Source organism: Mus caroli, unplaced genomic scaffold (genome assembly GCF_978045245.1).
Source record: "Mus caroli unplaced genomic scaffold, Mus_caroli_1 scaffold_19, whole genome shotgun sequence".
In the NCBI taxonomy this organism is placed as follows: domain Eukaryota; kingdom Metazoa; phylum Chordata; class Mammalia; order Rodentia; family Muridae; genus Mus; species Mus caroli.
In genome coordinates, this window is record NW_028227274.1 from 7347917 (window position 1) to 7592282 (window position 244366).

Below are 244366 nucleotides of genomic sequence, written 5' to 3' on the forward strand. Positions count from 1 at the left end.
GTGCCACATGTGTATGTCTGCACATATGTCTGTGCCACATGTGTATGTCTGCACATATGTCTGTGCCACATGTGTTTGTCTGCACATATGTCTGTGCCACATGTGTTTGTCTGCACATATGTCTGTGCCACATGTGTTTGTCTGCACATATGTCTGTGCCACATGTGTATGTCTGCACATATGTCTGTGCCACATGTGTTTGTCTGCACATATGTCTGTGCCACATGTGTTTGTCTGCACATATGTCTGTGCCACATGTGTATGTCTGCACATATGTCTGTGCCACATGTGTATGTCTGCACATATGTCTGTGCCACATGTGTATGTCTGCACATATGTCTGTGCCACATGTGTATGTCTGCACATATGTCTGTGCCACATGTGTATGTCTGCACATATGTCTGTGCCACATGTGTATGTCTGCACATATGTCTGTGCCACATGTGTATGTCTGCACATATGTCTGTGCCACATGTGTATGTCTGCACATATGTCTGTGCCACATGTGTATGTCTGCACATATGTCTGTGCCACATGTGTATGTCTGCACATATGTCTGTGCCACATGTGTATGTCTGCACATATGTCTGTGCCACATGTGTATGTCTGCACATATGTCTGTGCCACATGTGTATGTCTGCACATATGTCTGTGCCACATGTGTATGTCTGCACATATTGTCTGTGCCACATGTGTATGTCTGCACATATGTCTGTGCCACATGTGTATGTCTGCACATATGTCTGTGCCACATGTGTTTGTCTGCACATATGTCTGTGCCACATGTGTATGTCTGCACATATGTCTGTGCCACATGTGTTTGTCTGCACATATGTCTGTGCCACATGTGTATGTCTGCACATATGTCTGTGCCACATGTGTTTGTCTGCACATATGTCTGTGCCACATGTGTATGTCTGCACATATGTCTGTGCCACATGTGTATGTCTGCACATATGTCTGTGCCACATGTGTATGTCTGCACATATGTCTGTGCCACATGTGTATGTCTGCACATATGTCTGTGCCACATGTGTATGTCTGCACATATGTCTGTGCCACATGTGCATGTCTGCATATATGTCTGTGCCACATGTGTATGTCTGCACATATGTCTGTGCCACATGTGTATGTCTGCACATATGTCTGTGCCACATGTGTTTGTCTGCACATATGTCTGTGCCACATGTGTATGTCTGCACATATGTCTGTGCCACATGTGTATGTCTGCATATATGTCTGTGCCACATGTGTATGTCTGCACATATGTCTGTGCCACATGTGTGTGTCTGGAGAGGGCAGATATCCTATAACTGGAGTTACAGATGGTTGTATACGACCATGTGGATGCTGGGGATTAAATCTGTGCCTTCCAAAAGAGTGACAAGTTCTCTCAACCACTGAGCCAGTTCTCTAGTCCACCCTACTCCACCCTCATCCTGTCCTTCTATTCTTTTGAGATGGATATCTTTCTATGTTGGCCAAACTGGCCTGGAATGCTACATAGCATTGTTAGTCTCAAACTTGTGAGCCTCCTGCCTCAGTGTCTGAACTTCGAGATTTATAAGTACTCATTAACATTCCTGGCTACTATTTATCTGGTTTTTAGTTTCCAAGGATAGCCTGGTATTCTGATTGCTTCATTTTCATGACAACCCACTCTTATTACTATTTAATTTCACTAAGAACATGGAAATCTTGAAAAAAAAGTTTCTCTTGGTTCTTGTGTGAACTACCTTTTCATTTGTTCTAATTTGTTCTTTCAAATGACAGATTCTCTCTCTCATTAGTGAATGTTTCTTATCTACTCCTTTGTAACTAGGAATCTAGACTACTAAGCATTGTTAATTGGCAACTTTTCTGGAATTAGACAGACCAGGATCCAGTTCTCTGCACTGATCCTAACCTCTGTAGTATTAGCTTAGAAGCTGGATTTTTTTCTTGAAGTAAATTAACTTTTGGGTATAAATTTGGTACCCCCTTTTCTCAGAGGAGAAGGATTGTTATGATGCTGTGCAGAGATGGGAGTTACTGAGTCTCGATCTGATAAAGGTTAATAGCTGAAACGTTGCTTACTAATAAATTTTGGGTATGATGAAACAGATTATGGATGATATCGATGGAAGAAAATAATAAAGTCTGTTAAATGTTTCGGAATTATACAATGAGACCAGCCACAAAATAGCTTTAAAGAAATCAGCAGCTGTAAAAGAAACATGAAAGAAAAGCTATAGCATCTAGAAATGGATAAAGTCTGCAAGACTTTCTAGCACCCACTTCTGATGTGACCACAGAGAATAATGATTGAAGAAGACTGGTCCAGAGTGTGGTGCCGAGGACCAGGGAACCTTTGGCAAAGGAGGGCTTCTCCTTGGGAGCAGAACCAGGTTGTAATCACAGAACTTGCCCTGTGGCCAAGCAGTAAGCATTTGGAAAATGTTATTATTTGTGTGACACTCCTAAACTTGGACATTTGGAAGTCATTAGTAAGTAGGTGGGCAAGTGCAAGATCTCATAGACAATGAAACATCTAATAGAGTCTAGGAGCTAATGCTTTATCTGTCAGCCACGCCCTGAAGCGTGGACTGTTCTACTATCTTACAAATAGGGATGCTGAGGGTGTCAAGTAACTTGACCTAATATTATCACTTTTATCACTAACTTTTAACCTTGTTAAAGACTCATTTTGTTTAATAATGAAGCCTCGTGCTATCAGTGCAATTAAGCCAGCTTTCAGTAGGAGTTCAATAAATATTTGTTGAACTACTGAAGAATACCAGAAGCCTCTGTTAGACCAAGGTCCTTCTGCCATACTTATTTATGATATCTGCATAGTCTAGGGTGCTTAGCACTAACAAATAGTCCTTGAGCTAAATTGAGTGGAATCTGCACTGTAGTTGTATTTTTGAGATTGTTGACGGATAGTGTTCCTCTTCCTCAATTCCATAGGCCTTGCAAAGGCTCAAATGGACAGTGTTTTTCCAAAGTCTCTCATCTGCTTTAGCTATTTCTATTTTCTTGTTTCTTTTTGTTTTTGAGACAGGTAGCTTCAAGCTCGCTACATAGCCCAGGCTGGCCTTAAACTCACAACCTTGCCTCAACCTCCTGAGCGCTGGAATCAGATGTGTGTCACTGAAAGTGTTTTCTCTGTTTAACTCTGTGTGAACTTAGGTTACATGAAATGAGCCTGGACCTCAGGTTACTGCTTAGCTTCCCTTTCCACACCTGTGCTCAGTTCTCAAGTGGTTACAAATTGAGTTTTCTAGTTGAATATGATAAATTAAACTGCTAACCCTCGGTACCGTTCTCTGTTATAGTTATTTTTCTGTTCTTTGCATCCAGCATGAAGCTGGTTCTATTGGTCACTGAACTCTCTGGCAGCAGTTTCAGTTCAAGAAAGCAAGTTACAGCTTTGAATACCAGAGGCCATCAACTGTGAAAATTGGAGCGGCATTTGTCATTATCCAGCCACAGCATCCCTCCAGAACTTTTTGTTCCTGTAGCAACCGTTAAAGGCAGGGCCAGCTGGAAGTGGCTGCTCTTGGGGAAGCTTCCCTATGGTCTACGGGAGGCTCTGCAGGAGCCAGGGCTACTCTGGGGGTCCGGGAGCCACGACTGGAGCTCCATCGAAGAGGTGCAGAAATCTGCTCCAGCTTGGAGCTCCAGGGTAGGTTTGTTTTTTGTCTGCGTCCTACAACCCAAAAGGCCAAGGGCTCTTACCGACTGACTATTGCCCAGGCCATGGAACTTGGTCACTAGATATAGTGACAAAGAAGTCACACAGTGACTTGAGAGCACTCTAAATGAAGTAGGATCCTGAGAGAAAGTAATTGTGCTTCTTGACCACGCTCTTCAGCAGCACTAGGGGGCAATCCTTCTTCCCAGAAGCCCCCCAGCACACGGCCACCTCCCTATCCCAGAGTGGCCACACACATCATCCGCACGCTGGAGTTCTCAAACCCAAGCGTAAAGGCTACATGTAGGGCTCCGCAGCACGTGGGCGTGTATTTGGCATCGCGTGCTTCTGGGCACTCTAGGGTTGAAGGCAAGGGAGCCCAAAAGGCCACCAGGGGGCTCAGGCCAGGAGGGGGAGGGGGGAGCAGGAGGGGCAGCACCTGAGGAATCCGCCTCTGGCCGCGGTGGCGCCTCGCTCCGCCCCCGGGAACTGAGCGCGCAGCCCGCGCCAAGCCGCAGAGACGCCAGCCACCGGCGGCGCTAGCCTCTCGGAGCAGAGCGCTGTACGGAGCCGCCCGGGGCTGTGGAGACCACCCCGGCCCTCTGCCCTCACTCCCGCCGGGGCCAGGTGAGCTGCTGCGGGGACTCGCGGGGACCGGGAGGCGAGGGGACTCAGTGGCGGGTAGGGCCTGTCCTTTGGTGGGCTGGACACCTTCCCTGCTCAGGGCCGCGGACTTTCTTCTGGAGGAACTGGAAGGCGGCGCGGTAGTGGAGTGACTCGTGCGGCCGGGCAGGCGCCTGTGCCAGCGGGAAACAAACCCCATCCCAGTCCCTGTCCCTGGCTACCTCATTGCGCCGTCTGCGGCCACAGGCCTGTCACTCCCGGCCCCGCAGCTGCCTTTGTGGCTGGAGGGAGGTGGCTGATGCGGTGCGGGATGAAGGAGGCTGCGGTGAGGGGGCGCGTCCTGGCCGCTCCCCGAGCACGAGGGGATGGCTAGCGGTCCCCGAGTGCTGGATGGACGGCAAGAAGCGAGACCCGGAGGGGTCCACGCAGAGGATGGGTAGAGCCAGGCTTGGGAAACTTGAGAGTAGCCAGATGTGGTCAAGCATTTGCTGGGGTCCACGCCAAATGTCACTTCGTCACTCGCGCGTCTTCCAGCCATCATTTCAATTTCTCTGAGAGCCGTTCCTATCTGCTCTTAATCTGAATGGGACACAAAGGGTTGCGTTGACAGCTGACCGTGAAAATATATAGTGAGGTGAGGAGTGCCCTGGCCAGGCGGGGTGGAGGTGGGCGGTTGGTTAAAGTCCGTGATTCCTGAAGTCCTTCTGAGCTTCAGTAAAAGGAGAGATTATCTGTTCACTACGTGGAGTTTCTCCTTGAAAGCAAGCCCACAAAACATTCAGGAAAGAGAGGGTTCCTGCTCCAGAAATCTAAGAACTGAGTTGTGTTCCTTTTTTTTTTTTTTCCTATAAATTCCATCCTGGACCCATGTCCCTGACTAGATAAAAACAAATTTTGATTTCGACTTTTGAAACTGTGAGATTTTCCACTCTGCCTCTCTAGAGAAACCGTCCTTAAATCCCTTTTTTAAACGGCCTTTTAGATATAAGTTGTTCAAAAGGGTTTAACCAAATTTTCCTCTTAAAAAACTACTCGCTCCTCTGTCGAGTTCTGGTCTGAAATTCTGCCTTGAGTTTAGTTATTGTTTTGATTCTTCTGAAAACTGGTGAAATTGCAAACTTTAGAATAGTTGTTTCATTAAATTAGTAATAAAACTACATGCATATAAATATGCATTTAAAAAGGAAATATAAATTTAATAAATACTGAGGTATAGTAGAAATTTGGTAACAATTTCAAGCAATATTAAAGAATGTGCAGTACAAATTAAGCTCCCTCTTCTATCCCTCGTTTCTCCTCCTGGAGGCAGCCACAGTTGTCAATTTATATGATAAATTGTTGTTCAAATGGAAATAGAAGAGAAAGGGAGTAGAATATAAGTAAAGATTGCTCATATCTAGATGCATATGTATATTAATGACAGCAATTACCAATTTGATGTCCTCTTGTGATGACATAAACTTTTATTTGGCCTGTGGTGGGTACTTTCTACCTTGATGATCAGTTAGAAAGCTAAAAATCTTAGAACAAATGTTTAAGTACAAAGCAGAACACCCTTTCTTCAAGCTAGGTCTTGTAACCTTTATTTCCCTCTACTTTGAACCTCTAAGAAGCAGAGCAAATGGTACTTTGTCCACCAGAATGTTTCTCTGAAAACATCAAGTAGACATTTGGAATCTTCCATTGGCATAACATATATAACAGCATTTTCAAGCTCAGTAGGGCACTTGGTCTGAGATACTGGGTTCAAACCACACACACACACACACACACACACACACACACACACACACACACACTAGATAACAAGAGACACATGGAGGCCAAGTTTAAGATCTCTTTATTTTAGGCCTAGATTTGTCATAAACTAACCACGGAAAGTACTTTTCTTGGCAATGTCCTCCTGCTCCTGTCCTCTTAGTTAAGTAAAAGAATTGCTATGTAGCTTTTCAAGAGTCCTTCTGACTCCTGAGTTCTATTGCTAACATAGTCGAGGTAGTCTAAGACTAGATCAGAATAGCCACTACTGTAGGTAGTCAGTGGGATGATAAGAATATTCTGGAGGTAGACTCACAAAGGAGAGGTTAGAGAGGTTTGAAGTACACTTCTGTTCTTAAGATTTGATATCTTTGGAGAACACTGACTTGACTTTCTCACCAAATGTCTGTTTCTCCTGGTGGTAGAGGCCAACTCTGGAGCTAAATGGGCCTCCGCAGGTCACCTTGGAGAGAGAATCCTCTTCACAATTTGTGGTGCTATTTTAAGGAAAGCCATTCTTCCCAAATTGTTACTTTTCTCTTGTGGTAAAGTGGAAGTGAAGTTCATTTGTCTCAAAGAGTCTTGGCAATTTAATTAGTAACTCTCAAGAGTGTTGAGGCTAGAAATTCTCTTTACAGCTATGATATTTTGGCTACTATGTAAGTATACATTCATATTCTTAATAGGAAAGGAAACTTAAGATCATATTCAGCCGCTGAACTGAATGATTACAAAGTTGTAAAAGTAGAAACATTTAATTTGAGTCACTCTGAAGAACCTCAGTTAAGGGATTTGAAAACACTGCAGACAGTGATTGCCAAGATCCTTACTATTAAGATGAAACTTTGTAAGGGCACCTGAGTAATCTTGATTTACTGACAAACTCCGCCATAGATTAAGATTTGGGATTTTGCAGAAATGTGACTATCCTTATGACTGTAAACATTGTTCTTCCTCCTTCCCGATCAGCTTTTGTTTTTTCCTTTGCCTTTCCCTGACTTCTCAAGTTCTTAGTATATTTTTTTAGAGAGGCAACATAGTGTGGTTATAAATGGGTGGCTTCAAAGTTAGAAGTTCTGGGTTCAAACCTAGTTATAACATATAATGAGAATATTGGTTAAGTAACTTATTTTCTAAGAATTTAACTTTCTAAATCTATCATGGTAGTTCTCTAAAAGGTTAAAATAATAAGAAATAACACATGAAAATACATATGAATGTTCTCCCTTTTATTAGGCAAATTTCAGATTCCTGGTGATTTGAAACAAGTATTTGGTCATGATAAATTGACTTCATTTTTAATTTGCAGTTTTCAGGCTTGTGCATGGGAGGAATAGTTGCCCTACAGTATTGCTATGGTTTTCTAAATGAAGTTGTGGGCACGTTGTTGCTTTCATGATTTTGTGCTAGGCTATACAATGGCTGTGTAAACAAAGTCAGTTACAACATTCATGCAGAGTACATTAAGTCGTTCAGTAACCTTCCCCAGGTCAGTTGTAGGTTTGTTTGTTTTCACCCTGTGCTTCCTAGCTATCATTGGTTTAAACTTGGGAAAGTCACTGTTAAAGTTAATGTCTAGCATCATACATAAGTTTTATTAAAGTGACAAAAGTACTCTTTCTTTCCCTGAAGGGGTGCTTTACAAGTAGTAGAATTAGGGTCACAACTTATGGTCTTTTTTTTTTCTTTCTTTCAATTGAGAATGCTTCTAAAAAAAAAAATATCAGAGAGAGAGACAATTTTTGACCTCTTAGGCTACAAATGGATCGTGAAGTTATACCCCCTGACTAGAGCTGTTATACAGTCAAGGTAGCTTAGTCTACACAAAAGCATGCCCTTGTAAGTTCTGGAGCGCCAGCAGCCCTGATATTTTTGGCAAACACACACCCAGTGTGGATAAAGCTGCTCTTTGTGCCTTGAGCTCCAGGAGGGCTCTATTGTGTACTCTTTCTTTCCCCCATTCTTGTCTGACTGGCCACTCCTCCAAGTCCAGATGTGAAGTCACATAGTCACAACTCTGTATTTGCCTCTGCCACACACTGGTTACTGTATGGTTCCTGGCCTGTCTGGACACAGCAAAGCAGATAGAGAACTGTCTTTTCCTTGTTCTTTACGATTCTCTTCAGCGGTCCCCACAGTAGACTGCATGGTTGGCAATCAACCCCTGAGAAGTGTTTGCTTCAGGGAATCAGGTCTTGGATCGCCTTCTCTGTTCCTGGGCATGGTTCTGTTTTTATGATACCAGTCTGGAAGCAGACTTCCAGCATAGCCTGTGTTGCTGAGTTCACGTGTACTTACAAGGTTAGGACACTGTCTTGATTTGGCTCTTCTAACTTTCTGTGTGCTCAGAAGGGGTTTCTTGGGTTTTCTTCTGGAAAATGGGATAAGCAATTACTGTTTTAGTTACCAACTTTTTGCAAAGGACTGTTGTAAAGATAAAATGAAAGAATGTGGATTTGTTTTTAGGGGGGAAAAGGCCTACACATTTGTACTATGTTGCCAAAATTACATTCTGTTACAACACTTTTAGGAGTGTTAGAACACCCCCTGTAGGCTTTGAGAAAGCATCAACTCAGTATGATAGAGCTTGGAGCTAGGTACAGAGTCTAAGCCCTAATCTATTGAGTTAGAAACTGGGAAGCAAGGCTATCAGCCTGCATCTTAACAATCTATATAATGCTGGGTGGCTATTCTAGGGAGAAAGAAACTTCAATACCCACTAAAAAAGTGTTCTACGAGATAAATGTTAGTTGTAAATGGATCTGAAAGGTCATCAAGTCATTTTGCATGCTAAACGGGATGAAAGTTAGCTATTATTATTATTAGCTAGCTACTATTTGACATTTAATCTCTTAAAATATAATTCAGGCAAGAATTACAAACTCAGACATCTGACGGGCCAAACACTAACATGTGGTGTGAAGCAGGGCAGTAGTAATCCTTGTTATAGTTGCATTAACGAACTGGCTAAGAAAGTCTGACGATGGCAGAACCTCAAAGGCTCCTCCAACTGTTACTTAGCCACTGGACACTATGGCTAGGCCATTTAACAGGCTAGATAAATCATGAAGTTCACATTTATATATGAACTTAAATGTTGACAATGGATTTTAATGACAAAAAAATTGACCCAACAAAGAAATCTGGAAGCTAGATCATTTTCATCCACAGAATCAAGCAATGTGGCTAAAAATATTTGTAACTAACCTGTGATGACAGAAGAAATGGTGTTGTTCATTACAGGATAATAAAAAAGAGTAAAAGGCATTTTTCAGTGTTCAGATTATAAAACTTCAGTAGATGAAAGTTGTGTTGCCTATTAGGTAAAGAATTGGCTATTATCTTTTACTAAGAGTGGAGGTAAAAATTCAGGTTTTTCTGGAGAGCAATTTGGTATCACATATCATGACTTAGTCAACTGCCTACTGTAAGACAGTAACTCCAGGCCACAGGTAGTCAATTAAGCATGAGTTAATTAACACCTTCAAGTAGACTTAGCTTCTCAATCCTGCTAGTCACGTTTAAGTGCTCGAGAGCTACGTGTGGTTGCTGACTACCATGCTGGGTAGTATAAATAAGAACAGTTCCTGTATAGGAGTAAGTTCGGTTGGAGGGCACTAAATTCCTTAGACATTCCCCTCCTAGGAATTACTCAGGCGTGAGGTGGTGGCTCACAGCTGTGATCTGAGTGACCAGGAGCCTGAGGCAGGAGGATCTGGAACCAGTGGTCAGCCTGAACTACTCAGCAAGAGTCTGTTTCAAAGAAAAAGGAAGTTTTTTTTTTCAACAAATGCAACAGAAGCATAACACAAAATTAAATAAAAGTTCCCAGTAGTTAAAGATGTTTGCCACCAAACCTGAGGAAGGAGTGAACCAACGCTGGCAAGTTGTCCCCTGACCTCTACACACATATAATGCATGCGCACACACAGTGAATAAATTAATAAATAAATAAATGTATGTTTTAAAAGAATATAGAGTTTAGAGAGAATGTAAACACCAGGTTAAAAGGAAAGAAATAAGCCAGCAGAAAATAGTTGTGAAAATAGTATTGAATCCATTAAATGAAAATATCTATGATAAAATAATTTTGCTCATTTAGGTAAATAGCTTAGGTCCAAGAAACTAGGGAGTCCTTCCTTCTGAAAACACACACAGCCTTTCCCAGTGGACTCTTGTTAGAAATCCAGAGCCCAGTCTCCCTCTATTGTTGAATGAGTTCTCTAGCGGGAAGTAAGAATCTGTGAATTTATAGACTCTGCCTCCATGTGCACCTCTCCATCAAGCTGCGTCTCTGTCTGAGTTACAACTCCTGAGCTCTGTCTAAGTCCCGGTCCTAACTGCGGGATGCCACTTTGAAATTAAGTGACTCTGTGGGATAAGCAAAATACTAAACAACGGAGAAAGATCAAGACATGGGCCTTATCGATATTAGACTGTGACGCGCTAGAGAGGAATGCAGAGCCTGATGGTCCTGCAGATCCAAAGCTGAGACAGGGTGACACAGGGTATCCAAGAGGAGTCCCCCATGCAGATGCCGTATTGATGGTGTAGCAGAAGCCAGAGGCCTGGAACCAGACCATTGCAATGAACATTTGGTAGTAAAGCTGTTTGGACAAAAGGGTGACACACTGTGTGACACACTGTGACACACCACAGCTTCCACAGTGAGAATTTTTTGTTCATTGGTTTTTGTTTTCTTGGAGCAAGGGAAGGTTACAGGGTTGGAGGGCAGATATGGAAGGATTAGGAGATGAGAGGGATTGGGGTGCATGATGTCCAATTCACAAAGAATCAATCAAAAGTTTTAAAAGAGAAAGAAAGAGAAGAGAGAGCAATAAGCCTGAGTTTGTATTCTTCAGAAGCAATACTGAGTCTAGACCTGAGTTGGTGAGAGACTGAGCCCTCGGGAGTCTTCAGATGAGGCCCGAGAGGAGGCTTACAGCAAGTCCTTGTCTTCTCTGTTGATCCGCAGCTGTGAATTCTTTGGAAGGAAATCAAACATCCCCAAGGTCACTGTGTTTCAGGGTCAATACTTGTCACATTTGCTCATGAAATTTAGTCCTGACTTACTGACTAAACATTTCTGAGGTGCAGGCTATGAATGTACCTTGTAAGACTTCCCTAGTGCTTTCCCTGGACACAAAAGTTAGATCTCCGTCAACCTATAGATCACCCTATAGACTTGGTTTTATAGCATAGATGACGGGAAGTTGCCATGACTGCAGGTTCCAGTGTGAAGAGAAGATGTGACTTTAGCATCAGTTCTTTTATTTACTGTCATTCCATCAGATGTAAGCTACTGTTTCACTGAGCCTATTCATACATCTTCATGGTAGTGAGGGGACAGAAAACTATCACTATCGACTGTATCCAAATCGGAGCCAAGGAAATGTCTCCTGACAGTTCTGCCTCATCTCCTCCAAGTCTGTTCCTTTTCTTTGTAATTTACAATTTGATTTATGTCAGTGTGTGTGTGGTGTGTATGTACACCACAGCGTGTGCTACTTTGGCAGGGTCCTTTCCCCTTGACCTGAGGTTCAGGGATTGAACCAAGCTCATCAGGCTTACTTGGCCAGCCCTGAGCCATGTCGACTGTCTGTACCCCACCCTGAGCCATGCCGACTGTCTGCACCCCACCCCACCCCACCCCACCTTTTAAGGAAGAACTTAAGTCTGTTATATTGCTTTAATTTTTTCCATTTTTTCTTTCCACCATCTTTAAATCTGGTCTTAAGTATGAGCAAATCTTGGAATCAACACCATAGTGTGTTAGTAGCTACTCTTTTTATATATCTGCAAATCTTTATATTCATGTCCATATTTACCAACAGAAGTACTTTTATAGTAATAGGATCATATCATAGTTTTTAAAGCTAGTAGTCATTTAGTTTTTTAAAAAAATATTTTTATTGTATGTCTCTCTGTGTCTGTATGGGTGCGTGTGAGCTGTGGTTTGCAACTTAGAAAACAGCTGTGTGGAGTTGGTTCTCTCCATATCTACCTTTATGTGGGTTTCAGGAACAGAACTCTGCTTGTATCAGTGGGCAGTAAGAGCTGCTAACCACCAAGTTGCCTCACTATCATAAAGGCAGGCTTGTAGGCTCTCTCTTTCTCTGTCTCTGTCTCTCTGTCTCTCTCTGCCTCTCTGTCTCTCTGTCTCTCTCTGCCTCTCTGTCTCTCTCTGCCTCTCTGTCTCTCTCTGTCTCTCTCTCTCGCTTGCTCTTCCTTGCTTGCTCTTGCTCTTGATTTCTCTCTTTCTCTACCCCTCTTCCCACTCCTTCCCATCCCATCCTCTTTTTCCCCTTCCCTCACTCCCTTCCTTCACAAGAGGCACTGGGCCCCTTGGAGCTGGAGTCCCAGGCACTTGTGAGCTGCCTCATGTGAATGTTGGGAACTGAATCCAGGTGCTTGGCCAGAGCAGTTAGTGCTTTTAACCTCTGAGCCCTCTCTGCAGCCCTTAAAATATGTGTGATACTTTAAAAATATATTGCAAATAGTATGGTTAACTTTCTATACAATCACAATTTGAAATAGTAAATATGAAAAAAGTTAGGAAATTTAGTGACAAATCATAATAAGCTATACCACTTGATGACATTAATATAGAATGTTAATATACATTAAAATGTCAAAAATCAGATTGTTTCCTCATTGAAAAACTTATGCACATATTTTGTTCTAAAATGTGTATTAAAATCTACATTAAAGCCATGGAACCTAATTTCCCTCCCAAGGTTTTCTGTTTTTTTAAGAGAGCTTGAGAGAAAATGACTTTTATTCCTTTTTGACTTAGGCCAAATACTAAACACCAAGCTTAGAAAATAACTGTTTTTGTCTCTTATGAGGCTATGCCAATGCCTGGCAAATACAGAAGTGGATGCTCACAGTCATCTACAGGATGGAACACAGGGCCCCCAATTGAGGAGCTAGAGAAAGCACCCAAGGAGCTGAAGGGGTCTACAACCCTATAGGTGGAACAACAATATGAACTAACCAGTACCCCCAGAGCTCGTGTCTCTAGCTGCATATGTAGCAGAAGATGGCCTAGTCAGCCATCACTGGAAAGAGAGGCCCCTTGGTATTGCAAACTTTATATGCCCCAGTACAGGGGAATGCCAGGACCAAGAAGTGGGAGTGGGTGGGCAGGGAAGCAGGGTGTGTTGGGGGTATAGGGAACTTTTGGATAGCATTTGAAATGTAAATGAAGAAAATATCTAATAAAAATTTTTTTAAAAAAGAAAATGACTGTTTTTTACGTTACCTCTTTTTATCAGTGCTGAGGTTTGAAGTCAGAGCCTCGCGCATGCTGAGAAAGGACTCCACTCCTGAGTTACCCTCTCCAGAAATTATAGCTTTTACATGCTTATTAGTTCTTTGGGAATGCCATACAATGTATTTTGATCCTATTTCCCCCTCCCCTGAAAATTAAAATGTGATATAAATTGCAATTCACTCTGTGTTCAGGAGGGTTCTCTGTCATTTCTGAATGGAGTGTGACTAGATGTTACAGCCAGAGGTGAGACAACAATACCATGTTTTGTTTTGTGATTTTTCCCAAGGTCACCTGGCTCGCTCTGTTTGCCTTCTGTTTCACCGTGGTTCCCGGTGTCTTCTCAGAGCTGAAATTACAGCTAATGTCAAACAACGTAGAACATCCATACTTCAATATTTTTTTCCATTTTCAAAAAAATACTAAGTACTCAACATTGGGAGCAATATATTTTAGTACATTTAGGTTTTAAATAGATCTTTTTTTAATAAATGAAAGTTGCTTATTTATCTGTGTGTATGAATTCTTTTGCCTCAATGTATGTATGTATACTATGTGTCTGCAAAGATCCTGAGAAGTTCAGAAGAGGGCATCAGATCTCCTGGTACTAGAGTTATGGGTGATTGTGAGCCACGGTGTAGGTGCTAGAAATCTAAGTCAGATACTCTGTAAGAATAACAAGTGCTTTAAACCACTGAGCCATCTCTCTAACCCCTTAAATAGAATCTTAAATAGAACAATAACATGACAACAATATAAAAGTCTGAAAAGAAACATTACTTGTAGTCTTGACAGTCTTAAAAATGGTTATTACTAAAAAAAAATTAGAACAGATATGGCTGTTTAAATGAAAATTAATTAAAAAATGTTTGGTGTGTATGTGCAGATGTATATATAGGCCAGAGGACAACCCCAGGTGCCATCCCTAGGAACACTGTCCCCCTCCTTTGAGACAGTCTTTCTCATAGGGATCTGGGGCTCACCTATTAGGCTATCCCCTCCCAGGGAGCAAATGCTAAATGTGATGTATTTTTGACAATGTTCTTAGTAAAAAATTGTATTGGAATTGTTTGAGATATTAAGTGGACCATCTGGACAATCCACCAAAGTGGTTAAGTCTGAAGTGTGGGGTTCAGTGATATTATTTCAGATATTCTAAAGGGTTGATACTGCCATAGAGACCCCTGAGTCAGGAGTATGCTCCATGTCTAAATGATGCCTTGGAGCAGGATTGGTTTAGGAATAGCATAATGCTATTGTTGCATTATAGCTAATTAATGCATAATAGCTAATGTATTGTTGCATATCTGTTATTCAGAATATAGGATGCGGGGAAGAAGAAGGAGAGAAGAATAAGATATTTATATATGAACAAAATACTGTCTTTGAAAATTAGCCATAAAAGACACTGTGACCCTTGTACTTTTCTCTGCTTAATCTTCTCATAGAATTTAATAATTTGCAACACCTTTAATGTTCTTGTTTGATGCTTTAATTAATGAAAGCCAATGGATCTTCTCTCACATTGTACATACATTGTTTCTAACCTGTGAAATTTTTATTTTTATTTTATTTTATTTTTTGTTTCTCGAGACAGGGTTTCTCTGTGTAGCCCTGGCTGTCCTGGAACTCACTTTGTAGACCAGGCTGGCCTCGAACTCAGAAATCCACCTGCCTCTGCCTCCCGAGTGCTGGGATTAAAGGCGTGCACCACCACGCCCGGTGAAATTTTTATTTTTAAAGTTACAAAAAAAGAGCCGGGCGTGGTGGCGCACGCCTTTAATCCCAGCACTCGGGAGGCAGAGGCAGGCGGATTTCTGAGTTCGAGGCCAGCCTGGTCTACAAAGTGAGTTCCAGGACAGCCAGGGAAACCCTGTCTCGAAAAACCAAAAAAAAAAAAAAGTTACAAAAAAAGAAAGGAAGAAAGGAGGAAAGAAAGGAGGAAAGGAAGAATAAGAGAAAGAATAAAAGAGAGAAAAGAAAGGGAAAGAAAAAAGAGGGAAGCTTAAGAAGATACACTGTTTCACAAGCTTGCTAAGTAGTAAGTGTTAAGTCTGCATGCAGACAGGCTGCTCCATTTCAGAGCCATCTTTCCTTCCTTAACTCATCCTCTTGACATTTTTGTGTTTATAAGACCCAATGGACATTAATTATGTCTTAAAATACATTTTAGTGTCCAGGAAGACAAGTTGGGGTAGGTGTGTGCTGAAGTGACATAGTAACTCTTCCCTACCTCAGGGGAAACAGGCTGTGTGTGCATGGCCGTATTGTAGTCCTGAAGGGTCAATCAGTAGTGATCAAACCTCGGGTTCACTCACCAAGCTCCAAAGATGCAGATGATTTGTTCCTTTTCTTTATTTTTGTATCTGCAGCTCTCGGAACAAACACATAGAATAAATATTTACTAATAAGCAAATAAACACCATCTGTTGAGACCTGCTAGCTTTCATCTATGTATAGCCCCCTGACCTAAACCAAACTTCATTCAGATCAAGGCTATTGTTCACAGAACCCTGTAGGGAAGGGAGGGAGAGTAGAGGGGGCAGTATAACCTTCATACCTTCACTGGAATGCCAGGCTAAGGCTCATGTCCTTTGAAAGTTAGGTTGGTAACATCTTTTGAATAAAAGTTAGCAACAAGGAAAATAAATCCAAAACAATTCTGGGGCTGAGGTTGAAGGGAGATTAATTTTATTTCTCTCTTACAAAATTGTGTCTGTAATTCTTTTGTATATTTAAATCATTCTCAAACTTACATATGTGATAGTTTACTTATATGCTTTAAGTAATATAGGCTTGTTGCATGCCCAGCACTCAGGTGACAGAGGTGGGTAGATCTGAGCAGCCTCATTTACAGAGTGAGTTCCAGGACAGCCAGGGCTACACAGAGAAACCCTGTCTCAAAAACAAAAACAACAACAAAAAAGGAAGTCATGAATTTATAGTTATAATACCTCATAGTGAAATAGAACTGTGAAATAAGTAGACATAAGTGTTCTGTACAATGGAACCATTTTTATAGCAAATAAATACTATAATTCATATTGCTGACTACGTTTTAAATTGGCAAAGCTTCCCCAAACCAAAACATTGTGAGATTGTTTCAGATATTCTTTCCATAGATTATCCCAAGTCTGTATGTGGCAGGAACCCAAAGTTCATGTATTATAGACAGTATAATTCCATTTTAGATTAAAAGCGTGTTTAGTCTGTAGTGATATATTTTTTAAAGGCAACAATAATTATAACATCAAAGTGTCTCTCGGTTTGGTTTTTTTGTTTGTTTTCTTTTTTGTTTTGTGAGACAGGGTTTCTCTGTATAGCCCTGGCTGTCCTGGAACTCACTTTGTAGACCAGGCTGGCCTCGAACTCAGAAATCCGCCTGCCTCTGCCTCCCGAGTGCTGGGATTAAAGGCGTGCGCCACCACACCGGGCGTCTCTTGGTTTTTATTTGGAGAAGAAGTAATTATTTTTCCAAATGAATTTGTCACTTCCTGAAAAAATATTTTTTTTTCTTTATAGTTTTCTGACTAAGCAAGTGGTTGATATCCAGTGGCGATGATAGAATTCTCCACTGGGCAGGAAATGAATGCCAGGAAATGAATGAAGTTAATAGGACTTTGTTAGGCACCTGTGGCTGGAATGAGAACTGTAAGAGAGAGAGAGAGAGAGAGAGAGAGAGAGAGAGAGAGAGAGAGAGAGAGAGAGAGAGAGAGAGAGAAAGTAATTCCTTCCCTGGGGAAAATGACAGCCAATTATCAATTATGGATGGTCCTGGGGCTTCTGGTTCTATAGATTCAAATTTAATTTCATATGAAGCATATTCGTCAAGCCATCACTAATGCAATAAAAATTACACAGTGTAATATGTAAGGGTATTTGTTCTCTTTTCCAACACCAAAATTATAAGTGAATCTAATTAAAGCTGAAACCTAATGGAGTTTAAATATACATGCTTTTCTATTTTTTTTTTTTAAATTGCATTTAATCTTTAAACTTGTTTCTGAGGCATTGGAACCTGAAGCAACTGGGGTGATGCTGAGGCTGAGGAGATAATGCTCTGCCAAGCTCTTTTAAGTCACTGATGCTTCGTAGATACTAAAACTGTGACATGCATCCTTTGGAGAGGGGTAGGAATTATGTATGCATAGGTACATGTGTATGTGTGAATGGTGTATGTACACACGTGTGGGTGTGTACAGGCAGGGGTGCAGGGGTGCAGGCCAGAAGACAACTTTTGGGAGTGGTTCTTGCCTTCTACCACATTGGGGCCTCAGATCTCAAGGGTCCTCCTCACTGGCTCATCGCTTTATTGTCTTATTATCGATCTATCTAGCTTGGGCTCACCAGTCCTCTAGACTGACTCGCTGGTAAGCTTAGAGATCCACTTGCTTCTACCTTCCCAGTGCTAGGATTAGGGCCACATGTCCCTGCATCTGGGTGTTCTGTGAATGCTAGGAACTCAGTTCCTTTTCACACTGAATTAGCTCCTCAGCCCAGAAGGATGGAGGAGAAACAGAATATTCATGTCTTTTGTATTATACAGCACAAGCCTACTTTTAATACGCGTGCTCCTGTTGAGATGACATTTCTGTAACAAGTTTAATGCCCATGGAATCATCAATTAGAAAGAAAATGAATGAAAGCTCATTTTAACCATCAGGCCATGTTCAAAGTACATTTATAGTTATAAAAAAGGTGACTTCATATACTACTATATATGTAATACATATATTACTATTCTACTGATACATGTAGATTGTGACGAAAGCAATAAATTCATAAGCATAGTTCCTTAAGCATCTTAAAAAATTATTTGTTAAAGGCAGAAGCAGGCAGATCTCCAAGTTTGAGTTCAATTCAGGGTGGGTTCTAGGATGCCCAGGGCTACACAGAGAAACTCTGCCACAAAAGAACCAATCAGCTTATAGAGCAGCTTACAAAGTAGTGGGCTTCCATATTTAATTTTCTTCACACATCCTATTTTCAGTCAGCCCACCTCTCAGCCCTAATCCTTTAACCTTTAACATTGCCCCTCTTCTTTCATATTACATGTTCCTAAAGTGCTTTCTTATCATTAATTCAGGTACTGGGACACTTGGTGCTTTCCATCAATGAAAACTGTGTGCTAACTTAGCTCTTGGTATACTTTTATTCTGTATAGTAATTTAAAAATAAGATACGATCGATTAAACATTTATCACAGATATCTATTTGTAAGTTTTCTATTAGTCAAATGAAATTAAGTTTTATACCAGATTTGTAGACCACTATAAGGCAGAAAGTTAGAGAACAAAGTGGAGAGAATAAAAAGGCTTAATCAACATGGTTAGACCACAGTACCTACATGAGTGTTTTAAATCTTAATTGGATCTGTTTACTATCTGTTATTTTTAAACACATTAAAGAAAAAGATCAGAAGTTAGGCTGTAAGGTTTTAGTTTATTATATTATATAGACATTTGTTGTTTTTATATAGTTTTATTTACTAAAACTTGGTTTGCACACAGGGAGTCTGAGTGGAGTTTTCTGAGTAGAATCTTAGATTTAATTTTGTCTTAATTTGTAAAGCATTGCCCTATAAATCCCAAGCAAGTGGCATATGAAGCTGTTTAAAAATAGTTGTGTAGTCACAAATTTTCTTTTCTCCAAGAACTGGCTTCTTAGACCTCTGACAGCATGGGTGTGTTCGAGGTAGTTAGGGCAGCCAGTGGGCCTTTGTGTATGTTTCATTTAAATGTAAATTTATCTGAGGGTCGCTAAAGATGAGCTCAAAAGTAAAGAGAATTTTAACATGAATAGTCATTTTTTCATGAATACTGAAATCTCTGTTTTATATTAAAGAAAGAAAGACAAAACAAATAAAAACTAACAACATTGATCAGCCAATACTTAACTAGCCTATTTTTAAAGATTCTTAATTGGTTATCGATTTTCTTTCATTAACAGTGTTTCCAAGAATTAGATGAAACAAAAATTAATTTGTATGCCTAAAAAGAACAATAGCCTAGCAATTTATAAGATAATTCTGAATATTCTTTTTGTGGTATTTTGTAAACAAAAACAGTACTGTTTTAAGCAGAAATTTAGATGGTAGAAATACATCTTAAAAAATTAAACCTGCGACACCCAAAAACAACTATTACAGACAGCACATTGACATAATGTATGACCCACATGGGTATGAACTATATAAATCTAAGATCTATTTTATCCTAAATAAAATTTGGCCTCATCTTGTGATTATAAGTTATACACAAACAGGAACCAAGTTTTCGAGAGAGTTTCTAGTCACCACTGACGTGTATGGTCAAGATTTCAAGCTCTAGGAATTGTTCTTTTATCCTGTAGTTACCACTGGCATTGTCAATTGCCACAGACATCCTCTCATGGAAGGGGGCCTCTGGGTCTTCAGAGCCCTTTCTACCTTCCTGCAATAAAACAGGCCGTTTCTCAGGGCTCCTGTTGATGAAAGTTTTGAAGTCATTTTTTTCTTCAATCATTTTCCTACTAGCACAAGATTATCTTGTGTTAAAAAAACAAACAAATAGCCCCCAAACCTCTTTGATCTACCTTAACCTTTCTATATGTTAATTTTGGAAGAGTAACACTGCAGTATGCCAATAAAATGTACTCCTGCATTGACATTTTCAAAGTAATTATAAAAAAGGATTATAAAGTTTACTGAAGGGATTACTATCTGTTGGCTGATAAAATTTACTTAAGCCCCCAAAATGTAAATATTTCCCTAGCCAACCCCTGTGCAGTCAAGGGTTCCTTTCAAAGAAAAGAATTTATTTATTCTAAACCTCATTTTAGCATAAAGGGGTGAATTGAACATTTTTTATGGGTCTTAAATTTTTCTTTACAACAGACTTTGATAGCGAAGTTTTCATCACGTGCTTGCAGCTTGAGGCACAACGCCTCATGTTTTACTCTAGGCATTGCTATTCAAAACTGAATTTTCCAGTAACCAATAGGGGTTTGAAATATAAGTGTACAGTAGAATTTTAGGGCACAGGTTCTTTTGGATTAAAGTCGAATACATCATTTTGTAAGCAAACTTAGTGAATGTTTTTCTTCTGTTTTCCCTGAGTTGTGGTGATGTATGCTGAGGTATTTTCTTTGCAAACAGAAATATAAGCACCATTCTTACGTATACCTCTACCATTAAACACAGATCTCTTTCTTGCTTCTTCTACAGCTTTTTTCTTCTCTTCCTCCAAATTCCTGTGGCTTCCAGGGAGTAAATTCTAAATTCAGTCTCTTCTCTGAATGGCAGCAGGTATGGAGGATGTACACGGAGGAGGCTTTCTTGTCCCACACGCATGCAGCACATGGGCATTTTCACAGTTCCATGCCGTGCTTATACCTTTCCTGTTTCAAACAGTTGCTCCTTTTGTAAAAACAAATAAAGAACAGAGAACACAAATATCTACTCCTCTAATTTGCTATGTGGAACAAAGCCTGCCTGTCTGACATGTGTATTTTGGGACACAATTTTTATGTTTTTTTAATTCAACTTAAAAATTAGCATTAATGTCTATTATAATAATTTTCATTGGTAGCTTGTTATTGGTAATTGTATTAAGTATTTCTGGGTTACAAACTGTAACACCTTTGCAATGTGATGCGCCAGTGATAACTTCTCGAAGCACACATCTGTGATGAATCTGTTCTCTGGATTTTGTTTTTCCCTTCCTATTTTGTATGGAGGAGAACAGACTAGCACAGATATATTTAATTACACCAGTGGAACTTCATGGCACGTGTAGGCAACAGACAGTGACTTGCTAGTGGTGTTTCATTTTCAGTAACTGTGACCTGGCCACTTTCTAAACTTGGAGGGGAATTCTGTTTCAATCATTAGATACCATTGAGGTGGAGATGTAGATAATTGGAAAGCCTTTATACCTTACACAGGGATATTACCTGGTAAGTGAAAAGCTATCTGAATTTATTTCTGGAGGCGAGTGGGGGATGGTAAGAATGAAACTTGAATCAGTGACCATCTGGCCTAGATTTGGCTGATTTCCTGCGCATGGCTCTTTGTTCCAGGCACACAATGGATTGTTCCTTTTAAAGATAAGAATTCTGTTGTGACTTTGTGCTGAATCAGCAGGTTTGGTTTGGGATTGCAAGGAGGGACATATATTGGGGGCCTTTCTATTGTTCTGGGGTCCCCATCCTGTCTTCATCAATTGCAACAATGTTCCAAGAGTTTTGTATAGATTCATAAAGAGGTGGTTTCAAGAGACACATTGAACAAAATAATTGGGAATGAAGTTATCTAGTTTGTTTTAAGAAATTGAAATTTTCCTCATGTCTAGTTTTCAAATTGCTATGTCCCTGACTGTGGTTTTTGGTTTTTTTGTTTGTTTGTTTGTTTTGTTTTGTTTTTTTACAAGCCTTTCTAATCAAATCTTCTGCCTGAGCTTGAGCTTTCCATTTGGAGCTTTAAAGAGCTGAATGAACCCTAGGTGAGGCTTTCAGGCAGCAGCAGTGTCGTTAGTTCTCTGTGGCCTTCATTGTCTTCTGTCTGCAAATCAGACTTTAGGAGCTTGGAGCTATCCTCCTGTTACGTCATCATAACTGTTTCCTAAAGAGTTGGTTATTGACTAGAAGTAGGGAGTTTTGTTTGCCTAGCATTCCAAGTAAGCTGGCCAGCAGTTCCTGTAGGCCATCTCATATGTAGCAGAGATCGGAATATAGCTAAGTACCACTTTGCAGAAGACAAGAGCTTACCTCTCCTTGTGTGGCCACGGTGGGGGCGGGGGGGAAGTAGTGACTTTTCCCTCCTGAAGTAGCAGGATGGCTGGCAGATTCAGTCAACCATTTCCTTCAGCTCTCATCTCCTTGTAGCTGCATTGCCTCTTACCACTCCAGTGCACAGTTAGCGTCCACTCTTCCTGAAACTACTTATAACTTTAAAACCCACGCATCCAGTTATAGTTGCCTGCCTGGAAATCTAGTCTCTAATTCTTTTGCATGGATAAAGTTACTTTTTAGGTATTACAAGATCCATGGGCCTGCTCCTAAGAAGGAAGCTTACTAGTTAGTTCTTTGGGGGATCTAACTGTGTAGCAAATGGAACCCCTTGTTCAGTGTCCTTTGCTGCAGTTTATTTTAGGTCCAGATCTAGCTAAAGTGAATGAGAAGAAACAACACCGATTGTTTTTGTCCACTTGAGGTATTGTCCTTTGTATGTTGTTTCCCTTTCTTCTTTGGAGTATCTTTCATTGATCTGAAGAAGGCCCCAGAATTGCTTGCTGGTTAAACACATTAGTAGTTTGGAAGCACAGATGCTATGGATGTTGTGAATGTTAATTGGAATAAGATATTCTGGATTAAAGAATGAGTTAAATAGAGTAAGTCCGAGTTAGAAACGACAGCAGCATGGTCACAGTTTCTCATCATTTTGCTCCTGCTTTAATTTGGGGAACGACTTGGAGGTGGAGGGGAAGGTCTCATCCTGTTCACCCATCCCCCTCCTGGCTACCCTTCACCCCCAACCTCTAGCTCTCCTTCAAGTCTCACTGAGGAATTATAGTCTCTCCAGAGGCTAGGCTGCTGATGCCTGGAAAGTTTACACTGCAGAGAGATGTTTTGTTTGGCATAGCTAATCAGGAGCCAGGCTGGAATTGCTCATAGCTGTCATTCAGGTTTTGTTTCAAAGTCCAAGGACCTGCTGGGAAAAACAAAAAGCTAATGAAAGCTGACTGTATTTAGGCCTCAAATCTGTGGAGTCTGAAATGATGCCCTGACAGTGTATTCTTATTCTTCCACATTCTTGCTGTTGCTAAGGAAACAGATTTTTTTGAGGCTTTTCATCTTCATTGTCAAGTATTTGCTACACTTATTGTTGTTTTTCAGATTAGAGCAATTCAGATTATCTCCTTTTGAGAGGAAGTAAAAGGAGAAAATAACGGGAATAAAATGTCTGAATCAATTACCTCAAATGCTAGCAAGACCAGGACTTTGCATTGGTGTGTTTTGTTTTGTTTTAAAATCCTTAGCTTTGCAACATGGTTTAAAATTTAGGATGAGATCCTCAAGTGTAGGAGGGTTACATCTGTGACATCCCCACCCTGTAAAGTGATTCAGTAACATTCATATAATCTGTAAAGAGCCATCCTAAGAGAAAACAGATTGTAGTGAAATCTTTAAAAATAATTCTTGAATAAAAAACCAAATGATGTGAAAAACTGACGTGCTTGCACTCTTAACTATAAATGGGTAATTCAAGAAGTATGTGGTACTGAATATAATTTTCAAAACTACAAGCACTTGGTCTTTTAATATTTGCTTTTACAGATGTGCTCCCTACTGGATAAACTTTCATCTCCTCGAGAATGCTTTTATTTTTACAGTCCAAATGGGGTGTACCACATTACCCATGGCATAAATGAAAGATTGATTTTCTGCAGTCAACGTCTCCTTTGGGTTGGCTTTAGATTTGAAACCCTAGGGATGTGCATCATATGACTGCTATTGTCAAGATGTTGACCCATTGACAGATAACACAGGTTTCCCACAGATTTATCGAACATCTCCATCCAGTGTGCTTTTCCCTGTGGTAACAATGAGATTATTGAAATGTTGCAGTTCTGGTTCTGATTGAATCACACCACTAATTTGGTCCCAACCGAAAAACCTATATTCATAGAGATAAGATCTGGCTTAAAATGAGAAAGGGAACATCTGGCAAGTGGAGCAGAAGCCATGAGTCTGGAAGAGAAGCGACTGACTGTACCAGAAGGCCTCATCTTTGTTTCTGTATCCCAGCCTGGAATCTTATCTTCTCTCTTCTCTGCCTGTCTGGACTGTATGGTCCTTAAGGTCCCACTCAGCTCCCCTTTACATTAATCTCTTGTTAACTAAATCTGGTGGCCAGGTAGTGAGAAAAGCTATATTCTCAGCTGGTCAAAATTATGTTCATATAAAATTTTGGTTAAAAAAATATTTTTGAGAATGATTAGGATTGGGAGATATGAAGGGGGACAGAACATAAATTGAATATATCACTGAAATGGAGGAATTTTACCAGATAACATTTTCAAGGAAATAAGACAGCCATCTTTAGAGGCTGGCATGTGCAAAAATAGGTTTATTCAAATGAACTTTAAAGCAGTGCTTTTAAAGTTGTGCTCTGCAGAGCTTCGTGGGCTTTGTGGTGCAGCCTTGCACTGTACTGGGGTAGAGAAGAGCCTGGCAGACATGCAGAGTGTCCCCTGCAGCTGCCTGGAGAACAGTTCTACTGTCAACGTCTCCCTGGGTCGGATTTGTGGCTGATATTTTAAAAAAGAACACATCTCACTTCTTAAAAGGTAAAGTCTTGACTATCACTATATAGAATAACAGATAAGAGTGTTAGCTCACATTTGAATAAACTGTTTTAGCCACAAGAAACTTAGAAAATTAAAACAGACTGCTTGGTGAGTCTCAACTTCCACATTTGATCACAAGGTTAGTGGAAGCTTTATGCGTGGAGGAAAAGTTGGATTGGGTGTCATTTAAATTACTAGTACTTCTCGGATTGGGTAGTTGATTTTTTTTCTTTGTGATTGGGGCTGGATAATTTGGCACCCAACTGTTCTCCATTGGGGTCGGGGGTAAAGTCCACCTCCTCATTGAACCATGGCTCCAAAGAAGAGCAACAGTGTCTTTACTGCTTTGGGATTCTTCAGATTGTAGCAGAGATGTGAGACTGAGAGGGACCTGTTTGTAGAAGCAGCACTTGCTTGACTGCCTCTGTCTCTGAAGGTGATAAGGGAAGGTATTCACAGGAATTTTCTCCAGCTTCCCCTTGCCCTTCAGGAGCAGCAGTAACCACAAAGGAGATGTAAGATAACCCACCCCCTTCTCTTTTTTTCCTTTTTTTTTTTGCCAGGATGCCAGACTACCACTGTGTCTGGAAAAGTAGGCATGGCTCTTTGAGCCTAAGAGATAAAAACTTGAATGTAGAAATCATGACTCATTGTATGAATTGAGAAACTGAGCCACAACAGAAGGGGGAGTGAATTTCCCTAGTATTCTTACTGCAGCTGTTGCAAGTACATTAGGAAATAGTCAAATCAGCAGCCAAGACTTTAGAGTTTATTTTCCTATTGTCCAGTTGGTTTTGACATATTGAAAACTAGAACTGAAGGTCTCCGTTGCAAGGTTTCCCAGATGCAAGGCTGAAATCCAGTAAGGATAGAGCTGATGGAGGCAGATGGGAGCTTGCTAGTTCTACTCCCAGGTCTTTTGGAGTCTCTCTTTGTACTTGGTGGAAGAGGAAAAAGATTTTTCCAACTCCTGGAACAATACTTTGGATATAGTAGACATTTGTGGACAGCATATGGGATTGAACTGAATGCCATTAATAGGACTTTTATAAATTGCAGTATTCATCATTACTGGTGATCATCATTGTTGTTTGAAGTCCCCTGTACTTAACAATATTCAGATGAGTTTAGGGATAAGCTTTATGATATTAATATAGTTCAAGTGGTAGGGTCGGTAAAATGGAAGCTTGAGAATATTTCTCTGATCAAGTTGTTCTGTGTGGGCAAGTGTCAGGAATGCCTAGAGCCAGTGTTGACTTCATCATTAAGGAAACCTTGGGGGCAGGAGAGATGGCTTAGTAGGTAAGAGTGCTTTTCTGGACAGATGAGAGGCTGAGTTCAAATCCCTAGAACCCAAATAAAAGGCCAAGCATAGTTTCACGTGCCTGTAACCCCAACAGTGGACAGAGAGAGATGGGCAGTTCCTATGCGCTGTCTGGCTAGAGAGTCTAGACAAAGGCAAGCTGCTGGTTCACTGAGAGACCTGTGTGAAGGCAATAATGTGGAGAGCGAGACAGGGTGACACCCACTATCTCTGTCTGGCCTCTGAATGTATGCACATGGGCATATACCTACATACCTTCATACCTATACACTCATGTGCATCACACACACACAATGCTTGTCATGGCTCTAGAAAAACAGGGTATTTTCTCTTTCTTTCAGCTGGGTATGCTTCAGGATAGCTTTCATGAGGTGAGTCTTTACAAAGTCTAACTGTGTATACATGGTGATGCCAGAGTGTGTTCTGGAGCAAAGATGTCGTGAGCAGACATATGCTAGATTGGGAAGGACTCCCAGATATTGTCTAATATCTGTATATATTTTACTGATACAGGCTAGAAATATGTAAGGGGCCGGGATTACAGCACAGGAAACATCTATTCATAATGGGGGAAGAGTGCTGCTATTCTGTAAAATTTTCATAATACTTAGGAATGGTTTTTTCCTCTAGGGCTACTTTGTAATTAGTTCTGAAAAGTGTTACTATAGAATCGTCTAATCATGCCTTAGGACTTCAGATAATCAAAGGGGCACTATGGACCTTAAAGCTTACCCTGTAGCATAGATAGGTGAAGTATAAGCTTTAGGTAACAAGTATCATGTGCCAGTAAAAACAAAATAGAATATAAGGCATATGGAGAAAACTAAGACATACAATTTTGAGTCAATTTTCTTAAGGACTGATAGAGCATGTTAAGGTACAGTAGGATACATTTTTAATTCATAAAAATAGTATATTACTTTGTGTGTGTGTGATCATGGTTTGGTGAAGGTGGTCATATCTGAGAGCTTCCATATGCTCAGCTCCACCATGAACAGCACTGCCCCCTCCTCCCCGCCATTACTTCTGAGAGCTTCAATAGCCCTCAGGTGTGTGCCTGTGTGATTCTTAGCAGTAGCTCATTGACATTTTAATTAATTGCTCCATAAGCATGTTTGAGCTGTGCTGGCCAGTCTGGAGATGAAAAAGAGGATCAAGATGCAAGTTTCATGGGAGATTTAAATATATGACAAGAAAGAATGCAAGACATGTTTTACTTTGTTATTAAACACACCACAGACACTAAGGAAAATGATGTTTTTCTAGCCTCATCTTTTATTTACTCAAAAGCCCCGTAAGTAAAGATAACCCCAGCTTCTGCTTGTGCATATCACACATATGCATAGTGTTTTGTACTTTACATTTTCATTTAACTGCATCTTGGAGACCGATAGAAACCTATCTGCCACCTAGTGCTCTTTAAAACTGAGACAGGCTGGAGAGTACAGCCATTTGTTTACCTCCACTCCCTGGGAAGTTTACCCTTTTCAACTGAGTGTGTACCTTTAGAAGGGTTGTGTACAGAGCTGGAAGGAGGGGTCAGTCATCTAGCCTAGATCTAGTTAGATCACTGAATCAGCTTTGGTGATTATCATCTGTGGTTATTATTTGGCTTTTGTCTCTTTGGAATGGGGCACTGGAATCCTTAAGACAGGAACACAAGCCTTCACATGGACAGAATAGAGCACATACCCTACTCTTTCTTCTTCAGAGTGTCCTTTCTCAATCCTGCCTGTCATAGTTAGGGTTTCTATTGCTGTGATGAAACATCATGACCAAAAAGCAAGTTGGGGTGGAAAGGGTTTATTTAGCTTACACTTTCACATTGCTGTTCATCACTGAAGGAAGTCAGGACAGGAACTAAAGTGGGCAGGAACGTGGAGGCAGGAGCTGATGCAGAGGAGTGGAGGGTGCTGCTTACTGGCTTGCTCTTCATGGTTTGCTCAGCCTGTACCACCCACAATGGGCTGGGGCCTCCCCATCAATAACTAATTAAGAAAACACCTTACAATAGGAACATATGGAGGCATTTTTTTCCCAATTGAGGTTTCCTCCTTTTAAATAACTCTAGTTTGTGTGTCATGTTGACATGAAATTAACCAGCACACTGCCCTTGACTCTAACTGCTGAGTAATCCTTTACTTAAGACTACTTAGCTGTGGTGTTGTTTAACCCTGCTTAAAACCCAACAAGTCCAAAGGTTGTCAGGCAACCTTAATTATTTATCTTTCAGTCTGTTCACCAGAAGGTCTGGAGCACAAAGCCCTCTTAGACATAAAGTCTGACTCTCACAAAGTGGATTGTTTCCCTACTTGAATCTATATACTAACATTTGGAAGTATTTTTTAAGCTTATATTTATTAAACATGTTCCAAGACTCTACTAAATGCCTTATATTATTTTTTAGCATTTTGTCTTCATCACTATTCTTAGCAATACGTGCTACAGTTTTCTCCATTTTAGTAATTATTAGACAGAGGTATAATACTATGGAAATTTACATAGTAAATGTCACAGGTGGGATTTGAATTAAGGAAGTCTGACTCTAAGACTTGAACTCGTGGCCAGTATGTTATCCCAACTTAAAGAAAGCACATATTTGTTGATGGCTTAGTCCCTGGGAATTCAAGGCAGGGGTCTGTTTGGTTTATATTGTTGTTCTTCCTATGGGGTTGCAAACCCCTTCAACTCGTTTAGTCCCTTCTCTAACTCCTTCCTCTATTAGGGACCCCACACTCAATCCAATGGATGGCTGCTAACATCTGCCTCTGTATTTGTCAGGCTCTGGCAGGGACTCTCAGGAGACAGCCATATCAGGCTCCTTTCAGCATGCACTTCTTTGTTTTTGTTTGTTTGTTTGTTTGTTTGTTTTTTGTTTTTTGTTTTTTTGTTTTTTCGAGGCAGGGTTTCTCTGTGTAGCCTTGGCTGTCCTGGAACTCACTCTGTAGACCAGGCTGGCCTCAAACTCAGAAATCCACCTGCCTCTGCTCCCCGAGTGCTGGGATTAAAGGCGTGCGCCACCACGCCCGGCTCAGCATGCACTTCTTGGCATCCACAATAGTGTCTGGGTTTGGTAACTGTATATGGGATGAATCCCCAGGTGGAACAGTCTCTGGGTGGCCTTTCCTTTAATCTCTGCTCTATAATTTAGCTCCATATTTGCTTCTGTGAGTATTTGTTCTCCTTCTAAGAAGGACTGAAGCACCCACACTTTGGTCTTCCTTCTTCTTGAGCTTCATGTGGTCTGTGAATTATATCTTGATTATTTGGAGCTTTTGGGCTAATATCCACTTATCAGTGAGTGTATACTATGTGTTTTCTTTTGCGATTGAGTTACCTCACTCTAGATGATATTTTCTAGTTTGTTTTTAGTAGCTGAGTAGTGCTCCATTGTGTAAAAGTACCACATTTTCTGTATCCATTCCTCTGTTGAAGGACATCTGGGTTCTTTCCAGCTTCTTGATATTATAAATAAGGCTGCTATGAACATAGTGGAACATGTGTCCTTGTTATATGTTAGAGCATCTTCTGCGTAGATGCCCAGGTGTGACATAGCTGGGTCCTCAGGTAATACTATGTCCAATTTTCTGAGGAACCACCAAACTGATTTCCAGAGGGGTTGTACCAGCTTGAATTCCCACCAGCAATAGAGGAGTGTTCCTTTTTTTCCACATCCTCACCAGCATCTGCTGTCACCTGATTTTTTTGTTTTGTTTTTTTTTTTTTTGTTTTTTTGTTTTGTTTTGTTTTTCGAGACAGGGTTTCTCTGTGTAGCCCTGGCTGTCCTGGAACTCACTTTGTAGACTAGGCTGGCCTCAAACTTAGAAATCCGCCTGCCTCTGCCTCCTGAGTGCTGGGATTAAAGACGTGTGCCACCACGCCTGGTAGAACTCTGATGTTTTGATCTTAGCCATTCTGACTGGAGTGAGGTGGACTCTCAGGATTGTTTTGATTTGCATTTCCCTCATGACTAAGGATGTTGAATATTTCTTTAGGTGCTTCTCGGCCATTCGATATTCCTCAGGTGAGAATTCTTTGTTTAGCCCTCCACCACATCTTTTAATAGGGCTATTTGGTTCTCTGGAGTCTAAATTCTTGAGTTCTTTGTATATATTGGATATTAGCTCTCTATTGGATGTAGGTTTGGTAAAGATCTTTTCCTAATCTGTTGGTTGCCTTTTCATCCTATTGACAGTGTCCTTTGCCTTTCAGAAGCTTTGCAATTTTATGAGGTCCCATTTGTCAATTCTTGATCTTACAGCACAAGCCATTGACAAAGGAGTACACATGGCTCCAGCTGCATATGTCACAGAGGATGGCCTTGTCATGCATCAATGGAAGGAGAGGTCCTTGGTCCTATGAAGGCTCGATTCATAGGAATTCCCAGTGTAGCAGAATTGAGGGTGGGAAGGTGGGAGTGAGTGGGTGGGTGGAGGAACACCCTCATAGAAGAAGGGAGAGGGAGGATGTGATAGGGTGTTTCTGGGAGGGGGTAAAGCGGGAAAGGGGATAACGTTTGAAATGTAAATAAAGAAAATATCTAATTAAAAAAAAAAAGAAAAAATAAAGAAAGCACATCAAGAAGCTGGGAGAGAAATGTTACTGCTCACTATCAGAATATCTGTCCCTAGGAACACACACACACTCACACACACACACACTCACATACACACACATACACACACTCTCACATACACACACACTCACACACACACACTCACACACACACACTCACACACACAAACTCTCACACATACTCACACATATACACACATACACTCTCACACACACTCACACACCCACACTCTCACATACACACACACACACTCTCTCTCTCTCTCTCTCTCTCTCACACACACACACACACACACACACACACACACTCATTCCCCCCCCCCCCACACACACACATCTTTTTAGCTTTGTGCATGTTTGTAATATCTAGTACTAGAGGAAGCAAAGACAGAAAGATCTCCTTTAGGGCCTTGTCAGGCTACATAATGAGACCATGTCTTTAAAAAACAAAAGAAATAAGGAAGCTGAGAGATAAACTTGTTTAGTAGATATTGACAAGAGTTAAATTAATAGATCTTTATATTTCAAATTTTATACATAGAATTGGTTTGGAACCATTGAGACTTTTATTTTGTTGCTTCAGTACATAAAACAAACAAACACAGGCCTCATCCGGCCGGACCAGCACCGGGGTAGCTAGAGCGCAGGGTCGGCTGACACCCACCAGCTACCCACGACCCCCGCCACAGGATTTTGAGACTGCTGGTGAGTGGAACACAGCTTCTGCTCCAGTCCAATCACGTGGGACCTGAGACTGCTTTGGTTGGGGAGGCAGAAATCCGGCCTACGTAGGGCCACAAGCCTCTTCCGGAAAAGCACCGGGGTAGCTAGGGCGCAGGGTTGGCTGACACTCGCCAGCTACCCACAACGCCAGCCACAGGATCTTAAGACTTCTGGTGAGTGGAACACAGCTTCTGCTCCAATCCAATTGCGCGCGGGACCTGAGACTGCATTAGTTAGGGAAGCAGAAAACCGGCCTGAGTAGGACCACAGGCCTCTTCCGGCTTACCGCCAGCTACCCACGACCCCCGCAACAGGATTTTGAGACTGCTGGTGAGTGGAACACAGCTTCTGCTCCAATCTTTAAACAGTGACAACGACAACAACTAACCCCAGAGATTACCAGATGGCGAAAGGTAAACGTAATAATCTTACTAACAGAAACCAAGACCACTCACCATCATCAGAACCCAGCACTCCCACTTCGCCCAGTCCAGGGCACCCCAACACACCGGAAAAGCTAGACACGGATCTAAAAGCATATCTCCTGATGATGGTAGAGGACTTCAAGAAGGACTTTAATAACACACTTAAAGAAATACAAAGGAACACTGGTAAACAGGTAGAAGACAGTAAAGAGGAAGCACAAAAATCCCTTAAAGAATTGCAGGAGAACACTGCTAAAGAGTTACAAATCCTTAAAGAAAAACAGGATAACATAATCAAACAGGTAGAAGTCCTTAATGAAAAACAGGAAAACACATCTAAACAGATGATGGAAATGAACAAAACCATACTAGACCTAAAAAGGGAAGTAGACACAATAAAGAAAACCCAAAATGAGGCAACACTGGAGATAGAAACCCTAGGAAAGAAATCTGGAACCATAGATACCAGCATCAGCAACAGAATACAAGAGATGGAAGAGAGAATCTCAGGTGCAGAAGATTCCATAGAGAACATCGGCACAACAATCAAGGAAAATGTAAAATGCAAAAAGATCCTAACTCAAAACATCCAAGAAATACAGGACACAATGAGAAGACCAAACCTACGGATAATAGGAGTGGATGAGAATGAAGATTTTCAACTCAAAGGACCAGCAAACATCTTCAACAAAATTATAGAAGAAAACTTCCCAAATCTAAAGAAAGAGATGCCCATGAACATACAAGAAGCCTACAGAACTCCAAATAGACTGGACCAGAAAAGAAATACCTCCCGACACATAATAATCAGAACAACAAATGCTCTAAATAAAGACAGAATACTAAAAGCAGTAAGAGAAAAAGGCCAAGTAACATATAAAGGCAAGCCTATCAGAATTACACCAGATTTTTCACCAGAGACTATGAAAGCCAGAAGATCCTGGACGGATGTTATACAGACACTAAAAGAACACAAATTCCAGCCCAGGCTACTATACCCAGCCAAACTCTCAATTAACATAGATGGAGAAACCAAAGTATTCCACGACAAAACCAAATTCACACATTATCTCTCCACGAATCCAGCCCTTCAAAGGATAATAACAGAAAAAACCAATACAAGGACAGGAACCACGCCCTAGAAACAACAAGAAGGTAATCTCTCAACAAACCTAAAAGAAGACAGCCACATGAACAGAATGCCAACTTTAACAACAAAAATAACAGGAAACAACAATTACTTTTCCTTAATATCTCTTAATATCAATGGACTCAACTCCCCGATAAAAAGACATAGACTAACAAACTGGCTACACAAACAAGACCCAACATTTTGCTGCTTACAGGAAACTCATCTCAGAGAAAAAGATAGACACTACCTCAGAATGAAAGGCTGGAAAACAATTTTCCAAGCAAATGGTATGAAGAAACAAGCTGGAGTAGCCATTCTAATATCTGATAAGATTGACTTCCAACCCAAAGTCATTAAAAAAGACAGGGAGGGACACTTCATACTCATCAAAGGTAAAATCCTCCAAGAGGAACTATCAATCCTGAATATCTATGCTCCAAATACAAAGGCAGCCACATTCATTAAAGAAACTTTAGTAAATCTCAAAGCACACATTGCACCTCATACAATAATAGTGGGAGACTTCAACACACCACTTTCACCAATGGACAGATCATGGAAACAGAAACTAAACAGGGACACAGAGAAACTAAGAGAAATTATGAATCAAATGGATCTGGCAGATATCTACAGAACATTCTATCCTAAAACAAAAGGATATACCTTCTTCTCAGCACCTCATGGTACCTTCTCCAAAATTGACCACATAATTGGTCACAAAACAGGCCTCAACAGATACAAAAATATTGAAATTGTCCCATGCATCCTATCAGATCACCATGGACTAAGGCTGATCTTCAATAACAAAATAAATAATAGAAAGCCAACCTTCACGTGGAAACTGAACAACACTCTTCTCAATGATACCTTGGTCAAGGAAGGAATAAAGAAAGAAATTAAGGACTTTTTAGAGTTCAATGAAAATGAAGCCACAACATACCCAAACTTATGGGACACAATGAAAGCATTTCTAAGAGGAAAACTCATAGCTCTGAGTGCCTCCAAAAGGAAACTAGAGAGAGCACACATTAGCAGCTTGACAACACACCTAAAAGCACTAGAACAAAAGGAAGCAAATTCACCCAAGAGGAGTAGACGGCAGGAAATAATCAAACTCAGGGGCGAAATCAACCAAGTGGAAACAAGAAGAACTATTCAAAGAATCAACCAATCAAGGAGCTGGTTCTTTGAGAAAATCAACAAGATAGATAAACCCTTAGCCAGACTCACTAGAGGGCACAGGGAAAGCATCCTAATTAACAAAATCAGAAATGAAAAAGGAGACATAACAACAGATCCTGAAGACATCCAAAACACCATCAGATCCTTCTACCAAAGGCTATATTCAACAAAACTGGAGAACCTGGATGAAATGGAGAAGTTCCTAGACAGATACCAGGTACCAAAGTTGAATCAAGATCAGGTTAATGATCTAAACAGCCCTATATCCCCCAAAGAAATAGAAGCAGTCATTAATAGTCTCCCAACTAAAAAAAGCCCAGGACCAGATGGGTTTAGTGCAGAGTTCTGTCAGACCTTCAAAGAAGATCTAATCCCAGTTCTTCACAAACTATTCCACAAAATAGAAACAGAAGGTACTCTACCCAACTCATTCTATAAAGCCACAATTACTCTGATACCTAAACCACAAAAAGACCCAACAAAGATAGAAAACTTCAGACCAATATCCCTTATGAATATTGATGCAAAAATCCTCAATAAAGTTCTTGCTAACCGAATCCAAGAACACATCAAAACAATCATCCATCCTGACCAAGTAGGTTTCATCCCAGGGATGCAGGGATGGTTCAATATACGGAAATCCATCAACGTAATCCAGTATATAAACAAACTCAAAGACAAAAACCACATGGTCATCTCTTTAGATGCGGAAAAAGCATTTGACAAGATCCAACACCCATTCATGATAAAAGTCTTGGAAAGATCAGGAATTCAAGGCCCATACCTAAACATGATAAAAGCAATCTACAGCAAACCAGTAGCCAACATCAAAGTAAATGGTGAGAAGCTTGAAGCAATCCCTCTAAAATCAGGGACTAGACAAGGCTGTCCACTTTCTCCATACCTATTCAACATTGTACTTGAAGTCCTAGCCAGAGCAATTCGACAACAAAAGGAGATCAAAGGGATACAAATTGGAAAAGATGAAGTCAAAATATCACTTTTTGCAGATGATATGATAGTATATATAAGTGACCCTAAAAATTCCACCAGAGAACTCCTAAGCCTGATAAACAGCTTCGGTGAAGTAGCTGGATATAAAATTAACTCAAACAAATCAATGGCCTTTCTCTACACAAAGAATAAACAGGCTGAGAAAGAAATTAGGGAAACAACACCCTTCTCAATAGTCATAAATAATATAAAATATCTTGGCGTGACTCTAACTAAGGAAGTGAAAGATCTGTATAATAAAAACTTCAAGTCTCTGAAGAAAGAAATTTTAGAAGATCTCAGAAGATGGAAAGATCTCCCATGCTCATGGATTGGCAGGATCAACATTGTAAAAATGGCTATCTTGCCAAAAACAATCTACAGATTCAATGCAATCCCCATCAAAATTCCAACTCAATTCTTCAATGAATTAGAAAGTGCAATCTGCAAATTCATCTGGAATAACAAAAAACCTAGGATAGCAAAAACTCTTCTCAAGGATAAAAGAACCTCTGGTGGAATCACCATGCCGGACCTAAAGCTCTACTACAGAGCAATTGTGATAAAAACTGCATGGTACTGGTATAGTGACAGACAAATAGACCAATGGAATAGAATTGAAGACCCAGAAATGAACCCACACACCTACGGTCACTTGATCTTCGACAAGGGAGCTAAAACCATCCAGTGGAAGAAAGACAGCATTTTCAACAAATGGTGCTGGCACAACTGGTTGTTAACATGTAGAAGAATGCAAATCGATCCATTCCTATCTCCTTGTACTAAGGTCAAGTCTAAGTGGATCAAGGAACTTCACATAAAACCAGAGACACTGAAACTTATAGAGGAGAAAGTGGGGAAAAGCCTTGAAGATATGGGCACAGGGGGAAAATTCCTGAATAGAACAGTAATGGCTTGTGCTGTAAGATCGAGAATTGACAAGTGGGACCTCATGAAACTGCAAAGCTTCTGCAAGGCTAAAGACACCATCAATAAGACAAAAAAACCACCAACAGATTGGGAAAGGATCTTCACCTATCCTAAATCAGATAAGGGACTAATATCCAATATATATAAAGAACTCAAGAAGGTGGACTCCAGAAAGTCAAATAACCCCATTAAAAAATGGGGCTCAGAACTGAACAAAGAATTCTCACCTGAGGAATACCGAATGGCAGAGAAGCACCTGAAAAAATGTTCAACATCCTTAATCATCAGGGAAATGCAAATCAAAACAACCCTGAGATTCCACCTCACACCAGTCAGAATGGCTAAGATCAAAAATTCAGGTGACAGCAGATGCTGGCGAGGATGTGGAGAAAGAGGAACACTCCTCCATTGTTGGTGGGATTGCAAGCTTGTACAACCACTCTGGAAATCAGTCTGGTGGTTCCTCAGAAAATTGGACATAGTACTACCGGAGGATCCAGCAATACCTCTCCTGGGCATATATCCAGATGATGTCCCAACCGGTAAAAAGGACACATGCTCCACTATGTTCATAGCAGCCCTATTTATAATAGCCAGAAGCTGGAAAGAACCCAGATGTCCCTCAACAGAGGAATGGATACAGAAATTATGGTACATTTACACAATGGAGTACTACTCAGCTATTAAAAAGAATGAATTTATGAAATTCCTAACCAAATGGATGGACCTGGAGGGCATCATCTTCAGTGAAGTAACACAATCACAAAAGAACTCACACAATATGTATTCACTGATAAGTGGATATTAGCCCAAAACTTAGGATACCCAAGATATAAGATACAATTTGTTAAACGCATGAAACTCAAGAAGAATGAAGACCAAAGTGTGGACACTGTGCCCCTTCTTAGAATTGGGAACAAAACACCCAGGGAAGGAGTTACAGAGACAAAGTTCGTAGCTGTGATGAAAGGATGGACCATTTAGAGACTGCCGTATCCAGGGATCCATCCCATAAGCAGCTTCTAAACGCTGACACCATTGCATACACTAGCAAGATTTTGCTGAAAGGACCCAAATATAGCTGTCTCTTGTGAGACGATGCCGGGGCCTAGCAAACACAGGAGTGGATGTTCACAGTCAGCTATTGGATGTATCACAGGGCTCCCAATGGAGAAGCTAGAGAAAGTACCCAAGGAGCTAAAGGGATCTGCAACCCTATTGTTGGAACAACATGATGTACTAACCAGAACCCTGGAGCTCTTGTCTCTAGCTGCATATGTATCGAAAGATGGCCTAGTCGGCCATCAATGGAAAGAGAGGCCCATTGGACTTGCAAACTTTATATGCCCCAATATAGGGGAATGCCAGGGCCAAAAGAATGGGAATGGGTGGGTAGGGAAGTGGGGGGCGCTATGGGGGACTTTTGGGATAGCATTGGAAATGTAATTGAGGAAAATATGTAATAAAAATATTTAAAATTTAAAAAACAAACAAACAAACAAACAAAGATATTGAATGTTTTTAGATGGTGCAATATACTTTCATGCATGCTTCATGTTAGCCCCAAAAGTTGCAGTATTGAAAAATATATAATGCACATTTGCAATACATTTATTTTGTTAGTTCAGAATGGAGACCCATTATGTGGGCTCCCAATTAAGATAGGATAGGGAAGAGAGAATAATGCCTGCTACACCAGTTTCTCTCTTTTCCAAGCCTGTAGCCAGCCTCTTGTTAGGTTCTTCCCTTAGCTGAACCTATACCACATGGCCATCCCTCTCTATAGAGGGATCTAGGAAGATAGGGAGCAGAATTTTCATCAGTTTAGGTGAACCAAAGTCCTCTATCTGGTGCTGTGTGTCCTGACTAAAAAGGGAGTCCTGTTTGTTAAAAGGAATGAGAGGTGGGTATTTAAAAAGAGACCATGAGGGCTGGAAAGATGACTTGGCAGTTAAGAGTTCCAGAATGTACTTTCCCAGAGGAACCGAGTTTGAATTTCAGAACCCTACCCCAGTCACATAGCTCACATTTGCGTATAACTACAGCTCCAGGGGATCTCTTCTGGCCTCTGAGACCATTGTATTTAAGTGCACAAATCCACACAGACATACGCATATGCATTTGTATAACTTTAAAAAACAACTAAATACAATATGAATAAAATATGAATATCTTGTATTATTCTTTAAAATTCAGACTGACAGGAACCTTTGAATGTCAGAAGAGGCACTGATCCCCTGAACTGCAGTTACACAGTTGTGTGCTGCTGTGTGGGTGCTTGGGATTGAACTCTGATCCGTAGCCAGGGCCCTTAACTCTTAACCCATCTCTCCAGATTCCAAAATATTACTTTTTAGGACAATTTTAATAAGCCTTTAAATTTTTCTTTAAAATTGGGTTCTGGGAATGAGGCTCAGGCAAGCCTGATCGAGTTATCTTCTGAGCCTCATGTTCCTAAATAGAATTCTCCTCAAATAGAATTCAGTCCTTAGTGCCTTTCTCTTCCCCTTTACATGCCCTTTCCAAGCAATCTCATCTCTACACACAAGTCTAATTCCCAGCCTAGATCTTTGTGAAGACTCCTCCATCCAAGAATTCTCCTGTGCCTGAATATCATAATGTCTCTCAAACTGGACATAGATGGAATTCAGCTCCTTGTCACCACATACCATGCTGTGTGACATGTTGCCATCCTATAGCCTGTCATACCCCATGAGCTCCTCAGTGCTCTGTGACTTACCTGCCTTCCCTGTAACAGTTTGAAGTCAGGTCTTGTGTTTTACTTTTCTTGAAAGCTCTGTGGAAGCCAAGAGGATGAAACTTACTTATGTTCAAGTGTTACCAACAGAATTCACAACTATCTGGTAGACTGGCCTCTTAAATGAACCCAGTCTGGAAAATTACTTGACAGATGAAAGACCAAGAATGTTCCCACTATCGAAGGGCCTGTTGATAAAACACCAAAAAGCCTTACAAGGCCCCTTGAAGCAGATTTAGCTACAGAAGGTGTTGTTTTTTAATTTAGTATTAAAGCCATTTAAGCTTTAGAGTATAGGATACCAAGGCTGCAACATCCTCCTCAGAATTTGAAGTTTAGTACTAAGCATCAAGAATTTTGCATTTAGCACTCAGTGCACTTAAGATTATACTGAGTATTTTATGGGCTGTGGCACTTGATGTTACTGAGAACTCTAAAGTATAAAATGTTCTGATATCAAAAAATTTTAAATCAGAGTATTAATTCTGGAGTGATACATAATACCAAGTATAAAAATAAGCATCAATGGAAACACCAATCACATTATATCAAGTAGAAAAGTTTATTTCCAGAACCCAGGTATGAGATAGCAACTAGAAATCATAAGGAAGAGATACAGATGCAAAATGAAACCAATTATCTGTCTTTATACTTCCATAGTCTTTTTTTATGTAAGTACACTGTAGCTGTCTTCAGACACTCCAGAAGAGGGCATCAGATTTCGTTATGGATGGTTGTGAGCCACCATGTGGTTTCTGGGATTTGAACTCAGGACCTTTGGAAGAGCAGTCGGCGCTCTTAACCGCTGAGCCATCTCACCAGCCCCTATACTTCCATAGTCTTAATGCCAACAATGTTCTTTTACTTTAAAAAGTCAAGTCCAGACTTTTGGAACCTTAAACATTATGAATATTAGACTAGTCCAACAGGACCAGCAGTACTTCTTTGGCTAAGAACATATGGAACAGTAATTCTATCTTCAGTTAACTTCATGCTTCTCCAATTTTCCTGAAAATATATATTATGAAAGCAGCAGATTTAAATCTTTCAACATTTATATTAACCCAGAAATACAAGTTTCATCCAGGTATAGTTAGGTATGCTTATTATTCCAGAACTTTGGAGGCTGAGATAGGAGAATCGAGAGCCCAGGCCAACCTGGGCTATAGGGAAACCCTATTTTAATGCAGACACATGCAGCCTGCTTCTTCACTTCAGCTCCTTCCCTATTTGAAGAAAACAGAACTTTAGAATTTGGGGAAATGGAGAGAAATGGCTTCTATAATGGCATATAACCTTCATATGGCTTTTTTTTTCAGAAATACACTTTTTATTTTTTCATAATTGTAATTGTACATATTACTTTGTACTCCTGAAACTATTACCATCAGTCAGATGGTGGTGGCACAGACCTTTAGTCCCAGCACTTGGGAGGCAGAGGCAGGCTGATCTCTGTGAGTTTGAGACCAGCCTGGTCTACATAGTGAGTTCCAGGACAGCCAGGGCAACACAAGGAATTCCTGTCTTGAAAAAACAAAAACAAAAACAAAATAATTGCCTCCCAGGACAATTTTCTGTGATGTTGCTAAGTAATTGATTTTAATTTTTGGAGAAGTCTATTTCCACATAGCAGTATGTCATAGTTAATTTAGCTATTTACCCACTGGGTGATTTAACTGGGGTACAGTTTTCTTGGTACTGGTTAGTCTTTTTCTTTGGGTAGATTTCTAACAGTAAGATTACCTAGCTGCAAGCTAGACTTTTTGGTATATAATCTCTTACTGATTTCCCAGAGGACCCTTCCGTTTTTAGTTCTCATGTTTAGGCTGGTTTAGCAGGCTTCATAAAGAGTCACTTCATAGTTCTTGTTTGGTTTATGTGAGTAGACTGTTTTCATAGACATTTTAAACTTACGGGGGAAATATACCAGAAAGTACAGGGCCTGTTAGATCCCTGTGGTGACTCTTGCTCGGCCTTCTCTCAGTTCCTTTACTGTTACCATCCTGTTTTAGCGAAAGCTCCTTAATATAGCAGACGCATATGCCCCATGAAATGCCTCACTAGCTGCATTTGCTCCTGGTGGACATCCAATGAGCACACACACATAAGACAACTAATGGACTGAGCTTGACACATTATTATAATAGTTACGCCTATATTAGTGTATTTTTTGTGTTGTACTGCTATGGGTTTTTTTAAAACCAAAACAAAGCAGAATGAGGTCATCTGTCACTGCCGTTTTACTGCCTGAAAGTCCCCTGAACCTCACACGCTCATTTCCTTTTTCAACTCCAAATCTTGAGTCACCCTACATCTTTTTACTGTCTCCTGAATTTTGCTTCTTTTAGAATGTCATATGCATTCTGTACCATATGGTGATGCTTACTCAGTGGACTGTGTTGTGTGTGCAGCAGTGATCCCCACAGATTCTATTGCTCAGTAAGCTCATTAGTTGTCTTAGTGTGTGTGCCCACTGATGTCTGCACAGCAACAAATGCAGTTAATGAGGCATTTCACAGGGTATAGCCTATCCCCATTGTTATGTGACACACGAGCTTTTCAGGTTGGAGTCTTTTATTTAGCAATATGCAATTACACTTCTGTCATGTCTTTTTGTTACTTGATAGCGCATTTCTCTTTATCACTAAATTACATTGTATTGTATGGATGTACTATAGTTCATCCAGTCACCTATTGATTGACATCTTGGTTATTTCTAGTTGAGCATTATGTACAAGTTTTGCGTGAACATGATTTTCAGCTCATTTCAGGAAAATGCTTTTCAATGTTCATGCTATTTTACAGATGCATTCTGTCTCTGAATATATTACTAAAATAATGTTAGGTAGGTATTTTTGGTATTTAGTTTTTCCTCCCAGAAGTCTCTGTTTGTCCAGGTTGCCTTTCATTTGTTTATTTTGGACTCTGTCTTCTATGTTGGAGATATTTCTCAGGGGTTTGCTAATCTTGGTTGTCTGCTCTTATTTAAGGCCAGTGCCCCCAAAAAGCTGTTTAGAAGCTCTGGTTCCTCGGTGAAGCTTGCCACCTGTGAACGGTTTTCCCAGGAATAGTCAGTCAACATATTGAGTCTTGCTCCTTAGACTGGTTTCAGGGAAAAGTCTTCTACTGCCTGCACTGGTGGTGGAGGACTGGTCCCTCTCTTTCTGGGAGCTGTGGTGAAGAGATCAGCTTGCAGCGTGTACAGTGTTCACCTAATCCTCTTGATTACCGAATGGTCTTCCCATAGCACTGCTGCCCTGCAGAGCAAAGCAAGCATAGTTGCCTGCTTGTGGGAAAGGGATATTGGGACGTAACTGATTCCTAACAGAGAATCTCCATCAATCCTTCTGCTTCTAATCTTTATCCCCATGTGTGGAACCTAACCTGGTTCTAACTTTGGGGCCAATATACATTTTCCTGGCTAAATCTGGTCATTCCCCTGTGGCTGAGTTGGAATTCAACTTTTTCTGACCTGCAAGGTCTGTTACTACTTCTTCTGCTTTGAGTTGGTAGATTCTGTTGGTTTCCTCTGCTTCTTTCTCATGTGTTCTAGTGATTCCCATGCTTTTAAAGAAATCTTTATTATACTTCTAGTTGGGTTTGGTAAGAAGTACAACTAAATGTGTATGATTACTATGTTATATTTACATGCCACTCCTACTCATTTTAAAAGAGAGAATTGAAAAAAAATCAGCGATGGCTCAGTGGATGCAGGTTCTTGCCACTAAGATGACCTGAGTTCAGCTCCTGAGAACCATCTCTAGCAAGTTGCCCTTTCACCTCCACATGTGTGCTGTGGCATGCATGTGCACATATTAATAAATAAATAAATAAATAAATAAATAAATAAATAAATGCAACAACGGAAATGAAAAAATTAACTTTTATAGACAATAGAAACCTATTGGCTAAAACCTCCCGAAATAAATTTTTATACTTTAATATTATCTATAGACAGACCTGCATAAATATTTGTTGCACACCTATTTTTATTTGGCTGTGTGATACATAAACATGAAATTCCTTTTTTAAAATCTGAAATACAATGATGTATATAGAGACAGACACAGATCCGAGGGTATGTATGGGTGGGACTGGCTGTACACTACAGGGGCAGCATGTGGGGTGACAGAGAGCTCCGAGATGTGCTGTACACTACAGGGGCAGCATGTGGGGTGACACAGAGCTCCGAGATGTGCTGTACACTACAGGGGCAGCATGTGGGGTCACAGAGAGCTCTGAGATGTGCTGTACACTACAGGGGCAGCATGTGGGGTGACAGAGAGCTCTGAGATGTGCTGTACACTACAGGGGCAGCATGTGGGGTGACACAAAGCTCCGAGATGTGCTGTACACTACAGGGGCAGCATGTGGGGTGACACAGAGCTCCGAGATGTGCTGTACACTACAGGGGCAGCATGTGGGGTGACAGAGAGCTCTGAGATGTGCTGTACACTACAGGGGCAGCATGTGGGGTGACACAGAGCTCTGAGATGTGCTGTACACTACAGGGGCAGCATGTGGGGTGACACAGAGCTCTGAGATGTGCTGTACACTACAGGGGCAGCATGTGGGGTGACACAGAGCTCTGAGATGTGCTGTACACTACAGGGGCAGCATGTGGGGTGACACAGAGCTCTGAGATGTGCTGTACACTACAGGGGCAGCATGTGGGGTGACACAGAGCTCTGAGATGTGCTGTACACTACAGGGGCAGCATGTGGGGTGACACAGAGCTCTGAGATGTGCTGTACACTACAGGGGCAGCATGTGGGGTGACACAGAGCTCTGAGATGTGCTGTACACTACAGGGGCAGCATGTGGGGTGACACAGAGCTCCGAGATGTGCTGTACACTACAGGGGCAGCATGTGGGGTGACAGAGAGCTCTGAGATGTGCTGTACACTACAGGGGCAGCATGTGGGGTGACACAGAGCTCTGAGATGTGCTGTACACTACAGGGGCAGCATGTGGGGTGACACAGAGCTCCGAGATGTGCTGTACACTACAGGGGCAGCATGTGGGGTGACACAGAGCTCTGAGATGTGCTGTACACTACAGGGGCAGCATGTGGGGTGACACAGAGCTCTGAGATGTGCTGTACACTACAGGGGCAGCATGTGGGGTGACACAGAGCTCTGAGATGTGCTGTACACTACAGGGACAGCATGTGGGGTGACACAGAGCTCTGAGATGTGCTCTAGTAATGATTCCTTACCTTTGCACACTTTTTAAAGCCACTGAAATGTAAATTCACAGTTAGCTTATTTTATAGTTTATAAATTATACATCAATAAAATTACAATTAAGCTTTCCCAGTGACCATCCAAAAGATCAGCCCTATCACACTATATGCCACAAGCCTTTTTTCCCTAAAGTTTACTGTGAACAAGTTTTATGTCAGCAAATATAGACAGTGCAGAAATCATGACTAACTTATGTTTGATCGTCCTATCTTCCCATACTCTTCTCTTCTTGTCTAATAAAGTACGCTTTCCTGGTCGGTTTTCCCTCGTGCCTGGTTTCAGTCTCTCTGTGCTTGCTCATTGGTGCACAGCTATCCATACATGCATACAAGTAACCATTGGGACAGAGAATCAGCATCCTAGCCCAGCTTGATGGTAAACCCTTTAATCCCATCACTCTGGAGGCAAAGGTGGGCAGGCCTTGGAGAACTTGAGGCCAGTCTGTTCTATAGAGTGAGCTCCAGGACAGCCAGAGCCATCTAGTGAGACCCTATCTCAAATAATAAAAATGAATAAACAAACAAAAATAAAGGAAGAAAGGAAGAGGGAGAGATCAGTGTCCTATCGCTTTTCTATAATTGTTTGCAGTTTCATGATACTCCCTAAAATACATATGTAACATATTAATTACCTACTTGTCATGTGATAGTTACCTATTTTTCGATGTTGGGCCATTTAGGCAGTTTCGGACTTTCTGCTAATAGAGATGTAGTTTTAGCTGGCCAGTGGTGGCACACACCTTTAATTGCAGCTAGGAAGGCTGAAGTAGATGGATTTCTAAGTTCAAGGCCAGCCTGGTCTCTAGAGTGAGGTCTAAGACATCCAAGGCTACACAGAGGAACCCTGTCTTGAAAACTTCAAACAAACAAACAACAAAAACCAATCCACCAACAACAAAACCCAAAACAAAAAACAAACAACAACAACAAAATGTCTCTTTGTAAAATTATACTGTTTTAGCTGGGTGTAGTGGCACATGCCTTTAATCCCAGCACTTGGGACGCAAAGGTAGATCAACCTCTGTGAGTTTGAGGCCAGCCTGATCTACAGAGTTCCAGGATAGCTAGGGCTACATAAATAAACTGTCTTAAAATAGAAAACAAAACAAACAATAAGCAAACAAAACAACAAAAACAACAACAAAAATGTAGATCATTCAGTTAAATTTCCCCTTTTTATTAGGATAAATTCCTAGAAGTCATCTATTGTTCTTGAATTTAGAGAACTTCAAAGAATATCTACTTATCATTTGCTGTTTTTGAGACAGAAGTCTCACTTCATATGCAAGCTGGTCCTGAACTGGCTGTGTTGTCCTGCTGATCTCAAACTTCTGATCCCCTGCCTCCACCTCCCATACCATGTGACCAAAACTGACTTTTTTTATAGTTCATAAGCCTTTATTATTAATTATAGTAGTGACAGCATATTAAAAAATCAAATTAAAAAACAACAACAAAAAAAAAATCATGAAGATTGAATCTTCCCTACTTTACCAGAATATTTCTACTGCAAGTGTTTGTACATGGCTGTACAACTAAAATTTAAGTAATTACAAAACTGACTTTTAAATAATTTCTTTTTTTCTTTTTTTTAATATTTTTTATTAGGTATTTTCCTCATTTACATTTCCAATGCTATCCCAAAAGTCCCCCATACCCCCCCACTCCCCTACCCACCCACTCCCACTTTTTGGCCCTGGTGTTCCCCTTACTGGGGCATATAAAGTTTGCAAGTCTAATGGGCCTCTCTTTCCAGTGATGGCCGACTAGGCCATCTTTTGATACATATGCAGCTAGAGTCAAGAGCTCCGGGGTACTGGTTAGTTCATAATGTTGTTCCACCTATAGGGCTGCAGATCCCTTTAGATCCTTGGGTACTTTCTCTAGCTCCTCCATTGGGGGCCCTGTAATCCATTCAATAGCTGACTGTGAGCATCCACTTCTGTGTTTGCTAGGCCCCGGCATAGTCTCACAAAAGACAGCTATATCTGGGTCCTTTCAGCAAAATCTTGCTAGTGTATGCAATGGTGTCAGCGTTTGGAAGCTGATTATGGGATGGATCCCCGGAAATAATTTCTTTTTAATATACTTTGGAAAATTCCATGTATATTCAACCAATATAATTAGCTAACATCGCCCTCTGAATCATTCTACATCATGCTCCTGATATTTTATTTAACATACTAATTGCCAGTAGAAGAATGGAGGAAGGCGTGGATTCCATGAAAATCCCATAAATATTATATTCTTTCAAAGGTAGTAACTCCTCAGTGTTTTTATTCTACTGAAAACTTCCAAATGGAAAGGCCTCCAATTTAGGTTGGGGTACATACAGCACACACTTGAGGCTGGCTCAAAGTCCTAATGCTTGTTTATTCCAGACTTATATGTGTATCTTATCATTGATTTGCAGTTCTTCTCTACTAGATACACACTGAAAAACCATTTCTTAAGCCCAAAACACATAAACTTTAAATTAGCATTAATGTTACTTTTTGACTAAGTGACTTGCTATTGTGCACAAGGTTTGAGAAGTTCCTAGGATCTAGAAAGTATATGTCAACATTTAAATGAGCAAACAAAGACTCAGGTCACCAAGTCAGGGAATCTGAGTTTCGTTCTGAAGTTACCAGCAATTAGAAGTCTGTGTTAGTTCTCTGCAGGATATGAAGATCATACTCAGGAGCCAACTTTGTTGTTAGAGGCTCAAGTCAGTTCCTAAGACACACTACATGCCCTTGAAGCCTTTCGTGCTGGCTTTTGTACTGTGACAAGGCTTGACAACTGGAGCCTTGTCACCAACATTTAGAAGACAATTTATAAAGACTGTGCAACCTTCCAAGTTATCTCTCTCCTTCCTTGGTAATCATTGCTTTTCCCCTCTCCAGTTCCTGGGTAGCCAGGAAGCCCAGTGTCAGAGGCAGGAAGCTCTGCTTCCCTCTCTGGATCCAAGCAGTGCCTGCTGGTTTTCCCACACCCCTGAATCACACCCTCTTGCTCATTCAAAGGCCTGCTGTCTTTAAAGGCATCTTTTTTGAGATATACTTCACACACCAGCAAGTTTTTCTATTTACAAAATTTCTGAGTTCTGTAACCATCAGCATAATGAATTTAGAATGTGGTTGCCTCCCCAGAAATGAAGCCTACTCTCATTAGTAATAACTTACATTTCTCTTCAAATGGCACAGCTTTGGACATGATGTTGAGACGGACCTCTTTCCTTGAGAGTAATGTAGTCAGGGGTCTTCTGTGTCATAGGTTGTGGCTGATTTTCCTTCTTTCTTTTTTTAATTGCCATATACTATCTCAATGAGTGCGCTACATCATGTTGCTCAGTCATTTCTATTTAGTGGCTACTTGAATTTTTATGTTTCTTGTATCTATTAATATAATTAAATATGCCCAGTGCTGCTAAATATCATTCATGTTCAAATTTTTGAATGTAAGTGTTTTCTCATTTCTCTCACGATGGACTTGTTGGGTCATACCAAAGCTCTGGTAACGTGTAAGGAAGTATAAAACTATTTTATTTTTCTTTTTTCCCCCTAAGACTATGAGGGTGGTACTCTTCCCTAACTCTCAACACTCACTGTCTTTTACTTTGGCCATAAGAGTGGGCATGGAATAGCATCTTATTGTGGCGGTGGTTTGCATTTCCCCAGTGATTAGTAATGCTGAATAGTATTGCGTGTGCTTATTGGCCATCTGTATGTCTTTTTTGCAGAAATGTCTGTTTGAATCCTTTGCCCACCTTTTGATTGAGTTGTTATTTTGTTAGTACTGTATAAGAATTTTTCCTATTTTAGATATAAGGCTGTGTGATTTTTAACAGATGTGTGATTTATAAATGTTTTTCTCTCATTCCATGTATTATTGATTAATTTCTTAGTGGTAATCTTTTGAAGCGAAATTTTTAAAAAATTTGACAATGTCCAAGTTACCTGTTTTGTTTTGGCACTTATGTTTTTTCAGGGCCTACCTACAGAGCTATTTCCCAAGCAAAGGGTGCACATTTATGCCCTTTTTCTTTTTTCTAATGGTTTTTGTAGATTTAGCACTTCTGTGTAGATCTGGGTTCATTCTGAATTAACTTTCAAGCATAGGGTAAAGTAGGTGTTTAACCTTTCATTTAGCTGTCTACTTTAAGCACTGTTTGGTAGAAAGGTGTTTTTTCCCATGAAGTTATCTTGGTTAACCTTATCAACAACCAATAGACAGGGCTAGAATTCTGCTTAGCCAGTCAAGTGCTTGCCTTGCAAAAAAGACAACAAGTCCATCGTGAGCACTAGCTAAGACTGTTGATGCCTTTTTTCACTTTCCAGCACTGTAGAAGTTAGTCAGCAGGGAGGAAGTTTCCTACTTGTCTTGAGACTCCCTTTTTCTGTGTATGTCCTGCAGCCACAGTGTATGGGATCTTTAGCTGAAGATTTTTCTGTGTTGTTATGGTAGGTAGCCAAGGGAAGTGGCAATAGCCTATGTTGCTCTCTGACCTATAACTCATAAGGAGATATCTGATGATTTATGCTTGATTTTTGTGTAATTACCCATGTCTTCTGGAAGCATCAGTGACCACCCATGCAGGGTCCTTCTGGATTAAATTAAAGTTAAGGTTCCAGATAGAATGCATTTGGCCAACCACTCAGGTAGATAGCCATTTTCTTGTTTGTAAATGGGACTGGTTCATCAAGAACTTCTAAACGCAGCTTACTGTACCTGGCTCTGTACCAGGAGACTGGGGGGATAATTTGTAAATAACTGCTATTCTCCCCTTACACACAGTTTGATGTTTATGTGATGATTAGTCTCACTTGTCAACTTGACAGAATCTAGACTTTCCTGGGAGACAGGCTTCTAGGTATACCCATAGGTGATTTTCCTTATTGCGTTAATGAAGTAGGAATAGGAGAATATTAGGAAGAGGTTGGTATGCAGCTCCAGCTGGCCTGAAATTTACCAGTCTCCTAAGTGCTTGAATTATAGTCATGTGTCACCATGTCTGGCCTTAAAATGAATTACAATTTAAAACATAAACCTATTACTTTGTCCTTTTGGCAGCTGAGTGTCAATAGATTCCCCTTCTACAATTAATATATAATAACATCATCCACGGCTCCATGGTGTGGCTGGGTGGAAGACACCCAGAGGTCACTGCTTGGCCTGCCCACCATGGGCATTGCTATGATGAGCAAGGGTGCAGTGGAGAGATAGGAGAGAAAGAGAAGCAGAACATCTTGTGCACTGTGAAGAAAAGAGAAACTGGAAACACAAGGCTGGTGAGGGATGGCCTGAGTGATAGTCTGCACTGCCACCTGAGGTCATGGTGATGGCCAGACCTGTGCTGCCACCGAGAACCATGTTACCACCAAAGGCCACATGGATGTCCCTGGTCTGGGCTGCCACCTGGGGCCATGTTGATATCCAAGGACTTCAAAGAGCTGGTTCTGCATCTCACCTGGGCAGCACAATAGAGATGGATCTGCTGGTGATGGAGAGCTGGTTTCTATTCCTTGCCAAGTACCACAGACCAGAGAGCTGGCCCTGCCCCTCACCTGGTCAAAGCTAGCCTTGGCAATGTATTGACAGGAGAGCTAGTGGGCTAACCAACTTAGTTACCACCTAGTCCCAGATCCAGGGCTTTGAGTTACCCCACTCCAACATCTGCCCCATTTATAAACTACTGGAGTACATGAAGGAGTAGGTCCTGAAGATTCAAAGCTGCAGGATCTCCATGACAAGGGCAACAACGGGGTATCTGAGAGCAGACCCAGTAAGGATCTGGTATTGATAGGGTAGCAGAAGCCATAGGCCTCAAACCAAACCAAACTCATTGTAATGAACATTTGCAAGTAAAGAAGTGTGGACAAAAGGGTGCACACACTGTGACACACTGACACACTACAGCTTCCAGGGAGAGATTTTTCTGTTGTTGTTTTTAATTTTTTCTTTTTTTTCTTCTTCTAATTTTCTGTCTTCTTTTTGTAGGGAAGTTGTGGATATGAAGGGGTGGGAGGTGAGTGGGATTGGGGTGCATGATATGAAGTTCACAAAGAATCAATAAAAAGTTAAAAAAGGAAAAAAGAAAAAAAAAGAATGAAAGAATAACACCAGTCAGTGTGGTTCTGGGTCGTGTAGCAGCAATCACGGTAAAAGTTAGCAGCTTTTACTGAGCAGTTACTGCTCTAGTGGAAAAGAATCTTCAGCTTTGTAATTGGAGGAAAAGACTACACAATTGACTGAAAAACAATTTCAACATAATAAAATCAGTTTAATATAGCTGGGTTCCCTCCCTTTTTTCTGTGGTGAGGAAAAGTGTATGTTTGTAAGAAGATATTTGGGGCTGTGCTAACTAGAAATAGTCTAAAAGGCTTTTGGTCCAGATGAGCCTGAAGACCATCTGGGAAAACAAATCAAAATGAGTTGTTGTCCTTCCCCGAGGAGGACAGCTGTCAGTGTGGTGTGCCCTGCTCGTCCCTCCTCTGATGTGTGACTGCAGGGTCAGCTTTTGGATGAGAGACCATCCTCTGAGCTGACCAATAGGCAATGGGCATTAATGACCAGCACCAAATTCAGCTTTAAGAACTGCCACAGGAATCATTCTAACAAGAAATTCACCTTTTTTGTTAGAGGCTGAGCTACTACTGGACTGCATTCAGGTGGTAAAGTGAAAGGAAACCACCAATTGCTGTCACTTTCTGTAGCTTCTACAGCAAGGATCTTCAGTAAAGTATGTTCTTTAGTCCTGTCCTTAAATCCTGTATCTATTTGGATAGGATATAACTTATCTACTTAATACAACTGGCTCAAATACATAGGTAGAAAGACTTCAGTTTATTTGCATCTCTCCTGACATTCAGTTAGTATAGGAAGGGAGGAAATCCATGTATAGTTGGATAACAAAAGAATAGTAATTGTGATAAGCTGGATTGTTTTCTCTGTTATCTAGGCAACTAAATCAGAATTGGTATTTATTCATGGGTGACTTTTGATGGTAGTAGCTCATCACCATAGCAACAGATTGCATTTTTGGTGTCTACTAAATACTTCCAGAATTGAATTGTAAGGATGCAGGAATTTCCATGTTGAGAACATTTGGGGGTCTGTTGTTTTATTTTTGTTGTTTTTGTGAAGTGTAAAATGGATTTTGTTATAGTTTGAGGTATTCAGAACCAGTGCCTTACTGACTGTGTTGAAACAGGCAGAACTGCTAGTGACTTGCAACTGCCCTTCCTTTTTGGTTACTAAAAACAAATGTTATACTGCTCTCTGGCTCCCAGGAAATGGGAACGTGGAGTGTGCTTTGGCCTTGAAGTATTTCTGTATAAAATACAGTACTGTAAACAACTACCTTTCTATTCTACTTTTTCATTTAATTCCCAAATATATCATCTTTATTACCTTCCAGATATAGCTAAAATAAGACAGTAAGGGTTTTCAAAGAGAACTAATAGTGTCATTATATACCATTATATATATTGTGTGTGCATGTGTATGATGAGTGTGTACCTGTATATCCATGTGCATATGTATATGTGTGCATGTGTGCACGTGCATGTGTGTATGCACGCGAGTGCCCTGATAAGATGAGATCATTGGTGGTTCTTCTCTTACTATTTCACTCTCTACATCATTTGTTCTCAGTCTTCCTAATGCTGCAACCCTTTAATACAGTTCCTCTTGTTATGGTGACTCCCAATCTTAAAATTATTTTGTTGCTGCTTCATAACTGAAAATTTGCTACTGTTACGGATTATAATGTAAATATCTGATATGCAGGTTATCTGATATGTGACCCCAAAGGGGTCATGGCTCACAGGTTGAGAACTGCCGCTCTACCTTATTTTCTTTCTGCAGGGTTATTTCTTTCTTTCACTGATGCTGGAGTGTAAGCCTTTTTTTTTTTTTTTCCAGCCAGGCTGGAGAGCAGCAATCCTTCTGCCTTTGCTCACCTGTGCTGGCGTTATAGGCAAGCACTACCACACTTGGCCTGCCGTTCTTTTCTCTTCTCTTCTCTTCTCTTCTCTTCTCTTCTCTTCTCTTCTCTTCTCTTCTCTTCTCTTCTCTTCTCTTCTCTTCTCTTCTCTTCTCTTCTCTTCTCTTCTCTCCTTTCCTTTCCTTTCCTTTCCTTTCCTTTTCTTCTCTCTCTCTCTCTCTCTCTTTCTTTCTAAAAGATTTATTTATTTTTAAGGCATTTTTATTAGATATTTTCTTCAGTTACATTTCAAATGCTATCCCCAAAGTCCCCTATACCCTCTCTCCACCCTGCTCCCCAACCCACCCACTCCTGCTTCCTGGCCCTGGCATTCTCCTGGACTGGGGCATATGATCTTTGCAATACCAAGGGCCTCTCCTCCCATTGATGGCTGACTAGGCCATCTTCTGCTACATATGCAGCTAGAGACACAAGCTCTGGGGGGATACTGTTTAGTTCATATTGTTGTTCCACCTATAGGGTTGCAGACCCTTTTAGCTCCTTGGGTACTTTCTCTAGCTCCTTCATTAGGGGCCCTGTGTTCCATCCAATAGATGACTCCAGAGACTGCCCCACCTGGGGATCCATCTCATATACAACCATCAAACCCAGACACTATTGCATATGCCAGAAAGATTTTGCTGACAGGACCCTGACATAGCTCTCTCTTGTGAGGCTATGCCTGTGTCTGGCAAATACAGACATGAAGGCACACCTGGCTTTTCAATGGATGTTAGGGATCCAAACTCAGGCTCTCCTGCTTGTGCAGCAAATGCTTTTATTCACTAAGCCATCTTTTCAGCCCCAGACTGTATGCTGTTTAAAGGTAATTTCTTTGTTCTTTGTTTTTCAAGCAAGTCAGTTTACATTACATATAAAATGGATGGGCCATATTTTATATTTAAGTTATTGCTTTATTTAAACATTAAAAATTCTCCAATAAAAAATGATACTTAAAAAAATACAGTAGGGACTGGAGAGATGGGTCAGCAGTTAAGAGCATTGGCTGGTCTTCCAGAGTACCCAAGTTCAAGTCCTGGCACCCACATGACAGCTTACAACTGTCTGTAACTCCAGTTCCAGAGGATCTGACACCCTTCTATAGACATACATGTAGGCTGAACACCAAATGTACATAGATAAAATAAATAAATAAATAAATAAATAAATACAAATTTAAAAAGATTTTATTATTTGATTTATATGAAAACACTGTCGCTGTCTTCAGATACCAGAAGAGGGCATCAGATCCTATGATAGATGGTTGTGAACCACCATGTGGTTGCTGGGAATTGAACTCAGAACCTCTGAAGAGCAAGCAGCCAGTGCTCTTAACTGCTAAGCCACCTCTCCAGCCCCAAATAAATAAATCTTAAAACACAACGTAGGATTGGCGAGATGGCTTGGTAAGTTAGGGTGTTTGCCACTGAGCTTAACAGCCCGGAAACCCAGTGGAATTAGGAAAACCCACCCCACAAGTTCTCTCCTTCCTCCTTCCTCTCTACACATGTGCCATGGCATAAGCTCATCTCCTTACCCACCATCCATAAAATAAGTAAATAAGTGAATGAGTGAGTATAACTTAAAGTGTGCACACAAGTGTGTATACATGGTTATTACTCTAACCCTGAGCAGGTGCCTTTGTCCCTCTTGTCTAATTTAGATGTTGGACTCTTTTTTTCTTTTTCCTCTTTTTTTCCCTTTTATTTATTTTTTATGTATGTATGTATGTATTTATTATTTACACTCCAGATTTTTGTCCCTTCCAGGTTCACCCTTTGATTGTTCCACATCCCATACCTCCTCCCCGCCCCCCTGTCTTCATGAGGATGTCCCCACCCTACCTCTTACCCCACCAGACCTCTAAATTCTCTGGGTCCTCCAGTCTCTTGAGGGTTAGGTGCATCTTCTCTAAACCCAGACCCAGCAGTCCTGTACTGTGTATGTGTTGGTGGCCTCATCTCAGCTGGTGTATGCTGCCTGGTTGGTGATCCAGTATCTGAGAGATCTCAGGGGATCCAGGTTAATTGAGACTACTGGTCCTCCTACAAGGTCGCCCTCCTTCTCAGCTTCTTCCAGCTTTTCCCTAATACAACCACAGGGGTTGGCAGCTTCTGTCCATTGGTTAGGTGTAAATATCTGCATCTGACTCAGCTGCTTGTTAAGTCTTTTGGAGAACAGTCATGATAGGTCCGTTTGTGTGAGCGCCCCATAGCCTCAGTAATAGTGTCAGGCCTTGGGGCCTCCCCTTGAGTTGGAGCCCACTTTAGGCCTGTCACTGGACCTTCTTTTCTTCAGGCTCTTCTCCATTTCCATCCCTGCAGTTCTTTCAGACAGGAATAATTATGGGTCAGAGGTGTGACTGTGGGGTAGTCACACTTCCATCCCTCACTCAATGCCCTGTCTTTCTGCTGGAGGTGGACTCTACAAGTTCCCTTTCCCCACTTTCATCTAGGGCCCCACCCTTTGAATCCTGAGAGTCTCTCACCTCCCAGGTCTCTGGTACATTCTGGAGAGCCCCTCCAACGTCCTACCTCCTAAGGTTGCCTGTTTACATTCTTTCTGCTGGCCCTCAGGGCTTCAGTCCTTTTCCTCCCACAAAATACCAGATAAGGTTCCCTTCTCCTCCCCCCAACCCTGTCCCCTTTCCCTCCCAGATTCCTTCCTCCCTCACCCCATTATGGTTGCTTTCTTCTCCCTCCCAAATGGGACTGAGGCGTCCTCTCTTGGGCCCTTAAGCTTGTTGACCTTTTTGAGTTCTGTGGACTGTATCTTGGGTATTCTGTACTTTTTCTTTGGCTAATAACCACTCATTCGTGAGTATATATCATGCAAGAAGTCAATTTAAAACAGGCCATCTCATGGTGTCATTTACTATAGCCAAAACATGTAACAGCAGACCCTTACTGTCATTAACTGTCACTTTGTCAGGAGGCTTTCTCTCTCTTTTTTTATGACTATATTTATTGTTTGTCCATCCAAAATAGTTATTATATTTATTGTATTGATTTCATCACCTAAAAATAACTTTTTGGCCAGTAGGCTATCCGTCATGCCACACATCATGATTGGACCCTGCTTTGTCTCTTTTGTCACTGTCCCCTGAAGACTGTCCCTTAACTCTGCGGAGGACTCTGGAGGACTCCTTTCACTTCTGAAATTCAGTGGCTTTACTTTCCCTGTGCTGTTCTGAGGAGCTGCCTGTGCCGTGCTGTGTACAAGTGTCAGTCTGATGAGTACCTGGCTCAGTGATAACTTCCAGTCTTACCTTTTTGGTGATATCTTCCCTAACTAGCTGCTCTCTTAGTCACTCATGATACAGAAATCAGAGGCATCTCCAAGTTGGACACATATCCCTCAATTGACACAACAGAGTTAACTGCTTAGGGTAGACTCTTAGTGATTGAAGGCTGGCTTCAATCTCCTGGGCTGAGGTAGCCCTTCTGTCTCATCCTTCTTAGAAGTAGGACTACAGGCATGTATGAGTCACTGTACCTTGGTTTTCTTTCTTCATTTCTCCATATTCTTAATGGAGGTGGAGGACTGAAGTTCTCAAAAATACTTTGTGACTGTGATGACTTTGCCAAGTAGCATAATGGAATTTTGAACATGTGCCAGTCTAGATAATGTTATGAAATAGATGACTGCAGAGGCTTCTCTCACATGATTAAATTTGTACATCTTACTAGGGACTAAAACCTAGGGAGAGAAAAATGAAGAGTAGGATTCCTAGGAACTTTAGGACTACTAATACCTCATTTGTGTATGTATCTATATGTGTTGACATCAAGGAGCTGAAAAATGAGTATTTGCCTACATGTGCAATACTGAATATCTATGTAATATAATTATAAGGGATGGCAGATGCTTTTTCTAAGGTCATCGTGAGAATTCTTTGTCCTTCATAGCTGACTTACAAAGCCCTCTGAATGGAGATGCCTTCCTTTGCTTAAGAGCCATAGTTTCAAATCATAGAGACATCACTGTACTTTACATAGTAGAGTCTTAGAAACCATATTTAGTTTTGATATTGGTTGTCCATGTCACCAGTTAAAACTGCTTCCATTTTGTACTTCTTTCTCTTCAGTGGCAATTTTTTTCTGTAAGCTATGCTTTATGCATTACTTAAAGCCTTTTCTTGGTGATGGTTGTGTATCACTGTTATTTGTAATTGCAGTTGAGATTGGTCCCCTGTTGCACAAAACCTTAATGCATCCTGCTTGGCACCCTCAGACTCACTCAGATTTGGAGATTTTAAGCTCCCCTCTTTAACTTCTCTGGACACAGTACCATCAGGGGATGTGTATTTTTTATATGTAGCAACAAGTGAGTTAGAGGAACTATGTTTGTATATTGGCTTTAATGCTAGAAGAGTTCAAATTGGTGGGCTTTGGTAAAAAGGGCAGAAGCAAGAGAATAAGGAAGAAACATGGTTGGAACAAATATGAACACAAGGACCAGTGGAGGATTTGCACAATGCCTTGCTCGGTACCACTGGTGTCAATAGCAGTTCTGTGCCCTGGCATCTAATCAGGTGTAGTGAGAGACTTGCTCTTTGATGTTGCAACACCTTTAAGTAGCTCATCATCAAAGGCAGAAGTGCAGATTTTACTTTTAAACTGAGGTATAATTTGTATATTCTCATACGGAGACTTTCAGTGTTGTAGTTTTTACTGTGTTCACAAAGTTTACAGCAATCACAGGGTCTAATTCCAGGACATCTTTTGTCATCTTAATGTAAGATACTTCTATAGTAAAAAATAGAGTCCTTTGGATACATGCCAAGGAGTGGTATAGCTGGGTCATATGGTAGGCCTCTTTCTAGAGTCTTGTTTTGTTTTCTTTCTTTTGGTGCCACTGCAGAGATTTCCATAGTGGCTCAACCAATTTGCACCCCTACCAACAGTGCATGGGGGCTCCTCCCATTCCCACATCCTTGCTAGTATTTACTGTCTTGGGCTTTTTAAAATTTATATATTTAATCTTTTTTAGCCAGTCTGACTAGGGTAAAATGAAATCTCATCGTAGTTTTAATTTGTATTTCTCTTGTGGCTAAGAATAGTGCACATTGAAAGAATACATTCCTTAGCCGTTTATACTTTCTCTTCTGAGCATGTTCTCAGCCACCTGACCTACCTTTTAATTGGGTTGGTTGTTTTCTTAGAGTTAGTTTTATAAGTTTTTGTATGTCTATGTCATATGTAGGCTCCAGGACTGTTATAGAAGATGGAACAGAATGAATGTAAGAGTCAGAGGTCAGGAGGACTGAGCAATACACTGTCTTCTGGACACAATGGGACGTCTTCAGTCCTGAACTCACAGCAGGTGTGGCTGCCTGCACACGACTAAGCCAGCATTCCAGTGTGGAGGGGGCAGCTCATGAGCCCACACCCCTGTAGTTGAGAAGCTGTGGACAGTTGACAGCTGCTAGGAGAGGAGTTAATTTTCTTCAAGGGCATGACTAGCTTGTGTTCAACCATGTGCCAGTGGATGAGCCCACACCCATGAGTGTAAGGGCAATACAAAATGGACTCAGTGGGTTTCAAACAAAACAAAACAAAACAAAACAAAACAAAACAAAGCAAAACACAATGGTTTGTGGAGAGTGGTTAGGAAGGTGGAGTGGATATGGAGAAAAGGTATGGGTGAATATAATCAAACCATATTGTATAAAGTTTTCAAAGATATATAAAAGTTTATTTATATAATACCTCATACTAGCAATCTCTTACCATTCCTGTTTTACCTTAGTCCTTGGCAACCTTGATATCTCCTTTCTATATAGATTTTCTTGTTATGGGCATATGAAAGAATTATGTTATGCATCATCTTTTGACTTCTGCTTCTTTCACTTAGCCAGATGTTTCTAAGATTCATCTTTGCAAACCAAAGTAAGAATAGTTTGGGATCAAAAAATCAGATAAGAAGACACCTTGCTACTTTCCACTGTAGGGAGTTCTGTGGAGTGAAATGATAGCCATTACAGGACAGAGCCTAAAGTTTGATCACAGAGGAAGATGTCAGGAGTGCTCTGGTCACTGTTAGGTTTCTTAGGTCGAGGACCAAGAGAAAGGAAACAGTAAAGTAACCAGCAAGCTTCCCCATACGATAAGAGTGTTTGGTGGGGTTTGACATGCATTGAATATTTCTACAGTGGTCCTGAGAAAAGAGGTCAATACTAGGTTGGATGACATCACAAAACAGGGGCAGAAATGACTGCGTGCCTAACAGTCTGTTCATGGCAGAGGAGAAGCACAGTGGGCCTGGGAAAATCATTGCCAAGAAAGCAGTGGTTAGAAAAGGAGAGACTCTGTGGTCATGACTACGGGAGAGGCCATCTCTTTCTTTGCTACAGGTGCTGCTGGCCTCCTTCAGTCTGTTAGAGACATTATAGAGCTACACACCACACTCTCATGTGACAGCGACACAGTCTGCCTCTGGTGGCTAAGGAGCAAGTACAGCTGTGGGTAACGTCAAGTTCAACTACTGAATAGGACTGACTATTCCCAACTGAAGTGCTAATTCTTAACAGAAAATCTTCATTACCTTCTGGAAGAATATAAGTGACCAGAAACAAGAACCTCTCAATCCTGCTTCTCTCCTTCTGGGAATTGGAAGCAGGGCTTGCATGCTAGGCAGTCACTGTACTACTGAACTATATTCCGTTGTCCTCAACTACCTTATTGATGTGATTAAGTACTCATTATCCATTGTCTGATTTATTACCTCCATAGCATGTACTTGTATATGTTGTATATATTTCCTCTTGTAGGTTTCAGTAGTCAGGAATGGTTACTCCCCTTTCATTTGGACAAAAGAATGTGTATAAGCATACCTATATTTGTCAATAGTCATTCATTTACAAATATTACAGTTAGTGCTGGGCTAAGGGTTCTGCCCAATAGATTAGAATGAGTGCTTTCCAACAGAACATCCTATGATGGTACAGTGTTCAAGTCTTAATAGTATAGCCTGTGCCTCATGAGCATCTCAAAGGCAGTTGATGTAGTTGACAAATGCCACTCTCATTTTTACTCACTTGTTTGTTTGTTTATACTAATTTCCATACACAGTGCCTATCGTGTTCAACAACCTGGTCCTAGATATTTTTAGCCAATGGGAAGCAACAGGTTCATGAATCAAGAGGTATACTCTGATGTGAAATGTGGAAGCTAAAGAGATAGCCTCTGATAGTGGAGGTGATAGGGAAGACATTCAAAGAGAGGAGGTAGCATTGATAGTGAAGCTTAAAAACAAAATGAATATGTGTATGGGTGCATATATGTGCATGTATGGTATGTATATATGTGTGCATGTGTATATTTGTTTATGCATGTGTATTTTATGTATGTGTGTGCATTCATGTTTACATGTGTTATATATGTGTATATGCATACATATGTGAACATGTATTGTGTTACATGTATACTTGTTTATACATGTTGTGTGTTTGTATGTATGTTTATGTGTATATGTATATTTTCATGTATGTATATATGTATGTTTGCTTATGTGTGTATATATGTGTATCTGTTCATTTATGTATGAGTTTATATGTGTGTTTATGGGTATATAATGTATGTGTATATGTGTTTACATACATTTGTCTATGTGTGTATATATGTACATGTTTATGTGTGCATATGTGTGTGTATGTATGTGTGCATATGTGTGTGTGTGTGTATGTGTATATTTTACTTCAGTGATAAAGTTCATATTTAATATGTGCAAGGCCCTGGGTTTGCTCTCTGTCACCACACAATAATAATAATAGAAAGTCAGAGAGAACAGAAAATGCTTACACCAGGAAAAAGATATGATATATAAGACTACTGTGGCATTAAATTTTTTATAATGAAGATTCAGGAAAAGGTACATGACTTGGTAGGATTAGCATGTAACTCCTTGTAATATAACCACTGTAGAAAATGACTCTTGGGAGCTGGAGAGATGGCTCAGTTGTTAAAAGCACTGACTGCTCTTCCAGAGGTCTTGAGTTCAATTCCCAGCAATCACATGGTGGCTTACAACCATCTGTAATGGAATCTGATGCCCTCCTTTGATGTACTGAAGACAGCTACAGTATAGTCATAAATAAAATAAATAAATCTTTAAAAAAATTAAAAAATGCCCATGGAAGGAGTTACAGAGACAAAGTTTCGAGCTGTGATGAAAGGATGGACCATCTAGAGACTGCCATATCCAGGGATCCATCCCATAATCAGCTTCCAAACGTTGACACCATTGCATACACTAGCAAGATTTTGCTGAAAGGACCCAAATATAGCTGTCTCTTGTGAGACTATGCCGGGGCCTAGCAAACACAGGAGTGGATGCTCACAGTCAGCTATTGGATGGATCACAGGGCTCCCAATGGAGAAGCTAGAGAAAGTACCCAAGGAGCTAAAGGGATCTGCAACCCTATAGTTGGAACAACATGATGAACTAACCAGTACCCCGGAGCTCTTGTCTCTAGCTGCATATGTATCAAAAGATGGCCTAGTCGGCCATCACTGGAAAGAGAGGCCCATTGGACTTGCAAACTTTATATGCCCCAATATAGGGGAATGCCAGGGCCAAAAGAATGGGAATAGGTAGGTAAGGAAGTGGGGGGGGGGCGGTATGGAGGACTTTTGGGATAGCATTGGAAATGTAATTGAGGAAAATATGTAATAAAAAATATTTTAAAAAAATCAATACTAGAAAAAAATAAAAATAAATAAAAAAATGACTCTTGGGATAAAGATTTTTTTTTGCAAAGTATTAGAGAAACAAACCACTTATTATACAGTGTACATTGTTAGAGTAACTGCAATATTTATCATTTAAATTAGTTACAGAAGTTGTTATTAGGATTCCTATTTTGCAGAGAGAAAACTGAGGTCAGAGTTCAATAAAGCTTGCTGGATTTTAGAGCCCAGTCTCTTCCTCTCAACACCACCCAGTTTAAAAGTTTCTCAGCTCAGCTGGGGACAACTGCCTGAACCGTATCCTTCCAACATTTGTTTCTAAGCAGTCTTCTATTGGTTCTTGTCTCTGAGTCCACATTGGAAATGTTTTCTGGTTGAATGACAGGTCCCATAAGACAGTCTGTTTCGTTAACAGAGCAGTTCATGCACTCAGGTTTTGGAGATAACTCCGTTAATACTCTCCCTCTTTATGTGTGTATTGATAGTACTTGCAGCCTTTTATATCCTAAAATGGAGTGGTTAAGGAGTTACTCAGTTGCATCAGATGACCTGGTCTATTCATTCCCAAATTTAAATAGGCTCCTGTGACCATGGTACAGGAGAACTCCTGCTTCTGCTTGATGGGGAATGGCTTGTTATTTGAGATCCTCCACATGCAAACTTAAAGGTCATGACCCTGCCTCTCACTTCTTCCATTGTTTTCATGCTTTCCTAAGAGCACAGCATAGCAACTAATAGAGGCTCTGTTTTTTAACTCAAGGGAACTAGACCTTTGTACTGACTGGCCAACACAGTCAGATCGTGGACATATAGGTTGAATATTCATTATCTGAAATGCTTGGAACCAGAATGTTTGAAGTTTTAGAGTTTGGTGGCTTAAAAAAATTGTTTTCTATTTTGGAATATTTGTATTTCGTGCTGAGTGTCAGTGCTAAAAATGTTTCTGACATTAACTAGATTTTTGAGTTAGGGGTGCTAAAGCCTATCCTGGCTGCTAAATTTGTATTCTCTGAGGAATTGTGTCCTGCTTATGTTTTTCAGACACAAGGACATCTCATTTGCTTAATTTGCTGTTTACCTAAAAGTCTATCTCAGAGTTCCAGTAAGAGACATTTAGCATTTATATTTGCCAGCCCTTGAGAGTGTGAAGCTATGTACAGAACAGAACCGGCTCCCAAGTGCACACACACTGCTGAGCAGGGCTGAGATTGAAGAAAGAGATCTCCAGTGTCTTTTAAGTAGGAGATCATGACTGTACACAAAAAGAATTTGACTTCTTCATTTCCTATTTGTAACTGTTTTCTTTCTTTACCTTGTGTCATTGTTCTAGCTAAGCCTTTGAGCACTGTATTGAATAAGAGTGGAGAGTGATGGAGACGGATTGTGGGGTGTGTGTGTGTGTGTGTGTGTACATATATGAGGGGTTGGGGGGAGAGAAAGAGAGAGAGAGAGAGAGAGAGAGAGAGAGAGAGAGAGAGAGAGAGAGAGAGGAGAAACTAAAAAGAGGATCAGGGGTGAGGAGGAAGAGATGCTAAAGGATGGGAAGAACAAGGGAGCAGGATAGAATTCCTATGACAGTAAAACAGAAGGTGGTCAATGCAGGTCAGGAAGGGCACTCACGAGATGGGAGCAGGGGTGTGAGAAATGTCAGTGAAGGAGAGGGGAGAAAGGGAACTGTTTGAGGCACTGATGAGGAAATGGTTTGGCTGATGTAGAAAGTGTAACTTAGGCTGTGCACTAGCCTCACTGAGGCAGCAGCTTTAAAACCACCTCCCTAATGATTCTGCTTTGACTGATTCTACAGTGAGGCCTGGTATTGGAATCTTTAGTTGCCCAGGTGGACTCTAATGTCCATCCATGTTTAATGACATCACTAGACCCTTTGTGTAGTGAATGTGGTCCGCAGACTAACAGAGTCAGCCTTACCCAGATGGTTGTTTAAACTGAAACCTCATTCCATGCTTAGGAAATTAGAATTTGCGTTTTTATAAAATGTCAGGTGATCCTCGCCTACATGGAAACTGTAGAGAAAAGATGAGAAATAGGATGGAAGTGGTCAAATAACCTAATCAGATTTCCCAGCATCGGTGCAGGCTGGGAACGGGTATGGATGTGGGCCGTCATGTTTTCCTTTCAAACCATTAGGATGGTTCCCTTGCCACCACGAGGCTCCTTGGTGCCAGTGTGGTGGCATATACCTAAAACCTGAGCACTTGGAAGCTGAAGCAAGAAAATCATGAATTTTTAATAAAAACAAAGCAAAACATTTCCTAAGGTTATGTTGATAGTCTACAAATATTACTCTGGTTTGTATAGGTAGTTTAAAGAAAAAAATCTGGGAAGCACAAATTAGAAAGTTGGGCTTGGGGCTGGAAAGATGGCTCACTGTTTAAGAGCACTGGCTAGTCTTTCAGAGTACCCAGGTTCAATTCTCAACACCCACATCGCAGCTCAAAACTGTAACTCATGCCCTCACACAGACATACATGCAGACAAAGCACTAATGCACATGAAATAAAAATAAACAAATTATTTTTAAAAGGAAACTTGGGCTTGTAGTGAGGATCCCTTGAACAGTTTTAATCCAAAAATATATACAAGTGTTATAAAGATGGCTCAGTTTTACAAACACCTGCTGCCAATGCTGACGGCCGTACATAGTGGGGAGAAAGCCAACTTCTATAACTGTCTGCTGACCTCCACACACACGCCGTGACATTGTGTGGCACATAGAAATAAATTTATTAAAAAATATTTATGATCAATATTGTACTTATAACAAACATTAATTGATATGTGTTTAATATGTATTGTGTTTTACACATGAACACAACTGTGCACTGGCATACCCTCTGATGGATGTTTATTTGCATGTATTGGTCTCTGAAATGAAGTTATTCTTTTGCTAAAAAAAAAAAAAATATTTGTGATCCATATAGTGATGGAGGATAGAGTTGAATTTTGGACAAGAGGCTCTATACGTGTGAGACACATTAGGGGACAGTACCAACAAAGAACATGTGTGTGAGAGAGAGAGAGGCCCACACTCAGAGATCTGATTATGCTTAAGACACTGAGTGAGATAAGGATAAGGAGTGAGATTCAGAGGTAGAGCATGTGCCTAATATGTTTGAGGTACTGGGTTCAATTTCCAGCCCCACTCCAAAAGTCTAACTAGCACCTCAGAACATTTCCCTAAATCTTGAAGACAAAGCTAAGAAGGGATTATGTAGATTTCTTGTCTCTGGCCCTTTTTGTAGACACTGTGAAACATTTTGTGTTGTTTTAGTTTGGGATGGCATTTTCTATGGGAGGGGGTGGCTTCTAATAATTAAAAAAAGAACCTTGTTGGCATAAATAAGATCATAAACCTTCAGCTCTGGTTCGCCTGGTCCCCTAGTTCTTGGTGGGTGGGATCGTCTGGCTTAAGGGCTATTGGTGATTTCAAAGGAGAAAGGAAGCAGTGCCAGCCGCCATCGATCGGTGATAGGTAGAGGAGGGATTTGAGGACACAGAGAGGTTAAGAGTCCGAGTGGGAGAGGCTTGTTCTTTGGGGTACCACATTCTAGCAGGTACAGGATTTTCAGGGGAACCCAAACTTTCTGGAAGATTATCTTGTCTGGGGAAAAGTCAAAATTATTAGTATGATAAATTTTTCTTCAATGTCGAGGTCATGAAATTTTACTTTTTCTTTCATGAATTGCCCCCTAACACCCTGGCTCATAGCATGCAAGCATTTTTTTAAATTATCCTTATGTTTAAATAGCAACATGGTATGTACTTACTTTTAATAATTTGGAGTTTGTTTTATTTTTTCTTATTTAGAACTATATCTGTCTTTCTAAACATGATAAATGAATCATTTCTTATTCTTCTTTCTCTGCCCAAGGCTCTTACTTTTCTGAAAATATGTACATTTATGTACACATATTAGTGATAGATAGTCTTGGAGGGACTTGTTATTTTCTAACATAGAGTTCTCAGCCCACATCTGTACCCGTTCCCAGCCTGCACCGATGCTGGGAAATCTGATTAGGTTATTTGACCCCTTCCATCCTATTTCTCATCTTTTCTCTACAGTTTCCATGTAGGCGAGGATCACCTGACATTTTATAAAAACGCAAATTCTAATTTCCTAAGCATGGAATGAGGTTACAGTTTAAACAACCATCTGGGTAAGGCTGACTCTGTTAGTCTGCGGACCACATTCACTACACAAAGGGTCTAGTGATGTCATTAAACATGGATGGACATTAGAGTCCACCTGGGCAACTAAAGATCCCAATACCAGGCTGCACTGTAGAATCAGTCAAAGCAGAATCATTAGGGAGGTGGTTTTAAACTGGTTTTCCCAGTTTATTGATGTTTGTAATAAAAAAAAAAAAAATAGAACAATGAGGTTAAGAACTAAAGAATCTTCAAAACCTTAGTAAAAATGCATTATGCATCTTAAACTACATAATGCATTTAAATACAATACCAAAATAGATATCTATGTATCTGGTAAATATTGGGATTTGGGGAGCTTTCAACCACTCACTTTAAAACAGGTTTCTGATGCCGGGTGTGGTGGCGAACGCCTTTAATCCCAGCACTTGGGAGGCAGAGGCAGGCGAATTTCGGAGTTCGAGGCCAGCCTGTTCTCCAGAGTGAGTTCCAGGACAGCCAGGGCTATATAGAGAAACCCTGTCTCAAAAAAACTAAAAAACTTAAAAAAAAAAAAAAAAGCAAAAACAAAAACAAAAAACCCCAACAGGTTTCTACGAGCTATGAAAGAACAGAATCTTAAAGAATCTTCCTGATTCTTGATGTGCTGCCATTTCTCCAGCTGCCTTTCCAGGCCACTTGGTTCTCAGTATATGGAGCCATTTCTTTTATGACATTAACATAGCTGCCGTTGATGTCTGTAGTGAGGAGTAACGTCAGTCATCTGGATGTGACCCCCTGAGATGTTCAAACTGTGAGGTTGCGTTTTATGGACAGTTTATTGAACATAAATTCTGTAACAGTTTCACCTAATTTCAATCATGACACCCTAATTTCATGCCTTTTCTTGCAAGTAAGAAACCTGGTATTGCTTAAAACTTGAAGGATGAGTTTTGAAAGTTGAGACATAGAATGGTCAGTGACCTCGAAGATTTTTGGGAGGGGCAGAAATCGTTTAAATCATACTCTGTTATGACATTAGACATCCTGATTAAGAAACACTTAGCTCATATCTAAAACAGACTAAGGCGTGTGAAGCTGTGAAAGTGCTTCCCCAAGATTGTCAGCTCTTCTCCAGAAAGAATCCTTTAATGGACCAATCAGTAGTTTATACTGTTAAAGAATTTTTTATGGTATAATAATGAACATTTATAGCAGAGCAAAAACAAGCCATTTCCTAACATTAGCCTTTCTGCCAACGGAGGTCATAAAAATTGTTAATGCAGATGAGGTTGCCTTCTGTTGTGCCGTGCTAATAGGAAATGGATCATTGCGGTTTATGGGGTACTTAGCCATTTTGGTTTGTGATAAATGACTGACTTCAAGTGACATTCCTTCCCTGATTCCCACTATTCATCACCTGAAAGAATGGAAAACCCAAACATGAAGTTGATTTTGAAGTTGTCAAGGGTTTCACTGTGGTGTAAATCCATCGTAAGCCAGTGTTTTAATGGATCTAGGAAGAAATCCTATGAATGAAAACACTGGTAAATGTTTTGTGCCTCTATTTTCTTTTGTTCAAAAGTCAGTTTTGTGGCTCTGGTGTTATCCTGCTCTGACTTCTGTTGTCTTTTCCTTGCTCCTCCCCCTCTCCAAACGCTCTGCTTTTGAAGACTCCCTGGATTGTATCTTAGCAGGCACTGTGATGTAATTGTGCTGTTCTGCTTTATAAAATCAGCGTAATAAACACAAAGACTGGAAAATATTTCCAACTCAGATGTCAATTATATGTCAGTAATTATGCACATACTTCTTTCTCTGTTAATCTCATGAATACCTTGTCCTCTCTTTCCTTGTCATCCTCCTTTGAAGCACTGTGCTCTTCTAGTCTGATCAGGACACAGACACTTGGTAAGGAAGTGAAAGTCTGACTGTAGGAATATGATTATGTTCTCGTGGCTCTTGTTCTTAGAAAATAACTTCCCAGATTATTTTTATACTCCCTCGTACTTTGAGAATTACCAGAGATGGAGTCATGCCAAATGTATGTGCAGAGGAGGCTGAGTTTTTGCAGGGGCGTGAATTCAAACATATGGCACGCTCTGTGGAGTCAGTGTCTGCATGGTTGGTTATCTGTTATTTGTAACAGCATCTGGATAGTCGGTTATCTGCTATTTGTAAAAAGAAGATGTGAATGTTTCTGCAAATTATCTTGGAACCATTAGTATAATTGAAATATTTTGATGCGTGTTTAGTTGCTTCTTAAAGAGATTCTGGGCTGCCTTATCTATGAGCATTACGGAATGACCGTGGCAACCTGTGATTTTGTTTGCTCTGTAGAACTTTGAAGGAGACCCTTTCTGACTTTAGTTGAAATTCTGCTGTCCTGTAAAGAAAAGAAAGGAAACTTTTCTTCCAGTGTTTATCTCTGAGGGTATTTTGCGAGAATATTTGGCAAGTGGTATTCATGTATATATTACTCATGTGCTGGAGAGTAAATATTAATTAGGTTTTTACTTGATCATTTTTTTTCCTATAAAACTGTAGAAATAGCTCATGGGACATAATTGGTTACGTGGTCTCAGATAAATTCCATCAGTCTTACACATGGTTGTGATGGCTGAGTAGAACAGTCCCATTTTTTTCTTCATGAGATGAGAATCACTAATCTTGAATTATGTAGCTTGGTTCAAGCTGAGAAGTTCTCACAACTGTACTGCTTCATTCAGAATATTGAAACACACACGCAGTTTAATTTTTGGCCCAAGTTTTCATGCTGTGGCCAATGGTAATCTTGAGTCTGAGTCTAGCAAGAGGTTGCTGACACAGTAAAGGAGAACGAGCAGGCAGAGAAAGGACAAGGCTGAGTGTAGAGTGCTTGCACTGGCCAACACTCCCCACGCATGCATGCTGCTGCTGGGGAGTGCACACTGCTGTGATTTTACCTCTTCCTCTTCTCTTTCCCTCCTCATAATGAGTATCTGTAAGTCAAAGCTGAGGGGAAAGGCTGAGCTCTAGGTGGGCAGGGTTTTAGGAGGAGGATGTGTGTGTGTGAGGGGGCTGGTACTGCTCAAAGACTGGAGGAAACACACTTCACAATCCAAGGATGATTTTAAGAGTGAATACATATTAAGTAGTGGTACTGTGCTTGCCTTTTAAAGAAGGAGAAGGCTTGTGCTCAGGTTCTCCTGGTTGCTTTTGATCTACATGGCCAAAGCTTAACATGCAGTGTGTTTGTTCTTCAAGCCCATATCCTTGGATATGTTTAAAGCAAAACATGTCATACTTTTTTGCATTGTATCCTTGCCCCTCTGTCCCAAATACCCTTTTGTTATTTAGTAAAATCATGAAAGAAAACAGGCCCTCTCAAAGGAAAATTATTGTTCTTTGAAAGTCTTTTTAAATTCTAAAAGTTACTGGAAAAAAATTTGAAAGGACTAAATTATTAATTATCGTGTTCTGGGACATTCTAGTCCCGTGGTTCTCAACCTGTGGGGCAAGACCCCCTTTGGCAGACTTCTGTCTCTGAATATATTTACAATTCATAACAATAGGAAATTACAGTTAGGAAGTAGCAATGAAAATAATGTTATGGTTGGGTGTCAGCACACCATGAGGACCTGTACTAGAGGTCAGATCAGGAAGGTTGAGAGTCACTGCTTTAGTAGGTTTCGCATTTCCACTGAAGAACCGAGAGCTGTTAGATTTTCTCCTTCACTCACTGACTCCAAGGTGTGATGTTAGCTTTAAGCTGTAGGCTGCTATTTTTCTTCTCTGCACTTCAAAAAGATCTAAAGTCACTCTTTGATTATGACTTTGACACTTCCTGTCCTATTGTCCTTACAAACAGTTTTTTTCTTTTCCTCTTTCTCTTTCTTTCTTTCTTTCTTCCTTCCTTCCTTCCTTCCTTTCTTTCTTTCTTTCTTTCTTTCTTTCTTTCTTTCTTTCTTTCTTTCGTTAGTTCTTTCTTTCTCTTTCTTTTATGTAGTTTTAAACTTCTCTGTAAAGAGATTAGACTAGGTGAACATTCTTTAGAATAAGAAACAAGTGCTTGCTTCATTGTATAATTTATAAGGTAGTGCTGAAACTCAAGAATTCCTCTTACAGAATCCAAATGCCTTCTGCTTCCCTTTTGGGGCAAATTGTTTAACTGAACAAGGTCAGCTGTCAGAGCCCATGTTGAAGACCCCGCACATCTGAGCTGTTCATGCCTTGAGAGTTTCTTTACTCACAACCAGAACAAATTGTGTCCACATGTTGTTGATACCTCTGTCACATTGCATGTGGCAGTGTGGAGAAGGCCACCTGCATTTTCCCTCCTTTATAGATGTTATCTGTGAGTGACTGCTTTGTGCAGGCTTGAACTAGAGAGCCCAGGGGTCTGATTCTGAGTCTATAGAGTATTAGCTCACGACCTTTCCACCCCTCGTTTGCTTAGCTTTTATTTTAAAAACTGAAGACTACATTTCCAGGTCTTATTTGAGCATCACAAATTCACAGTATCCTATGAAGTTCGCTTTTGCATTTCAGTGTGAAAAAACAATAGTCCACAATGAAAACGTAAAGATACAGTCTTTATCTCTCTTGAACATATGTTTCCAATAACATTTTTCCATTTGGATTATTTTTAAAAGCATATCTAACCTCTCCCTGAAACTCCAGACTTATATGTGTTAGTGATCAGTGTGCATCTCCTTTGGGGTGTTAATGAGCATTTCACATGTACTTGGTTCCCAACTTTTGATTGTCGTAAGCATTCACCTACCTCCTATCCACATTCCTCCATTCTTTCCTCTGCAACCCTGGCCCATTACTGTTTTCTGTCTCCCCTTCCCCACACATACCACCTGTTCAGTCTGCCAACAGGCCTAGAGGTGGAATGGCCAACTCCCCACGTGTTTTTTCACTGCCGCCACTGCTCTTCCTTGAATGCCTGCTGTAGCCTTCTGCTGGCTGCAGGCTCTTCTCCACGTGGAGACAGAGTGATGCTTTTAAAGCAGAGGTCACGTCTCTCTAGCTCCAAACCCTAAGGCGACTTCTCATCACTCTTGGAACAAAATGCAAATTCTTTGGCCTCCATAGCCCTGATGGGTTGGTGTCTGGCTGACTCTCCTGTCTCATCTCCTATCACTTTCCTCTTATTGATTGATCATTGTATCTATTGATCATTCCTTAAACATCCCCAGTGCATCCCCACCTCACGGCTTTTGTCTCATCTGATCTTTGTCCCAAAGTGACCTTTCCTATATTTTAACATGGCTCACTTTTTCTTTGCCTAAACTGTCAGCTTTGTAGTGAGGCTTCACTAACTTCTTGTCCTTTCCTCCCATGCTTAGCTTCAGCCTAGTAGTTTTTATGACTGTATTTCTAACAAAGATCTTTGTCTGGAGTTCTTATTTAGTTACCTTTTTATTGTGGTTCACTAGCCTGGGAGGGCAGGAACTTCTCTTTTTCACTGTCCCGTTTGTGTGTATGTATGGCAGGCACTGAAACTATGTGTTTACGACTTAATTGGGAAACAAGGCTATTTAGACCCATGAGAAGTATAAATTGCTGCATCAGTAAATAATAGTCTAGATTATATTTTAGTGAGATGAGTCCTGCCAAATCTTTATGACAATTTAGGTGATCCGCAGACAAGATGATAGACCCATCTCTTTGGATTGATCTATTAGTTCACAACAAAGAAAAAAATCAATCCTGGTCAGTGGGTGTTTTCTCTTGAAGATCTGCACATATAAAGTGGTTATCATATCTGCACATGTAAAGTAGTTATGCATACCACTTAATTGTAATTTGATGTGACTGAGTATGGTTGAACCATAGGCCAGTGTGTGTGCCTTGCAGGTAAGTATGAGATTTGTAGCAGCCATTATTATGCAGAGACCCTTCACTGACTAAGCAGGACCCATGCAAACACCTCTCTCTCAAGAAAGAAAGCATTTCTTTCCAAATTAGTGTGCCAAATAAGAGTTGGTTTCACTGTGAAGTTTCTGTATATATAGTGATTTCTTAAGAATTGATGGCCATATACATAATAAAATCTTAATGATTTGTTTTGTAATTGTAAATCTTTGTGAGTTGACTTTAATAAATTGGGTGTATAGTGATGATTAAACCATAAAAGAAGAGAAAACAAACCTTTTTTCCCCATCTTGTTATAATTTGCTAATAAATGTCAGTAACTTAGAGCCCAGAGACTTACCTAAACCTAAACAATAGTGACTTTTGTCTCTTTTATGACTGAAGATCACTCCAGAATTCCCATATTCTTCTTTGTATATTCCTCCAGATTATTTTCTGCCATTTAACAATGTTTTTCATTATACTTTTACAGAAATGTAGCAGCTCTCACTTTGCCCACTAACATTTCTCATGGATTTCCTCTATGGCTGTCATCTGTGTGTTTTAAGCGGTAGCTTTACCTTAAGAGTTTGGGCACCTTTCCCCACATCCCTAGTTTACTGGTAAATCCCTAAATCTGAGTTGATTTGTAGTCTGTCACAGTAAAAGCTTTGGTTATATATGGCCATTTCTCATTTGATCAGATCCCCTGATAGGAACTAGCCAGGAAGCCAGACTTGGTGTATTTGTGGCTGACCGGTTCAGATGTGATAGAATTAAAGTTCCCTGTTATCTGAACTTTCTTCTTAATTGGAATATTTTGTCCTGGATGAAATCTTGTTTTTAAATCAGAGTGATTTTTAAATTCTCATGCAGAATGAAAGAATAATAGTGATTCTTTCCTCTTGGATTATCATCAGATGGTCACCAGTTGGCATTTTGAAGACTTGCAGACACCCACAGCAAAGGGAGAGTGATAGGTTCCTGGGGCGGAGCTCTCCCCTCCCTTTACCCCCTAGGCTCTCTCCACGGGAGGCTGCCATAAGGGCTAAAGCTAGGGCTCCAAAGCCTGACTTCCCGCCCAAGGCAAAGTCCCAGCAGGGGCTCCAAGTAGGGATGGGGGCGGAGGGGGTAAGGTCTGGCTAATTATTCTCCTGGCTTATTCTCCCCCCTTGAGGGGATGCCTTGGGCTGCTGGTGCCCCTCGACCTAAGGTCATGGTTCTTCTTCATTAGACTTTCTCCTTCTGCGTTCCTGTAATCAATCCTTCCTCTCATCTTTTCTCCTAGGAGTGGCAACAGTTATGCTGTCACCAGTGCCAAATTAGGACAGAATCTCTCACAGTTCTGTACTCTGAGGACTGTCCCTTACACAAAAGTTGCCACATATTTTCTTAATTTAAATGTGCCATTAGGTTTTTGTTGATTCTGTTTGATGCAACTATTGTTTCTTGAATTTATGATCTTTTCCCTAAGTGCCTCATATATATATTACCCTGATGGGGTCTGTGTGGTACCCACAAAATGGAAGAAAGCCTTATTACCTTTTGGGGTCCTATCTTGTGAGATGTACAGAATCTTTTACCTTATTCAGTATTCCAATGATATTTGTTTATTGAGTAGCTGCTGTGACTAAGGCATGGTATAATGTTTAAGGCAAGTACAAAGGTAGGCCAATGTATATCTTCATTCTAATTGTCTGTTTATAGGACACTCCAAGGTCTTGTGTAATTGTCAATCACATTACTGGGCCCAGAAGAGATGAAGCCATTTGGGATAAAACAAGAAAAAAGTAATCATTGTCCCATCATTAGTGATTCATGTTCAGTGATTTTTGCCCATATTGAGGGCTTGGGCCTTGCCTTAATTCTCTTTAAATCTTAGCACCCCATAGCAGATAACTGAGCAGGCAAGTCCTCTCACCCATGTCTCAGTTGAGGTGGTTGTATCATGTCACTAATTACAGATTGTTTGAATGCACAGCTCCCAAACCTCTGCCAGTATTCTTAGCAGCTCTGAACTGAGGAGAGATCTACCAATCTGATGTCCACGTATTTACAGCCCATGACAGCTTGATAAGAAAAAAAAAATCCAGCCCATATCCAGTTGTTCCTGACATATGTTCCTAGCCTGTTGAATTCTTTAGTCCCTATATCTACTTCTGCTGTAGTTCTAGAACATTACCATTTCCTGAGCTCACAACAAGATGTCTTTTGTGCCTTAATCTCATTGGATGGAAATCTTGTAGAATATCAAGAAAGCCCTCTAGGAAGCTGGGAGAGTTCAGTTTAACACAAATCTTTATTTTAGCATCAAGGTAAAAAAACAAACAGACAAAAATCCCAACCAACTAATCCAACAAACAGGAAATATATCTAGCGAGTATAATTGAAGAACAAAGAGCCTACATAATTTGGACAATTGTCTTCTAAAGGTTTTTTTCACTGTAGTATTCATTTGGGCTCTTGACCACACTTTCAGAGAGGCTGCTTTGTGAAGCTGAAACTTAGAAACTGAGGCCATATGAGGGTTTGGTTGGTTGGTTGGTTTTGCTCTTGATGTCCAAGAGAGTGCAAGTGGGACAAGAATGGTGTTGAGCTCCTTGTGTAGTGCTGAGGGAGGAATGTGCATGAGGAGCTTGTCCAGTTAAGTTAGTCACCTTTAGCATAGTGTGGGCAGCTCTACACTTTCTACCACTCTTTATGGGAGACATCACTCTATACTGCAGTAAATTTCTGTTACATGTGCAAGGATAAAGTGGGTACCAAAATTATTTTAAGCTATTCAGTAGGCCATGGGGCAGCAAGAAGAAATTCATTGTAGACAGTGACTCCGACTTCATGTCTTTTATTTACTTGGTCTCCTTCACATTGCTACAAATTGTGGCAATGTCAGGAGACATTTTGGTTGTGACACTGAGGGGAGTGCCACTGTTATGTACTGGGAGTACAGCTAAGTATTTTATAATACCCAGGAAAACGACTCACTACAAAGATTTATATAACCCTAAAATGCCAATAGTTCTAAACTTGATAAGTCCAAATCTATACCTTAATCTGATCAATAGAACTTCCTGTGTTCTAGCCTGGTTTTCATAGCAAGTTCCAAAACAACCAAGGCTATGTAGAGGGGCCCTGTCTCAAACTAAACAAAACTCTCAAAAGAGAATAAAGCATTCAGTGTTGATGGAAGTGTCCTTTATTGACATGATTATATATGGCTTTAAGCACTTGAAATGAGGATGGATGGCTAAGAAATTTGGATTTTTTTTAAGTTCTAAATAAACAGAGATGATACTTCTAGGAAATCATTAGACAATGCAAATCTATACCACAGTTTCCCTGCCTGAATACCTTTGGCTTATAAATAATGGGTAGAAAAGATTGGCATCTGAGAGAAGGGAGGATTGGTGAGGGAATTTAGAGGAAGCTGCAAGGGGTGTGTGTTTTCAAAAAAGCGGAGAGACTGAAAGAACTATGCTTTTTAAAACTGTGACTATTTTTCTTATAGTCTGTGGGCTAGTCATTCAAACCGTGCTGATGACGTTAGCTCTGTCTCTGACTTATGATATTGAGGTCTCTTGAGGCAGCGGTGAACTGAAGCCTGAGTCAAATGCTAATAAGAGTAACCACTGATGGCTTCTACCTCTGGCTTGGACTTTCTCACAGTATGGAAGCTTGAAGACATTTAATTTCTTAAAAGACAAGGCTTTCAGAGTAAATGTATATTTACTGATCAGCTGATCCATATCCCCCATCTGCTTCCTCATTCCTTCTCAATGACTTACATGTAATTTTTCTCTTGTTTTATTCCTTCCTCTCTTGTAACCCATTCTATCTTTTACAAATAAGACTTACTTTAATTCCAAAAATGACACATAATATTGAAGTTAAAACTCTGTGAGGTGATTTCTCAGCATTTGTATTCTGCTTGCTTAGCAAGAGAGACTCATGACCTCTCTGTCTCTTTAACATTGTTATAGAAAATGCCTATGCTGTACCTGAGCTTTCTTGTGGATCAACATCTGTGTCTTCTATCTATTCTGGGGTCACTTTTCTCTGCTGGGAGCAGCCCTGTACCTCATAGGGACAGAGCAAATAACCAACAGGACCACAATAGTCTGCAAAAGAGCTAACCTGCCAGCAGGTGGCACTGGGAGTCATAGGGGCATGAAATCATTGAGTTTCTGAATACCCATTACCTAAAGAATAAGAAGTATTGGATATTAGTCCCCTATCTGATTTAGGATAGGTAAAGATCCTTTCCCAATCTGTTGGTGGACTTTTTGTCTTATTGACGGTGTCTTTTGCCTTGCAGAAGCTTTGCAACTTTATGAGGTCCCATTTATCGATTCTCGATCTTACAGCGCAAGCCTTTGCTGTTCTATTCAGCAATTTTTCCCCTGTACCCATATCTTCGAGGCTTTTCCCTACTTTCTCCTCTATAAGTTTCAGTGTCTGTGGTTTTATGTGGAGTTCCTTAATCCACTTAGATTTGACCTTGGTACAAGGAGATAGGAATGGATCAATTTGCATTCTTCTACATGACAACCGCCAGTTGTGCCAGCACCATTTGTTGAAAATGCTGTCTTTTTTCCACTGGATGGTTTTTGCTCCCTTGTCAAAGATCAAGTGACCATAGGTATGTGGGTTGATCTCAGGGTCTTCAATTCTGTTCCATTGGTCTACTTGTCTGTCGTTATACCAGTACCATGCAGTTTTTATCACAATTGCTCTGTAGTACAGCTTTAGGTCAGGCATGGTGATTCCTCCAGACGTTCTTTTATCCTTGAGAAGAGTTTTTGCTATCCTAGGTTTTTTGTTGTTCCAGATGAATTTGCAGATTGCCCTTTCCAATTCGTTGAAGAATTGAGTTGGAATTTTGATGGGGATTGCATTGAATCTGTAGATTGCTTTTGGCAAGATAGCCATTTTTACAATGTTGATCCTGCCAATCCATGAGCATGGGAGGTTTTTCCATCTTCTGAGATCTTCTTTAATTTCTTTCTTCAGGGACTTGAAGTTCTTGTCATACAGATCTTTCACTTCCTTAGTTAGAGTCACGCCAAGGTATTTTATATTGTTTGTGACTATTGAGAAGGGTGTTGTTTCCCTAATTTCCTTCTCTGCTTGTTTATCCTTTGTGTACAGAAAGGCCATTGACTTGCTTGAGTTAATTTTATATCCAGCTACTTCACCGAAGCTATTTATCAGGCTTAGGAGTTCTCTGGTGGAATTTTTAGGGTCACTTATGTATACTATCATATCATCTGCAAAAAGCGATATTTTGACTTCTTCTTTTCCGATTTGTATCCCCTTGATCTCCTTTTGTTGTCTAATTGCTCTGGCTAGGACTTCAAGTACAATGTTGAATAGGTAGGGAGAGAGTGGGCAGCCTTGTCTAGTCCCTGATTTTAGTGGGATTGCTTCCAGCTTCTCGACTCCAGAAAATCAAATAACCCCGTTAAAAAATGGGGCTCAGAACTGAACAAAGAATTCTCACCTGAGGAATACCGAATGGCAGAGAAGCACCTGAAAAAATGTTCAACATCCTTAATCATCAGGGAAATGCAAATCAAAACAACCCTGAGATTCCACCTCACACAAGTCAGAATGGCTAAGATCAAAAATTCAGGTGACAGCAGATGCTGGCGAGGATGTGGAGAAAGAGGAACACTCCTTCATTGTTGGTGGGATTGCAAGCTGGTACAACCACTCTGGAAATCAGTTTGGCGGTTCCTCAGAAAATTGGACATAATACTACCAGAGGATCCAGCAATACCTCTCCTGGGCATATATCCAGAAGATGTTCCAACCGGTAAGAAGGACACATGCTCCACTATGTTGATAGCAGCCTTATTTATAATAGCCAGAAGCTGGAAAGAACCCAGATGCCCCTCAACAGAGGAATGGATACAGAAAATGTGGTACATTTACACAATGGAGTACTACTCAGCTATTAAAAGGAATGAATTTATGAAATTCCTAGGCAAATGGATGGATCTGGAGGGCATCATTCTGAGTGAGGTAACATATTCACAAAGGAACTCACACAATATGTACTCACTGATAAGTGGATATTAGCCCAAAAACTTAGGATACCCAAGATATAAGATACAATTTGTTAAACGCATGAAACTCAAGAAGAATGAAGACCAAAGTGTGGACACTGTGCCCCTTCTTGGAATTGGGAACAAAACACCCATGGAAAGAGTTACAGAGATAGTTTGGAGCTGTGAAGAAAGGATGGACCATCTAAAGACTGCCATATCCAGGAATCCATCCCATAATCAGCTTCCAAACACTGACACCATTGCATACACTAGCAAGATTTTGCTGAAAGGACCCAGATATAGCTGTCTCTTGTGAGACAATGCCAGGGCCTAGCAAACACAGAAGTGGATGCTCACAGTCAGCTATTGGATGGATCACAGGGCCCCCAATGGAGGAGCTAGAGAAAGTACCCAAGGAGCTAAAGGGAACTGCAACCCCATAGGTGGATCATTATTATGAACTAACCAGTACCCCAGAGCTCTTGTCTCTAGCTGCATTTGTATCAAAAGATGGCCTAGTCGGCCATCACTGGAAAGAGAGGCCCATTGGACTTGCCAACTTTATATGCCCCAGTACAGGGGAATGCCAGGGCCAAGGGGTGGGGGTGGGTGGGTGGGGGACTGGGGGGGGGAGTGTATTGGGGACTTTTTGGATAGCATTGGAAATGTAATTGAGGAAATTACCTAATTAAAAAAAAAAAAAGAATAAGAAGTAGTCAATAGGCTAGACATGGACAGAAGAGATACATGAGATATGTTAGCCATGGGCTGGGAAGACCATTTCCCTTAGACAAAGAGCAATCAAAAGGTTAAAAAAAACTCACTTTATTAGTCCATCCCAACTAATAAGAACAACTGTGGCATCATTAATTTGGAAAGAGATAGTTGTCTCAATAGTAGTTTTGTTTCAGAAGTCAGGTTATATTTAGGGCACATAGACAAAACAGTCTGTGGAAATGTTACTGGAGTATTTAAAGTACGAACTGGAGCCCAAGAAAGTGACAAAGGAGACACAAACAAACAAAAGAATAATGTAAGGACATGGCCTGTGCGAGACCTCCAAAGGGCCGGCTGTCGAAGCCTCTGAAACTTAACAACAACCGCCCACTAACCTCTAACATTAACTGGTTACTTAACAGCAACCGCCCACTAACCTCTAACATTAACTGGTTACTTGTACCTTCTACAGAGACTTGTGATTTAGAAATTTCGGATGATATGATTATTTTAGGGTAGTTAATGTTAATAACCATCCAAGATCATTCTGATCTACTTTGAGAAGAGGCATATTTTAGCGGAAAGTCTCAGAGACTAAAAGAAGGTAGTCGGCACTCTATCACGACAGAGGAAATGAAGAATAAGGTTTAAATGTCAGAAAGTGGCTCTGTCACTGCTCAACAGCCAGGGCAAGGATAGGTAGAGTTAGGGCATAGAGATGGTGTAAACCTGTGAGTGCAGGAATGATGTAACCAACAGTTAAAGGTGTATAATAGATTTGGGGCCTTGGGAACTATTTACAGTCCTAAAATTTAATTATGGAACACCTGAGAGAATTTTTAAGTGAGTTATATCCAGTTTAGCTGTGCTGCTAAATTAATTATTGGAAACAAAAATTTCAGTATTGGAGAGATGGCCCTGCAGTTAAGAGCACTGGTTGTTCTCCCAGTGGACCGGGGTTCAATTCCCAGCCTCTACATGGTGGCACACAACAATCTGCAACTACAATTCTAGAGAATCCAATGCCCTCTTCTAGTCTCCATGGGCACTGCATGCACATGGTCCACAGACTTACACTCAGGCAAAACATCCATAAGCATAAAATAAAAATAAAGCTTTTTTAAAAATCCAGGTGGTAATGGCGCATCCCTTTGATCCCAGCACTCGGGAGGCAGAGGCAGGCAGATCTGTGGCTTCCAGGCCAGCCTGGTCTGAAGAGTGAGTTCCAGGACAGCCAAGGCTACACAGAGAAATCTGTCTTTAAAGTTTTTTTGTTTTTTTTTTTCAAATGGTGCTTCCTGATTTTCATGGTATATCCCCCAACCATAGACTATTTTGAAATATGAATAGCTTTCTTGCAAAGTGGCACAAGCCAACTCTGACATACTATAAGTATCAGTATTTATCATACGATATTGAAAATTAAAACTATATTTAATTTTATAAAGCCATAATTATTCATATGTTCACAGAAATAGCACAGTTTTATGAAAAATTATAAAATTTGATAATGATAGCATTGTTTTCTATTTTTGCAAGCCCACTTATGTAGTTCAACAGAAAATAATTGGATTCTTATAGTTGCTTCTGCATTCAGTATATTACAATATCCTGTGTCACTCAGGCCCTGAGAAACACTCTATTTATACTCAGAGGATGTCCACAAAAGATATGTTCATTTACATTATTATAGGAACTCTTGACATTTGATGCCTGCAAGAACCTCAGGCCCCCCCTTAATGCCACACTGCAAACATTGCTGGTGTAGAGAACAATGGGCCACGTTCTTCTTCTTCTTCTTCTTCTTCTTCTTCTTCTTCTTCTTCTTCTTCTTCTTCTTCTTCTTCTTCTTCTTCTTCTTCTTCTTCTTCTTTTTTTTATCAATTTCATATTCTATGAGTGAGAAGTTGAGTAAATATCCCCTTATTGTTTTATTATTATACATATTGTAAAAGTGTGAAAATGAAAAATCTCAAGGTTAGAATAAAAAAGAGTGGGAGATAACATGGTCCTTCTCATGGCAAATGTTGCTCTGCATAACCTACAGCTCCTTCGAGACCTGTTATTGAAGAGGCTGAAGCTGAGCACAAAACTCTTGGGTTTAGTGTCAGACTTCAAGAGAGCAATACCCACAAAACTAAAATAGAAGTCATGTAAATATAAGTAAAGAGAATGACAGAGGCTGAGGAAGCTGAAGTCATCTCCTTGGTTACCAAGAGGGATCTGAGGACAAGAGATGGATTTCTTGCCCAAAAAGCAGAAGAACATTTGAATCAATCTATGTTAGAAGAAACCCAGTATCTGGAAAGAGTTTAAGAGCCAGAGGACCAGGATGTCTGATAGAAGACCATGTCTTCTGGTATAACAGGGAAGCTACACCCACGAAACCTCAGCAATATGGCTAAATAAACAAGACCTGAACAATAACGACCCAATTGACATGCCAGCGTGGATGGAGGATTGCACTAAACTTCACCCCAGGTGAAAAGCTAGTCTTCCTCAGAGATGGGTACCCTCTATAATTAATTATCCAATCTTAAGTGGTCAGCCCTAAAAAAAATACATGCAAGCAACACTAAACAGACTCAACAGGTTGAATTTATATATTTATTTGTACACATACATACACACACACATACATGCAACAGTAATAAAGAATAGGAACATACGAGTTTGAAAAGGAACGGGGTGGGGGAGAAGTTGGGAAAGGATTGAGGGAGAAAAGGATAGGGGAAATGATGAAATTCTATTTAATTAAATCATAAGTTGAGAGGCAGATGAGTTCAAAGCCAGCCTGGTCTATATAGCAAGTTCAAGGCCAGCCAGGGATACATACATACATACAATACATACATACCTGATGAAGGAATTCACTGTCAGTGGAGACAGTAGTTATCCTTGACTTCTCTTCCAAGAGTGAAAGAAGCAAAGCAATAAAGTCCTTGGCAGATACTTTGGGGATATTCTGAGAAGAGCATTTTTATGACAGTCAGGCAATATAAATAGTCAACTGTAGTGGATTGGTGTACAACTGCTTATATTCTAATGCTAAGTGCTGGTTACTAAGATAGCCTGAGGGACCCTGACCCCAGTTAATTCTGATTGGTGAATAAAGATGCCAGCAGCCAATGCCCACCAGGAGGAGGGAAGAGGGAAGACATAAGCCACCATGGGATAGTAAGAACATGCAGGAGGGAGAAAGAGAGCCGATAAGTGAAAAGGGCCAAGAGAATGTGGCCCAGAGGGCTGCTCAGTTGAATCAAGAGCAGCCAGGATGGAACATAGAAATTAGTAAGTAGTAACTCGGAGCTATTGGTAGGAAAGTGGATTCTAACAGCATGGAGGGTAGGCAGTTGCCCAGCTATTGTGCTGCTTAAGGCATGTTAAAATATAAAGGCTGTGTGTGCCTTTCACCTGGGAACATAAATGGCCAAAGGCAGGAAGGAATCCTGTGCCAGGATTATTTATTTATTTATTTATTTATTTATTTTTAGGATTTATTATTTTTTACTGCAGTTGACAGTTGCATTTAGGCTCTAATAGGTCAGAACAGGTCATTCATTCTTCTGATGATTTTGAATTAGTGTGACTAGGCAGGATTGGCTTCTTCATGAATGAACGTATTTCCATAAGGGATCCATCAGAGATAGTCCTTTAGAAGATGACAAATTATTCTCACAATGACACCCATCTTCCAGCCTGATCAATGTATCTTCCCTGGCTTTGGCACATATACTGCTCAACATGGAAACTTGATTCTGAAGGTCTGTACTGTGCTCGCTAGCTCTGTTAGCCCATGTTAGGTGTCAAGCTTTTGGTAGTGTGGACAGTTTTGTTTATCAGTCTCAGTGGCAGGGGAATTACAGTAGCTTCAAATTCATCTCTAAAAACCCAAATCTCTATCTATAAAATTTAATAATGATCAAAGAAAACGAGGAGTCACATTAAAGCACAAAATCACAGTCTGTCCCACCAGTTCTGAAAAGCCTGCTCAGGGACTTGTGTCCCCATCATGGAGAAGACAAAAAAGTTGTTTTATTCAGTGTGTACTAACTTCCAAAAATTGTTATGAATGAATAACTCCACTCACCTCATTTAATCCTGGCAACCTAGCTAGGTAAATGATATGATCAGCATTTTGCAGAGGATGAGTCTCTGAGGGGTAAGAAAACCTCCACAAAGCTGCCTCTGCAGAAGAGACAGAGGAGGGGTGCAAAATCCACAGAGCATCTCTCCTCTTCTGACACCACAGTATCATTACCCAAGCCAGTGACAGTGCACAACAGAGAATTTCAGACTTAGGTTGTTAGTTGGTCATTAGTTATATAATGGACCAGTGATGCTGACAAAAGCAAGAAGGTATCTGCATCCTATCTTCTGTTTTCTTTGTTCTTTCAACAAAACTCAAAACCTTCTAACTGTGGGCCCAAAAGGCATTCTTAGGCTCCTCTGAAACACCACATCCACTTCGTGTTCTTTCCCAAGCCAAAACACAGCTCTCTGTCTTCATGTGGAATTAAATACCACTGGGTGCTTTAATTTTCTTTCCTCGTTGAGCTTCTTTAGGCTTTTTACTCCTAAATATTAATTTCGGTTCCCCTCGACCTGGTGTTAACACAGGGCCTTACACACACAAAGCATTCACTCTGCCACTACATTATACCTCCAAAATTGATTATAGTTTTAAAATAAAATAGCTGTGTACCAATCCCTTGCTTCTCTTGGTGATTTCTCACCTCGAAGCATGGCTAAAGCAGAAGCACTGTGTAGAGTAGGACCTTTGAGGGCCATAGGAGTGCCGTTCTCACTGTCTGCAGGCTATCACAATGGCTGCTGTTTCATCAAGGATGTCTGAGTACTGTGGTTGAAGCTCTGAAGCTGCCATGTGATGATGCCTCTGTTCTTTGCCACAATTTCTTTGTGTTGCTTACTCTATATGTAACTCTTTCTCAGACACTCACAGGTGATAGATATTCTAACTGGAAAGATCTCCTTGACTTTATCAAAGTTTTGATACAGAAACTTTAAAAAAAAATGAGTATATTCCCAGTGCCTCTCCTTCCCCACCAAAATCCCCCTAAAATGCTCTTTCATATGCCCTTCACATTTTAGCAGGTCTCCTTGTTACGTAGCAGACAGTTGATAATGCTCTCTTAAATAGGACACTTTGTGTTAGGAGGAGTACCAGAACAACTGTATCACTTGGTGCTTTCAGCCTTTCTACTTCTAGTTCATGTTTGTTTGCTTGCCTGCTTGTCTTTTTTGTTTGTCTCCCTGACTTTTTGTTTGTGTATTTACATGTTCATGTACATATTGTGTGGATGTGCATGTATGTGGAAAAATATGAGAATACTTTTCCTTTTTTTAAAATATTTATCATTATTAGCTTGTTTGCTTGTCTGTATCAGGGTTGTGGTTTGTTGCCTAAGCTGGTCTCCAACTCCTGGGCTCCAGAGAGCTTTTAGCCATCTTCTGCCTGAGCAGATGGGACCTGTGCCTAGTTGATGGTTTTCATTTTGTGATAATTTCAGATCATCATTTGACAAATGTTTTCTGTAATGGGCCAACTAGAGAGTGTTTGAGAAGGGTAGGTAGTCATACAAGGTATCTGTTACAGGTGCTCAACTCTACAGACTTGGGATGAAAGCAGCTGTAGTAACATAGAGATTCACGCCACAGTTACAATGTTACTTGCAAAAGAAGTCTGTGGGCGGTATTTGTAAGCAAGCTATCATTTAACCCTCCCTGACTTGTTTGTGTGTATACACATTTATATATATATATATATATATATATATATATATATATATATATATATTGTGTAGATGTGCACACATGTGGAAGTCAGAGTTTGATTTTGGTACTTTTCAACTTTTAATATTTATTTTATGCAATATGCATGTCTTTTCTTATTATTAATACTGAAGTGTGAGGGATCAAACTCAGGACCTTGCACATGCTGAGCCAGCACTCTGCCAATGTGCTACATTCCCAGCCCTTGGGAGTCTTTCTTAATCCCTTCTCTACCTTGATTTTTGAGGCAGGGGCTTCTCACTTAAAGCTCCTTGCTTTAGCTAGACGTGCTGGCTAACAAGCCCCTGGGACTCTACTGTCTCCAGATCCCCACGCTTGTGTAGCAAGCACTATGCTAACTGAACTATCCCCCTAGCCTTCTCCTTTAACTTTAACAGTTGGAATGAAATGAACTTCATAGCAAAAGGAACTTTGAAAGCCAGCTTCCTGTCCTGAGACAAAATGCCATGTATACAAGTCTTTTTATTTAAAACCCTTGACCTTTATCACAGTTAATGTAGGTCAGTAAATTTGGTGAATAGGGGAGAGAGGAAGGCTCAGTGGGAGTTGTTTTGGTTGCCCCTTACTTAGTCTAGCTGCTATTTTTCTTGAGGTTGGTTGTAAGAAGTTATTGATAATGAAGGCAATGTACAATTAGGTGCAAATATTCAACACATAATTTAAAATATTAGCAACTAGGCTGGAGAGACAAGTCAGTGAGTACTGTTCTTCTAGAGGAACTATGTTGAATTCATAGCAGCCACATCAGGCAGCTGAGTGAGCTGTAGCTATAGCTCCAGGGAATATAACATCTCTGGACTCCATGTCCATCAACACACACACACACACACACACACACACACCATCAAAAATAATTTTGTTTTACAAAGAAGCAAAGGGAGAAGGATGGGGCAGGATGGGGGAGTGGCAAGGCAATGATATCTCCATATTAAAGTATTCATTCATCACTAACCTTCTCCCACCCTCAGCATTGTTGGAGCCCAGAGCAAGAGGACAAAGGCAATCCCTTGTAAATATATGTCCAGATATTTTAAACATATGACCAGCAGACCATTGGGAACAGACAGACCGGTGTTGGGATAAGGGTTTGGCTTCCTGCTTTGATAAGTACACCTTCTTCCTGATTCTTGCATCCTCTGGAAGACCATGCTGGAAGCTTGGGGAGAGATGGTCCCTTATTCTTCCCAGTGAGATTATTTCTCCCAGTACCAAGAGAAGTCCTACAGATACTGGTGGAGACGCTCAAACGTCTACCCCCTTTTTGTCCCCCTGGGCTGGGGATGCTGCATGTTTGCCATCAGGGAGTAGTCAGACGCAAGGCATTTTGGTCATAGTTTCTCAGGATACCAAGTATTTTCAGAATAATCTAGAAGAGCACAGCCTGTATAACTGTACTCTCTTTCCTCTGTGTGCCCTTCATCTTCCAGAGTAATGTAGTCAAAGTATAAGACGAGGTTCTTGTAGAATACAGGAACCCAGGCTAAAAAGTAGTAATGCTCATTACAAGGGCTGGTGAATGGCTTGGTAATATAAAATGCCTTTTTCCTTTAATTTTTTTCAAAATTCTATTTATTATTCTCCCCTCTCCTCCCCCCCCCATATGTAATATATCTGTGTGATACTTGAGCACAAGCACATACATGACATATTATGGATGTAGTTGGCTAGAGATAACTTACAGGGACCAGTATTTTCTTCCAACCATGGGAATATGGACATCTTTACAAAATGATTTTTAAAATGAGCTTTAGAAGTAAGTATGAACTGGACATCATGCACATGATTGTAGTCCTAGGATCTTAGATGCTGCAGCAGAAGGGTTTCAAGTTCAAGGCCAGCATAGGAGTCATGAAAAAGAAGTCATTTTAAAGAGTGACCACTACTATGTGAAGGAAATGAATACAGAAAGAATTGGGAGGGGGCAGGGAACAGAACCAGAAGGAAACAGAAAGACACGTGGACCGCTGCAGCCTTTTTCTTGGCTTTGGATTAGGGTTTGGCTTTGTTGGTTTCTTCACATGTGCTTGTTTATTTTGTGTCATGGCATCATGTGGAAGTCAAAAGACAATTTGGAGGAGTTGCTTCTTCTCCTTCTATGGTGTGGGTTACAAAAGGTTATAGGAATCAAAGTCAGGCTGCCAGACTTTGCTACAAGCAGCACTGGCCACTGAGCCATCTCTCAGGTACAAGAGTGTTTTGTTTTATGTAAAGATTCTTTAACTTGTCCCCACTCATCAAACTTCCCATGCTTACTATGAATTTTGTTAGTAATTGAATGAAGAAAACATAAAGCACCCTCCTATCTTGGCTGAGAATAAAAAACAAGAGTTTCCTGTCTCTCAGGGGCTCTGCAATTTGATAAAGCTCTGAAAATGATACACACAAAACATGATAAACTCAAGAGCAGTGTTAAAGAAAATCAAGTTCAAGGACTATGACTAAGTACTAGGGACCATTAATAATTCCTTCCTTCCTGTCTCATAAAAATTTCACTCATGTAGCCAGTGTGTTCTGTATTGTGATGTTTAAAATAACCCAGACCTATAGATTCACACCCTGGCTTCCTGGGCTTCTCCTGTCCATTCAGATGCAACAAGACCTAACCTCTAGAGTTCCTTAGTGACTCAGTAGAAGGCACAGCTAATAATGTTACCTATAGAGCAGTGGTTCTCAGCCTTCCTCATGCGTCCACCCTTGAATACAGCTCCTCATGTTGTGGTGACCCCCAGCCATAAAATTATTTTCATTGCTACTTTATAACTAATGTTTCTACTGTTATAAATCATAATGTGTTTCTCAATGGTCTTAGCTGATCCCTATGAAAGGGTTGTTCAACCCCTAAGGAGTCATGAGAATCACTGCTGGAGAGTGACATGCTCGCTGTCAGAAATAGCTGCTTAATTTAGTAAAACAGGAAAGCAAGAAACTCTGGCAAGCAGAGAGCAAATCTACCACCTTTAGCTTTTACGTTAGTTAAGGCATCAGTGAAACTAGGGCACAAGCTGTTTTCTTTTATTCCAGACTGTGTTTAAGTGCAAGTAGAAAGAGATCTGGCTCAAATTATAGAAACCAGAGGGGGTGCAATATCACATTAGGATACTGTGAAGATGACAGCTGAAATTTCTCTCCCAGATCTTTTTGTCTCTGCCAAATGGCAGTGACTCATTTTAAAGGTGGCTGGAGACAGATGTAGAGTTAATCAGAACATGGGTACATAGCCTCCTTTATGTGCATGCTCTTGTGCTCTTGGCACTTTCTGGGTTTGCTTTATCTCATGTTACCTGGCAGAAAAAAATGTTTTCTTGTTCCTGGGCTGTTGTAAAGGATGCAGGCAATATTTTTAGAAGTTGTTTTATGAAGCTGAAAAAAACTGTCTCCATATTCAAAGTTGAATTGCCTCTACTGGAGCCATCTCTTACTACTATGACTTACAAAATGATCTTACTGTTGTTTCTCAGAAATTAAATGTAAAGATTATTGAGATAGGCTCTCCTTTCCCCTGTGTGTGCATGAATTTACTCACTGATATGCGTGTACGTGGGTGCCGGAGGCTGACAGATCGATACTGCTCCTCAATTGTGCTCCACGTTTTTGAGAAAGGATCTCTTGTAAAACCAGGAAAGGCCAATGACAGAAATGGGTCCACCCATGTCCAGCTTGGTAAACCAAGCTTAGGGTTACTTAGAGGAGACTAAATAAAGACTGCTCTCAGCAGCCTGGGAGTCTCAAGCCCATACCAACATGGGTGACAAACCAAGAAAGCTGTATCTGGAGCTTCCTGTGAAATTTGCAGCAGTTAGCTATATCACAGGCAGTCTCCTTCCTGGCAGTTGTTGGAAAGATCCTTATAAGTCTTCTGTTTTTGCTGTTGTTGTTGTTTTGTCAGCTTGGAGTGCCTTATTCTTTCCTTCAGGAAAGAATGCTTTGATACACAAGAAATGGCTACCCACCAACCTCCACACTTCCTCTGGGTCTTTCATTTTTTCCATTCCCTCTTCCTTGTTGTCCCATGAGTCTTGGGGGCCCATACATACATGTATGATTATTTTCTTCTGTTCACTGATGAACACTGGGACTCTATGCCACAGCAACAGTATCTTATTTTCACAGTTCAACTAGTTAATATTTATAGTAACTACCACACATTGCAAAAAGAGCATCCTTGCATGATCATGAGTGGCAACTGTAGCAATCTGTTCTTTTGGATTTAACTACAGTTAAATCAAAAAATACTTACAAGATAATTTTAAAGGTATATCCTATCCATATAACAAAACAACTGTACTAAATGTAGGTTCCCTCCTGGAGGGCTTCAACCCAATGTGAAACTGGCTGGTTGTACCCACAACAGTTGGGTAGCTATGGTGCCAATAGGCATATTTTGCCTGAAGTGTTAACAGTGTGACATGAATGATCCATAAGTATGCAGGACTATCAATGGCAAATCTTCCCCAACAGGCTACCTACTGCCTTCCAGTATTCAGAAGGCCAGCTAGCAGGAAAGAAGCCTCTAGCTCAGCTCCAGCTTGGTTTTTCCATGTTCTGTAATCAAAGCAGTCAATATCCTCAGTTATAGGGCCTCACTATTTAATTCTTGTTTATAACCAACAACAATAGCAATAATTGCCTTCATTGTTAAGAACACCTCATGGACCTTCCTGGCCAACCACTAATAGGAAATTATCCCACCCATGGCACTGAGATTTCCTTTCAATAGCCTGTTTTGTAAGTGTGCCTTTTTCCAATTAAGTCTTTAATGCTCTCCCTATCCCCCATTCTTCCATAGGCTTTTCCAAGACTTTAAGAAACTCCAAGGTTAGATTACATAATGAAACGTTTTTTACAGAGGGTAGATAGAATGTATGAAAGCCCACTACCATCCATTACAAGCAAGTGCCCTCGGTTTTAAAAACTCAGCAGCTGAAAGGCTCTAAAAGAAAAAAAATTAACCAGGTTCAGTACAGCATAAAAAATACCATAGTGTGTATATCAACTAAATATTGGGTATTATAATGTGGGTAGGCGGCACCACCTTGTTTAGCTTGTTTAGTCATCGCCACGGAACATACAGCTCCTTTATCTTAGGACAGTATCATGGCCACCACATATCTACCTGTCCCTGAGAAGCTTGAAGAAATGACCACTCTGTATTCCAAGAGTCTAGCATACTCTGGGGACAGTCATCGGCCCTGCAATCCACTTCATCTTTATCGACTATACTCTGTCTTCGGATCTTTTTCCCAACTCTTTGGAAACCTGTTTCAGACTTCTAAGTGTTTTAGAGGGTCATATGCATTGAAAATGGTTTCCTGTCAACTTTTCCATAGGGACTGTGGCTAACATAACATTTGCATTCAGGTGACTCAGACAGAATACGTCATCTGCTCTCTCCTCTCATTCTCTCCTCTTCTCTCCACCTCTCCCTCCTCCCTCTCTATTCCTTCTTTCATGTTTCATACATACTTGATTACATGGTAACCTCTTCTACCCTATAAGGATTGTGTCCTACAGTAAGACTCAGCAAAGATACATACCAGTCCCTTCTGAATCCTTTTTTAAGTCTCCTATGAACACAGCCTGGTGAACTGGCATCAAACATTGGCTCTCACATGTTCAGTTCCTGAGTATTGCCATGTGGTCTTCTAGTCTCAGATATTCATAAGGATGTCAGTTAGCAATAACCAGACCATTAACCACTGATTTCCCTCATTTTGCCTCACTTCACTTTTCACTTCCCATGGGTTTCAAGTTTTTATATTCCAGGAAGAGTTCATTTTTTTTAAGATATAACATTATTTTTTTTTGGAATCTTATACATGCAAACTATGTGTTTTGATTATATTCACTCAACTAACAGCCTCCCAACTTCATGACTCTTTTCTTCCTCCTCCTCTTCCTCCTCTTCCTCCATCTTCATTTTCTTCTTCATAACTCACTGGGTCCAGTTTGTGCTGCCTGTGTGTTCATGGGTGTGGGACCATCCATAATAGTATGGTCAACCTATTAGGTGTTATGCCCTTAAAGAAAAGGGAGTCTCTTTCCTGAAACCCACTGTCAGTAGCTCTTCAGCTACGGATGGGAGCTCTTGACATCTTTCGCATCTCTTCTGGAATTCCTGCCTCCTGGCTTGGTCTTGCACAGGAAACCACAACTGCTGTGAATTTTTAAGTGAATCTCCAGAAGACACGGGTTTGCTCTGCTCCTTCCTGAGCGTTGGCTCTGAGAATCTTCCCACACCTTCTGTAGTGATCCCTGAACCTGGGGGCCGGGTTGATACAGATGTCCCATTTGTGTCTGAGCATTCACTGATGCTTATTTCCTACACTTTAACCAGTTGTAAGTTTCTGGATTAACCAACATCCACTGCACAAAGGAACATCTCTGAAGAGCTGAGAGCAGCATTAACCTATGGGTAGAGAGATAATGAATTAGAAGCAGTTTGACACAGTGTCTATTTGGCTAAATAATAGCAGTAGGTTCACTACTGGGCCTAAGAACTCCCTAATCATGAGTTTTGGGCCAGAATTAAAGTACCAGACCTGTTTCCTCCCATGGAGTGGGCTTTAGATCCAATCAGAAAACAGGTGAGAAGAGAAAGATAGCTCAGCAGTTAAGAGCACTTGTTCTTTGAGAGGACCCAGTTTGATTCCTAAAGCCTACACATCAGCTCAAAACCATCCATAATTCCAGTTCTAGGGGGTTGTATTCCCCCCTTGACTTCCTTAGGCATTAGGCATGCACACAGTACACAGACCTACCTTTGTAGTATATTGCAAAATATTCTTACACAGAGAGTAAAATAATAATCTTTAAAAAGATTAAAGAAAACAGTTGACTGTCCCCATAGTATTTGTTCCACTTGTGTATTCATGGGTACTTCTTGCCACAGTAGTTGTTGATGTAGCTCATGTGGTTCATGGCTGGGTGAGTCTGTTGGTATCTTTCTCCTCCAGCAGCCTTCATGGCACCTCCGGTACTATGAAAGCTAACCACGACTGAACAAGCTTTCAGAAAGAGCTCTTTAACACAGATCTAATTTATGGCCTCTTATTTATGACCATAAATACAAACTATAAGAAACAGCAAGCCAACACCTCTAATTCATCCTCCTCTTTTTTCCCCTCTTTCTTCCAAATCAGAGGCCAACACAGAAGATAGCATCTGTGTGTCTTTCTTCTGCTGCAATCCTTCATTTGCACAGATAAGGTATTTCTGGCAAGCAACTCAGCCTTGGCCAAATGTCCTACCACACCCAAAGCAGTGGCCACACAACTGCCTCTGTAATCTTCTACTCTTGGGTCCTATACTTTCAGGGACTGTGGTATATTCTCCAGTCTAGCCTTTCTGGGAGATCCTCATACTCACATGGTGAACTCTATTCATTAAGGAGGTATGCTACCCTATAACACACAGAGGACTCTGAGACTATTCCCAAAGATGCTCTCCTCTGACAGCTTTGCCTTAACTACATATCTTTTACCATAACAGAAGCTATGCAACTACCACTATAGCCATGTGGTACACAGTAACATACCATGCCATACCACATGGGAAAGGTGCCATATTGGAGTTTTCTCTGAGGATGTTCCAACTCCTTAACTTCAGTTCCATGTTTTATTACCCATAGCAAAGGCCATGCAGTGGTCCTCCCGAACTCCTCTTTGGGTCTGTTAACCCCCGTTTGGGTACCAGTTGTGCTGTGTTACTTTTCCTGAGGAGTCTATTTCCATTCACCCAGATAGAATGACAACCAAAAAAATTCTTCTCTCCAAGGCAACTGTGGTGAGTCAGTGAACTTCCTGGGGTTGCTTTAGGAGAATGTGACACTCAGGCAGATGTATCATCTAAAAGCCCACTCCATTATGGGTAACAGCTTGGGAAAGTCAAGCCATTGGGGTTCCCTGGCAGCTAGACTGCTGAAGAGTCCGTTCTTTTCCAGCAGCTGTGCATGACTTCTATTACCTCAGGGAGGGAACCTGTGAGGTTTTAAATGTTGGGTTGTAAGTGAACCTCAAAAGCTTCCTGATGTCCCTACCCAACTTCCATCCTTCCAGAGAGGAATGCTTCCACTGGAGGAAACAGCTATACAACATAGCCAGTGATCAAAATATATAATCTGCATCCAGTAAACAAAGGAAAAGACAGGTATGCTAACTATGAAGATGAAAACGCAGAAACAGATTATTATCAACTAAAATCATATGGAGGCAAAAGAATTCAAAGATAGCAAACAACAACTATGTCCTTAACTTACTGGTATTTGGTATGGAATAAGTAGAGGCCATATAAAATGGAATATTAAATATTAATCTACAATCATAACTTACAAACAAGCTGTGCAGTAATGGTGCAGGCCTTTAACCCCAGCACTCAATAGGCAGAGGCAGGCAGATCTCTGTGAGTTTGAGGCCAGTCTGGTCTTCATAATAAGTTCAAGGACAGCCAGGCCTATGTGAAAAGACCCTGTCTCAAAAAAAAAAAAAAAAAATTTACAAATGAAACACATCAGAGTTATCACTAGAAATAGATATAGAAATCAACCATAGCTCACTTGGTAAAATTTCAAAACATTACTACCAACAGCAAAGAAGTAACAAAATAAGTATAGTAACTGTTGATTTTTGCCTGCTTTAACCATGAGACGATGGAGCCAAAGTAAGACATTGAGACTTATTTTCTGATCTTCCTTATAAACTGAATAGAATTGGAATCTAAGGAGCAGAACGCCTACTGGTTGTGTTTATAACTTTAAATATAGTTGTAGCAGCATTCAGACAAACACTTTTTTTTTTTAAGATTAGTTGGCCTTTTTTTTTTCATTTTTTTATTAGATGTTTTCTTCATTTACATTTCAAATGCTATCCCCTTTCCCATTTTCCTCTCTAAAAGTCCACTATACCCTCCCCGCTTCCCCTGCTCCCCAACCTACCCACTCCCAATTCCTGACCCTGGCATTCCCCTATCCTGCGGCATAGAATCTTTGCAAGACCAAGGGCCTCTCCTCCCATTGGTGGCCAACTAGGCCATCCTCTGTTATAAATGCAGCTAGAGACACAAGCTCTGGGGGTACTGGTTAGTTCATATTGTTTTTCCTCTTATAAGGCTGCAGACCCCTTTTAGCTCCTTGGGTACTTTCTCTAGCTTCTTCATTGGGGACCCTGTGTTCCATCCAATAGATGACTGTGAGCATCCACCTCTGTATTTGCAAGACACTGGCATAGCCTCACAGGAGACAGCTATACCAGGGTCCTGTCAGCAAAATCTTGTTGGTATATACAATAGTGTCTAGGTTTGGTGGTTGTTTATAGGATGGATTCCCAGGTGGGGCAGTCTCTGGATGGTCCTTCCTTCAGGCTAGCTCCAAACTTTGTCTCTGTAACTCCTTCCATAGGTATTTTGTTCCCCCTTCTAAGAAGGAATGAAGTATGCACACTTTAGTCTTCCTTCTTCTTGAGTTTCATGAGTTTTGCAAATTGTATCTTGGGTATTCTAAGTTTCTGGGCTAATATCCACTTATCAGTGAGTACATAGCATGTGTGTTCTTTTGTGATTGGGTTACCTCACTTAGAATGATATACTCCAGATCCATCCATTTGCCTAAGAATTTCATAAATTCATTGTTTTTAATAGCTGAGTAGTACTCCATTGTGTAAATGTATCACCTTTTCTGTCTCCATTCCTCTGTTGAGGGACATCTGAGTTCTGTCCAGCTTCTGGCTATTATAAATAAGACTGCTGTGAACATAGTGGAGCATGTATCCTTATTACAAGATGGAACATCTTCTGGGTATATGTCCAGGAGTGGTATTGCTGGATCTTCCAGTAGTATTATATTCAATATTCTAAGGAACCACCAAACTGATTTCCAGAGTGGTTGTACAAGCTTGCAATCCCACCAGCAATGGAGGAGTGTTCCTCTTTCTCCACATCCTCAGCAGCATCTGCTGTCACCTGAGTTTTTAATCTTAGCCATTCTGACTGGTGTGAGGTAGAATCTCAGGGTTGTTTTGATTTGCATTTCCCTGATGATTAAGGATGTTGAACATTTTTTTAGGTACTTCTCAGCCATTCAGTACTCAGTTGAAAATTCTTTGTTTAGCTCTGTACCCCATTTTTAAAATAGGGTTATTTGGTTCTCAGGAATCCAACTTCTTGAGTTCTTTATATATATTGGATATTAGTCCCCTATCAGATTTAGGATTGGTAAAGCTCTTTTCCCAATATGTTGCTGGCCCTTTTGTCTTATTGACAGTGTCCTTTGCCTTACAGAAGCTTTACAATTTTATGAGGTTCCATTTGTCTTTTCTTGATCTTACAGCGCAAGCCATTGCAGTTCTGCTCAGGAATTTTTCCCCTGTGCCCATATCTTCGAGGCTCTTCCCCACTTTTTCCTCTATAAGTTTCAGTGTCTCTGGTTTTATGTGGAGTTCCTTGATCCACTTAGACTTGAGCTTTGTACAAGGAGGTAAGACTGGATCAATTCGCATTCTTCTACATGGCCAGTTGAGCCAGCACCATTTGTTGAAAATGCTGTCTTTTTTCCACTGGATGATTTTAGCTCCTTTGTCAAAGATCAAGTGACCATAGGTGTGTGGGTCTTCAATCCTATTCCATTGATCTACCTGTCTGTCGCTGTACCAGTACCATGCAGTTTTTATCACAATTGCTCTGTAGTATAGCTTGAGGTCAGGCATGGTGATTCTCCCAGAGATTCTTTTATTGTTGAGAATAGTTTTTGCTATCCTAGGTTTTTTGTTATTCCAGATGAATTTGCAAATTGCCCTTTCTAACTCCGTGAAGAATTGGTTTGGAATTTTGATGGTCATTGCATTGAATCTGTAAATTACTTTCAGCAATATAGCCATTTTGACTATATTAATTCTGCCATTCCATGAGCATGGGAGATCTTTCCATCTTCTGAGATCTTCTTCAATTTCTTTCTTCAGAGACTTGAAGTTCTTAACATACAGATCTGTCACTTCCTTAGTTAGAGTCACACAAAGGTATTTTATATTATTTGCAACTAATTTGAAGGCTGTTTTTTTCCCTAATTTCTTTCTCAGTCTGTTTATCCTTTGCGTAGAGAAAGGCCACTGATTTGTTTGAGTTAATTTTATATCCAGCTACTGCACTGAAGCTGTTTATCAGGTTTAGGAGTTCTCTGGTGTAATTTTTAGAGTCACTTATATATACTATCATATCATCTGCAAAAAGTGATATTTTTGACTTCTTCTTTTCCAATTTGTATCCCCTTGATCTCCGTTTGCTGTCTAATTGCTCTGGCTAGGACTTCAAGTACTATTTTGAATAGGTAGGGAGAAAGTGGACAACCTTGTCTAGTCTCAGGCAATCTCTTATTGTCCAAAGTGTATCTTTTAGTAAAAGAATAGAACAAAAATTAATGAATCAGTCAATGTGCTTAGGAAGTTAGAATTATGCTGGTAATATTAATTAAAAGTAAAGCACAGGTCCATGGAGAGTGGGGATGAATGATGAACCTTTAGATCATTTAATTCAAAAGGAAGAAAAAGCCATACGTCCTCATGTTAGAAAACCAAAGTAAGAAATGCTAATGAGGAAGTAATACAAACACCTAGGAAGCTGATTGCCAGAAGCCTGAGCAGGCTGGCGGGGCTCACCTGTAGTCAGAGCACTTAGGTGGCAGGCGTGACAGAAGCTCAAGGCTACCCTAGGCCACGTAATGAAACTCTAGCTCAAAAAAGAGAAGATTCCTATGGAACAGTCCTGATTAACCATACACATAAGTCTTAGAACATGAATAGAAATAGAACAGATGATGTTTTAGGGAAACACAGTTTTCAGAACTGACCTCAGAAAATAATATAAACTTAACCAATTTCAATAAATCAAACAAAAAATTTGACCCACTTCCCCAAAATAACATCAATTTCAGATGTTTACATGGGGATAATTCTATTACACTTCTAAGAAACAAAATTTTCAGTTCTATTTAAAACTGAAAGAAAGAAAGAAAGCTTTAAAATTCCTTTTATGAGGCTACAGTGACATCAATAGCTAGCCTTGACAAAGAACATACAAAACAGCTTCGGAGAACTGGGAAATGTTCTGAAAGAACACTATAGTATTACCAAGTTGGGCTCATTCTAGGAATTCTAAAATTGCTCAATTTCCTACATTATTCAAAAAGGTACATGATTATCTACATAGATGTGTACAAGGCACTTTGCAGATACAGTAACTTCTTTTAGTAAAAAACTCAAGATTAGAGGGTGGGGGAGGCAGGAGGGAAGGCGTGAGAATCCAGCACTAAACAGGATCATTCAGCATCTATAAGAAGCTTAATTTGAGCATAAGGATGTTTAAATTATCATATTTCCTCTGCCTTATGAGCACAATTTAGAGACGAGACAAGCAGATACACAACCCCAGTATTACAAGGCATTTGAAAGTTAAATAAATGCCAGAAGAGGTAGTTCGAAATTCAGTGAAGGTAAAACTAGGCCTATTTGGGGTAGGTGCTTAGAGATAGTGGCCCCTGCTCTACAGCTCAGCCAAAGGTGGCAGAACCTTTTCAAAGTTAGTGGGCAGCTTAGGAGCAGGGCTTTTACATTTGAAACTAAAATATCAATTACTTCAACACGCATCAAAAAATTGTATGGCAATATAATTTGAAGTCAAAACAAATACTAAACTGGAAAAATAGTGGCTGACTTCCTTAGTTGTAGAGAGATTCCACATCAGACAGAAAGAGAGGAAAGAGAAGGACAGTTGTTCCACAGAGAGGCGGCAGCAGTGGCTCACTTTGGTCTGTCTTTGTGGTGGCTGTGAAGAATCCAGGGCACGGTAAGCACTCTACCCACTGAACTACAGCTCTAGTCCACAGAAGGCTCTTGAACCTGAAAAGATGTCTAACCTCACTCAAAATGAAGGAAATAGAAGTGAAAACTGCACTGAGCTATAGTTTTCCGCCAAATAAATAATCTGAGTTCTAAATGTGAAGCTTCCAAGATGAAGGTGAAAGGCAGCCACCCAAATACATTGTTGGTGGGAAAATAGAGAACGGTTACTTAAAGTAGAAACGGGACACAGTCTCCTGAATGCCTGGACACTCCAGTGATATTGGAGGTGAAGGCAGGAGGATAAGTGCAGCTTGCTGTCTGCCAGCCCAGCCAAAAAACATGAGCTTTGTGTTCAAGGAGAGACCTTACTTCAGAGGAATACAGTCAAGAGTGATGGAGGGGAATAGCCAATGCTTTCTCAGAGTTCTTCATGAATATGCAGTGATTGTATGCATATGTACACACACACACACAAAAGCTATACCACCCAATATTACCCTGTTAAATCAATGAACTACTATATAATAATGAAGAAGTATGAACCCCTCCCCCATATTTTGATATGTAAATTTTTCCAGATATATTATAAAATCAAAAACATCATATACAGAGGAATGTGTGTGTGCTATAGCTTCTATCAATATATACCTATGTGTTTGCTATTATAGGTGCATGCCATTTTCTTGCAGGTGAAGAAAGAAGAACTAGGAATACCTCTTGTTCCTCAGTAGAAGTATTGAGTGGAAAGACTTTTGTAGGGTTTGCGTATATATGCCACCTACCAAAATATTAATTCTAAAATTAAAATTTTAAATTATATGCATACATCCTCATTAAGGAAAGAAGAACTCCTAATTTTTCCAAAGAATCATGAATATATAGAGTACTTGACTTACAAAGGATCTCTATAGTTTATTGTTTTTTTAAAAAAACAGAAACGTTCTATATTTACTTATTTTACTATTTTATGTGTATGAGTGGTTTGCTTACACATATGTCTGTGCACCACATGTGTGTTTTGCCCGTTACATTGAAAGTCAGAAGAGCTTCAGAACCCAGGCACTGAAGTGGTCTATGGTTGTGAGCCACCTCATGGGTTCTAGGAGCCAAACTCAGGTCCCCTGGCCTGTACTCGATCTTAACTGCTGAGCCGTCTTCCTAGACCAAGTGTTCAGCTTTTCAAAGTAAATGTTTTATAGAAATTCTTCCAGGGGTTGATTATTAATTGCTTAAAAACTTACCTTTTCCTTGAGATCTTGGTTATTTTGAACCAGGCTATACAATGTGGAGGAGGCTTTCAAGACCAGACCTCTGGTCCCAGCTGTTGTCATTTTAACTTCTTCCTTCTTTTAAAAGATTTTCTCTGTGTTTACTTTTGATGTCAGATCATAAGTGTCTTGTTTTCTTGCTGTCACTGTCCCTATCCCATCATCCTGCTCTTTTGCTCTGCCAAAGATAGGAATCATGTACACAAACATCTTCAAACTGTATCTGAAATGAGAGGGGAGAGGTGTAGGCCAGTGTACTGGGTGGAGAACAAGTTCCTGTCAACTGTGACCTTTGTGCTGTTGGTCAACGCAGTTGTAAGCTACTTATTTACTTGCTTTCAGACATTGTTTTCAGTAGTCTAAAGTTGTGGGTCAATGACCCCTAGTGAGTAAACTTGTTACTGTACTTGAATGGTTAAAAAACTGGGGCATGCACTTTGCTCTTTAAAAATATTTAGAAATAGACAGTGAAGTGGTCACATGCCCAGTTCGCCTTCATTGAGCCTTGCTATCCTGTTGTCCTGTGGAAACTCTAGGAATGAGAGCCTATCTGGAATTTAGTGTATGGAAAGTTAATCCCGTTACATTGTTTCTCCTATGGGGAAATTTTACTTATAAAGGTGGATGAGGTAGGTTCTTTATTAAATATAGAAGGAATTTATTATTGTGTTATTTTATAAAATAACAGATCATCGAAATTCTAAGTCACTGCCAATTCATGGATAAAGACATTGTTTTGCTTTGATCTTTACCATTGGGAGTTTCTATATAGTCATTTTATTTACATAGGACAAAGACACTGGTGTAGGTTAGTTGATGGGGCCCAGCCCCCAACAGCAGTTGCTTATCTGACACTACAGAGGACAGACTTTGCAGTGCCCTCAGCACAGACTCTGAATTTTTGCAAAAGTCTTAAATAAGATAAGTTTGGGATGCCTGGCATGGTGGCTCACACCTTTAATCCTAGCACTCACAGAGGCGGGCAGATCTCTGTAAGTTCGAGGCCAGCCTGACCTACAAAGCAAGTCCAGGCAGCCAGAGCTACACAGGAAAAACCCTGTCTCCAAAAACCGAAAAACCAAAACAACAACAGTAAAAGTATGTTTTGTTAGTATTTTCCTTATTTTATGTCAAACCTAAGCATAATTTATAGTTTATGAGCTTCTCGGTGACATCACACTTTCCTTAGTAGAGAAATCCTACCCAGTCCTATCTTTTTTATACGACTAAGAGAACTACCATAGAGCTTACAAGATAATTTTTGTATACATGGGGATAGAAACTCCCAGGCTGAAGCTTTTTAAGAGTGTTAGTTGTAGCAGCTGTGAACAGGCCACATTAGCTGCCATTCTTTTCTACTTTGGATGGACAAATAACCAAGTACCTGCTAAATTCCCTCTTGTGCCTCTCATATGAGTGAATCCTGCAGAGTGAGCTGAATGAAATGATTGTCTGGTTACTTAACACTGTATGGAAAATTAAGTAAGTCATAGAGGTCCATTGAGAAGTCAAGCCACTTCCCAAACACTCCCCACTGGGGGAGTGCTAATAGAAAGGACAACAAATTTCCCTTTCAGTGTTCACAAGTCCCAAGAGAGTACAAATAGGCCCAAGGTATGGCCCATGGAGTTAGGCTCTTTCTCTCTTTCCTCCTACCATATTCCCAAAGATATTTCAGGTTCATGAGAGCTGCTTAAGCTTCAGCCATCTTCCCCTGGCCACTCCACATTTATATTCTTCTGTGTTGGGGAATGTGCTGAATAACCTGGGAGTCACTTTTCCTTCACATGCCACATTCATTTTGTTTACTTTTGTATTGTTTTAGTTAATTATTGCTACAAATCACCCTTTAATCTGATCAAATATATGTTAAACAGTAACATAGGACTAACTAAGGCTGCAGTAGCCTCTAAAGTCCCTTCAACTGGGACCTCTGACCATGGGACTCATCAATAAATCAAGTCTTCCCACCTAGAAACTCCCCTCACAGCAAAACCCAAGTGCTGGACCTGTTCCCTCTTCCTCCTGCTCCTCCTCTTCCTCCTCTCCTGCTCTTCCTCCTACTGCTTCTCCTCCCCTTCCTCCTCCCCCTTCTTCTCCTCCAGCTCCTCCTCCAGCTCCTCCTCCTTTTCTTCCTCTAACCTTACTCTTGTCTTACACCATTTGGCGCATGTGGCCTTTTGGCAGACATCTGCCATTCTTTCTTTTCCTTCCTTCCTTCCTTCCTTCCTTCCTTCCTTCCTTCCTTCCTTCCTTCCTTCCTTCCTTCCTTTCTTCTTTTTCCTTTTCTTTTTCCTTTTCTTTTTCTTTTTCTTTTTCTTTTTCTTTTTCTTTTTCTTTGCTGTCTCATACCAAAAAAGTAGTCTAAGACACACACACACACAAAAATCTATCAAGCCATTTGGTTTATGAAATCAACCATGGAACTCTGATTTTCTATGACAGTTGTTTGCATGGGTAGGTAGTAGGTAATATAGGGTTGTTTTGGAAGGAGGAAATAAAAGAATATTTTATTAAAAATAATTTGAAAACTGTTAAGTTCCTGTTTTGATTTATACTCTAGTTCTCTCCTGGGGAGTCTAGGTATCAGTAATGTACTTGAACAAGAAGCAAACAAACAAACCAACAAAACAAAACAAACAAACAAAACCCTTTCTCCCCTCTAAAGTAATTTGGTGTTATTTATTGAAATGTTCAAACTAGAAACTTTGCAGTTATCCAGCATCCCCTTCGAGCTCATGTCCCATGTCTTCATCCTGGTGTACCACACAGTGAACATCTGGTGTACCTAGCATCTCAGTGCACATCTGGTCACCATTTCCTTGTAGTACATTGGTCCTTCCCTGCTTCTTTCTCAAGCTATCTTAAGTATCTCCTCACTAAGCTTTCAGCTTTTTAGCTACTTTCTCTACCTCTTCTCACTACAGCATGTTCTTTTTGGTTCCTCAAATTTCTCCTAGGTCCTAGGGAAATAAATTTGATCATGTCCTGAATTTGTTCACTATCACCAATGGCTCCCCTTTTCTATAAAGGAAACAAAAAGTGAGCTAGACATGGTGGCATATTCCTTTAGTCCCAGCACTCAGAGGGCAGAGACAGGCAAATCTCTTGAGTTTGAGGCCAGCCTGGTCTACATAGTGAATTCCAGAATAGCCAGGGCCACATAGAGAGACTATGTCTCACACAAAATGAAGCAAAAGCAACAAAATAATTCCAGTTGCCTTTGTATCCTAGCTCTGCTCCCTACCCAGACTTGCAAACACATACACAGAGTGATTTCTAGAACTTTTTTGTCCCCCTGTCCTTTGAGTGGGATATCTTTATCCTCACTCCCTCTGAGTAACATGAACTGCCATCATCTTTGCAGTTCCAGTTTAGTACTACACTCACCTTTGTAGCCAGGCACCTTGATGCTTCACAAGAACCCTAACATTTTCCTATAGGATGGTAAGTTGGCCCTTCTGTACAGTAGGGTCTTGCATATGAGCCCTCCACCTTTGCACTGATACTTGGCACCTGTAGCAACAACAAGTAAAAACAAGATGAAAGGTACTTTCTGTAACTCATGCTTTCCTGGCTACACAAAATCTGGAAGCAGTGCTAAAACAGCCAGGAAATTAACTGGAAGGTGCAGGAGACCTGTGAGGTAGGAAACACACATGGTCTGCCTGAATTCACATCAAATGCTGAGGAATAAGCTGTTTCCATTCCACTTGGCACCCTGGCCTTGTCTGGGTTGTTGTTGTGCCTGATTTTCCCATTCTTGCCTTGCCTCTTGATTGCTCAAGGAGCCATGTAGTTCAGTTGGAACACCTGTTCCTTTCTCGACACTAAAGGCTAGCTATATTTTGTATTTTGTGTGTATTTATGTGCGCTCATGTATGTGTATCTTGACCTCGACCCCTAGTAATAGAATAGGAAGTGCAAGAAAAAGAAATGTGTAAAACGGGTCACTTCCTACACACTGCTAGGATTTATATTTAATCCTTCCAATCACACTTTGAAGTATAAACACCATTAATATCATCACAATTTTATAGGCAAGTTAAGTGAGGCAAAGAGAAGCCAAGGCTGTTTTTGAGACTTGGGAGAACTAGGAGCCTGTCAACATGTGTCTTACTCCAAAGTTGGCACAGTAAATGTAATTAATCTTAACATGCTCTAATAAACCACATCAAGACTAACCCTTACTAGCCAGACCTGGTGGCCTTTACTTGTAAACCCAGTACTTAAGGCTAAGGTAGAAGGATTGATGTGAGCTTGTGGCCAGGCTGGGCTACTACATAGAAAGAACCTGTTCCCACAACAAAACAACACAAAACGAATTCCCTGTTAAGGAGAGATCTCCCTAACGGACCAGAGAAAGAAATGCTTTGCCTTGATTTTTGTCAGAGTTCTGTTATGTTTTTCTTGTCAAGGTTTTAACTCCAAGATCATTGCAAGCAACATGTTCTTTTTAGACTTGGCCTTTAATCTCAAGGCCAAAGTTGTTTTTCCATACACAGTGTCTAGGAAGATTTGCCTATTCCCGTCCCAAATTTTACCCACATGGCCTTGGACAGAGCTAATACCCTGTTGCTTACGTTACCACTTAGCTAGTTCCACCTAGGAAGTGTTCGCCTTGACTGAATGCTACCCCATACATAATAGACAAACCAAAATGATCAGGGTTGGTTCCTACCCCTCCCAAAAAAAGAAAAACAATCCCACAATCCTGGTAAGAAGGCAAGCTATTTACAAAAGTAGGATTAACCAACAACAGAGCAGTTGGAGACCTGAGCCCCTGGGAGCTCTCTCCTCTGCTAGGGAAGGAACACCCCTCCCCCATTCTCCATCCCTACTAGTACTTGCATCTTTCAGCTAGCTCTCTCTGGCTTTCACTGACAGCTTTTCACTGGTAGCTTCTGCTCTTTAAATCTAATTTCTGAAGTATAGTCTTAATTTCAGCTACATGTCATCCCTCTCTAGGGACAGGGTTTTTCTGCATATCGGATATTATAAGCCTGTTTTCATGGCTCTTCACAACTTTACAATTTGAGAAAAAAAACAAAATCAGGCTACCCATTGGGTGACACATGGTGTCCTAGTTGTAGCTTAGCTATCTGTCAATTGGCTGTCTTGCTTAGGAGACAGGAAAAGGCAGTCTGTCTTTTAACTATGTCAAGGACAACACCAATGAGCTGGGTCCCTGGCCTGTGAGAGCTGGCGTCAGTATTTGGGAGTTGGAAGGATAAGCAGATGTTTTCACAGCGTCCAGAACTAAGTTGTCAAGGTTACCGTGGTGCAAACAGGACATATGGTGTCAGGATGTTCTGCTGTCTGGGCTCAAGCGGCCTTTCTTGGCAACATCATAAAGAGCAGAGGGCGTGTTGTAATCTCTTCTGCAGATATTGGGGTGCTCGTTCAGCAGTTCAGTGAAACGTCTTATTCTCTTTCCATTTTGTGGCCATTGCTTTGAAACTGAGGCTAGACTTGCATTCTCTGGACCTTTACCCAGACTGCTTCACTCCTCCATTTGAAACTGACCTATGTCCACCAAGGAAATAACAGAGACGCCAAGGGAATTCAGAGGGTTTTAGCCTTTCTTTTACAGATGGTGCTAAAAGCACAAAGACATACCTACATCTCTCTTTGAAACAATTACTATGATGAAAAGAATTCGAAGATAGCATTCTCTTCTGTGACCTAGTCTATCATTTTTTATGTACCTGTTCATGTACATGTAGCTCTTTCCGACAAAGGTTTGCAGTGTACATATGAAGTATTAAATTATAGTTGGAATATTTTTAAATGTCACATATTTTAGATGGGACTGTCCATGGATATACATGGATATACAGTACAGTATGCTATATGTTCATTTAGACAGATATTGTTCCATGGCTTTGAGAATTTCCTTTTATTTTTATTTTTTTTTTTTGGTAAGTGGACATTAGACTAATTTATCTGCAGAGTCTTTATCTGGCTTCAAAATCAGTGCCTTGTCATTAGCAAACTTCACTTAGGAGAGTTTTAGTCAAGTCTGGGCAGCACAATGGTTGAATTGGTGACCATTATATTTGTTTAACTGCTGTAAAGTAAGTTTGCAACAATGGATTCTTGCACTTAAATAGGCCTGCAGAGCATTAGGGCCCTATCAGTCATGCAGAGATTCCTCTCTTACTGCCTCCTCTGATGGGCAGTCCTGCTGATGTGAATATTCAAAAAGAAGGGTCAGGAAGAACAGATGATGGGTAAAGACAAACTTCTGTCTCAAGAGGAAATCGGAGAAATCCTTTTAAGAAATGTCTTTGTCATGGCGTCAGAAGATTAATTACACTCATGTGAGAACAACTTTCTCATTGGGTGAAAAGAGACATTATCCTTCTGACTTGTGATAGACGATTTTCAAAGAAAGAGAGATAAAGACCTCAGCTAGTCTGAGATAGAATTTGCTGTCTTTGAGGGCTCTTCTAAGACACTTGACTCACATCCATGATTTGTAACATTCAAGAAGTCATTAACAAATCAGAAAGTTTGGTTTCCAGGAGCCCCTCCTGACATTCCTTCTGCAGGTCCCTCTCCAGGTCCTAATACCTGAATTTGAGTGTCAGCTTTTAAAACGACAGTTGTGGCACAATAGCTTGTTCCCAGCCAGGCATGGCATCCTATAATAGAAGAGACATTGTGTGCAACCAAAAACTTACAGCAGATGACAAACACAATTTTGGACAAAGCAAATAATTTTATAACTTCAGATATCTTTTTAAAAATTCAATATTTAATGGTAATCCAGTTGAACTAGGGGCAACACTAAAGACACATGCACTCCTCGCAGCCATCCCGAGCACCGTGACTCCTCATCAGAAGCACCTTTGACATTTAGAGACAGAAGTTGTGTCAAATGAATTTCTTTCTCAGCTATCAAAGTCTCAAATTTCAAGAACAAAATAGTTATTTTAGTAAAAATCAATGTTTCTAAATGAATTGGTTTATCCTCTGCCTTTTAAATGATGCACACCAGTTGACTCTGCATCTATTGAATGGGAGCCGTGAAGCAATGTCCTGAGGAGCTGTTGTATATTTAGTGGGAAGCTGTTTGTCTTCACGCTAACACCTGTGCAGCCATGTTTATTTTATTGTCAGATTTTTATTTGGAAAAAAAAAAAAACCCAATCTTTTTCTGCTGGATAAATTATCAATTCTAGAACTTGTCATGGCAAACTGCCATTTCAGGTTTTACTTAAAGTTGAGCCTGCATCTGCAGTAAAATCAGTTTCAATTCTTGGCTTAATCCACTATAAAAATTCATTTTTTTTCTCTTACATCCAAGTACTTATGTAGGCAGTTAAGGTCTCCCAGCACTCAGACGTCTGGAAAGAGACAAGCATGTGCCCACATTCACACAAATGCACAAGCAGACAGACACACACATACACTACTAGAATTATGTACCAGAATTTTCAGTAGTAGTTCTGAATATAAGATTTTACCAACTCTTAGTTTAAGGCAGCAGCGGCAGCAACAGCAGCAGCAGCATGTTTTCCCACTGGGTCTTCAAGATTAGAGTTTTGGTAACTGTTAATAATTTAGACACTTTCTCCCTGCCTTTTCTGGAGTCTTAGTAGTTTTAATATATTACACAGAAAATGATCATTAAGATAGACATTAATATTAACTAATATTAGTAATAGTTTCACAGTAATTACAGCACTTGTGTGGTCAGATTCAGGCAGAGAGAGAGAGAGAGAGAGAGAGAGAGAGAGAGAGAGAGAGAGAGAGACAGGGTCTCTCACAGAACCTGGAGTTCACCCACTTGCTAGGCTGGCTGGTCAGTGAGCCCCAGGGAATTCCGCTGTCTCAGTCCCTACTATTCTAGGATGTCTGAGATGTGCACATAACCTAGTGTGGCTTTTTATTGGGTGCTGGGAATCTGAACTTCAGTCTTCATGCTTGTAGCTGGCACTTCACTGATTGAGCCACATCTCCAGTCCAGAGAGTGTTTGTCTGTCTTTGAGATAAACTCATGCTGGGCTGCTCTGGCTGCCTTGTACCTCTCCTTGCTTCAGCCTCCCCAGAAACTGGGTCTGAGTGTCACCAGGATGCCTGGCTGAGAACCTTATTTGATTCACAACTGCTATTGATAATTAGGTTACTAAAGCTCAAAGTTCAATACTCTTGAGTTTTGAGCAGTATCAAAACTTTAATATATGTCCCATTCTATTTCTAATTTTGGGTGTTTGAAGATAAAAAAAAACTAAGGTGATGATTCTTTTGTGAAATACTCCCCAATTTGGGACTGAAGAGATGGCTCAACAGTTAAGGGCACTGGCTGCTCTTCTAGAGGTCCTGAGTTCAATTCCCAGCAGCCATCTGTAATGGGATATGATGCCCTCTTCTGGATGTCTGAAGACAGCAACAGTGTACTCACATACATAAAATAATAAATAATCATGTAAAAAATTAATTGCAAGAAAAAAATTAAAAGTCCAGAGGTAAATGACTTCCTCCTTTCCTCCTTGCTTTGTCACGAGGGGAAGAGATGGTCTGTCTTGTCCAAGTCCCCCCATTATATTCCTCTTGCACTCTCTTTTAGCTGACCTTTGAGACCACTGCAATGAAAACTGAAGATAATCCATCTTAGTGACATAGAACATGGAAAGAAGAGACAGTTTACTAATTAATAAAAATATAGCCAGTTAGAGAAAATGTTTCTCTTTGTCTTCCTGACCCTGCTTTCAAAAGCAAGCCATCCATTTGTCACCCACCAGCAACGTGGACTCAATAGAAGAGCATCTGAGTCTTTTCCTTTCTAAACCCTTGCTGAGTTTTTGCCACAACATAAAAGTGGGTCATTTGTACCTAAAATACTTTACCGATGCTCCATTAATCTTACTGATGGTGTCTTCATTTCCCTGTGATAAGCAGGACCAGAGATTATTATGAGGGAAGAAGACGACAGTGTATTTTAAAAACAGATGTGTAGATATGTAATGGGGAAAGTAATTTAATAACTTGTAAACTGAACTGTTTAATAAGGACTATCTAATTGAAATACTAGTGATTGGTGTGTCTTAAATATAGGACAGCTTTATTTTATGTTACTCATTCGTAGCATATAATGCCTTCAGCATTAAGAAGAACGTTTTCATAATTGGTTTAAAATTTTTAAAAAGATTGTGTGGGCCTCTGGACATATACCAAGAAACCCTTAATTGTACAACAAATGGTTTGTTAGTTCAAAATAAGATGAGAAAAGACCGCCCAAGGACAAATGATGTTTGTCTTTAGTGACTTTAAGCATGAAAGCCGCTTAGACGCTTCTTCACAGCAATTAAGAAGGAAAATAAGCTAAGCTAGGAGGGGAGGGCTTCTCCTCTACTGGGTGTGGAAATGAATCATCTCAAGACCTTGATTGTTTATAGTTCTTAGAATATGTTTTGTGTGTTTCATAAAAATAATCTCCTTAATATGTTCTTCTCCATCTGAACAGGGCAAGAATACAGGAAGGGCAAGACTGTGTTGACCTCTGAGTTGCAGGTTCCAAAGGTTAAACTAACTACAGGCAAAATGTAATCATTTAGTGGGCCTTGCTACCTTCTAGATCCCTCTGAAAACCACACTAGCAGACTTTGCTTGTCAAGAGGAAAGAGTCATTACTGAACACGTTAGGATGGCAAGCAACCTGGTCTCTTTCTAGCAGAAACAAATTGAACTAGTAAAAGCAAGGTTCAGATCTGCTGCAAAGCTTCCTCTGCTGGGAGCTTGCAAGCTCGCCTCGATGTACTTGTATGAATCAAGTATCTCCTTCCATCTAGAGGTGACCCCTGTAGCCAGTAGCCCAATAGTGTCATAATAAAGGATCAAGCAAAATAAAGCCCTTAGCACATGGGAACATCATACAACATTCAACCCAGCCTCCAGTTACCTCTTCACCATAAACCAAGAGGGTCTCTGACAATAATGTAGTTAGAATATGTGAATAAACAAATGAATCTAGCTGGGTCCCCTTGTACCGAGTGAGGTCATGTTTATTAATATGTTTATTCCTATGTGTCACTCAGTTTATTCCGTCAGTAATATCCCTATGGCTTACAGTAGCTTTGGCAACCCAGACAGTAATGATTTCTGATGCACACTGTCCTTTACTTAGTAAAGACTGGGGCACTACCTGCAGTCCATATATATCTTTGGAGACTCCCCATATGTCTTTCTACTCTCACCTCTGCCCTTCTGTGCTACTGACCCACTTTTCATAATTCCCCTCCTTTCAACTGCCCCTTTTCTAAAAAACAAAAAACAAAACAAAACTTTAGTAACCAGTGTTTAGTAATGTTGTGCATTTTCTACTCAGTCTTTCCAGGAGTGAGGATGTCAAGTGCCTTGTAAAGCATCCCCTGCTTCAGAATTCCAGACACAATGCTTCTTATTGTATTGCTGACTAGTCTACCAGCCTCTTAGAAACACACACCCTTTGGGTAAGCTGGCTCTAGTTATGACTCTCGAGAGCTTCCTTCAGAGCCGAATATCATGTTTTAGCCAGTAATTAACAATGATGCTTTATCTCATAGAGCCATTAAAACTCTCCTGCTGTTTGTTTTTCACATGCCAATGAGTTGTTTTAGGTTTTATAGCTGAAAGCCTAGTTGATAAGTAATATTTAATGGCATTCAATGCGCACTTCTCTCCCAGGGAAGAACAGTACTGGCTGCTCGCCACAGGTGAGTAAGAAGAGGCCTGTACTTACTGCTCTCAGTGCCCTTAGGTGATTCTCCTATGCTTTGGGGACCTTCTTTTCAGAATTCTGAACAGAATCAAGGTGTGGCAAAGGACTTAGCAAGCACTGTAACTGACATATCCCCATTTTCTAAGGTGGGATGTTGAAGTACAGTTTGATCTAATGTAAGCCTTGAAGATTGTTTTACTTGTTATTTCTTTTCTTCCCTTCTTGCTGATGTGCTTAGATGATCCTTAATCAAGCATCTATCCTGAATAAGCATCATATTGAACAACCACACATGATTTCCAGCTGTTCATCTTTTAATGCAAATATGTGGCTTTTGAGCTTGTAGGCTGCAGAAGCATGGAGAGTTAACGGTGCCTACTTGCTAATATGCCACTTTCTCTGGGGCTTTCAAAATGAAGGTTCCCAGGTCCTGCCTGTGACCAGGAAGGAGTCTATATAAAAAAATGTTCTTTGTGTGTTTTTGATGTAGTTTTTAAACTAGAATTTGTGAGAAACATTGATTTAACTGATTCAGAATTTAAAGTATGACTCACCGGCACTTTGATTTCAAAAGAAAAATAAATAGTAATTCTAACTAGATTTTCAGTTTTGTTATATTCAAGTTAATATGTGCTATAGTTGCCGGGCGGTGGTGGCGCACACCTTTAATCCCAGGACTTGGGAGGCAGAGGCAGGTGAATTTCTGAGTTCGAGGCTAGCCTGGTCTACAGAGTGAGTTCCAGGACAGCCAGGGCTATAGAGAAACCCTGTCTCAAAAAAAAAAAAAAAAAAAAAAAAAAAAAAAAAAACAAAACAAAACAAAACAAAAATAACCAAAAACAAAAAATAAAGAAAAGAAAAAAAGAAATGTAATATGATGAGAAATCTCTTTTCTGAAAATAGAAATTACAAGTGAATTTTCTCAGTATTATTATACTTTAATTTATACTTTGGGGATTCTTTAGATTGTTAGACATAGGGTTGGAGAGAGGTCTCAGTGGTTAACTATTAGCATTTCTTCTAGGCTCCACCCAACAGTTACCTGGCAACAAGCCAGGTAGGCCTGGCTTCCTATAAAAGGGGCTGTTTGGCCCCTCCTCTCTCTCTTACTCTCTTACTCTTCTCTGCCCCCTTTCTCCCTCTCTCCCCTTCCCCCTCCCCTCCCTCTCTCACCATGTGTTCCTGGCCTGCCTCTCCCTCTCCCTCCCCCTCCCTCTCCCCTCCCCCTCTCCCTCCTCCCCCCCCTCTGTTTCTCTCTCCCACTCCCTCACCCCCTATTTCTATCTCTACTCCCTTCTCAACTCCTCTTTCTATGCCCTAAATAAACTCTTTTTTACACTGTACCCCGAATGGCTGGTCCCTTGGGGAAGGGTCTTAGCATGGGCTCCATAAAACACACCCTGATCTCTTTTATAAAACATAACAAACAGCACATATTGCTCTTGTAGAGGACCTAGGTTCTATGCCCAGCACTTACATAATGGCTCATAACCATGTGCAACTCCAGTTTCAAGGGATCTGACCCACTATCTGGCCTCCACAGGCACCAAGCACACACATGGTGCACATACATACATACAGGCAAAACAGATACATAAAATAAATCTTGAAAAAGTTTAAATTATCAGGCCATTTTTATCTATGTGCTAATGGGGAGGTCTCACCATAAATTTATCAAGTTTCACAGTGAATTTGTATATGTATGTATGTTATATGTATGTTTCACAGTTAATGAAGTGTGTGTAGACACCCGGAAACAGTGAATGAACGGCCACCTCTCTAATATTACATGTCTTTTTATTACTGTTAGAGAAGTTTGAATTTTTCTAAACTGTGTTTACAACAGCACTCTTGAGTAGAGAGAGCACAAATTGAAATATTAATATCACCAATTTAAGTTACTACAGACTTTTAAAGTGTTAGGAATATTAAAAGAGGAAGAGTCCAGAGTGCTTAGTTTGTGATTTTTCCATCATGAACAACCACTGTCAGGGTTTGCTCTTTTAGGTCTCATCTCAAATACAACTTAGATAAATTTAAAAATAATAATGATCACATTTAAACACTTGGGCTAATGAAGAAAATTCTTAATGTGTCAAAAGGGATTTTGTCTCTTGGCTCCTCTGTTGCTTTAAGCTGGTCTGTTCAGATTCTCAGATCTAGGCATTCACAAAGCAGGCTCCACTTGGAATGCTGCCTTTTGTCTACCAGGCCTCCACTGCTGCCTCTCAGCTCATCTGGTGTCTTCATTAATGTGGCCTGTCCTCCTGGGCTCCGCAGGTAGCTGTGGGCCTTTATGACTGGGGATTTACAGCAGGACTCAGATTCCTGGCTGTTAATGAAGAGAGCCACAGGGATTTGGTTTTGTTTTGTTTTGGTTTTGTTTTTTCTTTTTTGTCTTTCAAAAGAGTAGGTTTGCTAATAATCTTTGTTTCCATTTACTTTAATTTTAACAGTTGGTTTACTAACTGTGGTGCAAAAAAACACAAATATTTTTGTTGAGGTAGAGTGCTTCATCTGCCAGACCTTAGTGCTAATCACTGGAGTTGTTTATTATTGAACCCAGGAAGAACAAAGAGGAAAGCCCTGTTTAAACTCAGCTAACTGGCAGTTCACCTTCATCTGGTTTTGCTTCTCAAGAGATTATTTTTTCTCACTATTTTAGTTGTTTTTCTAGAAAGAAAGAAAGAGAGAGAGAGAGAGAGAGAGAGAGAGAGAGAGAGAGAGAGAGAGAGAGAGAAAGAAAGAAAGAAAGAAAGAAAGAAAGAAAGAAAGAAAGAAAGAAAGAAAGAAAGAAAGAAAGAAAGAAAGTGTAAGGGTAGGAGCCTGGACTTTTGTTGCGGTCCTGCTAGTCAGTCCTTTAATAATCCTGACCAAGCCACTGACACTCTTTGGCTTCTTGTTTGGAAAAAAGAAGCATAGGGGTGGAGGGTGAGAGGGGAATGATGGGAGAAATGGGAGCATTGAGTTAACAAGGTCTCTACAAGACCCACAGGGATATTTTATGTTCTTCCTGGCTGCTTTTTACTACTTAAATGAACTAAAAGTCCCATTCATCTCTCTCTCTCTCTCTCTCTCTCTCTCTCTCTCTCTCTCTCTCTCTCTCTCTCTCTTTCTTCTTCTTCTTCTTCTTCTTCTTCTTCTTCTTCTTCTTCTTCTTCTTTCTTTCTTTCTTTCTTTGTTTTAGTTTTAGTTTTTGTATTTTTTTTTTCTAGACAGAATTTATCTATGTAGTCCTGGCTGTCCTGGAACTCACACTGTAGGCCTGCCTCTGCCTCTGCCTCTGCCTCTGCCTCTGCCTCTGCCTCTGCCTCTGCCTCTGCCTCTGCCTCTGCCTCTGCCTCTGCCTCTGCCTCTGCCTCTGCCTCTGCCTCTGCCTCTGCCTCTGCCTCTGCCTCTGCCTCTGCCTCTGCCTCTGCCTCTGCCTCTGCCTCTGCCTCTGCCTCTGCCTCTGCCTCTGCCTCTGCCTCTGCCTCTGCCTCTGCCTCTGCCTCTGCCTCTGCCTCTGCCTCTGCCTCTGCCTCTGCCTCTGCCTCTGCCTGGCAGTTGTGAGCCAGAAGGCAGTGGTCTTCCAGGACTCATGAAATCATTAGATCTTTAAACATATAGGTATATCAGCAATTATTGGGTTCAAGACCTTAAATTTTGCTCATGAAGGTTCAGAAGGCCCACAAATACTGAGAGGAATTATCATGGTCACTGCTCTAACTTCAAGACAAAATGGGCATATGCTGGGTGGAAAAGTTTTCCCTGTTTCAGAATAAAATTCAGAATGAAATGCTGATGGTAGAGGGCAGTTGTTGAGTTCTGTCCAGGCTACAGAATCATGCCAACCCAATCCCACAGATGTTTAGTGAGGATGCACTGTAAGCCACTGTGACACAGTGAGCTGACTGTAAAGGATATGGAGCTCTTCCTGCCAGAGTCTCCAGTGTAACCTAGAGACAGGACAGCTGTAAGTTTAGTAGGTCTGCAACAATAAAAACCACAAATAAGATTTTAACTACAAAGGGAAGATGGGTTTAAGTAGAACCCTGTAGTATGAGCTTTTCTTTAGCAAATCCAGGGTGCTCTAGGAGCTAACAAACAATTAAATCAGGTCAAGGGAAAAGAAATGAACTAACAACAGGGAGAACAGTCATGTTTGGGCAAGCATTCCTAACTTACCATTGTCGTCACTGCTAGAGAAAAGTCCTGGTCCTTAAAGATAGATAGCACTACGCATTGTCCCCAACCTTAAATTCTATTAACACTTATCTTCCATGTGGTTGGTGTGCTTCTGTCCCCTAACCACTCACTCAACTCAACGGTCCTTTTCTCAGCAGGCCGCTGCTCTCACTTCATGAAACCCCTAAAGGGTCTCAGTAATTGCCTTGACTTTGAAACCAAGTTTTTTGTTTGTTTGTTTGTTGTTTGTTTGTTTGTTTTTAATCTCTAACCTTGCCTTAAACTTCAGAATAATCAAATAACTCCTGGCTGTCTCCATTTGGATGCCTCATAGCCATCTCAACCAATATGTCTGAGAACTAGATTTCTCTCTCTTCAACTTTCATTCAACTTCCTCTTTTTTTTAACTGTTGTTACATACCACTTTATTTTTTTTTATATTTTTCCTTTATTAGATGTTTTCTTTATTTACATTTCAAATGTTATCCCCTTTCCTCATTTCCTCTCTGGAAACCCCCCCCCCTCACATCCCTTCTCCCCCTGCTCACTAACCCACCCACTCCCGCTTCCCTTTCTTGACACTCCCTTATACTGGGGCATCGAGCCTCCACAAGACCAAGGGTCTCTCCTCTCATTGATGTCCCACAAGGCCATCCTCTGCTACATATGCCGCTGGAACCTTGAGTCCCTCCATGTGTACTCTTTGGTTGGTGGTTTAGTCTCAGGGAGCTCTGGGGGTAGGCAGAGTCTGGTTGGTTCATATTATTGTTCAAACCCATTCAGCTCCTTGGGTCTTTTCTCTAGCTCCTCCATTTGGGACCCTGTGCTCAATCCAATAGATGACTGTGAGCCTCCACTTCTGTATTTGTCAGGCACTGGCAGAACCTCTCAGGAGACAGCTGTATCAGGCTCCTGTCACCAAGCACTTGTTGGCATTCACAACAGTGTCTGGGTTTGGTAAGTGTATATAGGATGGATCCCCAGGTGGGGCAGTCATTTGATAACCTTTCCTTCAGTTTCTGCTCCAAACTTTGTTTCTGTATCTTTTCCCATGGGTATTTTATTCCCCCTTCTAAGAAGGTCTGAAGTATCCACAGTGTGGTCTTCCTTCTTTTTGAACTTCATTTGGTCTGTGAATTGTAGCTTGGGTATTCTGAACTTCTGGGCTAATATTCACTTATCAGTGAGTGCATACCATGTGTGTTCTTTTGTGTTTGGGTTACCTCACTCAGGATGATATTTTCTAATTCTATCCATTTGCCTAAGAACTTTGTGAATTCATTATTTTTTCATAGCTGAGTAGTACTCCATTGTGTAAATGTACCACATTTTCTGTATCCATTCTTCTGTTGAACGACATCTGAGTTCTTTCCAGCTTCTGGCTATTATAAATAAGGCTGTGATGAACATAGTGGAACATGTGTCCTTATTACATGTTAGAGCATCTTTTGGGTATAAGCCCAGGAGTGGTATAGCTGGATCCTTAGGTAGTACTATGTCCAATTTTCTGAGGAACCGCCAGACTGATTTCCAGAGTGGTTGTACCAGCTTACAGTCCTACCAACAATGGAGGAGTGTTCCTCTTTCTACACATCCTCTCCAGCATTTGCTGAGTTTGTGATCTTAGCTATTCTGACTGGTGTAAGGTGGAATCTCAGGGTTGTTTTGATTTGCATTTTCCTGATGACTAAGGATTCAACAGAAAAACTACCTTAGTCCACGTCAGTTTTCATGTAAATAAAACCACCCTGGCTGGAGTGTAGCAAATGCAGAAAGTGTGGAGTTGGCAGACTGTGATTATCCAAGGCAGTGTGCCCTTTGTTGTGGTGTTTTAAAAACATATTTGATACAGTCACATGAGAGAGAGCATAGTTGAGTGGTTAAACATGGCTTTGAAGTAAGCTGAGTTTGTGTTCCGATTCCTGGCACCACCACTTATCAGTTGCTATGAACAAATTATTAAACTTTCTAAAACTGGGTCATCTCATCTGAAAAATAAAAACAATAATAGTTGTTAAACCCTGAGGTATCCTGGGGATGAAATAAGACACCCCATATAACACAGTGGTCATTGGTTCCCGTAAGGGCCAGGAGACTGAGATCATTCCCAGTAATACACTTCTGCGTTGCAGGACGTGACTCAAGTCCTCAAAGTGTACACTGAAGGAGCAATTGACGTAGCAGTCTAGTGTGAATTAAAGCAAGAACAACCCTATAAAGAGCACAGCACAGGGAGAGATGGAAAGGCTTCTACTTTTTAACAATTGATGTTTTACTTTGTGTGCATTGGTGTTTCATCTCTTGTACGCCTGTGTGAGGGTGTTGATTCCTGGAGTTACAGACAGTTGTGAGTTTCTACATGGGTGCTGGAAATTGAACGTGTGTCCTCTGAGGAGCAGGCAGTACTCTTTACCACGGAGCCATCTCTCTATCCTTGAGAGAAAAATCTTCTTTATTCTCAGTGTCCTATTTAAGTCCTAAATATTTCTCAACCCTACCCCAGCCTTCAAATCCTAACTGTGCCCATCCAGGATTTGCTTCCTAATTCACACTTTCTGTCATGCAAGAATTGATACCTAGATGAGAGGAGAGCATGGTTTCCCCCGCCCCGCATGCTCCCTTTGTAGCTTCTTTGGCTCTCAGGATGCACACTGACCTCCTAGGACCTGGGCATATGTCCATCTTCCTCCTTTACCAATCTCTCTCTTCACGCTGCGGGTTGAGCAGTGCTGATAAGTTCTGATCTCTGCTGTTTCTTTTCTTCATGCTTTCACATTTGCCTGCAAATCATAGGACATACTCAGTGACCTCACAAGCTTCTTTTCCAAATGGAGTTTCATCAGTGTATAGCTTTCACCTTGTCCCTAGTGTCTTGCCCATCTGTGTGACTTTTCTCCTCTCTCTTTTCTTTAAGGTAAGAACATCATCTGTAAGTATCCCTCTTATAACTTAGTCCTTTATGCCAGTTCATCTTGCCTTGCTCGCTCGCTTGCCATGATTGCTCCAAGCAAGGGTAACTAGTTATGTGTCATGCACATGTCCTTTTATTTCCCAAGAGCTCTTCCTTCACCTTTGTGAGGCCTGCCTCATTTCCTACCACTCCTTCTGCATCTGTTCTGCGTTTTCCTCATCCTCTGACTTTCAAACTGCCCTGTTTCTCACTGCTTACTGCTTAACATATCTTCACTAATTAGATCAGTACCAGTATCCTCTAGCTGTGTGGTTGATGTCTTCAGGCTCTGTTTGTGCAATCTGGAGCCCTAAGCTCAGTCCTGAATTTCTATTATCCCACTGAAAAGATTTCTTCCCTCTTCCCTTCGCCCCTGATTAAAAGAAATCCTTACCACCTCTTCCTACACTTTTGCCAAAACTTCTGGTGCTTGGTTGGTTGTGTTTTTCTCTACCAGCTCTCTATTTCCAGCTCTTGAAGAATTTTTTTATTGGATATTTTCTTTATTTACATTTCAAATGTTATCCCCTTTCCTGGTTTCCCCTTCATATTCCCTCCCTCTCCCGCCCCCCACACCGTGGATCACCAACCCACCCACTCCTGCTTCCTAGCCCTGGCATTCCCCAACACTAGGGCATAGAGTCTTCATAGAACCAAGGGCCTCTCCTCCCATTGATGACCGACTAGGCCATCCTCTGCTACATATGCAGCTGGAGCCATGAATCTCACCATGTGTGCTCTTTGGTTGGTGGTTTAGTTGCTGGGAACTCTAGGGATACTGGCTAGTTCATAGTGTTGTTCTTCCTATGGGGCTGCAAACCCCTTTAGCTCCTTAGATCCTCTTGAAGAAATTTTTGATCATTAATTTACACATTACCACTAAACTTATCTTCTTTTTTTAAAATTTATTTTATTTTTAATTCATTTTTTACACTTCATATTCCATTCCCCACCCCACCCTGTCTCCATGTGGATGCCCTCACCCCCCACCCCCCACCCCCTACCCCACCTGACCTCTAAACTCCCTGGGGCCTCCAGTCTCTTGAGAGTTAGGTGCATCATCTCTGAATGAACACAGACCCAGAAGTCCTCTACTGTATGTGTGTTGGGGGCCTCATATCAGCTGGTGTATGCTGTCTGTTTGGTCTTTTTTAAAAAAAAAATCCGATTGTTAATTTCACTTTTTGAAATTTCTTTGGTTTTCTTCTGCTTCTAGGATGAAATTCAGATTCCTAATTTGACATAGAAAATTCTTTACAGACCAGCCCCACCATACTTCAAAGTTTTCTTTGGCTCTCTAACCCACCCACACTCCCACCCAGGAGTCAACCCCTGGAACAGTTACCTTCTAGTGAGTCTTAAGTATGCCAAGTCTGTGGCAGTCTATTCTGGTGGCCTGTGAGGCTCTTCTAATTCTGTTTGGTAAATTCCTACCCTATCTTCTCAAGCTGCCATGTTCCTTTTTCTGATGTTATCTCTGCACTCCCTGAGCAGAGCCTGACTTCACCTCTAGCCTGGGATCTCCAAGCTCAGTGGGTGTTTGTCATCAGCCTTGCTACATACAGGTCAGTAATTTCTAAGTGAACAAATACATGAAATAAGGAACTAAGAAAGACTTTACTCTTTTTTTTTCCAGAGCTGAGGACCAAACCCAGGGCCTTGTGCTTGCTAGGCAAGTGCTCTACCACTGAGCTAAATCCCCAACCCCAAGACTTTACTCTTAAGAACACAGACTCCTAGGGGAATATCAGTTTGAGCATATTGTGTTGACATATTGAGATATAAGGGCTATCAGGACAGAGGCCATGTTTTGTAGACTTTTATACTTTGGGAACAGCAGCTCAGAACAGACTGTCTAGATTGCCTTGCTGATAGTGTGGATGCAGCTGTCACAAGTTAATACAGTAAGTAGCATCAAATTGGATGAACCATGGCAGAACAATTCGTAGTAAACAGGGAAGGGGCTGGCAGCTGGAATTGCAGGCTCCCATTGGCTTCAAACTCATCTGGTTTGACCCCTCCTCCTCTGTTATTTGAGGTAGAATGTAGCTTCCTTACTCCTGCCCACTTTTATGACTTTCCAAGACAGGGTTTCTCTTGTGTTGCCCTGGCTGTCCTGGACTCAGTCTGTAGACCAGGTTTGCCTTGAAGTCAGAGGATCCACCTGCCTCTGCCTATCATGTGCTCAGATTAAAGGTGTATACTACTACTACCTGGCCCTGCCGTTTTCTTAAATAGTGAGAGATGATGAGTAGGAGAGAAATATACATTTTTGTTCACCTCACAGAATTACCAGTAAACTGACACAAACTCCAAGTTTCTTTTTAGCCAGATATGATAAAATGCATATATAATTCCAGTACTGGGGAGGTTGAAGCAGGAAAAACATGAGTGGGTGGCCAATCTGGCCTATATAGAAAGGTTCCGTCTAAAAAAGTAAGTAACAAATAAACAAAAGAATTTTTTATTAAAGTTTTTTCTTAATATTTATTTTATGTATAGGAGTATTATATTTGCATGTATGTGCAGTGCATGGGCTCCTGGTGCCCACAGAGGCCAGAAGATGGTGTCGGATCATTTGGAGGCAGAGTAACAGGCCGTTGTGAGCTAGTCACCTTGAGAGTGCTGGGAATCAAACCCTGTCCTCTGAAAAAGCAGCAGGAGCTCTTCTTGACTACCGAATCATTTCTCTTTATCTTGACGTTTTTGGTTTTCATTTTAAATGGAAAAATAACATTAGGATAAGGATTCTGTTTATTCAGAAAGGCCTTACTTTGTTTTTTCTTCAAATCTCTTTCTCCCCTCTGTCTACTTCTTTGTTTGGTGCATCTAGAAATAATTATTGCAACCTAAATTTAAGAGCACATTAAGAAGATCACACATCACAACCAAGCTGACCTCATCCCAAGGGTGCCAAGGTTGACTCAGCAAATGCAGGTCAACCAATGTGATCACCGTAGACGTAGACAAAGACTGACATGATGTCATGGCAACATCCTGATGAAATTCAGAATAGATACATAACATAATAAACACACTAGTTACACAAGAAATTAGAAAAAAATGTCCCATAGCTTTAGAAAAAGAAAGCAAAACCCAACCAAAAAGATAAAAGACTTAAACAATGAAAACTTTAAGATGCTGAAGTAAAAATGAAAAGGCACTGGATGTGGGATGGATCCTTCATATTTCTGGACTGGCAGAATTAACATTGTGAAAATGTCTGTATTCACCAAAAGCAATGTACAGATTCAATGTGAGCCCATAAGGATTTTATGACAGTCTTCACAGAATTAGGAAAAAGAATCCTAAAATTGCATATAAAAACAAAAGAGCATGAATAGCCAAAGCAAACTTGAGCAGGAAGAACACTTCTGGAGGTATCACAATACATGACTTCAAATTATAGAACCACAGTAGCAGAGACAGCTTAGAAATGGCACAAAACCAGACATGCAGGCCAATAGATCACAATAGAAAGCTAAGAAATAAGCACATGCAGCTTATCGCCAAACACACAAATGTATCAAAAACATATAAAATGGCAGTTTATCCAACAGATATTACTAAGAAAACAGAATATCCACCAGCAGGAGATGGAATTAGTTCTAATCTCTGTCCCTTGCGCACACACACACACACACACACACACACACACACAAAGTCATTTCAAAATGGATGGAAGATAGGAATTTAGAGCTTGAAACACTGAAGCTAAACAGATAGTTCTCAGAAAACAAGTCATATATAACCACCCAATATTATAATAAAGAGTGTCTAAAATTGGAGCTGAACATGGAATGCAGAGGTTAAAAGTCCTTACTGCCTTTCCCCTCACCCACCCTGGCTCAGGCATGGCTGCCTGTAACTCCTGCTCACAGGACATCTGACATCCTCTTCTAAACACCAAACACCTGCACACGCACACACCCCTACCACACACACACACACAGCTAAAGAATAATAATTTTAAAAATTGTGTGACACCCTTAGTCATCATAGAAATGCAAATTTTATCTATTTTGAGATTCCCATCCCCTTCAGAACAACTAGAAAAATCAAAACAAAACAAAAACCAACTAAAGAAACAACCCTAAGTGATAAGAAGTACTACCTAGGGTGAGAGGGAGAGAAACTTTACCCACAGCTATCCACTGTGGAAATTAGTGTGCGACTTCCTAAAATAAAATAAATAAAACTACCCCCTGACCCAGCTATACCACTTCTGGGCATCTATTCACAGAGGCACATTATTGATGCTGTATCAGTGATAGGAAATGGAATCCATTAATATATATTATGCTATTCTGGCATTTAAACCCAGTGGCTTGCTCTACTATAGAGTTGCATCTCCAGCCTTTAGATAATTTGTCTAGGCCGGGTGTGGTGGCGCACGCCTTTAATCCCAGCACTCGGGAGGCAGAGGCAGGCGGATTCCTGAATTGGATGCCAGCCTGGTCTACAGAGTGAGTTCCAGGACAGCCAGGACTATACAGAGAAACCCTGTCTCAAAAAACAAAATAGAGTGACATGATTTTACTTGTACGTTGTGCAGAGAAGTGAATGGATAATACCAGACACAGGTGAGCACAATGACCAAGGGCCGTTGGCTCTCAGCATGAGGTCTCCATTCCTACCAAGAGGGTCTCTTGCAGAGCTCTGTATTTCCCGACAGGAAAGGCCCTTCCTTCAGGAGGAGGAGGTAGAACCTGCTGCAGTGCCTTATATTACCTTTGAAATTATATGTCATCTCTTGTTCAGTATTTTGTCAATTACATTAGTCAGGTCTGATTCAGGGGGAAAGAGGCTTTCAGCAGGAGGTATAGTTAAATAAGGGACCTTCAGCTTCTATAGAAGGCCTCCTGTGGAACTCCATCACTTCCCTGCTGCATAGTGAGGGAAAAGGAAATTGAGATCTAACCTATAAATGGAGGAAAACTAGAGATGGAATCCGATAAAATTCAGAAGGGAAGAAGGAAGCTTCAGGAATCTATCAAGGGCTGCAGAGAGGGACCACTGGGAAAGGCACCTGCTGCTGAGCCTGAGGACCTGGGTTTGATATGTGATCCCACATAGTAGGAGAGAACCAACTCCAGGAAGTTTTGTCTGCTGAGAGTTATAGGCCTGCTGGGACACGCATATACTCATGTATGTGTGGTAGCATGCATGTGCACACACACACACACACACACACACACACACACACACACACGCAAATTTGTGTGTGTTGGGGGGTGTAAAAAGAAGTTAAAAGGAAATATGAAAGGAGATGAGAGTTGCTTGTTGAGCTTGTGTGACACGGATTTTAATAACCAAAAGCTTTCTTCACAATACAGTATGATTTAATAGGGTGCTGACTCATCTCCCCAAAACTGGTTTTTTATTAAGATTTATTTTATTTTTGCTTGCATGTATGTGTGTCAGTGTACCTTGTATCTATAATGCCCAATGGATCCCTTGAAACTGGAGTTACAGACAGGTGTGATCTGCCATATAGGTGCTGGGAACCACGTGTGGGTCCTCTGTAAGGGCAGCTGGTGCTCCGAAGCTCTGAGATGTCCGTCTTCCCAGCTCATCACTTGTGTTTGAAGAGTTTTCTCTGTCTTTGGCAATCTTCGTTCACTTACAGATGGTCTAGTAAAGTTGCATAACTCTGCTAATATTTTAATTAGAATTCCCTTATTATTTTGTTTGGAAATATAGAACTTTATAATGATTAGGCTTCTCTTTAAGAAACCCAATATGTAGAACCCCTCAGTGTAGAAAGTTTCACTTAAATTACCTAATAAAGTTTGATAATTTTAAAAAGTTACAGCATATCTGCTTTTAGCATGACTCCTGCATATTATTTTCCTGGTTGTTGTGAACAAGTTCTCTTCTCTGCCTCTATGGGACCATATTGTTTTCAATAAAAAGTTTTTAACTAATAAAACATTTATTTACTTATTTATGCTATAAAAGTTAATGTTCTGATATATGTATATGTTATAGAATGACTTAATCAAACAGATTAACTTTTTGTATCTCAGTTAGACTCACTTATGGTGAAGTAAATTTAAATCTAGCATGTCTGCCTCCCAAACCCTGGGACTACAAGTTGGTTACCATGCTGTGAGCATTCACGTGGCTTCTGGGAATGCAAGGCCTCATGCTTCTGTGGCGAGCATTTTACCAACTGAGCCATCTCCCTAGCCTGAGCCATCTCCCTAGCCTGGTTTCATCTGGTGACTCGTGTGTGTGTGTGTGTATGTGTGTGTGTGTGTATCTGGGTGTGTGTGTGTGTGTGTATCTGTGTGTGTGTGTGTGTGTTTTCTTTATCCATTTAGTCACTGGCAAACATTTAGGATGATTTCCTGTCTGCTAGTGGGAACAATGCTGTAACAAGATGGATGTGCTGATACTAACTTTGATTTTCAATGGCTATGTAATAGTTGCCCCATTTATCCACAATGGGAGCATCCTAAGCCCCCAATAAATGCTTGTAAGTGAGGTAGTGCTGAGTGAGCTCTATGAAGACACTTCTTAACTTATCATGGATTCATATCAATAAAAAAATTGTAACTTGAACATAACCTACCACGCATCATGCTCAGCGGGGTAGTAGGCTCCATGGTATGTATTGTTTATGCTTGTGATAGTTAACTTAGTAGACGCAGTGCCTCCCGCCTCTGCTTAGCATCACAACTGTGTATTAGATTGCACCTTACTAACCTGAAAAAGATAAAAATTTTAAAGTTTGAAATATAGTTTCTTGTACATAAATTGCTTTTGTACCTTTGTAAAATAGAAAAAATTATAAGCTTAGCCATCATAAATTGGAGATCAACATGTACACTCTTTTCTATGCAGACCTACCTAAAGGGAAGAATAAGTTATATACAAGGCACAGTCTGAGTTTAACAGCCTCATTATAAGCCAGTGTAGTTACAAACACTGCATGTGATGACAGTTGCTTACATCCAAATAGCAGTTATTTGAGGAGCTCTGAGGAATGGAACCACAGGAAACAGCACTGTGGTGGGATGCCTTTCTGAACAGCTGAGGATAGGTGGGTGGGGTGGAAGCTCTGGCTTTACATTTTGGGGGAACTGCCATGCTGTTTCCCACATAGCTCTGCTAATTTATGTTGCCAGCAGCAGCATTCAAGCATTCACTTTCCCATGTCCTCTCCAGTGCTTGTCATCTTTTACCTTTGGGAAGGCAGCCATTTTGACAGGTGTGGTTAGCTCTTTCTGCAGTACTGATTTGCATTCCCGTAGAGGTTAGTCATGCTGGTAAGTCACACACCTTACACCATGTGTGCATCTTCTCTTGAGAATCATCTTTGTCTGTTTTTCTCAGTGTCTGTATTTTCAGTATCTTGATTAAATTTATTCCTGTTGCTTTATATTGCTTTTGTAGGAGTTGAAAATTGAATTTTGGGAAGTTTATTTTGTTTGCATTCCTTATGTGTTTGGGGCTTAAGTCCTTATTAAAGAATGATTTACAAATATTTTCTCCTGTTCTGTAAGCTGTCTTCGATTTTTCCCTCCATTTGCTCAACAGAGGGTTTTTTTTTTTTTGTATGACATAATCCTATTTATCAATTTTTGCTTTTATTGCCTATGCTCTTAAAGTCATGTCTAAAAAACTATAACCCAGCTCCATGTCACAAAGGCTTCCCCAGTGCTGGCTCCTAGTGTGATTTGTTTGTTTGTTTGTTTGTTTGTTTTGTTTCTCTAAGATGGGATCTCACTATGTAGCCCTGGCTACCCTGAAACTTGTGGTGTAGAGCAGTCTGGCATCCAAGTCACAGAGATCTGCCTGCCTCTGCCTCCTGAATGCAGAGTTTAAAGTTGTGGGCCACTCTAGAAGGCAACTTTGTAAGTTTTGGGTCTTATATTCAGAATTTTTTGTTTTTTGGTTTTTTTTTTTTTTGTAAGTTCTTTTTTCTAAAAAATTAGGTACTTTCTTCATTCACATCTCCAGTGCTATCCCAAAAGTCCCCCACACCTTCCCCCCCTACCCCCCCCCAACTCCCAAATCCCGGCCCTGGCGTTCCCCTGCACTGAGGCATATAAAGTCTGCACAACCAATGGGCCTCGCTTTCCACTGATGGCTGACCAGGCCATCCTCTGATACATATGCAGCTAGAGACATAAGCTCCAGGGGGCACTGGTTCATATTGTTGTTCCACCTATAGGATTGCAGATCCCTTTAGCTCCTTGGGTACTTTCTCTAACTCCTCCATTGGGGGCCCTGTGATCTATCCAATAGCTGACTGTGAGCATCCACTTCTGTGTTTGCCAGGCCCCAGCATAGTTTCACAAGAGACAGCTATATCAGGGTCCTTTCAGCAAAATCTTGCTAGTGTATGCAATGGTGTCAGCGTTTGGAAGCTGATTATGGGATGGATCCCCGGATATGGCAGTCTCTAGATGGTCCACCCCTTTGTCTCAGCTCCAAACTTCATCTCTGCAACTCCCTCAATGGGCGTTCCACTCCCAATTCTAAGAAGGGGCAAAGCGTCCACACCCTGGTCTTCGTTCCTCCTGAGTCTCATGTGCTTCGCAAATTGTATCCTATATCTTGGGTATTCTAAGTTTCTGGGCTAATATCCACTTATCAGTGAGTACATATCATGTGAGTTCTTTTGTGATTGGGTTACCTCACTCAGGATGATGCTCTCCAGGTCCATCCATTTGCCTAGGAATTTCATAAATTCATTCTTTTTAATAGCTGAATAGTACTCCATTGTGTAAATGTACCACATTTTCTGAATCCATTCCTCTGTTGAGGGGCATCTGGGTTCTTTCCAGCTTCTGGCTTTTATAAATAAGGCTGCTATGAACATAGTAGAGCATGTGTCCTTCTTACCGGTTGGAGTATCTTCTGGATATATGCCCAGGAGAGGTATTTCGGGATCCTCCGGTAGTACCATGTCCAGTTTTCTGAGGAACTGCCAGACTGATTTCCAGAGTGGTTGTACAAGCTTGCAGTCCCACCAACAATGGAGGAGTGTTCCTCTTTCTCCACATCCTCGCCAGCATCTGTTGTCACCTGAGTTTTTGATCTTAGCCATTCTGACTGGTGTGAGGTGGAATCTCAGGGTTGTTTTGATTTGTGTGATTACAGTAAGTTTGTGGTTTCATTTCATGTTGAACATCCAGTTTCCCCAGCAGTTTACTCTGTGTTCTTTATGTCTTTGCTGAGGACCAATTGATAGTGTGTAAATTTGTTTTGGAGTCTTCTGTTCTGTCCCATTAGTTCGTTTCTTCTGTCAGCGTGGATATTTTCATGCCAGTAACATGCTGTTTCAGTCTGCGCAATTCTGAAGTGAATTTTGAAAGCGGGTGGCCTGATTCCTTCATGATTTTTGGTTTTGTTCTTTCTATCCTTTTTCTTTTTTTCTTTTTTTTTTTTTTAGGAGAGGGAGTGGTAAAAGGCAGTTTAAGAAATCTTTAACTATTCAGTGTCTATTGACTCCATACAAATTTTAGGATTTGCTTTCTATTTTGTGGAAATTATTGTTGGAATTTAATTGTGGCTGCATTAAATCTGTTGGGTTTTGTTGTTGTTGTTGTTGTTGTTGGTAATGTGGGTATTTTAGTAACACTACTGTTCTACTCTTTGAAAATCAGCCATTTTCTAATGTATTTACATCAGTTTAATTCACCAGTGTGTTGTGGACTTTTATTTTCTATTTCATTGTTTGAATTTTTAAATTGACTTTGTTGAGTTTACAAATTAAATTTTATTCATTACTGGCAGTGTACTGTTAGCGTACAGTGATGCTATGAACTTTTTGTGCTGATTTTTTTAATTAACTTTACTATGTATTCGTTTGAACAGTTTTTAAAGGAGTCTTGGGATATTCCACATAAAAGAGCATGCCATCTACAAAGAGTATATCATTTCATATTTAGTCTAGAAGTGTGTTGCTTTTAATTCCCTCTTTGAAGAAGATGGTCAAGCGTCAGCAATGGGGCCTGGCTCCCAGCATAGGCAATATTCACTGTGGTCAGGGTGTCTGACTGAAAACCCCAGTCAAGGCTTGGTGGGCTCAGTGTTTGCATTTGTAATGCTCTGTTTTTCTTCCTTTCTTTCTTTTAGACATGTGTTTTTTTATTTTGTGTTCATTGGTGTTTTGCCTGCTTGTATGATTGTGAGGGTGTCACATCTTGGAGTTACAGACAGATGTGAGCTGCCATGTGGGTGCTAATAAATATAGCAAAGCTAATTTTTAAAATAAACTTATAAAGTTCATAGCATCACTGTGTGCAGAAAACTGCCAGTAATGAATGACGTGAACCTGGATCCTCTGGAAGAGCTGTCAGTGCTCTTAACCACTGAGTTGTCTCTGCAATCCCTCAGAGAACTTTCTTTGCACATTTCAAAATAGCAACATATATTTTACAGTATGTGTCCATTATTGTATTTGGCTGTGTTTCTTTGGTCGGTTTTTAGTAGGTTTGGCTTTATTTTTTCTCTCTCTCTCTCTTTCTCTTTCTTTTAAACAGATTCTTGTTGTGTAGCCCAGCAGGCTTTAAATTTGTAGTGATCTTTCTGCCCAGTCCCCCCATGTGAGACTACAAGTGTGTATCATGACACTTGGCACAGCCCCAGTTTTAGTGTTGGCATTTTAGAATGTAGTTTCATCATTTGAGGAACTGTCTCATCTCTGCTCTCTTCTAAGTCATGATTCCTACCAAACAGGAACTGCTTTTTTTCTTTGAAGTACGAATAGCACCAGTCTATTGCACTGAATAAATATTTAATGGAGATTGAATGTTTCCTGTCTGGTAGATCGATTACTTTTGTCAATTCCCTAAGGAAAGCACTTTAAAAAAAAATGTCCTGCAGTAGGCTAAGGAATTTGCTTTCCTTGGTATTATGATTTATATAAGCTTTGTTTGTTTTTTTCAGTGATAAATAGTTTCATGGCCCTTAGGCTTTTAGTTATGAGCTTATTCTTATTTAATATGTATGACTGGAATTTCATGTCATCTCAAAATATAAACCTCAGAATCATCAGTTTAGTAACACACAATAAAATTATTTCCTAAAAGAACTGAGTTTTCTAGAATTTTTGGCATTTAAGGCTATGAAAATGACGTGTAAAAATGTTTGCAGTAGAGTTTTAATAGAAAATTAAAACTCCCAAGACAAATTATTACTTACTGTTAGTTGACAAATATTTGTATTTCTTGAATTAGTCACATTCTTATTTAATTATTACTCAGATATTTGTTAAAGCCTTAGATTTAAATTAAATACATTTCTCTTTGGAGTAGCTATGAAGTCAGTGAGAGAAGGAATTTGTAGGTGCTCTACGCAGCCCTGTTTTCTGGATGAAGCGCGGTGGACAGAATCACCAACTCAGCAAATCTGACTATGACACAAGGAAAGAACAGACACACGCCACGTGGTGGTGGCACACAACTTTAATCTCAGCAGAGCAGGTGGAGCTCTGTGAGGTCAAAGCCAACATGGTCTACAGACTGAGAAATCCTGTCTCCAACAAACAAACAAACAATGAATGAATGAATGAATGAATGATAAATAACTAAATAGATACAGGAAGGTACTAGTTGGGGAGAAAAAAATTCGCAATAATGGGTGCTGGATAAGAGTATCAATATAATATAATACAATCTATACATGCATGTAATTGTCAAAAATAAATTAATTTAATTGAGTAGAAAGTTTTCAATTTGTGAGACTATAGAAATATTCTATCACTATAGAAAATATTCTGTGTGTTTTGTCACTATGGTGTTCAGTTGAAACCTATCAATATCAGCTAGAAAATGTAAGTCATTTAAATAAAACAGAAAAATGAATAGACAGAAAAAGTATATAAATGCTTTCTATTATTTTTTCTAAGAAGAATATTGAACATAATTGTGACATGAGTAAGTCACACCTGGTGATGAAATGTCCTCTATTTGTAAGAAATAATTCCATAGTGATTAGCATATGACAACCTGTTTAAATAACCATTGCTATTGTTCAGAGTTTCTTTTGCTTGAGGAAGACTGTGCCTCAGCAAAATGGTAATACATGTTTGGTAATAAAATGACAAAAGGCAGTGGAGTCAGAATGAATCTCTTACCAGTTTTTAGGTCTTTTTGACCATATGAAATCTTTACTTTGGGGGATTTGTTAAAATATTTTACAGCACACAGATTTTAATTAAATTGATACCATACTGATGGAAGTTGGATAGCATTACCCAGAGGGAAGAGATAGGTTGGGATAAACTGGAAAGAGCTTAAAAAGTTCTGCTAACATTTGATGCAAGTGAGAGGAGCAGCTACATTTGAGAAGTTTCTTCCTGTTCCAAGCCTAGAGGAAGGAGAACCTGCCCTTTACCCCCAATGTCTGCAGCATTCTTCTGCCTCATAATATCATTGCCAAGAAAATGGGCCCAATCCTAAGTGGCACATGTTCTTGCCTGCGGTTGAAGAAGCCTGTGGGTTGTTTGTAAGGTATTGCAGATCCAAGTCTGCAGAAGTGACAGGGGACGTGGGGAGTGCTCTTGTCCAGGAAGGAAGCTTCCTAGACATTACAACTCTTGTCCAGGAGCCAAATGGAAGATAAATCACCACTGGCCACCTCTTCTTATTGAAATGGTTCAGCCCTGGCCTTTAACTGGAGGACTCACAGGGTTTTGAAGTGCAAATAGGATGGTGAAGGGTAAACTCTTTTAGGACTTCATGTTGATGGATTTTCCCCCTGTGTGGGTTTCTAACCCTGACTGTGATCTGGAAGCGACCCTGAAAGAAAGAAAAGTCTTACTTTGTTTTTGATCAGTCAAGCAATAAGAACTTGCCATAGGGATGTGCTTGCCGCGCATGCATATGGGTCTTGTCTTAAAGAAGATAATTTAATTGGAGCTTTGGGGAGCCCTTTGCAGAGGTGCTGTCATTTGAAGATCACTTCTTTCTCGCTACTAATGCCCAAGTTTGAGAGTACTAAAGGACATGTTGTTTTAGGAGAATGATGTTGAGCTAGTTCAGGATGGACAAAGTCTTCTACAAGATGATAGTCACTCCATAATCCAAGTTGTACACATTCATTCTGTTATTTTGCATACGTTTTTTGCCAGCCTTAAACATAAAATAAGAAATTCTGAGAGTATAAGAAAACTGTACTATGATATTTATAAATATGCCAAAGTAACAAAATAGGAGACACAGAAATGTTTAAATAAGAGGTGTTGATTCATAGAGCAAGTTCTGTTTATTCTCCAAATAATGTAAACACAATGGATAAAGCATCTTTTAAATGTTGTGGTGATCTTTAGATGAGAGGAATCCTTACAGACTACAAACTCAGCCCAAATTTAGCATAACTTCAAGGCTTTATATGTGAAGATTTTAAAGAAAAATTAAAGTAGTTTACTAAGCAAATATTATTTTCTTTGCTCATAGTTCATAGTTGATGCGCCTGTCTTTGGAATTCTGGATCTTTGATGTACCAAACATGTTTGTAGTATTTGTCCTTTTTTTGAGAATAACATTTATTTCTCTACAATAAAGGCTTACAACTGTGTCTCTTGATATTTCTTATAAAAATGGATCACTAATCTCCATAATTGACATTGATCCCAGTGTTTAATTGAACCTCTAAGTTCAATTAAAATTCCTTCAGAATTTCCCCATCCTGGTATATAAATTTCAGAGGTGTACTTCTTCCCATTGCATTTGAAATAAGGACAAACCTCCAGACTCTAGATGGACAGAATCTCCTGTATGTAGAGCTTCCCTGGCATTGGTTTGTTGCTGGGAAATGTTCACATGACCTCTCCTTTGTTTGTAGCCCTTCCCAGAATGCTCTCCTGTTCACTATCTTTTTAAACCCAAGTTGGAGGTTGTCTGATTAATGAATGGTGAGCTTTTCTATTCGGAGCTATGCATATTGTTGACATTGTGTCACATGTTGCTTTTTAATTTCTGATGTGCTTAATGTGTTTTTAATTTGCAAAGCATGAGTGTTCCTTTCATAGCAGTAGAATAGAGTCAGTGTTTCTAAGTCCAGATATTGCTTTATGCAAACAAGAAGAGTCAGACTGAATTGAAGTCCTGGGTTTCCTTCAACACACATGTCAATGAATTTCACTTTGAATATTGTTGAATAAAAGAAGACACTTGAGAAAGGCTTTTCTTTCTAAGACCATCTCTTGCCTCTTGGCCAGTGAATTGCCCCAATATAAAAGCACTGGGCAAAGTGAGTTACAGAGGGAAAAGGCAATCCACAAATGATCACTCCTTTCTGCCTTTGATTGTGTCGGATTTTGTTGTGTGTGTGGCAATTGTTTTCTTTTTCACTTAGAAGAGGTTTATGGTTCGATGCCTGTCAAGTCAGAGCCCGTCCTTAAGGTGGCAGTTGTATTTCTCTCTGAGTTCCTGGAGGTGATGGTAATCCTTTGTTCACCCAGCAGTGTGCTTGCTCTGGAGAGCATCTGCCACTCTATGCATTACAAGATGGATGGGTCTCCAGTGAACTGCTGGGGGAAGCAAATGGTGAAAACAAGAAAAGACAAGGGGTTTCGGGGTCTGCAGAGGACAGACAACAAGGAAACACTTAGAAATCAAGAACAAGCTGAGAGACACAGGAAGGGAGCAGGGATGAACCCATGTCGCTCTATAAACATCTTGGAGCTCCACGTCTTTCAGTGGCTTGTGGTGGTCTGAGGGAGTGCTCTACCTCATGGTAACAAGTTTGTGTTTCTGATTTTGGGGGTGTGTGGGGGGCTGTGTGTGTGTGTGTGTGTGTATATATATATATAAAGTGTTGGGAAAGAACAATAATGGTAGGGATGATTTATTAAGACTTTGCTTTAAAATTTTAAAGATTAAGCTAAAAATCAAACTTTTAGCCATTTCAGTTTCCTTTTTCTTGTTTGCTTTTCTCTCCTTTCTGTTTTATAAGCAACTGACAACTTGAAAAGTTTTGGCCGTGTACCAAATATCCTCAGTGTTTTCTAAACACTTTTGGCACTTCTGCAGGGGAGTACTGAGAGCTCTGTCTTAATGGAGGCTGTTGGGGTAGGGTGAAGGTGGGGGTTAAGTTGTTTTAAATTATCTCCAGTTTCATTTAATGGGTTCTGTGATGGAAGAAAAAAATATATTTTTTTATTGATCTATCAGATGTTAGAGGTTTGTATTGTACTCATTTTGTTGGTAATGGTCACAGTGTGTAAATCCTTACCCAGGCAAAGTCCCTCCTGTGGGACAAGAGAGGGAAGGAGATCGGCTAGGGATAGAAGAGGGGAGAAGAAAGAGCGGTGTACCCAGAAAACAAAAAATGATTTTTTTCAAACTTTCAAACTTATTGGCATTTGTCTAGGAAAAAGTCCATCGTTTGAAAGGCAGAGAGACTGAGATGGTTAGAAGCTTTAGCTAGACAAATGGTGGAGGCTGGAGCGCCTCCTTCTCCATGGTGTAAATAAGAGATGAAAGCAGAGGGGTGACAACAAAGGATCAGGTCCTTTAAGGAAATGTGTGCAGCCTGAATAGGGGTCTGTGGCCCGGGGCCAAAGGTCTCAGCTTTGAGTGTAATTAGAAGAAAATACAAAAATGTCATTACTAGCAGGTAAACTGTGTAGCACGTGGCTAAAAATTAGCAATTTTAGACTCCAAAGCTATTGGAATTGGATTATTGACCTTTTAAAAATCATTAAAGTACTGCAGAATTGGACTGTTCTTGTTGGCAATAATGCAGTTTGACCTCATTGACCATATGGGGTAGTCTTGGGTTTAGATTAGGTAGGAAGGCTCCCGATTCTGAAAGATGCTATTTGTGCATGTGTCAGTGGAAAATGTGTGAACGTGATTATTCTGTGAGAAGGTGTTCTTCCAATAAAGAGAGGTTATGATAAATATTTTTATCCTCAAATCTGAAATGTTTCTTTTCTGCCTTTCAAGTTGACGTAAAAAGAAAAGTACAAAAAGATTTTGTTAACATGACTTCAAGTATTTTAGTGTTATAAGTATATGTACCAGGCTTTCTGCACTTACACAGTCTTACAGGACCAAGACTCTTTAGTTTTCTTTTTTAGATACAGTAAAAATTCTAAGTTATGTATAAAAATTAATGACAAGTTCCTTTAATTCATTTAAGGCCTTTGCAGCTTTATCTTACTTTTCATGCAATAGTTTATATCAACCATAATCTATTTAGCAAAGAGGAATAATAGGCACATTATTCAATCTATTGTAGATAATTAAAATTAATTTAACACCTCCTAGAAATACACTACTCAGAAGTTAGGAAATAGCCTTTTCTCTTCCTGCAATTTTTCTTTCTGAAATCATTACAGACTCTCAAAAAGTAGAAAAACATTATTTTGGTTATTAGTTACATTTGATCTTTTTGTATTTCTTTGAATAAATTAATTTTAGACACATAGCAAGAATTTTTAAATTCCCAAATGTCTTCAAATAAGAAATTTACCTTGTATTAATTCCATTTCCAAGATATAAGTGTTCTGTGGACTTTTAGTGTTATGGTAACACTAGCCAAAAAACTTGCCCAGCTTGCACTAAGGGAAGGGATGGGATTTAAAAACCGATTCCTTTTGAATATAGTTGAATATATATTGGAGTGCAGTTATGTGAGGACTGCAGGAAGAGGAAACCTCTTTGCTTTTTCTCATTGTAACAAATACAGTTAAGTAGGACTTCTGTGATTTTATAGAATTTTAGGTAATGTAGATTGTTATATTGTAAAATTAAAGGCCCTTGGGAATAACTTGTGCTTTTATGTTTTTATAGGTGCAAAGAAACCTTAAGAAACTTCTAACCGAGAACAAGCTCCCAGAGGTGTTGACTGCCTAACTTAACCATGAACATGATTTAAAAATGTTAATATATGAACCAAGGTATTGTATGACTATATTCTTCTTCTTAAACTTTCCATGATCAAATTCGTTTGGGGAGTTGTTACAGTTAAAGCTGTGACGTTTGATCCTTACACTAACTAAGCAGATGTTTATATAGACACTCTCTTGTTCTTATCCACCCTGCGTGCCTACTGCACTTCATCTTCTCACTCCTTAAGTAAAACTTACTCCAGAATACATTTTTCTCCCAGCTAGCTCTGTATTTCCTAGTGACATAAACTGAGAAAAGAAAAATGAATTCAAGGGCTAAAGAGAAAACTCAGTGGCCAGAAGTGCTCACACTGGGTAGACGCGCTCATCGTAGGTAGAAGTGCTCATCCTGTGTACAGCATGTCCTGTCATGCTCACCCTCAGCCCTCTCCATGATGAACTCTTTGGTTCCTCTTTGGTGATTACAATTTTCTTTCAGATTGTCTACTAAGAGACTTCTAGACTCTCAATTATGCAGACACGCCCAAACTGTATTTAGAAATCATATATTTACAGTTCATTTCACATACTAATGTTCTGAGACTTAGGTTACAGAGGCTTTCTAGGATATTTTGGCTTTATTTTTAGAAGACTTCTAACTCAGGGGAAAAGGGTGATATAGGTCATCCTCTTCCCACAGCAAGGAAAAAAATATTAAGAATTGAGAATTTAGGGTGACCGCAATAGGTGAAGCTTGGCTTTTAGAAGGAACACACCCCAAACTCTCTTTTCCCCTTTGGTAGTTGTGGTGTGTTTAAATAGCCTGGTGTTTTCAAGGAAGGCCAAAGATCTCTTCCTCTTTTATGACCTGCTGTATCCCTTTGAGGCCAGAGAGAACAAGAGGGTCATTGCCACTTCACCCTGGTCCCTGTTTGTTCCCTCATGATGACCACAAAGACACTGAAACCCAGTATTGGCTCAACATCTGGAAAGCAGTCAGAGGGAGGGAGGAGGCAGGAAAGCAGGCGAACTTGCATTCTGTTTCACCAGGTGCCAGGAGGAAGCAACATTAGCCTTTTTGATAAGGGAGGCAAATTCTGTGGGCCCTGGCATTAGGCTTCAACAATTGAAGAGGTCAAAGGACAGCTGAGCCGGGTCAGCGAGACACCATGGGGTGTATTTTGTTACTTAGTAAAAGGAGCAGCCTCCTAAAACCTTAAAGGATTCCCTTGAAAAATCTGTGTTGTGAAAAGGTTTTATGAGTCTCATGGCAATAACTCCTGATTTATCTAAGGAACGCTAGCTTTTGTCTAATGGAGGGATAATCCTCACCAAATGTTGGCGAGGATTCGACTCAGCAGAGGTCTGAAAGAACAGTTTAGATCTGAAGTGGACTTTGCTTTCCAGAACGTTTATCATTTTAATGTTTCTGTCTCAACAAAGAATTCTGCACTGTTGAAATATTGCCTTTTCCATTTCTTGGAACTGAAAGCAGTTAGGGGAATGCCAGGCCAGGGAGCCAGTCACATTAATTTCAAAATTATTCTATGTGCTTCAGACCCTTCTTATACATAGAGAACTATTAAACCTTTTTCAAATATCAAAACCTGCTAACTCTAGAATGTTATCTTTAAATTTCTTTTTATTGTACTTATAAAAGGCTTACATGAAATGAAGTATGTTTCAGGCTCACAGTTTTAAATTTTTTTAATAATTATTGCTTTCTGTGTGTATGTGTAGCTCTGGGGATTGAACTCAGGGCTTCATATATACTAGGCAAGCACTCAGCTACTGAGCTACAGCTCTGGCCCACAAACTTAATTTTAACTGTTAATAGCTGACAGAAGGGAACTATGAGCTAGCGACTAATGTCAAATCCTCCACTTTTTCCTGAAAAAAAAAAAAGTTTTATATATACTGTATCAGGAAGAAAATAATCAATGTGAGAGTCATTAATAAAAATGTTCTGTTGTGGCAGTGCATTTGCCCAGCAAATGTGATGCCGGGGTTCTATGTCCAACACTGACAAAGGTGGTGCAACAAGGAACATTCTTTTTGAAAGCAGTTGGAGAAGTGGGAGGGGTGTGTGTGGAGTGTGGTCTCTTTGTTGGGTGAGTTTCGAATACCTTTAAAGACATTAGTCTCCTGGCAGTCAGGTAATGACAGTATTTTGATATTCTACTTTATATATCATGTATATGTACATATATAGAAAGAAGGCATATGTGTCAATATAGAAATATTAATATAGAATAATAATATAACAAAGAAAAATCATGTGTATGATAGGCCTTGTTAAACACTTTTACTAATTTGTAAATTAGTTGTGATTACTGTATTTATTAACTACAGGCAAATGGCGTTTTCCAATCCTTTTTTTTCAATAATGAGTCCTATTCAGGGAACATATATATGAGTGTCTATTTTCTCAAGGTTAAAGTGTCTTTCAACAACTAATTTAGAAACCTGAGTGTGTGGCTGATAATTGCCTAGAGAAAACACACAGCTGTTTAAGTAGCATTGAAATTGCAGCGAATCTGACAAGGGCAGTCAGCAGAGTTAATTAGATAAGGAAAGACTGATGGGGGAAATGTGGGGGTGGGGAAGAGAACACGATTAGGGAGAATGGGGGGATGAGAGGGGGTCACAGGAGAGGAGACAAGGTGGGGAGGCAGGAATAGGGATGGGGCAAAGCAAGAGCTCTACACAGGGCCACGAGGGTCACTTGTTCTTCTCTGTGAAACTGTGTACCCCCTCTTTTAATGTTTCCTCCCAGTTAAAACGGGGTGTGTTTCTGCTTCTCAGTTGTGCAATATGGGTGCATCTGTAAAAAGCCCCAAACTCACATCTGTTGGGAAAGGGCAGCTGTTTGGTAATAGTACCTAAGAAGAATGATCAGATTCCGATTCTGAACCACAGTTCAATGTGCTGGCCTTAGATGGACTGTATTTTACTGTTCTTACTTGGAACCTGGACTTCTCCTTCCTCTTTGCACTGTTTAATTCTTTCTCAGGTGCATGCTAAGGGGACCCTGTTTCTAGATTAAATTACCCACCCTCACCTCAAACCAAACAGACTGTAGAAGTCTTTCACGTGTCCTTACTTATATATCCAATGGGTTAGTGCTCATAGCTCACTTTCTAAACAGTATCAGTATTATAAAAATCAGATGGGGATGGTTAAATAATAGAATTTAAACAAAGAAAAAAATCATTATCTTTGCCTTTGCTGCTACACTTCCAAAAGTATCAACTGACATTTGGAACGATGTTTTAGTGCTATCTTTTAAATTACGTTTGCATTTGGGAAACTAGGTTTTACCCCTGGAGCTTTGTGCAGATTTCCATCCCCACCGAGATGGATTCTCCAAAGTCACAGAGGTTTTGAAATCTGCCTGTGACAGTCCTGATGGATGTGATGGCCCACACTTTAGAAGCATTTCTCATTATTTAATGTTTTCTGTTCTGGATTATTGACTTTTCTTCCTAATGAAGAATTGGTCTCTGGGGACATGGTGGAGGTCTTGCTGCCTCGGCCACTCGGCTGCTTTGAGTGCACCCAGGAACTATACCCGTTCCAGAGTCTTGACGGTTTTTTTCTTACAGAAGAATGTCTGGTATTTCAAAGAAGAAAGTAAAGGTTTTTAAATAGGAATACTGTATCTCTTTGTTACAGATTGAAGTAGAGTCCTACTTCATCTTCCTATGACAGTCTTCGTAATTGCTATGAAATCACTGGGTGTATCACAGTGATTCTGTCTATGGCTGAGGACAATTGTGTGATCTACTGAAAACAGTAGAATTTATACTTAACTTAGTAAGTCTGCTTTAAGAAAATACCAGTACTTTTGGCTTCAGAACGCATCAAAATAGACCCCATCTAAAGGTACAAAAGACTAAGGCATGACTGTCTGTTTGTTTTTTTCATTAGTTAATTTATTTATTCACTTTACATCCTGATCACAGGCCCCCCTCCTCCCAGTCCCAACCTCACAAGCCCCCTCCCCTTCTCTGAGGAGAATGGGAAGCCTCCCTTGGGTAGCATCTTACCCTGGGATATCAAGTCCCAGCAGGAGGAAGTACTTCCTCTCCCACTGAGACCAGGCCTTGGAAGGGATCCAATGGCAGGCAATAAAGTCCAAGACAGCTTTCACTCTAGCTGTTAGGGGACCCACATGAAGACCAAGCTTCACGTCTGCTACAAATGTGTATGAGTACAGCTCCCACCTGCTCTTTAGTTAGTGGTTCAGTCTCTGTGAGCCCTCTTGGGCCCAGGTTAGTTGACTTTGTAGGTTGTCTTGTGCTGTCCTTGACCCTTCTGCCCTGTTCAATTCTATCCCCCACTCTTCCACAGGACTCCCTAAGCTCTGCCTGATGTTTGGCTACAGGTCTTTGCAACTGTGTCTATCTTCTAAGGCTCTCAGGAGACAGTTATGCTAGGCTCCTGTCTGCAAGCATAGCAGGGTATCATTATTAGTGTCCAAGTTGGCTCTTTCAAGTCCAAGTTGGCACTTTCAAGGGATGGGTCTCAAGTTGGGCCAGTCATTGGTTGGCCATTCCCTCAATCTCTGCTCCATCTTTATTTCTGTGCATCTTGTAGGCAGGACAAATTTTGGGTTGAAGATTTTATGAGGGATTGATGTCCCCCTCCCTCTACTGAAATTCCCATCTGGTGAAGCACTGTCATTTAATCTAATTGGTTTTTCATATTTTCAGCAAAAACGGTGGATTTGAAAATGCAATAGAACACATTTGTTTTGAATGCATGCTAAGCTTTGTGCTATATCAGAATTTGCTTTAAAAGAGATAGTATTGTGTCAAATCTGGTTAATATACAATTAGATAAGACACAAAAATTCAGTATCTCTTTCTGCTTTTCTCTCAATTCTGGCTTCACAGAATATCTACGCATCCCAAAAACTCACAATCAAATAAGGGAGTTAAACAAATACTCAAGCCAGATAATACAAATAATTAAGGGTAACAAACGTCTATTTAAAAGAATAAGCCCAGCTGAGAGTTAGCTCAATAGTATAGCACATACTTAGCACACACAAGGACTGGGGTCAATCACCAGCATCAGTAAATAAGTAAATAATAAAATACTAAGACAGCCCAAAAGAGAGTAAACTGTGAATGTGCATTTGTGTGTAGTTTGGTGTTAAAGGCTCCATATGAACTTAGAAGAACTGAACTTGGTGTATTTGTTTGAGAACCACCCATCATCTCTCTCAGTCTCCCTAGCCATAGCCTCAAACCCACAGTGAATATGTTAGTAAGAATAGAATCTACAGTGCAACAGTGCTTCCTTTCCTTCTGAAAAATCAAATTGTATTGCTGGAAGAGCTTGGGAAAGATGTTCAAGCTCATTACCAAACCCTCTGAACTTGAGAAGTTGCTGTCTCGCAATCATTGCCTAGTAAGATGGCTACTTGGCACATGTAGCTGTTTAAATTAAGTGCAATGAGGTAAGATGTGAGTCACAATAGCCACATTTCAGGTCTTGGCCATCTAATGTGGCTTACAGACACCATGTGTTGGAACTGAATACACAGAACATTCCTGTCGGTCTGGGATGTCTATTGAGTAGCACTTGGTGTCAAATGTTATTCAGGATTTTGATATAAAATATTTTAATGAATTATACATAATGGTAAATAGCAGCTTTTGGAATTTTTATATTGATAGTTATATGTGACTGAAGCAGAGACCGAGAACCTGCTGTGGCACCTAACACACTCAAAGGAGTTTTTGTCTTTTCTTAGTAGTCCTAATGTAGCCAGTGCTGAGACACCAAAGCAAAAGGCAACCTTCACTACTAAGTCTTTATGCACATAGTCCTACACAGGCACTTTTTACAAGACTTTATAGACTCAAAATCTCATTTAGTCTCATAAAAACTAGAAGATTTGCCGTCTTGCCCCATTCCACAAATGAGAGATGAAGTGGGCAGCATCAGCCAGGAAACTATAGGGCAGGAATCAACTTGAGAGCCTGTGTGCTTCACTGCAAGGTTCTCGGTAATGAGAGACTGAGAGATGGTAATGATAAATAGTGGGGGAAGTGCATGACAGTGTCTGTAAAGGCAGAGGGAACAATCTAGTAAGTTGCACAACGCTATCTCTTTTTCTGCTCTAGCAATAAATTCTGCTTTTAAAATAATATTAAAACAGAAACAACAAACACCCCATATGGTTCACCCCACTAAAAGGACATACTATCTTCACTTTCATATCTCTCTCTCTCTCTCTCTCTCTCTCTCTCTCTCTCTCTCTCTCTCTCTGTGTGTGTGTGTGTGTGTGTGTGTGTGTGTGTGTGTGTGTGTGTGTGATATAGCCCAGGCTATCCTGGAACTTGCAATAAGTGCTCCTGCCTCAACATCCAGAGTGCTGTACAATACAGGTGTGCACTACTGCACACAGCTGCTCTCACCCTTTTCTGTTTCAAACAACACATTAAAACATGAAAAAGCAGCCAAGCGGTGGTGGCGCACGCCTTTAATCCCAGCACTTGGGAGGCAGAGGCAGGCAGATTTCTGAGTTCCAGGCCAACCTGGTCTACAAAGTGAGTTCCAGGACAACCAGGGCTATACAGAGAAACTCTGTCTCAAAAAACCAAAAACAAACAAAAAAATAACAAAACAAAAACATGAAAAAGCATGTGTATTTTTTAAGTTTAAATTTGAATCTTAATTTAAAAGTGGAATGGCTCTGTTCATTTGCAGAAACCTAGTTTTGATTCTGTTTGTTTTTCTAAGAACTCTGCTTTTCCCCTTGAGTAGCAAGTTTATCCATGGGCTTTTATACTGTAAATTTGCTTTGATCAATGTGTGCTTTCTGTGTTTCATGTCTCTCATTCTTAACTGGGGGAGGGGGTCCTGGGAACAGAGTCTGTGTAGTAATTAGTATGTTGGTAGTTAGTATGTTGTTTTGCTTTTCATTTGCAGGAGAGAAGAAATTGAGGGGGTCTGTGGGAAATAGCTGGAACCTATTTCCCCAACTTCCCTTTTCTTGCCCCCCCCCTGGTTGCTTACGCCCTCCACACTACCCTAACTTCCTATGGAAAGGGAAAAGGCAAGAGCAGAAACTGCCATGGTAGCATGGTGGTTGGTAGCGGGTTCCATCTGCACTTCAAGCAGTTAGTTAGTGGTGCAGAAAGGGCCACACTATCTTCTACCTTCCCTTCTCATCCCTCGGTATCACAAACGTGGCCAATGGTCCCTGGAAGGTCTGTGATATGGAAATCGATGTCATATATGCTCTCTTGTTGCATTTGCTTTAATGACTAACTTTGAAATGTCTTTCTCAATTTTCTAACTGAAATCATGTTCCCTACTAACATCCTAGCAGGTGTTCCCCCATCTCAGGCAGTGATGAATGCCAATAATTTCAGTGACCCTAAGTATTCCGTACAGTGTTTAGAATCTGTTACGTTGAAAGGGCTTCCTCTGGGACTCCACCTTTCCTTAAGTAGCATGAGGCTTTCAAGGGTAGAAAACATCATCATTTGTGCTAAAGAAGCCCTGGGTCAGCTCTCTGCCCTTTATAGTTTTTAAAATGCTGCTTCCTTTTACAGCAAGTCTGAACACCTGTATCCAATTAAGTACATGATGGTAAAGCTCCATTTCCCATTTTTATGCTGACTTAAGGTCTTCATTCAGTGCATTGTTTGCCCTGTGTATATGAATCCGGCATTTACTTTTTAAACAATCAGGGAACAGAGTTAAGATTTTGTACACTGGGAGCTGGAGAGGTGGTTCAGTAGGTAAAATCGTTTATATCACTCACATGGGAGCCCACTACTATCTGTAACCCCAATTCCAGAGGCCTGTTCCAAGCATGCATGGGTGCACATATGCAGGCAAAACACTCAAATAAAAAAATTAAAGATAATGTTATGTTTAATTTAATTCAAAATACCTCCTGGGGAATGTAGTTTCTAGGACTTGCTAGGACAGCTGACTTGTCAGACTGGCAATAGACTGAGAAGAGATGAGATTTCTAGGCACTTTGCTCTGGACAAAGGCCACCTTTGGAATTGTTCTACTGATCATGGGCAGGAAGTCCCTGTGGTTGTCAGAAGAGGTCCAGATCCCTTAGATCTGGAATTACAGATGGCTGTGCCCACCATGTGGATTCTGTGAGCCAAACCCAAGTCTTCTGAAAGAGCAACAAGTACTCGGAACAGTTCAGCCACCTTTCCAGCCCCATCCATGGAGTTTTAGGACAGAAACATCTAATACAAAATTCCCTTTCTACTTTTTCTTTGGGATGTGCTGGTACAGACCATGGGGAACTCATATGCTGGGCAACTGAAATCTGCTAGATTCGAAGAAGCTCTACACAATTCCATAGAAGCCTCGCTCAGATGTAGTACTGCAGTGCCACGGCCAATCTTCTCCCAGCTCTACTTGGACCCAGACCAGCACCCTTTCTCCACTACAGGTAAGTTTCTCAATTACAGGCCTTTTTAGATTCCTTTCAAAAGAAGTGGGGATTCTAAATCCTGGGAACTCAAACAAATGTTTAAAATGCTAATTTCCCCCCCTCCTCAAAGATATCTTTCAGATTTCTCTTATAATCAATTTTCCATAAGCTTCTTTTTTAAAATTAAATATGCATTGGTTTCCTCGTTTAAACAGATGTCAAACCAAAGGTGGAAGATCTAGATAAAGACCTAGTACATCCCTATACTCAAAATGGCGGCGTGGATTTTTCTCACAATGTAGCAATGAATGAAATGGAAGATGATGAAGATGAAGAAGAAATGTCTGACTCAAACAGCCCACCAATTCCCTACTCACAAAAACCTGCCCCAGAAGGATCTTGCACCACAGATGGTAGGTTCACACTTTTGAGCTCTTTTTGGCCTTGTATTGTAACATCATCTGATCTGTTTTCTTCCATGTGGACACCAGGCACTGAGGGAAGGAGTGACTGTGTCCTCTCCCCATGATCTCTTAAGGGTTCATAACAGTTGTCTACAGGAAACACAAGTCCTACCCACTCTTGTAGATGAAGACACTGGGGTTCATGGTTAAACAGATCTGTTCCCTGAGAACCTGCAAGTTCAGGTTCTCTCCTTCCACCCTGGGCACGCTAGGAATCAAACTCAAACGGCCATGCTTGCCAGCAGGCACCTTTGCCTACTGAGCTATCTCACTGGCCTTACAGCTATACTCACTGAGTGCAGAAGTAAAATATAAATCTTTTATAAATATCGTGTTGTTTGATTCTCTCTGTCTGTTTGTCTGTCTCTCTATTTTTTGAGAGTAGGTCTCATTATGAAGTGTGAGCTGGCCTGGAACGAGTATGCTGGCCTCTGACTCACAGAGATTTATTTGCCTGCCTCTTCCTCCGCAGTGCTGGGATTAAGCTGTATACCACAACACTGGCTTGCTGATCTCACTCTGTTTGTTCAAGTCAGCTTTAGTTCCTACCACACTTTTAACCACATTTTAAATGAGGGAACCCTGGTTTCTAATGTTTTCATTGTTTGTGGTTTCTGTGAGATCCCAACTTAATTCTACCTTCTTCCTGCCACATAGTTGTGGAGTTCTGATTGTCCACCTAATTAGTGTGTGGGATGTGGGTTTTATATTCAGACTGGCATTAACCTGCATAGTGTCAGAGCACGAAAAGATTGAGGAAACCAGGGGGCTGGAAACAAGAAGGTTCCAGGTCTCAGGAGAGAAGACAGTTTCCTGCCAAAGCTTGGAGAACAAATAATTTGATGAAAATTACAACCGTATCCAGGCATAGCCAGAAAAATTGTTGTCCTTGAGAGTTTGTTTTCTTTTGATTTCCTACTTCCCTGAGGATCTGACAACCCGTAGAGGGATCCAGATCCTCTTGTTACAGGGGAAAGAGACCTGAATGATCCTCCTATAGCTCACAAGTATCCCTAGAAGGAGTGAGTGTCCATCAGTGCTAGGCCTGCCCACAGTGCATCACTTCTTACGGACCTGCCTCCAAGTAACGATTGACTCTTTGCCCAGACTTCCCATGAGGTACCTCCCTTACTCATTACGGATGTGCCACGGCCTTTCGCCCCATGGAGATGTGAACACTGACAGCATATGTTGCTGTTCACTTGATTCCAGTTATCATTACACCTTTTCCTTTAACTGAGCATTCAGCTCATCAAGCAACACGTGACATTTACCAGGGCTTTACATGATGGCGACTTGTGGAGAACCGAATTACACGTGATAATTAAATAGAACCAGAGTAAAAACTTACGGGATGATTGTGAAGCAAGCAAACTGTCTAATTGAGCTATTAAGCAAATTGTCTTCCAAAGCATGAGGAAGAGACTTTTCCCTGTCTTTCAGTACTCGGGCCATGTTTTCAATTTCGCAGTGGTGTTATTTATAACCAAGTATTTTTAAAAGGTACCAAGATATAAAGTTGAGGACCCCCTCCCAAAAACAAAACAAAACAAAAACCAAACCAAACAAACAAACAAAACCACATGCCTTTAATCCCTGCACGAGGGAGGCAGAGGGGGTGGATCTCTGTGAGTTGAAGGCCAGCCTGATATATTTAGTGAATTCCAGGCCAGCCAGAGCTACATGGTAAGATCCTGTCTCAAAGAAAACAAATCAACAAAAAAACCGCACAAGGTTAGGCTACAGCCTGTATATTTATGTCAAGGTCTCACTCTAACTCAGGCTAATGCTTAACTGAAGCTGTAGCTGTAGAATTTGGGGTGATCTTTCTACCTCAGCCCCAAAGGAGCAATGGTAATTTTAAAGGTAAAGGCAAACAATTTTTCTGAGAATAAAGAAATGTCCCCCACCAAAGTAGAAGATTCAAATCTAACACATTCTGAAAACAATTCTGTACTCGAATTCCTGCATCAACTGCTTCCAATTCTTATAATTCATGCCCCTCCGTAACTTCCCCTTCATCATAAGGTGGCATTTAAAATAAAAAGCTGTTTATAACTTGGTATTTTATATTTCACAGTGTTGTCAATTTTGCTTGCTCAAAGAAAGTTCTAGGAATCTTCTTGCTCAAAAAAGGAAAACAATCCCAAAGCTGTGCTCACAAAACAGCATTGAAACGGGACTGTAACAACTGTGGCCTTGTTTGAAAATGCCACCTTCCAGCTCCTGGGAAACCCCTATTTACCTAAGGCTTAAGGCACCTTAAAGCTATTTTTAGAGGCAATTTAGATAAGCAGATACTTGACATCTGAAGGGCTGCTGAGGCTTGCCATTCATAGGTAAATTTTGGTTGCTAATTTCTTATGTAAATGATTAGAATAGAGTGGGTTCCCATCCTGCTGGGAGGCAGTTGATTGTCTGCGCAGGTGAAGAGCAACCAGATTTTCGACCTCTGAATGCTGCTTTGATTGCTTTAGTTTGAATTTACCTCTGTGTCAGTAAACGCTCCTTTCTCTCCCTTTTTATTTACTCTGGAGCCTTCAAGTTGGAGATAATTGGTGGGCACAAATCTCTTTCTATGAAGTGAAAACCTTGGCTATTTAATTAGGAAAATGCAGATGAAGTCTATAAAGAAGGCCCAGTGCTACCACCACCACTGTTTTAATTAAAATCATTTGTCACAAAAGAGCGGAGGCTCTTTTGCTCTCAAAAGTGAAGTGATTCCAAGAACAAGTTTGTGAAGCAAGTTGTCAACCCATATAAGTAACTATCTTCCCTTCCCGTGGACAGTCACAGCCGAGACTTCCGTGGGGTGCTCTGAGGTTTCCTCTGCGGCTTCTGAAGCCATTCCTCGTCCTCGCCCAGTCTCACTGGATACTGGGACCTTGTGGGTCTGGAAATCCAGCCACGTTTCACGGATTCTAAGCCCTGACAATGAGTTTAGGAATCAGTTAGGAAATGTTTACAGAACAGCAGGCCCTCCCTCGGCAGGTGAACTTTGCACTCGGTATCTTTCCGTTGACTCTGACCATCTTTGGCCGTGAGTGACCTGGTTTCTTCCGGAGCTACCCCAGCCTCTCTGTTCCCCTCTCTTCTCACCCCATTCTTTCCTTTTAATTAAACTGCCTGAGGCTGCTCTTGGCAAGTAACTAGAAGATAAGAGAAGTTCTTTACAAGATTATTTTTAGGGGCAACTTTACCTTTGTAGAAAATGCAAGCCAGTAGTTCTACTTGCATACATATATAATTTCTCCTGTGAACAGCATAGTACAGGAAGCACATTTGTTACAATTAATAAGCTAGTGCTCATATATTTTTATTAACATTAACAATCAAGGCTATGGTTTGCTTTAGTTCCTTGCTTTTACCTAATGTCTTTTTTTGAGCCATGATCCTATATTACACTAGATTTAATTGTATTATCTCCTTAGAAGTGACATTTTTTCTAGAAGTTCTTTCCTGGTTTTGATGGCTCTGGCAATTTTAGGAATATTAGTCAAAAATATTATCAGAAACAACTTTATTGGAAGGGTCTGTCTCTTCTGATGACTCAAGATCTACGTGTCTGGATGACAACCACAGAGGTTTAACGCCATGTCTGTCACATTATTCCAAGAATGCCCAGTGTCAGTACTCCCATTACTGACTGGGTGCTGAACTTAGTTACCTGAAGCAGTGTCTTCTCACACCCCACCCCATAGTGTGGAAGAAATGCATACAGTAGGGAGTTATGCACCACATCCTGTGGGCAGAGTAGCTATGTTTATTTGAAGTTTTACCTCATAGGGACTCATTTCTTCTCCACCATTTATTCATTCATTCAACCATTTATTCCCATCCTTATGGATATTTATTTTCCGTTTTGTGTTATGCACAACACTGCTGAATGTGTTGTAACTTAAAGAATCCCATTTTCAGTTATTGGGAGCTTTTGAGTGGTTGGTTCTTGCAAACTTTCTACAGACACACCGATTTTCTCTTTTCTCGGGTATAAAAAAACCATGAAAGCATGCTTCTTCCAGGGCTGTTCATTGTTTACTGATCCTCTGTCCTCTGTCTCAACAAAACAACAACTTCTTTGATCACTCCCACCTGTGCCTTCTCAACTTGGTTTAGCCAGGGACCCCCCCCCCCACTAAAGTCTATCCTTGGTAAACTGAAGGTGTTCTGAGGGACCCTATTTCAAAATAATAGGGTGGACATCAGAACTGAAGAAAATGCCTGACATGGTCCTTTGGCATACAAGGGGGCTGAGGGAGAGAGAGAGAGAGAGAGAGAGAGAGAGAGAGACAGACAGACAGAGAGAGAGACAGAGAGAGAGACAGAGACAGAGAGACAGAGACAGAGAGAGACAGAGAGACAGAGAGAGACAGAGAGAGACAGAGAGATCAGGATTACAAGATCATTCTTGTGGTTTGTCAAAGCTTTCCAGACTGACAAACTCTAGGTCTGGAAACCCTCAGCCTTGAGTCATGAGAGTCGTGAGAGTCCACTGAGAGCTAAATCCTTGAATTTCAGAATTCATCGGTGAGAATGAGCTAGGTGGAGGATGGCATACTCCACAGCTGACAAGGATAGCATAGTAAATGCTCCACAGAATTCAGACTAAAAGGAGCACAGTGAGAACAGGTTATAGAACTGATAGTAACAAGCAAGAAAGATTATAGTGCAGTATCCTATGCTACACTGGAGCTAGGGAAAGCATTAGGCACAAGTCAGAAGAACACTTATTCTGTTGTCATTTTTGAGACCTATTTATTTTTATTTCTCTCTCTCTCTCTCTGTGTGTGTGTGTGTGTGTTAGTTTAGGTTTTATTGCTGTGAAAAAAAAAAAAAACTATGACCCAGGCAACTCATGAAGGAAAATATTTAATTAAGTCTGGCTTACAGTTTGAGAGGTTTAGTTCTCATCATGGCAGGAAGTGTGGCGGCATTAGGCAGGCATGGTACTGGAAGAGTTCTACATCTTGACCTTCAGGCCGCAGAAGATGTGTGTTCCACCCTGGATGAAGCTTGAGCATAGGAGACCTTAAAGCCTGCCCCCATAGTGAAACACTTCCTTCAACAAGGCCACTCCTCCTAATAGTGCCGCTCCCCATGGGCCAAACATTTAAACACATGAGTTTATGGGAGCCAAAACAGGCTAGTCTTGAATTCAAGGTCTTCCTGCCTTAGTATCTGAAGTGTTAGGATTTTAGGCATATGCCTTTCCGGCCAGCAAGAGATTTAAAAGTTGAAGGAGCACCTCCGTTGGCGTCAGAGCTGGCTTCTGGTACCCTCTCCATTGGTTATGGTGACTTGGCTGAGGACATTAGGTTAGCCTTCCCAGAGCTTTCTCTCACTTACATACTGAAGAGGTTGGAAGAGGTAGTGTTTCCCAATCTTCTGAGTAACAAATCACTTTTAGAAATGTAGACACTTTAAACTTCCTTGAGCTTTTTTAAATAATTCTGTCATTGCATGGCATATGATAAAAATGTTTTATGTCTATGAGTACTCTGTCATATACATATAGTCCTGCATGAAAAAACTGGGGATCAAATAAAAAAGGTGGTTGTGAGCCACCATGTAGGTTCTGGGAATTGAACTCAGAATCTATGGAAGAAAAACCAGTGTTCTTCACTACTGAACCATCTTTTTGGCCTCCTAAAAATTTTAACTTTAAGTAGAAAGCAATTATTCTAAATTGACAAATACATTATCAACATGTTCTTTTATATTTATGCTATACAACTGTCTACAGTTTATGATTCAGTAGTTGTAGCTTAATTAACTGTAAGTTAGATACATTTAAAAAAGGAGTGTTTGTTGAAGATTCAAAAATAAAAGATTTTTCCTTGTTTTAGGAGAGACAGATGGATTTAAATGTTTTCATCATTTAAAAAACACCCAAAACTACTCTCCCTCCCCCATCCCCAGGTGTGGCTGTAGAAATCCCAAGCAAACCAGGGAAGGGCGCTCACTGAATTGTATTCCCAGTCCCCAGATCTACACCGTACACCTCAGATGTGGGAGTTAGATATTTGGAGCTAAAGGGATATAGAAATTTATTTCCACAAATTTTATATTTTTGCTCTATGTGATAAAATTTAGGCTGGATTGTAATTACTATTTTTTTTATCTTTATAACATTAATTCCCAGTGCTTGAGAGGAAGAGACTGGTGAATCTCTATGAGTTCAAGGCCAGCCTGATTTACATAGCCAGTTGTAGGCCAGCCAGAGCTACTTAGTGAGACTCTGTCTCAAAATAAAACAAAAGAAACATGAATTTTTTTGGTATATAAACTTATATTGATGCATTTTATATAATCTTACTGATTCTGTGTATGTGTATATATGTGTGTATATATGTATATGTGTGTTGCATGTTTGTTATGTCTGTGTGTTACTAGGAATTAAACTAATTCACATGTTTAGGTGCACTCTATACTAAAGTACATTTCTAACATTATAATTTAAAACTTATGGTTTTGTTTATACTTGAGAATTTTATACATGTACATAATGAGATACAATTTATCCATTCTCTTAAATTTCCCCAATGTATCCTAACTTCATGTCCTTTGGCGGGGGTAGGGGGAGAGTCTGAAAACTCACTAAATTCAGCTGTAGTGCTTCCCACATGTGCTAGCAGCTACCAGTGGCTCCTTATTACAGGAAAATGTCTGAATGAGGGAGGGAGATGAATTCAACCCTGTATAACCAATGATCATATTTGGGTACATTAGTAAAGTTACTTTTTCCCGTTTATCTGAGCTTCCCAACCTTATCCAGCAGCCCATTATACATATGAATTAAACAATATATCAATATAGATGAAAACAATGTGAAATTGTATAAAAGGTGAAGATACACTGTGACAATGGGCTTTGTCTCAATGAGCTATGAGTTCATGGGACTCGTTCCACTCACACTCTACAGGTGCTGAGTGAAAGGCCATCTTCTCTTTTACAGTGGGGAATTACAATAAACAGTTGAGTTTTAGGAGATGATAATGATGACTATTTAAATTTCACTCAGAGAATTAGTAGGACCATGAGATGGCTCACAGGGTAAAGGTGCCTGCCATGGACGCCGTGATGCCCAGAATCCATGTGAAGGTGGTTAGGACAGAAAAAACTGCACAAAGTTGCCCTCTGTGAGCCACCCAGCATAGATTCTGGGGTCCCAGTTGTGCTCCTCTACAAGAGTAGTAAGAACTCTTGACCTCTGAGCCATCTCTCAGCCCCAACCTTAAGGTTTTATGTAATGGCGGTGTCCTCAAAACCTTGCAGTAGTTTTGTGAGTTGGTACAGGTTGTGGTTGTCATTTCCTTCTCAGTGACAAAGGCACCTCCCAGAGATGCAGTCCAATTAATATGCAGTCATAAACTTCTCATCAATGGTTTATGCATGCTAGTTAGCAAGATAGTTTATGTCCCACTCCTCGAAGCAAGTCATACTTAGAGTGAAGATGCCACTCCCTGGGGAATTGTGTTCTAGGTTTACTGCTGATTAGTAATCTCTCTGATGAGAAATCTTGAGACTCCTTTCAATGCTTTCAGGTACTTCCTAGTTTCATATTTTGTAATTTTAAAACTTAAGTTTTATTTAAATTGTACATAGTCTCTATCTGTCCCCTGGAGCTTGATTTATAGGTAGTTGTGATCTTGTTCCATGTGGGTGCTGAGAAATGAACTCAGGTCCTCTGCAAAAGCAACAGGTACATTTAATCACCAAGCTTCTTTCCAGCCCCTAATATTTTGTAATTTGATGCAAAAGCCTGTCTGTGCCACCCTTAAGTAGACCACAGCCACGCACCACCACACTTAGTGCTCAGCTTGTCTTTTGCCAGACTGAACAGTGTGTTCTTCATTTTTCTTATATAACAAACTCCCATGTCTTATATCCCTAAACTTTACTGGACTCATTTTATAACCTTGAAGAAGTTCCTTACCTTCCTGAGACCCAGTCTCTCCATCCCTGGCAAGGAGATAATCTATTCCTAAAGCTGCGGAGAGAAGCGTGCCTGCCTGCCTGTTGGTAGTACTCCTTAAACATAAGTATCTGCCATCAGCAGCAGTATTGTTAATTCCCAAATCTCAAGCCATTTAACGTTGTTACCCAAGGACAGTACAAAGCAGATATTGACTCCAAAAAAAAAGTTCATCAACTGAATAACTTACATTCTTCATGATACTAATGATTTGTTTTTCAAATAAGCAGATGACAGTTTAAGTAACAAAATTGTTAAGGAATTCAGTGTAACTTTTAGATATTACTTATGTCAGGAACTCTAAAAGTTGGATTAATTTCATCAGTATTAAAGAGGATCTGTAAGTCTGAAGTAATTGAGCAACATTATTTTGATCAGTCTGGTCTTCTGTTGACTTTCTAACTCTGGTATGCCTGCTTTCAAGTTTTGATGATCCAAAGCATGACAGATTTGTATTCAAACATACAGTATTTTGATGGGGTTTAATTTTTTTTCACTTACTAACTGATGGCATCCAATTATTTGTTGGCTTATGGTAAAATCATGAGATGACTTAATGCTCATGGAATTCCACATTTCTTCAGAGTTGGGTTATGAGTAATGAAGATAGTAATTTCTCCAGATTTATATGTGGAGAGTTAGGTGTTCATCTGCCACTTTCCACCAACATTCTGTTGCAAGTGACAGAACCGCAATGAAACCAGCATAGGCAAAATGAGGAAATTATTGGAAGAATTCAGACGTTAAAGATCACAGGATAGTTACTGTCAAACTCACCTGCCCAGCTTTCTGACGCTGCCAAGAGACTTCTCTCACAGGTCAAGAAACAAGGGAGGTGCCAGAGATCAAACTGGATCATGCCTCCTTAGCCCCCAGCTCCATGTTGAGAATTCCTATGCAAAATCATTGATTGGCCAATTTTATCAGATGTCTGCTTCTAGACCAATCATCTATGACCAGAAAAGTGGGATATTAAAGTAGCGCAGATAGAGCAGAGTTCCAGTGTCTGGTTGGTTGGGAACATCACAGCTCTAGAAAGAGTGCACATGTTAGAGCACAGAGAGGGTCATCTTAAAACAACAGGGCTGCAGCTGCCTCTATGATGTTGGGTTTGAAATTATTCACTTCTTACATTTTCTTCTAACTAACTCACCACGAGTTCTCCCCTGCCACCCATCTCCACCCTACCTGGGTTTTGTGAGACAGTGTTTCTCTGTTGTAACCCTAGCTGTCCTGGTACTCACTGAATAGACCAAGCTGGCCTCAAACACACAAGAATCCAACTGCCTCTGCTTTCTGACTGCTGGTATTAAAGGCATATGCCACCACTGCTTGGATCAACATGAGTTCTTGAAGGAAAATGTTCTGTTCAAGTTTGTCTCTTTAGGCCTGTGAAGCACTTGTTTATAAATTATGAAATACTGAGTGAATGTGGCAGTCCATTACAAACTGATTACATAAGTACTTGTTATATCTTGGCTTATCTAGTGAAAAGTCTGTTCTGAATTCTAGTTCTGACTGGTTCCCTGATCAGTCACCAAGCTCTGAGCTCCAGTCTCTGCTGCTGTGATGTGGAGGAGCATCTGTGTTCAGTGACTTGATTTGTCCCAGTTAGAAATGACTTCATCTTGAAAATAAAGCCTTGGCTAGGGAGATGGATTGATTCTTGGGTAAAGTGGCTGTCCTGTACATGTGAGGGCCTGAGTTTAGATCCCAGGCATCCACTAACTCCCATACTGGTGAGGTTTGGGGAGCAAGAGAAGGCACACAGATCCCTGGAGCTCCAGATTCAGTGAGCGACGATCTCAAAATAAGATAGAGAGCAACTGAGGTCGACACCTGACATTAACCTCTAGCCTCTACAGATACCTGAGCACACACAGTCACACTCACATATGAGTACAGCAAACACCAACATACAGAGAGAGAGGAAGGGGGAGAGAGAGGGAGAGAAAGTTGAGTGTGTGAAAACTTACCAAGTACATGGAAAAATTATACACACTTTCCAAGGTTTGTTATATATTTATGATCACCTTACTTATGGGCCGAAAAGCTTGAGTTGTCATCTTGATGGAACCAAACAGAAGGGATTAGATTTGTCTTCTTGTTGGGGACCACGGGCTGTGAGTCCTTAGAGGGATTCTTATAAATAGCTCTATTCTCCCAACAGGTAGATAAGGAGAGATTACCTTCCCTAAGTATTCTGCTGTTTCCTTCTTACTGTTTCTAGGGTTTTGTCAAGCTGGAAAGGATCTTCGTTTAGTGTCACTGTGCATGGAACAAATTGACATCCCAGCCGGGTTCCTGCTGGTGGGGGCCAAGTCTCCTAACCTTCCTGAACACATCCTAGTTTGTGCTGTGGACAAGCGATTTCTACCAGATGACCATGGGAAAAATGCACTTTTAGGTGAGTGCTTAATGCCTATGAAACTCCTTCTAGAAGGAAGGAGTTGAAATATATGTTTATTAAAACCTATTTGAGAATTTTAAGAGGTTGGGAATTTAGCTCAGTGGTAGAGCGCTTGCCTAGCAAGCACAAGGCCCTGGGTTCGGTCCTCAGCCCTGGAAAAAGAAAAAAAGAGAATTTTATATGTGTGCATGTATGTCACTGAATTAGTTGGAGTTTAAATGGTTTAGTTTCAAACAGGAAATATTTTTCTCTTGTAAAAAAGTAAATATATTTTACTTTTTTATTGTCAAAATAGGCATGCAAAACTTTTTTGAGAACATTAAAAAGGAGCATGCAATTTATTAAAATTTAGTATTTTAGGTCTAAGAGTATTTGCTTAGCACATGTAATGCTCTCAATTTCATCCTTAGTCATGTAAGGTTTTTTGTATTTTATTAAATAAAGTAAATCTCTATAGTCACTAATCTGAACCTGATGTCACTTCCCAACTATTTGTTTGTGAATTGTTTACTTTGTAAGGTGTCTGTAAATTTTCAATACTACCTAATACTTTATAAGTATGACGAGTTTGAACATAAAATGTCCCCATCAGGAGGGAGATTACTGAGGAGCATAATAATCAGAGTGACAATAATCAATAATACCATCCGTGAGCTCTTCTGTTGAGCGCTCGGTGCCCACTGGGTAGTGCTATTCTTAAGGGTTGGGGGAATCTTTAGGAAGTAGGGCCTAGCTGGAGGGCTATTACAATATACCGGGCAGTCTCACACTCCTGCTGCTCCAGCTGGGAGCTGCTCCAACCTCTTTCTTCCTCCCTTGTCATGATGAGCTGCATCCCTTGAGCCTTAAGCAAGAATAAACACTTCCTCCCTTATGCTGCTTCTGTCCTCAGTCTATCACAGTGACAAGAAAGCTAACAGATGCTTCTCATCTTACATTTAATATCAGTTTACCTAAAATAACTAGAAAGGGTAGGGTATTTTCCTAAGTAGTGATTGATGTGGGAAGGAGGGCAAGCCCATTGTGGGTGTTGCTATCCCTGAGCTGGTGGCCCTAAGTTCTATAAAAAAACAGGCTGAGCAAGCCATGCTGAGCAAGCCAGTAAGCAGCACCCCTCCATGACCTCTGCATTAACTCCTGCCTCCAGGTTCCTGCCCTGTTTGAGTTCTTGCTGTGATAGACTATGATGTGGAAACAAGCTAAATAAACTCTTTCCTCTCCAACTTGCTTTGGGTCACAGTGTTTCATTGCAGCAATAGCAACCCCTACCTAAGACAGACAAGATCTTACCATGCAGCCTTGGATGGCCTGGAAAGCTATATAGACCAGGGTGGCCTCAAATTCATCAAGAGTCACCTGCCTTCACCTCCATAGTGCTGGGACTGAAGGCATGTGCCACCACACCTAGCTTGTTTTTTATTTATTCTGTATTACACAGACAAGTAGATATATGAGCTTTGCTCTTTGTTTGTTGCTGTTTATCTAGAGGTTTGACTTCTCAGAATGCCTTCTATTTAAATGGAATCATGTCTTTAAAGTGCAAATATCAGAAGAGGACAAAAAATTAATCTACTGTATTGATTGTGAGATGATTTTTGTTTTAGTTTGATGAAGCCACCTGAATTACACAAGATCAGAAAACCTTGAAACTCTTGAATCAGAAACTATCCCATAACATGCTATAGAGGTCCCTTCCCTTCCTCAACACCCCACCTCTTTTTTTTTCTTTCTTGACAAGATCTTACGGTGTGGCCCTGTGACTTGGAACTTACTATGTAGACAACAAGAGTTCCACCTGCTTCTGCCCCACAAGGGCTAGAATTATATGAGAGCTTCTTAAATTGTAGTCCAGAGCCATCTATTGGCTAATATATATTGATCATTTTCACATTTCAAAGATGTCAAAAAATACATACTGGGCACTATTGCACATGTCTATAACCCCAACACCAGACAGTAAAGCAGAAGAATCAAGAGTTCAAGGTCACCCTGAGCTAATGAGACCTAGATTAGATCCTCAGTACTCAGCAATAAAATGTATTCACTATTCTTTAAATGAAAGTAAGCATATAGTTTAATAGAGAAATCTAATGGTAAAGCTTCCTTATTGTAGTAAATTAACAAAGAAGGTCCAATCATTCATTTGATCATTTCTTTATTCAGCTGCACTTATTCAAAATGTACAGTGTAATAAAAACTAAGCTAAGCTATGACCTGGAGGCACAAAAACTATAAGGGACAGTCGCATTCATTTACTTAAGACTCATTGGTGATGTAGAACAATTTGGGAAACATTTAGCATTTTGAAAGTATTATAGTCTCTTCTATCAGAGCAGATGAGGTGAAGCTCTGACTAAAAACCCTAAAAAAAGGTCTCATAATCCATCAAGGATTCTTCATAAGCAGGGGATCCTCATACACAGAAAGCATTGTCATTGTCAGATTATGTGTCCGTTGGTTGGATGGATAGACAGAAGGATAGGTAGATGGATGGATGGATGATGGATAGATAGACAGATGGACAGGCAGATGGATGGATGATTGTATGAATGGGTGAATGGGTAGATGCATGAATGGTTGGATGGATGGGTGAATGGGCAGATGGATGGATTAATAGATTGATGGCAGATGGGTGGGTAGATGGATGGATGAGTGACTATAGATACTTGGTTAATTACACAGTCAATGATTTTTTATTTATTGTTATTGGCCTATATCTTAAACAAATTGAGAAATGAACAAATATTCTCTAATATAATCCTTTTCTGAATATATTCTAAGTCATTTATAAGTTTATTTTAATGTTCATTACTTGATAAAATGACAACAATAAACTATTAATTAAGTTATTAATTAAGCAGAGGTTGTAATTATCTCTTATTCACCACTCCCCTCTAAGGAGTTACTAGGTGTTCAGTAAATAATTGTTATAGAAATAACTTGGGTGGCCCATTTATAAATGTTTTGAATTATTGGTATCCTCCAGTAGAGGTATTGTGAAATGTTCTTTTTATCCTTGTGGCCTTTCTTTTCTTTCTTTATCCTTGTTAATATGTACCAAGTTGGCTTAGGGGTTTGAAAGCCATGTCAGTTTGCCTGTGGTCATGCTTTCAGTTATTGTAGACAGGTGCATGGCCTTTATACAGGATGTAAGGCTCCCTGTTTCCCCCTTTGTCCCGTTAATCAGTATGACTGCACGTATGTCTGTTCTCATCAGATCTGAGTAAAGGAACTCACTGTCTTCCTGGTCTTCCCTTCTTTTGTGTGTTAAAGGGGCTAATGGCTGACTTTGCATAAAGTAATGAATTGTTTCTTATTCTCCCAGCCTTCTCCATCTCCTCTTTCTTTCCACACCTGTTCCAGCCAGGCCATTGAGTCTTATTTTGTTCAATTAGTCCAAGGGATTGTTCAAACTTTCCATATAAAAGAATAAGAAGCTCAGGTGAGTCGAGAGAGGGTGAATGAAGACGAAATGGAAAGTTCACAGAACCTATGTCTAGCTCTTATAGGAACAGAAGTGTCTGGAATAGCTCATCATCACACAGCCCAGCGTCATCCGTGCTGCCCCTCCTGGCTGCCTGGTCACAGCTCTCAACTTACTCTCTCCAAAACCAGAATTTATGTGTACTTGAGATGAGCCACATATAGATTCCAATTTTACAAACCTTCACAAGTCTAGGGTCCAGTGCTATCTAGATAAAATTCTAGAAGAGAGATTCTAAGTGTCTCATAGTAGGTCAAATACTTATCAACCGCTCATAGTCCCTAGGTCTGGGGATAAGCTGCTGTGGTAAACTAGGCAGGGAACAAAGAGAAAGACTCACAGACTCCTTAAACAAGAGCTTTGTTAGAATAATGAGCTGCAAGGGTTTAATGATTACATTGTTTTTAAGTAATGAAAAATAAAACCGTGATATTTGAAATTCAGGGTTTTATTATTGTTTATTCATATACAAAGTGACAGGTTTCATAAAGATGCTTTTATTGGGGCATGTTATATTCTTTGCCATTCAGCTAATTATTCTCTCCTCAGCAGGACTTAAGAAAAGAGGAGCATGCAGCATGGAAGCATGAGGGGCTTTATGACAAAAATCCTTTGTCTTCCTTTTCCTTCCTTCCTTCCCTCCCCCACCCAACTCCTTCCTCCCTGTCCCCCTCCCTCCATACTTCCCTCCTCCCTCTTTCCTCTCTCTCAGTGCTGGGGCTCTAGCTCAGGGCCTTATTCATCTAGACAGGTGCTCTGTCACTGAACACCTCAGCCCCCACTCAACGTTCCTGTCCTTATGTTCCCTCTAACTTTTGTCACCTGATCCTTCCAAATCTGTGTTTTTAGCCATTGTCCTGTTAGAGTGATGCTGCACTTATTCCCTGTCTTTTACTGTTATAAAAACGACTCTGAAGTTGTTACAACTTGACTGTGAGTTTCATGTTAGAGCAGCATTGGAGCAACCTTAAATTTCTCGAGTGTTTGAACAGAGAGTGCCAGCTGACAAGCATTTGCAATCTTATCTGAAGAATTTAAAATGAAAGGAGAAAGTTGGGGGTGGGGGAAGACTCCACTGAAAACCTACCACTGCTTTCTTTTCCTCCCTTCTGAAGTATTTCCTAAAAGTTGGGATATTGTTGGAGCAATAGACTATGAATATTTTTGTACTTTTCATATCTACAAGTAGTGTATCAGCTTACAAGGCCACTAGTAACATTAGCTTTCCCCATTTCAGGGTTTTCTGGAAATTGTATCGGTTGTGGAGAAAGAGGATTTCGATATTTCACAGAATTTTCCAACCACATTAACTTGAAGCTCACCACCCAGCCGAAGAAGCAGAAGCACTTAAAGTACTACCTAGTCAGAACCTCCCAGGGCGTGTTATCAAAGGGACCTCTCATCTGCTGGAAAGGTAATCAAATTCCAGGAGGGGGAGGGGAGGGGGAATCTGTGTGGGTGACAAGTGACCCTTACAGGGTTCAGAGTACAGGTGTGGGGCACATAAATAACTCAAGTTCAAAAGGCTGCTCAAAAAGGCAAAGCCCTTTGGGAGGTTGTTTGACTTGCCCCTTCTTATAATTAAGTGAAGCATCTTGAGTATAGGAGAGGCAGGAAAGTGCAGGTCTCCAGAGAAGGTGTTCAGCTCTGGGGCTGGGAAAGGCACTCCTGGGTGTCTTTCACTTAGAGAGAACATGAGTGTAAAATGTTCTCTTTGCTTTATTTCAGTTTGTTAGTAGTTCTTGACAATCTAGGTTTTTCTATTTTTATTTCACCAAAACATAGCCAAATAGCAGTTCAGTCCTCTCTATGCCTTGGGAACTACATGATTAAGTGGACAGTTTTGTTTCTTTGGAATTAGCAACAATTTAGCTAGCTACTCTGTAGAAAGTCTCATCTTCATGTGCTTGGTAGGCATTGCCAGTTTTAACTACTGTCCTAATGTAATTTCTTTGATGCTGAGAATTTTTTTCTGCATAGAATAATTGTCTTTAGCATTCTTGCCAACACGAGAGTTTTACCTGACTTTGGGATAGCAGAGTAAATCCAAATTACAGTAGCACATTTGTCTCTGAATCCTCCACCATAATTACTCTTGGCTGCATTTGAGGTGACACTTAATATATAATGCCACAGGAAATGGTGCTGCGTGTTCCAAGCCATTGTCATCAGAGCTTAAATCTCAAAAGCACTGAATCTTAAGAATATCATTCATAGCTCCTTATCTTGGAAAAGTCTAAAGAATTTTCCCTCTAGAGTGTTCTTGAATACCGTAAATCGGATTAAAGAGTAAACCAAGGCACATCATCTCTTTCAACTTTTTCCTTTAGCTTTTGTTTTGTTTGAATAAATACACTTGACTTCTTGGTGCTCAAGGAGTTCATGTTCCTAGTGAAGAGTAGCATTTCCATATTGCTCGACTGATGATTGATGTGTGTGTGTGTGTGTGTGTGTGTGTGTGTGTGTGTTACCACAGCACATGTGGAAGCCAGAGGACAACCTGTGGGAATCTGTTGTCTCCCTTTGCTGTGTGGATTCCAGGGCTTGAGCTCCTGTATCAGGCTTGGTGGTAAGCACTTTTACCCTCTGAGCCACCTCACTTGGCCATTTTTAAAAGTGGTCTCATATTTATAGCAGATTTTATTTTGGAACTGAAATTATATACTTATTTATATAAAATTCACATAATATCAATACACATATATGCACAAGATGAAGTTAAACTTTATGCCAAAATATAATCACTGTTTTCAGAAAGCTGCTTTCAGTACTTGCATGTGCCCCATTACCATGGAAACTTTCCTTAGAACCCCTGTAACCCTGTTACAACCATTTACATTTCTATTCCACACACTATTTTGTGAGGCTAGCAATCAATCATATAATTTAGTTGGAACCCGAAGACTGAGAGAGACTCTCACAGTGTTCACTGAGTCAATACACAATACAAGTAGAGTCATATCAGAACCTCAGTACTATTACTTAATGCAAAACTTGTCATTATATTATCAATAGTCATTTTGAATACCATTTACCTATTTCCTTTAATAAGAACTAATAATAATAATTTCCTTCTAATTTGTCCCTGCTATCTATACAGTTTTTAGTTGTCTTATGTTTGAATAATCATTAAGATTGAGTAGAAACATCTGAAAGCAGCCTAAGTTATAAACAAGAAGTTACCTGGTCGGACTGGAGAGATGGCTTAGCAGTTAAAAGCACTGACTGCTCTTTCAGAGGTCCTGAGTTCAATTTCCGACAACCACATGGTGGCTCATCTGTAATGGGATCTGATGCCCTTTTCCGGAGTGTCTGAAGACAGCTACAGTGTACTCATATAAATGTAATAAATAAATCATTTTTTTTCAAAAAAAAAAAAACAGTTACCTGGTATCTAAAAAGCTTAATGTTTTTATAAATTATTGACATTTTACCCTTTATCTTACCCATAAAACTAACAAAACTGTGTTGGTTATCAGCCTTTTTCATGTGGGAGCTAATCTGTGGGCCATAACCTGTGCTTGTTCTCTGCCTTAAGCATAACATCTCACTTAGGAAGACTGTGCGCCAGTCTGATCAGGCTGTAGGAAAGTTGCTACCATTCAAGAAGCAAAAACATGTTTCAGTGGTCTTACGGATTGTGTACCTATTGCCTGCTAAAATAAAAACTAGCTTCTTCATGTCGTTTTTAATCCCCTCTAGAATGTAGAAGCCGACAATCCTCTGCTCTTTGCCACTCCACTAAGCCTATTTCTTCAGTGTCATCAGCTGTGGCACCAGAAAATGGAACAGCTAATGGATACAAAGCAGGCTTCACTGTGACAGGTATGACATAGTTTTATGTTATTGTAAGGACAGATATATATTTAATGAAGCATCTTTAAACTTGCTTAGCTGGCTTGAGTGAGATGTTTTCAAATAAAATACTCTTTGAGTATTATTAGGATGCAATTTGAGCTACTACTAGAATTAGAAGCCTGTGTTGAGATGGGAAGTCTTCGGAGGACCAGGACTTAAGTCTCAGTGATCTTACCACTATTAGACAGAGAATGGAGAAAAGAACTGACAGGCAGAAGAAAATTTAGGTTTAGCATAGGATGGGATGCCAGGGGACTCGGATGTAGAGAGTATACAGAAATCAGACACCACAGCTATGCGGTAGCTCATATTGGGGACACACTCATAAAGAATAGAATCCTAAGGTAGAGCTGTGTTTAATCCCTAAGATGACTCTACTCCATCAGAATTCAGGGAACCCCAGAGAAGAGGAGAGGCAAAGAGCACAAGAGACAGAGGGGATCAAGGACACCAAGGAAACAAGGTTTTTAAAAGGAAAAAAAGAAAATCAGAAACAAACAACAGAACCCTGAGATAACTAGAGAGAATAGCACACTAGCTGGTATAAAACTGGCTCCTGCGTAGACTGAGTACCAGAGTGGATGAATCCAGGATCTAGTTTTTAATGCTACAGGACAGAGCTCTGTTACAAATATCTAGATAAAAATTGTAGTGCTTGAAACCTCTAGTACATTATCAAATCTGGACACCGGAACAGGTGTCCGATTCAGTGGTGAACTGGCTACAAGGGCAGCTTTCTAAAAACTTATCTATTATATGGCATTAGCTAGGGCCTGAGGTCAGGGTAAGACTTCAGGCAGAACAAAATGGTCCATGCTGAAGGTTGATGGGCTATGGATTATTTGAGAAAATTACTCGGGAGTAACATAGCTGAGTCTTAGGCAATAAGAAAAGTACTATAAGAGAGTATATAAATTATTTTTCAGTTCTCTTGTCTGTATTCTTACCCATCTGATATGTAATTTCATACATGCTAGCCATTGTCTGCTTCACCACAGGTTAAAAATAAAACCAAAAAACACAAAAACTAGGGCGTCTCCATGAGCAATATACCATGATACTTTCAAATTTCATGTGAGCCTCTCATGATCTGGTAAACTATTTACAAGGAGGAAGTATTAGAGTATGTCGACAGTAATACAAGTATAATGAGGCCAATTTCAGTGGGACACACCTTACTGTGTGCCCATTGTCAGCAAAATCTGACTGAACCTGAATAACAATGTTCCTGGTCCGGAGAAAGTTTTAAACTCTCCGGATATTTAGATAGAGCCTATTACCTAAGACAACAAACAGATCTTTTTTTTTTTTTCTAAAATAAATGTAAATCATGTCACTAGCTATTCGGGAAAGAAAAAAAGTTGGTATTTGGCTCTTGGCATTGAAAGACCAGCCTTCATTATATCAGCACCATGCCTGCATAGCTATCCTAGAATATTATTTTAGTGATTTGATGTGGTTTATGGTATGTTATCTTCCCTTAGACCTTGGAGATAATAAAATGAAAATTTAAAACTATAGTGTTAAAAATTAACATTTAATTCATTCTAATAAATGCATATCAAGTGTTCATTACATTCTAAGAACCTTTTCAAATGTTGTGAGGCAGGGTTTCCGTATTTGACTAACAAACCCATGATTTAGAACCACTCATGGAAGGGATTAAAAAACAATAAACCATGCTAGCTTTTCTACAAGGTAGGCTAGATGTATAAATAACAAGTTGTCCCCTGAAAATATTAAAATGTTATGAACACTAATATTAATTAATTAATCATACCAGGAAATATGTTTTGAAAACATTTTTTATTGTTGTTCTGAAAGAAGAAATCAGTCTTTTGCAAATATTTGGGCTTTAGCCAAGGATCCCCTGATGTCCTAAGGAGACATAAGCAAGGAAGAGAAAGAAGGTCACTGACTGACTCACAGTAAACACAAGTGACCGAACCATAGTTCAGTATTCCTGGGTAGAGGGCAAGAGATAACTTGACCCTGAAATTCACGGTTAGCAGATTTAGGTGCAACTCAGATAGTTTCCAACATAAACTGACTGTAATAGGCTGTAAGAATTTCATGTTAGCATTATGGTATCATGATAAACATTAGGTATAAATTGTTTTTCTGATACATTAAGATTCATCTATCTATAGATAATTGGACTGCTGGTAGTCAAGGTTTCTTATCTTGAAATGTGAATACACATTGTGCAGTATTAGAAGCAAGGATTAATTTATTACCCACATGACTCTGTCTCGAATCCAACTCACCAAGCTTTGACTGTTCCAACTTGCACTACTCGCCCCTGCAGACTTTCATACAACCTTTTGTGTCATTGGTTATTTAGATTCTAGTCACCAATCCCAGGGGATTATTTTACCATCAAAGATAGCTGTGTCTTCAGTTACCTACATTATACACATCTGTCTCCCACATATACACACTGTATTTAATCAGGACAAAAATTCAAGAACAGATAAGGAAACATTTTCTAACCCAAAGTCTTAAAATTTCTAAGTTTCTTTTTTTTTTAATTAGGTATTTTCTATATATATACATTCAAATGCTATCCCGAAAGTTCCCTATACCCTCCCCCCGCCCTGCTTCCCTACCCACCCACTCCCACTTCTTGGCCCTGGCATTCCCCTGTACTGGGGCACATAAAGTTTGCAAGACCAAGAGGCCTCTCTTCCCAGTGATGGCTGACTAGGCCATCTTCTGCTACATATGCAGCTAGAGACACAAGCTCTGGGGGTACTGGTTAGTTCATATTGTTGTTCCACCTATAGGGTTGCAGAACCCTTCAGCTCCTTGGGTGCTTTCTCTAGCTTCTCCATTGGGGGCCCTGTGTTCCATCTTATACATGATTGTGAGCATCCACTTCTGTATTTGCCAGGCACTGGCAAAGCCTCACAAGAGACAGCTATACCAGGGTCCCTTCAGCAAAATCTTGCTGGCTTATGAAATAGTATCTGGGTTTGATGGCTGATTATGGGATGGATCCCCAGGTGGGGTAGTCTCTGGATAGTCTATCCTTTCATCTTAGCTCCAAACTTTGACTCTATAACTCCTTTCATGGGTATTTTTTCCCTATTCTAAGGAGGAATGAAGTATCCACCCGTTGTTCTTCCCTCTTCTTGATTTTCTTGTGTTTTGCAAATTGTATCTTGGGTGTTCTATGTTTCAGGACTCATATCCACTTATCAGTGAGTGCATATCCAATGAATTCTTTTGTGATTGGGTTACCACACTAAGGATGATATCCTCCAGATACATACATTTGTCCAAAAATTTCACAAATTCATTGTTTTTAATAGCTGAGTAGTACTCCATTGTGTAAATGTACCACATTTTCTGTATCCATTGTTCTGTTGAGAGACGGAATCTGGGTTCTTTCCAGCTTCTGGCTATTATAAATAAGGCTGCTATAAACATAGTGGAGCATGTGTTCTTATTACCAGTTGGACCTTCTTCTGGGTATATGACCAGGAGAGGTACTGCTGGATCTTCCAGTAGTATTATGTCCAATGTTCTGAGGAACCTCCAGACTGACTTCCAGAGTGGTTGTACAAGCTTGCAATCCCACCAACAATGGAGGAGTGTTCCTCTTTCTCCACATCCTTGCCAGCATCTGCTATCGCCTGAATTTTTGATCTTAGCCATTCTGACTGCTGTGAGGTGGAATCTCAAGGTTGTTTTGATTTACATTTCCCTGATGATTAAGGATGTTGAACGTTTTTTCAGGTGTTCCTCAGCCATTCGGTATTACTCAGTTGAGAATTCTTTGTTTAGCTCTGTACCCCATTTTTAATGGGGTTATTTGATTTTCTGGAGTCCAGCTTCTTGAGCTCTTTGTATATATTGGATATTAGTCCCCTGTCAGATTTAGGATTGGTAAAAATCCTTTCTCAATCTGTTGGTGGCCTTCTTGTCTTATTGACAGTGTCTTTTGCTTTACAGAAGCTTTGCAGTTTCATGAGGTCCAATTTGTCAATTCTTGATCTTACAGCACCAGCCATTGCTGTTCTGTTTAGGAATTTTTCCCCCTGTGTCCATATCTTTGAGGCTTTTTCCCACTTTCTCCTCTATTAATTTCGGCGTCTCTGGTTTTATGTGGAGGTCTTTGATCCACTTAGACTTGAGCTTTGTACAAAGAGATAAGAATGGATCAATTCGCATTCTTCTACAAGATAACCGCCAGTTGTGCTAGCACCATTTGTTGAAAATGCTGTCTTTTTTCCACTGGATGATTTTAGCTCCCTTGTCAAAGATCAAGTAACCAGAGGTGTGTGGATTCATTTTTGAGTCTTCAATTTTATTCCATTGATCTACCTGTCTGTCACTGTACCAGTACCATAAGGTTTTTTTTTTTTTTTTTTTTTTTTTTTTTTTTTTTTATCACAATTGCTCTGTAGTACAGCTTAATGTCAGGAATGGTGATTCCACCAGAGGTTCTTTTATTGTTGAGAATAGTTTTTGCTATCATAGGTTTTTTATTATTCCAGATGAATTTGCAAATTGCCCTTTCTATCTCAGTGAAAAATTCAGTTGGAATTTTTATGGGAATTGCGTTGAATCTGTAGATTGCTTTTGGCAGGATAGCCATTTTTACTATATTAATCCTGCCATTAATGGGAGATCTTTCCATCTTCTGAGATCTTCTTCAATTTCTTTCTTCAGAGACTTGAAGTTCTTATCATACAGATCTTTCACTTCCTTAGTTAGAGTCACACCAAGGTATTTTATATTATTTGTGACTATTATGAAGGGTGTTGTTTCCCTAATTTCTTTTTTTTTTAAATTTTTTATTAGGTATTTTCCTCATTTACATTTCCAATACTATCCCAAAAGTCCCCCATATCCCCCCACTCCCCTACCCACCTACTCCCCCTTTTTGGCCCTGGAGTTCCCCTGTACTGGGGCATATAAAGTTTGCAAGTCCAATGGGCCTCTCTTTCCAGTGATGGCCGACTAGGCCATCTTTTGATACATATGCAGCTAGAGACAAGTGTTTCCCTAATTTCTTTCTCAGCTTGTTTATCCTTTGTGTTGAGAAACGCCATTGATTTGATTGAGTTAATTTTATATCCAGCTACTGCACTGCTGTTTATCAGGTTTAGGAGTTCTCTGGTGGAACTTTTGGGGTCACTTATATATACTACCAGATCATCTGCAAATAGTGATATTTTGACTTCTTCCTTTCCAATTTGTATCCCTTTGATCTCCTTTTGTTATCGAATTGCTCTGGCTAGGACTTCAAGTACTATATTGAATAGGTAGGGAAAAAGTGGGCAGCCTTGTCTAGACCCTGATTTTAGTGGGATTGCTTCCAGCTTCTCTCCATTTAGTTTGATGTTGGCTACTGGTTTGCTGTATATTGCTTTTATTATGTTTAGGTATGGGCCTTGAATTCCTGATCTTTCCATGACTTTTATCATGAAGGGGTGTTGGATTTTGTCAAATGTTTTCTCAGCATCTAATGAGATGATCATGTGGTTTTGGTCTTTGAGTTTGTTTATATAGTGGATTACGTTGATGGATTTCTGTATATTAAACCATCCCTGCATCCCTGGGATGAAGCCTACTTGGTCATGATGGATGATCGTTTTGATGTGTTCTTGGATTCGGTTTGCCAGGATTTTATTGAGTATTTTTGCATCAATATTCATAAGGGAAATTGGTCTGACGTTCTCTTTCTTTGTTGGATCTTTGTGTGGTTTGTGTATCAGAGTAATTGTGCCTTCATAGATTGAATTTGGTAGAGTACCTTCCATTTCTATTTTGTGGAATAGTTTGAGAAGGGTTGGAATTAGATCTTCTTTGAAGGTCTGATAGAACTCTGCACTAAACCCATCTGGTCCTGGGCTTTTTTTTGGTTGGGAGACTATTGATGACTGCTTCTATTTCTTTAGGGGAAATGGGACTGTTTAGACCGTTAACTTGATCCTGATTTAACTTTGGTACCTGGTATCTGTCTAGGAAGTTGTCCATTTTATCCAGGTTTTCCAGTTTTGTTGATTATTGCCTTTTGTAGTAGGATCTGATGATGTTATGTCTCCTTTTTCATTTTAATTTTGTTAATTAGGATACTGTCCCTGTGCCCTCTAGTTAGACTGGCTAAGGATTTATCTATCTTGTTGATTTTCTCAAAGAACCAGCTCCTGGTTTGATTGATTCTTTGAATAGTTCTTTTTGTTTCCACTTGGTTGATTTCAGCCCTGGGTTTGATTATTTCCTGCCTTCTACTCCTCTTAAGTGAATTTGCTTCCTTTCGTTCTAGAGCTTCTAGGTGTGCTGTCAGGCTGCTAGTGTACGCTCTCTCTAGTTTCTTTTTGGAGGCACTCAGAGCTCTGAGTTTTCCTCTTAGGACTGTCTTCATTGTGTGCCATATGTTTGGGTATGTTGTGGCTTCATTTTCATTAAACTCTAAAAAGTCTTTCATTTCTTTCTTTATTTCTTCCTTGACCAAGAAATCATTGAGTAGAGTGTTGTTTAGTTTCCATGTGAATGTTGGCTTTCTATTTTTTATGTTGTTATTGAAGATCAGTCTTAGTCCATGGTGATCAGATAGGATGCATGCGATAATTTCAATATTTTTGTATCTGTGGAGGCCTGTTTTGTGACCAATTATATGGTCAATTTTGGAGTAGGTACCATGTGGTGCTGGGAAGAAGGTATATCCTTTTGTTTTAGGATAAAATGTTCTGTAGAAATCTATTAAATCCATTTGTTTCATAAGTTCTGTTAGTGTCCATGTGTCTCTGTTTAGTTTCTGATTCCAGGATCTGTCCATTGGTGAGAGTGGAGTGTTGAAGTCTCCCACTCTTATTGTGTGAGGTGCAATGTGTGCTTTGAGTTTTACTAAAGTTTCTTTAATGAATGTGGCTGCCCTTGTATTTGGAGCATAGATATTCAGAATTGAGAGTTCATCTGGTAGATTTTACCTTTGATAGATGAGTATGAAGTACACCTCCTCATCATTTTTGATAACTTTGGGTTGCAAGTCAATTTTATTCGATATTAGAATGGCTACTCCAGCTTCTTTCTTCGGACCATTTGCTTGGAAAATTGTTTTCCAGCCTTTCACTCTGAAGTAGTGTCTGTCTTTTTCCCTGAGGTGGGTTTCTTGTAAGCAACAAAATGTTGGGTCCTGTTTATATTAGCCAGTCTATTAGTCTATGTCTTTTTATTGGGGAATTGAGTCCATTGATGTTAATAGAAATTAAAGAAAAGTAATTGTTGCTTCCTGTTATTTTTGTTGTTACAGTTGGAATTCTGTTCTTGGGGCTGTCTTCTTTTAAGTTTGTTGAAGGATTACTTTCTTGCTTTTTCTAGGGTGTAGTTTCTGTCCTTGTGTTGGTGTTTTCCCTTTATTATCCATTGAAGGGCTGGATTCATGGAAAGATATTGTGTGAATTTGGTTTTATTATGGAATACTTTGGTTTCTCCATCTATGGTAATTGAGAGTTTTGCTGGGTATGGTAGCGTGGGCTGGCATTTGTGTTCTCTTAGTGTCTGCATGACATCTGTTCGGGATCTTCTGGCTTTCATAGTCTCTGGTGAGAAGTTTGGTGTAATTCTAATAGGCCTGCCTTTATATGTTACTTGACCTTTTTCCCTTACTCCTTTTAATATTCTATCTTTATTTAGTGCATTTGTTGTTCTGATTATTATGTGTAGGGAGGAATTTCTTTTCTGGTCCAGTCTATTTGGAGTTCTGTAGGCTTCTTGTATGTTCCTGGGCATCTCTTTCTTTAGGTTTGGGAAGTTTTCTTCTATAATTTTGTTGAAGATATTTTCTGGCCCTTTAAGTTGAAAATCTTCATTCTCATCTACTCCTATTATCTGTAGGTTTGGTCTCCTCATTGTGTCCTGGATTTCCTGGATGTTTTGACTTAGGATCTTTTTACATTTTGCATTTTCTTTTATTGTTGTGCCCATGTTCTCTATGGAACCTTCTGCACCTGAGATTCTCTCTTCCATCTTTTGTATTCTGTTACTGATGCTTGCATCTATGGTTACAGACTTCTTTCCTATGGTTTCTATCTCCAGCGTTGTCTCACTTTGGGTTTTCTTTATTGTTTCTACTTCCATTTTTAGGTCTTGGATGGTTTGTTCGGTTCCATCATCTGTTTGGTTATTTTTTCCTGTAATTCTTTAAGGACTTCTACCTCTTTAGCAGTGTTCTCCCATATTTCTTTAAGTTAGTTATTAAAGCCCTTCTTGATGTCCTCTACCAGCATCATGAGATATGATTTTAAATCTGAGTCTTGCTTTTCAAGTGTGTTGGGGTTCCCAGGACTGGGCGAGGTGGGAGTGCTGTGTTCTGATGATGTTGAGTGGTCTTGGTTTCTGTTAGTAAGATTCTTACGTTTGCCTTTCACCATCTGGAATCTCTGGAGTTAGTTGATATAGTTGTCTCTAGTTGGAGCTTGTTCCTCCTGTGATTCTGTTAGCCTCTGTCAGCAGACCTGGGAGTCTAGCTCTCTCCTGAGTCTCAGTGGTCAGAGTACTCTCTGCAGGCAAGCTCTCCTCTTGCAGGGAAGGTGCACAGAAATCTGGCGTTCAGACCTGCCTCCTGGCTGAAGATGAAGGCCCGAAACAGGGCCTGTCCCAGAAGATATACATTTGCAGTCTGCACGTTCACCTGCACAGACTGGTCTCCGAGGGACACAGGAGCCTGAAACGGGGTCTATCCCTGTGCCGCTTCTGCCTGTCCCAGAAGCTGTGTCGCTTCTGTAGTCCACACTCTCACCTGCACAGACTAGTCTCTGAAGGATCCGGGGCCCAAGATGGCTCCCTCACCTGCTCTGGAAGAGCCCTCCTGGGCGGAAACCTCTCCTCTGGCGGGGAAGGTGCCCAGATGTCTGGAGCCTGAAACTGGGTCTGTCCCAGAAGCTGTGTGGCTTCTGCCTGTCCCAGAAGCTGTGTTGCTTCTGCAGTCCATGAGCTTGCCCTTCGCAGTCCGTGAGCTCACCTGTGCAGACTGGTCTCTGAGAGTCTAAGTTTCTAATAAAAATGTTGTTGTCATAACTCCTTGAAGTTAAGCTGAGTAGCCATTTTGAATTAATTTTGTGTATGTAATATTCTAAGTTATTGTTTTATATGTGGCTTTCCAGTTTCTCCAGACCATTTTATTTGAGATAGAAAAGGTTTATTTTAGTTTATGGTTTTTAAGGCTTGGCCTATGGTTGCTTGACCTCATATGGTTAGACAGAATACCACAGCAGTAGGAATGGGTGGACAAGTCCAAAATCCCTGCTGTGATTCAAGATAATCACTCATGGGCCCCTCTAAAATCAAAATAAATTACATACTTTAAACTTTCAGTGACACAAAGAGAACATCCTATTCCAAAAGGGAAGAACAGGACCATAGAAAGAAGAAATGTGGAGAAAAAAGAAAGAAAGAGAGAGAGAGAGAGAGAGAGAGAGAGAAAGGAAGGAAGGAAGGAAGGAAGGAAGGAAGGAAGGAAGGAAGGAAGGAAGGAAGGAAGAAAGAAAGACTGAGGCACAGTAAGGCAGACACCAAATCCTGCAGCTCCATGCCTGGTGTACAACGCCACCATACAAACACCAGCAGGCTTATACAACCCTGTCCTATGGCCTTGGTGTTTACAAACCATATGGCTTCTCATGGATTGGGTCCACATTGCTTTCAGCTTTCCTTAGCAGATATTCTTTATGTTTATCCTCGAATCTCTATTGCAGCCATGGATTTTTACCCTCATAGTTTTATATAACATTATCTCAGAGGCTTCTGGAAGGGAATCCAAACCTGCTACCCATTGCCTAGACTCAAAGGCTTTTCTCTGGAATCTTAGAAATTACTATGACTCTAGGAACCCTTGTATTCTTAATGCCCCAAAAAACAGGACTATATAGATGACCAAGTTGCCATTAGCTTAAGTGGTCGTTAGCTGGACCCCCTTGAATTATGGTTACAGTGGTTTCTGGGTACCTGGACAAGAAACCCAGAAAAACACTTCCCTGGGAAAGCCTCTGGGAGCAAAGCATGCTAGATGTAGTTTCTTCCCAAATGAGTCTTTCAAATTAATTTATAATTATATACATTGGACCCTGTGATGGTAGGATCTGGCTGATTTCTGAAATACACTTAAAGTACCTTATTGCTGTAGTATTAGATGCTTGGTTTCTCTTTAATGGTTCTAATCTTCTTTTAAAACACATACATATATGCACTCAGACACTCTCCTATGCACATACACTCATCCATACACACATACATATGTTCATGCACATACATACACATTCATATATATATATATACATATACATATATGTATATATATATATACACACATATACACATTCACATACAAACATATATACAACTCTCACAGATATACATACTCATACACTCACATACATTACTTATATGCACATAATTGCACACTCAGACTTATACACTCACACATATACACATACTCACACACATACACACTCTCACACATACATACACACACTCAAATATACACACACATACATGCATACTGACACACATATAAACACATGCACACCTTTCTTGTCTATAACTTTCAGTTTGTTCCTTTTCTCTCCAGACTACATGCTTTTCAAACACTCTTCTCTGCTTTTTGTTCTTAATTATCATTAAGTGTAACTAAAAGACACCAGCAATAACCATGTCACAATCTGGATGCTAATCTGTCTTGAAATTCCCTTACCAAATTAAGCAGTCTATCAATGTTTAAATTGAACTTCTCACAGTTTTGAAACATGGAGAAAATGTAGACAACTCCTTTAGTAATATCCAGTAGAGTCCTTTCAATTTTAAACATTGTCAGGACAGTCTATACTATGCACATTTCAGCACCTGGTCCTCTGAGCTCCCACTATAGCCATACATTCTTAGCCCAAATCTCCAAATGTCTCACTTTGCTTTTCTGTCTATCCCAGTACCTGAAAGATGTATATTAGTCCTGGGATGTTTAACATTTTTCCAAATGAAGATAATGTGTTTATCTACCACTAGGCCTAAGATGAGCTATGTAAGGCCTGCCAAAACCAATAATGGAATGACTTTAACAAAAATTCTGTCAGGAAGGCTATTGTATGACTTAGTGGGATGGCTCAGTTTTGTCTCTATGGGCCATTTCTCCATGAAAAAATACTGTAATTTTGTTATATGATTGATTTGGCATAAAAATGAGTATGTACATCAAAGCACTTTCTTAGTTGGAAAATGTAGCTCAGTTGTAGCTCACTTGCTTTACATGTGTGGGGTCCTGGATTTGATCCCCAGACCCACAATAAAGCAAAGCATTTTCCTCAGTTTTCTTCTTTCTAATTCTAAATAATTGAGACATTCACATGAACCTGGAAAAGTGTCTCATGAGGTCATCCCTGTTACTGCAGTCAGAGACGCTGACTATGAACTGGGATATCCTTCTCTGTGAGCCACTGTAGTAGTAACTTCTTACTCTTGTAGCTTGTGTTTTAAAGAAGTCAGAATAATACCAGACAAGAACGCTTGCCTCAGTATCAGCCAAGCATGACATAGATGTATAACGAAGGCAGGTGGACTTACACAGGAATAGATACACTGGAGTAGAGGAAAAAATCCAAAACCAGATTCAAATCACACATGTGCATTTCAAACTTAACAGGAACAACTTGCTGAGCAGTGGAACCTTTCTGTAAATGGTACCCAGAAATTCGACATCTTATATAGGAGTGAAACTGATTCCCTCTTTTATTCTTCATATTAAAAAAATCCCAGGTAGCTAGAAGATATAAATGTAAAAAATATATGGGGCTTTTAGAAGATATTTAAAATATGATTGAAGATCCAGGAAGAATGTCTCAAAAGTAGAAACACAAAATGTTGATTGTAAAAGAAAAGACTCACATTTCACTATATTAAAATCATAACTTTGTGTTATTAAAGAGAACCAGAATTTTAAAAATCCCATAAATTAGGAAGCAATAAGAATATATAAAATATGTAAAATTAATAGAGAGTTAGTTTCAAAGAAAATGGCACCTTTGAACTAATAAGAAAAAGACAAATCAATGTGAAGATATGAGAAATTATGTTAGTAGGCACCTCATAAAACAAGAAATATGAATAGTTAACATGGAAACATAATTATCCACAGTAGTAATAAGGAATACTACATTAAAAACAGAAGACGCTGCAGGACATGGTGGCACACACCTTTAATCCTGGCATTCAGAAAGTAGGGGCAGGTAGATATCTTAAGTTCAAAGCCAGCCTGTTCTACAGAATGAGTTCCAGAACAGCCACGGCTACACATAGGAACCTATCTGGAAAAGAAAAAAGAAAAGAAAGGGAAAGAAAAGAAGGCAAAAAACAAAGAGAAGGGGGGAATAGGTAAAGCTTTTATATATCTATCAAATTCACAATAATTTCAAATATGCCAATACAATAGTAAAATGTTGGCCAAATTTCAAAAACCAGAAAAAGCACTCTTGGTAAAGAGATAATTATGTGACTGGAGAGATGGCTTAGAAGCTAAGAGTTTTTGCTAATCTTGCAGAGAATCCAGATTCAATTCCTAGTAGCATGGAGAGACAGGTGGCTAACAACCACCCTTCACTCAGGTTCCAGGGAATCTGATGGCCCTGTCAGACTTCTGTAGGTCCCATGTGTACGTGGTGCACATACAGGCAAGCTGGCACACACAAGGAAAACTTTTAAATATTTAAAATATCTAACATAAAGAATGTTAGTCACTGTACCACATTGCCAGTGATTTTTGAATAGAGTAGAAAGTATGGGCATTCTATGATCTAGCTATTCCCTAAAGAAACTCTTGTAAGAGTCATCTACATGACTCTTCTTCACAAGTGCTCCTCACAATTGATTAAGCTAGCATTCAAGTGTTCATCAGCAATATAATGGGAAGAAATTTATATAACAATAGAAAGCAGGGGGAGAAGAATTACAAAGAGGCACCAGGAAACGTGAGGATAAAGATTCAAATAGCTCTTCCCTCCCTCTACTCCTCCCAGTACCTCTCCACTTCCCCTCCCATCTGGATCCTCTTATTGACTTATGACTCTTATTAGAAAAGAACATGTCCCTAAGAGGCAATAACAAAATAAAATATAATAAACTGAAACAAAAGACATCAAATCAAAGTTGAACAAGGCAAACCAACAGAAGGAAAAGAGGGAGAGAAACAGAGGAATCAGAAACCCATTTGTTCACACACTCAAGAATCCCATAAAATACTACGCTGAATCCCTCTTCTGGCCTCCTCCAGCACCACCATACATGGGATGCACAAACACACATGCAGATATATACACATAAAATACAAATAAACAAATCGTTTAAAAAATTAAAATCAGCCGGGAGTGGTGGCACATGCCTTTAATCCCAGCACTGCCAGCAGAGGCAGGCTGATTTCTGAGTTTGAGGCCAGCCTGGTCTACAAAGTGAATTCCAGGACAGCCAGGGCTATACAGAGAAACCCTGTTTCGAAAAACAAAACAAAACAAAAACAAAAACAAATTAAAATCACTTCAGTGTAACCACTACTGAACTAAACTATCACTTTATATATTTAATAAACACTTCAGATACCATTTGTCAACCTACATGTAAGCATTTTTATCTTTATTTATTAAAATCAATTTATTCTGCTATTTTGAAATGTCTAACATCTTTAAGAATACCTGGCTAGTTGTATGTCAACTTGACACAAACTACAGTCATCAGATAGGAAGGAGCCTCAGTTGAGAAAATGCCTCTATAAGATTGGGTTGTAGGCTAACCTGTAAGGCATTTTCTTAATTAGTGATCAACGATGAAGGGCCCTCCCATTGTGGGTGTGGCCATCCCTGGGATGGTGGTCCTGGTTTCTATAGGAAAGCTGTCCAAGCACACAGTGAGGAACAAGCCAGTAAGTGGCAGACCTCCATGGCCTCTGCATCAGCTCCTGTGTTCCTGCAGTTTGAGTTCCTGTCTGACTCCCTTTGATAATGAACTGTGAGGTTGAAGTAGAAGCTGAATAAACCCTTTCCTCCCCAAGTTGCTTTAGGTCTTTGGTCATGGTGTTTCATTACAGCAATAGAAACCCTAGCTAATATCTCTCTGTGTGTGTTTGCATACATGTGCACATCTATGAGATGTTCATATATGAACAGTAAGTTTCTCACCTACCTTCTATATGCCTGTCTACAAGCAATAGTCACTATAATTAGTTTTTTATGTGCCTGGTATGGCTTGAACATGATGAACTGAAACCATGAACCAAAATTAAGTTACTTCCATCAGATACTTGTTCACACTGATACAAAAGAATCAAGACATCTTTATGTCTATTCAATCAAGGACAAGTACCAATTCTCCTTGATGCACCTGCTCGCTCCAGAAGCAGCAGATTGTACACTGCCTGCATGTCTAACTTTCATATTGCTACATCTGAGAGGTCTTTCCAGGTAGAAAGCATCCTCACTTATTTTTAGTGCAATGAATTGCCATCTTCTCAGATGTACCATAATTATCTGATCCAGCACTGGAGGGTGTATATATTGCTTCCAAATAATTCAGCAATGAGTAATGTCAACATATATCCTGAGTTTTTTGTTTGTTTGCTTTGTCTGTTTGGTTGGCTGGTTTGGTTCTTTGAGACAGGGTTTCTCTGTGTAGCCCTGGTTATCCTGAAACTCCCTCTATAGACCAGGCTCACCTCAAACTCAGAGATCCACCTGCCTCTGCCTCAAGAGTGCTGGGATTAAAGGTATGTGCCATCACTGCCAGGCTCACATACCACTTATTATTTGTGTATCAATGTCCAGAAGTTGCTGAGCTAATATGTACTCATTCGTAATCTCGACAGATCCAGTCTCCAGGGAGGTTGAGCCAGTGTAACGTGGCAGTTCATTTTTGCACAGATGCTAACAGAATTTATCATGGAAACATTTGGGTTTTTTCATTCCAACATGGAACAATGATATCTGAGTGTGGTTTTCACTTACATCTTATTGTTGACGTTGAATCTCTTAAGATATTTAACTTTTCTATGAACTCTGGGGTTTTTTTGTTTGGTTGGTTGGTTTGGTTTTGGTTGGTTTGTTTTTTTGCCTTTTTCTCTTTTAAATTGTTGACATGATTTGAGTCCCAATAGAATTAGGACCTAAGATAAGAACTTCAGTATTGGGTTTTATTTGGGAAGTGGTCCCAAGAAGCAAGAGTAAGCCAGTGTAAGTGTTTTCTATGTGATTATTCTAGCCCTAAAAGGTCTGCATCAATCAGATTCACTAAGAAGCATACCGAAGACCTTCCAGAATTACCTTCTAAAGATGGGAGGCTGGGGGGTTCATTTCATGGCTTTTGTCTATGAGGCAGTTCAGGAATTGAGAGCTGCCTCTGAAGCATTATATTCCCTCACATTTCTGGACTGGTTTATAATGTTCAGGGGTCCCGATGGTCTTGAAGAAGATCCAGAGACAAAAAGCTGGAAAAGCCAGATGTGAACTTGTAGGAGACGTTCTTCAAGAAAGTGAGTTCACAGGGCACTCTCTGCTGGAACTCCTACTGACATTAAAAGTGGCCAGTGAGATGCAGGGCACCAGCAGTAGCCTGTTCTGTCTTTCTGGTTTTGTTGATCATGTGTAGTGAATTATCTGTGCTATCACATGTGTTCCTCTGTTTTACTTACATCATGTTTTTCTTTTTAAAGATTTGTTTATATTATGGAAGTGCTTGCACCATTTTAAAGAATGATTTATTGACATAATTCTTTTTTTAAAAAAAGATTTTGTTTATTTTATGTGAGAACACTGTTGCTCTCTTCAGACACACCAGAAGAGGGCATCAGATCACATTACAGATGGTTGTGAGCCACCATGTGGTTGCTGGGAATTGAACTCAGGACCTCTGGAAGAGCAGTCAGTGCTCTTAACTGCTGGGCCATCTCTCCAGCCCTGACATGTAATTCTTACATCATACAATTCATTAAAAGTTTGCAAGTTGGTGGATGTGGTGAGCTATTGGTACATGAACTCACATAAAGCTCAGCCTTGTTTGGAACTCTTGTTCTTCCTGCCTACGTGCACCACCATGTTCAATAGAGTCTCTCTTCACCCTGAGGAGAAACCTCGTGCTCCCTGCTTAATCCTCTACTCATCTGAGAGCAGTTCTAAGTCTGCCTTCTGTTTCTGCTGACTCTGTACTCTGAACATTTTATTGACATTTACCAACTGGGTTCTTCCATTTGACTCATTTGTAGCATGTTCTGGTGATCTATCTCCTTTCACTGATGAGTAATATTCTATTCTCTAAACAAACTGTAATTTGTTTATCCAATTATCAGCTAGTGGGTATTTCTGTTAACATTTGGAGACTTATTGGACTATCTGGGGCTCACTGGAGGACTATGGGCAGCATGTTCAATTCTCAATCAACAACCAATCAACCAATAAAACGAAGATAATTCTGATAACATTTGTAGGTAGTTCCTATGTACAGACATTTGTTTCTCTCTCTCTCTCTCTCTCTCTCTCTCTCTCTCTCTCTCTCTCTCTCTCTCTCTCTCTCTCTCACACACACACACACACACACACACACAGAGCTTCCTGCCTCTCCCTCCAGAGCATTGAGACTAAAGGAGTTCACACCCAGTTCGTTCACTCCTTTGATTATGTCCTTTGAACACAAGCTTTGTTTCTGTTTTCATGAATTCCAACTCATTTATCTTTTGTCTTCTGATGAAACCCATCTCATTCATCTTTTTTTTTCTTTTACTGCTTATGTTCTTGACTCATACCTAAGAAATACTTGCATAATGCCAAGATTATGAGCATCATTTCTGCATTTTCTGAGAGGGATATCGTTTGGCTATTGCATTTAATGCTTGGGCAGTAGTGTCATCTTACTGTTACTAAGTCTCCTGACCCAGGAGCACATGATATATTTTCATTTACTTAGTTTTTTTTAACATTTCACAATATAACTTTTTACCTCTTCTGTGCAACTTATTTGTAGTTATAATTTTAGTACTTTTATAAACATATAATTTAATATTGAATGGGCTTATTAAATATAATCAATAAACTTAGATATTACATGTTTTATAACAATGCACTGTACCTTATGTGTATGTCAAAAAGTTCAGCTTTTTGCGTGAGTCCTGGGGATCTGAACCCAGGCCGTTGTGTTTCTCACTGACCACTTTATCTACTGAGCCTTGTCACTTGCTTCCACACCCTTTTAAAACATCATATTTTCATTGCTTCTTGGAGGATTTAGTGTATGCACACAATGCATTTTAATCATATTCACCCCCAACTCCGCCTCTCCCCTCCCCTTGGGTACACTCCCTACCCTGCTGGTTCCTCCAACTTCGTGTCCTTTTTTTGCTTAATGAGCCACTGAGTCCTCTTTGCTCTGCTCATGTACTCATGGGTTTCAAGCCATCCCCTGTAGTATGGAGACCATAGTTCCTCAGCTGGAGGTGGGAGTGCATGAGCCCCTCTCCATCCATGCTGGAATCCAGGTCTGTGTGGCTGGAGCTGCTTTGAGTTCATGACTGTGTCATCTCTAGAAGACACTACTTCACCCCACCTCTCCCAAACTCTTGTTCCTATAATCTTTCCATCCTTGCTCCCTTGATATTCCCTGAGTCTTGGAGAGAGGCATGGGAAATGGCTGATCCATTTATGACTGACACATTTGTGACTCCACAGTCACTCATTTTCTTCACTTTAAGCAGTTGTGAGTTTCTGTGTGAACTACTGTCCACTCCACAAAGAAGGTTCTCCCGTGATGCCTGAGAACTGCACTGAGCTGTGGGTAGGGAGACCCAAGTGGAGAGGCCATTCTGATTCTATGTCTATTGAGCAAAACAATATTACTAGGTTCCCGAGTAGGACTAATGAGCTCCACAGCCAGGGACCTCTGTCAGGTTTACAGCACCAGGCATTGTTTCTTCCTGTGGAGCAGGCCTTAAATCCACTTAGAAAGTGGTTGGTTATCCCCATAAGACTCAAGTTGTTCCAGGACAGCCAGGGCTACACAGAGAAACCCTGTCTTGAAAAACAAAAACAAAAACAAACAAACAAAAAGACTCAAGTTGTTACTGCATCTGTGACATCTCATTGTGCTACTCAACATTGTAACTTTCAGAGTTCACAGCTGCATGTGATTCTTCATGAGTTTTCTCCCATAGCAACCTGCTTAGCATCTTCTGATTCTCTGAAAGCTAGGCTACAGGGAAACCCACTCCTGTTTTTTGTTTTTTGGGTTTTTTTTTGAGTTCCCATCTATTCCAGGTTGACCTTGAACTTGTGTGTCATCCTCACACATGCTTGGATTACAGACAGAGCAGCAGAGCACTTGTCAATCCAGTGCTGGGAGTGAGACAAGGGACCCCTGTGGCTCAGTAGCTAGCCGGGTTTGCTAGATCAATGAGCCCCAGGTTCAGGAAAACCCTGTCTCAAAAACCAAAGTGCCGAGCAATTGAAAAAAATGCTTGACATGACCTCTGTCTTCCATATACACACACATGTACACATACACATACATCTGCACATATGTATTCATAGACACATATATGTACACAAGTTCAATCACATACACACACATAAGAAACTTATTTGTATATTGATAGATATGTTTCATTAAAATGTGCTTTTGAAGGAACTGTGGACATAGTTTGGATATGGATGTAGATATGCCAATGACATATGTCTGAGTTTGACTACCTACCATGACCTAAAGTACAAAAGTTACACGGATCAAGGAAACTAATATATTTGAAGTACTTATAGTGGCACCTAACATACTAAATCCTAGTGCATGTATTTTAAATAAAAATTAATTAAACCTGCAAGCATAGGGATTCTTCCTAAAGCCTCTGGTCCAGGGAAGAACTAAATCCTCTTTCCTGTTTTTCTCAGCTCACCCATGCCAAATTAACTTTTCTCCTGCATATAGAAATGCTCACTAATTTAAACAACCTCTCTCATTTTAAGATTCGCCGGCTCTCAGTCCAGCTAATTCTGCAATCAATTTAAGTGGAGCTCAGGACCTGACCCGGAATAAGAATGTTGTGAAACCACTGCCTTTATCTTTGCAGGTTGTAGGAAAGCCTTTTGTTGCAGGTGATGTCTCCCTCCCCTCCCTCCTTTCTTTTTTCATAAATACCAAAAGACTTGTGTGAAATTTCATTGACAAATATTTGAAAAACAGATGCTCACGTTACTTGAAGCTGCCAGTTGAAGACAGCCACGGAGCTGCCTAAAATAACGCAGAGCTAGACAAAGCTCTGCCTCACTATGTTCCAACCAGAGGAGTCAACGTGACACAGAGACGACAGCCAGAGTTTGATTCTGCTCAGCAAGCATTCCTTATGTCTCTGCTGCGACTAGCCACTGAGGCTATAAAACAAATCGTATCTCAAACCCAGTAAGCTGATAGTGTGCTGTAGCCAGCATTTCAGGAATAATTGTGGGTGGATCCTTAGAGGAGAATAGTCTTAAAATGAGGAGGGAGTGGGGCTGGAGAGATGGCTCAGTGGTTAAGAGCATCGGCTGCTCCTCCAAAGGTCCTGAGTTCAAATCCCAGCAGCCACATGGTGGCTCACAACCACCTGTAATGGGATCTGATGCTCTCTTCTGGTATGTCTGAAGAGAGCAATGGTTTACTCATATAAATAAATAAATAAATAAATAAATAAATAAATAAATAAATAAGGTGAGTGGTTGGTAGATGAGAAAAGAGCCGCAGGAAGGCAGGCTGAGGAGCATGGAGTTTACCTTACACTTACAGAACAGAGAAATGACCTGTTCTAGGATTCAAACCAAATTATATGGGCAGTAACATGTAAAAGGCAAGAGGTAGAAATGCTGCTGCAAGGTCATCTTGCTAGTTTAAGTGAGAGATGCCGAGGTCCCCAGCCAGAGTGGTAACCAGTTGGGAAAGGGAAGGCAAAATGAGAGCCCTCAGGAAATGAAATCAGATGGGCCTGGCAGGCTAATGTGGGCCTGAGGATGGTGTGTCTCAGCCAACACCCATCTTTCTGAGCTACTGATCCTGTCACCTGAGAGAGGAACTATGGCAGGAGGGACAGATTCTCTAGGAGAAGATTGTGTGGACATATGGAGTCAGGAAAGCTACAACCTGTAGGTAAAACCATCAAGGTTAATATTAGCCATGAAAGGAAAAGACAGGCTGAGAAGGAAGGATGGATCCCTAGAAGAATCCAGTGCTTCAGAAGGATAAATGGTAAGACAGAAGGAGACAGAGCGCTGATCATGTTGCTGTCTTTCCAAAGGTTAGCCATCACAATTTACAAAACCCAGCTTGTTTTCTCTCCAACCCAGGAACTCTTGAAGAATGTGTTTCCTAGTTAGATATGAACAAACTAAAGTCAAGTTTTCATAATGGTGAGGAAAAAAATAATGGATAGATCAGTAAGCATCTTAGTTACTACAGTTATCCAGGTGACTTCATAATGCAAGACTTATGCTAAGCAGTTAAGACTGCATGCTGCTTCTGGCAAAGTATGAGGGTTTGGTTCCTAGCGCCTACCACGAGCAGCTCAAACTGCTTATAACTCCATTACCATGGGACCTGATGGCATCCTCTAGCCTCTGTCCTTATCACATGAATGTGCACGAAACCTACACATAAACACACATGCATACACATGATTTTTTATTTTTATTTGTTTATTTATTTTTATTATTTTTTTTTTATTTTTTTTGGTTTTTTGAGACAGGGTTTTTCTGTGTGTAGCCCTGGGTGTCCTAGAACTCACCTTGTAGACCAGGCTGGCCTCGAACTCAGCCTCCCGAGTGCTGGGTTAAAGGCGTGCACCACCATGCCCGGCACATGCACATGATTAAAAGTAAAAATGAAGCTTTATTTGCTTGCTTATTTATTTATTTATTTATTTACTTGTTTGTTTGTTGTTTTTAAGACAGGGTTTCTCTGTGTAACAGCCCTGGCTATTCTGGAACTCTCTTTGTAGTCCAGACTGGCCTCAAACTTATAGATCTGCCTGCCTCTGCCTCCTGAGTGTGGGGATTAAAGGAATATGTAACTACACTTGGCCCCTATGGATGAAATTTTAGAAGAAAAAGGAGTTAGGACGACAACCTCTGAATCCCCACTAATCCCCAGAGGAGAGAAAGCTCTTCACTCTTTGTCTTCTGGTCGACGCTTACAGCTGCTTTTAAGATTCTTTCCAAAAGAATTGGATATGAATTTGACTGGGCCTCTAACAACCGGCTTATTGGAAATACAGTGGAAACAGGATGTTCAGTAATACTAGGAACACTGAGTCAGCAAACTCCACAAAATGGGGACTTCAAGGTTTTTCAAAAGAAAAAAAAAATAATCACAAGAAATATGTTTTGGAAAAAATGGAATTCTTATTGATTAAAAAAAAACCTAAAGTAGCTGGAGAGATGGCCCAGTGGTTAAGCGTGTGCGCGTGTACTCTTCGCAAGGACCTGAGTTCAGTTCCTAGCACCCACATCAGCTGGTTCACAACTGCTTGTAATTTCAGTTTCAGAGTTTCCAACCTTTCTCTGGACACATGCACACACATGCATGGATGCACACACAAGATTTAAATTAAGAGTAAATCTTATTTTCAAAAAAGCATTCAGTATATATCACCTAATTGCAGTGTGAACAAGCCATTTCTTTAAACTATTTCTGCTTTGATGATGTTTACTAATCACTGTTGATTTTAAGTATAATTTTATTGCAGAAATATTTTTAAAAGTTCACTTAGTGGTATCTATAGAGGTGCTTACCAATGAAATTGCATGGTGACTGTGTTGCTTCTGACTAACCAGAACACCTGTGAGTCTGTGCAGAGGTAGCAAGACGGGCTACCTGGGATAAATGCTGGACTTGGGCAGTGGGCATATTGTATGCATCATATGGTTCTCTCTCCTTTTATAGGTTTGAAATTTTCTATGAGGTTGAGTTAAAATTCCATCAAGTTTTCCCTTATTTTTACCTACTGTCTCCAAAGACTTCTTCAAAAAGAATTCTAAAAGAGTTCTCAGGGTCCCAGGAAATTATTCCTGGCACATCTATTTTTTAACTTATCATAGTCATTGGCATGACTGACATTTAAGTTTATCAAGTGAAGGCAATTGTTCTGATGGTTATAGCTGGTTTGATGCAACTAGGCTGTCCTATCTGAATTTTCCTGGAATGCTCAGGAGTGAGGTTTCCCAGATGTCTGCCACTTCACAGTGTCCTCCATGCCCCCGTACTGATCTGTTGCCTCTCTGTTCTACAGAGACAGCAAATGGGACCAGCGGCCATGGAGGCAAGAGCAGCTCATGCAGTTCCACTCCATCTCGCCCCGGGAACTACTCTTTGTCACCAAGACCTACCTACACATCCATAGACCAAGGTATAGTGTGTGCATGTGTGTGTGTGTGTGTGCGTGTGTGTGTGTGTGTGTGTATGTGTGCATGTGTGTGTGTGTGCGTGTGTGTGTATGTGTGCGTGTGTGCGTGCATGTGTGTGTGTGTGCGTGTGTGCGTGTGTGTGTATGTGTGCATGTGTGTGTGTGTGCGTGTGTGTGTATGTGTGCGTGTGTGTGTGTGTGCATGTGTGTGTGTGTATGTGTATGAATGAATGTATGTATGAATGTAATGGGGGGTTACATATGTGCATGTGTGTGAAGGTCCAAAGTCTACATTAGTTGTCTTCCTCTATAGCTCTCTACATTATCCTTAGAGACAGAATCTCTCAATGAACCCGGAATCCACAGTCAGAGAGCCACAGGGCCTTCTTGTCTGTACAGTATTGATTTTAAAGGCATATACCTGGCTTTCTTATATGAATTCTGAAGATTGTCCTCGGGTGCACATGTTCGGGTGGCGCTTTACCAACTGAACCATCTCTTTAGCCCAGTGCTACAGATGTTTGAATAATTAATTATCTGAATATGCACTGTAGTCTTCCCTTTGCTTAAAAGGCAACGTTTTAAAATTTCATGATTGATGTGAATAATAACTGTTAAATGAGTTGGTGATTCCACATGGAAGAACCTAATTGAGAAATAAGTGTTTCATCAAAATTATATTCTTGAAAACTCAAATCTGTCTTTTACTTGTGGAAGGACAGAACTCTGTGCTAAAAGAGTTGCATGGCATTAAATACTTTTTCTCCACTAATCCAGCGGATTTGTCCCACAACTTAACAGGGATGTCAATAGAATTGAGTGAAATAAACTGTCTCCAACTGTAAACTGCAAAATATATGGTTGCACTTATTAGTGTAGCTTTTTCTAACTGCCATTGCCCATAGGAGAGTAACTCAGACCTCCATGTAGATCAGGAAAGGTCCTTTGAGCACTTGGTGTTCTTTCTTTCTTCCCCATTGCTGAGGACAAAGCTGACTTTCCTTTTTGTTTTCAGCTAACATGTTCATTTCTGGCCCACCAAAGAAACGGCACCGGGGATGGTATCCTGGATCACCTGTCTCCCAATCTGCTCTAGTTGTGCCAGTTCCCACAGTTCGTCCTCTTTCAAGAACTGGTGAGATTTTAATGGATGATGTATTTAAACATTTCTCTTTAATTAGCAGCAATAAGTTCTGCTCCTGCTCGTATCCTCTGAAGGTAAGCACCCTGAATCAATCATTGGCATTAGCAGTAGTGTGTCAGGGTCTTGGTAGTAGTTCATATTGTGTCTCCATAACATACTCCTTCCCTATAAGTTCATGTACTGTTACAACTGACCTTAGTTTTAACCGTGTAATTGATGAGCCATGTGTTGCATAGGGCCTGAGGCTACGACTATGCAGGGCACATGTGGACTCGCTTTGTCAGAGTGGTGCCAGAGTTGAGCTGACATGCTATGACTTGTTGTTCTTGATTACTCTGGCTTCAAAGTTTAGTCTATAGCTATAACTACAAAGAGCTACTTGGCTCTCCTTCATAGTCTCCAGACGGTGTCCAAAATTGTCCTCAGCTAAGTGTGCACACAATTGTCCACCAAGTAGACAGTGACAAGTGCTCCAACCCTAAGAACTAGGTAAGGATCTTGACAATTTCTAATTTGCTTAAGTAGTTTTGAAGAGTCCATAGAAATCTCCTATGTGCAAAGAACTATGGAATGGATTACAGTTGCTTACAGTAATGATGAGTGTCTCTATCATGTTTATGTGTCCAGCTTTATGTATGGAAATCCATATCTTTGGTTACTTGGAGTTGGTAAATATGAAATACAAAGCTAAATCTACCAGAATGCTCAGTAGTCATCTACAGTGATGTGATTATGGTTGATTTGTTGTTTTTTTTTTCTGTTTTATTCTAATTTTCTGTAATATATATGTTAAATTAAAAAACAAAAACTATTGGACTTCAAAACCATCTCTTTAAAGTATTAAAACTACAGTGATTTCTGAAGTTTTTCAGTTAACCCCATGCCTAATTTTTCTTGTCAAACAATCTTTTTCTTTCCAGAGCCCCTTTTATCTACCCCAGTTCCCCAGACCCCATTAACTGGAATTCTCCAGCCTCGGCCTGTCCTTGCAGGGGAAACTGTGATTGTTCCTGAAAACCTGCTGAGTAACTCAGGAGTTAGACCAGTGATCCTGATAGGTACGGTGGAGGAATTCCATATCTAGAATTCTTTGTCTCTAGTCCCTGCTCTGTGGGCTTCTTTACACTCTCATGAGTATATTTGTCTGTCTTTATTGACTGATCAGTTTTCCTTGGCTAGCCCATTTATGCTGTATTAAGCACATGATTTAAAGTTGAGAATAAGGCATTTGCCCTCAAGAATCTCTATCTAGTGGGGTACTCTGACCCTTTATTAGAGTCAGTAAACAACTATCACTACACACTCTGGTAACACCGTGACACATTGGAATATGAGAGCTGGCAGAGGTTCACAGCCAAGAGCTTTTAGGAGCCTTGGGAGAGAGGGCTTAAACTTCAAACTGTGTGCAGAAGCCTGCTCAAAGTGGACCTGTTGAGGAAGGGTGACAGTCCAGTCAAAGGAGGCCAAACCTCAAAGAAAAGAAATAAGCTAAGCCAACTGACAGACCTCACTTCTGAAAGCCAGGAACAGGAACCCTCTGGGGCATAGGTCTGAAGCAGGGCGCCACCTCTGTGAGACCGTGTGTCTCACAGGGAGTCTGACCCTCCCTGGCTGCTGACTACAGTGAAATGATGGTTGGTTAGGGTCTAAATTCTAAGATTCCAGTTCTTATATTCTAAACTGAGCTGAGTTCCTTTTATACCCATATCTGAAGGCCTTGACAGGCAGGTCTAGACCAGAAGGAGACTGCCTGTTTTCGTTCCGTGATAAGGCAGGTACGTTTTATTAACACGAATCACTCTTTGCTCTTGTGGTTGGCCTGATTCTGTTGTCTTGGGTGTTTTTCCTTCAGGCCCTGTTCTTTTAAAACAAACAAACAAAACAAAACAAAACAAAACTTTTTTATGTATATGAGTACATTGTAACTGTCTTCAAACACACCAGCAGAGGACATCAAATCCCATTCTAGATGGTTATAAGCTTCCGTGTGGTTGCTGGGAATTGAACTCAGGGCCTCTAGAAGAGCAGGCGGTGCTTATAACTGCTGAGCCATCTCTCCAGCCCCACGTCACCCTATCTGCTGATTCTGGTCTGGAGGTATTGGGGGGAATCCCAGTAGTTTAAATTCCTTGTGACTTAGGAGGTTCTTAGCATCCACAAACATAATCTAGCTAAGCCTTAAAAAGAGGAAGAATATGGACCTCTTTGTTCCTTTAGTATTTGGCTTTTAGAAAGTCGCACAGAGGCCATCTGTGGTGTCACACACTTTTACAGCATGGGAGGTAGAGGCATGGAGATCTTTATGCATTCAAGGCTATAACCTTGTGTACATACTGAGTTCCATCCAGAGCTCCTTAGTAGGGCCATGTCTCATAAGAAAAAGAAAGGAAAGCAAGCCTGAGAGAGAGAGACAGTTTTCTTTCCTGTATCATGGGAGCAGAATGAGGTGCCTTTCAACATATTCCTATCCTAGGGTGTTTTTAAACATCCCTGACATTCAGAAAAACTAACAGAAAACACCAATATGGAGGCTAAAATAATGAATTACTTGTTAAGAACACTTGCTGCTCTTGCAGAGGACCCAGGGTCAGTCCCAAGCACCCATGTAATAGCTCACTACTATCCTTAACTCCAGTTTCAGGGGACCAAGCACTGTATTCTGAACTCCATGGATACCAGACACACAGAGACCACACATGCAGGCAGACTACACATACATGTAAAAATCTGACAAAAACCAACAAAAAGCAAACACTGATGTTGTAAAACAAGTAGGCAATCTCTAACCTCTTGCAACGGATCAATGGAATGTAAGGTTTACCAACAAGTTTAGCTTCCCTTTCCTTTGTTTTCTCATCTGGAAAGAAAGTTGATGAAGAACTATTTATCATCACATTGATCTTCTGAGACAGAACTGTAAGGTTAGCAGTATCCCTCCTGTGAGAAACACATCATGTAACCAGAGTGGCTCATCTCAGTTTATATAGAATGGTAAACACATAGGTGAATCCCCAAAGGTGGCTGTCTCAGAGGGCAGAAAATGCCTAAGTGCCTTCATGTCTCACTGAGCTGGTGTGCCTGACTGGAACCCAGAAACGCTGAGCTAACTAACGTGTGTCTTTTGGGGCAGGCTATGGCACTTTACCCTATTTCTATGGAAATGTTGGTGACATTGTTGTGAGTCCTCTGCTGGTGAATTGCTACAAGATTCCACAATTGGAAAACAAAGATCTGGAACAATTAGGGTTAACTAGCACCCATCTCCTGAGTGTGGAGAACATGATCCTTCTGACTATACAGTACCTTGTACGATTAGGTAAGTTGTTCTCCGGAGTCATGGACTGGGAATCTTTGAAATTGCTTTTCAGAATGTACTGTGTCTGTTTTCAATCCATCTGCCTACTTGGCTCATAGTTTCTCTCTTTGGTTTCTAAGTTCCTTTCCTTCTACCCAGTCTTCTAACTTTTTCCTTTCCTCTCTTTTGCCTTTCCCTTTTCTCTATTCTTGTCATAAAAGAGACAAATTGCTCCCTCTAGTGTCTAGTCTTGTGGTGCTTTCTAATCTCCTAAGGCAAGTCGAAGCAGAACCTTAGAGGGTTTTGCTAGGGGTTCCCTTTGAGAAGGAAGGCCTAAGGGTAAGGGGCTGCAAAGGTCATGAACCCTTCACTTCCTCTGAACCTACAATGAGTGTATGCAGGTGTCCTGACAACACTGGGGCTCAGCCACATTTCCATTGAAATCTCTTTTATTTTGCAAACTGCAGTGAGCCATCAAATATGCAGCCTAATTCACTCTGGGGTTTCACACCATTGATTTGCTTAGGACAATGTTTGAGGTGCAAATTTTCATATAAAAACTTTTGTATTACTTATGAGGTTTTTTTAATGTTACAAAATACTGTGGTGTTAAGAAACCACAAAAACACTGTTATAGTATTTAAAAATCAAAAGTTTCAATAAGCCAGGTACTTCCAATGTTATGTATCAACGCTCGCAAGGACCCTTAATTTCCCAGGAAACTCCTTGATGTGGGTTTTGCCCTAACGGGGTTTTTTTTTTAAGCCAATTTTTCCATGAAACCTGCTTTTATAATAAATCTGTTATTTGAAAACCTTACTTGTTGGTAAGTAATAGTTATTTAAATGACCTCATTCTGACTCATTTGATGTCATAAATTTAATTGCTACAGACTCTGGACTGTGGGCTGCCTGCTAAGACATGAAAGTCGCCTTTTAGATGCTCCCCAAATCAGGGAAGACAATGCTGTGTAGACCAGTACTTTTATCAAGCAAAGCAGACTGATCACACCATCAGAGAAACCAGGGTCCTAGTGAGTTAAATAAGCTATATGACAAAAAAATATTATATCTTCTTCCCAGTTATTAAAACCTCTTAACTTATAGATTTCCGATTTAATTAAACAAGCTTCCTTTTTCTCTTTAGGATCAATTCTCTCCAGAATTTTACTTCCAATCATTAGTTCTGTTAGTATACAGCATAAATACCTCACCCATCCTCCCTCCCTCCCTCCCTCTGTCTTTCCCTCCCTCCCTCTGTCTTTCCCTCCCTCCCTCTGTCTTTCCCTCCCTCCCTCAGTCTTTCCCTCCCTCCCTCTGTCTTTCCCTCCCTCCCTCAGTCTTTCCCTCCCTCCCTCAGTCTTTCCCTCCCTCCCTCAGTCAGTCTTTCCCTCCCTCCCTCAGTCTTTCCCTCCCTCCCTCAGTCTTTCCCTCCCTCCCTCAGTCTTTCCCTCCCTCCCTCCTTCCCTTCCTTCCTTTCACCTAGATTTGTACTTCTCTGTTCTCCAACAAGTTGTTCTGGTGTTCTTGAAAAAACTTTATTCTGTCCCTATAAGTTTAAAAGGCAGCAAGAATATTTTCACACATGCATAGATTATAGACATTTTTTTTAAATCCAAACTTCTAAAATATCAGTTTTAATACTTTGTATCTCCAAGTACTGACAGGGAGGAAAAAAGAAAAAGTAAGATTCTTCAGAAAGAAAGAGCCTTTCTTTAACAGTCACTTAAAAATTTTTTTGTGTTATTTCACAAGGTAAAAGCCCTTTGAAATGGGATCAGCAAATGTAGGTAGGCTCCAGTCTGGGGGATGTTTCTTCCTATTATGGTGGATCCATCTAAGAAGCCATCAGAGCTGATGCTCTGGGAGAGAGCTCTCAAAGGGAAAATTACCATTATTGAGCTTGGAAGAGGTGGAGGAAAGGCTCCTAGAATGGATGGAGAGTGGTAGAGGCAGAGAAGGGGAGCGCATGTGTTGCTCTAAACGATCATCTCTCTTCTAAAGTGAATGCCCCTCCCCCCAACTTTTTTCTTAACAGTAATTCAATCAAAACTTTACAAATGAATTTTAAGAAAACAAAGAATGATGGGAACGTGTTATGCCACTTTATTTTCTCCCAGGTGCCTTTGCATGGATTCATTATATATCCCAAGAGAATATGTTGCTGGCTCCTGGTCTGCCCTAGGCCTCATGCAGCTATAAATTGGGGCTCTGAGCCTTTTAGGTTTTCAATGGATAACAATAGGAAATGGAGACCAGGCCTGCTTTTCATTTGTCATGTGCTCTGGTGGAAGAGGACTATAAAAATTATCACTTTCCCTTTAGTTTTTAGTTCAAACTCAGCCACTTTGAGCTCACTACACAATATGAATGTCATGGCTACAAATCAAGATTCTAATTTGTTAAAGGTTAATGAAGATCAGAGTAGAAGGACATAAGAAACCAACATTTTAGGCTAGGTGGGTGGAGTCCTAGGGATCAACCCAGAGCTCACTCAGCACAGTGCCAGGCTATGCTCTAACTGCTGAAGCTAGCATACTGTAAGCATTACTGTTTTCTTTTTGTTTCTATGTACAGAAAGCAAGCACCTATCTATGAGGTTCCCATTTTCTTCTCCCTGACCCTCAACTAGTTCTGCAAAAGTGACTTCTCCAGTATAACTTACTTATTTTCAGACTGTGTTATATTTTGTATACACCCACTTGTCTTTAGAACAGAGCTAGGAGACCACTTAACTTGTATCTGAGGAAGGAATGGTTTCTGACTCTCTGTGTCCCTTCCTTCCAGAAAGAGTGCAGCCTTATCTCTGTGCTATAGCCTAGGGTTCTAAAGCCAGTGCTTAGCCTCAGATCACAGATATTAAAGAGTCTGCTTCCAACTCAATTCTTCACAGAGTTAGAAAGGGCAACTTGCAAATTCATCTGGAATAACAAAAAACCTAGGACAGCAAAAACTATTCTCAACAGTAAAAGAACCTCTGGTGGGATCACCATTCCTGACCTCAAGCTGTACTAACAGAGAAATTGTGGGTGGATTTCTGTGTTTGAGGCCAGCCTGGTCTACAAAGTGAGTTCCAGGACAGCCAGGGCTATACAGAGAAACCCTGTCTCGAAAAAACAAACAAACAAACAAACAAAAAAAAAACAAACAAACCCTACATGGTACTAGTACAATGACACACAGGTAGATCAATGGAATAGAATTGAAGACCCAGAAATGAACCCACATACCTGTGGTCACTTCATCTTTGACAAAGGAGTTAAAACCATCCAGTGGAAAAAAGACAGCATTTTCAACAAATGGTGCTGGCTCACCTGGCAGTTATCATATAGAAGAATGAGAATTGATCAATTGTACAAAGCTCAAGTCTAAGTGGATCAAGGCACTCCACATAAAACCAGAGACACTGAAACTTATAGAGGTGAAAATGGGGAAAAGCCTCAAAGATATGGGCACAGGGGGAAAATTCCTGAACAGAAGAGCAATGGCTTGGGCCATAAGAGCAAGAATGGACCTCATAAAATTGCAAAGCTTCTGTAAGGCAAAGTATACTGTCAATAAGACAAAATAGCAACCAATAGATTGGGAAAAGATCTTTACAATCCTAAATCTGATAGGGGTCTAATATCCAATATATATAAAGAACTCAAAAAAAAAAAAAACAAATAACCCTATTAAAAATGGGATACAGAGCTAAACAAAGAATTTTCAACTGAGGAATACCGAAAGGCTGAGAAGCATCTGAAAAAATGTTCAACATCCTTAATCATCAGGGAAATGCAAATCAAAACAACCCTGAGATTCCATCTCACACCAGTCAGAATGGCTAAGATCAAAAACTCAGGTAACAGCAGATGCTGGTGAGGATGTGGAGAAAGACGAACACTCCTCCATTGCTGGTGGGATTGCAAGCTTGTACAACCACTCTGGAAATTAGTCTGGTGGTTCCTCAGAATATTGGATATAGTACTACTGGAAGATCCAGCAATACCTCTCCTGGGCATATACCCAGAAGATTCTCCAACTTGTAATAAGGACACATGCTCCACTGTGTTCATAGCAGCCTTATTTATAATAGCCAGAAGCTGGAAAGAACCCAGATGTCCCTCAACAGAGGAATGGATACAGAAAATGTGGTACATTTACACAATAGAGAACTACACAGCTAGTAAAAACAATGAATTTATGAAATTCTTAGACAAATGGATGGATCTCAAGTATATCATTCTAAGTGAGGTAACCCACTCACAAAAGAACTCACATGATATGCACTCACTGATAAGTGGATATTAGCCCAGAAGCTCAGAATACCTGATACAATTTGCAAAACACATGAAACTCAAGAAGGAAGACCAAACTTTGGATACTTCGATCTTTCTTAGAAGGGGGAACAAAATACCCATGGAAGGAGTTATAGAGACAAAGTTCAGAGCAGAGACTGAAGGAATGAGAGACTGCCCCACCTGGGGATCCATCCCATAAACAACCACCAAACCCAGACACTATTGTAGATGCCAACAAGTACTTACTGACAGGAGCCTGATGTAGCTGTCTCTTGAGAGACTCTGCCAGTGCCTGACAAATACAGAAGTGGATGCTCACAGTCATCCATTGGATGGAGTACAGGGTCCCCAATGAAGGAGCCAGAGAAAGTACCCAGGGAGCTGAAGGGTTCTGAAGCCTCATAGGAGGAACAAAAATATGAACTAACCAGTACCCCCAGAGCTCCCTGGGACTAAACCACCAATCAAAGAAAACACATGGCTCTAGTTGTATATGTAGCAGAGGATGGCCTAGTCGGTCATCAATGGGAGGAGAGGACCTTGGTCCTGTGAAGGTTCTATGCCTCAGTATAGGGGAATGCCAGGGCCAGGAAGCAGGAGAGGTTGGGTTGGGGAGCAGGTAGAGGGAGGGTGATAGATTTTCGGAGGGCAAACTAGGAAAGGGGATAACATTTAAAATGTAATAAAGAACATATCTAATAATAATGATAAAGAGTCTGCTCCTGCAGACAGGAACCCTTGAGTTTCAAGTCTCTGATTCACATGGGGGTTGGGGGGAGGAGACAAGTCAATATATTCCCTGGGTTTTAGTTTTCACTAAAGGTCTTGGTTAATTTGTGCCAGTTGGATGGTTGCTGATTTTGTTGTAAAGACTGGTTAAGTTTCTAAAGAGAATAAAAAACAAAATCCCTCTAGTTTCAGGGGCCACAGGTCATCAGTATAAGCTTACTCAACTATGGCTGGGGAAAGAAGCCACATGTCATACTTGACAACCCAGAGTGCAGGAGAGAATGAGATGACCGAGCATTCTCTGCCTGGGAAGAGTTGGGGACTGTTAAAAAATTATTCATTTCCCTGTGTTTAAGGTCAAAATTAAATTGAGACAATCTATTAAAATACTTTTAAAGTATCCATGCCTAAAATGAGAAATGAAAAGAACCTTAAAATTGATTACACACCAGTGTGTTGTCTTATTTATTAGTCATCAGAATTCATAGTGCCAGGGTTTGAAAATGATTGTCTCTCAGGGCATGCAACAGAATGGGTCTCGTATCTTTGAAAATCCTCTGTGAAAGAGACCATCACTAGGGTCCAGGAGAACAGAGCTAGAGCTGTAGACAAAACACATAGCACCCAGCATCCCACAGTTCATTTAAACCCACCATATTCCAGCTAGCAAGTAAGCACTTACGTCTTACAGTGGTCTCAAGCCACAGCTCATATTAGCCACACACCATTCCCTTTCACTTCTCCCTGGCCTTAATTTTGTCTTCTCTGATTGTCTGAATTCTAACTGTGATTCTCATTAACATAGGTCCTGACCAGATTCCTCTCAGGGAAGAGTTTGAGCAGATCGTGCTGAATGCTATGCAGGAGTTTTCTGTGAGAGAGCGAGCCCTGCCTTTGGGTACTCCGTGTGCACCCATGTCACCGGCACAGCTCCCCTGGCTTGCTAGATTAGCTGCCAGTGTATCTCAGGACCTGGTTCATGTGATTGTGACCCAGAACTCTCTAGCAGAAGGCATTTCAGAGACGCTGAGGCTTCTCAGTGAAATGAAACACTACCAGAGGCTGCCAGATTACGTCGTGGCAATTTGTGCTTCAAAAATCAGAGGAAATGAATTTTGTGTGGTAGTATTAGGTGAGTGGGTTTGGGGCTTTGTTTATTTGACTTATCACTTGTTTAATGCATTCATTCTGTCATCTGTATTTGAAAAATAGCAATTGATATTTCCAGCATCCACATAATTACTCTCTGATTAATGGCTGCGGTTTGGGTTTCTCTCCCAGTTTTAATTTTCCTTTCTTCCTCAAGTCAAAGCCCTCAGTGTGGCTGGTGCCCCTGGCACCTGGTTGTGGAGACATTCTTTTACAGCAGATACCCTCATCACATGTAACTAAGTGTTGGGGCTGGAAAGATGGCTCTGCAGCTAAAAGCACTCGCTGCCCTTGCACAAGTCCTGGGTTTAATTTCCAGCATCCACATGGTAGCTCCTAGCAGTCTATAACTCCGGTCCTGAGGGACCAAACACCCTCTTCCGATGTTCATGACACCGAGTGCATTGTGGTACATACATATATGCGCACACACACACACACACACACACACACACACACACACACATACACTACACATAGAAATAAAAGCAGGTTAATTGTAAAAAGGTTTTGCAGGTCTTACCCATTCTGTCATGTGATAAAGCACCTGTGTAAGCCAGTTATATTTGCCAGGAGCTCTCCACACTGAAGAGCCTACTCTACCATACCTAGGAAACCTTCAGAAAGTAGAACAATGACTAAATGTGCTCTGTGCTAACTCTCAGAGGGCCAGCACTCAGACTTTCATTTCTCCTCTCTTCACTGAATGGCTCTCATTGCTTCCTACCAAAAAGATTTTTATAGTTTTTATAGTTATAAACATAAAATACACTATTTTTCCCTCAATCACCTGGCATCATGTTATGAAGATTTTGTTGTTGCTGCTGCTGCTATAGACAATCTTCAAATTGATGTTTCGTATGCACATCTTTCAACATGCCATGACCTTCTTAATCAAGTCCCTGTAGTTTTAGACGTCTGTGGTCTCTATGTCCATCATAATTAGTGCTGCCGCAAGCATTAGTTCCAGTGATGAGTTACTGCTTTGTTCTCTGTCCGTCAGGTCAGCAGCAGTCCCGGGCCCTGGCAGAGAGCATGCTTACCACAAGTGAGTTTTTGAAAGAAATTAGTTACGAGCTCATCACAGGAAAGGTCAGCTTCCTGGCATCACATTTCAAAACAACATCATTAGGTGAGTGCTTGTAAGATTGGGCCGCCCTGCCAGCCCTAGTTGTGTGATTGGATTGAAATCTTAGCCTGTCAGGAAGGTGGGCCTTAAGTTTTCTGGTAGAACTTTCCTTGCAGTGGTTTAATCCTTACTCCTGGTGACTAACAACACCACAGGAAGCTTGTGAGGTCTAGAGGAAGACACAAGGATACGAGGATTAAAGCCTGAACTCAACTGTAACTTTGTTGCTTGGGCTATTTTCTCTTTCTTTCCCTGGATCTAAGTTTTTTCATATGTCAGAGAGAACCAGAACAGTGCATTCTGCCTGCTGTTGTCCATAATGCCAGCCAAAAGAGAGCCAGTGTTGGAAGTGTGTTGGTTGTAAGCATGCACCTACAAGGGTATATATCATCTAGAAAAGCTCTTATCGTACAAATGCCACAAAAGAAATGGCCATGTAGGAATTCTGACATCACTCTAGGTCAATTTAAAGTTTTTGATGAGAGCCCAGCCCAGCTGCATCAATTGGATACTGAACATAAGCACTCAGCGTGCTGCTCACTCCAGTCTTCTCAAATCTGCCTTCTTTTCATACAGGGGATGACCTGGACAAGCTGCTTGAAAAAATGCAACAAAGAAGAGGAGACAGTGTGGTCACTCCTTTCAATGGTGACCTTGATGAGTGTGTGTCCCCTCAGGAGGCTGCTGCTATGATTCCCACACAAAACCTGGGTAAAGTGGCCTGAGGCTGAGGGACAGATATTGTAGACGCTTAAAAAACAAGAACCCTCAGGGTTTTTAAGAACCCTCAAGGCATAGACTACAGCAGGCTTTTCATTGTTGTCTACCTGGTAAATTGAGTTCTGATTGACAGTATTTGGCTGTGCAGCCTCTCCTTAGTAAGAGTCCTTTCCTGGGAGGCTGTTGTTTAGTTGCATTTGGTAATATCTGTTAGCCTCAGGAAGGTCCTCTTTTTGCCAGGAATGATTTTAGGAATACTCAGTTTTATTTTATTTTAATGTGTGTGTGTGTGTGTGTGTGTGTGTGTGTGTGTGTGTGTGTGTGTGTTGAGACAGGATTTTATCAGCCCAGACTGGCTTCAAACTCATTACGTAGCTGAGTCTAGTCTTGAACTCTTGATCCTCTAACCTCCACCTCCAAAATTCTAGGATGACAGGCACCACTGGCTGGACCCCAAGTGTTTTTTCCTGAGTTGTACGCAGGGAATTGCTGTGCTTGCGGGGCGCTTTAGAGAACTTCATGAAGCATCTAGACTGCAGCTGTGCAGGACTGTGTCTCTCACCTTTTCCCTTACTTGTAAAACTTCAGGCCCATAGAATATGAGGCCTTCCAGGCAGCAGAAAAATGTTACCTACATATCATCTGCCCTGCAAGTCAGAGCCCCATGGTGGCCGGGGGAGAGGAAGCTGATCTTAACCTCTTTGTCCAACAAATGTGAACATGGTCCACAAAGTGTCCTGACTTCTGGGCCGTATCTGGACATAGAGCATCATTCATTCAGATCTAAAATGAGTTCATATGAACTGTTCTGAATTGTTACTAGGTTCAGAGTTTGCTCAGCAGGTAGAGGTTGCTTGCATCCCAAGCCAGGGACCTAAGTTAGATCCTAGAACCTGCATAAAAGTAGACGGAGAGAGCCAGCTGCTTTGACCTCCATACATGTCATCACATACACCACTACATTAGTAATACATGTGTAAAAATAATAATTAGTTCATCAAATACTTCTTAATTCTCAGAATACATACAGCTCTCTAAGTACATCCTTGGTTCCCTACTTAAGAAAGGTTATTTGAAGCAGGGTGGTGGTAGCACACATCTTTCCTCCTGGCAGCAAGTTCGAGGCCAGCCTGGTCTATAGAGTAAGTTCCAGGACAGCCAAGGCTACATAGAGAAACCCTGAAACCCTGCCTTGAAAAACCAAAAGCCAGCCAAACAAACTAAATGTTGCTTGAAGGAACTGGAGAAAAAAACCTCAGGAGTTAAGGGCCCCAGCTGATTTTCAGAGAACCAGGGTTTCATCTCAGAACCCACAACCATCTGTGACTCCAGTCCAGGGGACCCAGGGGACCCAGGGGACCCAGTGCCTCCTTTGGCCTCTGAGGGAACCAGACTGCCAAAACTCTAGACACATTTTTTAAAAATATTTTTTTAGTTTAAAAAAGAAATGTCAGCCAGGCATGGTGGTGCATACCTTTAATCCCAACACTCCCAGGCAGAGGCAGACTACCTTTGTGAGTTCAAAGCCATCCTGGTTTACATAGTGAATTTCAGGACAGCCAGGGCTACATAGTGAGACCCAGTCTCAAAAGATCTAAGTGAATAAATAAGTAAAATAAAAATAAATGTTGCAAGCCGGGTGGTGGTGGTGCATGCCTTTAATCACAGCACTCAAGAGGCAGAGGCGGGCGGATTTCTAGTTCGAGGCCAGCCTGGTCTACAGAGTGAGTTCTAGGACAGCCAGGACCACACAGAGAAACCCTGTCTCGAAAAAACAAACAAACAAACAAACATTAAAATAAATGTTGCTTGAAGCCAGCAAGATGGCCTCGTGGGTAAAAACAACTACCACCAAACCTGATGACTTGAGCTCAAACCCCGGGGCTCGCTCACGTGGTAGAATGAGAAAGCCAATTCCTGCATGATGTCTTATCACCTCCACATGTGTGCTGTGGTACATGGGCACATGCACACACATACACCAACACTAAAAGTTATAATAAAAAGTTTTACAAAAAAAACTGTTGTTTTATATTTCATTAAACTTCAGAATTTGCTAAATTAAATTGTACTTACAAATCTATATATGCTTAGTTCCTGTCAGCCTATGAACTGAGAAACTAATAACTTATTTATGTTGGAAGATAGGCTTGTTTTATTGGTAGATTTTTTTTTAATTTTTTACTTATGTGTATGTGTGTGTGTGTGTGAATGTGTGTTGGGTATATTCAGGTGCTCACGAGGATCCGAAGACCATGTTGGATCCTCCAAGGTTGTAGACATGGGTGCTACAAATCAAACCGTGTTTTTCTGCAGAAGCAATGTTTTCTCTCAACTGCTGAGACATCTCTTCAACCTTTTAATTGTAGTCCATGTACGGGAAATGGGGGAAAGTTACCTAGGGGCTGGAGAGATGGCTCAATGGCTAAGAGCACTGGCTGTTCTTCCAGAGGACCCCAGTTCAGTTCCCAGCAACTACATGGTTACTTATAAATGTCTATAGCACCAGTCCCAGGGGATCTGGTGTGTTCTTCTGTCCTCCTTGGGCACTAGGCATGCAGATGGTACACAAGCATACATGCAAGCAAAACACTCATGTGCATCATTTTAAAACTTTAAAAGTATTTGCACTAGCATTCCTTTTTCTTTTCTAACCCTGGGAGTCAAACCCAAGCCTTACACACACATCTAGAGGTGCCCCATTGCTAAGCTGCTCTCCCAGCTCTGCTGTTCAACCTCATAGCATCAAGCTCTGCAGTCAGTTCTTTCTGCCGGCAAGAAGCCCTCTGTGTCCAGAGTAGCTAGGGTAGTGTGAGTACTGAACGCCTCACTTACACCTCAGTTGAGTTTAGACAACTTTCATTAGCACTAGTTAATTAAGCCCTTGAGACTGTGTTTCAGTCAAACTGTCAACATATGTCCCTGATAGAATGCAACCCTTTTAAGAGGTGTGGCAGCTGCCTGCCCAGGCATTTTGTTTGTGGGGAGAGGGGGTGTGCACAGGGACTGGTGGCTTGGTGAAACTTGTAAGAAAGGATTACTGACATGCATAGAGAATCTGGGCAGTGTTTGGTGGTATGTCACCTACTGAGAGGCCAGCTGCCTATGTCACAAGGCATAGGTCTCTTTAGGTAGTCCTGGTGTGAGCACTGGTAATGACTACATGTCCTAGGCCTGCCAGGTCACAAATGCTGGCAGAGCCAAGCCAAATAGGAAGAAAAGTGAAGGTTGTGTCTCTAGCCTGTGTTGTCTAGTCATAGACAGGGGATTTCAGGTCATGTTGCAGCTGACTTGCTGATGCAGAAGAAATAATTACTGTGGATTCATCCAGAAAAACTCAAAGGAATCCTACAGTATTATAGCTATGGCATTGACTCTCTCCCTAGACCTGGGCAATGCTGAGAGGCCTAAAGATTTGACTACCCCCTTCCTGCAGCTGAGTCCTGGTCCAGCTGTGACCTTGTAGTCTGTTTCCACTATTAACAAAAGTGTTGTAAGACAATCCCAACGTTTTTAAGTCATTTGCTTGTCAAACTGTCCTAGCCCATTCTTGAGCATATCTTCTCAGTCAGATTTTAGGGGGAAACAGGCAGCTCCATAAAGCCCAGTATCAAAGGAGAATAGCAAGTGGGAGTTCGTGGTTGTGAAACAGTGATCTGCCCTTGTGTTTTATGTCTCCAAATGGATTCATAGCGCTTGTTGAAGAACTAAATATTGTTCTTATAACTTTTTTTAATTTTAGATGTAGATAACGAAACCTTCCAAATTTATCAACCACAGCTCACAGTTGCCAGAAGACTCTTATCCCAGGTGTGTGCGATCGCAGACAGCGGCAGCCAGAGCCTGGACCTCGGCCACTTTAGCAAAGTGGACTTCATCATCATCGTCCCAAGGTCAGAGGTTCTGGTCCAGCAAACTCTCCAGCGTGTTCGACAATCAGGTAAGAGTGAGCCTTTCTATGAGCTTCTACTCAGTTCCAGCCCTGCAGCCCCTTTATCCCTTCCTCTCGCTTAGTCCAAACATTTAAAAGACATTTTAAAAACGTCTTTCAGTAGTAAAAAAAAAAAAAAAAAAATCACAAGAGCATTTAAATGAACATTTAATTTATCTGTAAGCTTTCTTCTAGACCTTTTTCCCTTAGAGGCCAAGACACTAAAACTGATTTGTGTGTTTGTCGAGACTGTAAATCCATGGTGTCATTCGTGGGACTGCAGTCTGGTCATTCACTGTTTAGGGAAGTCCAGCCTGTCCGGGATGCTGGGTCAAAGCCTCTTGAATTCTTCCTAGGTTGGGGCAGGTCATTTCTCAGAGTTCTCAGACATTTAGCAGGTTGCCGGAACATTTTCAACACAGACGCCACCTTCCACATTATCCGCAAGAAGCCAAGTTAAAATTATCTCCAAAAACAGAGACCAAATTCAAATACATTTCCCTGTAGAAGACAGAAATGGTAGAAAGGAAAGATTTTACAAGTCTGTGGTAAATATAATCTCTTCATGAAATAAAATTTGCTTAGAATATATAAAAAGCTATAGAGTTTAGAAAATTGGGACAGCTAAGCAAATGCTGGTTTTCATGTAAACCAGGGTTTTTATTGTTTCTTTTGTTTGTTTGTTTGTTTGGTTGGTTGGTTGGTTGGTTTTTGGTTCTTTGAAACAGGGTTTCTCTGTGTGGTTCTGGCTGTCCTGACAATTGTTTTGTAGACCAGGCAGGCCTTGAACTCAGAGTTCTGTCTGCCTCTGCCTCCCAAGTGCTGGGATTAAAGGTGTGCGCCACCACTGCCTGGCATAAACCAGGTTTAAAGAGAAAAATTTAAATATCAAATTCCCTCTGGTTATCTTACCCGGGGAAAAAAACACAGGTTTTAGATGGAGGATGGGTCTTTTTGTCACATTAAAGAATTATGTTTGAAAACAGAAAATTTAATAAATTCAAATTTCTAAGAATGTAGATTTATGGATTCCACACCTATAGACCGTGTCTAGTGTCTATCAAACTTTGTATAGACTTCCAGGAAGTCCCTCAGTAGTCGGGGTCGCCCCCAGACTGTATTTTGTCCAATCTCCTGAGTCCTGCTGGTCAGAGGCCAGGCTCTGAGCAGCATGGCTGTGTGTGAACTCTTCCCACGTGTTCACCTGACTGGCTGTGACTGACTCATGGGAAGTGTATTTCACAGTCTCGGGAGGCCTCAGGGTTATCTGCCTTTAAGTCTCTGAATGTCACACTAGGCAGTGACCTTTTGGAAATGAGCAGGAAGAGGGCAGAAGCCTTCCCTGAGGCTCTCACAGAGCCTCCCTCAGCTGTGTCTTCTTTCCTCCCCTCCACCGTGGGTGACCGGTGGGTTTCCATAGAGCCAAGTAACCTGACCTATTATTGCTCGTGGATTCTCTTTTCCATACATGGAGGGAGTGCCTTCTTTTGTAGGTGGTTCACTTATACCATCTGGCATTTGCAGACTCCCTCAGTCTGTGATCTGATATCCCAAGTCGTGCTTCAGCAAACGCATCCTAGCACCTGTTTAGAGCGAGCTTCCTCTGCAGAGCCTTTTCCTGGAATAACCTCTCAGTGGCTTGCACTTTCCCTGTCTCTCTGCAGAGCCTACCCATCCTCTCTGAGCTCAGGGCTTTGGTTTTGGTTTTTCTTTTTTTTGGGTTTTTTTTTTTTTTTTTTTTTTTGGTTTTTTTTTTTTTTCGAGACAGGGTTTCTCTGTATAGCTCTGGCTGTCCTGGAACTCACTTTGTAGACCAGGCTGGCCTCGAACTCAGAAATCCGCCTGCCTCTGCCTCCCGAGTGCTGGGATTAAAGGCGTGCGCCACCACGCCCGGCTTGGTTTTTCATTTTTTATTTCATATTTTAAGATTACCATTCCTCAGAAAGCTACTAAAATCTGACCAGTTAGATAGGTTTATAATGGGGGGCAGGGTCAGTGTTATAGGCAGATTTGGGAAAACTCATGGCAAATTACTTTTGTGTGGTTGCTGTTGTGTAGTTTTTTTGTTTAGTTTTTTGAGACAGGGTTTCTCTCTGTAGTCCTGGCCGCCCCTGACCTGAAACAGATCTGTTTGCCGCTGCCTCCCAATCACTGGATTTAAAGGCATGTGCCACCACCACCCAGTAGCAAATTACAATTTTGATATTATTCACTCTTAGCTTTGGCACAAAAATTTACTTAATTTTATTTTCATTATATTTGAAAACATAAAATTTAATAAATTCAAAGTTCTAAAATTTTAGCTTGTGGATTCTACATTCACAGACAGTGTCTGCAAACTTTATATAGACTTCCAGAAAATCTTTTAAAATGCAGATAAAATTAATGCAGATAAAATTATTGTAGTAATAATCACTTTTATATACTTAATAATAACATTCTTTTTTAATTGTAAGACAAAGCATGATTGTGGTGTGTAGAGGCATGTGTGTGCATGTGTGTGTTTTGAATGTAACATGGAGCATATGTAGAAGTCAAAGAACAACTTTGGGAAGTCGGTTTTCTCCTTCCACAGTAAGATGTAGGAATCAAACTCAGGGTACCAAGCAGTTTTACCATCTGACCCATCTTTCAGGCCATGTGATATTATTCTGAAAAATGAAAGTAACAAAGTGGATATGTGGAAACATTTGTACACAGAGGTTATGGTTTAGCAGGGTACACAGCCTGCTTGAGACTCTGGGTGCAGTTCCCACAAAATTAACCATTTGTAATCTCACACTCAAGGTTACCACCATAAAAATGTTGTTGTTAGCACCTACTTACTGCCTAGTGTTGTGCCTCCTTCCTTCCTGTATTTGTCCTTGCTGTTGATGTGCAGTGTGCATAGGAAAAGCTTTTTTAAGTAACATTCTTAACAAGTGCACAGTATTTCTTATTATAACTATGCTAAAATGTGTCATCATAGTTAAGTACCCTCATATTTTTTGGAACACATACTAGTTAATAGGAAACATGTGTGTCTGGGTGTGTATGTGTGTGTATACATATATACATATATATATGTATATGTGTGTATAAAGAGAAACTTTCTAAGACAGAGTAAGAAATTACTTATTAAAACACCATGTTACTATCATAACCATTAAAGCAAAAGTCCCCCAGGAATCGTGGGACTCAGTTTCCTCCCACTCCACCATGAAAATGAAGAGATGAACTTGCCTGGGCCACAGAAAGCCCAGAGAACCCTCAGAGAAAACCTGCTTTTCATTATTGAATGCCTAGAGCCTCATGGAGCCTCTCGGGTCTGGCACCAAGCAAGGTGTGTAACTCCTGTCTGAATGGAGGGAGGAAGAACTGATGTCTACCGTTGTCTTCCTGATTCCATCTGCCTATTTCCAGAAAGAGAACATTTCAGCAGCCAGCCCTTCGGAAAGAGCGCCAGACTGGAAGAATGGTCAATACACTCAGAAGGGCGTGTCCTTCGCATTTCGGGTGTGGCTGAAAACAGAAGGAAATTATTGCAGACCCACACTGGGTGAAGCAAGTGGTCTCTTGACTGGCATTCTGATTAAGGAAAGAGGAGGAAGGAAGAAGGACAGAGAGAGGGAAGGAAAAAAGAAAACAATACAAAAAGAGAAAAGAAATGGGTTAAGACTTTTCAGTTCTCCCAGTACTCTGAAATTCTGACAATTGAGGAAGCTCCACGTTCTGTCAGTCAGAACACTAGAATACTGGCACAATAAAAAAAACAAGCCATTCTAAATTCAAGGTGGATGGGCCAATACTGTGTGTTTAGTCGGGGCTCCCTGGTTGTGCAGTGACCTCTCCAGCAGATGGGAGCGGGTGTAGTGGCAGCCTCGATGGAAGTTTTATTCTGATAAGGTCAATGACACTAATGCAGTGATTGCACACACACATGGTTATGAGGAAGCTGGAGCTGTTAGTTGGTGACAAGTAGATCATCTGGTCAAAAGAGGCACAAAGAAGCTTTCAGGAATAGGTCCCAATGTGGAAGCTAAAACATACCTTCTAAAACCATTCTAAAACTTACCTTCTCAGAAAAAACGTGTGTGTATGTGTGTGTGTGTGTGTGTGTGTGTGTGTGTGTGTGTGTGTGGCACCTACTAGATGGTTACAAGTATCTCAGAGACCCAGTCTTGGGAAGCAACTGACCCAGAAAGAAGACACACACACCGGAGAGTCCCCTGTTCAAACATAATTGACATGTCTACTCCTCTCTAGGTGTGTGACTTACCTACACAGTACTGTACTGTGGGAACCTTCAGTTCCTTGTAGGCCCTTCTCTGCAGCCACCTGCCAAACAGCATATCCATGTCCCTGCTAGATGCTGGAGCCCAAATGTAGTAGTGCCCAAATGCAGACTACAAATTCCTTTGCCACATAATTAAAGTGCTGGCTGCTGTATGTGAAGGGTTCATCTTTCCAGTTATCTCCATAATCAATTATTTCGTTTTTGTTGGGTTTTGGTTTTTTTTGTTTGTTTTGTTTTGTTTTGTTTTTTTGAGACAAGCTGTCCTGGAACTCACTCTGTAGACCAAGGTGGCCTTGAACTCGGAGATCCGCCTGCCTCTGCCTCCCAAGTGCTGGGATTAAAAGCCGGGCCACCACTGCCTGCCCAATTATTTCGTTTTATGGTGAGAAAGGTCTCTCTCCATTTTCTGTCCTCACTTGCAAAGTCCATCTCACTCGATGGGATCTCTGGCCTCACCCTTCTTTCCTAGCAAATGGTGCAGCCGTAATAGTTAAAGTTTAGAATCCTCTTGAAAACTCAAATTAGGTCATTGGAAACACATTTGAGAAATTACCATTAGTTGAGAGTAGAGGCCTTGAGTATACAAGCAGACAAGACTGTAGAGTCAAATGCCATTTGTGTATCTAGAATGCTGTTCTTCAGGCCATGGGCTCTCTCCCCTGCACCCCAAAGAGCCCTGTAGGGCATGCTTTCATAGACTCCAATCCAGATTAAATAATTCTCCTCAGTGAGAAGACAGAAGGGAGGCAGGGTAGGGCCACTCAGACAAAAAGGACTACAAATTCAATGGACTCTGAAAGCCACTAACAAGATTTCAGCCAACTTGTACCGTTTGGGTTTTATTTGTTTGTTTTTGTTTGTTTCCCCTAAAAAGAGACTACAGGGGTAAAAGAATTATGTGCTGGCTAGTTTCCTGTCAACATGACACCAGCTAGAGTAATTTGGAAAGAGGAAATCTCAACGGAGATAATGCCCCATTAGATTGGCCTGTTGTGCATTTTCTTGATTAGTAATCTCCAAGACAAGGCTCCTCCAGAGCTAGAGGTTCTTAACTCAGTGGTTAAGTACACTGGCTGCTCTGACTAAAGACCCAAGGATTCACTTCCCACCACCCTCGTGCCCTTAGTCCCAAAGGCAGACAGACTTCGGTGAGGTCCAGGTCAGCTGGGGAGAAATCTTGAATTAAGATTAGCTTTGTTTTCCTTTTCTGGTACGATGAACTTTCATAAAATAAAACATTTTCCACCTTTGCCTCTTATTTCACTTAAGGCTGTTATTATACTTTGACGATGCTAACTGCATGTAGTTGTTAACTGGTTGGTGTCATTTTGTTAAAAGTGTAAAGGTAGATCAGTATAACTCATAAAAATCTCTTCATTTCAAAGGAGGGTGGGTTGTGAACAGCAGCTTCGCCGCACACTTAGATGTTTTATGTCAAAGCTATAGACAGAGCTACTGAACCATACTAAAGTCACACAATTTCTGACTTCTTGAGAATACGGTAAGCATGGGTAATTGTGTTTGTTTTACACATTGAGGACCTCCCATGCTCTATGTATATGTGTATCCCTGTACAAAAATGTTTTCAGAGCCGGGCGTGGTGGCACACGCCTTTAATCCGAGCACTTGGGAGGCAGAGGCAGGTGGATTTCTGAGTTCGAGGCCAGCCTGGACTACAAAGTGAGTTCCAGGACAGCCAGGGCTATACAGAGAAACCCTGTCTCAACAAACAAACAAACAAAGTTTTCAATGAAGTCTGGCAATGTAGTTCAGTGGAAGAGTGCTTGCCTGGTATCTGTAAAGCCTGGATATGTGGTTTCCTTTTCTATGCTAAATTTGGAAAAATAAGGTTTTTATGTTATATTAATTTATTCAATATCTGCAAACCAAAGCTTAGGTTTTTTTTTTTTCTTATCAGCCTAAGGTAGACATTAGCACTTTACCCACAAAAGGGAGATAAATAAAATGGGTTTTAAGTATTCAACAGCGTTTACTCCAAGAATCAGGGCATTCCTGTGTCTGTTCTGTAAGCTGCATGTGGTGGTGCAGGCCTCTAAGCCTTCACTGTCTAATCCTGGGAGGCAGTGTGGGCTCCTGAAACCCTGTCTCAAAACACAAAAGCAGCAGAAATGTATCTCCTGTTCTTTCTATCAGGCCATGAGATCTGGAATGGAATGCTCCAACGAAAGGGAAGTCTAGCATTTCGTCCTCTTAACTCCGCAGCATATGAAAAAGAATAAAAGGTTTTCTCTCTAAACCTCTGTGTGGTTAGTGCCCAGTATTGGTCAACACTGAGCTCTGTGTGTGTGTGTGTGTTACACAAAAATGTGTAAAAAGAGCAACTTTTTTCCTCTTGGCAGGTGTCCTTGTAGACCTGGGTCTGGAGGAAAGTGGGCTGGCTCATCAGAGAGCAGAGAGATATGTTGTTCGCCTGGACAATGAAATCCAAAGCAAGTTTGAAGTTTTCATGAGGAGGGTGAAGCAGAACCCATACACACTGTTTGTGCTGGTTCATGACAACTCCCATGTGGAGCTAACGAGGTGATTGCTTCAGAGTAGACCTAGCATTTCTTCCTTAGCAGTAACTGTTACCTAAGGAACCCTTTAGTCATGGTGCAAAGGCGCTGAAATCTCACAGTTGGTGTCTTCCCATTGGTAACTTATTCCCAGTCATTCCTTGCCCCTGAAATTCTGCTGTCCAATTTATGTTGGTTTTCATTTTTTGTCATTATTGATTTATTTTATTCATGTACATTCATGTAGCAATCATTCGTACATAGATGTCAGAGGACACCTGTGGGAATCAGTTCTCTCTTCCACCATGTGAGTTCCTGAGACTGAACACACACACACAAGAAAATGAAACTAGAATAGAATAGAATAAAATATGCATGATAACCTGGCATATCCAAAGTGAACAGAACTGTGAAAACTTTAGTGATGTGACTTTCTGACTCCCAGTCCTCCTCTCAACCCTCTTCCTACCCCTCCTCCCAGGCTGAGGTGGGATGGAGGCAACTGTGGATACAGGTCATTGCAGGGCTAGAAGCTTTCAACTGCATGACTGAGGTCACGCTTAGAATAGCTTAGGAACAAATTGAAAAGCCAGGAAGGGAAGAGTCCCCAACACTTGTCTGGAAGTGGTAATATAAAATAAGAATATAAATAAGAACATAATTTTTTTTGTCTTTCGAATTGTATGTTTTATGAGACAAAAATCTCATTATATGGCCCAAGGTGGCCTTGAACTCTTTTTTTTTTTTTTTTTTTTTGGCCTTGAACTCTTAACCTTGGCTGCCTCAGCTTCTCCTGTGCTTCCTGATTACAGATGTATACCACCACACCCAACTCCAAATCACATTCTGATTGAATCTGTCCCTCTCAGATAAAATAAGTCTGGTGTCACCGCCATGCTGCCCTGCTTCTGTCTCCAGTCACCTGGGTGAGGAAGCTCTGACTTGACATTTCCTGTTTCCACAGTGTGATTTCAGGCTCTCTGTCACATGGTGAGCCAACCCACGGATTGGCTGATCGAGTTATTAATTGTAGAGAAGTCCTAGAAGCTTTCAACCTCCTGGTGCTCCAGGTGAGCTCCTTCCCATACACACTGCAGACCCAACAGTCTCGAATCAGCTCCAGCAACGAGGTCCACTGGATACAACTGGATACCATGGTGAGTCTTCCTGCAGCCATCTGCAGTTCCCGGGAGGGGGGGGGCAGAACCAGGAACTGAACATGGCCATGGCTTGGTAAAACACAGCACACACATGCCAAGACATCTGATCAACAGAATGCTTCATTTTTCATCTGATCACAGTTTTTTGAAATGAGATCTTGCTATTTTGCTCTAACAACTTTGCCTAATTCTTCTGAGTGCGAGGATTATGGACACTATACCTTCATGTGCTAATTGTGACTTCATGTGCTAATTGCAATGATTATGACACTGACACTGGTGAATGGTGAACTACACCAAGTTCATTGGGCGGCTACTCTTTAGGAATGTATGCATGCTATAGATAAGGAACTAACCATACTATATAGATTTTAGTATCCAGATGGAATGTTGTATCCCTGTGTTCCAGGGAGACTGCAAGTTCTGGGTCAGCCTGGGTTACAAAAAGAGTACTGCCCTATTGTCAAACAAATGAGCAAGTAATACTACACCAGAGCATCATTGATACCCTGAAATACCTGTGTGACTTTAAATGATTAATTTCAAAGTGCTAGTGAAATTTCAGTTTCTGTGGGTGCTAGCCCATCAAGCAGGTATGAGACTCCCAAATCAATCCTTATACTGACGAAGAAAAAGTAAGATTAACTACCCAAGGCCTGATGTCTTGTTTTCTTGCGTAGACTTGGAGTATGATCTCTGTCCCTGATAATTATTCTCCCCTTCCAACAACCAGAGTTCCATTTTGGTGGGTTCTTCATCTTCTGGTTGAAACCAGAGCAAACCACCATCAACAGGACTGTCTGCTGGGAGTGGTCTTCTCAGCACTGTGTATATCAGATGGTTCTCTATGGTTTTGGTTCTAAATGTTTTTTTAAAGATTTATTTTAGGTATGTGAGTACAGTGTCTTCAGACACACCAGAAGAGGGCATCAGATCCCATTACAGATGGCTGGAAGCCACCATGTGGTTGCTAGGAATTAAACTCAGGACCTCTGGAAGAGCAAGCAGTGCTTTTAACCACTGAACCATCTCTCCAGTCCCATGGTTTTGATTCTAGTTCCTAATATCTAACAATATTTTCTACAGCCTATAAGCTGTACGGCAAATATATTATCAAAGAAATAAGTTTCATAAAAGTGATCAACCTTAGCCAGTGTATTGTGGATCTCTTGTGTCGAGATATTAAAAGCTTTGGATACTTAAAAATAAGTGTGTGTAAGTGAGAAAGTGCAGACATGTCTTACACATTAAGAACTACTTAGGAGCCCTGTGCATTTCACACTGCTGTAACGCTGGGACCTTGAGCCTTCAGCAGTGCCCTCGGTGAAAACTCTCACACTGTGACCACATCACACCAGGACTACTCCAAGTTGTGGCTTTGCTATGGTTTTGGTACCAACTACATCCAATCACTGGCTTGTCGAGCCCTGCCACCACCCTCCCCCTGCCAAGTACAGGCTGAACCTGTGGCCTCGTTGTACACAGAGTGGGATTGCCTGTTGAACAGATACAAGGGAAAAGTATCTTGAACCTAGTGGTACCATGTGGTCCTGGGGATCCTGCAGTCTCACTGGAGAGTAGCTCTGCTGAGGGCTGGATGGCAGCACCCTCATGACGTCCTTGCAGTTCACAGAAAGCAACACAAAGTCAGTGCAGCTGTCTACCGGGGAATGAACAGAGTGCAAGTAGACAATGGACTATTGTTCCACACAAGCATGAATGCAAGTCTGCCATTGCATTGGATGAGGCAAGAGAGCACTGTATAGAGTGAGATCATCAGGCACAGAAAATCAAACACTGCATGTCCTCACATCTGGGAGCCGAAGAGCATCTTAAAGAAACAGAGAGTAGAGCAGTGGTTAGCAGGACCTAACAGATGGAGGTTGGGAAGAACACAGAGAGGGTGACTAATAGGTACACAGTGCAGTTAGACAAGAAGAAGAACTTCCCCTGTTCTGTAGTGCAACAAGAGAACCATGAATGAAAAGAATTAATTGACTATTTCAAAACACCTAAGAAAATATTGAACATTCTGAACACAAAGAGATAAAGGTCTGGAGTGATAACTATGCCAACTGCTCTCACAGTATACATTATATACATTATATACATTATATACATTATGTACCTGAATGCCACAAGTAAGTATAATTACTGTATGTCAATTAAAGATAAAAATATTTTTTAAAATATATTTTTTTAATTTAACAAAACAGTTCTCCAGTATGTGTCCCCTTGCTCTATGACATTTGGCCACAGGGAAACTCACTCCTGCAATGGAAAGGCTTGTTTCTCTCCATTATTATTATTATTATTATTATTATTATTATTATTATTATTATTATTATTTCTTGTGATAAGAAATGGGTTTTATGTGATTGTCCTTGAGTCATCCCTGTGGTTACGATGAATACTTTAGGTGTAACGATGGCATTGGGGCCACGTTTGAAAAGGTGTAGTTAGATCTCTAGTGATGCCCTTACTCGTGATTCCGGGAGTTTGTTAAAGGCAGCCAGGGAGAGGGAGTTGTTATACTTTAGAAGTAAAAGGTTAAAAAAGCAAGCTACAGAGATGCTCAAGAGGTGGCAGAGCTTGCTGCACAGGCCTGACAACCTGAATGTGAGCCCTGGGGCCCACAGAAAGGTAAAAGGAGAGACATTGTTGTTTTGACCTCCACATGGCCCCTGGTGTGTGCTAACAACACCCCATGCACAGCTGACTCACAGAACAATAAGACCATCTTTAAAATGTAAGTTTTAAAAGATGATCCTTATAATCAGACATGACAAGCATATGCTATCATCCCAACTACTTGGGAGCTGAGGCTCCACCTTAAAAAATAATTTGTTGTTGTTGTATTGTTTTTATAGACAGGCCTTTTCTGTATAGTTCTAGCTGCCCTGGAATTTGTTCTGTAAGCCAGGCTGGCTTTGAACTCAGAAATCTGCCTGTTTTTTGCCTCCAGAGTGCTGGAATTAAAGGCATGGGTCACAGCATGGAGAATAATAATAATAATACTTTTAAAATAGGTCATCCTTAGGAAACTGAGGTCAACAGAGAGAAAGGAAAATGTACTCCATCACACTCAGTCCACCCAGCAACATGTAGGAATCTTCACAGTCCACTTCCTTTGGCTGTTCCGACACAGGGAGAGAAATTAAAGTACTTTAATTCAAAAACCATTGTCAGCACGTGTAGGCCTGTGTACACCTTTCATAGAACACCCAAAGGGCTAACAGCTGCAAGGAAGCACAGAGCACATACTGGGATTGAGCTCAGATGACTTAGTGCTGAGAATCTCTGTGTGCTGAGCTACCATCTCAGCCCTGATTCTGTTCTCCCCAAACAAAGCAGCATGAGGGTTGAGGAGACATGAAGAACTAAGCACACACAGCACAGTCCTTCTGCAGAGGAAGAACTAAGCACACACAGCACAGTCCTTCTGCAGAGGAAGAACTAAGCACACACAGCACAGTCCTTCTGCAGAGGAAGAACTAAGCACACACAGCACAGTCCTTCTGCAGAGGAAGAACTAAGCACACACAGCACAGTCCTTCTGCAGAGGAAGAAGTAAGCACACACAGCACAGTCCTTCTGCAGAGGAAGAACTAAGCACACACAGCACAGCACTTCTGCAGAGGAAGAACTAAGCACACACAGCACAGTCCTTCTGCAGAGGAAGAACTAAGCACACACAGCACAGTCCTTCTGCAGAGGAAGAACTAAGCACACACAGCACAGTCCTTCTGCAGAGGAAGAACTAAGCACACACGGCACAGTCCTTCTGTATGACTATGCTCGAATTCCAGACGAGATAGAAGAAGAAATGGACAGGGTTTTTTCTCCTAGAGTGAGCAGTGAAAAACACAAGTCCACCAAAGAAGAAAAGAGCATGTCCTTTGCAGCTGATGTCATTCAGCCTATGCCAAGCCTCTGGGATCCAAGAGATCCTCTCGTCCTTGGACAAAGGATGCTCTCAAGTAGACCCTGTGCCAGCAACCAGGCTTGTCTTGTTTGAAAGAGTGCTAAAAGTTAAAAACTTCCAATTAATAGTCCCTTATAGTTTTTCAAAGATGTTTATAATTTCTATTTTTCTATATATCTATGTGTGTGCTTGTTAATATGTACACATACATGCAGGTGCACACAGAGACCAGAAGAGGGCACCAGAAAGCCTGGAGCTTCAGTTACAGGCAGTAGTGAACCACCAAATGAGTGCTAGAAACTGAATGGGGTTCTCTGCAAGAGCCACCTCACTAGCTCCCCCTACATTTATTTTATAGACTTTATAAATCACAAATTTGCATAAAATAGGCTATTTATCTCTGGGGATGGAGATAGAGTAAAGTTAGCAGAATGCTTACTTAGTGAGGCATGAAGCCCTGGGTTTGATTCCCATCACTGCATATAAATAACCAGGCATGATGACACAGACCTGTGGTGCCAGCACATGGGAGACAGAGGCAGGAGGATCAGAAACTCAAGATCATCTTCAGCTATATATCAAGTTCAAGGCCAGCCTGGGCAACATGAGATATTGTCTCAAAAGAAAAGTTCAGTATTACAGCCACTTCTAAGAAGTTATGCATAAATTCCTGACATGCATTTCCAGGGTTGCTAACTTCATCCCTGGTCTATTCTTATTTCTACTACCCTCATCTTCTCCCTCTAATTAATTTTTTATGTTATTATAACTTTAGTATCAGCCTGTTTTCTTTATAAAATAAACAAGAGAAAGAAAAATTAAATTCGTAATAAATAAAAATGTGAAAATAAAATGCACAGGCACAAGGAAAAAATGAAAAAATAAAAACTGAAGAAAGAGCTAGGTGGTGGCACACACCTTAAATCCCAGCACTCAGGAGGCAGAGGCAAGCAGAATCTCTGCGTTCAAGGTCAACCTTGTCTACAGAGTGAGTTCCAGGACAGGTGAGGCTGCACAGAGAGTCTCAAAAAAATAAATAAATAAAATAAATAAATAAATAAAAAACAAAAAAAAAGCAAACAAAAATACCAAAAACTTACTTATTATTCTGGGCCTTCTTACTTGAAAGTCAGCTGCTTGTTGCACATCCCAGGATCCTCTGGGACATCCTTGTGTCACATCCCAAAATCGTTATTTTACTTGCATAGCGACAACTGAATCAGCAGGAAGGAGGATGATTAGTGCTGTGTGTTCTGTCTAATGAGGTAGGATGTTCATAGTGCATTGTAGTTTTTTCTTTTCTTTTCTTTTCTTTTTTTTTTTTTTTTTTTTTTTTTTTTTGGTTTTTTTGCTGGCTGTCCTGGAACTCACTCTATAGACCAGGCTGGCCTCGAACTCAGAAATCCGCCTGCCTCTGCCTCCCAAGTGCTGGGATTAAAGGTGTGCACCACCACCGCCTGGCTGCATTGTATTTTTATAGTCCGGTTGAAAACTAATTTTTACTTGTAAAAGGGATCACCACAATTAAATAGCACCCAAGCCCCTAAGGGTTGGAGGTTTTCCATTTCTTCCCAAGTGCTGTGGATAGGTCAGAAAAGAGAGCTACTTCTAGCTAGAAAGGAAGGTGTCTGCTGTGTGTATCTGAACCAAAGGAAAAAGAAAACAAACCTAAGTGCAGTTTCCTAAATGAACCGTGTCAATACGCCACAATGATACACGAGGTTCCAAGAAAACACAGTGCTGGGGTCAAGTTCACAGCCGCTTCCCCTCCCCCCCCCCCACCAAACCTGTCTTCAGCCGCTTCCCCTCCCCACCACCAAACCTGCCACTTCCCCCACCACCACCAAACATGCCACTTGCCCCTCACCAAACCTGCCACTTCCCCTTGCCCCCCACCAAACCTGCCACTTGCCCCTCACCAAACCTGCCACTTCCCCTTGCCCCCCACCAAACCTGCCACTTGCCCCTCACCAAACCTGCCACTTGCCCCTCACCAAACCTGCCACTTGCCCCTCACCAAACCTGCCACTTCCCCTTGCCCCCCACCAAACCTGCCACTTGCCCCTCACCAAACCTGCCACTTCCCCTTGCCCCCCACCAAACCTGCCACTTGCCCCTCACCAAACCTGCCACTTGCCCCTCACCAAACCTGCCACTTCCCCTTGCCCCCCACCAAACCTGCCACTTGCCCCCCACCAAACCTGCCACTTGCCCCTCACCAAACCTGCCACTTCCCCTTGCCCCCCACCAAACCTGCCACTTCCCTTTGTCCCCCACCAAACCTGCCGCTTCCCCTTGCCCCCCACCAAACCTGCTGCTTCCCCTTGCCCCCCACCAAACCTGCCACTTCCCCTTGCCCCCCACCAAACCTGCCACTTCCCTTTGTCCCCCACCAAACCTGCTGCTTCCCCTTGCCCCCCACCAAACCTGCTGCTTCCCCTTGCCCCCCACCAAACCTGTCTTCATGGCTCTGCTGTTTTCAATCAGGAGGATGCAGGCTGTGAGAAGCTGTACTTTGGCTTGGATGAGTACAGCAAGTCTCTGCAGTGGGGGATCACCAGCCCACTCCTGAGATGCGATGAGACCTTTGAGAAGATGGTGAGCACTCTCTTGGAGAGGTAAGGAAGGCTGCCCTTGGCTTTAGCTATATGTCAAAAATAGTCGAATGTCTGTCTGACCATTTCACAGTGAGTTTGGTGGTGTTCATGCAAGTGACATGGAGAAGCCATATAAAAATATCTTTCTCAAGGTGGCCTTCTCCTACCACAGGTTTCGGGTGGCCCTCCAAGAAGAACAAAAGCAGGGCATCCTACAGGAGGGGCCAGTACTGTTTGTCACATCCCAGATTGTCTGCTGGGCAGCTTCACTGCAGAGGGGAATCTGTGTTGAAGGCCACTGCCCTGACCTTTAGCCAGTCTCCAGACATGATACCTCAGGCTTTGTTCCCCTTCACCTGCTCACTGTGGACGAGGATCCTTAGACAGGCCCCTGTAAGCTGCCCTTTAGAAACTGTAGCTACATAGGGAACATGGTTAAGGAATGAAAACATTTGAACATGTCTCCGTGGGACCCACCCTGTGGTCCTGACCTTCAAGGGTGAGAGTCTTATTTGTTTTATTTTAAGGATAATTCTCCCTACCATGTCAGCCTCCCTTCATTCCTCAGTTCTAGGAATGTCTTGTGTTTGTTTTCTCAGAGTCTGACTGGTAGACTCAAAAGGAGGGTAACATCCCTCCCCGCCCTCTGTGACCATCCCAGATGGGCAGGGAGGTAAGTTAGACCTCCTGGTAGCTCTAGGTTCTTAATACTGAGCCTGCTTGGGTAGAGTCAGCGCTTCACCAGTCTGCCCCATCATCTTGAAAATGTTTTTAAAAAAGAGAAATAAAAGTAAAGACAAGTAAATATGCCCAGACCAGCAAGATACCGCTGTGTCAGGGAAGGGAGAAGGCTCAGAGTGGAGCCAGCACTCACAGCTGTTAGCTTTCAGTGACAGACACCACCCCTGTGTCATTAACTGTCAAGTGGTGTCCTCCCAGAGGCACCTTTTTACTTTCCTACCCAGTTCCTTGCCCTGTTTAGAACTTGTCTTTCAGCCTAGTGCCTCAGGAGTGCATGGCTTGTGTTTTAAAAGATGGTCCCATAACTGTCATTTAAGACTATACCATACAAAACCACAGTCATAGTTTAATACAAACAGATGGGGACATTTCATCATCTTGTCAAAGTGTGGACTGTAAATGTTTGTGCTTTAAAGTTAATATTTTTAGCTTAAAAACAAAACAAAACAAAACAAAACATTGCCTGGGCTGGAGAGATGGCTCAGCAGTTAAAAGTACTGCTTGTTCTTCCAGAGGTCCTGAGTTCACTTCCCAGCAACCACATGGTAGCTTACAGCCATCTGTAATGGGATCTGATTCCATCTTCTTGTGTGTCTGAAGACAGTGACAGTATACCCATATACAAGAAATAAAAAAATCAATCTTTAAAACAAACAAACAACAACAAAAACCCATTGCCAGTAAAGTAACCCTAAACTTTAACTACAGCTCACCTGTGCTTTCTTTCCCTCCAGCATTCTGCCCAAGCTAATCATGCCTGTGACTTATTGAATGGCTGACAGCACTAGCCCAGGACTATCCCAGCTGTGACCTTCTGTGCTTTTCTCAGCCTAGTAAACCCTGCAGTACAAGAAGACATGACAGAGACCTGAATACAGTCCAGACTAGTCTGTCTCCAGTCAGTGATCAAGAACAAGTAGCTGAGTTTCTCTCAGTCCCCACACTCAGTCCTCACACTCAGCCTAGTGAAAGGTAGAGAGGCTAGAGTACTGGCCACCTTTGGTACCTTCCCTCTAAAACTCTTCAAAGCAATGGTACGCATTTGATAGCCCTCACTGGTATTTGACCCTGGGCTTTTCTAGGCAAGCTTGTGAACATTTGTTCAATTTTAAGGAGAAGTAGAAAGTAGAGCACACGTGCCTACCCTGAGCTACCAACTAGTAGCCAAGAAGAAAGGGGCCAAACTCCTCAATGCTCTGCCAGGCTCAGCACCTCAAACCCTGCACAGCCCTGCCCTGCCAGTGCCTGTCTTCTCAGCAGCCAGTGTGGCCTGTGCCCTTGGGCCATCAAGTCTCCCTTCCAGATGAAGAGCACCAAAATAACATCTCTTTTCTACCTCGCCTGAACAGCGTCATGACCAATGTGACTCTGCCACCTGGCAGCCTAGACAGGGGAGAACAGTAATGCTCAGATTCCACGGCTCCCTTAATCAGTCCCTGGTAATAAAAGGGTCTCCACTAGGGGGTGCTATTTCTCCAGCTAGCTCCAATTTCCCCTGTAACAACTCACTTTTTTGTTTTTGTTTTGGGGGTTGGTTTGTTTCATTTCGTTTCGTTTTGTTTTGTTTTGTTTTGTTTTGTTTTGTTTTGTTTTGTTTTGTTTTGTTTTGTTTTTGAGACAGGGTTTCTCTGTGTAGCCCAGGCTGTCCTGGAACTCGCTCTGTAGACTAGGCAGGCCTTGAACTCACAGAGATTCACCTTCCTTGCTGGGATTTAAGGCATGTGCCACCACCGCTCCACTTACCAACTCACATTTTAATGGGAAGATATATTTCTGCTACCCGTAGAGCTCAAATTAGCAATAATTCATGTGTTGGGTTTTTGTTGTTGTTGTTGTTGTTGTTTGTTTTGCTTTGCTTTGCTTTTTTGCTGTTTTTTCTTTTTAATAGCATCCCATTAAACTGTAATCTGCACATTATGTAGCCCAGACTGAGCGTAGCTTCTCGACGCTCCTGCCTTGGCTTACGTGTGCTAGAGTTACAGGCTCGTTCTAGCACTCCGACTACAGTTATCTTTTCTTTCTTACTTTTCTTGTTATGTCTGATACACCAAGAATAATGGGAGCAGTGTCTCAGTTTCCTTTACTGTAGTCAGATATCAGAGAGCTGAACTGGCATGCCTCCCGCAACAGCATGAGGAAATGTGACACAATTAACCTGGCTCAGTGTTTAATGAGCATCTGAATTGCTGTGGGGGGCAAGGAGGGGGGAAGAGCTGCTCAGCCCTGAGGCTTGCTTCTGTGGTCTGGCAGTTCTCGGCTTCCTGGTCCCGGTGCTGGCCACGTGGTACTTTGAGAAGGTAGCATGACTAGGCCAGCCCTCAAACTCTAATTTCCTTTACCTGTCCCAACATTACATGCATTTCAGGTGGAGCCACTTCTAGAAATGTGGGATCCAAAGTTATTCTGCACATTAGCCCCTTCCTGCTGTTTTCCATCTGTATTTTACTGTCTTGCTGTTCCTGCTGAACGCTAACTCCCTGCGTTCTGTCTGTAGGTACCCCCGGCTGCATAGCATGGTCGTGCGCTGCTATCTACTCATCCAGCAGTACTCAGAGGCCTTGATGGCTCTCACCACTATGGCGTCCCTCCGAGACCACAGCACACCAGAAACGCTCAGCATTATGGATGACCTTATCACCTCCCCAGGAAAAAACAAAAGTGGGAAGGGACACATGCTTGTCATCAGAGTGCCTTCTGTGCAGCTGGCGATGCTGGCCAAGGAGCGGCTGCAGGAAGTGCGAGACAAGCTGGGTCTGCAGTATCGCTTTGAGATCATCCTGGGGAACCCCGCCTCCGAACTCACTGTTGAAACCCACTTTGTAACCCGATTAAAGGTTAGCAAAGGGCAGGCATACCGTTTGTTTCTGTTTTCTAGGACTCTTGGGTAGATGCATCACCCAGCTGACTGAGCTGGGTAAGTTTTGCACATGTGTGACTTTCACCTCCCTGACCAGGCTAAGCTAAATGAAAGGACGCACTGGATTTTCTTAGTTGACACCAGTTTCTACAGATCCCATCAGCTCCCTTTTCCTGTGCGTTTGCAGTTGGTCTCCATGCTCTCTAAGTACAGGTGCAAGAACTGAGAGGACCAATTTGTCCCGTTGTTCCTGACCTGGGTGGGGATGCCTCTAGCCCACTGCCATGTGTGTCTCACTAATTCTTTTCTGTGCATCTAGTCCATGTGTCAGCTGGAGGCTGCACAGTAGGTAAAGGATTCTTAGCACTCGTCCTAGCAGCCACTGAGGCAGCTTCTGTCATCTAAAAACAGGTTGTGACAGGAAATCAGGTGGTCTTTCTACCTGGACTTTCTTGTGAGTAGATGTGTGTCACTGAGGTTTTAGTGATGAAGAAAAATAAAATTATGGCCAAAGGCCACGTTGTAGAAAATTCGTATGGTGAATAACAACGCCTCCCAGCCCTCCTGACAGTGAGTCACTGAGACAAGGGCTTGAGGCAGTCTGAAAACCCTAAGGAACTAGAAGCAATAGTCACGTGCATAGCAGCGCTCTGGAGAATCCTCAACTGCTGCTGAGCTCTGCTAGCACTGCAGGGTGTTCCTTGGGTTGGCCCTGACTCTCCATATCCACGTCCTGACAGCCGTGAGGCATTTGTCAGAAGGTCAGTATATGCTGGCCGTAGCACACTCCTTTAGTCCCAGCACTTGAGAGACAGAGGCAGGCATGTCTCTGAGTTCAAGGCCAGCCTGGTCTGAAGAGCAAGTTCAAGGACAGTCAGGGCTATACAGAGAAATCCTGCCTGGGGGAATAAAAAGGAAAAGAAAAGATGATTATATTTCAGTAGGTTATAAAAACCTATCTAGAAAACACAATGAAGCTGTCTATCACGCACCTCTGAGTGCCAGGGTCATTGGCAGTGCTTAGGGAAGGGGCCGCTGGGCTGTGTGTGCGCCCTGGCTGAGAACTGCTGTCCGAGCATGTGCCTTATGTGAAGGGCTTCCTAGTGATTATTTCCCAAGGCAGTGAAAGCCCCTCCATTTATGAGTAACTGTGAGATACAGCTGCGTAAGAGAGTCCCAGATTCTCAAACCCTCTTCTTCCCCCTCAGTCTCTGCTCTCTTGTACTATCTGTGTGAGGGTGAACATATACATTCCTACTGGGATGCTCACGTAAGCAGGACCACCTATTGACAGGTGCCGCCTGGGTTACCTGTTCTTTTATGCTCCTGGATGCCTTGCCACTCTCAGAAGGCACGGGGCACCTTTTATCTTCAGTCTTGGGTAAAATGCAACACTGCTCCCATTATATAGCCTCATTCTTATATTTAACCCTCTTTATCCTATTATACATTGTAGTTAATTGGCCAGAGATGACAGATATTAAAATTTTAACCGTGGACAGATTAAATTTTTAATCTTAAATAAATCAGTCACTTCGCTCAACAAGCATGTGAAACTTGTGTACAGTTGCCTGGGTAGTGAGCCCAGTATGGAGCCAGAACTAATTGGCTGTCCTGTCTTGTGTTGGCTTAAGTGCCTTGGAAAAAATAATTCAGCGGCCAGAGCAGAGCAGATCCATGGAAGTCACTACCATCCATCATGAGGAACAGGCTGGTGGGAAAGCAGGGCACAGTGGGGGACTGGCTGCTGTTTGTCAGGAGTAAAAGTGAGGTGTGTTTCACACTCGGTGGAAAACCTCCCGAGTGGTAAGACATCTTATCATTGACCTATTGCTATCCCGACCTCTTTACCCTTGGTGGGATCATGATTTAATGGTGAATTCCAGACTCTAAAATACTTTCAGGGGAATTCCTATTGTCAGGAAGAGCATAAACTCAGTGTGAAGATCACTGAGTAAAATTATTCCTGTTCCAGGGCTGTCTGCTCTGAGTGGGGCAATTCTTTGTTCCCCATGAGTGCAGAGGGATGGAACTGCTGTCCCTCTGAGGAAGGTGTTGTTTGGAGGCAGGGTCTCAAGTAGCTGAGGCTGGCCCTAATGTCCTATGTAGCTGAACATGACCTTGAAACCTCCTTCCCGTCCCCCTCCTCCCCATGAGCAACCCCGTTCCAGGCATATGCTGCCATGCCAGGGTCCCACAGTGTGTGTGGTGTGGATATGGATGCCCACAGAGGTCAGAAGAAGAATCAGATTCCCTGGAGTTGGAGTTCCTGTTTTGTGTCAGCCAGCTACTCCTGGGCATGGAACAGACCTGGAGTGTGCTTGATATACCCAGGAACACTCCACTGAGCTCAGAGATCCACTTGTCTCTGCGGCTGGAGTGCTAGGATTGAAGGGATGTGCCAATACACCCTGAACAACAGCTTCTTAGTCCTTCTTTGCTAAGCATTATCGGAAGTGCCAGTTAAGCCATGCTGGGAAGTTGACATAAAGCCTACTTACATTCTGTACATGTAGTAAATAATAATCTTTGAAACCTATGTACTTGAATTGGCCTATTGTCTTTCTGTTATAAACTGGAACCATCTGGGTGCTGAGGCTGTACCTTAGCTGTTGGTGTCTGGCACACATGAAGTCCTCTATTGGATCCCCAGCGCCTTACAAAACCAGGTGTTGTGACACACAACTGTATTCTCGGCCCTTGGGAGGTAGAGGCAGGAGAATCACATGTCCAGGTTTATCCTCAACCTCACATCAAGTTTAAAGCTAGCCTAGGGCATGCAAGACCCAATCTCAGATAAAACCGAAACAAACAATTACAGATCCTTCACCCTTGAACATCTTTCTTACGTCGGTTTTCCTCATGCATCATACAGTCATGTTTTCAAGACTGATGTCCAAGTTATTAAAGGATCTGCGTGGATAAGTGTTCATGGTAATATGTGAAGAATGGGTGCTCTGTAGGTATGTGGTAGACCAGGGGCAGGTGGCATCCCTCTTCAGTAAGGGCAGTTGGGTTTGCTTTTGATCCAGCCTGGTCAGTCTTACAGACTCTGGTGACGCCATGCCACTCCTTCCTTGTCAGGTTAGGTGGGGAACTGAGCCTACAGTTTTGTGTCTGGGAAAGTTCTACCATTTAGTTATATCCTCTAGTCCTCTTTGCCTTTTATTTTCATACACATCTCATTAAGGGTGGCCTTGAACTTGGAAGCTTCTCTCCCAGTCTCTTGAGTAACTTACAGCAAGGATTACAGCACCTCTAGGACAGTCAATAAAGGAAGAAATAGAAAAATTAACCACCAAAATTGAGGCTGGCTTCATTATTTGCTGATTAAAATGTTTTGGATGATTTTTAAAAGTCTTTCTCAAGTCCCTAACAACTGAAACTGGCCATTCTCATCACAGAATCCCCAGAGTTTGTCTGAGCCAGCAAGTGTAGCCAGTTTTACATCAGCAGTAGGATGCTCTGGTGTTTTTCCAGCTTGTGGAGCTAATGCACGAGGAATACCAATACCTTTCCGTGCTATTGAGGTGAAAACTGAAGTCCATGCTCTCATAGTCCATGCCTTGAAGGTAGCAAATGCAGAGGTGGATGCGGTGCCCATGCCTGTAAGCCAGCATTTAGGAGATGGAGCCAACAGGATAGGGATTCAAAGTCATCCTCAGCTACATAGGGGATGTGAGGCTAGTCTAGGCTAAATGAAACCCCATCTCAAACATCAAAACCCTATCACAAGAATAAAAAGAAGCATTCCAATATGAGTGGTTAACACACTTAATAAGGATCATTAGGTAGCTTGGTGTGTCTGAAGCCTGTATCCAGAAACCTTTATGAAATATACAAATTTGAATGAGGAGTTTTAGTGATTTCTTCTGTGTCTCTTCTATAGACCTGGAGAGGAAATGATCAGGGCGAGTGGATCCCTCGGACATATCAAGACTTGGAAGGTCTGCCCTGCATAGTGATATTAACTGGCAAAGACCCTCTTGGAGAAACTTTCCCCAGGTAAGATCTGAATCACTGGTTCTGCAGCTCCATGGGTCCACAGCTGAGCTGCCGATTGATTGATGAACCAGTTTCAGTTGTCTGGCAGTAACTGTTTCATGCAGGGACAAAAAGAAACAGAGCCTCATTCATTTTCTTTCAGATTACCAGAACCACCAGGTCTGGAATGGGGCCAAGCCACAGAGGAAAAGAGGTTATACCCCAGAGCCAAGCAGCCAGACAGGCTAAAGAAGAAAGGCAGGAGATAGACACACAGGCAGATAGACAGACAGATATAGACATGCTAGATGGATAGATATGATAGACAGACAGATGGTAGATAGATAGATAGATAGATAGACAGACAGACAGACAGACAGGTAGATTAACTGATAGAGTTTAAAGCACTTTGTCCTTGTTGATCTGATGCTCCAAACTCTCTGGAGGACCTAGGGCTATAGACTGGAGGGCAATAGCAATAAAAGCATCAACTGTTTATTGTGTGTGTCAGCCACACTAAATGTTTTCTTGTACTATGCCTCTTCCCTTGCATCGATCTCACAAGCCAGCCTTTCATCCGTATCCTTTGGACTTTGCTCTTTAGTGACCCTGCAGCTGAGACCCAGGGCCTCCCTCGTACATGCTGCACACGTCTTCTGTCACTGAACTACATCTCTAGCGCCTGTCCTCTCTCTTTTATACTTCAGGGACACAGGGGAAGTGAAGCACAGGGAGATATGGCTAGGTGAGGGGTGACAGAGCTGAGATTTAGAGCAGACTTAGCCAATACTGAAACCTGTGGTCTTCAGGACCTTCAGGCGTGCTTAAGTATTCTGTGTTGGAGAGACATGCCACTAATATGGTTCATTCTATACAGATCCTTAAAGTACTGTGACCTGCGATTAATCGACTCAAGCTATTTAACTCGAACGGCCTTGGAGCAGGAGGTGGGCCTGGCATGCTGCTATGTCTCCAAAGAGGTCATCCGGGGGCCTGCTGCTGCCCTGGACCTCAGTGCAAAGGAGGCTGAGAGGGTCCCCGCCAGTGAGAATGATTCTGAGGAGCTGCTCATCGATTTGGAAAGGCCACAGAGCAACAGCAGTGCTGTCACAGGAACCTCAGGTCAGAGCTCTTTCTCCACAAGGTAGAGCTGGGTACTGACCCCCACAAGTCTCCAAGCAATGGCAGAGACCGCCTCTCTAGACTCCAGCTGCTCAGAGGGTGCTTGCAAAGCAGGAGAACTGAATGGGTACAGCTTTCTCTGAGTTTAACCATGAATTTAGTGACAGGCAAAAACCATAATCAGCTTGCTTCACAGCTGCTCCCAATTCCTCCCCATCTCCTTCCAGTTACTCCAGAGCTCACATGTGTATGAATACCTGTTCTCAGTCTAGAGATGGAAGCTCTAAGCTTGTATTAGGTTTGCTTAGTGTCTGGCACTAATGTTTGGATGGTGGATGGATGGATGATGGATGGATGGATGGATGACTAGTTATCTTAAGTACTAATTGTCAGGTGTTACTATATTGTAGGCTTTTCAGGGGCTACTAGTTTTGACAGCAGAGCCTGGTATAAATTTTCTTTTTTGTAAATTGTAATAGAGCAAATGAGACCCTATTTCCAATTATTTTATTATGAAAGTAATAAAGTTTAATGTAGAAAAATCAGATGATATATCAAAGTACAAGGAAGAGACGGAAGTGAAGCACCCCACCCACTCTCTGAATTAGCATGGAGATCAGGTTATTGCCAGACATGTGTGTGCAAGCATGCACATGCCCAGGTAGTACTGGTCTCCATTTGCGTCTGTCAGCAGCTGTCAGATGACTCCATGCCTGAGGACCCGCCTATCTGTAGTGGCCTGAAGGGACATGAGACCGGCCCTTCTCTAGGCTATACCCAGCTACTCACCCTCAGCAGGTGACAGGTTTACCCCATCCCGTCCTTCCTCAACCCCACCACTGTAGGCCCTTAGTTTTCCTGAAACCATCTCAGAAAAAGCCAAGAGAACAGTACAGGTAACAGAATGAGGGGAAATCATCTCTGGGATCTTGGGAATATGAGATCAGGAAGGGAAATGGGGGAGGTGGGAATGAGTGGGAAGAGGGAAATGAGTGGGTGGGGGAGGGAAACAAGTGGGTGGGGTCAGGAAAATGAGTTGGTGGGAAGCTGTTCCCTTCCTAGTGGATCTCTTTTAAAAAAGATTTAAAAATTATCTTATGTGTGAGTATTTTGCCTACCTGTATGTAGCTATACTACCTGAATGCCTGGTGTTCATGGAGGTCAGAAGAGGGCATCAGGTCCCCTGGAACTGGAATTATTAACAGTTGTGAGTTGTCATGTGAGCCCCAGTCTTCTGCAAGCACAGAACTGCTCATAGAAACTGAGGTGTCACTCTAGCTTCCCCCACCCCCAGTGACTTTTCAGTCACATGCCTCCTCCACTGTCTGCCTCACTCACCAACAGTGTCCTGACTTGATCTGATAAACCCACAAAAGTCTCAGGACAAAGCCCTGTTCAACCCCCAAAACTCAGACCCTACAGAGCCTAGCCCCTGGGCTTCCTCAAAGATGCTGAGGCTGAGGGTGGGAGGGAGATAGGCTCTGCCAAGTGCCTGACGTCGTGTGTACACTATGCCGATAGACACATATGTGGTAACAAACTCACAGGGTTTAGTGGCTGCAGTGACTGCGATTTATCCTATAATCTGCCTTCCTTGGAAGCCTGGCTGAGGTGAACACAGGTTCTTTACTCCAATATTAATTACTAACATTAACTCTCACAACATATAGTGTATGGATGGATGGATAGATGAATAGATGTATGCATGCGTGTATCTACAGATGTATATAAGTGGGTCAGAATGAAAGCAGGTTAAAGAGGCTGTAGCAGAGGTCAGGAGGGTTCAAAAGTGGGCGGAGAAGAACAAGTCAAACCTGTGCAAACCCAGGGTGGGGGCGGGGTAGGGGAACTGTTGTCAGGTTCCAAGTGAAGCAGCAGCTTTCAACTGCTAGATGAAAGGCTGAAGCAGGGTTCAAAGCAGGAAATGGATCAGGAACTGAAAAGGATAGGTTAAATCCAGGTCCAGTTAGGGAACAGGTAGACAGGCAGGCTGTGACAACAGCAGCAAGCTCAGTCCAAGCTATAAGAGCAGCGAGGGCGTCCTTGGTCCTTGGTAGCAGATGACTTGGCCCTGCAACCATGCCATCACTTTGTTAGGTATTTGTCACTTTATAGGGGTCAGGAGAGGGAGCTTTCCTTGGTCTAGTGTGTACAATAAGTTCTATAGGATTTAAATATACTCATGTCCCCTGCAGTCTCAGTAAACTTACAGGGTGGCTCCCTTCCTGCTTCTAGGAACAAGTCATTGATCATTCATTGCCGGATGGGTAGCCCACAGATGGTGCAGTTTCTCAGCCCATGCAGGCAGGCTGAGGCAGTCAGTCTCCCTTGAAATGGAGTAGAGAACACCGTTTTATACAAACAGTGCGGAGTAGTGCACTGGTCTCAACAGCTGGAAGTCCTCGGTCACAGGGGCAGTAAAGAGCCTTGCTGTTTGAGAAAAGTCATTTTATTCTTTTTAATAGGTGTCTGCATATGTGCGTGTGTGTGTGTGTGTGTGTGTGTGTGTGTGTGCACGCGCGCGTTTAGGGGGAATGGGTGCACAAGGATGCAGGGCCCACAGAGACCGTAGGCATTGGATCCTTGGGAGTTACAGGCCTTTGTGAGCAGCCACCTGACATGGCTGCTTGGACTTAAACTTGGGATCTCTGAAGAGCAGTACATGCTCTTAACTGCTGAGCCATCTCTCCAGCCCAAGAGACATTTACTTTAAAAAAAAAAAAAAAGATTTATTTTATTTATATGAGTACACTGTAGCTATCTTCAGACACACCAGAAGAGGGCATCAGATTCCATTACAGATGGTTGCTGGGAATTGAACTCAGGACCTCTGGAAGAGCAGTCAGTGCTCTTAACCTGGCTGTTAAGAGGAAATAGACCCAACTTCTAGCCATGATCTCCCACTGGCCAACTCCACCCACAACCCAGGGCAAGGGAGCAGGAGGGAGCAGTGGGAGACTGAGGGAGAAAGAACAGTCCATCACTGTGACTGCGGTTCCAAAGGTTTTGGCGGTAGTGGTGGTGGTGGTAGGGGTGGGTGGGTGGGTTTGGGCCTTTGTGTTTTGTTTTGAGGTGTAGATCCTCAGTAGTGACCTTGACATAAGGGAGGGGTGAGAAGAGGATGAGTTCCACTGTCCTCTTCTAGGTTCCATCATGGAGAACGGGGTGAGTTCTTCTAGCACGGCTGGCAGACCCCAGCAGCAGCTTCTGACCCCCACCAGCAGCGTTCGGCTGGATGAAGGGGTCTCTGCCAGCACCGCTGTGGTCGGGGAGATCCTGAAGCAGGAGTGTGACTCCTTGGGCCCTCCGATGGCCAGTAGCACCACCTCCAAGCCTTCTTCATCCTCATCCTCGAGTGCCCAGGCTCTTGCGTGGTCAAGGCAGCCCCGGGGCCTGCACACAGCCCTGCCCCCCGTGATCATCTTATCCAAAGCCGCATACAGCCTGCTGGGATCCCAGAAGGGTGGCAGGCTGCCATCCTCCTCGTCCTTGCTGCCCCATGCTGATGTGGCCTGGGTGAGCTCCCTGCGACCAGGCCTGCACAAAGACATGAGCAGCGAGGAGCAGTCCCTTTATTACCGCCAATGGACCTCAGCCCGGCAGCACCACGCTGACTACAGCAACCAGCCAGACCCCATCTCAGGCGCTCGAACCTTGCACCCGAGGCGGCTTCTGCTCACTGGGCCCCCCCAGGTACGGATAGAACAGGGTGGGCCCTGTCTTGGCTGTAAGGGACATCTTAGGGGTTGGCAGGGGTGGCAGAAGACCTCTTCAGACCTTAGCTGAAGAGCCAAAGAATGAAAGAAATCTTTTCTTTTTCCTCCTCAATACCATCTGCATCAGGTGGGGAAGACCGGCTCCTATCTACAGTTCCTTCGGATCCTGTTCCGAATGCTCATCCGGCTGCTGGAGGTAGACGTGTACAATGAGGAAGAGATAAACACAGGTGAGGCCTGACCGTCTGACCAAGGCATGAGGCCCAAGAGCTGGGGTTGCTTCACCCCGTGGGTATCCAGGGTATCTAAGCTGCAAAGCTGTCATGAGGCTGAAGACAAGATGCCCAGCAGCAAATAATTCCAGCTGAACTGTGGCTCTCAGCTCTGGGGCGTCTCCAGTGTGCAGCAAGCTGTGGGTCAGAGTTTGCTTGGGTAGGTTTGCTGCCTAGACAGGGAAACCCTACGGTTTTTGCCAGCTCTGCCCTGCACTCCCTGGCATCACAGCCTTTGATTTTACTCAAGATGTGACTACAGAAGTCATGTGATCGCACCCTGGTCTCCCAAGGCATTCTCAGTCACTTCCCATCCAGCATGCTTAGACTGCAAATAAAATGCCAACTGCAACTCAAGGTAGAGCTCTGGGCAAAACTCAAATGTCACTTATATTAACCTAGTAATAGCTAAACTCTAACCTTGGGCTTTTTCCCAAAGCAGTTCATGCTATGTTATAAAATTATTACATATTACTGTGCATATGTGTGTGGGGGAGGGGTGCATGGCCACTGGCATGTGTTGAGGTGAGAAGACAGCTTTGAGGTGTCCATTTTCTCTTTCTGCCACGTAGATCCTCTACTCAGGTCTCTGAGCTGACTACAAAGCACCTAGACCTAGTGAGCTAGCCTCGACTATATTTTGAACTTACACATTAATGATGAATATCATCTATTGTATATACACTGTGTGTCTACCACTGTCTTGGCACCTTGACTCTCCCATCCCTAATATCTCTGAGACCCACAAGACCTGGTACCTTGAGGGGTTAAGTTTGTGCCTAGAGGGGTGACTACTAAGGGGTGGGACAAGGATTCCAGCTCTTGAAGTGCCCAAAGGCTGGCACCTGGGTAAAGATTTTGTCTTCACTGCTCTTGGGGTCCTGTGGGGGATGGGAGTGAGTGAGTGTGTGCTGGAGGACGAAGCACTCAGTGGTTCTTTTTTTTTTTTTTTTTTTTTTTAAAGATTTATTTATTTATTATATGTAAGTACACTGTAGCTGTCTTCAGACACTCCAGAAGAAGGAGTCAGATCTCGTTACAGATGGTTGTGAGCCACCATGTGGTTGCTGGGATTTGAACTCCGGACCTTCGGAAGAGCAATCGGGTGCTCTTACCCACTGAGCCATCTCACCAGCCCCCGCACTCAGTGGTTCTAATGAACCACACCCACTGGGGATTCAGGTTGCTTCAGGCCCAGCGTCCATCCAGGCTAGAATCCCAGCTAAGGCAGAAGACGGATACCATCAAGGTTTGCCTGGGCTCTAGCACAGATCCAAGCTGACCCTCATGAGAACGTGCATTAGTCAGGGTTCTCTAGAAGTACAGAACTGATGGAGTTACAGGCTGTGGTCTGCCCAGTGCAACAATGGCTCTCTCCTGACGGAAAGGCCAAGAATTTGACAGTTATTCAGTCCACCAGGCTGGATGTCACTGTTGGTATTTGGACTACATTGGAATTCCAAAAATGTAGGTAGTAATGCCTTAGCAGTAGGAGAGAAGAACTTGCTAGTGAGAGTGAGAGCAAGCAGACAAAAGGGAAAAGATTCCCTCTTCCATGTCATTGGATGTACAATGCCAACTGGTGTGGCCCGGATTTAAAGTGGGTCCTCTGACTTCAAATGATCCAGTCAAGAAGATCCTTTACAGGCCTGCCCCGCTACATGAGTTTTAGTTGATTTCAGATGTGGTCAAATTGACAACCAAAATTAGCCATCTTTGTCTCCAGTTTTTATAGAAAGTCTAGGGCCATGGCTCAGTGCTTGCCTGGGTTGTGTGAGGCTGCCCCCACTATTGAGAAATAACAATAACCAAATTATCCAGGACATCAATGTCTTCAAACCCCCCAGCTAGTGCCGAGAATTTTGATCATCCATATAAGTATGTTTTTAAGGAGAACTGGCAGACTGAATCTAACGGCACCGGAGCTTGTGAACTGGACATGGAGAAGCTACTTCAGGGCTAGGAAGGGAACCCTCTTCTCAGTGAAAAGTCTGAGGGAGTCACTTTGGGTCCTTCCACTCTGGGATAAGAGAGCTCCTTGCTCAGCAATGTCTCCCTGGACTTTGCTTCAGGATGGAGGTGATGCAGTTATTTACTTAAACAGGTTAATATACCTGTTCAGGATGGTGGTGAGGTGGGAAGGAAGTGGGCCCACCTGTCCTATGCCCTGCCCTGCCCTGCCTTAGATCACAGCGATGACAGTGAACTGAGCCAGTCAGAGGGAGAGCCCTGGCCTGACATTGAGACCTTCAGCAAAATGCCTTTCGACGTCAGTGTACACGATCCTAAGTACCGTCTGATGAGTCTGGTCTACAGTGAGAAGCTGGCTGGCATCAAACAAGGTCAGTACACACAGTCAGTCTGTGGAGGTCAAGGGAACTCCAAATCAAGAATTGAGGTGGGCCAGGGAGACAGTCTACTCCTTTGAGAAGAGCATAATAATTCTGTTTTTCACTCTTACACATGAACAGGCACATACATACATCTTGATTTTTAAACTTGCTTGTTAGGGCTCAAATTACATAGTCCTTTGAAACGTCCTTATGAGAAATGAGCATTTCTTTCCAAGCTTCACATGTGAGTCATGGGAATAACCGTTTCTTCTCCCTTTATATGCAGAAGTAATAAAGGAATACAAAGTGGAGGAGCCCCGGCAACGAGAAACCATGTCTATGATGCTAACCCAGTATGCAGCCTATAATACCTTCCACCACTGTGAACAGTGCCAGCAGTACATGGCCTTCACCCCTGCCTCCCAGGTAGAGCCTCTGCCCTTGCCTGCCCACTGTGGACCCTGTCTGTGAGGTAGTGAGGGTAGGGTGAAACCAGAGACTCCTGGCTTCAGGTCCCAGAGAAACTCCAATTGTTACTCAGCACTTGTCTCCTCCCCCATCTTTCTCCTGGTACAGAAGCTCACTGTTCAGGCTGGCCTCGAACTCACGATCCTCCAACACACCATGCCTGGTTTTATTTTCTCATATTTTGGGTGATAGGTATACGTATATCCCAGGCCCTTGCAAATGATAATGCATATTCTAGCACTCCCAGCCCCTTAAGCGTCTTTTTGCCTCGTGTATCTTTATGCATAGAAGGAGGAAACAGTTCCATGTTGTTTTCCCATGTCCCCTTTTCTCTCCTGGAGCTTTTAGTGTTGGCACTGAGCACCTGAGACCCTGTTGCTTTGAGGCTGTGCTGAGCAAATTCCCCAAACCTGATCCTCAGGACCATGCCCTCCCCCAGCAACTTAAAATCATTTTCTGAAATTCAGTAGACACTAGAAAGAATACACTGAAAACTAGGTTACAAGTTAACTGTTTACCTGTTTATCCCATTGTTTCTTGGTGGGTTACTAGTCTGCTGATGATTATTTTAATTGTGAATGCATGTGCGTGCATGTGTGTGTACAGGCATGTGTGCAGGCATGTGTGCATGTGTGTGTACAGGCATACATGCATGTGTGTGTGCATGCATATGTGCATGTATGTGTGCAGGCATGCAGGAGCTGGTTCCTTCACTACACCATTGTGGGCTGTGGAGCTCAAACCCAGAACACCAGACCCTTTCCCTGATGAACCATCCCACTGGCCCTGGTCACAGTTCTTTATAGGATATTGAAGACACAAGTGCTTTGGCTCATAAATTATAGGTGTTTGCCCCTCTTGACATTTCTGTGGGATTACAATACAGATAATATGTCTCCACATTTGTGATGTAGAACAAACTAAAATTTGGGGGGGGGACTGTATTAATTTTTCTGAAATATACTATTTAGGTTAAAACTATTAGGAACCCTACTTGGATTTTAAATGCTGATGAAAATGTGTTGGTGCCACAGCCATGTTTCTAACTCTAGCCCTACTATCTAAGAGCTGATACTTAAAGTGTTCAGTCTGCCTCACAGAGCAGACCTGTCCTGTGACTGGTGTCTAGAGAAGACATATGGCAGGGCAATCCATAGAGATGTTTGTCTTCAAGACTGAGCATTTGTCCTAAGGGAATGTATAATACAGGCAGTGCCAATGGAGTTACCCTTGGAGAGGCTTTTTGGGGGCTGCATAGTTGGCCCCTGCACCAGGGACAGCTGGCAGATGATAAAGCCTTTTACATGTTGCTCCTCACAGCCAGAATGTCCGGTGGCACTTATTCATGTCAAACATCTAAAAGAATGGCCTGGATGTTTGGAAACCCATACTGACCTCCCTCTCTTCTTTTCGAATCTAGATGTCCGATTCCACCCTTCACGCATTCACGTTCTCTTCTTCTATGCTGGGAGAAGAAGTCCAGCTCTATTTCATCATCCCCAAGTCCAAAGAGAGTCATTTTGTCTTCAGCAAGCAGGGCAGACATCTGGAAAGCATGCGGCTGCCCCTGGTTTCTGACAAGGTAGGCTGGGAGTTGGGTGTAAAGTTTTGGGCCCTGGGTGGAGGTTCTCTGAGCTGCCAGCATCTAAGGGTTTATTTTCCCATTTTGTCTCATTTTTTCCTTTCCACAGAATCTAAATGCAGTCAAGAGTCCTATTTTCACTCCTTCCAGTGGTCGCCATGAACATGGGCTCCTAAACCTTTTCCATGCAATGGAGGGCATCAGCCACCTTCACCTCCTGGTAGTCAAAGAATATGAGATGCCACTATACCGAAAATACTGGCCCAACCACATCATGCTGGTGCTTCCTGGCATGTTTAATAATGCAGGCGTGGGTAAGAGTGCCCTTGGAGTGGGAGGAGGACTAAAAAGACAAACTAAACTCTATTACCTTCCAGAGGTTGCCTTTGAGAATTGCCCTGCCCTGTGGCCAGAAGTCTTTTAACTCTGGGTTCTTCCCTCTCCCCTGTTCTGTAATTTTATATACCCTAATGGTTTTTTGCAGTTTTTCAGAATGTTTAACTTCTAAGGAATATTAAAGACTAAACCACTGCATTGTTGAACGCCCTCAGAAGGGTTGGGCAATCTTCTTAGTGTAGACTCCCAATATTTATGGGCAGGACATTCTAGGGCCAAATGTATCCATGAGACCAGACATGTTCTTAGTGTGGATGGTAATAATTTAAAGGGTCCCTCCACCGTGTCCTGCTAGGGGCATAAGGCAAGGTCTAGTCTTGTCAAGACATCTACCTGTGACACAGTGCAAGTGTCAGGCAGGCTCGGCCCTGCTTTTTCACAGGAAAAAGAACATCAAGAGTTCTCCCAGAAAGAAGTATCACCTGGTGAATGTGAGCGCTAGGGGTGTCTAGGTCACCTTCATTATGTGAATGTGAGTGCTAGGGGTGTCTAGGTCACCTTCATTTCCCATACACAGGAACTAACTGAACCAGTGTTGAGAGCTGTACTCTGGGCACTTCCTGTGGTGCAGTATTTAAGTTCTCCCCACTTGTTTCTGAGGTGGTACTTACCTATGATTTTGATTTGCAGTTCCGTAATGATTTGAGACTGTCCTCTTCCTCTCACCTCAGTGCTGCACACTGACGTTCAGGCCTCTCAAATGCTTTAAGTGATTTCCTGTCTCAGTCACCCGAGTAGTTGATACCACAGCTTATGTCACAAAGCACGGTTGATAAGCACACCCATGTGTTTAGGCTGTGTCTTTAGAAAAATGTCTTCCACAGTCCTCTACTCATTTCTTCACCTGGATCACTCTGATAATTTACACAAGTCTTTTATAGTTCAATATTAACTCAGCAAATGTCCTTTTATATCTTTACCCATTCCAATGTTAATAGTGTCCTTGATGTCCTCAAGTTCTTAGTTTTGATGGAATCCTGTTTGTCTATTTCTCTTGGTGTGTGTTGTCCCCACACACAGACCACTGCCAGTTTCCCTGTCATTACTCTGTACTTTGTTTCCTTCTAAATGCTCTATAATGCTGACTTTTACTTTGGTCACTGAAGCATTTTAATTAATTTCTCATGCAATAAGGACACAGTTTCATTTTTTCATGTGGCTATGAGATGTTCCAGCACTGCTGCCGAAAAGAGATCTGCATTGAATGACATGAGACTACAATATAATAGTTCTCTCTCTTGGAAATACACCAACCAGTGGACTTGCTGGGTCAAATGGTACTTCCAGCTTCAGTTGCTTTAGGATACTGCACATTTTCTATGATAGCTGCTCCATCAGCATGTATCCTTTTCCTCTGCACTCTTGTCATGTTAATTATACATTTTAGAGACAGCCATTCTGAGGTGAGATGCCATCACTCTAGCTTTGAGTTGCATTCCTTGATGGTTGGTGATATTGAGCATTAATGGTTGTGGGCTAGTGGTCTTGCTAGGTAGCCATGACCAGTCTTGAACTGGTGATTCTCTTGTCTGTTTCTCAGGTGCTAAGAGTAAAGTTATGCAGTCTTTCCAAGCCAGCCCACTTTCTACCTGAATTATTTGATACTCAGCTTTTTTAGTTCCTTATATATTAGCCCCTTGTTGTATCAGTAGTTTGCAAGTATTTTGTCCCACTCTGTGTGCTGTCTCTTATTTTTGTAGGTTGTCTCAACTCTGCTGATTTGGCTTCAAGAGCTTTTATCTTAGTTTGATATAACCCAATTTATCTATTTTCACACTTTGAGCTGCTATTTGAAAAACAAAATCATTGCCTACATCAATAAGATCTCCACTTTGGGTGCACTTTGAGGTGCCCTCAGATTCCATTAAGAATATCTTTCCTACATCTATGAAAACATTTTAGTAAATGCATTAAGTTGTTGATCTTTAGGAAGTATGGTTATCTACAAAACAGTGTTTTTCACTGTACTGCCTTTTGCCTTCTTGGCTAAGTGTATTCCTAAGTATTTTACTCTTTTTCATGCTATAAAAAACCTAAATTCCTTAGACTTTTCCTTTTAAATTGCTGAATTATCTCATGAGCTCTAGGTTTTCTGTGCATTTTCTCCATATGTGATATATGGCCTGGGAACATCACATTACTGTTTCCTAATTCGGTTCATTTTCCTTTTCTTGCCTAATTGTTCTGACTAGGGCTTCTAGTACTGCTAAGTGGACACAGGCATCATTTTCTTGTTTCTGATCATAGCTGGAAAACCTTTGGTCTTTACAACTGACTGCCATGTTAGCTGTCAATTTTACCTATGTGATCCATATTCTGTTGAAAATGCAGAGTATTTCACAGACTCTTGAGAGGTAGATGTTCCTAAATTCTAGTATTTCCTTGATCTAATCCTATTGTTTAGGGTTCTTCCAAACATTAACTAGCCCTTTTCATTATAATCTGTATTTTGTTTCATTAAAAAATCTTAGCTAGCCGGTAGTGGTGGCACACGCCAGTAGGATTTGCTGGAGGAGGCAGAGGCAGGAGGATCACTAGTTCGAGGCCAGCCTGGGCTACCCATTAGCCGGGTGAGGTGGTGCATGCCTTTAGTCCCAGCACTTGAGAGGCAGAGGCAGGCAGATTTCTGAGTTCGAGGCCAGCCTGGTCTACAGAGTGAGTTCCAGGACAGCCAGGGCTACGCAGAGAAACCCTGTCTCGGAAAAAGAAAAAAATCTTAGCTAATTCATCTTAATTATCATTAACTTTCCTTATAGTACTTCCTATATGCTAGGCACCATCCTGACCACATGTAACACTGTCATTACTTCTTAGAGGTAAGGAAACCAAAGCTCAGTGGAATTAACTCATTCCCCAGGCAGCTTGTCTCTGGTCTGTTCTCTTGCTCTGTACCATGCATCAACTGTACTGCCCTATCTTTTGCAAAATGCAGATCTAGAATGGGTGCCCATTTCTTGACTTCATAGCTGCTGTCCATGGCCCTGGCTTACTGTGAGGCAGGCAGGTTGTGAGTAGCTGCCTCTAAGAGTGAGCTCCTTGTCGTGTTCTAAGGCACTAGTCACCATTTCATCTGCTGTCTGAGGTGTCCTCTGTCCTATCAGGGAAGTAGAATTTTGAAGTATATTCTTCAGAGTGCAAGCCATACACCATCAGATTTGTTTCTGGCCTTCAGTACTCACACAAGTGAATCTCTAGTAATGGGTTCCAGAAATCTATGTATTTTCCCAGGGATTTTGGAGAATTTTTAAAAATTATGTGTCTGTGCACAGGTGCAGGTACCCATAGAAGCTAAAAGCATCAGATCCTATAGAGGTTAAAAGCATCAGATTCTCCCTAGAGCTGCCTGACATGGGTGCTAGGTACCAAACTAGCATTCTCTTCATCTTCTCTCCAGCATGCCCCACCCCTGTGTAAACAGTATGCCAGTGGAGGTAATGTGACTAGTCTGAGTGGAGGATGGAGAGCTGTGGTTGTACTGCCTTCCAGGTGCTGCTAGGTTCCTCATTAAGGAGCTGTCATATCACAACCTAGAGCTGGAAAGGAATCGCCTGGAGGAACTGGGAGTCAAGCGGCAGTGTGTCTGGCCTTTCATCGTTGTGATGGATGACTCCTGTGTCCTGTGGAACATTCACAGTGTTCAGGAGCAAACCAGGTAGTGATGCTTCCAAGAAGCTGCATGTGTGTGGGGGGGGGTGGGTGTGTGTGTGTGAGGTTATGATCTAGATTAGAAAAAATTAAGAGATACAGTTTTCCTGAGCAACGTGGATCATGAGACTACTCTCACTAGCTCACTAGTTACGTAGAATGTTTTTTTAAAGATTTATTTATTTCATGTATGTGAGTATACTGTTGCTGTCTTTAGACAAAGCAGCAGAGGGCATCGGATCCCCATTACAGATGGTTATGAGCCACCATGTGGTTGATGGGAATTGAACTCAGGACCTCTGGAAGAGCAGTCAGTGCTCTTAACCAACTCTCCAGCCTGAAAATTTTATTCTAAAGATAATATGTCATTAAGTTCCTGGGCCTTTTCCACATCCTGGTATTCCTTAGCTGCAAAATCTGTTCTGATACTGTGATTCGTTTATACAGACCCTGACATGTAAATAAGTCCCAGCTCTGCTTACCTCCTGAGGTGAAGAGAGGAAGCTATGTCACCTCCAAGGCCAGCGGTGGTTTTCCTAGAGCAGTGGTGACTTTCTGGGATCCCTTACAGATGCTAGGTAGTGCTTAGCAGGGGAATGCTAAACAGTAACACGTTTGTTAAATTGCTGCTAAAACTCAACAGTATCCTTAACGAAACACTGATTTCCCACCATTTCTTCTGTGGACTTGAAATCAGTGAAGCATGCATAGAATTCTTTATTATATGTAATTAATTATCAGAACTGGATGTTTCTGTATTTTTAAACCCTGGTCATGTCTTTGGCAACTCAAGTTCATTATTTACTTTGAAACATGAACTAGATTATTTCCTTTTTTGCCCTAAAGTTGATAAGACCTACCACCAAAGGCCAGCTTCTCATGACAGGCAGTATGACTGGACTTTGTAAATTATCTTATTATATCCTTTACAGGATTTAATATAGATATAGATAAAATAGTGTTGGTTCTTCATAAACTAACTCTACATTTTATAGCCAGCCTACAGAAGCAGGAATTTCCAGTAAGAATGTGTCCCTGAAGAGCGTCTTGCAGCATATTGAAGCCACACCAAAAATTATCCACTACGCAATCCTGGGCATACAGAAATGGAACAGCAAGCTGACTTCACAGAGCCTAAAGGCCCCATTCTCAAGATGTCATGTGCATGATTTCATTCTCCTCAATATAGACCTAACTCAGAATGTACAGTATGACTTCAACAGGTAGGTCAGGCTCATGGATGCAGGTCATCCTGCTATCTATCAGAGCGTGTTGCCCACTTCAACCTCTACATTGTTTGTATTTTGCCTTGGACGATAAGCCCAGAACTCCTTATGTGGTCCAGGCTGGCCTCACACTTGTGATCCTACTGAGTGCTGGCACTGCAGATATGTGCTCCCAGACCTAGCATGACCTAGGCCCTTGATATTGTTATGCAAAAATAGAAAACACAGGTTGGCCATCTGATTATTTATCAAGAATTCAAGTAGAAACAAAATTCATTAAATTAATACTGCTCAATGTGTAGGCCTGTGAATGTCCAATATTAACCGCATATTCATCCTGAGAACTAGGAAGGGAAATACTCTCTCCAGTGTGTAAGGCCCACAGCTCCCTGGGGAGAAGGCAGAAGGCAGGCCCCTTTAATTAATCATACCACATTCCTGAGAAACCTCAAATGGCCAAGGAATGGTATTAGAGACCACAAAGTCACTCTTTATATCCAACCTCAACCTGTAGCTATTAGAATACCTACTGCTTCATCGAGTATGTAACCAGAATTTTAAAACCACAAGACCTCTGGCTTTCCTGCTGGAACACACAGGATGTATAGTCCTGTTTCTGATAGGTTACCTAAAACCCGTGGCATAACAGACAAAATTCTTTCCTCCTTCCTTTAAAGCTATAATGCTCAAATCAGTAGAGTGAGGGCCAACTTCCCAAGGATAAGGTCCATGTTTTGGGCCCTTCCCTCATCTCTGTCACTCATTTCTCTGTGTAGTTATCATAGTTGAGATGTGGCAGGAAGTCAAAGAAACCTATCATTGTTGTTATGACTTAGGTATTTCTGTGAAGATGTTGACTTTAACCTGAGGACAAACAGTAGTGGCCTCCTCATCTGCCGCTTTAATAACTTCAGTCTCATGAAGAAACACGTGCAGGTTGGAGGGCAAAGGGACTTTATCATTAAACCAAAGCTCATGGTAAGTCTTATAAAGTTTGATGCAACTCTTGAAAAGAAACACAAGTGCTTTCTTATAAATAGCTTTGTCACTAAAGTACTGGCATGTGGACAGGGAAGTGGTCCTGGGGGGTCTCAATGTGCAGCTTCATCTATCAGCGAGGGCTCAGCTACAACAAAAACTTCACTTTTGGTAATTCAACAAAATTGTTGCCTTAACAATTACATCAAAGCTTGCATACTTGCTTATTTACTTATTAATTGGGTTTGGTTTTATTTCAAGACAGGTTTTCTACATAGCTGTCCTGAAACTATGTAGTCCAGGCTGGCCTCCAACTCAGAGATCTGCCTGTCTCTGCCTCCCAAGCACTGGGACTAAATGAGTGCATCCAACTGCAAAGCTTTACTTCCAAGACAGAAGTCCGTAGATTGTGATAACTCCTATGTAACACAGGAGAAAAATACAATAAAAATGCTTGTCTGGTCCTTAGCTTGTCTTTTAAAGAAAATATTACAGCTCAAAGCTTGAAAAATCAGAGTATCGACTATACCCTTTCCAGGGAGTCTTAATGCTAGCTGATTACTACAGCTTGTCAACTACTTAGCAGGAGCTGAGAAATGCCCAAACACTATAAAGTATTCATTAAATACAGAGATATTCCAGAGATTCTTACTGTAACTTAAAGAACATTATACTATTCCTGAAGTGGGCGAATGAAGAAATATAGAAAATGAGAAATCTGAATCCATCACGCAACTGCTATTAATACAGCAATCCTTCTTTAGTTGCTAGTTTTTGTAAGATACGTTTTACTTTGTGTTTATGAATCTACTGCATACATGTATGCATGTACACGTACCTGATTCCTTTGGAGGCCATACAAGAATCCCTTAGATCTGGAGTTATAATGGTTTTGAGATACCATGTGGTTGTAGGGAATCTTGATCCTTTGCAAGAACAGCTAATGATCCTAACCACTGAGCCTGCTCTCCAGCCCATAGAAGCCCTCCTTTATCTGGAGCCTTACCATTGTCAACCATGGCCTGAAAATACTATGCTTTCAGTCAAGAGACCACACACATATTTTGTGCCTAATTTAGAAACTATAGATTGTGTGTATAAACATTCGTGTAGGGTTCAGTATTGTATAATTTCCGATATTCTTTAGGGGTAATGTATATGGAAGCTATTAGGATGCAATCCATTGTGATCTTAAGACATTTCATTCACTGACAGGCACATTTCCCATGATCATCTGATTTCAGGTTTCAGAGAACTTAGTCCCCATCTTGCCCCTTCAGTACGTCTGTGCTCCTGACAGTGAACACACACTACTGGCAGCCCCTGCACAGTTCCTCCTGGAGAAGTTCCTTCAACATGCCTCATATAAACTCTTCCCTAAAGCCATCCATAACTTCAAGAGTCCTGTGCTGGCCATTGACTGCTACCTTAACATTGGACAGGAGGTAAAGGTGGGACTGTCTACTCCTGGGTGCCGTATCCATCTCTTCCCCCTTCTCAGTCCCATTGAAAATTTAAGATGGTTCTAAGAGAGACAATAACAATATGATTCAAGGGGTCCCACATGAACAGAACTAGCCAGTGACATGGTTACCTCTGGTGTCCTGCCTTACTCTGAAGAGCCTGCCCTGATGACTTGGACAGAAGCAGCTGCTTTCCCTACTTGTTGACACCAATCAGACCATGCTGTGTAATGTGGATTTAGATCCAGTTCTTGTCAGGCACACAGTCTCTTAGCATATGTAGAGCCCAGTGGTTACTGAACAAGTAAGCACAAGCTCTGTGAGACTGCAGAGCTGCCATCTCTGTTTTTCCATTCCCTAGTTTTAGTCTACTATTTTCATTGCCAGTTGTACCTCTAGCTTTCTACAACTAAGTTTTTCCTTGGGATTATCTTGAGAGTATATTTTATTATCCTCAATAATGTAATATACCCTTATAATCTTTTTTAAAAATCTAAAAGTCTAAAGTCACAGGTGATTGTGAACAGCCATGTGGATACTGGGAAACAAATCTGGGGCTTCAGGACTGGAGAGATGGCTCAGCGGGTAAGAGCACTGGCTGCTCTTCCAGAGGTCCTGAGTTCAAGTCCCAGCAACCACATGGTGGCTCACAACCATCTGTAATGGGATCAGATGCCCTCTTCTGGTGTGTCTGAAGACAGCTACAGTGCGCTCATATATATAAATCTTTTTTTTTTTTTTAAATCTGGGGCTTCTGAAAAAACAGCAGTGCTCTAAACCACTGAGCCAACTCTCTAGCCCCAAAATGTAGGATTTTAAACACACATACACCTTTTCTTAATATTTGCTGAATAATGATTTACTACAGTAAATTAATTAGATACTTTAAAATATGGAAGATCACTAAGCATTGGTGGCCCATGCCTTTAATTCCAACACTTAGGAGGCAGAGACAGACAGATCTTTGTGAGTTCAAGGCCAGCCCAGTCTACAGAGCAAGTTCTAGGACAGTCAGGACTATAAATAAAAAAAAAGAAAGAAAGGAAGGAAGGGAGGGAGGAAGGGAAGGCGGGAGAGGGAGAAGGAGAGGGGGAGAGGGAGAGAGAGAGACAGACAGACAGACAGACAAGAGAGAGACAGAGAGAGACAGAGAGAGAGAGACCTGTCTTGAGAGAGTGAAAGATATCTGAATACTAAATAGTGAGTACAAAGCTTGAATAACCAACTCACTCAGGGAGAAAGATTTCACTCCTTCACCTTGCATCCCAAGCTGAAGAGGAAGGCACAGCATTTCTTACTAAAGGCATAGCCCCTTTCTTTGCTTTTGAAATGTCGTTTTTTCTGCTTACTACTTTCAGGTAGCCATATGCTACATCAGCTCCAGACCGCACTCCAGCAACGTCAATTGTGAAGGGGTGTTCTTCAGTGGACTCCTCCTGTACCTCTGCGACTCTTTTGTAGGTGCTGATCTTCTTAAGAAATTCAAGTTTCTAAAAGGTAAGTCAACTGAGTGTCTTGAATGTAAATGCTATTCTTCTCTCTCTCTCTCTCTCTCTCTCTCTCTCTCTCTCTCTCTCTCTCTCTCTCTCTCTCTCTCTCTCTCTCTCACACACACAAATAATAATCAAGAGTTGAATGCCACACAAGCCATCAAAGTTTTGGCCAGTAATTTGGGTATTTTGATTCTAAACCAGGACTACTAATGTTATTGGGGAAGACCATGCTCTGTTATCATAAGACTAAATTAAGTTCAGGTGAATAATAAGATCTATGACTTTAAAAGACAATTTTAATGTGTGGGTATGTGTGCAAGTGCCTGCAGAGGCCAGAGAGTGGCAGACACCTTGGAACTTAAGGTTGTAAGCCATCTGATGTGGGTGCTGGGAATTGAACTCAGGACTTCTGAAAGAGGCAGAAAGGCTCTTAACCACTGAGCCCTCTCTCCAGCCCCTGTGACTTCTTAAACAGGCCTTTACTGTTATTTACTCTAGAAACACACGCTTCTGGCACCTAGTTAAGACAGAAGCTAGGTTGATTCTACACATGCATGTTTATAAGCAGTATATACAGTCTAAAATCATTTGACTGGATCAGAAATCAACTACAGAAAAATTACATAATTGTTCCTCCTAGACACTCTGGCACAGAAATTAAAGTTGTCTTAATAGGTATGCATCATGAAAAAGGTACAACTGCATTACAAATACTCTTGACAAGATGAACCAAGGCCAGTGATAAAAGTGACATTCTGAACACTGTACACTCAAAACTTGAGTTTTTTTTGTATGTACGTAACCGTGGTTCTCACGTAGGAGGGGATGCGCCTCAGGGGATTTTTGGTTGTCACTGTATGTGTATGGGGAGGGAGGTATATTTGGCCAACAGTGGGCAGGAAGCTAGGGATATGCTAAATATTCCACAAGGCACAGAAGAGCACCCAACACGCAACAAAGTTCTAAGATTGAGAAACCCTGTTCTAGAAAAAGACAAAAGAAACACTGGGTTCATCAGACACTATAGGAGGGAAGGTCTGTGGCTGAAAGAAACTTCCCTCTATAATCACTTCACGCTCCTGGAAACTTTTGCAAAACTACTTAAGATAAAATCAATTATCTAGGGGCTGGAGAGATGGCTCAGGGTTAAGAGTACTGCTGCTCTTCCAGAGGACCGGAGTTCAATTTCCAGCAACCACATGGCAGTTAGCAACCATCTATAAAGGGATCTGATGCCCTCTTCTAACATGCAGGCATATATGCAGACAGAGCACTTGTACAATAAATAATTTAAAAATTATTCCTCAAAGGTAGTTATATTCTTATCAATGTAATCAACTTCCTCCCTCAAGGTGCTACCCTGTGTGTCATCTGCCAAGACAGAAGCTCATTACGTCAAACAATTGTTCGCTTAGAGTTAGAGGATGAGTGGCAGTTCCGCCTCCGGGATGAGTTTCAAACTGCTAACAGCAGTGATGACAAGCCTCTCTACTTTCTTACTGGACGCCATGTTTGAGTTTTTGAAGAGACCAAAAACAACAAACATACCCCTAAGGGGGTGGGACAAACAATTATTGGGGATTTTTTTCCTTTAAAGTACAATCACTGTGGAGCAAAGTGCAACATATTTATCTCTTCTCCAAAGAACTCCCCAAACGTGACCAGGGTCTTTGGGGGCACTGTCCTTCTTCAGTTCTGCTGACAGGACCCAGGTTCAAGTCAATGCTACAGTGGGCAGTTATTCAGTTACTTAGGGTGTGCTCTGCCTGTGGGAGCCCGAGGATATATTCTGGAGAACAAATGTGGAGTCCACATTGTTTTTTCTACCATACTACATTGGGGGACAGGGGACTGTCAGCATTAACCAGCCTGAATGTGTTATGTGAGACACACCACTGGTGTGGAATGAATTGAAGATTAACATTTGAGGCCTGAACCCTCAGTTTCTCTTCAGATCTGTACTTTGGTACAGTATTACTCAGGGGTCTGAAATGATAGAATGTAGAAGATATTTGTATTTAAAAAGAAGTAGCTTGTCTTTTTCTGTGCAGTGTTAGTTTAAAATTTATAATCTTATATGTATTGAAACCTTTGGCAAAATTTCCACAGGAGTTAAAGTTTACTATTTAAACTGAACAAAAAAAAGTCAGTAAATGCAGAGCAGACATTGTGTGCATTTATGAAGGTTCTCTGAGCTGAACTCCTTTGTTTTTCCCACTTCCAGTCTTTAAGCATACAGTGATGCACTCTGCAGTTATGCCACACCACTGTGTTGGTTCAAAGTGAGCAGCTGGCACCTGGAAACGCACACATCATGCTGGGATTCTATTGTGGAGTCTAACTATCTGGTTTCGTCAGCTCAGGCTTAGCATCCTTTAAACAACTCAGTGAGTAACTGCTGTGGTGCACTGACACATAAAAATGAGTGGAGCAGAAAACACAACCATAGACAAGTTTTCCTTATAATTTTATCAGTGACAATTTCCCCGATTAAAGAAAATTCCATGAAGAGTCTTTTAGACTCATTGATGTGGACTCATTAAAGTTAGCGGGTAGTGTATGACTAATATCAACAGTAGAAGGAATAAGTTTCTATGTATTTCTAACCAAATATTTTAATCAGAAACATTTTGAGAAAATATTCTACAATAATCTATTGGAAGTTTACACTGAAATTGCTCTAGTTTGTGGATTTTTCTCAGCCCATGTGTATGATTTTATCTCCAGTTAAAGCAGTCACTTTTACTTGAATCTGTCTTAGGACCTGAGACTACTAAGATCCCTAATGAGCCTGTATTACTGGGAGTGTTAGATGATGGATCTGGTTATCCAGAGATAACAAGAACTTTACAGCTAGTCAGAAGATGGGATGTATTAGATGGAAATGCTCTGCAGATTTCTTGGTTTTAACATAGCTACATATGATGTTTTTAATGTATTTTAAAAGGATAATTCCTTTTAATCCCATTTTTAATTGACCTTCAAAGGGGACCTTGCCTTATTAAAAATGCTTACTCCTTAGCTTTAGTACAGCAGAATTTCAGCAAAGAGGTACTTTCCAGGGAAGTCTGAATTAGATATGAATTAGATACTTGTTCTTCCTTTGCTGAAAAGATCCAATGCAGGTAATACCAAGAAAGCCACTGTTTGTGCAATATTCCAATAACACTATGTAAGGTGAGTAAAATACTTGAAATAATTCACAACAGTTTTATGAGGGGCAGAGGCCTCTTAGGAGTTCTTACTGGTTTATTCTTTTTGAACTAAGATACTTCAATGCAAGTACTCCATGTTAGGGCTACATCTAGAAATTCAAGTGATCATGAACTGTAAATACTACTCAACTCTGCTCAAGAGAAATGCCAGAGTAAAACCAAAAGGCCATCACTCCGATAGTTGAGAAAGCTCAGTTTACCTGCCTCTTGGTCTCCAAAGCCTAACTTCATTAAGGTTTGGATCTTTTAAAATGACCTAAATCAGTATAATTCTTTAGAGAATGCTAGGTCCTCTTTAAGGATGAAATTGCACAAGCCCAGGCCACCATGACTTGTTAATTCATGTCATGGTGTGTTTGATTTTACCTTCCATCCCTGAGGACACTGAGGTAGGACAAATAGATTCACTAAGACATTGAGGTAGGGCAAACCTGGTAACTTACCTGCAGACCTGTTGAACCTTGGCATGTGTGACAGTTCACACAGGTTAATATTGAATGTAAACTAAAAACTTAGAAATGCTGTAGTTGAGTTTTGGCTGTAATTCATGCAACTGCTTCTTATGATTGTTAGAAAGGGGCATCTGTGTTACTGTTACTGTAAAACTTTCTTCACCAAAACTTGGTGAATTTCACTCACTAGTCAGTCTACCTCACATTTTGTTTATGACTCTAAGCTGTCTTAACTTATGTCTACAGTATGTTCTTGTTCTTTCATTTGGTGAATGTATTAAAATTCCCTCCCACTCCTCAGCTTTGAAAAGCTTGTTTTCTTTAAACCAATTTTTCCAAATGTTAAAAGGTGAAATGAGGGGCTGGTGAGATGGCTCAGTGGGTAAGAGCACCCGACTGCTCTTCCAAAGGTCCGAAGTTCAAATCCCAGCAACTACATGGTGGCTCACAACCACCTGTAATGAGATCTGATGCCCTCTTCTGGTGCGTCTGAAGACAGCTACAGTGTACTTACATATAATAAATAAATAAAATAAATCTTTAAAAAAAAAAAAGGTGAAATGAGTTCCATAACTGGCAATGTCTAAGAAAAGCCTGGAAGTTCTGTTATCATGCCTTTTAAGGCTCTAAAATTCTACTATTTGGGCACAATAATCAAAACAAAACAAAACACCCTAAGTAAATAGTGAATGAAAGGTGTAACTTACCTAAAGCAGCTATATCCACCAAAACCTCTACTAGAAAACTGCAGACTGCTACACCATTATAGATAACAGATCTATATGGAAAGCAACTGTATTTACTTTTGGTGAATCCTAATTTATGGGTTTTATTATTAATCATAAATTTATTTATTTATAAAGTCCATCTACTCTTACCTACTCTTAGAAAAAAAAGCTTTTTAGTTCTAATATATAAAGAACATTAATAACAGAATTTAAAACAAAACCACTCATCTAGGCCAAAAGCCATCAGAGCAGCAATAAATATTTTCAAGTTTAGTGACAGGCACGATGCACCTCTGCAGTTAGAAACAATGCTTACTTGTCTTTCCAGTGCACATCCATCGTTTCACCTTCATCCCTATGTGAAGAGTTTGGAGTTCAGTGCTTCAACATTTTTTACAGGCTTTCATATCTGCCAAAATAACTGCCCTGGAAAGTCTAACAACATGCCAACTACAGAGTTTCCAAGGCTGTTTCCTTGGAAGCTATGAGAAAAATATATGTGTCTATCACTACTGCAGTAACTGACTCAGCAATCTACACTCTCAGTAAATTGAAGCTGTGTTTCCACATAACTGGGCAGCCAGACCAGGCAAACAAGAACCAATAAGTTTCACAGTAGGTCTGAATTTATGTCCAAGCTCTTGGTAAATGCACTGAGTTCACACCCACAGATTACCAAGTGTGATCTTCAATTCTTGCTTGAGAAATCATCCACACAGGCAAGGTAGGATCAAAACTCATGTTCCTATGCTTGATACTTTCAGAAAGGACAGACAACTGGGGGCCAATAACAGAAATTTATCTAAGCAGCTATTATACCAACCTCTTCTGAAGTCTGACTATGGTCACTGCCTCTAACAGATGCTGCTCTTCTTCTAGCACCATGGAGACTCCCTTCTCAACTGTGCTTTGACAGTGGTAATGTGATCCCTCTTTGGTTTCCATCACTCTTCTAGAATCTCTTTTCCTTGTTTATGCCATTGCAAGTTCTCCCAAATGCTGGTGTTCCTCACAGATCTCGTTTTCCCTTTACTACCTCAGATGATCTCATCTAACCCATCAAGTTAACAGCACAAACCTCTCTCAAACTCTAGCTCCACATATACAACTGTGAAGGTGTTAATTTCACTTGGAAATCTGTAACCACCTTAAACCTCGGCCAAAACTGAACCTACCTCTCCCCACCAAACCCTCCCAATCCATATCCTGATTATCACTCTTAGCTTTCAACTTGTCTGCTGAAAGGCAAAGAGAAACTCCTGCTTACCCCCCAACTCTTTGCCACAATGCACCTCTGCAGTTAGAAACAATGCTTACTTGTCTTTCCAGTGCACATCCATCGTTTCACCTTCATCCCTATGTGAAGAGTTTGGAGTTCAGTGCTTCAACATTTTTTACAGGCTGCTCGTAAAAACTCCAAAGTCTCTTCTTTTAAACCCTATTTTGAGCTGGAGAGATGGCTCAGTGGTTAAGAGCACTGGCTGCTCTTCTAGAGAACCCAGGTTCAATTTACAGCATCCACATGGCATCTTACAACTGTCTTCCAGAGGATCTGGTACCCTCACCGAAATACATGCAGGCAAAACATTAATGCACATAAAAATAAGTACCAGCAGTCTCATTAATCTGGACCCCCGAGATTTTGCAAACACTGGACCACCAAACCCAACATACACCAGTTGATATGAGGCCCCCAACACACATACAGTAGAGGACTGCTGAGCCTGTGCTCATTCAGAGACAATGCCCCAGGGAGTTTAGAGGTCAGGTGGGGTAGGTGGTGGTGGGGAGGAGGTAAGGGATATGGAATAGTCAGGGTGGATGGGGGAATAAAATATGTAGTGTAAACAATAAATTTTTAAAAAAACTTTTAAAAAAAGTACATCTTAAAAAGAAAGAAAAAAAAACCCTTGGTTTTGGGGTTTTGGTTTTTGGGTTTTGGTTTTCAAGACAGT

General features: G+C 41.2%; 1 protein-coding gene across 2 annotated transcripts; it reads left to right on the forward strand.

Moving 5' to 3' along the window:
• Positions 1-4214: 4214 nt before the first annotated feature.
• Greb1l (GREB1 like retinoic acid receptor coactivator) lies at positions 4215-242010 on the forward strand. Of its 2 annotated transcripts, XM_085833393.1 has the most exons (34): positions 4215-4303; positions 131847-131953; positions 140168-140327; positions 140525-140722; positions 150979-151155; positions 155880-156056; positions 158345-158467; positions 177484-177612; positions 180774-180890; positions 181903-182022; positions 182952-183089; positions 185162-185347; positions 191143-191469; positions 192490-192618; positions 193192-193326; positions 197078-197275; positions 203903-204083; positions 205023-205215; positions 211631-211761; positions 214976-215315; positions 219228-219343; positions 220200-220444; positions 223590-224137; positions 224288-224390; positions 226619-226774; positions 227052-227191; positions 228654-228815; positions 228925-229129; positions 232698-232863; positions 233852-234079; positions 234919-235060; positions 236305-236505; positions 237882-238020; positions 239369-242010. In XM_085833393.1, exons 3-34 carry the CDS (start codon positions 140171-140173, stop codon positions 239530-239532), a joined length of 5871 nt encoding a protein of 1956 aa, XP_085689519.1. In that variant the 5' UTR covers positions 4215-4303; positions 131847-131953; positions 140168-140170; the 3' UTR covers positions 239533-242010. The 2 variants fall into 2 exon arrangements, with proteins under 2 accessions (XP_085689519.1, XP_021006476.1); XM_021150817.3 differs by lacking the exon at positions 177484-177612.
• Positions 242011-244366: the final 2356 nt, after the last annotated feature.

Excerpts from the sequence above, each read along its gene's own strand:
- Greb1l (XM_085833393.1), top strand. The coding sequence starts at position 140,171 with ATGGGGAACTCATATGCTGGGCAACTGAAATCTGCTAGATTCGAAGAA. Across the intron at positions 140,328-140,524 it reads GCACCCTTTCTCCACTACAG|ATGTCAAACCAAAGGTGGAA; the intron begins GTAAGTTTCTCA and ends TCGTTTAAACAG. Across the intron at positions 205,216-211,630 it reads GGATACAACTGGATACCATG|GAGGATGCAGGCTGTGAGAA; the intron begins GTGAGTCTTCCT and ends GTTTTCAATCAG.